At 41.0% G+C, this 288358-nt stretch overlaps 2 protein-coding genes across 3 annotated transcripts; one reads left to right on the top strand and one right to left on the bottom strand.

Annotated features, from left to right (window-relative positions):
- Positions 1-42384: 42384 nt before the first annotated feature.
- On the bottom strand, positions 42385-42972 carry LOC124614839 (piggyBac transposable element-derived protein 4-like). Its single transcript, XM_047142981.1, has one exon. It carries the CDS (start codon positions 42970-42972, stop codon positions 42385-42387), a length of 588 nt encoding a protein of 195 aa, XP_046998937.1.
- A 71450-nt stretch (positions 42973-114422) lies between these two features.
- LOC124547635 (organic cation transporter protein-like) lies at positions 114423-269820 on the top strand. Of its 2 annotated transcripts, XM_047125158.1 has the most exons (12): positions 114423-114687; positions 172865-172994; positions 188216-188386; positions 194593-194821; positions 200322-200425; positions 218185-218339; positions 226700-226868; positions 226988-227224; positions 235702-235916; positions 257539-257720; positions 264592-264728; positions 269123-269820. In XM_047125158.1, exons 3-12 carry the CDS (start codon positions 188244-188246, stop codon positions 269181-269183), a joined length of 1632 nt encoding a protein of 543 aa, XP_046981114.1. In that variant the 5' UTR covers positions 114423-114687; positions 172865-172994; positions 188216-188243; the 3' UTR covers positions 269184-269820. The 2 variants fall into 2 exon arrangements, with proteins under 2 accessions (XP_046981114.1, XP_046981184.1); XM_047125228.1 differs by lacking the exon at positions 172865-172994.
- The last annotated feature ends 18538 nt before the right edge of the window (positions 269821-288358 follow it).

Raw genomic sequence — 288358 nt, 5'->3', positions numbered from 1 at the left:
TCCAAGTTTCCTCACCTCCCGCCTAACTATCATAGTTCTTGCAGTGGACCCCGATGCAGTTTGGAATTCCTGTGTGATAGTCAGGTTAGATGTCTGCGTATTACATATTACGATCCTTTTCAACTGTCGGCGGTCTCTGTCAGTCAACAGACGAGGGCGGCCTGTAGGCTTTTGTGCTGTACGTGTCCCTCCACGTTTCCACTTCATTATCACATCGGAAACACTGGACCTAGGGATGTTTAGGAGTGTGGAAATCTCGCGTACAGACGTATGACACGACACCCAAACATCTAACCACGCTGAAGTCCTTGAGTTCCGCGGAGCACCCCATTCTGCTATCTCACGATGTCTAATGACTACTGAGGTCGCTGATATGGAGCAACTGGCAGTAGCTGGCAGTACAATGCACCTAGTATGAAAAACGTATGTTTTTGGGGGTGTCTGGATACTTTTGATCACATAGCGTACAAACAGTTTATAACTGTAATATTTGCCACATTCTGGTTAGGTTTTCAGGTAAAATTATCTCTCTTATTGAGTAGATCATGTCAGCATTTTCGGCCACTATTTATATGAAATATTGGAAATTAAATCTTTGTTTGCCCTGGAAGCCTACAGATAGGCAGCTTGCAGCTGGTTCTTGTTCCGCTTCCTGGAATAGGCGCTTGGTAATGTAGATGTTACAGACCAGGAGAGGAACGGCTTTGACAGTACATTAGTCCATAGCATAGTAATGGTTGAGAAACATCGGCACAGGCTGCTAACTAACCTAAGGACATCACGCACATCCATGCCCAGGCAGGATTCGAACCTGCGACCGTAGCGGTCGCTCGGCTCCAGACTGTAGCGCCTAGAACCGTGTATAGTTAAAGTTTTCCGTTATAAGTTTTATAGTGGAGCTCATCGATTTGTCTTACAATTGAAATAAGTGCCAAGAAAGGTAATTGCACACAGGAAAATAATTGAGAAAGGTTTTTGCTAACTTATCTAGCTGTGAGAAATTTGACAGGGTGTATTGCTGCTAATGAAGCATGGTTAGACTTGGAGTCTTTGTTCTCATTTATCAGTCGTTAAGTGTAGTCCCTCATTGTTCAGTCTTTACCTCTATGAATGTGTGTTGTACAGTCGTATGCACATCGCGAGTTGTATGCTGAAGAAGCATTTTTCTGAAAAGTTATAATATGCCGCCTTACATTGCACATCGCAAGTACGGTAAATGAAACATGATTCTTGGCAGTTTCATCATTATCTTCATACAGGGTGTTTCAAAATTGACCGGTATATTTGAAACGGCAATAAAAACTAAACGAGCAGCGATAGAAATACACCGTTTGTTGCAATATGCTTGGGACAACAGTACATTTTCAGGCGGACAAACTTTCGAAATTACAGTAGTTACAATTTTCAACAACAGATGGCGCTGCAAGTGATGTGAAAGATATAGAAGACAACGCAGTCTGTGGGTGCGCCATTCTGTACGTCGTCTTTCTGCTGTAAGCGTGTGCTGTTCACAACGTGCAAGTGTGCTGTAGACAACATGGTTTATTCCTTAGAACAGAGGATTTTTCTGGTGTTGGAATTCCACCGCCTAGAACACAGTGTTGTTGCAACAAGACGAAGTTTTCAACGGAGGTTTAATGTAACCAAAGGACCGAAAAGCGATACAATAAAGGATCTGTTTGAAAAATTTCAACGGACTGGGAACGTGACGGATGAACGTGCTGGAAAGGTAGGGCGACCGCGTACGGAAATCACAGAGGGCAACGCGCGGCTAGTGCAGCAGGTGATCCAACAGCGGCCTCGGGTTTCCGTTCGCCGTGTTTAAGCTGCGGTCCAAATGACGCCAACGTCCACGTATCGTCTCATGCGCCAGAGTTTACACCTCTATCCATACAAAATTCAAACGCGGCAACCCCTCAGCGCCGCTACCATTGCTGCACGAGAGACATTCGCTAACGATATAGTGCACAGGATTGATGACGGCGATATGCATGTGGGCAGCATTTGGTTTACTGACGAAGCTTATTTTTACCTGGACGGCTTCGTCAATAAACAGAACTGGTGCATATGGGGAACCGAAAAGTCCCATGTTGCAGTCCCATCGTCCCTACATCCTCAAAAAGTACTGGTCTGGGCCGCCATTTCTTCCAAAGGAATCATTGGCCCATTTTTCAGATCCGAAACGATTACTGCATCACGCTATCTGGACATTCTTCGTGAATTTGTGGCGGTACAAACTGCCTTAGACGACACTGCAAACACCTCGTGGTTTATGCAAGATGGTGCCCGGCCACATCGCACGGCCGACGTCTTTAATTTCCTGAATGAATATTTCGATGATCGTGTGATTGCTTTGGGCTATCCGAAACATACAGGAGGCGGCGTGGATTGGCCTCCCTATTCGCCAGACATGAACCCCTGTGACTTCTTTCTGTGGGGACACTTGAAAGACCAGGTGTACCGCCAGAATCCAGAAACAATTGAACAGCTGAAGCAGTACATCTCATCTGCATGTGAAGCCATTCCGCCAGACACGTTTCAAAGGTTTCGGGTAATTTCATTCAGTGACTACGCCATATTATTGCTACGCATGGTGGATATGTGGAAAATATCGTACTATAGAGTTACCCAGACCGCAGCGCCATCTGTTGTTGAAAATTGTAACTACTGTAATTTCGAAAGTTTGTCTGCCTGAAAATGCACTGTTGTCCCAAGCATATTGCAACAAACGGTGTATTTCTATCGCTGCTCGTTTAGTTTTTATTGCCGTTTCAAATATACCGGTCATTTTTGAAACACCCTGTAGTAACGGGTTGTAGGACAGACGAGCGTTTCGTGAGCACAGGTAGGCCAATGAATTTAATTACCGTCAATATTTATGAGCATTGTAGGGCACAGTGTTCGTCAAAGTGTTTTTGTGAAAATATTAGTATCAGTTCTGTGGCTTAATAGTAGCAAAAGATTTCAGTGCTATCTTGTGAATTTTCAAGCAGTTTTATCACACAGATGCGTTAATTTTTATCTTCATTTGCTCTGTAATTACAATAACATTTCTGTTATAGTGATTGTTTACAAGATTAAGATTAGCTGTATTCAGGGCCAACGTTTTAATCATTTTGTTTTGCAGACAGATAGCATACGTAAATTCCATTGAAAACTTATTGCTCTCTCGCAAACGAATTGTTTGATGTACTTACTAGCCTGGATTTCGCATCATGTAACGTGTGCTTCACATACTTTCTTTCAGAATTTAACATAGTTCTATTGCCGTGCGCTGAGATTTACGCATTTCAATATCAAGATAAGTTTTACTAATTTCTCAGATACCAACCAAGCACAAACAAGAGTTTACAAGCTTTAACAAAAACTTTCACCTGGCGACCTTTTCTGCGAGGATGCGTAATTACACGATAGTCTGCTGATTTTTGCAGCCAGATAAAGTTCTGCAAACACAAATTAAAATTTCAATTATAGACTTCGAGTGAGGAAATACTTTCAAGATCTGTAACGCAACAATTAGTGATTACACACTGTATACCCTTACAGTAACACTGTTTGTTTTGCATATTTATTACCGGGCAACAATACAGATAAATTTTCTGGAGTACAATTGAAGTTTGCTTTTGCGGGAATAGAACTTTTGTGTGTTTTCTGCAATTTTGGATACTGTATTGTGACCAGTATTTTACAGACTGCAGCGCAACTGACGTTGTTTCATTTTACTCGTTTGTAGAGTTATATTGTGCCTAGAATACGTGATTTTTGCCACTGATCTTTCCTATTGCTAATGATGTACTCCCATGTAAAATTATTCTTGTTTACTGAACCTTGAAGTGTTATAAGTATAGGCATTTTACTGTACAGCGATACAATCAGAAGCTTAACTTGCTCTGTGGTAATTTAATTATTTTTCTGTTTTCATTTGTAGGAAGTGGATGTTAGTAGTTACCTGTGTATTACTGATCTCCGTGTGTGAGAGTTTTCCTGCCGGCCTCTGTGCGGTTCTAGGCGCTACAGTCTGGAACCGAGCGACCGCTACGGTCGCAGGTTGGAATCCTGCCTCGGCCATGGATGTGTGTGATGTCCTTAGGTTAGTTAGGTTTAAGTAGTTCTAAGTTCTAGGGGATTCATGACCTCACACGTTAAGTCCCATAGTGCTCAGAGCCATTTGAATTATTTTTTGAGAGTTTCCCTTCTTGTATGATGTGTTACTATAATTGAGTTAAAATTTCAAGAGCTACTACAGCTAGGTCAAACGCCAGAGATGCAGCTGATGCAACTTTTGGTAATTTTGTAGACAGAAAAGGGCCAATTGCACAGGCATCCTCTGACAATATTGATTTAACTGAGACCGATAGGACAATGCCTGACAGGGTTGATCAGGGTAATTTTTCGGTATCAACCGAGAAACAAGAAAGTGTAACTGAGGATTCTGCTTTGGGAACTGAGTCTGTAGAATGTGATTCGTCACATCAGTCAGATTCTGTAGTTAGAGATTCAGGTTTTGCATCCACAACTATCGTCCAAACTGAGTCAGTCTCTACTCCTTCCGGTAGTAACGCTAAAGATAAGGACAACGATCTTTCGCAGATAATATTAGAAATTAAAGACGTTAAGCAAAACAAGAAAGAACAGGACAAAAAAATTCGTGAAGGTATTATCGGAGATTCAAAGCATTAAGGAAGACGATAAAGAATGAGATGGAAATTCATAAGAACGTGACAGAAAACTGGCGAGCAATCTGGAAGGGAACTATAAAAAGTTTAGAGAGGAACTTTTATATGATTTGAATGAGAAAACTAAACAGGCTACACAAAATATAAACAACTTAAAGTCAAAAGCCGAACTCATTGAAACGTCCGAGATTTGCTAGTTAAAACAACAGGAGTGTCAGTTTGAAATCCAGATACAAAGTCTTGAAGAGCAGTGTGCATCGCTTAAGGCTAAAGAGAGAGAATCTGCTACTAAAGAACAGTTAAATATAGTTACCAAACAAGTACACGATCGTTCTGTAACCGTGACCCAACGGTCTACCAGTGTGGACAAAGTTTGTGATGTTACACAGCCTGTTCCCTTTGCCGACGCGGAAGAACATCTTTGTCTTCAACGTTTTAAACAGGGACAAATGGCCATTAATCAACAGCACAAGTTAGATGTAAATAAACTGGATGACAGATTATCGCGCGTTGAACAGAAAATCCGTCACAGGCATGACGATAGCGAGATTCACACTTCTGACCGACTTTCCGAGTTGTGCCGCGTTGGTAAACTGATACGCGAACGCAGTGCGTTACGCAGCACAAAACAGTGTGCCCCCACAGAAGAATGATTCATTCAATTACAAACATTTTCTCTCAGTTAGCCGCGCGGTATGACCGCCATATCACGGATTTCGCGGCCCCACCCGTCGGAGGTTCTAGACCTCCCTCGAGCATGGGAATGCGTGTGTTGCTCTTAGAATAAGTTAGTTTAAGTAGTGTGTAAGTTTAGGGACCGATGACCTCATCTATTTGGTCCCTTGGGAATTCACACGCATCTTACATTTCGAAAGTTTAAAGTTTTTCGATATTCTCCCAATGACGTGCCACCATAGAGTGGCTGCAACAATTCCAGTATTGTCTTCCACCTTCATGGCCAATTGGTCACAATCTTGAATATACGTGTGACTATTTATAATCTGAACCAGCCACAAAAATGAGAGCAATCGCTCAAGTATGAGAGCAATCACACAAGAATTCCAAACAGAAGGTGAATTTTATCACGCATTCTTGTCAATATACTGGTCTGAGACAACACAAGGCACAGTCTAAAACAGTATCATTGTTTTACTTGTTGTTGTTGTTGTGGTCTTCAGTCCACGGACTGGTTTGATGCAGCTCTCCATGCTTTTCTCTCCAATTCTGTTCATTGCCTCCTCATTTGTTATGTGATCTGCCCACCTAATCTTCAGGATTCTTCTGTAGCACCACATTTCGAAAGCTTCTGTTCTCTTCTTGTCCAAACTATTTATCGTCCATGTTTCACTTCCATACATGGCTACACTCCATACAAATACTTTCCGAATGGACTTCCTGACACTTAAATCTATACTCGATGTTAAATTTCTCTTCTTCAGAAACGCTTTCGTTCCCATAGCTAGTCTGCATTTTATATCCTCTCTACTTCGACCACCTTCAGTTATTTTGCTCCCCAAATAGCAAAACACATTTACCACTCTAAGCGGAGGCTCCGAGTTATGAAAAATATTGGAGGGAGGGGGTGGGGCATACTAGGGATCTGGTCCCAAAAAATTTCTAAATTTTAGATGAAAAATAGTGAGTTTTAAAGTTTTTGTTAAGCATTTTAGAATCATATGATCAACATTATAAACCCTAGAACTCGACAAGCCTGACACACTTTTTTGGCTTTGAGAAAAGAAACAAAACATAAACACGCACGGTATTTTCGTAAAATGCTAATTTAATTTACAGTAATAATCATGCTTATAGACTATTACAGAGCAGTGAATATATAGCTCTGAAAAGACTGAAATTATAATTAAATAAATCCTAAAATATCATTAAAAGAACAAAACATAAAATACTGCTGTCGCACAGTAATAGCACTTTGATTAATAAGTGAAATAGCTAATTTAAGCTTACTTTGAATAAGGCTCACGGCTCATTAAATAAAAACAATATCTCAAAGCTAATGTTTTAATACAGTTAATAAAGTTAATACAGTATGCCTAATACTTTCAGTCAAAAAAGTATGTAAATAGTGGGTAATTCCCTACAAATATTTAAGTATTTGAAAATAACTAATACAGTACTATAGTAAAATAGTAATACAGTACTGAAAATTTAACATTATGTATGTATTTAATTCTCTATTTTATAAAGATTTTTAATATTGCTCTAAATGCCATTATTAGGGCTAGAGTGTCTTTAGAAAGGCGCAAATGTCGACCGTCTGACTGGATTGCTAAATACGAAGTCGTTGATGACTGGTCGGATATCCAATTCATCCAAAACATCTCAGTGGGCAGCCAAGTTGTTCAATCGCTTCTGTCCCACTGTCGATCGGAGATATGACTTCAGACGTGTAAGGGCGCTAAGTGACCGTTCTGCTGTTGCTGTCGTGATTGGAACTACTTGGAGAAGCTTAATGCACTTCACTACTCTTGTGTAATGTACTTTCTTACATCACGCACGTTTATTAAGACCAGTTGTTTTTTATTAGCGCTATCGGCTAACATATTCAAGTGTAAGTGCAGCGTCTCAATGTCTAGGTCGTTTTTGAAAAACTCAGTCGATTTTTACAGATTTGTTTCACCTCTGTTTACTAAAAGCAAGCACTCTTGTTCAACTGCAATGACCTATGTGAGTCCAGCTGAAGTAAGCCGCTCAGTAACGCAAGATTGCACCGTTTCATAAACTTCAATGTTTTGAAAGTGTGCGGTGTGCTGGCTTTGTTGTTTTCATACTTCTTTGGTATACTTCGATTCCGAGGAAGCGAGGGATCATCAAATTGTGAAGGTTTTTCTTTTAAACACTATTTCCTCATATTTTTTCCAGATCAGCAACACTTTGATAAGGGCATTGAAGTTTTTCATTGATATCCTCTACTGGGTTCATTGCATGGCAATAAAGACATAAAAAGAAATAAGTCTTGAATTGTACATTGACTCAAGGTAGCCTGCACATTTGTAACCGGCCTCTGTTTTGTCCTCTGCAGAAAATGTTTCAAAAAACTCTAGAAGTTTTTCAAAATTCTCAAGATACTAAAGGCTCGCATAGTCCATCGAATCGAGCAACGGGGTCGTAGACCAGCTTGGTCGTTGCCGCTCTCACTGCGAATGCTTGTGAAAAGTCCCATCCTTTTGTTGGATTTCCTTCCGATGTTTATTAAGTCCTTGGCTAAAGCCATTATATCCCTCACAGACGTAAGAGAGCGGATACTCTCTACAACTGCCAAGTCTAAACTGTGAGCAGTGCAGTGCACGTAACGTGCTTTTGGTTGTTTATCTAAAAATAACTTTTTCAGCCTTTGAACTTACCTCTCATATTCGAGGCACCATCATAGCACTGTACCCTTAAGTTATCCATCGACAAATCAAGACGAGCAAAAATGTCTTTTAAAATGCTAAACAGAGTTTGTGATTCAAAGTTGGGGGTCTCGTATAAGCCAATAAAGTCTTCGTTGTGATTAAGGAATCATCGACAGTACGAATACAAAATGACACTTGTTCGTGAATCGAAGAATGACTTGTTTTGTCAACCACAATAGAAAAGTGTTCAGTCGTCTTGATTGAAGCCAATACCTTTCTCAACACAGACTTTCCAAGTAGATCAATGATCTCGTTTTGAATATAGTGGGACATCCAGTTATATCCTGGGCACCCTAAGCAATCTTTAAACTCAGGTATGTCATTCTTTCGGAGTTCCAACAATTGAAAAAAATTCGAGTTTACATCTTCGTGCCCTCTAATTGCTAGTCCTTGTCGGCATAGAAATTGCACGGTAGTAAAAATTGTCTCAAGAGCTAAACGGCCTTTCTTCATATCACTATCTAACTGTTCATTCAATTGGGAGGCCACACATCGGTTGGTAATAGAATTTAGATTCAGAAAACTTCCTTTATGCGTATACGTATTTTATGAAGACGGAATTTTTCCAAAGCCTCTTTCCAGTTAGAGAACCCTACGGAAGTAAGTGCATCTTCTTTTTTTGCAGAAAATTGTAATAGATTTTTAGAATCTGACTCTTTGCACGTTTCGCAAACAACTTTTTCGGTAGATGCTTCATATTATAGCCATGTATATTTGATCAACCAAGACTTCTGAAATGATCTTCCCTAACCGGATTGTCCAGGTTTCGGCTGTGAACGGTTCTCGCATGAAGACGACGAAGCAACTGACGACACAATAATTGTTGGAGGTTGACTTGCAGTATCATCAACTTCCAAGCGCGCCTTTTTGGTAACAAATTTATCCATTGCAAACTTAATTCACAACATACCAAGAGACTAAAAGTAAACGAATAAAATACAGTCATAAAAATAGTCCACTAGATACTAAAGTTGGAACACTGAACACGTCTGCAGCATGCACTGAACGAAACTATCCACACTAAGTGACTGCGACAGCAGGATGGGCTTTATGTAGCCGCGGCGTCGTAATGTCTCGAAGTGTCAAGGCGAAGTGAGGCGGAGGGTTCCAGGCGCTTCTGCTGCAGTCCTTTTGATGTCGCCGCGGCCACAGCGCTGGTACGTCAGCACCAGGCTTTTCCCCTAAGGTTCGCGCACTGGGACAAATTCTAAGTGTGCCCGCAGCACAGTAACACTGTCATGATTCACAACACTCGTTTTCAGTGAACCTGCTTGCCACTATAATAATTATTTGTTTTAAATCATTGCTGAATGTATTTTAAAAGGTAACTATCGTCAAACAAGGAAAAAAAAATTCCAACATAATTTACTGATTTTACAAAGGATAATATAACTAATAATTTTCTTAAATTATTAGGGATGGGGAGAGGGCTCTGCCCGCCTCCCTCCCCCAACGAATTTTTGAGGGGGTTTGGGCTCCCTCAGGCCCCATGGAGTTGGCGCCTGTGGCTGTAAGTGTCTCATTTCCCTCGGCATGACCTGATTTAATTCGACTACATTCCATTATCGTCGTTTTGTTTTTGTTGATGTTCATCTTATATCCTCCTTTCAAGACACTGTCCATTTCGTTCAGCTTCTCGTCCAGGTCCTTTGCTGTCTCCGAGAGAATTTCAGTGCCGTCAGCAAACCTCAAAGTTTTTGTTTTTTCCCCGTGGATTTTAGTTCCTACTACGAATTTTTCTTTTGTTTCCTTTACTACCTGGTCAATATACAGATTGAATAACATCGGGAATAGGCTTCAACCCTGTCTCACTCCCTTCTCAACCACTCGACTCCTATGACTGCCATCTGGTTTCTGTACAAATTGTAAATAGCCTTTCGTTCCCTGTAGTTTACCCCTGCCACCTTCAGAATTTGAAAAAGAGTATTCCAGTCAACATCGTCAAAAGCTATCTCTAAGTCTACAAATCCTAGAAACGTAGGTTTGCATTTCCTTAGCCTGTCTTCGAAGATAAGTTGTAGGGTCAGTATTGCCCCGCGTGTTCCAACATTTCTACGGAATCCAAACTGATCGTCTGTAAAGAATTCGTGTCAGTATTTTGCTACCGTGACTTACTAAACTGACAGTTCAGTAATTTTCAGACCTGTCAACATCTCCTTTTTGGGATTGGAATTATTACATTTTTCTTGAAGTCGAGCGTATTTCGCCTTTCCCATACATCTTGTTCACCAGATGAAAGAGTTTTGTCATGGCTGGCTCTCCCGAGGCTATCAGTAGTTCTACTGGAACGTTGTCTACTCCCGGGGCCTTGTTCGACTTAGGTCTTTTAGTGCTACAGTATCATTATGCTAACGAATTTTGAGCAGCTATACTTTTCCCGCCCAGCAGAATGTTTTCAGCAAGAATCTCTTCATATCGAATCCGTACAGTCCCTCTCAATTAATAAGAATCTGTTTGGCGGACGCGTTTGCGACACTTTGGCACCACCCTGTAAGGATGACATTAAGGCTTTTCAAAATGTATTGCAAAAACTCGAGGTTAGTGAAGAATTTTACTCGCGAAACAAATACAGAGACGGCAACAGGCAAAATTTCCTGTCACAGGGAAACAGATATGATGAAGGATATTCTGAAAATCGTAACAACAGTCATGAACAGAATAATCAGTTTGCTAATAGCCGTGATAACAATCATTCATACAACTGGCATTCGAGTGAACAGTCGCGGCAATTTGAAAGGTAGGAGCAGAGGTTGTGCTTTCAGGAATCGAAGAATACTGATGATTCTACCAGACATCAGCATAATGAAAGAAATAACTGATGAAACTTTAATTCAAATCGGGAATCTGAGAACACTGATTTTAGATGACGAGAGTATCATTACTGCCAAACACGAGACAGTTCATGTGATCTAACAGTTATTACCAAAGAAATAATCAGGAGCGGCGCAGTCGTGGAAACTTTGGTGCTGAACGGCGTGATGAAGTAGCTGAGATTAGACCACTTGATCCTCATGATAACCTTAGATGTGACGGCCCATCTCAGGGATAACTGATGACACGTGCAGCAAACGTCTCGTTTGTCGATATAGAAAATACTTTCATTCAACCATAGAGATAATACATTATGAACCCATTAATGAACAGTGTGAGCCTGTTATTACTCAAAATGAGAAATCGATGTTAGGTGAAACCGATCACAATCCTGTTGAAGAACAAGCACTAAACTTAATACAAATCAGTGTTTTTGACTGGGTAACTAATTACATGCCTTGGTCAGATGATGATGATAGTGAATGAGAAACAGATTAAATCCACAAGCAGTAGGGAATATAACTAATGATATGGTTGTGATTTTTGGTGACGCTCTCTTACAAGGGAACCTCCCCATCGCACCCCCCTCAGATTTAGTTATAAGTTGGCACAGTGGATAGGCCTTGATAAACTGAACACAGATCAATTGAGAAAACAGGAAGAAGTTGTGTGGAACTGTGAAAATATAAGCAAAATATACAATCTGAGTAGTCCATGGGCCACATAGGCAACATCATGGACGAAATGTGCTTAGAAGCGCCGTGGTCCTTAACCGTGCGATTAGTAGACGAAAGGACGTGCCTCTCCAATGGGAACAGAAAACATTTGATCGTAAGGTCATAGGTCAACCGATTCCTCCACAGGAAAACACATCTGATATATTCTATACGACACTGGTGACGGCATGTGTGTCACATGACAGGAATATGTTGTCGACCCACCTAACTTGTACACTTGGCGAATGGGTAAAAAGATTCTTCTACCTTGCCCGATTTAGGTTTTCTTGTGGATGTGATAATCACTCCCAAAAAAGTGTTGAAAACATAAGAGTTTGTCACATAAACTGAAAATAAAAAATTAAAATTTACACTTGATGGAAATTTGAACCTAGGACCTTTCATTCCGCAGCTGCTCACGTTACCACGAGACCACGGCGCTCCTGCGTTTCTATTGTCTTTATTGCTGCTTATCTTCCCGTAAACTACTCAGTTTGAATATTTTGTTTATTTTTTCACAGTTCTACACAACTTCTTCCTGTTATCTCAATTGATCTGTGTTCAGTTTTTCAAGGCCTATCCACTGTGCCAACTTATAACTAAATCTGAGGGGGGTCGATGGGGAGGTTCCCTTGTTAGGAAAAACATTTTGTCACATGGATTCAGAGGAGAAACGAATAAATTTTGTCCAGTTTGATGATATTAGATATGCCTTGTTGGAAGAGAAGGTAGAGAATCAGAACATGTTAATCCATCCTATGGTACCAGTTTCTGTTGGAAAAGGTCCGTATCAGCGGTATCAGACTCAGGTAATCCTATTTATGCTATCAGTGAGGCAGCTTTCATTTAATGTCAAGAATTAATTGTTTGTCCAACATTTATGTTGCAACAAATAAGAATTAAGGGTCTAATTACTGGAAAAACTGTAGAGGTTAGGAAACCTTTCACATTTGTATTTCAGTTGCCAAGGTCATCAATTCTCTGCTAACTTTTTAACTGTACCCCTTCTTACAGCACAAACTATACTAGGTATTGATTTATTGACTGATTACAAGGCTATTCTAAACTTTAATGACACTAAGGCAAAGGCTGAAGTCGGTGGCAAGTTTGTTTGCTGTTCGAGGATTGAATTTCGAAGAAGGAAGATGGCACCAACTGTTACAAATTTTTTTCATCATCAGAAGCACAATCTTCCACTGAAGCTATTGCTCAAAAATCGAATATTTTTCAGGAGATACAACAATCTTGCGATATCTCTGAAATTATATATGAGTAAGTAGATAGTGTAGAGGACACTTCTGAAGTAAATAGGCAATAGTTCTTCGATGTCTTACAGTCACATTCTGAAGTCTTTGTCAACGAACTCGAAATTTTCTGCATGAATTTAGAGTCAAAGAACATAAGAAGCTTTTTGTACTACCTTATACAGTTCCACTGGTATGCAGAAAAGAGTAAGGAATGAGATCCAATCCATCACAGCTCAATACATCACTGAATCTGCCATGAGTTTCTACAACAATCCACTTTATGTTGCTGAAAAAAAAAGAAATGGATCAATATGTTTGGTGTTAGGTTCTGGACAAATCAATACCATTATTCTTTCTGAAACAGATGGTCCTCAGACATTGGAGGAATTGTTACAGAAGTTTCTTGTTGTTGAGGTGTTATCTACATTAGATCTGAGCTCCATCTTTTGGCAAATTCTGTTGCACACTGCTTATAGGAAATATACAGCTTTTCTGTTCTTTCATACCTGTTAACAGTTTTGTAAATTGTCCTTTGGACTTAACATTTCGTCTTCTGCCTTTATCCCATTCTCCCTGAACACTTGAAGGAAAGAATTACCACCTATGTTGGTGATATCCTCATTGCAAAAAAGTTATGGTGAGATCATAACGATGTTCTTCATTCATTGCTACAAGTGTTTGCAATGTTTGGCATCACAGTTCATTTGGAAAAGTCACAGTTTGGCAAATCTCAAATTAAATTTCTTGGTCATATCATATCTAATGAAGCAATTCGACCTGATCCAGAAAAGATGGAAGTTATTGCAAAAATGCCTGTACTTACAACTAAACGTCAACTCAGAGGGTTCTTAGGGCTCATTAATTTCTACCATCGTTTCACTAATGTAAAAAATGTGACTACTCCCAGGTTGTATGCGTTCTGGTAAGAATATTGTGGGGCACTGGGACGAGGTAGCTCAGGAGAAGTTTCATAGTTTCAAGGATGCACTTCTTATGACATCTGTACTATGTCATCCAGATCTGTGACGTGACTTTTGTATTTCTACTGTTAGCTCAAAATTTGGACTTGATGTGCGCATCTTTCAGGAATTTGAAGACGATGCTGTCATTGTTCCAAGGAATATTGCAGTTACCAGTCATGTTTTATTAAAGTAAGAACGTAATTATTCTGTGACCGAAATGGAGGCGTTGGCTGTGGTTTGAGCTTTTGATAAATTCCGCTACTTCTTGTATGGCAGGCACACCAAGTTGTGCCTTCAGTTGCTGATGATGGCTAAGTTAAATCATGACCGTATTAAGTGTTGGCCCTAACTTCGCAGAAGTTCAATTTTACCATCGTTTGCATCTCGGGAACACAAAACATAGTAGCTGACACTTTGTGTTGTTCGCCTGTTGGTCTTATTAAAGCAACAGAAGAAGATTGTTAGGAAAATAACTTCAGTGTCAGGAGGTTGCATTGGAGGATTACATTTCATTAACTCTTCCTGACATCGCCAAGGAACAAGATAAGCGTCCTGTATGGAGGCAAACCAAAGAGAAGTGAAATGACAAGGACAATTTAGCTGTGCAACAATGTTATTTGATACGGATAGTATTCTTTTCAGACGTAGGAGTCCTAATAGTGATTTATGGGTGGTACATACTCCTGATGACTTAGTGAACAAACTTGAGTGATTCGAACACCTTAGTTACGGCCAATTTCGGGCCCGGAAATGTTTTAACAAGTTACGTGATACATGTTATTTTCACAATATGGAGAAAAGAATTCGTACGGCACTTTCAAAGTGTAAACTATGACAAAAGGCAAAACCTCCTACTATGCCTCACTCTGCTCCACTGTTTCCCATAATCCCTAGTAAATTAGGACAACTAATAGCTGTAGTTTTATTCAGACCCCTTCCCAGAAGAAACAGCGGTTACTCTTTTGTTTTTGCGGCAGCAGAAGGTTGTGTCATTTACACCACTGCGTAGAGTAACAGCAAAACCTGTACCTGCAGCTTTTGTTAACCACTTTTTGAAAGAAATTGGTCACATAGACAAGGTAATATCTGACAACAGACCTAATTTCCAATCCCAGCACTGGTTGCACACATTATGCCGTAGGAAAATTAAACCTGCCTTTATCTCCTTGTATTATGCATCTTCAAGTCCTTGTGAACATGTAATGAAAGAGCTTGGGAACTCTGCAGAATGTATTGTCATTGCAAACACAATGTTTGGGGTAGACACCTTCATTCGTTTCAGAATGTACTGAATGAGTTAACAAATGATTCTACATCTTTGCACCCTCTTCTGGTGTTAAAGAATAAGCAGCCACCTAAACGAGTCAGAGAAATGATACCATTACCCAAAAAGAGACGCCTACGTCATGAAGTGATTAACTTAGCCTTAGCTAACATTAATAGAGCCGCTGAAAACATGAAGAAATTACTATGACATGTAAATATCAAACAGTTATATATAGGCCAAAAGGTCTTGGTGAAATCTCAACAACTTTCTCACAAGGGAAAATCGCTTAATCATAATTTCTTTCTTCTAAACAATGAACCATTTCGGATGCTTCGCGTTGTTCAAAAATGGCTCTGAGCACTATGGGACTCAACTGCTGTGGTCATCAGTCCCCTAGAACTTAGAACTACTTAAACCTAACTAACCTAAGGACATCACACACATCCATGCCCGAGGCAGGATTCGAACCTGCGACCGTAGTTCGCGTTGTTCATGAAAAAGCTGTGGAAGTGGAAACACAGAGGAGATGTAAATCGCAATTTGTTCCTCATGTGTCTAATGTCAAGGTATTTAATGAGTAAACTAGTAAAGGCTCTATCTCTCTATAATCGGTACATCAGCTGGCGACTGATGCCTCCTTGAGCTGGGTTTTACTATTTCTTTCTTCTACTATACTGTTTAGTTAATAAGTGTAATGGACTCTGTCCTACTATCATAGTGTAAGCATACTGAAGAAAGTTTTGAGACTGGTTGAACTCCTACAGCAAGAAATTGTTTTCATAACTGGTGATAACTGTAATTTACTACGAATTCTTGGCAATTTTTGAATGATGTTTCAGAGGTCTCCTTTATTAATGCCGAGGTAAGAAACGATGTGCCGTTTTGAGATGTTTGAAAATAGTAATATGGAGCTAGAAGTCCTCAGCTTTTGACTACTGCTGATACAGAGACATGAATTGGCAAATTCTAGCTGAATATGTATATTGTGAGAAACTTGACACATTATAAAGAATGATAGAGGAAGGATAAAGTATGACATTTATGTTAAAAAATACTGAGATCAAGAGGTAAGAAACGATGTGCTTATGAAGTAGCTGTATTTGTGTTATGGAAAGGTGTTGATATTTTGTAATAGTGAATCTGTCAATTATTCTGAGCAGTATAGAAGGAATAATATTATTGAACTATTATGTATATGTAAGTGAAGCGATGTTTTTGAGAATAGATATTTCAGGAAGCCAATGAGGAGTAGATGATGATGTTACTTCAGTAGTGATGATGTATGTTGATGCTTTTATGGATTGTTATTTCTGGTAGCCAATGAGAGGAAGAGGAAGATTTTGTCTCTGTAATGATATATGTGGTTTAACATTAACTTTACAGGTACACTGTGTAGCAGTGCTAACAAGAACCAAATTACATTTAACATGAACATTTTCTTTCAGGACTGTGCTCTGTATGTATGTCTTTAAGAGGAGTTTATTCAGCATATAATAGGAGCTACTTTGTGGTTGACACCTGATCTTTGATTTTTCAGGAACATGCAGCTTGTTAATGAAAATGTAATTAACATGTTACTCTTCCATCACCAGGAAGGACAACAGTTTTGTAGTTATAATGATTCCAATTAATCTTACAAATGCTTGATCATGTTATACCTAAGATTTTTGCTGCAATAGCATAAGATGTTAAATGGTGCATGACTGACATTAAATGTACTCTAATAAACTTTTTATTCTAAGAGTGTATATGCAGTAATGAGCTATTTTGCTTGTCACCAAACTTATTGCTGATGTTGTTGTGTGTGAGGTATGTGTAGTTACCATTCTGGCCCTACAGATAAATGTATGTAACTTAAGAAACTGGATCCAAGTCTTCATTTATGTGAGGTACTTTGAGATGGAGATACATATTCAGGATTGACAATTAATACCAAAATGATGGTCAGCTGTAGCAAGTCTTACATTCAATTCATATGATACCCAGGCTATAAGATAGACATTTCTATTAGATATATATTAGATAACAATTTTGAATAAGCCGCTATCACATTGAATTATATGTTTCTCAGGACTATTCATTATGGTATTTCAATATATGTAACTAGTTATCTAATTCCTTCGTAAATTTGTTTCTTGTATTCTGGACATGCATGGGAGATGATATTTGTTTACAAGCACACACAACACTTCATGCAATTTGCTGTGGCACTAAGCTGATTTTCACACAGTGTCTCAGCTCATGAAAGATGGACCAATGGAAACATGCACGTTATGTGAATCCTACAATGATTCTAGCCCTTCAAATTCTGGGTTGTCAGTGGGGTTGTGACAAGACATTTATTTCCCCGAGTCTGTCTGGATAGGCGCTTCAAATTTTGTGTTATCAGTGGACATTTCACCCTCCCTGAGTCTGCATGGATAACACTTATTTTGAGTACTGTAGGTTGTCAGTGGAGAAACTGAAGGAAAAGTACTAGGCTTCCTGAGCCTGCCACAGAAATGTGCTCATGCTACCATGCTGGTGCAACTGTGATAAGCGTGTATGTAAAAAACAGAGATGCATGTAGCATTTTGCTGTGATACTTTTCTCCCATTGCGTGACATTGTTCTCATACGTTTTCTCAATAACTTTGAACAGACGATTCTAAGCATCTATGTACTATACTGTAAATGTATCTTTCTAGCTTTATTTGAACTGAACAAGAATGTTCACTTGTCTTCATAACATTTTCTTAAACATTTGAACAGACAATTATAACTGATTTGCAAAGTTTTGTATCATTTTGTATGAAATTTGTGTACCTTTCCTACTTTCTTTGAATTGACAGGAATTTTTACTTGTCTTTACCGGTTTCTTTTAATCATTGGTACAGTTAATTGTAATGACTTTGTAATGCTTTGTATGTTATTGTAAACATTGGATGTATGAATGCTACTATATTTGAGTAAACTAGATTACTGCTTTACCAAAGCAAGCTTCTTGTTAAGCCATGTCTTCTGTATCATGACAAACATGTAAAGTGACTTATTACTGGAAGCTTTGTATACTTGTTTGCATGTATGTACTGTTACTTGTATTTCAGTTTATGTACCACAGTTTTATCACTTTGTACTATTCACTGAAACTTTTTATACATTGTCATTCACCTCAGATATTTGTAGCCACAAATGTTGTACCATACTTTTGTGATTGTTTCTTTTGGAGCGTTTTTTAAGTACTTCCTGCTATCGTATCAGCAGAAACCACTCTGAAAAATTCATGTTTAATAGGAGGAGGGGTAATGAAAGGAGGGTGTTTTGGTTTCCACGACAATTTTCAGATAGTTGTGGCCATAAATGTGAATGAAACTGTGAATATGATAAATGTACTCAACCTCCGTATTTTCGATATAACCATATTCTTTTTAAGTCTGTTCCTCAGACCACAGATCCTTGTAAGAGAGGCTAGTTTTACTGTGTCAGAGTAGAAGTCAGTGTCTGTTACAGTCTGACAATGTACTTGCTTTGAGAAGGATGGACGTTGGCTGCCATGCAGTGGAGGCAGCATTATTTACAAAGGATTAAAAAAAATGGTTCAAATGGCTCTGAGCACTATGGAACTTGACAGCTGTGGTCATCAGTCCCCTAGAACTTAGAACTAGTTAAACCTAACTAACCTAAGGACATCACACACATCCATGCCCGAGGCAGGATTCGAACCTGCGACCGTAGCAGTCGCGCGGTTCCGGACTGCGCGCCTAGAATCGCGAGACCACCGCGGCCGACTACGAAGGATTTTATATTAATTTACTCTAAGGAAAAGTTTTGTGGAACTGAGATGACATGAATGCAAGGATGTCAGAAGGGAAGTTTTCTAAGTTAATCTATATAATAGATTAACTTAGAAAAAAGTTTACTGTTAGAAATTTTATAGTGGAACATATGGAATTGTCTTATAATTGAAATATGTGTCAAGGAAAGTAATTGTACACAGGGAAATTACTGAGAAATATTTTTGCTAACTTGTCTAGTTGTGAGAAATTTATGAAAGGGCGTATTTTTGCTACTAAAGCATAGTTAGACTTGGAGTTTTTGTTCTACTTTATGAGTCGTTAAGTTTAGTTCCTCATTTTTCAGTCTTTACCTTTAGAATATGTTTTGCACTCTCGCACAGCACATTGCGAGTTGTGTGTTGAAGCATTTTTATGAAAAGTGATTAGATGTCATCTTGCACTATACATCGCAAGTACGATAAATAAAATTTGATTCTTGACAGTTTCATTATTATCATCATAGTAACGGCTTGCAGGACAGACGAGCGTTTCGTGTGTACAGGTAAGCCAATGAATTTTAATTGGCATCAAGATTCGTGTAAATTGTAGGGCACAGTGATTGTCAGAGTCTTTTTGTGAAAATATCAGTATCAATATCAGCTCTGAGGCTTAACAGCAGCAAAAGATTTTAGTGCTATCTTGTGAATTTTCAAGCAGGATTATCACATAGTCAGATGCGTTAATTTTTGTCTTAATTTGCTCTGTAATTACAATAACAATTCTGTTATAGTGTATAGTGATTGTTTACAAGATTAAGAAAAAGATTAGCTCTATTCAGGCCAACACTTAAATCTTCTTCTTCTTCTTTTTTTTTTTTTTTTTTTTTTTTTTGCAGAGGCCGTATGTAAATTCTATTGAAAACGGATTGCTCTCCCGCAGGTGAATTGTTTGATGTACTGGCTAACCTGGATTTCGCATCGTGTAGCGTTTGTTTTACATACTTTCGCTCAGAATTTAAACCAGTTCTCTTGCGCTGCAGTGAGATTTACGCATTTTAGTATCAAGATAAGTTTTACAAGTTTCTCAGATATCAACCAGACACATACAAACACGAGTTTAGAAGTTTTAGCAAATTTCTTTCAAGGTGAACTATCTGATTCCTGTAGCTAATGCTGATGAAGCTGTTGTGTCCACAGCGAATAGGAACTTCCCTAGACCGTAGGTTTTCATTTTTTTGTGTGTTGATTACGTCTGCTCCCGTAGTGCGTTCCTAGGACGTTCGATTTTGATTTGATTCACATCTGGAGAGTGGAGATTTTGTTTTGTTTTGTGTAGTGTGGTGCCAGGGAGCATTGGCACTTATCATGTGTAATAAAAATGCGATTTTTCTCTATCGTAAGTGGGCGGAGTATGCAGTATTGTGAGGAGACGCAGCCTGCGAGAAGAAACGATAGACCAGTGTTTTGATTCGATTGTAATTCCAGGAAGAGTTCACCCTTTTGCAGAACAGCTTAGGTTAGGAATAATACTAATGGGATTTTAACGCGTGTTCTATATGGGTGCCTACACAATACCGTCTGAATAAAGATAGGCGCCAACAAAGTAGAAGAAAAACAGTTGCATTTTTCTACCTTTAACTACATAACTTTCATTTATGGGGACAAGTTACACTTTTAATTTCACTGATAAATAGGTAGTCGCACAGTTTCCTTAAGTATGCTAATTAAGTGAATATGTTGCTTAGTTAAGGACATAGCTGTAGAATTAATAATAGTGATTTTGTTTGTGTTAGTGCTTGTGGTTGCCCAGCTGCGCAGAATTTGAACTCGTAAATGCAGTATTGTGGAGCTTCGGCCAGACAGCACCGCGGCAAGGACAGCAGTCTGAAAGGCCCGCTAATCCGTGTTTACACGGTGGCGGTGACCAGACAATGGATGGAGACTGGGGGCACGCTGCCGCCACGCCGCGCGCCGTGGCCGAAGGGCCACCTTTTGCGGCCGACTAACTCACACCACCCGGCATGCTCCTTGCTGTCATGGGTGGCACTTCTCAACTGCGGGCGTTTAGGGGACCTGGAAGTGAAATGACTGAACTTTTCGAAAACATTCTTTTGTTACCATCTGTAATGCCACTTCCTCGGACGAGAAATAAAAATCAAAAATTAGCTCCCAATACCCCAAAGATTCTCCCCCCCTCCCCCCAAGTCCCAAATTCCCAGAAAAGTGAATAAGTGAACGAAGTTCCATTTATCACTACTATTAGGACAATAACAAGTAATTAAATCAGGAATCTAAGACTTGACAATTTAGCAATCTACGAAAGAAAGATTAAATTTCAGTAAAATTAAAATCAAAATCATAATAAATCGCAAAATTAGCATAAATTAACATTCGCAAAGTAGAACCAACGATCCCAAAGAATACTCCGTGTGAGTACTCTTTGGGAATCGTGAGTAATGGCTAAGTATAATTCAATGCACTGTGACTACGTTACGAGTTAAACGAAGCAGGTCATATATTTGAATGCTCGTACTTGTAGGCGCGCTTAGATTGTTTTTTAGATTGAATAATTGCGATCTATTATGACGCAGTAATACGATCTTCTGACTTCAAATATCACGTCATTAGAATTCGAACGGAGGACTTTTACCTACTAGAATAAAGTGAATTTGTAACTAGATAATTGAACTAAACATTACTCAGACAGTGATTTAGGCAACGGACACTGATAGACAATTTTCATTCATAATAGCCAGTGGTTTATGGAACTTCAGTGATAGGTCCGAAGCATATAATTTAAATCCCCCCCCAACACCTGGGAAAGTTTTCTTCTCAAGGCTCGGTTAGGAAGTGACTGATATTCTGCTATAAAACACCTTCTCATGCCAAGTCGTGCATTTGTGATTTAAAATTCTATCAAATTATTGACATGAAACTCTCGAGTAATAATTACGTGCAGCGATAATATTTGACTGTTGCGCTCGGCGCTTGTGCAGAATCTTTGACTCGAATAACAAGCCCGCTGTTACGATTTCTTAGATATTTGAAATTACGACCAGCTTGTAGGGAATTTGTTGTGGATGTGACTGTATTGGTTTTATCATTAATATTTCATCATTAACCAGTTAAACATCGATTACGAACGATTAATTACGATTCTTGGTGAGGTAAATATCTCACACACGTCGACATTTCGGGTCAGCACTGTTATTTTGTGTAACGTCGTCTTCGTAACTTGATAACGATCTCAACACACTACCGACTGTCGCCGAGTTTTAGCCGAGGCCAAGTACAAATCAAACCAAATCATCAAGAATAAGAGGCGTTATACATCTGAAAGCCAATTTTATCCCGTTTCAAAAAAAAATTTTTTATCTACTTTTCAGTTGTTGATTTGGTCTTAAACGCCCTTTGAACAAATGTCTGCAAACCAGCCACGCTAATGTGACAGGCAAGGAATAGCACCATAAAAATTTCTTGACTGCCACACTCATGGAAACAATAAAGCCAATATACAGGGACCTTGCAGATACATTAGCAAATGTCTACATGCTTGATAGGTTCCCGGGAATTACGCCGGATAGTATTGTAGAAACCGCACAATATTTCAGGAGCATCTGAAGATGGTGGGCAGTCGTCTCTCTGAAATATGGTGCGTTTTCTACAATATTATCCGGTGTAATTCCCGGGAACCTATCAGGCAGATGCAGCGCCGGGAAAGTCTCAAACAACACAAATGTCTACATGGCCGTACACAAAACCCTAATGAGAGTTTCAACAGCTGCGTGTGGCAGCGAGTATCAGAAACAGTGTTTGTTGGAAGGACAGTACTCAAAATGGGTGTGATGGATGCTGTCATCTGTTTCAATGATGGTGCAATCAGCAGGACAAAATTAATGGACAAATTACGCATCCTGACAGTAAATAATATGATAGCTGCTGTGACTGCCAAAGATCATCAGCGAGCAGTTGAAGCTGAAAGGGCTGTGGAAGCCACCACTAAAGAGTCGAGAGTAAGGAAAAAGGTCCTCAAGAAGTCTCTACAGAGGATAAACAAGCAGTTGGCCAGCAAGATTATGTTAGTGGAAAGTTCTGAACGAGGCATACGGTGAGTCAAAAACACTCTGAACATTCTTTTTTCATGTTCTCGACACCACATTTTCAGACAATTACGTACATATAACTTCACAATGGTTTTATCTATGTTCACCAAGTTTCTCTCAAGTGAAGAATGTGATGGTATCTTTGTATTATTCCTAATACATCGCAGAAATAATCTATGTAATTTTAGCGGTATTTTTAGACAAAATAGTAATGTGGTATAATAGACCCGCCAGGTTAGCCGAGAGCGCTAACGCGCTGCTTCCTGGAATCGGGTTGCCGCGCCGGACCCGGATCGAATCCGCCCGGCGGGTTAACGACGAGGGCCGGTGTGCCGGCCAGCCTGGATGTGGTTTTTAGGCCGTTTTCCACATCCCCCTTGGTGAATACCGGGTTGATCCCCACGTTCCGCCTCAGTTACACGGCTCGCAGACATCTGCACACTTTCGCACTATTCAATGGGTTACACTCGTCGCAGACAGTTGGGGTACACTAATTCCTTCCCCGGTTGGCGGCAGGAAGGGTATCTGGCCATCCCTTAAACTAACATTGCCACATCCGATTAACCATGCCGACCCTGCGTCTCTGCGGGAAAAAAGGCGCAAGCAAAAGTAATGTGGTATAATAAGGGTTTTTCTATTTCCTCATATACACTCCAAACTACAAAACGAGAGGCATAATGTATTCCTATGAATGTTGTCAGCAGCCTGCCACAGTTTAAATACTATTAGACTGATGGTGGACCAGAAAATGGTACCAGAATGGGAATGTGTATTATAAAAACATCTGTTAGGCAAAATACTGTAATTCTTAAACTATAACAGATATTTGAATAAATTTCCTATTACAGCTTGAGTTGATGTCATTCATTGTTGGTTAAAAAGACCACAACTACCTCTCCATTGTAGATCAAGAGTAATGCGCACTGAGAGCGAGGTATAAAAATGCAGCCGGTACACGTCCAGGTCCCCTTAAGGTATGTCGCTGTGACTGCACCGTTGTCTTCTCCCTTTGGAAAGCATCGTAATAACCGGTTTGCGGTTCTGCAACTTTGGTCTTTGCAGGGAATTCACATATTTGTATATACGGGAACCCTGTATAATGGTTACTTCCAATAACAGTTATTTAGATAGGGTACATAGATGTGAATCCTACTCTATTTCATGTCATATGTTCTTGCTAGCGAGCTCTCAGCAGTTCTCTGTCTCACTCAGACGAGTTAACCCACTAGGCGTTGCCAGCCTGGGGGAGACTCGACACCGACCAGAGGATAATGCTGATGTCCGTGCAGCTGCCACGACTGATGGGCTCAGCTGCGTAATTGGTGCTGCTGCCCGTGATGGTGCTGTCCTAGGATGTGCCCACGGCTGTCCAGCCCTTTGCGTCTAATGTAACAGACTGTGGGCCTCACTCCAATGCCTTGTACGGCAGTGCATAGCCCTCTGACTCATCACACTCTGTGAAAAGACCCACCTACCTAAGTGTAGTGAGCCACACCCTGAAACGCTCCTCTAATCTCTTTGATATATTGGACAAAAGTCTCAGTGTACATTAGTTGTTTTCTTTACAGTAAACTATGCACAACTGCACAATGTCCCCTTTATCAAGAGAACTAAAATCTTTTCGGTTTATTGTTCATAAATGTACCACATTAGGACATAAAATGCTCATGTCTGTAACAAGAATTTTGCCAAAATCAACTCTAATCACTAGACATAATCGATACAATGTAACCACTACATATCCATATCGTAAACCAACAGTTTCCTGTGTGTTTCGATGTAACATAAAATATCTTTACAATATTAGTTTAATAATGCCTTACTTACCTAAATCAGATAATGTGCACAACGTCACTCAACATCACAGTCACACTTAAGATATTTTACTGTTACATGCTACACTGAAGCGCGAAGGGAACTGGTGTAGGCATGCGTATTCAAATACAGAGATATGTAAACAGGCAGAATACGGCGCTGCGGTCGGCAACGCCTACATAAGACAGCAAGTGCCTGGCGCTGTTGTTAGATCGATTATTGCTGCTACAGTGGCTGGTTATCGAGATTTAAGAGAGTTTGAACTTGGTGTTATTGTCGGCTCACGAACTATGGGACACAGCATCTGCGAGGCAGCGATGAAGTGGGGATTTTCCCGTACGACCATTTCACGAGTGTACCGTGAATATCAGGAATCCGGTGAAACATCAGATCTCCTACATCACTGTGGCCGGAATAAGTTCTACATCTACATCTACATTTATACTCCGCAAGCCACCCAACGGTGTGTGGTGGAGGGCACTTTACGTGCCACCGCCATTACCTCCCTTTCCTGTTCCAGTCGCGTATGGTTCGCGGGAAGAACGACTGTCTGAAAGCCTCCGTGCGCGCTCTAATCTCTCTAATTTTACATTCGTGATCTCCTCGGGAGGTATAAGTAGGGGGAAGCTATATATTGGATACCTCATCCAGAAACGCACCCTCTCGAAACCTGGACAGCAAGGTACACCGCGATGCAGAGCGCCTCTCTTGCAGAGTCTGCCACTTGAGTTTGTTAAACATCTCCGTAACGCTATCACGGTTACCAAATAACCCTGTGACGAAACGCGCCGCTCTTCTTTGGATCTTCTCTATCTCCTCCGTCAACCCGATCTGGTACGGATACCACACTGATGAGCAATACTCAAGTATAGGTCGAACGAGTGTTTTGTAAGCCACCTCCTTTGTTGATGGACTACATTTTCTAAGGACTCTCCCAATGAATCTCAACCTGGTAACCCGCCTTACCAACAATTAATTTTATATGATCATTCCACTTCAAATCGTTCCGCACGCATACTCCCAGATATTTTACAGAAGTAACTGCTACCAGTGTTTGTTCCGCTATCATATAATCATACAATAAAGGATCCTTCTTTCTATGTATTCGCAATACATTACATTTGTCTATGTTAAGGGTCAGTTGCCACTCCCTGCACCAAGTGCCTATCCTCTGCAGATCTTCCTGCATTTCGCTACAATTTTCTAATGCTGCAACTTCTCTGTATACTACAGCATCATCCGCGAAATGCCGCATGGGACTTCCGACACTATCTACTAGGTCATTTATATATATTGTGAAAAGCAATGGTCCCATAACACTCCCCTGTGGCACGCCACAGGTTACTTTAACGTCTGTTCCTGCAAGAACGGGGCCAACGACGAATGAAGAGAATCGTTCAACGTGACAGAAGCGGAACCCTTGAAACACGTATGTAACATAGCAGCGATGGCGAGGCATTGTAGCATCTGTGACCAGAGAGTATGCGCTTGACCGCGCGAGTGTTGCGAGCAGTTAGTTGTCGCTATGCAGAGCAGTAGTCGGTCAGTCAGTCGTTGCGAGTCTGTAGCTCTGTCTAGTTGAGAGCAGTACTCTAGTAGTAGTCGTGCAGTGCAGTACGCCAATAGTCGTCATGGAGAGCGGTCGGCAACACTGGTCAAGATGGTGAATAAGGTATACTATTAATTAATATAATCATTAGATAATGTAAAAATTTTATTTATTGTAATTATTCTCCAACAAGTTCCCCAATAATAATTTTTATTTCAAAAGCATTTTCTCAAAAATTTAATTTTTTATTGAACTAAAGATCTCGTTGCACTTCCCATTTCATTCCACTTCTTTTGAAGAAAAATTTCACTAGAATCACAAAAAAAAGAGAATATTATTATTTGCAATGCAGTTCCTCCAAGCGGTGCGCAACAACAAGAGCAGATATGTGACATCCATTTATTCTGAGGTAAGACTTTAATTCTGATTGTTTTACACAGGGCCAAAGACCGATATTTCGGTTTAATTGTATTTTCTTGTCACTGAACGGACTTTAAATTTTGTGAAGAATTTATATTTGAGTCAGATTGCGAATTTCACATTTTTGTTGCCATTTTCAATACCTCTCATTGTGGGCGAGGTTACAATTAGCGCAATGTCCATTAGCATTCATAATTAAATATTGTCGTGTTTCTTTCTTTCAAATTTTTGTGGGGAGGTTACACTCGGCTCCCATTTCTATTAAGTATTGTCCTTTCTTTTTCTTTTAAAATTACGGTGGGGAGGTTACACTTGGCGACACCCAGTCCAGGATCGTATTTCGTTGAGAGTCTTTTGAGCGACAGTCAGATATCTGCTCTTATTTGCTTAGATATAATTAGGATTTGGCGCAACGCTTTTATTAACTTGTGACTTTTTTCTACAGGTCAACGGCAATTCGTTGCTCTGTTGTATTTGTGTGTTGTTTTTGCATTTGTGATTATTTGTTTTGTGAATAATTGACTGTTGTAAAAATGCCGCGAAAGACTATGAATAGTGTATCGCGAGGTATTACGAACGAAACTACCGATTTAAACAACTTTACCGATAGGACATGTGACACGCAGTGCAATCATGACAATCCTGCGTCCACTAACAATCAGTGCATTATAACCACTAGTGATGACTTTTATATTAATAATGAACAAACGAACTCAATTGTCTCCTCTGTTAATTTGACGACAATTGATGACGCGGGACGCTCTATTGTAATGAGCGCTGCCCAGCTTAACACACCCGATTTGGAAAATTCAAGTAACATACAAACAAATTTTTCGAATGAAAATGGTCAGTGTAGTGAAAGTACGACGGATTTATTTAATTCCGAAATAGGGTCTGACAGTGTATGTTTAACTGGCAAACCTTTTTGTAAATTACAGAATGACCAAATGGTCACGCAAAACGAGACAATTCCAGATCGACCATTGAACAACACAGAGAATAGAAATGCTAATTTTGAATCGGATCCAATTATGGCATTTTTGCGGCAAAATTTCAAACAGTTTAATGAAAAATTTAATAAAATTGATGAAAATTTCAAACAACAGAACGAAAAACAAGACAATAATAATGCGGATCTCAAACAACAACTTAATGAACAGGTCAAACAACTTAGGGAAGATAACAAACACTTAAATGAGAAACTTGACAATAATGACGAAAATCTCAAACAGCTTAGCGAACAAATTAGAGCCGTTGCCGCGCAGTGCCATGACACTAAGGAACAGTTGCGCGTGGAAATTGAGGCTTGTTCACAAAAAAATAGCGAAGAAATTAAGTCTGTTGCGCAAGAATTAAGGGAAATGCAAACAGCCGCAACAGAAACACTCAGAGACGAAATTAGCGGAGTCGCTAAACAATGCTCTGAAAAAGCTACACAATTACGGGATGAGTTTAAAGCAATGACGGTAGAACTTTCGCGCACTATGGACGCAAAGATAGACGCGAAATTCGAACAACAGAACACTCAGATGAATGAGCGCTTTAATCAGCACATACAGAACAGTGATACGCGTTTCCGCAGATTTATTCAAGATCAAAACAAAGTAAAACGACAAGTCATGGAAACAATCACTGCACAAAGACAAGAGGACAAACGTAAAATATTCGCGAAAGCGAAGACGTATGTAGACAATAATATTACTACAGTGTCCGACAAAATTAATACCATAGAACAGTTGAACGCGGAATTACGGGATGAAATTTCTGATCTTAAATCAAAAACAGATACACACACAGTAAATATTCAAACAGTGACAGATAGATTCGAACAATTAGATCTAACACAGGATTGCGATGTCATCAAAGCTGATGTTAAAAAACTGAGCGAAACCACGCGTAAGTTGCAAAAACAGATTAATGCGTCTGATTCTAAAACCGATGATCAGGTTAAGATACTGACTGAAAAATGTGATGAATTGGCCAGTCGTATTGATGTTATCGAAAGTACTAATGACAATAAATCAGACGATACTGCACCGGTTTCATTTATCCAAACACCTGAATTTCAAAATTTACAGCAGACAATTAATGAGATCGATTCATCTAACAACACGTTACGTAGGAAGTTATCAAATTTACAACAAGAAGTAACAGAGATGAAAAACATTTCAGTTAATAATAACATACAACAGACGCCACTTTGCGAACATTTGTCAGACTTACGCAGCGTGTATAATGTGAGCAATTTACAGCAACTACGCGACTTAAAATCCGAAAAGCCACGCGACTTAAAATCTGAAAAACTACGTAACTTGAAGTACGAAATGACACAGACAAACAAATTCATACACAAACCTGAACGTGTTATCAAACTGAGTGACGAGAACGTAGATTTCGAGCAATTTGCATTTGTAAGAAAATGTAATGAATTTAATAATGACAGCGTACAGGTACACGCTTTGAGCGATATACGACAATTTCTTCTTGTACCTTCACCGCTATTGCCTGTAATGCAGAAACTAGCTTTGAACCTGATGCGACAATTTGCTATTGTATTTTCATCAGCATTGCGTATTATGCAGAAATTAGAATTAGCAAGAATACAGCGATTTGCTTTTGGAATTTTACCGCCATTGCCTGCAACGCAAAAGCTAAAATTTATTTGCAGTGCGTAATTGACCTCAGGGGATTCATTACGCTTTAATGAATATGTGCCGTAGCGAGCATAGGGCCCCGAGCTGTAGTAGTGCTGTTTCATCTTTAGTTTTCTGCACTGCTGCCTTCTCTTCTACTATCCTTTATATCTATCCAAACAGCTCTTTAACTATTGCTCTATCTAGAATTAAGAAACGAGTAATGAAAACCCGATGTGACAAACTTTTACCGAATGTGACAATTTTCAGTAGGCACTCCAGAACCAGCGTAACTTTAATAACAGATAAAATCGTAATCATCAGTATGTGTAAAATTTTGAGCAATCGGAACCATATTTTTGTAACAATAGATGTTTTTCACCACAATAGCATGAAAGTTAACCGGTTAGCATACCTAACCAACAATGCAGTCTACAAGGTCAACCAAACTTTAATGTTCCGCCGCGTGCACGTATAGTACCAGATCCAACAAATAGTAACGCACGGCAGCAAAGAAATAACTACGCACAGACAACACACTATTTCAACTCGTATCGCAATGCGCCGTATAGAAATTACTATCATGACAGACGTAAAAAAAAAAAAATGATGAGCACAATTTTCAGCGTACATTTAATAACAGTCGATCTTATGAGCAGCAACAACATCAGCAACAACATATAATCATGAATGAAACAGACAATAGGTGTCATCCATAGCGTAACACGTCAGTAAGAAATAACAGAGTAGTTCATATAGTGGATATGCCACAGCATCCTTCCGTAAATAATAGCACGTACGACAGAATTTGACCAGACACAGTACAGATCGCATATTCCAATAACGTAAGCAATAATTTAGGCACGCAGAATCTTGTTCACGAAAATGTTATTAATTTTGACGCCATCCGAGACACGTTTGCATTAAAGACAGAATCACGACGTACGTAGACGACATTCTTATCGCAGAAGCTAACTGGTCCGAACACAATCTGATTCTTGAACAACTGTTACAAACTTTTCATGCACAAGGACTTACAGTTAATCTTAGTAAATCGCACTTTGGCAAAACTTCCATAAAATTTCTTGGACACGTAATTTCAGCAGAAGGCATTGCACCTGATCCAGAAAAACTTCAAGCTCTACGTGACATTACCGTTCCTACAACGAAGAAGCAATTACGCAGTTTTTTGGGCTTAATTAACTTTTTTTGTAAATTTATTCATCACTCTGCTTTAGACACACCCAGATTATGTCAATTAACAGGTAAAAACACTATTTGGTCTTGGGATAAGCAAGCACACTCTGAATTCATGAACCTGAAACATGCTTTGTTGAATGCACCACTATTATCGCACCCAGATCTTACTAGAAATTTTTCCATTGCCACCGACAGTTCCAACACCGCCTTAGGCGTACATATTTTCCAGGAAATTGAAGAAGATGGTTCAATAGTAATCAAAAACATCGCATTTGCAAGCCGCATTCTGTCACCTGCTGAGCGAAATTACTCCGTTACAGAACTTGAAACATTATGTGTTGTATGGGCTTTTACGAGATTTCGGCACTTTCTTTATGGCAGACATACCACCGTCTACACAGACCACAGAGCAATACAATTTTTGCTTTCAGCTAAATTTACTCACGACAGGTTAAGTAGATGGAAACTATATTTACAAGAATTTAATTTTACAATAGTTCACATTCCTGGCACACAAAATGTTATAGCAGACGCACTATCGCGTTCTCTCGGCAACAATCAGCAAGACGTAGCAACCAACTTCTGCAAAGCAAATTTCAGTGTCATGTACATTCAACAAGTAGCATTTGAAAATTTTATTTCGTCGTCATTACAGGACATAGCAAAAGAGCAAAATAAAGACAACGTGTGGAAAGAAATTAAACAGCTTTGGCAAGATAAGAATAATGTTACGATTAGGAACCACTACACAGTGCGCAATGACATTCTGTTTCGCCGCTCTCATCCTGACAGCAACAATTGGTTATTATGCATTCCTGACGAACTGGTCAACAAATTAATTTGGTACACTCATTTAAGTTACGCACATTACGGAGCACGAAAATGTTTTCTTATACTGAGACAGAACTGTTATTTTGCCAACATGGAGAAACGTATACGACGAGTTTTAGCGTCTTGTAAAATTTGCCAGAAAGCTAAATCAGACACCACTTCACATATTCCTCCATTATATCCCATTATACCTGTTAAATTAAGACACATGGCCGCAGTAGATATTTTTGGTCCGATTCCGAGAACTAACAGAGGTTTTTGCTACATTTTTGTCGCTGTTGAGCTCACTTCAAAATTTGTTACTTTCACTCCATTACGCAAAGCTACTGCTAAAACTGTTTCGAAAGCATTTGTGAAACATTTTCTATTTCATGTAGGGCATGTGATGAAAGTAATTTCTGACAATGGATCTCAATTTCGTAGTAGCGTATGGACACGCATGTTACGAGCTAGAAACATTTCTCCGATCTATATATCCAAGTACCACGCTTCTTCGAACCCTTGTGAAAGATTAATGAAAGAAATTGGTAAGCTGTGCCGAATATACTGCCACAAAAGACATATTGATTGGGATACACACATACTCTCATTCCAAGACGTAATTAATTCCATACCAAATGAATCCACTATGCTATCTCCGTCTGTTATACTGAAAAACGTTGAACCACCAAACAAAATTAAAGAATTAATAACATTTCCTACATCTCGTCGATTACGACACCACGAAATAATTGACATTGCGCTGAACAACATCAAACGTGCCGCAGAGCGCCGGAGAAGACAGCAAAAACAGGTTTGTACACGCCGTGACTTTCACGTTGGACAGAAGATACTAGTACGTACACACTATTTATCCAGTAAATTAAAAGGTAAGTGCAGTAAATTTGAACTTCTATACGCAGGTCCATATCGGATTCGCAGCATTCCTCACCCCAATGTTGTACACGTCGAAACTTTGAGAACCAGAAAATCGAAAGGCAATCACCATATCTCAACCATTAAACCGTTTATTGAGTGAAACCACTGTATGATTCAACACACTATGATGCCATTTACTAATGCAATTATTTCACGTGACTAATTACTGATGATTATCGTATTTTTTCTTGGCAAGTGCCCGGCAAGGTAAGGTTAGCAGGTCGCCTTTCTTGTCGTTACACATCAGACCGTGCACATTTTCCACTTTTTTTTGTGTATATGATTGTACTCCAGTTTTGTTTGTATGCACTATGAAATAGTTAAGATATAACACACACCAGTCGACTTTGACATTTTTTTTTGCCTTATGACATCTCAACATCGTGACTGTTTCACATTTTTTTTGCTGCTGCATTGTATTATTCTGTGTATATTTTTGCATTTGAACACTGTCAATGTTTTTGACATATTACGTTTTCTGTCATGTTATGCTGTAGGGTTAATTATGTTACCATAAACCAGTCATTATCTAGTGGGTATATGATTTAAATGCAGGACATTAATCTTTGTTTATCAATTTCAGAAAGGAATGATGATTCTAAGAAATAAATTTAACATAAATGGGAATTTCACCTACGGAATAAACGAAAGGAGATGCAATAACTTTATGAGGAAGAGTAAATGGATCAGGATTAACAAACATTAACAAGAATATACTATACTCATCACAGAATAGCAGTCTTAACTAATTTTTTCTTTCAGAATACAAGGTGATTGATGCAGGCTGTCAGAGAGAACTACACATCTTAGTTTTAGTGATGAAATATGCTAGAGATAAGGAATACTTATGTAATGAGTAATGAAGTGATTTTTTTGCAGATGATAATGAATACTGATGAATAATGACGAAGGAAATGGTATTATGAATAATGAAGTTTTTCTTTACAGGTGATGATAATAGTGAAGTTATGATGGTATTGATAATGAAGTTTTTTCTTTACAGATGAGGATAATGTTGGAGTTTTATATTTATGCTATGTAGTTATTTAAGTATTTGTTGCAGTTTGCTTTGACAGCAGGTGTTATATTGCATAGTAGGATGACGGAAAGTTTTGGAAAGGACAGCTATGGAACACATTTTATACACATTTCACTACCTGTTAATTCGAAGTTCACTACTTTTCAGCATAGTATGCGTTTCTTCTTTCAGGTCAATAATCCATTTTGTATTTTTTCCAGGAGAAGTTTTTCATGATACTTACTAAACCTGTTACTTATTATACCTGTTCTAGTACTTGTATTTTTATATTTTTACCCATTTGTGTCTATCGTTTATAAATGTGATCACATGTACTGCCTTGTTACATAATCTTGCTACAGCTGACTCATGACGAATGACGTTACCTATCCTCATTTGCAGCAATAGGTCAAAGCAAATAGTGTTATGCCTCAGCAATTAATTATCGATCCCAACGCAATGCATTGCTACCAAAAAAAATGTATTACCAGTCCCACATAATGTCACTAGTTTATGATAATTCTGAATAATACTGATTAGCTCTGAATAGTATGTCGCTTCAGTAATGACTTCTTAATGAGACAAAAAAAAAGTATATATTTAAGATAATGCTTTGTCACTAGCTAATAACTGCCACTGTTTATTGTAATGATACTACTTATAATGCCTGTGATTACTAATGATTTGACTGTAATTAACTGATTTTTAATAATGACTTCGTAATAATCTGAATAATACTGAATGATGATTCTATTCAATACTTGCTGGCCACTGAGTGCCAATAATTAATGTCACTTGAAGAATTGTTATTAATTATGCCATTAATTAGCCCCTTTTTTCCCATGTTGAGTTTTCATGTTTTGGTTAATGGCCAATGAGTGCCAATAATTTGTATCACTCAATGTATTATGTTAATGCTAGGCCAATAATTGACTCTCCTTTTCAACTAAGACTTCTGATGAACATTATTCTGTCATACTAAATATACTTGGTAACTGGCCAAGGACCGCCACTGTTTATTGTAATACGATTACCCATGATGCCAGCTAGTGATTCTTAATAGATTGGAATGACACATAATTAATTAACTATGGTACTGTTTAATAATGCTTTGTAATTAGGAGAAGACTAATGATTCTTACTATATTAGAATGACAAATGATTAATTAACGACAAATGATTGATTAACTGTAATTAGACAAATGATTAATTAACTGTAATTAGACAAATGATTAATTAACGACAAATGATTAATTAACTGTAATTAGGAAAAGGCTAATGATTATTATTGGAATGACAAATGATTAATTAACTGTAATTAGGAGAAGGTTAATGATTCTTAATTATACTCTGTGACAAAAAAGAATGCGATTATTTCATAATGCTTTGTAACCAGGAAAAGAAGGCTACTGATTCTATGTAAAACAATTAATGAACATTTTTCTGTAATACTGCATACTTGGTACAGAAATGTTCAATAACTGAGCTATGAATGCCGCAAACTACTAATGAAGACTGTAATTGTCAATGGTATGTGACATAATGTCCTTCACCTCATGAGCTAACTACCCTGAATTATTGCAATGTCCATTTGTCCTGTTTATCCTAGTGATCATGGAGCACTATATTTGGTTTTGCACTAATTCTACGTTGGTGTGCCTTGTAAGAGCGTGGTGTTGACACGACATGCTGTCCACCACCGTGAGCGATGAAGACATTATTATGGTCCCACTGTTTGGTGTACGTAAGGTACTGCCAAAATGAAAACATGGAACATTACTACGACAGTTCAGTGTCTTGGCTACACTGATAAATTCTGATGGGAAAAGAACTTCAAGTTGTGTCACTTGGTGTTGTACTTCTGTGGAAAGATATGGACTTTCAGAGCAGCTGTGTGCAATCTAAAGTGCTACAACCATGATGCAATCCTTCCCTTTCCTATCCTGATTCTTGTCACATAAAGAAAAAAATTTTTTGGTAACATCATTTATGTTCATAGGTTATACATTTTTCGATTCGCTGAACTCCAATGCGAGTACACTTATGTCACTTGTCAACATAATATTTTGCCAGTCTGTTTATTTGTTCTGAATATGCTAAAGAATTTTTTCAGTGCCTGTGCACTTTGTTATCTGCCAAAAAAATTTGTATATACATTTTTCTGATTTGCTACTATGTTTTGTATTCACATTTTGTCTCTGTCTGATATATTTTGTACTTAGTGCGTGTGCACAACGTTTAAATATTCTGTAAGTTGAAGAATTTTGTTAATTAAAGAAAAATTTTGCCGCGCTTGGCAAGTCCAAATGACTCACCATCGCTGCCAAATTTTTGCCCCCCCAGTGGAGGGTTATGAAACACGTATGTAACATAGCAGCGATGGCGAGGCATTGTAGCATCTGTGACCAGAGAGTATGCGCTTGACCGCGCGAGTGTTGCGAGCAGTTAGTTAGTTGTCGCTATGCAGAGCAGTAGTCGGTCAGTCAGTCGTTGCGAGTCTGTAGCTCTGTCTAGTTGAGAGCAGTACTCTAGTAGTAGTCGTGCAGTGCAGTACGCCAATAGTCGTCATGGAGAGCGGTCGGCAACACTGGTCAAGATGGTGAATAAGGTATACTATTAATTAATATAATCATTAGATAATGTAAAAATTTTATTTATTGTAATTATTCTCCAACAAGTTCCCCAATAATAATTTTTATTTCAAAAGCATTTTCTCAAAAATTTAATTTTTTATTGAACTAAAGATCTCGTTGCACTTCCCATTTCATTCCACTTCTTTTGAAGAAAAATTTCACTAGAATCACAAAAAAAAGAGAATATTATTATTTGCAATGCAGTTCCTCCAAGCGGTGCGCAACAACAAGAGCAGATATGTGACATCCATTTATTCTGAGGTAAGACTTTAATTCTGATTGTTTTACACAGGGCCAAAGACCGATATTTCGGTTTAATTGTATTTTCTTGTCACTGAACGGACTTTAAATTTTGTGAAGAATTTATATTTGAGTCAGATTGCGAATTTCACATTTTTGTTGCCATTTTCAATACCTCTCATTGTGGGCGAGGTTACAATTAGCGCAATGTCCATTAGCATTCATAATTAAATATTGTCGTGTTTCTTTCTTTCAAATTTTTGTGGGGAGGTTACACTCGGCTCCCATTTGTATTAAGTATTGTCATTACATTTCTTTTAAAATTTCGGTGGGGAGGTTACACCCTTCCGCAAACTGCTCCAGATTTCAATGCTCGGCCATCAACAAGTGTCAGCATTCAAAAGGCCGGCCGTTGTGGCCGAGCGGTTCTAGGCGCTTCAGTCTGGAACCGCGCGACCGCTACGGCCGCAGGTTCGAATCCTGCCTCGGGCATGGATGTGTGTGATGTCGTTAGGTTAGTTAGTTTTAAGTAGTTCTTAGTTCTAGGGGACTGATGACCTCAGATGTTTAAGTCCCATAGTGCTCAGAGCCATTTGAACCATTCAAAGAAACATAATCGATATGGGCTTTCGGAGCCGAAGGCCCACCCGTGTACCCTTAATGACTGCACGAAACAAAGCTTTACGTCTCTTCTGGGCCCGTCAACACCGACATTGGACTGTTGATGGCTGGAAACATGTTGCCTGGTTGGAGAGTCTCGTTTCAAATTGTATCGAGTGGATGGACGTTTACGGGTATGGGGACAACCTCATGAACCCATGGACGCTGCACGTCAGCAGGGGACTGTTGAAGCTACTGGAGGCTGTGTAATGGCGTGGGGCGTGTGCGGTTTGAGTGGTGTGGTACCCTTAATAGTCTAGGTGTCACTCTGAAAGGTGACAAGTGCGTAAGCATTCTGTCCTATCACCTGCATCTATTCATGTCCATTGTGCATTCCTACGGACTTGGGCAATTCCGGCACGACAATGCGACACCCCACACGTCCAGAATTGCTACAGAGTGGCTCCAGGAAGACTCTCCTGAGTTTAAACACTTCCGGTGTTGGGAGGAAGCTTCCCGGCTTCCACCTGCGTGGATCGAGTCCACTAAATGGTATTACTGAACTAAAAAAGAAAAGCTGTCATCAACTCGAAGAATGATTTGGACACCATAGTGCTTTACCAGGCCTTATCCTAATGGAGGTGGTATGCTATAGAATCGCCTTCAGTTTTGATCAAATTTTTGAAATTTTTATTAAAATTATTATTTCTTTATTAACGAACATCTCGTTATTCCGAATCCGTTGCCCCGTGTTGTTTCAGGAGCTATTTTATTTTTCGTCATTCCTGTTTTGGACCGGGAGGAACTCGAGAGCAGCATGAATTCTGCTGCTTACATCACTGCTTTTATTGTAGGAAGAAAAGATTGGAGTTTCGATTCAGGACATGAGCTTTGAATATAATTATACGTATGGAAAACATAACGCCAAGTAATTATAAGTAAAAAATTAAATCAAACGGACTAGCTGAGCAATACTTCGAAACGAGCTTGTGACAATACTGCTTCTTATCAGTCATCCTGCAAGACTGAAAATGGAGTTTTTTTTAAAATATTGCTTTAAATTAATATTCTGTTACCTGTTACATTGGTATATTACACGGGGTGTGAGCTGTTTAAGTGCATATACAGTATGGTCAGAAAATGTCTGAAACGCTTGTAGGGATGTTGCAGGGCAGGTTGTACTGAGATATGAATGTTACAAGAAAAAATTCGATACGTTGCGCCGTTTCCAAGTTATTTAGCATTGAAGTTAGCCAATCAGATCGTCGCGCGCGTAAATTCAAGTTTCAGCTAACGAGACAAAGCACTCGTTGGGCAACAACGCCCCTGGCAGGCCGCTTGAGTGTGAGAGCGCGACGCCCCGATTGGCTAAATTCTATGCTAAATAACTCGGAAACGGAGCAACGTATCGAATTTCTTTCTTAACATTTATGTCTCAGTACAACCTGCCCTGTAACATCCCTACAAGCATTCACACATTTTCTGACCAACCTGTATATTAACTGATGACTGAAGACAGTGTGCTGAACAACATTACATCAGTATTTACTTCATTTGCAGACTAACAATTGTAACTATTAGGAATAGTATGCTTTTCCGTTAGTTAGTACTTCCAAGTATTGACCATTAATGCATATTTTATCCTGGGCAGCAGATCAGGTATTTGAAGTGTGGAAACGCGGTAGCAAAACAGTTAGTCTATACTGACCAGCGTCATCCACTTAGTGGCGCAGTTACTATCGTGCAGAAAACATCAGGTAGTATATTATGCTACGTGTTTGCGGGAAAACTGTAAGACGCAGAGAAAAAAAACGACTAACATACTGCAGTGAGTACTTATTAAGATACCAATGATCACAACAGTTGCACTTATATCTCTAACGCCCTGTATGTATAATCTAATTACACGGCACGGAAAGTGATGAAATGGAAAAAAAACATGCCACTTACATTTTAAATTGTGGAGTTCACACAGGCTCTCAACAGAACGGAACGGAACGGGACTGAAACGCCAGTATAAACGTAAAAACCTCAAGGATTCTCGGGAAGTAAGTTTTAACGTTGACATCGGTGAAGAAACTGTGTCGTCGTTTGCTAACATCGGAACCAAAGCAATTCTTGCTGCGATCACGCGTATTGTAGAGGTAAATTTTGTGCTTTTGTGTCTTCTTAATCTGCATCTTGTTGTTTGCTTTGTTTCCATGACACTGTGCGAAAGTTCCAGAAGGATTTGCACAATTTCGTGTGGGTGTTTTTCCACCTTTTCTACAAAAGAAAGGCCAAATGTCTGAAAACGAAGAATTGTGTAAGCTGTAAAATATCAGAACAACGAAAAAGCCAACAATATGCAAAAATAGCAACACAAATACATGAAACAATTTTCATTCAAAAATCTTTCTCTAACAGTAAAAAAGGTCAGATCTTTTGTAGGATAAAAATATAGGTGTTTTTTTGGTTAATTGGGACCTTGAAATAAAATAAAACAGATTAGGTAAGGTAATAAGTCTTTACATGTTGTGTTCTAAACATTGTTTGCTTTCTTTTGAGGTACGTATTTCCTCTAGCGCTTTGATGTCGACGATTTTAAATGTGTCGATGTCACTTTTCCCATTCTCCCACTTCTCAGCAATGTGGAACATTCACCATATAATCTTTGTGTAGGACATCTCTCATGAAGTTTGTTTTGGTCATTAATAGGCTCTGTCATTTCTGGTTCCTTGATTTAAATACGCTGTTCCGAATTTCAGTTTCACAGATGGTACCTTACAGTACACCTTCGCCATGCGGCACTGAACTAGATGGTGACTTCGCCTACCGTTCCGTCCCGTAGACATCCAACGTGAATCGACCTTTATGTGTAAACCATTCGTTTAATGAGCACTCCGAAGTGTAGTACGTCTTGATACTTTTCACATTAAGAAATTGTTGCTACATGTGACCTACTCGACCTAGTAATTCGGTCAAAACACTATTGACCCTCTACTGCATGATTTTTGTTTTTAGGAAACCAGTTTCAAATGAAAAACATATCTGGGGTACAGTCTGACACACTTGTATAATAGGTTAAACATAGAAATTTTGATGTAATTTTGATTTAGTCAATATTTTAGTTTGTTGCCATATGGCAACACCATGTGTATGTCAACACACTTCCCAGAAGACTCACAACATTTTTATTTACGTACATGTATAAAATGACTTAGGAAAGATGCACAATTGTGATTCTACATACATTTACGAATAGTTTTAGGTGAACAACTGTTACTTTTCTGTTTTTTTTTTAAATATTTTGTCATGTTGTTGTTGTTGTGGTCTTCAGTCCTGAGACTGGTTTGATGCAGCTCTCCATGCTACTCTATCCTGTGCAAGCTTTTTCATCTCCCAGTACCTACTGCAACCTACATCCTTCTGAATCTGCTTAGTGTATTCATCTCTTGGTCTCCCTCTACGATTTTTACCCTCCACGCTGCCCTCCAATACTAAATTGGTGATCCCTTGATGCCTCAGAACATGTCCTACCAACCGATCCCTTCTTCTGGTCAAGTTGTGCCACAAACTTCTCTTCTCCCCAATCCTATTCAATACTTCCTCATTAGTTATGTGATCTACCCATCTAATCTTCAGCATTCTTCTGTAGCACCACATTTCGAAAGCTTCTATTCTCTTCTTGTCCAAACTATTTATCGTCCATGTTTCACTTCCATAAATGGCTACACTCCATACGAATACTTTCAGAAATGACTTCCTGACACTTAAATCAATACTGGATGTTAACAAATTTCTCTTCTTCAGAAACTCTTTCCTTGCCATTGCCAGCCTACATTTTATATCCTCTCTACTTCGACCATCATCAGTTATTTTGCTCCCCAAATAGCAAAACTCCTTTACTACTTTAAGTGCCTCATTTCCTAATCTAATTCCCTCAGCATCACCCGACTTAATTAGACTACATTCCATTATCCTTGTTTTGCTTTTGTTGATGTTCATCTTATATCCTCCTTTCAAGACACTGTCCATTCCATTCAACTGCTCTTCCAAGTCCTTTGCTGTCTCTGACAGAATTACAATGTCATCGGCGAACCTCAAAGTTTTTATTTCTTCTCCATGAATTTTAATACCTACTCCGAATTTTTCTTTTGTTTCCTTTACTGCTTGCTCAATATACAGATTGAACAACATCGGGGAGAGGCTACAACCCTGTCTTACTCCCTTCCCAACCACTGCTTCCCTTTCATGTCCCTCGACTCTTATAACTGCCATCTGGTTTCTGTACAAATTGTAAATAGCCTTTCGCTCCCTGTATTTTACCCCTGCCACCTTTAGAATTTGAAAGAGAGTATTCCAGTCAACATTGTCAAAAGCTTTCTCTAAGTCTACAAATGCTAGAAACGTAGGTTTGCCTTTCCTTAATCTTTCTTCTAAGATAAGTCGTAAGGTCAGTATTGCCTCACGTGTTCCAGTGTTTCTACGGAATCCAAACTGATCTTCCCCGAGGTTGGCTTCTACTAGTTTTTCCATTCGTCTGTAAAGAATTCGTGTTAGTATTTTGCAGCTGTGACTTATTAAGCTGATAGTTCAGTAATTTTCACATCTGTCAACACCTGCTTTCTTTGGGATTGGAATTATTATATTCTTCTTGAAGTCTGAGGGTATTTCGCCTGTTTCATGCATCTTGCTCACCAGATGGTAGAGTTTTGTCAGGACTGGCTCTCCCACGGCCGTCAGTAGTTCCAATGGAATATTGTCTACTCCGGGGGCCTTGTTTCGACTCAGGTCTTTCAGTGCTCTGTCAAACTCTTCACGCAGTATCGTATCTCCCATTTCATCTTCATCTACATCCTCTTCCATTTCCATAATATTGTCCTCAAGTACATCGCCCTTGTATAGACCCTCTATATACTCCTTCCACCTTTCTGCTTTCCCTTCTTTGCTTAGAACTGGGTTTCCACCTGAGCTCTTGATATTCATACAAGTCGTTCTCTTATCTCCAAAGGTCTCTTTAATTTTCCTGTAGGCGGTATCTATCTTACCCCTAGTGAGATAGGCCTCTACATCCTTACATTTGTCCTCTAGCCATCCCTGCTTAGCCATTTTGCACTTCCTGTCGATCTCATTTTTGAGACGTTTGTATTCCTTTTTGCCTGTTTCTCTTACTGCATTTTTATATTTTCTCCTTTCATCAATTAAATTCAATATTTCTTCTGTTACCCAAGGATTTCTACTAGCCCTCGTTTTTTACCTACTTGATCCTCTGCTGCCTTCACTACTTCATCCCTCAAAGCTACCCATTCTTCTTCTACTGTATTTATTTCCCCCATTCCTGTCAATTGCTCCCTTATGCTCTCCCTGAATCTCTGTACAACCTCTGGTTCTTTTAGTTTATCCAGGTCCCATCTCCTTAAATTCCCACCTTTTTGCAGTTTCTTCAGTTTTAATCTACAGGTCATAACCAATAGATTGTGGTCAGAGTCCAATATTTTGTCATATTATTTAACAATTCGATATCTCATTTCATCACTGAGTGTGAAATTTCAGCAAACAGTTATTATTTGCAGTGGAACATAAATGCACCTTGCATTTCAACACTTCATTCCTACAATTCCATTGCATGATGGAACTTTGCACCTTCCTTTGACATCCATAAGAGGCAAATGTCCTATGCCATCTAGCCGCATATCTTTTCCAGGCAGTGCAGCTGTTGGTCCTTTCTTCTTCTTCGCCATGTAGGCTCTCTCAATGGAATTACTTTTAGGTTTTTCTTGCTTTCTTGCCTCACTTTTCCCCTGGAACAACAAACATCTACCTATGACCTTCTTGAACTCTGCTAAAGCAAGCATGCTTTTCCAATGCATTCCACTTGATAGTGCATCTCTTCTGTAAAGAAACCAAGCATTCACTATAATCAGGTCTAGAATATGAAAAAATATTCTGTGATACCATTTTTTGGAACGTATCTGGATCCTATACAATGCTAGAACTGAATCCACAAGATCTACACCTCCTATGAACTGATTACACTCTACTACTGGCTTGGGACAAGACACCTTGACTGACTTCTTCAACTTCTTGTCAAATATTTCTGCTTCAGTCATTGAATTTTCTCCCACAAAATTGCTGAGGAATGTTACAAATTTGTTGTCACGCCACTTTACAGCAGAATACTGCATATCTCCCATGGAACACTGTCTTTCATCTGTTGCACCTTTTCCAGATCACTTCATTTTCTTGTCAGGGTCGAACACACATTCCCTTGGACGATTGGAACGAACAGTGCCTAGGTTGTAGATTCCTCTTTCTGCCAGTTTCATTTCCAGATCTAAACTACAAAACCAGTTGTAAAAAAATATTTTATTATTTTTGTACTTGGCTATTACACTTACTAGCCTTATCACAACATTTCCACTGGCTCCTATGTCAGGAAGATGTTCATTTTGGTTAATTCTGCCAGTATACAGTTCGTAGTTGTATACTAAACCATTCACATCAGACAGAACAAACATTCTGTAGTCACATCTCTTTGGTTTTTTGATTGTACTGTTGCATTGAATGACGCCCTATCTCAGCAAGTCTACTCGTCAAGGCTGAATTTTTCCGACTTCGGTAGCATTTTACTCTTAGAAACATTATGCTCAATAAGGCTTCTAATTTTGTACATAGGATCATATCCTGGCTCTTCTTCGGATATTGTTTTTAAATTACCAGCAAAATGTGTGTTACCTTTTATTTGTTCAAAGTGATTTACACGCATTCAATCAGCTACAATGGAAACTCTAGTCTCAGGATTCCAGTATTCTATAGTAGAAGGGAGTCCAATCAAGACATAAAGAACACCATTCCTATTAAAATTTCTAATTCTTGTCTGTCACGTTTCAGCCCTTTTGCAGGACTTTTTCTGAATGGATAGTCTGTTTGACTCCTCAACAATAATGTCCAACATTTCGCTTCCAAGAAACATGTGAAAATATTCTTGTGGACTGCATACATGTGAAGGTCGCATAGGTACACTTCTAGTGGCATTATTAAAATTTAATTGTGCGGTCTTCCTCAGTGGAACTGGCCTTGAAATACATATAGTCGTGTGCAAGTGCAGTTTCTCTCGAGCTGTTGCTGCGCGTGATAGCCGCGTGGTCTGGGGTGTCTTGTCACGGTTCACGCGGCTCTCCCCGTTGGAGGTTCGAGTCCTTCGGGCATGGGTGTGTGTGTTGTCCTTAGCATAAGTTAGTTTAAGTTAGAGTAAGTAGTGTGTAAGCCTAGGGACCGATGACCTCACCAGTTCACTCCCATAAGAACTTACCACAAATTTCCAAATTTTCATAATTGTGGTTTGGATTATGCTCTGACTACATCCACAGCTTCAAATTTTTTTGTTCAAAATAGATTCTGAGCCTCTTACTGCCACCTGTAGGTATTATGCCACGGCATTTATTGCACACTATGTTCATCCCCTGTATGAATAACAAGGTTAGAATAAAAGAGAGAATTAGTATTTAGGTAACTGCAATAGTTGATCAAAGTTTCACACTTATTTACATGAAGTACAAATTTTACATTCTTATTTATTGTTGGGAACGTTTCCAACTGACGGTTCAGTCGTGAGCACTATAGCAAATACTTTGCAATGGGAGAGAACAGCAAAACATCACCAACAAATTCACACGATAGACAGTTACATGTTTAAGATGCATTAGAAAATATGAGCTCATCAGTGGAATTGTCCAGTGAAACTAAACTAGCAATTGCCTATCGCAAGTGTTGTATCTCAGCAACTGAATTACATATGATGGTTAGCGTGCTTGCTCATTGAACATGGTACTTCCAGAGAAATTTTCTGTAAGTAAATTTTTGGACAGAGCAACACCGTTATCACATCCATTATTTTCACCTTGCAAACCGTCAGGGTTAACACTCCGCGCAGGACAGAGCGGCCGAGCGGTTCACGGTGCTACAGTCTGGAACCGCGCGACCGCTACGGTCGCAGGTTCGAATCCTGCCTCGGGCATGGATGTGTGTGATGTACTTGGGTTAGTTAGGTTTAAGTAGTTCTAAGTTCTAGGGAACTGATGACCTCAGAAGTTAAGTCCCATAGTGCTCATAGCCATTTGAACCATTTAACACTCCGCTTCCGGGATTCAGGGAGACTAGCGAGCCCCGGACGATATCCGCCCGACAAATTACCGACGAGAGCCAATGTTGTGTTGGCCAGCCTGGATGTGGTTTTTAGATAGATTCCCGCATCCGACTAGGTCAACTGCGGGCCGCTGCCCACGTCGCCGTCTCAGTAGTTACACGATTCGCAAACATTTCGAAAACTTTCTTACACTTTCACATGAAATAATATCAGACGCAGCCAGATGGGATAGACAAATTCCGTCCCGGTTGCATGCGAAAGAGAGGGGAGTGGGGGACGGATTGGGGGAGGGGTGACAGGAGGGGTATCCGGACAGCTTCTACCAGTAATTGCGTCAAATGCAGATTAACTTGCCGATCACGTAAAGATACCGATGAAGCCATGAAAAAGAAAAACCTTATTTTCAGCTTACAGTCCAGCGAAGTTGTCGAGTGTCTTAATCACGGTTAACCTGTCGTTAAAGATGTGACTGGCTACTACGGATTTCTCGTAATGGTAGAGTCTAAATGCGGAAGTGTGTTGTCGGAATCTTTACTATTTACGAGGCGTGTTTTTTGAGTAAGGTCCGTTTGAACATAAGTACACAACAAAAGGTTATTTCAAAAAAGTAAATTTTCAGAAAGTACATAATTCACTCTATTTTTCGACATAGTTGCCAAGTTTGTTGAAACACATATCATACCTCTCAATCAATTTTAAAATACCTTCTTCATAAAAACATGCTGCCTGCTCCGATAACCAAGAGTTTACTGCCGTTTTCACGTCGTTGTCATCATTGTAACGGTTGCCACTGAGGTGTTGTTTGAGGTGGAGAAACAGATGGTAATCGCTCGGCACAAGATCAGGGCTGTAGGGTGGGTGGTCTAAAACTTCCCAGCCAGAACTGTCCAATAAGTCGTGGGTCTGACCTGCAGAGTGAGGTCTTGCATTGTCATGGAGAAGGACAATTCCCTTTGTCAGCATGCCACGTCTTTTGTTTTGAATCGCTCTGCGTAGCTTTCTCAGGGTTTGGCAGTTTGCTTCTGCATTGATAGTGGTTCCTCGTTGCATGATGTCGACGAACAAAACACCATGCCTATCCCAGAACACCGACGCCATGATTTTGCGCTGAGACAGTCTGTTTGGCCTTCACCTTTACAGGCGAGTGTATGTGTCTCCATTTCATGCTCTGTTGCTTCGGTTCGGGCGTGATATGTGAAACCCATGTTTCGTCTCCAGTTACGATCTGACTCAAGAAGCCGTCACCTTCTTCGTGACAGCAAGTCAAGAACTTCATTGCGCACTCAAATCTTAGGTTTTTGTAGCCCTCTGTTAGGAGTTTCGGGACTCAACAGGGGCAGAGTTTCCTAAGCTTTACGTATTCAGAAACAATGTTGTAAAGCACTGATCTCGACACGTCAGGAAATTCGTTTGAGAGACCTGTTATTGTGAAGCCTCTGTTCTCATGAATCCTCACTTCAACTGAAGCCACCAAATTTTCTGCAACCACAGAAGGGCGACTGGAGGGGTCCTCACAATGGACGTTGTCACGGCCATCTTTGAATTCTCGTACCTACTTATGCACTTTGCTTTCACTCATAACAGTATCACCATACACTTCGCAAATCTGTCGATGAATTTCTGTAGCAGACAGGTTCGTTGGTGACAAAAACCGTATCATTGAGCGAACCTCACACGCGGCGGGTGAGTTGATAGTCCTAAACAGTTTGAAAGCACAGAACAGAACTGTACAGGTTAGCTACAGAGACGTAACTGAGCTAGAGTTGTGGCGATTCGTGAATGAGTCGTTCATTTGAACGACTCTAAGTAAAGAATCGTAAGAATCGAATCGTGATACGGACGAATCGTCGTTCAAAAGAATCGTAAGAACGATTGCGTGTTTCCGAGTCGTGACGATTCCAAGTTCCGACGGTTCATCGATTCTTAGTACGCACTACGCTATGCTTCGAAGGCAACTTCCGAATCATGCCGAGTCGTGCCGAATGATTACGACCGCCAGATGGCAGTCAAGTGGAGGATGCGTGTGAACAAAGGAAGCAATTTTGCACCTCCTCTTGCTCAAATCGACTCCTCTTCCCTGGCATAGCGAAGTAAAACAATAGATGCAATCAAATCAAACGTGACATTTCGTCAATTAAGGCATTACACGTATAAATCGAGAATCACATTTGTAACGTCATACGCATGTTTACTCATAAATAAACTATTTCTGACACAGTTCGATTCTAACCCCATTGACGATTTCAGACATGTCCTGCCATCTGTGAGTAAGATGTAGAACTTTTTGCATTCCGTAAGAATCGTGCCATCGCAGACTAGAATGAATCGTGAAAGAATCGTGAACGAATCGTAGGAATCGATTCGCAATGTGAGATTGAATCGTAGGAATCGAATCGGCAAAAAGAATCGTGTTGCCCAACTCTAAACTGAGCACAGTTGTTCCCGAGGCATGCCGGTACACGACGCACGCGCTCGTTGCGGTATGCGCGCGAACTACTAGTGTCTACAACAAAACGGACCTTACTTAAAAAAACGCCTCGTATTTCGACTAGTTTCGCCATTTCTAACACAAATAAAAATCTCTGTAATTTAACTTGAAAATTTCAAAATTTTCTACACTGTCCAGTCATATTAATGTGACCACCTGTCAAAAGCCTGAATAACCACCTTTTACATGGCGGACCACTGCGAGACGTGCAGAAAGAGAGTCATTGCGGTTCTGGAAGGTACGACAGGGATGTCACGACAAGCCAGCAACAGTGCAGTGGCCAGCTGTGCTAGGTTTCACGGTTGAGGATCCATGGTGCGAACAGTCCGATCGAGGCGGTCCCACACATTCTTTATTGGGGCCAAAAATGTGGAGTTTAATGGCCAGGGGTTTCGGTAAACTCATCCTGGTGCTCTTCGAACCACGCACGTCCATCGCGAGCTGTGTGACATGTTGCATTGTCCTGCTGGCAGATGCCATCGTGCACAGGTAAAAACGGAATCTGGAGGTCTACATGGCCCCCAAGGATTGATGCATACTTGTGTTGAAGCGTTATGGCCTCCAGAATGACCATATCACCAAGGGAATGCCATGAAACCATTAAAAAAACTAAAACTAAACGTCTGATGAGGCCCAACTGCACCGACCGGCCGCCGTGTCATCCTCAGCCCACAGGTTTCACTGGATGCGGAGCATGAGTTCAGCACACTGCTCTTCCTGCCTTATGTCAGTTTACGAGATCAAAGCTGCTACTTCTCAATCAAGTAGCTCTTCAGTTCGCCTTTCAAGGGCTGAGTGCACCCTGCTTGCCAGCACTGCTCGGAAGACTGGATGATCATCCATGCAAGTGCCAACTAGTCCGACAGTGCTTAACTTCGCTGATCTGACAGCAACCGGTGTTACCACTGTGGCAAGGCCGTTGACAAAAAGCCCAAATTCCGCCTGAGTGAGCCATGAAGGTCCAACAGTACCAACAGGCCGCTGTGTCATTCTCAGCCCACAGGTGTGACAGGATGCGGATGTGGAAGGTCACGTGGTCAGTGCACCGCTCTCCCGGCCATATGTCAGTTTACGAAACCGGCGCCGCTACTTCTCAATTAAGCAGTTCCTCAGTTAGCCACACAGGGCTGAGTGCACCCCCCTTGCCAACAGCACTCGGCAGACACAATGGTCTCCCATCCAAGTGCTATCCCAGCGCTTAACTTCGGTGACCTGACGGGAACTGGTCCACGAATTCATTCCGCAGACCATGTTGCTCTCTCCTCCCGTCTGGACCCTTCCGACGATTGTTGCAGTGTGTTAACCATCTGTACAATGTGGAGTATAAAACGTGACTCATCTGAAAAGGCCACCAGTCGTCACTACGGTACTGGCGTGCAAATTCTGCCCTTCGTCGCCGATGAAAAGCAGTCAGCATGAGTGCACAAGCCAGGCTCCCGCTGCGGAAGACCTGTACAGCAACTTTCGCTGAACGGTCGCTGAGGAAACATTGTTGGCAGTCCCTCGGTTCATCTGAGAGCCCAGTTTCTCAACAGTTGCATATCTTTTCTCCCGTACACATCTCCGCAGCTGTCGTACACCCGTCTCATCTATGACCTGTAATGAACTACAGTTGGCTCGGCGCTGCTTTTGGATGGCGCCATTTTGCCATGCACAGTATACTTGACTACTGCGGCATGAGAATAGTTTACATACTTAGCCGTTTCGGGAATGCTTCCACCCCTGGCCCTTTTGGACGTGAGATAAATTGCTCCGTTTCCGCAATACAACAACGACTGCACTGTTTTCCGCGTTCCGCAGACACATTCCATAATCCTCCACTGCTTGTGCTCCAACCTGCCATCTGTGTGTGGTTATTCCACGTTGACGTCGAACTTACGCTGTGGGCACATTAAAGTGACTGGACCCTGTCTTATGAGTGTATCGGAACCAACAGAGTGTGTTACGTGAAGCACAATTTCTTACATATAAACATGCCAACGTGTGCCCCCTTGTTATGAGGGGCCCGGCGCTCTGCGGGCGCCGGCCGGGGTGGCCGAGTGGTTCTAGGCGCTACTGTCTCGAAGCGCGCGACCGCTACGGTCGCAGGTTCGAATCCTGCCTCGAGCATGGATGTGTGTGATGTCCTTAGGTTAGTTAGGTTTAAGTGGTTCTGAGTTCTAGGGGACTGATGACCTCAGAAGTTAAGTCCCATAGTGCTCAGAGCCATTTGAACCATTTCTTAAACCCCCCCCCCCCCTTTTTCGTTTTTTTCCTCTCCTCCCTCCTTGTTTTTTCCCCCTCCTGCAGGTCCCCCCCACTCCCATCTGCCTTTGGCTCGGGAGTGTCAACTTTGTGCCGCCACTTTCGTGCAGTGTTCTACATTGAGTGTTCTACAGTGAGTGTTTTACAGTGGGTGTTCCGTGTTGTGTTTTTTGGGAAGTGTTGCGAACGGCCATCATACTGTCGCTGAGTGTGCCTTTTATCTCTTGCGAACAGAAACCAGACTTTCGCTGTGTTTTTTTAATTGTGTGTATGCTATGTTACTTGTCTGATTCCTGTGTCTTTTATTAACGTTGCCAACCCCTTTTGCTTTCTGTTTCAACTTTCCGCATTTTTCCGCCATTTTACACTTGACGTCACCGTTTTATCGCCTGTTTTTCTTGTTTCTTTTCTTCTTCCGTTTTTTAAAATAAAAGTCTCTAGGCTGTAGAGCAGCGTACTAAGCTGCTGCCAGCCCGCCCCCTTCGGGGGGAATTGAAAATCAATAAAGGAAAAAAAAAACTCTGCGGGCGAAGTAGTACGGAGCGAGTCTAAATGGGCCATAGCAGGGAGTTCAGTTGGCGGTGGTGTACTGCTGTACTGGCGAGCGGAAATGGAGTGTGGCCGCAGTGGCCAGTAAACATAGCCTCTGTACAAACTATCGTTCTGCTCAAAGAGTCGTTCCGCCTTTGCGCAGTGACGAGACTTCGGAGTTTGGGCTGCCTGGGTTGCACTTCTACGACAGCTCCCTGGATTAATTCTCAAATGGTGAACTAATTGTCTGGTGGGTCGTTTCCAGACCGTGATTACCCCGTGTGATCACTCCGTCTGTTCGAGGGGTGTTCCTCTAAATCGCTTGAATGCTGAGTTTGCATCACAATTAATTGCGAGTGGAGTTAACTGACTTGTGTCTTGGTTTTGATTGCTCTCAGTTGTGCCTGATGTTCGGCGGATTTGTATCTTATCTGAATGAATTGCTACTCTCATAATTTGTCAATGAATTCCTCGCCTGAGTGCTAAAGATTAACTTTCAACTGAAGTTGGATTTTATTATGTCACTTTCTGCTTGCGGGCAGTTGTAACTAGTTGAAAACCTCGTGCTTTCAAAAGGCGGTGTTCTTAGAAATTAAAACTGCGTCCAGGTTTTCGTTATTTACAAGGTCAAAGTTCTAAGTAGCTCTGCAGATTACCTTTTATGAATGTTAACTTGAAGTAAGCTGCCTTAACGGCAGAATTAACATCAACTGTAGCTGCGCTTTACTACGCAAAACCAAAATTTAAGAATCTTTGAGCCGAATCTTATCACCATTTGTTTCCTACGTGATGATCTTGTATTTTGGCGTTGTGGTGATTTGTTTAAGTGAACTGTATATTAATGTTGGTTTTGTGTATATTACAGGGCTATTACAAATGATTGAAGCGATTTCATAAATTCACTGTAGCTCCATTCATTGACATATGGTCACGACACACTACAGATACGTAGAAAAACTCATAAAGTTTTGTTCGGCTGAAGCCGCACTTCAGGTTTCTGCTGCCAGAGCGTTCGAGAGCGCAGTGAGACAAAATGGCGACAGGAGCCGAGAAAGCTTATGTCGTGCTTGAAATGCACCCACATCAGTCAGTCATAACAGTGCAACGACACTTCAGGACGAAGTTCAACAAAGATCCACCAACTGCTAACTCCATTCGGCGATGGTATGCGCAGTTTAAAGCTTCTGGATGCCTCTGTAAGGGGAAATCAACGGGTCGGCCTGCAGTGAGCGAAGAAACGGTTGAATGCGCGCGGGCAAGTTTCACGCGTAGCCCGCGGAAGTCGACGAATAAAGCAAGCAGGGAGCTAAACGTACCACAGCTGACAGTTTGGCAAATCTTACGGAAAAGGCTAAAGCAGAAGCCTTACCGTTTACGATTGCTACAAGCCCTGACACCCGATGACAAAGTCAAATGCTTTGAATTTTCGGTGCGGTTGCAACAGCTCATGGAAGAGGATTCGTTCAGTGCGAAACTTGTTTTCAGTGATGAAGCAACATTTTTTCTTAATGGTGAAGTGAACAGACACAATGTGCGAATCTGGGCGGTAGAGAATCCTCACGCACTCGTGCAGCAAATTCGCAATTCACCAAAAGTTAACGTGTTTTGTGCAATCTCACGGTTTAAAGTTTACGGCCCCTTTTTCTTCTGCGAAAAAAACGTTACAGGACACGTGTATCTGGACATGCTGGAAAATTGGCTCATGCCACAACTGGAGACCGACAGCGCCGACTTCATCTTTCAACAGGATGGTGCTCCACCGCACTTCCATCATGATGTTCGGCATTTCTTAAACAGGAGATTGGAAAACCGATGGATCGGTCGTGGTGGAGATCACGGTCAGCAATTCATGTCATTGCCTCCACGCTCTCCCGACTTAACCCCATGCGATTTCTTTCTGGGAGGTTATGTGAAAGATTCAGTGTTTAAACCTCCTCTACCAAGAAACGTGCCAGAACTGCGAGCTCGCATCAACGATGCTTTCGAACTCATTGATGGGGACATGCTGCGCCGAGTGTGGGAGGAACTTGATTATCGGCTTGATGTCTGCCGAATCACTAAAGGGGCACATATTGAACATTTGTGAATGCCTAAAAAAACTTTTTGAGTTTTTGTATGTGTGTGCAAAGCATTGTGAAAATATCTCAAATAATAAAGCTATTGTAGAGCTGTGAAATCGCTTCAATCATTTGTAATAACCCTGATAAGAGTCCGTTGTCAGTGTGGTGGTTGTTTCCGGTCGGGCCCTGGCGCATGATGAACGTCAACCGTCACTAGTGTGCTAGCTTGTATTTACTATTTTTAAAGCTATTATATTATCTAGTGATCTCCCGATATTTGTTGTTATGCTTTTCTCTGTAAACTGCACTTTCTTTGGTTATTGCTCGGGCTGCTCGATTGTGATAGACTCGTTTGCTCTTTAGACAGTTTACAATTACTAATTGCTTAGAGTTTTAGTTTAACACAAAGTTGTCAGGTAGGATTTTGGCTTAATTGTATGTTTACTGTTTTGCAAATATGTGTATACTATACAAATGTGACAGAAGATCTATTCATACAACTTTTGAATCCAAGCTATTCTTATTTAACTAAGTTACTATTTCTGCCTCTTTGAAGTAGAAAAGCGACCGAAAAATTTTGTGATAAGCTATAAGAGCTTCTGCGATACATTCAACCTCATGCCACTGAAATGATAGGCATAAAGAATGAGTTGGCTATTAAATTGGTCGCACGAACATGATGAACAATAAGTCTTGCAAAATGAAGTTCGAATTCAACAAAATGGGTTTGTGTTAAATACATTACTGAGAAAAATGTGATAAAGATCACATCATGGAGAGTTGAGTTGTTGGCATGCAAATGTCGTTATGACCCTGAAGAGCCAAGAAACTGGTTCACATGCCTAATATCGTGTAGGGCCCCCGCGAGCACGCAGAAGTGCCGCAACACGACGTGGCATGAACTTAACTAATGGCTAAAGTAGTGCTGGAGGGAATTGAGCTAGCTCAGCTAGTCCGTTTGATTTAATTTTTTACTTATAATTACTTGGCGTTATGGTTTCCATACGTATAATTATATTCAAAGCTCATGTCCTGAATCGAAACTCCAATCTTTTCTTCCTACAATAAAAACAGTGACATAAGCAGCAGAATTCATGCCGCTCTCTAGTTCCTCCCGGTCCGGAACAGGAATGACGAAAAATAAAATAACTCCTGAAACAACGTGGGGCCACGGATTCACAACGACATGTTCCTTAATAAAGAAATAATAATTTTAATAAAAATTTCAAAAATTTGAGCAAAACTGAAGTCGATTCTACAGCATACCACCTCCATTAGGAGGGGTTTCTGGTCTAGCAATTTAAGAAACTTGTAGTTTGCACATGTCGTGTGGGTTGTGTGCACTGTTTCATAGTTTACACCCATCATGTCAAAGATGTAGTCGCCCAGTGATCTCCTCCCCACAAAAGTCAACAAGTTGATTATTGTGGTCCACAATACACAGCTCCAGATAGTCCAATGTCTGAATTATCACTGGGAGGTATATTCCGATGATGATGATGTTAGTTTGTGAGGCGCTCAACGTCGTGATCATCAGCGCCCATACAAGTTCCAAATCTTTCCATTTTCAGTCTCGCGGAGTGGCCGAGCGGTTCTAGGCGCTACAGTCTGGAACCGCGCGACCGCTACGGTCGCAGGTTCGAATCCTGCCTCGGGCATGGATGTGTGTGATGTCCTTAGGTTAGTTAGGTCTAAGTAGTACTAAGTTCTAGGGGACTGATGACCTCAGAAGTTAAGTCCCATAGTGCTCAGAGCCATTTGAACCATTTTTGAACCAGTCTCGGCACTCCCCTAATGATGGCGAGATGATGACAACACAAACACAATGTCCCTGGGCAGGGGAAATCCCCAACCCGGCCGGAAATCGAACCGGGGATCCTGTGATCCCGAGGCAGCAACGCTATCCACTATATCTCGAGATGTGAACGAGATATATTGCGTTCGTGTCCATCTCAGCAATCGTAAATCCCAATCTAACTGATGGAAAGAATCCATAAATAGTGTAAATCAATCTGTCATTGAGATACGAGTTTGTTGCAATGTTACACTCAATGTGGATTATACTTACAAGTAGTATATCCAATGTCTGATATAATCTGTCTGTAAAATCTATCAGATACCTTCTTCAAAACTCATCCTTTTGTGAAACCCAGTAGTTGTCCTATTGAACCTTCCTGGTTAAAAAGTCAGTCATAGCATTCACAGGTCGTATTATGTTTGCACACAGCTCAGACCATTTTAAAATGCATGGCTGCAATGGCCCGGCGTCAAGTCCCCGACAGTGGTTTGTCATGCATCGTAGCCCCCAACAGCGGTTTCGTTTCGAACATTTCCTCGCGTGCACGCCTCTTGTCACTGCCGGCAGTGTGGCTGCAACTGCTGGTCAACTGCCGCAGCTCCTGGGCGGGCCCAATGCATGGCTCAGCTAGCACGGAGATGTGATCAGCACGAATGATAGTACTTTTCGCTGGATATGTTTAGTGTGATCCTCGCGCGATTTAATTACATGTTTCACCAGCTGCGACATAGACGAATATATGAACAGTGATCCAATACTGTCAAATGTTTTTTATTCCAGTCTTTGATCACAATATCAATTCTTTTGGCGATGACCGGTTTCAGTCAGTAATGACCATCATCAGATCTTTTCTTCACCATGTCCTAAAGTGATAAGGCCATAATGGCATCGTCAAAACATATAAATATGCTGTGCTGATTATATTTATGTTTTGACGATGGAGACGGTCGTCGTCTTAGTGTAGCAAAAATGATTCTCTCGAGAAGCCGACACGTTTCCAATGGTCGACGGTTGATGGTCCCGTGCCACTGCAGTTGTAACTGATGATGTCGTTGGGTCAACGTGTGAACACTAGGGGCGATCTGCTGCGGAGCTCCATGTTCAACAGTGAACGGTGAACGGTGTGCTCCGAAACACTCGTGGGTGCACCAGCATTGTGCTCTTTCAGCAGAGATGCCACAGATCACCGTCTATCCTATCTTACAAGGGAACCTCCTCATCGCACCCCCCTCATATTTAGTTATAAGTTGGCACAGGGATAGGCCTTGAAAAACTGTACACAGATCAATCGAGAAAACAGGAAGAAGTTGTCTGGAACTATGAAAAAAATAAGCAAAATATACAAACTGAGTAGTCGATGCGCAAACTAGGCAATATTAAGGAGCGTGTTAGCTTACGAGCGCCGTGGTCCCTTGGTTAGCGTGAACAGCTGCGAAACGACAGGTTCTGCGTTCAAATCTTCTCTCGAGAGAAAAGTTTAATTTTTTATTTTCAGATAATTATCAAAGTTCAGGCACTCACACATAATCAACTACGCTCTCCAAAATTCCAGGAGATGTTCAGATTTGCTTGGACATATACAGGATTTGACGGTCTACGCACGGAAACATTTGAAAACGTGAAAAAACATATGTTTTGACAGAGCACAGGGAAAACTGTGCGACTGTGAAACTGTTGCATTAATTTGATGCAGTTTATGTGACAAACTCTTATGTTTTCATCACTTTTTTGGGAGTGATTATCACATCCACAAGAAAACCTAAATCGGGTAAGTTAGAAGAATCTTTTTACCCATTCGCTAAGTGTGCAAGTTATGTGGGTCGACAACATATTCCTGTCATGTAACGCACATGCCGTCATCAGTGTCGTAAAGAATATTTCAGACGTGTTTTCCTGTGGAGGAATCGGTTGACCTATGACATTGCGATCAAATGTTTTCGGTTCCGATTGGAGAGGCACGTCCTTTCGTCTACTAATCGCACGGTTTTGCGGTGCGGTCGCAAAACACAGACACTAAACTTATTACAGTGAACAGCGACGTCAATGAATGAACGGACAGATCGTAACTTTGCGAAAATAAAGAAAGTAAAATTTTCGTTAGAGGGAGGATTCGAACCAAGGACCTTTCATTCCGCAGTTGCTCAGTCTAACCAGGAGACCACGGCGCTCATCAGCTAACATCGTCCATTATGTTGCATATCTTGCACATGGACTACTCAGTTTGTATATTTTGCTTATTTTTGCATAGTTCCACACAACTTCTTCCTGTTTTCACGATTGATCTGTGTTCAGTTTTTCAAGGCCTATCCACTGTACCAACTTATAACTAAATCTGAGGGGGGTGCGATGGGGAGGTTCCCTTGTTAGAGAGCAGACAATTTCCCGATACCCACTTTCTGCGAAGAGTCGCGGACGGCCAACCATTTAGCGCCTAGTGATAGTCTTACTGTCCTTCTACCTCTTTCCGCAGATGCTCACGACAGTAGCACGTGAACATTCGACCAAATTCGACGTTTTCGAGATACTCTTTCACAGGCTTTGCGTAATAATAACCTGCCCTTCGTCATAGTCACTTATCTCGATGGATTTCCCTCTTATCTTCGCTAGGGTCATCACCCGTCCCTGTCTGCTCCGCTTACATATTTTTGTTACCACGTCATTGGCGCGTAACGCAACCAGGCGGCATCCAAAGTCGCGATGAGTAGTGGTCATAATGTTTTGGTTTACCAGTGTGTGCTGAACAAAGCTTCGTTTGCTAGCACCAACGACCCTCCAATTTCTGTACGGTTTCGGTCGTCTTGTTAAATCTTAAATCCTAGGTGGGACAATATTTTCTCTTCCAAATGGGCTCAAATGGCTCTAAGCACTATGGGACTTAACATCTGAGGTTATCAGTCCCCTAGAATTAGAACTACTTAAACCTAACTAACTTAAGGACATCACACACATCCAAGTCCGAGGCAGGATTCGAACCTGCGACCGTAGCAGCAGCGCGGTTCCGGACTGAGGCGCCTTGAACCGCTCGGCCACAGCGGCCGGCTTTTCACTTCCACCATTACAGCGTGTTTCCCAATTTTGATACGAGGCATGTCACTTTCTCTCCATTTTACTATTCTTAATCACTTTCGTCTTACCCCTGTTTTCAGTTAACACAATCTTATGCGATGTATGCTGCTTATTCTGCCCAATACATCTTTTACGTCTTTTGTAAATGACAGTTCGTCTGCAAACCTTATCATTGTTCCTACTGCGTTTTATTCAAATTCCGAAAATTTCTCTCACTTAGACGAGCAAGTAAACCAGCAATGGTAAAAACATTAAATGTTTTTGCCATTCTGGTATTCAAGCAATAACATTTAGCACTTACAACATATTTATTTGAATTTGACTGCTTTGACCTCTTACTTGCACCGTTATAAAGCGGCACCAATTTCATTTTATTTGCTTATAATTATTAGACTAAAATCTACAGGGGGATCAGAAACAGCCTGAAAAGTTTGTAAGGGTATTGCAAGGGAGGTTGTGCTGAGAAATACTTGTTAAGAAAAAGTTCGATACCTTGCACCGTATCCGAGCTATTGAACATTGAAGTTAGTCAAGCAAGTCGTCGTATGTGCAAATTTAAACTCTTGCACCCGCTAAAATGCGGCAATACAGACGTCTGTGGGTCTGTGAGTTACCACTTACTCAAATGCTCATTACGAGTTAAAATCTGCCTTCTTTGGGAGTGATAAATTTAAGGAAGTAGAGTAAACAAAGACCAAGTTTGGTGGCATCTCTGTGGCAAGCTTTTTGAATTTGCGCGTGTAATATCCTGATTGGCTAACTTCAAGGCAAAAGTCTCGCAAACGGCGCAATATATCGAATTTCTTTTCTTAACCGTTCTTTCTCAGCACAATCTACCCTGCAACACTCCTACAAGTTTTTCAGACTGTAGGAGTCTCATACAGTCAGCAGATTCTCAGCCTGTATGACTATTATACCAATAATTCAGAATATTACATGGTAAGTCCACATTTCATCTTCATTTGTATACTAATGTATCAGTTGCCTGAGTATATTTTGCAACTGATACAGCCATAAATAGTGTATTTCCGTACTTAGTCAAACACTGTATTTGTGTAATTCTCTTTACACACAGTGTTTATTCTTAAACCAAATACTATTATCTCTAGCCCATACACTCCGCTTAACAGTTCTTTCAAACAATCTTCACTTTCTGGCAAAAGGACTTCTCTTGTCTCCACACTTCTGCGCTCGTTAGGTTTCTGTGGTGGGTAGTGCTTTTAAATTTTTTAAAGATATTTCTTACAATTTTTTATGCAATTTCATTACGGTAACAGGGGCAGCGCATTTTGGACAATTATCGGCCGCTATAAGATCAGTCGTACGCACTCATTAAAAGGGGATATTTTGATTAAAAAAAATAGTGGTTTGAATGCAGATATTGACAACGCCTTTCTCTTTAGGGTCCGTAGCTCAATCGGTAAAAACGGAAGCCTTCCAGCATCACTCTGTCGCCCATCCGTTTGTTAAGACCCATTTTCATTAGGAACGGGTAGACGTGTCAAGTTAAAATTTACCTCAAACGGTAAGGTCTACGGATCCTTGGCAGTGTAAAAAACTTAAGCTTCTGAGTCAACACAAACACAGGATACGCCCGCTTATGTCACATACTCCCAAAATCAGTCACTACAACTTGAACTTCCTGAATACTTAATTACGTTTTACGGAACTCTCAGAGTGCGAGTCCTACCCGCAATTGTCTGTTTTTTTATTTATTTGATTTAATCAGTCCAAGAAAGGATACTTAACCTGGCACAAGAATTATAGTGTTCAAACAAATGAAGGAAAATCCAGCTGAAAATGAAGATACAGCAAAGCTGGCGGATGTAATGCTTTCAACGTACAAATAAATGATTACAGTTACGCACACGATTTGGGAAGATGGCGGGGGGAGGGGGTGGAGCGTTGATCTTTAAAGTTATAAACAACTAGCTTAGCGCTTGCTGCTTCGCTCTCGAAGACTGTATAGCCTGCAGAGATTTTTTTGTTTTTATTTAATCAAAGTCTTACCTTGTTCACAAACTGGAATACATTTTCAGCTTTTTGCACTAATAAGGCCAAATAAGCATGGTCTTTTCCGAATGCACCTTTGACTAAACACCGATTCACGTAGCTGCTTTTGTTAATCATGCATTTTGCGTTCTTATAGATATATTTCCCTAACAACTTTCAGCCCCTAACAAACATTTCTTTATATCTAACCAAGAAGCAAATTACCAATTTTCATAAATTTAGCTTCAAAATTTTTTTGACTGTAACGACTGAAACACGTATTTTTTAAATTTCTGACCGAGAAGTCGAACACCAGCTGTCATAGATGTAGCCTTAAAATCCTTTAGTAGTTCTTTAGTAATTATATATTTTCAAAAAATGTTTCACCCACTATTTTATCCCCCCCCCCCCCCCCCCCCCCCTTGTGGCTGAATTTCCAAAAATTCTGAAGCACGTGTTTTGTGTTTTCTGACTGAGAAACCAAATATCAGTTTTCTTAGTTTTAGCTTCAGAATTCCCTTAATAGCGAAATACATTCAAAAAGACTTTCATCTCCTATTTCACTCCCTTAGGAGTTGATTTCGGATAATCTATTCTTAAACGATGATCCACAACCTCTCCAAACTTCAAGTTTCTATCATTTGCGGTTAGGGTTGGGCGGTGATGAGTCAGTCGATCAGTCTGACCCAGTTTCACCCACTGAGGGGTTGAATTTCCAAAAACAGTAAAACACGCATTTTTTCATTTCCAACCGAGAAGCGAAAACCAATTTTCAAAGATTTAGCTTTAAAAATGCTTTCACATTGAAATATTTTTCCTAAATCCCTTTGAGGTTGAATTTCGAAAAACAGTGACATGGGTATGTTTTATGTCTAACAGAGAAGTCAAATACAAATTTTCATAGATTTATCTTGAGAAATGCTTTCACTATGAAGTGTATCCATAGAAACTTCCATCTCACCTTTCACCCCATAGGGGTTGAATTTCCAAAAACAGTGAAACACGTATTTCTTTTGTTTCTAACTGAGGAGCTAAATAAAGATTTTCATAAAAATGCTTTCATAGTAAAATATTTTCGTAAAAAATCTCGTCCCCTAATTCACACCCTTAGTGGTTCGATTTCCAAAAACACTGAAACACGTAATTGTTCATTTGTAACTGAGAAGTCAAATACAAATATTCATAGATGTAGCTTTAAAAATACTTTGATGATGATGATGAGGTCCCATACTCCGAGGAGCGTAGGGAACGATGCGAGAGACCCGGACCGCCGACTAGGCAAAGCCGTAGCGGAGGTGGTTTGCCATTGCCTTCCTCCGACCGTAATGGGGATAAATGATCATGATGAAGACGATACAACGACACCCAGTCATCTCGAGGTAAGGAAAATCCCTGACCCCTCCGGGAATCGAACCCGGGACCCCGTGCGCGGGAAGCGAGAACGCTACCGCAAGACCACGAGCTGCTAGTCATTCTTTAATAATGATATAATTTTAAAAAATCTTTCACCCACTATCTCATCCCCATAGGGTTAAATTTCCAAAATTGCTGAAACAAGTATTTAATTATATCTGACCGAGAAGCCAAATACCAATTTTCGTAGGTCTAGATCCAAAATTGCCTTAATAGCAACATTTTTCAAAAAAAGCATTTCTCCCATATTTCACCACCTTAGGGTTGGGATGTCGAAGAATCCCTTCTTAAACAACGCCTGCAGTATCAGATCCACACGTTCTCCAAATTTCAAGTTTCAGTCCTTAGTGGTTTGGGCTGAGCAATGATCAGTTAGTCAAGGCAGTGCCTTTTAAACTTTATGTAAACACGGAATTGAAAATGCAGTCTCTCGACCGTTCTGAAGTACTGAATACGGGGGCTCTACAGCTAGCAAAAAAGTATACTGACTTACACACATCCATTGACTTGAGGGATGTTGAATATTCATCTAATTTCAGTAAAAATTATCGTATCTTTCGGGGAAGCCATGCGATACTTATTCCTAATTTTTAACCTAGTGTCATGATTGACACGCTTGATACAGTTTCTTAGTCAACTGACAATACTGCCGTCAAAAAATCGCTCCATGATGCTAAAAGTGGCTCGGATGAGAAACTCGTCTGTTTAGCTCTCTTAATGTACATCAGATGCCCAGGTCTCTCTCCCATTTCTTTTCATCGGGCACTGAGATCTTGACTGCTGATGGAGAACTGCTTGGGGAAGAGACAAAAGATACGTAGTGCTGCAGCTACCGTTGCTTTCTCCCAGTGGTATTTGTAATGTCGCAAGAACGGCAGCGGCATGGAGTACCGTTCAGAACGCAGCCAAGGGTCACTTTACGTCGTCATAACTGCTGTCGTTTGCGGCACCCCACCACATCAGTTACGCTTTGCCGGCAGCGGTCTCCAATCCCGTGGAATCCAGCGCCTCGAGGATTAAGACTTCAACTTCGCTGGAACCCATTGAATGCAGGTTAGTCGCGTCCTACAATATTTACCGTCAGTCTCCTTCCGATACCTATCCACTAAAAGACGTAGCGCGTAAACGAGGGATCATATTATGCAACTATCTGCAGCGTAGTGTGTCCTGTCCTTTCTGGCAGACTAAAATTGTGTGCCGGATCGGGGCTCGAACCCTGAAGCTCGCCTTTCGCGGGTAATGCTCTCAACGACTGAGCTCTCCAGGTGCGACCCACGGTCCGTCTCACAGCTCACGCTTAGACTGTGAATTCAGATAAATACTTTTGGATTACAGTTACGAATGACTTAAACTGGAGCGATCACATATATAACGTTATGCGGAAAGCGTACCGAAGACTGCGATTTATTGGCAGAACACTTAGAAAAGTCAACAGCACTAGTAAAGAGACTGCCTACAGTAGACTTGTCCGTCCTCCTCTGGAGTACCGTTGCTCGGTATGGGATCCGCGTCAGATACAGTTGACAGAGGACATCGAAGAAGTTCAAACAAGTGTAGCTCGTTTTCTATTATCGTCAAATAGGGTAAACAGTGTGGATATGATATGTGATTTGACGTGGCAATTATTGGAACAAATGCGTGCGACAGCATCCTCTAGTGAAATTTGAATCACCAATTTTCTTCAACGAAGGCGAAGATATTTTGTTCGTGGCCACCTGCATAAGGAAAACGATCATCATAATAAAATAAGAGAACTCAGAGCTCGTACGGCATGATTTAAGTGTCCGTTTTTCCCCCGCGCTGCTCGAGAATGGAACGATAGAGAGGTAGCTTCAAGATGGTTCGATAAACCCTCTGCCAGGCAATTAATTGTGAATTGGAAAGTAATCATATAGCTAAAGATGTAGAGAGCTAAAAGTAGTGAGTGTGGATCGTTTTACATGGATGAACGGCCAGTAAGAGCATTGACTGCTAAAGGCTAGGTTCCTGGTTCGATCCCCAGTCTGGCACACAGTTTTAATCTGTCACGAAGTTTCAAAGTACATTGATGTATGAGACATGTTTGTCACGTAACCGTAAAAGTATTAAGCGAATTTTGACAGAAGAAGGTACTAACTTTTTGTACCACAGTCGATTTATGCTTACTAGGTGAATATGCAGCATTGCAAATATCAAACATAGGGCGCCCCAAACCGTTGCAGTTAAACGGTAGGTGTAATGAATTTGAAAAACTCTCTCGTTCAACCCTCCATATCAGTGGTTCCCAACCTATTACCTGTGAGTGGAATCGGACATTGGCTAGTACCCAACCCCCTCTCCCCACCATCAACAACATTGGCGCCTAACTGGACTTTAGAATGAAAAGAATTTTCTTTGAATTTTTTAAAGTATGGAAGATAAATGATATTTAGTTTTCGTAGGTGTTTTATTAAGCCCCGAAATAATGAGTCAATGAGACAATGGACACCGCTTAATTCTAACATCGTTTTATTTGCATTTATAGGTTGGTTGGTTGTTTTGGGGAAGGAGACCAGACAGCGTGGTCATCGGTCTCATCGGATTAGGGAAGGATGGGGAAGGAGGTCGGCCGTGCCCTTTCAGAGGAACCATCCCGGCATTTGCCTGGAGTGATTTAGGGAAATCACGGAAAACCTAAATCAGGATGGCCGGACGCGGGATTGAACCGTTGTCCTCCCGAATGCGAGTCCAGTGTCTAACCACTGCGCCACCTCGCTCGGTCTATTTGCATTTATAGAAAGATGAAGTAATTCTCAGTGCATCGCGGGTGTTACCTACAATTCCTCCGTCGAAAAGAAAGCTAACTATCCACTATGAGGGTAGATACTTATTACAAACGTGCTTCCTTTGCTCCACTGGTTTCAAAAAAATGGCTCTGAGCACTAAGGGACTTAACATCTTAGGTCATCAGTCCCCTAGAATTCAGAACTACTTAAACATAACTAACCTAAGGACATCACACACATCCATGCCCGAGGCAGAATTCGAACCCGCGACCGTAGCAGTCCCGCGGCTCTGGACTGAAGCGCCTAGAACCGCACGGCCACCACGGCCGGCCCACTGGTTTCCCTAGCGAAATTTGCTTCACTCACACCCTGCAACCCCGTTTTAAAATAAACCAAGTCAAAGGGTGTACACCACGCTTACTGCTTGTGTATTACTAGATTCCTGGACTCCTTACGCCTGGGTGGTAGAAATTGCCAATGCTTCGCATCTGATCGCTGTGCACCAGCCATTACAAAAAAAATTGTTCAAATTGTTCTAAGCACTATAGGACTTAACATCTGAGGTCATCAGTCCCCTAGACTTTGAACAACTTAAACCTAACTGACCTAAGGACATCACACACATCCATGCCCGAGGCAGGATTCGAACCTGCGACCGCAGTAGTCGCGTGGTTTCAAACTGAAGCGCCTAGAACCGCTCGATTACCGCGATGTCTGTCCAGATTTCCCGCAAGCATCGTCACTATGGGGATGCAAATCAGCTTTGCTTTAAATAATCGATGTAACTGTCGTGAGCATTGGTTACCTTTGAGGTTGGACCTGGTGAATAGATGTTAGTTAAGAAAGCCTTTAAGCCCAACCACACCATTAGCAATACCTCACTGAGATCGAATGAGGTCATGTAATAGTGCTACGAGAAGTTGGATGTTCCTTCTGCGATACAGCTGAAAGACTTGGCAGAATGTAGCCACAGTACATGACTGCTGATGTACGGTCGCAAGAAGACCGGGTTCTAGGCGCTTCAGTCTGGAAGCGCGGGACCGCTACGGTCGCAGGTTCGAATCCTGCCTCGGACATGGATGTGTGTGTTGTCCTTAGGTTAGTTAGGTTTAAGTAATTCTAAGTTCTAGGGGACTGATGACCTCAGAAGTTAAGTCCCATAGTGCTCAGAGCCATTTGAACCATTTGAAGACCGGATTCCGGGCGGCCACGTGGCACTACCGAGATGACTCTGGCGCACCTGCAGCAGCAATGTGCATAGTAGTTGGCACCACTGTGACACAACTAACAAATCTGATAGTTCAAGGACAGCTCCGAGCCAGGCATCCAACTTCACTGCACAAACTGACATGTGGCACCTGCACAACACAATGCATACATGTTTACATGCCTTCACCCAACATTCTGACGGCTACACCGGTCATTAATGTATCAGCATTTCATATTTGCAATGGTTTTGTTTACACTTCCTTTGACTCATAATCTTGCAATGTTAATCACTTAAATGTGTTACCTAGACAAATGTATTACCGAAATTTTGTTACTCTACATCAATTACTTTCTGGTGTTGTGATTCGTTTTCCGTCAGTGTAAATTCAAGACTCATCTAGAAATTACGGGCGAGGCAGCATCCAAAACTTATCTCTTCTCATTTCATCTAAAGCTATGGAAGTTTCAGGAATACACGTTATGGAGGTTGAAGGAGACTGAGCCGATAGCGACGAGTCTTCACACGGCCGAGAACACTGGTTCACATGTCGTAACAGATAATTTCGCCTCAAAACCCCGGCGCACATGCTAACCGCTCCAGCCCATTCCAAACCATTTTTCACTTTATCTTCCGCTGCAGCCCATTCCAAACTATTTTCACTTGATCTTAATAAAATCAGTACTACGTTCTTAAGACTGGTGAAGCATATATATGTATATATATCACAAAGCGAAAATAAGTCGTCCAACTAAAATATTCATATTTCTTTACGTACTACACGAATATGTAATAAAAAATGGGGGTTCCTACTTTAAAAAACGCAGTTGATATCCGTTTGACCTACGGCAGCGCCATCTAGCGGGCCAACCATAGCGCTATCTGGTTGGCCCCTTCAAGCTAGACAAGTTTCGTTCTTTGTAGTTTTTTCGTTTGATGCTAATTTCGTGAGATATTTGGCCCGGTCACTATCAATAGACCACCCCGTATATACAAAAACTCAATTTATAGGAAGAGGAAAGGGTAGTATTACATGCAACACTAAAGTATTTTGAGGTACGGAGCCATAGGCTAGAAATGAATATTTCAAAGTACGTCCGCTTGAATGAACAGTACGTGCGAGGTAGCTGTCTTGAAACTACCAGTGTTACATAATACATAACGGCCTCTCGTATCGGCGCTGATATGTCTGTTGCAGGATACCAGATAATGTTCTAAGTTTAAAACTGTGCCGCTTCCGTCTTCGTAGATTTCGGAAAGCCGTGCCACAGCGTCGATACGACAGGCCGTTATGTATTATGTAACACTGGTAGTTTAAAGACAACTATCTCACACGTACTGTTCATTCAAGCCCACGTACTTTGAAATATGCATTTCTGTCCTTTGGCTCCTAATCTCAAAATACTTTAGTGTTGTGTGTGATACTAACCCTTCCCTTTCCTATAAAAGTTAAGTGTTGATTGAGTTTATGTATTTTATTTAGATTTCGGAAAGCCGTGCCACGCTGAACTTGATCGTGGACTGCTAATCGAGACTGGATCATGCAATCTCGCAAATATGTGACTGTTCGACGAATGTTTGAGTGGCGAATGTTCTCAATTCATACAAGCTGTTTGTCGGGTGTTATCAGCAGAAGTGTAAGATTGTTCGCGGGTTGTGTACAGGAAAGTATCGTCGTTGAACGATCGTAAGTACATGCACGAGGACTCTGACCAAATTTCCCCCTGCAGTGTTTAATGGGAGCTACCAGTAAATGTGGGTAAATGCTATATAATACCCATAAGGACACAAAGAAACCGATAGTACATGATTACAAGATTACTGGTGAACGTCTTGAGCACGAGAATCATATTCGCATTTGCGAATATGACTGAACATTGATTGCACTGTACGAGGTGCATTCAAGTTCTAAGGCCTCCGATTTTTTTTCTAATTAACTACTCACCCGAAATCGATAAAACTGGCGTTACTTCTCGACGTAATCACCCTGCAGACGTACACATTTTTCACAACGCTGATGCCATGATTCCATGGCAGCGGCGAAGACTTCTTTAGGAGTCTGTTTTGACCACTGGAAAATCGCTGAGGCAATAGCAGCACGGCTGGTGAATGTGCGGGCACGGAGAGTGTCTTTCATTGTTGGACAAAGCCAAAAGTCACTAGGAGCCAGGTCAGGTGAGTAGGGAGCATGAGGATTCACTTCAAAGTTGTTATCACGAAGAAACTGTTGCGTAACGTTAGCTCGATGTGCGGGTGCGTTGTCTTGGTGAAACAGCACACACGCAGCCCTTCCCGGACGTTTTTGTTGAAGTGCAGGAAGGAATTTGTTCTTCAAAACATTTTCGTAGGATGCACCTGTTACTGCAGTGCCCTTTGGAACGCAATGGGTAAGGATTACGCCCTCGCTGTCCCAGAACATGGACACCATCATTTTTTCAGCACTGGCGGTTACCCGAAATTTTTTTGGTGGGGGTGAATCTGTGTGCTTCCATTGAGCTGACAGGCGCTTTGTTTCTGGATTGAAAAATGGCATCCATGTCTCATCCATTGTCACAACTGACGAAAAGAAAGTCCCATTCGTGCTGTCGTTGCGCGTCAACATTGCTCGGCAACATGCCACATGGGCAGCCATGTGGTCGTCCGTCAGCATTCGTGGCACCCACCTGGATGACACTTGTCGCATTTTCAGGTCGTCATGCAGGATTGTGTGCACAGAACCCACAGAAATGCCAACTCTGGAGGCAATCTGTTCAACAGTCATTCGGCGATCCCCCAAAACAATTCTCTCCACTTTCTCGATCATGTCGTCAGACCGGCTTGTGCGAGCCCGAGGTTGTTTCGGTTTGTTGTCACACGATGTTCTGCCTTCATTAAACTGTCGCACCCACAAACGCACTTTCGACACATCCATAACTCCATCACCACATGTCTCCTTCAACTGTCGATGATTTTCAATTGGTTTCACACCACGCAAATTCAGAAAACGAATGATTGCACGCTGTTCAAGTAAGGAAAATGTCGCCATTTTAAGTATTTAAAACAGTTCTCATTCTCGCCGCTGGCGGTAAAATTCCATCTGCCATACGGTGCTGCCAACTCTGGGACGTATTGACAATGAACGCGGCCTCATTTTAAAACAATGCACATGTTTCTATCTCTTTCCAGTCCGGAGAAAAACAATCGGAGGCCTTAGAACTTGAATGCACCTCGTACTCTGGTGACAATCAAAATATGTGCTGCGTCGAGGCTCGAACCCGTATCTCTCGCTTTACGCGAGCTGTGGCCTTGGCCGCCTCGACCACCCGATCAGGCTCCACGGACCGATCCAAACTTCCACATGTCATCGGCTTCGTCTAAATCTCATACTCGCACTGATACTGTTAATCCCGTACAGGAAGAGACATGTGACTTAAGTCGAAACCAGTTAATAGAAATGAAATACTAAATTGCAGTGTCTGTGTTGTTCTAATTTACTCTGAAATGTCCTGTAGTTTAGAGTCTGTGTTGTTCTAATTTATTCTGCAATGTCCTACAATTTAGTATTTCATGCCTAATAACTGGGTTTCGACTTAAAACGTAGTCTCTTCCTGTGCAGGATCCGCAGTATCAGTACGATTATGGGATGCAGACTAAAGCGATGACAAGTGGAAGTTTGGATCGGCCTGGGGAGCCTGATTGGGTGGTAGAGACAGTCAAGGCGACAGCTCTCGTCAAGCAAAAGGTCCATATTCGAGTCTCGACCCAGCAGACATTTTTGTAACCAATGCATAGTGCAGCCAAAGTCCAGCCATATTCGCAAATGCGAATATGATTCTCTTATTTCACACGGCTGTCGATCGCTGTAATGCATGTCTGAAGTACACTGAAACATGCATTAGAGCAACACAGGCACTGCAGTTGAGTACACCTTGAGTATGTTACATCGTAGACCTACTGAACAACAATAGCAAGAAGTGATACGTAACGGGAGCATCGCATAAAATCGGCAACAGGGAAGGTGAATTGTAGGCTTAAATTTTTAGGGCGGGATCAGGGAAACTGCAGTGCATTTGTAAAGGATATCGCAGTGGCGTACAAGACGGTAGTGCGACCAATTCTAGAGTATTGTTTCAGTGTTTAGAGCTCTTATCAAGTAGACATCGAGCCAGTTCCGAAAAAGGTCGGTACAGCTTATACGAAAGTGTAACGCAAATGCTTCCAGAATGTAAACGGGTATCTCTGGAAGAAAGACGACGTAGATCATGCAAAACCGCGTTGAGTAAACTCAAAGAAACTGTATTCGAAAAATACGTGCGATCATTATGTTGTCACGATCGTGTATCTCGCCTAGGGATCATGGCCTTCACATAAGAGTTATTAGGGCGCGAACAGAAGCGTAATTATTTTTCCTTCGATCAATACGCGAATGCAGTCGGACAGAATGTCGATAATACTGGTACAAAGTACCCTTCGTCGTCCACTGTAGAGCGGCTTTCTGGGTATAAACGTATATGGAGACCAGAACGTGACCAATTTATTAACGCTATCCTTCCAGGCCCATCAGTAACTAAACCGGTCGTAAACGAATATTCTGTTTGTGCATTCAGTTCTGAACACTTGCAGCGACATCGCATGACTCTTAGTCATTTTTGACAATTTGCAAGAAAATTTGTTGCTTGATTGCTCTGTGGTTCTCGTTGTCACGCGCACTACATTTCACAGTCGCGCATCCGGTAGCGCAAAACGTACAGGTCCTGGGCCAGTAGGCAGTTTCAAAAACAGTAGCTAAGCGTTGTTGCATCATGCAAGTACTTCGTTGTGTAAATTTATCGTCTGAGTCCATACACAAGATATTACAGCCCTTAGGGCGAAACTGACCAGCTCACTGATTTTTTTTTCTTTTTTCAGAAAAAAATTTCTGTCTGATGCAATTAGGACTGACACATTAATATGAATTTAAGCTGTGATGCCTTACAGCAAATCACTTAAGTACACCGATATGATGGTCAAATGTCAATATATATTTATTGATGTGTATGGCTACTGTAAATTTGTACGTTCTGATTCGAGAATAAAATAAATAAGTAAGTACACCGTATGAAACAGGCTGTTGAGTCAGTGAGTGTGTGTTATTGAAAAAAGAATGGCTCTGAGCACTATGGGACTCAACTGCTGAGGTCATAAGTCCCCTAGAACTTAGAACTACTTAAACCTAACTAACCTAAGGACAACACACACGTCCATGCCCGAGGCAGGATTCGAACCTGCGACCGTAGCGGTCACGCGGTTCCAGACTGTAGCGCCTATAACCGCACGGCCACTCCGGCCGGCTGAAAAAAGAAATGAAACTGCAACATCTTCTTAACAAAAATCTGTGATTAGATTTTTAAATGAGGTAAAACAATATTGTTACTGACCAAAAAAAAACTGTTCGTGGAGACAATGTTTTTGAGAAAATATGATTTCCACGAAGGTGTCGAAGTTTCAATTCAAGGAAATAAAAAGCCCGTAATGAAATATGAACAGGACGCTGCTCAGTCGTAAGGCTGAAATAGTGCGATGATTTGATGGAACCATATAGAACGATCAACATGTCACACTTGATGACATCAGGTTAATGCTTTGTTTTGACCCCTTTTTCCTTCATTGTTATTTCCTATTTTCATCCCTCAGCGACGACTATGGCCTGCCAACAGTCCAACATGATGCTTTTCAAGCAATATGGTATACATGGTGACACATTATTTTAACACAAAAACAATGATGATAAAATATTTGAAATAACGTTATCAGCTGCAGCGGGACATTAAACCAGAATCAGCGGCGACGAGCGAAAATGTGTACCGGACCAGGATTCCAACCCGCGACCCCCCTTCAATTTACATATGGTGTTTCACAGCTACTGGATCTGCGAGGTGCCTGTTCTTTCGAAGGAACAGACACTGTGCATTCAAATAGTTTCCCATATTAATGTTAGAACTGATTCACTGCGAATATAGGGCATATATCAGTATCATAAAATGAAATGCACGAAACATTACTGAACCAACTCAGTCGAGAGAGCGGAAATGGATTTTGTGATTGTCCTGACGGAACCGACCCTGAAGATGATATGCCTGCAAAGGATATTGACTACCTCGGAAGTAACCAGTCTGCTGAGGTATCTTCAGACTCCCAGACAGAAATAACAGCTGAATGTGTCGACCAAGGAAGAAATGATTATCGCTGGCAGACTTCCTGTTAGCAGATGTTCTTTTGCTGACAACGATGTGGTCCATATTTCTTCAGCAAAAGGAGCGAATAAAGTCGGATCTGAGAAAGGAGTCTAATATTTATTGATAGTTTTCAATATGACATTTACCTCTTATTGTTGTCAACATATTTTTAGTTGTCGAAATTTCATCGGTTTGGCATTTTCAAGCAAACATTAGAAGTAGTGCAGGCGAACAAACTCGGCAGACGCCCACTTCATGTCGTCAAGACACAACTGTTGGCTTCGTTTAATGGTTGTAATCGGGGCGATTTTATTTGGTTGGCCGGCCGCGGTGGCCGAGCGGTTCTAGGCGACTGCTACGGTCGCACGTTCAAATCCTGCCTCGGGCATGGATGTGTGTGATGTCCTTAGGTTAGTTAAGTTTAAGTAGTTCTAAGTTCTAGGGGACTGATGACCTCCGATATTAAGTCCCATAGTGCTCAGAGCCATTTGAACCATTTGTTTGGTTGTAATGCTGTCAACATACGTCACAGTATTCGATAAGTTTGAAAATGACCATCCAACTAATAAATGTACTGACTCCCCCATAAGCGGCAGGGCTCTTGTTCAAAAGTTTTATAGTGGTTGCAGACCCTTGTTTTATCAGTCTATTTAATGATTGATTCATCTGTAGTTGATGACATTGTTGCCGACAAGACAGCCTGTGGAATGTTTCAGTATATGTGCAGGCGATTACAGTTACTTCAACACAATGCAAAGAGTCGCCAAAAGTGTGGAAATAATGAATGAACGGTTTTCGAAAACCTAACAGGTTAATACCTCTTAACAGTCTGCCATCTTTTACTTAAAATAACATTCGTACAAAAAGCCGTGTTCGCTGCACATTGTTGCCAGACCTAACCGAACAACTGTATTGAAGGTACAGTATTTCCCGCACTCAGCAATGCAAATGCCCACCTAGTTCCCAGGCAACGGCTATCAGCGTTATTCACGAACCATTGATCGTATACCTCCATAAACTTGTCAGTTTGCCTCGCCAACTGTTAGGTGGCGTTTGCCTCCACAATTCTGCGCGTAGGGTAAATACTTTGATTGGCAATTAAATTATTGATAATCGTTCTGTTGGAGAGAGAGAGAGTATCTGTTGCCACGGCGAGTGGATATGTTCGGTCTGACACGCTACAAATTAGCCTCCGTAGTAGCTCACAACTCTGCAGTATCACTTTACCCAAATATTGTACTAACGCCACAGTAGAATAGCACGATCAGAGGGTTGCTGTTCGGATGAATTACATTCCTGTACTAAACCCTGAGCAGACATCGGTCTGATATCGGCGACATACGAACCGCGCAGTTTGTCACTCCTCGTAGCGCTTTTTGGCTGAGAACAACGTTCATTATATGTAATCGACAATGTGACTAATGGTGCAATCGTCTTGAGTAATAAAAAGGGATTCCACTAACTGTTTATAAATCCGGCACCAAAATATGCTGTCCTTCTGAATTGAAATACGTATACAAAATGTCATTCCTTCACACACAGCTACCATCATCACTCCAGATCAGTGGTCGTCAAACTGCGGTCGAATCAAGATTTCGTGCGGCCCGTGATTGTCATCCGTATTTTAAAATAAAATAATATACATCTAGAAACTAATAGCCGAATCCAAAAACGTCAAGTGACTTAAAGAGCTTCTTGGGAATGTTGTTCTTTTGCTCAGTAAAAAACAAAAATACTTATAGGGATAGTAGCACGTTAAGATGTGGTTAATTTTAATTGACGTTATTGAATTCAGAGGTGTGCCAAGCAAAGCTGCCCGTGGATACTGCGGGGTTAGAGGATGTGTAGGGGAGAATGTTTTATGGTTTTTCTTCCATTTCTGACAACTCACGGGCGTGCGGGACTCGTACGAGTACTAAAAGAAATCCGCTAAATTTCGATTACGCGATAAGTCACACAAATCTGAAGGCTGTAAAGTCAACTAAATACTTAGGGACTACAATTACAAATAAACTAAATTGGAACGATCACATAGATAATGTTGTAGGTATAGCAAACCAAAAACTGCGATTCATTGGAAGAACACTTAGAAGGAGCAACAGGTCTACGAAAGAGACTGCTTACAGCACGCTTGTCCATTCTATTCTGGAGTACTGCTGTGCGGTGTGGCAGGTGGGACTGACGGATGACATCGAAAAAGTACAAAGAAGGGCAGCTCGTTTTGTATTATCGCGAAATAGGGGAGAGAGTGCCACAGGCATTATACGTGAATTGGAGTGGCAATCACTAAAACAAAGGCGTTTTTCGTTGTGACGGGATCTTCTCATCAAATTTCAATCGCCAGTTTTCTCCTCCGATTGCGAAAACATTCTGTTAGCACCGACCTACATAGGGAGAAATGATCATCACGATAAAATAAGAGAAATCAGGGCTCGCACAGAACAATTTAAGTGCTCATTTTCCCTGCGCGCAGTTCGGGAGTGGAACGGTAGAGAGACAGCTTGAAGGTGGTTCATTGAACCCTCTCCCAGGCACTTTATCGTGAATTGCAGAGTAATCACGTAGATATAGATGTAGATGCACCGATCAGCTGCTATGGTATATACTTTACTCGGAAGAAACACGAGTTCGTGAATGCGCATTAAAGAGACGTTCATCTTCAGATGCGCTACATATTTGTAACAAGGAATATATTGTTAAATTAAGTCAGTTCTAATACAACGCAATATGTAAAATAAAAATTACGTTCAAAACATTTAGTAACTATTGTGATCGTGTCTCATGTTGCGTAATGCATGTCCGCTCAGAGAGGCAACACAACAACATTACAGGGTCACAATTTTGGGGTCACAGAAGTTGGCAGCAGTCTAAAATAGAGAACAGTCGACACGAAATGTTTTAACGATTGGTACTAGGGAGCAGGCGGCCAACGATCGCGCCCTTACTGTAGCTGGTGTATTAGGGGCTCATGAAACGCTAATTTATGTAAGTTACCAATTAATAAGAAGATCGATACATGTGCGGCCTCAGGTCCGCCCCACAATGTCAGTATTGCCTCTTGGGCAAACAAGTTTGACAACTGCTCCAGATACATATATTATCCAAAAATCATACGTGGTGAAGAATAAGTCTCTGTCCTCTATCTCAGGTACTGATTCACTCAGCGGCACATAAAATCTTAATATAATCGCATTTTCTCCGTAAGTGGCAGATAATTAGGTTTTGGTAACTTTTAGCTTTTTCTAGCTCGACAACACGCAAGCAATTGTTTCACAATCATTTACTTTTAAGATCATTCAGCACAGAATTAATAAGGGAATTTACAAAGGGACTGGACTATTGGCGGGCAGCTATACCATCCAGAACCACAACCTCGCTATGAGATGTAATAGACTCCACTACCACATGTAAGTTCATCCGACGAAATATTAGTCACGCACTTAAAAGAGTTCACTGTTTCTTCGCTTTGGAACGATGTGGATAGTTTAGAACTGGCGCCAGGGGATCGTGTGATCCTTCGTCGCTGGCGAATATCGTGGAGTGGAGTAAATCGTATGCGCCAGTTGGTTGTATGTCAGCGCAATAAGATGGCTCGACATGGAGATGTGGCAGAATAATAAAAAGGAGCTATCGTGTTCGGGTGTGTCCATGACCGTGCCGTGAATGGAATTGCCCAATATGTTGGTGTATCGCCGCAGAGTATCCAATGTGTGTACAAGGAATGGTGTATCACCGCAGCCATGTAACACAACATAAGAACAGTAGTCGTAAAGAGATCCTACTGACAATGACGAAATCAGTGCGTGAACCACACACGCTGCCGAGGCTCATATGCAGCAACGTTCTCTCAGCTGTCGTTGAGGAGACACCGTCCACGGCCCCTTTGTTCATCTGGATGGTCAGTAGGTCAATAGTTGCATTTCTATTTGTCTGTACACACTCCACAGCCGTCGTTCACCCTTATCATCTACGACCCATGGTACACCACAATTGCCTCGGCGCCTGTTCTGGATAGCCCCATTTTTGCCACGTACGGTATATTTTAACCACGGCAGCACGCGAACAGCTTACAAACTTAGCTGTTACGTAAATGCTTCCGCCCTTGATCCAAAAGTTAATGGTCATGCTTTTCTACACATCAGATAACTCACTCCGTCTCCACATTACGACAAGAACTGCACTTTTTTCCGTGTCCCCCCACTATACAGGGTGGTCCATTGATAATGACTAGGATAAATATCTCACGAAATAAGCATCAAACGAAAAAACTACAAAGAACGAAACTCGTCTACCTTGAAGGGGGAAACAAGATGGCGCTATGGTTGGCCAGCTATATGGCACTGCCATAGGTCAAACGGATATCAACTGCGTTTTTTAAAATAAGAACCCCCATTTTTAATTACATATTCGTGTAGGTCGTAAAGAAATATGAATGTTTTAGATGGACCACTTTTTTCGCTTTGTGATAGATGGCGATGTAATAGTCACAAACGTATAAGTACGTGGTATCACGTAACATTCCGCCAGTGCGGACGGTATTTGCTTCGTAATACATTAACCCATGTTAAAATGGACCGTTTACCAATTGCGGAAAAGGTCGATATCGTGTTGATGTATAGATATTGTGATCAATATGCCCAACGGGCGTGTCCTATGTATGCTGCTCGGTATCCTGGACGACATCATGCAAGTGTCCGGACCGTTCGCCGGATAGTTACGTTAATTAAGGAAACAGGACGTGTTCAGCCATATGTGAAACGTCAACTACGACCTGCAACAAATGATGATGCCCAGGTAGGTGTTTTAAGTGCTGTTGTGGCTAATCTGCACATCAGTAGCAGACAAATTGCGCGAGAAACGGGAATCTCAAAAACGTCGGTGTTGAGAATGCTACATCAACATCGATTGCACCCGTACCATATTTCTATGCACCAGGAATTGCATGGCGACGACTTTGAACGTCGTGTACAGTTCTGCCACTGGGCACAAGAGAAATTACGGGACGATGACAGATTTCTTACCAACAGCGGTAACATAAACCGGCATAATATGCACTATTGGGCAACGGAAAATCCACGATGGCTGCGACAAGTGGAACATCAGCGACCTTGGTGGGTTAATGTATGATGCGGCATTATGGGAGAATGGATAATTGGCCCCCATTTTATGGATGGCAATCTAAATGGTGCAATGTATGCTGATTTCCTACGTAATGTTCTACCGATGTTACTGCAAGAGGTTTCACTGCATGACAGAATGGCGATGTACTTCCAACATGATGGATGTCCGGCACAAGGCTCGCGTGCGGTTGAAGCGGTACTGAGCAGTATAGTTCATGACAGGTGGATTGGTCGTCGAAGCACCATACCATGGCCCGCACGTTCACCCGATCTGACGTTCCTGGATTTCTTTCTCTGGGGAAAGTTGAAATATATTTGCTATCGTGATCCACCCACAACGCCCGACAACATGCATCAGCGCATTGTCAATGCATGTGCGGAAGGCGAACTACTCGCTGTTGAGAGGAATGTCGTTACACGTATTGCGAAATGCATTGAGGTTGACGGACATCATTTTGAGCATTTATTGCATTAATGTGGTATTACCAGGTAATCACGCTTTAACAGCATGCGTTCTCAGAAACGATAAGTTCACAAAGGTACATGTATCACATTGGAACAACCGAAATAAAATGTTCAAACGTACCTACGTTCTGTATTTTAATTTTAAAAAAAACCTACCTGTTACCAACTGTTCGTCTAAAATTGTGAGCCATATGTTTGTGACTATTACATTGCCATCTATCACAAAGCGAAAAAAGCGGTCCAACTAAAACATTCATATTTCTTTATGCACTACACGAATATGTAATGAAAAATGGCGGTTCCTATTTATAAAAACGCAGCTGATATCCGTTTGACCTATGGCAGGGCCATCTAGCGGGCCAACCATAGCGCCATCTGGTTTCCCACTTCAAGCCAGACAAGTTTCGTCCTTTGCAGTTTTTTCGTTTGTCGCTTATTTCGTGAGATATTTGGCCCGGTCACGATCAATGGACCACCCTGTATATAGCCTTCACCGCTTAAGTTGAGTCAGCGTTAAGTTGATCTCTGACCGTTGCAGTGGCGCGGCAGCTTCGTGGAGCTACCTCGACCAATAACGGAACGCGATTTTGTACATGTCGCTGTGGCAACGCCTGAGCGTTGTCGTAGCTATGTAGAAAGCTACTGTTTTCGTCTACAGCCCTTGCGCTTCGCAACTGAAAAGTGACAACAGCGCTACGAGCTGTCAGGGATCAGCTTAGCTGTCTCAACTACAGTACTGTCACCTGCCGTCTGTAAGTAGTCACTGCACGTTGACGTCGGATATAGGAGGTGGATACATTAATGTGACTGGACCATTTAAATCAAGATGTTTATTTCGCCCTTCCCGGTCCAAGTGGTGCTCTTTGTTCTACATCTTCGTGGTGAGTATGCTACTGTCTTCCAAGGTGACAACATCTGTTGACAGTTCTGCACGAAGATTTTCCTGGTTTGATTCTTGCGCACCCTATCGCACCTTGTCCTTCCCGATAAACCACCAAATCTTAATCCCACAACAACGTCTGGTACTATTAGGACCAGTGTGTGGCGTAGCAGTCATCGTCTCAGCAACTTAGTATCTCTACGAGATCTAATCATCGATGGGTGGCGTTAGTTGATTGTGGGATACCTCAAGTACTTTGAAATCAAACAATGGAAAATTCAGCATGGAATGTAACAATATTATGATAAGGAAAGTTGTCACTTACCATATAGGGATATGCTGACTCGCAAATAGGCACAACAAAATACTGTTCCAAATAAAGCTTTTGGTCCGCAAAGCCTTCGTCAGAAATAGACAAGTCGCACACACACACACACACACACACACACACACACACACACACACACACACAAACGCACACGCAAACGTAACTCATACATATATTGGTTGGTTGGTTGGTTGGTTGAGGTTGAAGGGACCAAACAGCAAGGTCGCCTGTACCTTGTTTCAAATGTGGTCCATTCCGACAGTGTGACATCACAGAAAAGTCAGAATGATATAAGGGAAGAGACTAAAAAACGTAAAAGGGCAGCCATGTTGTCAATGGTAAAAACAAAAGAGGTAAGTCAGCAAGAGAACATACGTATATTGTGTGTGTGTGTGGTGGAAAGTCTTTTTCTTGTGCCTATCTGCGACTCAGCATCTCCGCTATATGGCGAGTGGCAACTTCCCTTTTCAAGTAACTTTTGGACACACTTCCTCGCAGGGCTGAGGTCGATATCAAGGCTATCGGCGGTGTTACAAGGTATCAGCGTAAAGCCTCCTTTGATGTGACAAATATTTTGTCCGCTGTGCTTACGTTTCCGATAACCTAAAGTCACAGGAGGCAGATATCAGCATCGGAACTGCAATGCCGCTGTTGGACGCTAGAAGCGTGGGAAAAGGTCGTCCGTCCATCCACAACCGTGTCCTTGTCTACACATACAGCACCTTGCACACAACACGTTAACTTCACCAAGGCAACGGACCACGCCATCGATCCCGAAGTTCGGGGGAATGATTTAAACAACATTTCACGGACACGAAAGTGTTAGCGTGGGACGAGTGTCAAAAGATTCTGTGTTCGAGTCCTGTTTCGGGACGTAGTTTTAATGTTCCATAGAGTTTGAAATCAGCGCACTGTCCACTGTACTGTGAAAATTCATTCATGTTACATGTAAACAGTGGCAACAAATATGTTTCGACGTATGACTGGTTACTAAACACTTTTCACTCACCTGTGCAATTAGACCTTCCTTTCAGCTGAACTGAAGAGATTGACAATGTCAAGGATTTGGCGAACAAACAAGTTCGGAAAATAGATTTTCTGTAATTACTTTTGTCATTTTTAAAGTTGAATAACTAATAGCAATTTCGTGTGGCAACGTGCGTCACAGAGGCTCACATTCTTGCGCTGATTGCATCAGCATCCCAAACGACCATTCACTTAACGTTCTTCAGTTTCATCCACCTTTTTTATATTTATTTTCAATAAACTTTTAGAATAATCATTGCAATATCGACAGTGCCAACAGTGAGAACTAGTGCGTATGGTCACTTATGTTTGCAACTTATAAGGAAGAACGTTTTAGCCTTATTTCAAACAGATGACTGCTAAAGACGAAGAGGTGGGAATAATAATGTGAAAAGTGTTCCCATTGTTCAATATTCTTGCAGATCTTTAGTTATTTTGCTAGACATATTTGAACTAGAAATCAGTAAGAAGCAAGTCTGCACCGACGGGAGGTACCCTTTTTTTTAGTGGTTTGGCCTAGTAAGGTGAAAAAACTTGTCTCCTTTCCTTTCCCCTTCCCTTCTTTCCAGTAGTTTTTCATTCTTTCTCTATGTTTTCTCTTCTTTCTTCTGTCCATGATGCGCCTGTATTCTTCTCTGTTTTCTCCTGAAAACCCTTGAAATTTTTTACTTTCCTTCTAAGCTTTCCTCCTTCTCCTATTTCTTCCTCGGTTATTTCCATTTCTCTCAGGTCTGCTTTAATTTCTTTGGTCCATGTCACTGATGTTTGTGGGTTTTTGTCAAAAGCGTTAAAAATTATTTTTGTTATCGTCTTTTCATCTAGTCGTTTTAGGTGTCCATCGAATACAAACTCTTCTCTTTTTCATTATGTCTGATATTCGCTCTGTTTGTTCATAAATTTCTTGATTACTCCTTAATGTCCATTTCCCATTCTCATATTTTGGTCCCAAGAATTTATTGATTATTTTGCTTTTCTTCATTTTTATTTCACGTAATTGTTTAATCATATTTAACGAAAGGAATTCAGAAGCATAAAGGCATTCTGCTTTAATAACGGTGTTGTAGTGCAAGAGTTTTGCATTTATTGAAATAGAATTCTCGTTATACAGGTTTTTTGTTATTTGAAAAGCCACCTCCAGTTTCCTCGTCCTTGATAACTTAGCTTCTTAGTCTAAAGAATTTGGTTGAATTACTTCACCTAGATATTTAAATGTAGTCTTTTTAATTCTTCCATAACCAGTTTCCATGTATTTCGATGTCTCCTTCGCATCTGTCATATACTGTTTTTTCAAGAGATACACATACACCTACTTTTGAAGCTGTGTCTTGTAGGTTTATTTGTATTGTTGAATCTTGATTCAGCTAAGATGGCAAGATCATCTGCAAAAGCCAAACAATCAAAACTCAGATTATTTCCTTTTCTCCCGATTGTGATTTTTTAAATTCCTTCTTCTTACTTTCTTTTCCTCCATTCCATAATTACATGGTCTAGTACGCAGTTGGACAGCAATGAGGAAAATTAATTTCATTGTCTTACACCAGTTTTGGTCTTAAAAGCCTTGGAGGTTTCACTTAAGAACTTTATTTTGCAATTTGCATTTCTTGGCGTTTTTTTCATGACTGCCAATGATTTGCTGTCAGCTTCAAACTCTTTTAAGGTGTTGAGTAATGTTTCCCTGTCAATCGAATCATATGCTTTTCTGAATACTACAAATGTTACACAGATGCTTTTGGATCTCATTCTTCTATACCTGATTATAAATTTTAGATTTAAAATTTGTTACACGCAGGATAGTTCTTTTCTAAACCCTCCTTGGTACTCTCTTAACTGCTGATACAGATGTGATACAGATGACTTTGAAGCCTGTTTTGTAATGCTTTAGAAAGTTTTGTATGTCATTGGAGGGAGGGAAATTCGTCTATAGTTGCTGGGGTCAGTTTTATCTCGTTTAATGTTGATTCAGTGAATTAATGCTGTTTACCGATCTTCTGGATATCTTCAGTGTCTCAGACATTTAAAAAGACTCCGTGTAACTTCTTTACTGTTCTTTCTAGCACCCGTCATTTTCGAGATTTCAGCAGTCACTGAATCTTTCCCCGGGGCCTTATCATTCTCCAGTCTTAAATGAGATTTTGGATTTCATCCACGCTGGGGAGTATTGGGTCTCCGTTAGAGCATCCTGTATTTTGTTCCAGAAATTTTGCATTAGTTCCTCACAATTTAACAATTTCTTGAAGTATCTCATTAACATTTCGCAGTTTTCTTGGTTGTTCAGAGCTAATTTTCCATCTTCATTTTTGAATTACATATTAGGTGGTATGTAAGTTTCGAGGCTTTGTTTAAATGCTTTATGGAAGTTTCTGGTATTACCTCTTAGGAGAGTTCTTCAATTAGTGGTAGAGGTTTCTTTCAAACTCTCTTTTGACTGTCCTTGATGTTCACACCCTCGTTGTTTGAAGCTGGTAAAGCCTTCTCTTTTTTTGATGGAGTACCATTTATGCCAGGTTTGTTTTCTGATCAGTACTGATTTTTCACGCTGTTCACTCGTCGTGTTTTTTGTGTTTTTTGAATGGCGCAATTTCATGGGCCGTTTTGAGTGACTTTGTTTCATCTCCTCCCAGTCTTCTGAGCACATATTTATTTTTTTCTTTCTTGCATCATATTTCCCTGATTTCAACCTCAGTACAGATTTTTCCTGCCATCAAAGAAGATGGACGCACATCCGATGAGGGCAACGGCAACAACTGCGTTGCACGAACGCACGGAGTGCAAGTTAAACTTTAGGTCCCCCTGGAACTGAATGCGGCAGTCAGTTCACATGCCGGAGCACTGTGGTGATCAAACCAATCTTCGGGCTGATTACAGGTTTGCTTTACTTATGTGTGACCATAAATCAGTATTCCTAAACCTATGTTATTGTGTAAATCCTGAAGCAAAATAAATATCCAAATAAATTTTTGCATCCTAGAACGGATCAGCTACACACCCTAACTTCAACACGAGCTAGAGCCGGCAGGGTACTGCGTACACCCAGACGACGAGTAGCCTAGGATCGTTTCAGCTAAGATTTCTAGGTCTGAAACCTTTGCAGGCAACTAGTACTGACGTTCTGGTCCTGATACCTCCACAGGTACATCGAATTGAATTTCATTCCCCCCCCCCCGATCGGAACACAATCGCGTAGCCTGCACAGTTTTATGGGTATACACGGACTAGTGTACTGTCCCGTACGTTGCCCTTGAGCTGCATGCCGTGGCCCGTGATCGCTGTAAGCAAGGCAAAGGGAAGAATCCTCCAAAAGGCAGCGCGGGTGGAGGCGGCACTTTCCAACAGCACCTTACGGAAAATAACGGCGCCACGAAACGAGGGGGCCAAACAGTAACTTAGTGTTAGCCTGGTTACCCAACGGTCCGATTAGCAGCGGGGCGCGGACAACACGGCGGGCAACGTCCAGCCACAAACCAACTAGAAGGGCACCGGCCCCGAGAAGGCATTCGCCTCAGTTCCGCTGCCAGTGCGGCCTAAACAGAATACTTCCATACGCAGTATCCGGGAGACTGTCAACAGCACAGAGGCCGACTTACACTACTGGCCATTAAAATTGCTACACCACGAGGGTGACGTGCTACAGACGCGAAATTTAACCGACAGGAAGAAGATGCTGTGATATGCAAATGATTAGATTTTCAGAGCATTCACACAAGGTTGGAGCCGGTGGCGACACCTACAACGTGCTGAAATGAGGAAAGTTCCCAACCGATTTTTCATACACAAACATCAATTCACCAGCGTTGCCTGGTGAAACGTTGTTGTGATGCCTCGTGTGAGGAAGAGAAATGAGTACCATCACGTTTCCGACGTTGATAAAGGTCGGATTGTAGCCAACCGCGATTGCGGTTTATCGTATCGCGACATTGCTGTTCGCGTTGGTCGAGATCCAATATGGAATCGGAGGGTTCAGGAGGGTAATACGGAACGCCGTGCTGAATCCCAAAAGCCTCGTATCAATAGCAGTCGAGATGACAGGCATCTTATTCTCATGGCTATAACAGATCGTGCAGCCACGTCTCGATCCCTGAGTCAACTGATGGAGACGTTTGCAAGACAACAACTATCTGCACGAAAAGTTCGACGACGTTTGCAGCAGCACGGACTATTAGTTCGGAGATCATGTCTGCGGTTAGCCTTGACGCTGCATCACAGACAGGAGCGCCTGCGATGGTGTACTCAACGACGAACCTGGGTGCACGAATGGCAAAACGTCATTTTTTCGGATGAATCCATGTTCTGTTTACAGCATCATGATGGTCGCATCCGTGTTTGGCGACATTGCGGTGAACTCACTTTGGAAGCGTGTATTCGTCATCGCCATACTGGCGTATCACTCGGCGTGATGATATGGGGTGCCATTGGTTACACGTCTCGGTCACCTCTTGTTCGCATTGACGGCGCTTTGAACAGTGAACGTTACATTTCAGATGTGTTACAACCCATGGCTCTACCCTTCATTCGATCCCTGCGAAACCCTACATTTCACCAATATAATGCACGACCGCATGTTGCGGGTCCTGTACGTGCCTCTCTGGATACAAAAAATGTTCGACTGCTGCCCTGTCCAGCACATTCTCCGGATCTCTCACCAATTGAAAACGTCTGGTCATTGGTGACCGAGCAACTGGCTCGTCACAATACGCCAGTCACTACTCTTGATGAATTGTGGTATCGTGTTGAAGCTGCATGGGCAGCTGAACCTGTACACGCCATCCAAGCTTTGTGTGACTCAATGCCCAAGCGTATCAAGGCCGTTATTACGGCCAGAGGTGCTTGTTCTCGGTAGTGATTTCTCAGGATCTATGCACCCAAATTGCGTAAAAATGTAATCACATGTCAGTTCTAGTATAATATATTTGTCCAATGAATACCCGTTTGTCATCTGCATTTCTTCTTGGTGTAGCAATTTTAATGGCCAGTAGTGTATGATGCGCTCCACCCTGGACACATACCCTCTGTTTTAAGCAGCGGTTGGGCAGCTCTATTGCGGTTATTAAAATTTTGTGTTGTTAGCGAACAGATTTTAAACTTTTGAGTGGATGGCTCTTTCCTCACTTCTTCTTCATTTATTTATTTATTTATTTTGTTAAGCCGGCCATGTGTGTCTCGAACAAGGCGCGGATCAGAGGAGGAGTGGGTTATGGAGGGGGGAGGGTCGTTAGGCCCGCTCTACCCTCCCCCCACCCCACCCCCCGCTAAAGAACATCTGATTACTAACTATGAGTCTCGAATATGCTACTGGTTCTAGAAAATTACAAGCTACGTTCAACACACACAACACACTTTCCTATTTATAGCTCGAAGACCAGTGTATGCAGATGGTCTTTTAGCCTGACGTGCTGTAAAAAACATTCCAAACAGGGAAAGACGTTCATTCATGGGCTGGCCATAGCTGCTGCAAATGTGACGCGTACGCAAACGGAATCGGCAAACCACAGGGCGTTGCAAAAGGCTGTACAGAAACAGAAAGACCCACTGCTTATTAAATAAAAATAGCAAAAAAATGTTCAAATGTGTGTGAAATCTTATGGGACTTAACTGTTAAGGTCATCAGTCCCTAAGCTTACACACTACTTAACCTAAATCATCCTAAGGACAAACACACACACACCCATGCCCGAGGGAGGACTCGAACCTCCGCCGGGATCAGCCGCACAGTCCATGACTGCAGAGCCCTAGACCGCTCGGCTAATTCCGCGCGGCATAAAAATAGCAAAGAATCACTTTCTCGAATATAGGCTTAAACCTACCTGGGCCACACTGGAAGAAGACGAGTATTTTTGGACTGCACATAATATACTTAACAATATTACTAACAGTAACCTCTGAGAAAGAAAAAAAGAAAGAGGAAGAGAGAGAGAGAGAGAGAGAGAGAGAGAGAGAGAGAGAGAGAGAGAGAGAGAGAGAGAGAGAACAGTATCGTGTCGCGGGAGTTTCAGATTGAAAATGTTCAGTTTATCATAACTTTACATAAACTGAACTGTATGGAAATTATTTTTCACCGATCATGTGATAGGTGCCCACTTCTTGGGCCGCATTGATAATTGCTTTGGGTCGCATGCCACGGCTTGGATACTTATATATTATTGTTTTCATTATTGAAATCATAGGCATCCGCTGTATGTTGAAAGTGTGGGTGACGGAAATTCATGTTTGGGGAAGATATGAGTCAGTAACGAACTTCTACTTCTCTTCTCCACTCCCTCATTGTCTTTTTTATACATAATAAAACATTATACACACACATACACACACACAAAAATCGGAGACATCCCTAATATGTCAAAAATGAGCGTGATGGCAGTTTATATGTGGGGAATGTGTGAGTCAGTAACGGACTGAGGCGTATAACCGCAGCTGTCAGCAGAAAAGTTTTTGTGCTTTTATCCAGCTAAGCCTCATTTCACGAAGCAATATTTTAAGTTAACAATATCCCCATTGTATTTAACTGCGAGATTTCACATCGTAAACCGCTAGTCAGTCAGCAAACAACTCATATTTTCTTTTCTTATGAGCGGATGAATGTTACTCGTTTGTGGAAATCGGTGGCAGCTGAAAATCTTCTAAAACTAAGGTAACAACTTTTGGTATTTGAATGCAAACATCCGTGCCGGTTATATAGCTCAGCAAGATGTCTACACTTCCTTTTTGGAGCGGGGAATATTTGAACTGTTGATATATATCGAGTACAGAAAAGGCGATTTTGATAATGCCGAGCGTATTTTTTGTTTTTACGTCCATGCAGATCCACAATCAGAACAGAAGTAAATCGTTTCTACTTACTGCAGTTTTCTCCGATCGACAATATTTTAAGATCTCTGACACGAGTCTGTGGCATAGATAAAACTAAATAGGGCTGCTTAATCGATGAAAACAGCAAAAACAACAGAAAAGCACAGATTTGGTGATGGCATTAATCTGGACTGACAGCATTACAGTACATCCCGTCCCCCTTCCTCGCAGGAATGGTGGTAATGCAGAGGGCAAATGCTGGAGCGACAGTCGTGACATGCAAGTAAACAACGAATATTTTCATCCTTTTTTAAAATATGTGTATTGTTTTGAATTATACACATAATTTTAATTGCCTATTTAAAAAGCAACCTTTTGTGCGCATTTTAGGTTCGCTAATACAAAGTAATGTTTAACCTGATACAGTATTTAACCGCATTGGGGAGGGTTCAGTTCTAATCTCAGGTCTGGATCAGAGGGGCCGCCCATTGTTGACACTGCTACACAGTGTCAAACATAGCTGCTAGCATATTTCTATGGCAAACCATCACAGCAACAATTTTTGCAAGGAAAGAATTTGTTTCTCAGTTCACGAACCGCATGCATTCATGTTCAGCAAGGGTGCTCATAAACATGACGTTGACGCTATGAAATCAGCATGATCAGTATAATTATTATCATCATCGCGCTTCAGGAATATACGCTTGGACCACTGATGTTCACAGGTAGTATAAGTTTTGCATTTGGTCTTCTGCATGATGAGTTTTGGTCTGCAGCAGTATTGTTATTGGATATGAAATTTTTTCCGCATATGCTTCATTTATATATTTTTTCGTGATATGACCAGTTTCCCGATATGTATGTGGCCATTTGCGAATAGGATTGGATATCCTGAAACTGGTTATAGTACGAAAAAATTATTAATAATAATTTTTTACCAGTGTTCAATTTCATGTCCGACATTTCACGGATAAAGCAACGTGCGACGAAATGTATTCGAAACTTTCTTTCTTACTATGAAAAACTTACAATCCGCTGAGTGGACCAGGAAACTGGCTCTGCATGTAGACAAATGTAAAACTGATTACTTCGCTAAACATTAAAACAAAGTGGTTTTTCTCATGGGAACAGATGTGTCTATGAACAATGGTTGGAAATACAGAAGCGTCCGATCTTACCCGTCGGCTTTGACCCATGACGTCACAAATACCGCGGAAACGACTATAAACAATTCCAATATGGCGGATATAAAAACATCGCATACGTATTGTAAACACTGAAATACACAAGTTTCACAAAAAGCCTAATGACTGTAACGGGACAAGCGTGGGAAATTAGGGGTTTTTGGGTGCGGAGAAACTAAATATACAGAAATGTAGCCACCGACCGCCATTCAAAACCACGCAAAACAACGAAATAAATCAACATCACAAAACTGACCAAATACCAAAAAACACATTCCTATCCATAATCGGACACTTCCCTTAACCTATATAGCTCAACAGAACCTACCGATCACATCCCCCAATAGAAAACTAAGAAACGAAAGCTTCCCTTACACCTACATACATCGGCACTTATGCAGTTTAGCAGGTACGGAAAAAATTTTTCATTTTTTTTCAAAATTTGATCATCATGTGTCGTTATGCGGTGGGGGGAGTCTGCAGTGCCCCCCCCATCCCCCCACAGGCTTCATTAGTGTCAAATCAATATTTTCGAATCATAGGCGGCCGCTGCCGCGGCCGCATTCCAAAAAAAAACTCCCAACCTAACCTCAAGTGGGCTACGCTACAGATCAATATGTTCATCAAATTGCTTCATATTACGTATACATGTTCATTAGTGTCAAATCAATATTTTCGAATCATAGGCGGCCGCTGCCGCGGCCGCATTCCAAAAAAAAAAACTCCCAACCTAACCTCAAGTGGGCTACGCTACAGATCAATATGTTCATCAAATTGCTTCATATTACGTATACATGTTCATTAGTGTCAAATCAATATTTTCGAATCATAGGCGGCCGCTGCCGCGGCCGCATTCCAAAAAAAAAACTCCCAACCTAACCTCGTATTCAGGGCTACGCTACAGATCAATGTGTAGGTCCCTTACGTCACGGGTCAAAGCCGACGCGTGAGATCGGATGTTTCCAACCTATACCCAATACACAAAACATACATAAATAACCAAAAAAAAAAAACGGAACTTACCTCAAAAAAGTTCCAGCTCCACAAACTAGATTGGCCACCACAATCACACACAAATGCACACACGCACGCACGCACACACACACACACACACACACACACACATACAAACACACACACACACACACCAACGAAAAAATACTGAACTAAAATAAAAACCCAACCCACCCAAACGTCAACCCCCTCCCCCACAACTCCAAAATACAACACACAAACACTATACAACAAACGAAAACCATGAACACACCACCAGAGAGCACGACAAACAAAAACAAGACATCTACAAACACGCCACAATCGCAAATCAAACTCCGCGCCGTAATGACGTCACACACCACAACACGCTTACGTCACGGGTCAAAACCGACGGGTAAGATCGGACGCTTCTGTTGACCCCAATGGTTTATACAACGCTGCCTTCCGCAAAACTTCTAGTTTTTCGCATTCATTTTGAAACCGAGACATATTTCGGCTACTGTACTCCTTCTTCAGTCTTGCTTTATTTCCATGAAAATGCGGTACAGGTTTGACTGCTTTTCTGCGTCACTATTTAACGCCAAGAAATCGTACTTTTGCTTTAATTGCTCATCTTCAAGCGCTTCATTTAAAACTTTCAAAGTGACGTGTTGATGTACATATTATGGCCTGACAGAAAATCAATGCAGCATAAGGAAAGAGATGCATGTGGTGTTCTACGGATGGCAGCGTTCACAGAAACCGTATTCATTTCGTAAAAAAAGGGTTAAAAACGGAAACTGTAGTTCCAAAATATCACATGGTGATTAACTAGTCTACGAAACAGGGTGCTTGCATCGGGCTTACACTGCCCTCGGGTATATTGTTCGAGAATGTGGGAACAGCGTCAGGTTAGACTAACATGGGGCACAAAATGCGTCGACAAGATAAGATAACGTTAATTGCAGCTCACTAAAGGGCAAACAGTCTTTCCACCCATCTTCCTTGAAAGGAGCGTATACTGGACGCTTCAGTGGGAAGTACCCTCTTGTGTGCATTCCGGAATTATTCGTGGAGTATAGATACAGAGGCACATTTAAATAGATTCTGCCGCCTGACCTTAATAACCTTACGAATACGTCGTGACAAGAAAATGTATGCCTGACCGGCACAAAATTTTCAACAGGCACAATTTGTTTTCGTCTCCATCAGTATATTTATTTCATTTTGGCGAATTTAATTCAATTGATAGGTATGCCTTACGGCAGAGTAGCTCACGATCCTCCACTAAATCCGTCCCACATACCCCCTGGTAAACCCTCTGCTAGTAGTGTACGGAAATCATATGTGGAAACATCAATGACCATGAAAGTTTAAGCCAGACGTGGAGGAGTGTTTAGACAGCCCAATGGTTAAAGCGAATGCTTGCTAAAACTAGGTATTCCGTTCTTGTGTCCCTCTTGGACACAGATTTTCATATTTTACCGGTGTTCACTCATACCATTTCAATTCAGTGCATCTTCATTGATTTCATAAACATCAACCTATTCATTTCATTTCAGTTAATCTGATTCAATTGACTCAATAATATTGTTTGTGTCCCGAGCGGCTGCTTCCGTCACTAACGATTTCCATGTCGACGGAACACTGAGCTTTAACGGCCATGATCAAGTCTGTAGGCGATCGTCATCACGTGAAGCTTTGTTCGGTTATTGATGACCTCCATCTCTGTGCTTGTTCTTCTCCCAGGAAGCTTCCATCCTTAATGATCTCCAGAAGGAATAACAGTGAACTCCAAGAGTTCGATAACCTTCTTTCTGACCTCTGTCCTGCATAATTAGCCAACTGCAACACTGAAACTACATTTACGAAATCCAGCTGTGGTATTAGTGACTAATAGACCTATCGCCCATGCGATAGTGAAAGATATGATGAAATTGTGACAATACCCTACGGATAAAAGAAAAATGAAAACACCAGATCACGTGAGTTAGACCAAATAAAGATAAATACAGATCAAGGAAACGTCCCCCGTCTCCATTTTGAAATATCTCCATCTTTGACTATAAACTCGAATGGCAAATACACAAGGGTAAACTAGGGATTTTGTAATTTCGCACACTGTGTTAATTCAATTCGCGCGACTTTTTATTTATTTTGGTGTTGGTAAAGATGTCTGAACAGTAAGTGCGTAGTGTTATACAGCCAAGCCAAGTGTTTAGGAATGATTGGATATGTTAAATAATGCTCTTAGTGAGTCTGCTGTGTATAAAAAGGGTTTCCAAGTAGTATAAGCGTTTAAGGCGATGGGGACGTTGAAGAAGAAGAAAGCCCTGGACACTCTAGAACACCATCAACCGATAAAATCGTGAAGAAAAAACGAAAGAAATGATTGTGCATGATTACCGAATCACGAACGGAGAAGTAGCTGATGACGTTGGTACATCAACTAGCTCATGCCACGAAATTTTTTAGTATGTTTTGAACACGAAAGAAGTGGCAGCAAAATACACTGAAGCGCCAAAGAAACTGGTATAGGCAGCCGTATTCAAATACAGAGATAAGTAAACAGACAGAATACGGCGCTGCGTTCGGCAACGCCTTTATAGCAGTTAGATCGGTTACTGCCGCTGCAGTGGCTGATTATCAGGATTTAAGTAAGTTTGAACGCGGTGTCATAGTCGGCGCACGAGCGATAGGACACAGCATCTCCGAGGTAGCGATGAAGTGGGGACTTTCCCGTACGACCATTTCACGAGAGAACTGTGAATATCGGGAATTCGGTAAAATATCAAATCCCCTACATCGCTGCGGCCGGGAAAAGATCTTGCAAGAATGGGACCAACGACGACTGAAAAGAATCGTTCCACATGACAGAAACGCAACCCTTCCGCAAACTGCGCCGGCCGCGGTGGTCTCGCGGTTAAGGCGCTCAGTCCGGAACCGCACGACTGCTAGGTCGCAGGTTCGAATCCTGCCTCGTGCATGGATGTGTGTGATGTCCTTAGGTTAGTTAGGTTTAACTAGTTCTAAGTTCTAGGGGACTAATGACCTCAGCAGTTGAGTCCCATAGTGCTCAGAGCCATTTGTCAGCAGGGGACTCCTCAGCTGATGGAGGTTCTGTAATGGTGTGGGGCGTGTACAGTTGGAGTGATATGGGACCCGTGATACGTGTAGATACGTTTCTGACAGGTGACGCACATAAGCATCCTGTCTGACCACCTGCATCAATTCATATCCATTGTACATTCCGACGGACTTGGGCAATTCCAGCAGGACAATGCGACACCCCACACGTCCAGAATTACTACACAGTGGCTCCAGGAACACTCTTCTGAGAGTGGACAGCCCTGCAAGACTCATGGTGTCAATTCTCTCCAGCACTACTTCGGACACTAGTCGAGTCCATGCCACGTCGTGTTGCGCCACTTTTGCGTGCTCGTGGGGGTCCCACATGATATTAGGCAGGTGTACCAGTTTCTTAGGCTCTTCAGTGTATATTACAAAGCTATCGAATTTGGAATAAAAAAGCGGCGAATGCAAGTTGCTCAGGATCACAAGATGAAGTTAGTAAAGATGCAGAACTACTGAAACGTGTCGTAGTGGGCTGACAAAACATGGGTTTGCTTCGGCGCAGTGGTCCCAGTGGAAGCATCCTGTGTCGCCAAAATCTAAAAAATCTCGATGAGCGCGATCAAATGTACGAGGGGCCTTCGATAAGTAACGCAAAACAGATTTTTCTGAAAGCAGGTTGGTTTTATTCAGGATTCCAATACACCATATTATTCCCCACTCTTTTGGCGACAAAACTCTATTTTTCAATTTAATCTCTGTTCAATGCGATGGCCTTGCGCCACGTTACTGGGAGGGCCTGTCTACCTGCATGGTATCACTCTTAGTCGACGTCGGAGCTAAGGACGCAGTCCCGAATCCTCCCGCGGTCAGAGGAATGGTACCGAATCCTCCCAAGCCCGCAAGGGTCTGAAAAAAGATGGGACCGAATCCTCCAGTTTGAATCAGGTAGCAGTTCTAAACGTTATGAATACTCCAATCAGGCAAAGGAAAGCATATGAAGTTACAGTAGAAGATGGAAAATTTTTCCCGTGTATTGTGAGTATGTTTAAAAGATTTATCTTATATCTAATTTAGATATTTATTTTTAGAAACTGTAATCATTTATATCCTTGATTTCTTCATAATTAATTTATTAAAATAGCAAATCATGATTTCGCAACACATATTCAATCTCAGTGTTCATTTTATGAATTATATTTACATTTACAGCAAATCTATACATACAACAAATTGATATGTGTCCGATGTCTGAATATAGGAGATGGTTAAGAAAACTTAATTTGAATGGTTTATAGAAGCGCAAGAGACGGCAAAAAATATTTTTATAATTTCTTCTGCGTGCCTGTTTGTACTCGCATTATGCAAAAAGTAATGCACGAAGTTTTTTGCATTTTTAAGTATATTTACAAAAAAATCATTTTATCCTAATCTGTTTATGTACATCTAAAAACCACAATTATTTATTGTGTAGCTCCTGGTCTGATTTTGTATGAAACTGATTTTACATGCTGAAATCTGGAAATTTTACCAACTTCGAAATTTGCCAATGCTGTTCCATAAATGTCAAGTGTGAGCAATTTCTTTCCTTTTCATTCGTTTTCGACTATTTTATTGCAGTTTTAGAATCGAGCTGAATTTGTTTCAGCACTTTGTGCTTTGAAATACATACTGATGCGACGAAGTTTTCTTGTCGTTCAATAAACAGAAGACCAATGGAATGGAATGGCCATTAACTAACCCAAGTATTGTCAACAGCTAACAAAAAAACTTCGGACAGCATTTGAACGTACCATCAACTGCGTTAATGTTTTAAGGTTTGCAGAGTCACAAAATATGATCACTTTTTTTCTCGGTGCTATTTTCTAATAAACACTTTGTCCCGTCTATGGTTTCCACATTCTGCGTGTTGATAACATCATGAACATCTGCAGCGTTCGTGGGAAGTTTTGGCAGAATTTTGCACCTAGCTTGTAAATAGATTTACGAAAATTGTTGACATCTCTCGTAGTTATATCCTGCGTATCTTCTCCTTTTAACTTCTGGTAAATTATTTTTGACGGTCTCTCACAAATATGTTCTATGGCTTTTCTCTTTAGGTCAGAAATGAATTTTGTTATGAGGAATTTCTTCATGATTGTGCTCTTCTTGACACTCCACGACATCCAACTCCTCTATAGAAGTAGTTTTAACAAAACTTCTGCAGCCATTAATGTTGCACGTACATCGCGCTAGACCACTTTTCAGCAGTTTTTGAAAACCGAAGGTGTTACCTTTCAAAACCAACATTTTCCTTCCCTTCCTACTTACTGAAACTGTAAGCTCGTCTGAGGACATGATCACTCTACAACGATCTGCCGCGAACTGCGAAGTGGTCGCAGGCAGCTGTTGTCATTAGCACACGCAATACTCTGTCGCATTGTGCCAGTTTGGGAGGATTCGGTCCTGTTACCTGCTTACCTACCTGGTTTCGGGAGGATTCGGCGCCGCGCCCTGAAGCTAACGTGTTGCTGCATCAATGGTCTCGCCACCATACACGTACTGCTTCCCGCGGAATGCAATCTTCATTAGGCCAAACAGATTGAAGTCGCACAGGTAGTACTTGGTTGCTGTTTGTGGTCTTCTGTTAGGCGGCGAGTAAGTCAACGGGCACACACCTTTCAGCACCCCAACTGGTAGACGAACGTGTCAGCACTACCAGCAGAGACGCCTAGTTGAGGAGCGAGGTGTTTGATTGTGATCCGTCGGTCACCTGGAATGAGAGTGTCCGCACGTTCCAGCACTGCAGGAGTCACGGCTGTGTGCGGCCGGACGACACGCGGCAGATATACAGGGTTATTACAAATGATTGAAGCGATTTCACAGCTCTACAATAACTTTATTATTTGAGATATTTTCACAATGCTTTGCACACACATACAAAAACTCAAAAAGTTTTTTTAGGCATTCACAAATGTTCGATATGTGCCCCTTTAGTGATTCGGCAGATATCAAGCCGATAATCAAGTTCCTCCCACACTCGGCGCAGCATGTCCCCATCAATGAGTTCGAAAGGATCGTTAATGCGAGCTCGCAGTTCTGGCACGTTTCTTGGTAGAGGAGGTTTAAACACTGAATCTTTCACATAACCCCACAGAAAGAAATCGCATGGGGTTAAGTCGGGAGATCGTGGAGGCCATGACATGAATTGCTGATCATGATCTCCACCACGACCAATCTACATCTACATCTACATCTATACTCCGCGAGCCACCTTACGGTGTGTGGCGGAGGGTACTTATTGTACCACTATCTGATCCCCCCTTCCCTGTTCCATTCACGAATTGTGCGTGGGAAGAACGACTGCTTGTAAGTCTCCGTATTTGCTCTAATTTCTCGGATCTTTTCGTTGTGATCATTACGCGAGATATATGTGGGCGGTAGTAATATGTTGCCCATCTCTTCCCGGAATGTGCTCTCTCGTAATTTCGATAATAAACCTCTCCGTATTGCGTAACGCCTTTCTTGAAGTGTCCGCCACTGGAGCTTGTTCAGCATCTCCGTAACGCTCTCGCGCTGACTAAATGTCCCCATGACGAATCGCGCTGCTTTTCGCTGGATCATGTCTATCTCTTCTATTAATCCAACCTGGTAAGGGTCCCATACTGATTAGCAATACTCAAGAATCGGACGAACAAGCGTTTTGTAAGCTACTTCTTTCGTCGATGAGTCACATTTTCTTAGAATTCTTCCTATGAATCTCAACCTGGCGCCTGCTTTTCCCACTATTTGTTTTATGTGATCATTCCACTTCAGATCGCTCCGGATAGTAACTCCTAAGTATTTTACGGTCGTTACCGCTTCCAATGATTTACCACCTATGGCATAATCGTACTGGAATGGATTTCTGCCCCTATGTATGCGCATTATATTACATTTATCTACGTTTAGGGAAAGCTGCCAGCTGTCGCACCATGCATTAATCCTCTGCAGGTCCTCCTGGAGTACGTACGAGTCTTCTGATGTTGCTACTTTCTTGTAGACAACCGTGTCATCTGCAAATAGCCTCACGGAGCTACCGATGTTGTCAACTAAGTCATTTATGTATATTGTAAACAATAAAGGTCCTATCACGCTTCCCTGCGGTACTCCCGAAATTACCTCTACATCTGCAGATTTTGAACCGTTAAGAATGACATGTTGTGTTCTTTCTTCTAGGAAATCCTGAATCCAATCACAAACCTGGTCCGATATTCCGTAAGCTCGTATTTTTTTCACTAAACGTAAGTGCGGAACCGTATCAAATGCCTTCCTGAAGTCCAGGAATACGGCATCAATCTGCTCGCCAGTGTCTGCGGCACTGTGAATTTCTTGGGCAAATAGGGCGAGCTGAGTTTCACATGATCTCTGTTTGCGGAATCCATGTTGGTTATGATGAAGGAGATTTGTATTATCTAAGAACGTCATAATACGAGAACACAAAACATGTTCCATTATTCTACAACAGATTGACGTAAGCAAAATAGGCCTATAATTATTCGCATCTGATTTATGACCCTTCTTGAAAATGGGAACGACCTGCGCTTTCTTCCAGTCGCTAGGTACTTTACGTTCTTCCAGCGATCTACGATAAATTGCTGATAGAAAGGGGGCAAGTTCTTTAGCATAATCACTGTAGAATCTTAAGGGTATCTCGTCTGGTCCGGATGCTTTTCCGCTACTAAGTGATAGCAGTTGTTTTTCAATTCCGATATCGTTTATTTCAATATTTTCCATTTTGGCGTCCGTGCGACGGCTGAAGTCAGGGACCGTGTTACGATTTTCCGCAGTGAAACAGTTTCGGAACACTGAATTCAGTATTTCTGCCTTTCTTCGGTCGTCCTCTGTTTCGGTGCCATCGTGGTCAACGAGTGACTGAATAGGGGATTTAGATCCGCTTACCGATTTTACATATGACCAAAACTTTTTAGGGTTCTTGTTTAGATTGTTTGCCAATGTTTTATGTTCGAATTCGTTGAATGCTTCTCTCATTGCTCTCTTTACGCTCTTTTTCGCTTCGTTCAGCTTTTCCTTATCAGCTATGATTCGACTACTCTTAAACCTATGATGAAGCTTTCTTTGTTTCCGTAGTACCTTTCGTACATGATTGTTATACCACGGTGGATCTTTCCCCTCGCTTTGGACCTTAGTCGGTACGAACTTATCTAAGGCGTACTGGACGATGTTTCTGAATTTTTTCCATTTTTGTTCCACATCCTCTTCCTCAGAAATGAACGTTTGATGGTGGTCACTCAGATATTCTGCGATTTGTGCCCTATCACTCTTGTTAAGCAAATATATTTTCCTTCCTTTCTTGGCATTTCTTATTACACTTGTAGTCATTGATGCAACCACTGACTTATGATCACTGATACCCTCTTCTACATTCACGGAGTCGAAAAGTTCCGGTCTATTTGTTGCTATGAGGTCTAAAACGTTAGCTTCACGAGTTGGTTCTCTAACTATCTGCTCGAAGTAATTCTCGGACAAGGCAGTCAGGATAATGTCACAAGAGTCTCTGTCCCTGGCTCCAGTTCTGATTGTGTGACTATCCCATTCTATACCTGGTAGATTGAAGTCTCCCCCTATTACAATAGTATGATCACGAAACTTCTTCACGACGTTCTGCAGGTTCTCTCTGAGGCGCTCAACTACTACGGTTGCTGATGCAGGTGGTCTATAGAAGCATCCGACTATCACATCTGACCCACCTTTGATACTTAACTTAACCCAGATTATTTCACATTCGCATTCGCCGGTTTTCCAATCTCCTGTTTAAGAAATGCCGAACGTCATGATGGAAGTGCGGTGGAGCACCATCCTGTTGAAAGATGAAGTCGGCGCTGTCGGTCTCCAGTTGTGGCATGAGCCAATTTTACAGCATGTCCGCGGGCTACACGTGAAACTTGCACGCACGCGTTCAACTGTTTCTTCGGTCACTGCAGACCGACCCGTTGATATCCCCTTACAGAGGCATCCACAAGCTTTAAACTGCGGATACCATCGCCGAATGGAGTTAGCAGTTGGTGGATCTTTGTTGAACTTCGTCCTGAAGTGTCGTTGCACTGTTATGACTGACTGATGTGAGTGCATTTCAAGCACGACATACGCTTCCTCGGCTCCTGTCGCCATTTTGTCTCACTGCGCTCTCGAGCGGTCTGGCGGCAGAAACCTGAAGTGCGGCTTCAGCCGAACAAAACTTTATGAGTTTTTCCTCGTATCTGTAGTGTGTCGTGACCATATGTCAATGAATGGAGCTACAGTGAATTTATGAAATCGCTTCAATCATTTGTAATAGCCTTGTAGGTTTGCGAGACTTTGTTGCGATGACGAGAGACGCCTCGCCCAACGACACGCCGTGCTTTTGTTCCTTGCCAGGTCTCCGTAGACACTGCGCAAGCGCTTACGAATATTTGCGATCCTCTGGCTTCCCACCAAAGGGAGCTCCATGACAGCTGTCTGCTTGAACGCATCTTCGTTACAGACGCCATTTTGAGGGCTACATATAATGCCACTACTTATCGGGGCTTCATGAAACTATCGGGACTGAAGCAGGACTATTCCACGATATCCCACAACAAATTCCGCATTTTTTTCAACACAAACTGGCCGAGAAAAAAGTATTGCATTTTATTTATTGAACGCCCCTCGCAGAAGTTATGTTCATTGTGTTCTTCGATTTTAGCGACATAGTGCACAACGAGTTCTTGCCATAAGGTCGAAAGATCAATAAGGAGTCCGTTTGTTTGGAACAATTCGGAAAAACGCCCGGATTTGCTGCGAAAAAATTTCTGACTTTTGCAATACGGTAAGTATCTGCTCAAACTTTGTTGTTTGTATGAATTTAGCCATGTACGGAAGTTAAACATGGACGATAAATAGTGTGGACAAGAAGAGAATAGAAGCTACAAAAGAATGCTGAATATTAGATGGGTAGATGACATAACTAATGAGGAGGTATTGAATAGAAGTGGGGAGAAGAGAAATTTGTGGCACAACTTGACTAGAAGAAGGTATCGGTTGCTAGGACATGTTCTGAGGCATCAAGGGGTCACCAATTTAGTACTGAGGTCAGCGTGGAGGGTAAAAATCGTAGAGGGAGGCCAAGAGATGAATATACGAAGCAGATTCAGAAGGATGTAGGTTGCAGTAGGTACTGGGAGATGAAGAAGCTTGCACAGGATAGAGTAGCATGGAGAGCTGCATCAAACCAGTCTCTGGACTGAAGACAACAACAACAACAATGATGCCTCAGGCTCTGTATTTACCAGGCATGCCAGCGTGAATTTGTGCTGTTCCTAAAAATAAGAAAAACCTTAAAGAACAGTCGTTTTGGAAGCACAGATGGATTCAAAAAGTCAGCCCAATGGAGCTCAAAGTTATCCGAAAGATCGCGTTCTAGAAGTGTTATGAGGATTGTAAAGCGCTGGCACAATGGTATAATGTCTGATTGGGACTGTTTTGAAGGAGATGACATTGATATAAACTGATAAATAAAATTATTTCCGGAAAACAGAAATTCCCGTTATTTTCTGAAGACACCTCGTACATGTCATGCTTTATGGTTATCATCACTCATCAAGGGGTCTACATATGTATAAATCTTACATACCTCTTAGGAATTCTAGTGCAGAGAACTCTCCATTACCTTTTTCTATTCTTAACTGAATGAAGTGTCAAATGAGCTGCTTCTCACTGTTGATGACTACATTGACTCTGCGTAAACCGTGCTGCTGTTTTTCATTTACGATTAATCTGTAGCAAAAGGAAGAAGGAGACATCAGGCGACGATATACGACTCGATGTGGATATCAAGGAGCTCAACACACTCTCTGGTGACTACACGGTCCAGACACACTACTGTGACCACAGTCTGTATTCGGCGTCATCGTGAAACAACCACTCACAGACAACAGGTACAGCCTAGGGTATATAAAGCGTGTCCGGGGGACACGGATAACAGTGGAGTCGCTGTAATGCGGAAACGGAGCGATTTATCTGACGTCCAAAACAAGGTGACCATTGGTTTTCGCGCCAAGGTTGTAAGCAAATCCGAAACGGCTGAGTTTGTAAATCGTTCGCGTGTCGCCCTGGTTAAAGTACCGGGTGATCAAAAAGACAGTATAAATTTAAAAACTTAATAAACCACGGAATAATGTAGATAGAGAGGTAAAAATTGACACACATGCTTGGAATGACATGGGGTTTTATTAGAACAAAAAAAAAAAAAAAGTTCACAAAATGTCCGACAGATGGTGCTGGACAGCAAAACGTCAGTGACTGCGCATGGCAATCGTGTATAAAAGGAGCTGTAATGAGATAGAGAATCAGATGCGCCAGCAGTCACAGCATGCTGAAGCTACCTGAAAAGGCGCTTTTAGTGAAGCTGTATTATCAGAATGGGGAATGTGCTAGTTCAGCGTTACGATCGCCACGCTGAACTAGCACATTCCCCATTCTGATAATACAGCTTCACTAAAAGCGCCTTTTCAGGTAACGTCAGCATGCTGCGACTGCTGGCGCATCTGATTCTCTCTCTTTTTTTTTTTTTTTTTACTTTATTGTTATTTTAAAACCTGTACAACAGGCAGGCTGTCAGCAGCACACTACGCTGCTCTTCAGCCATAGAAGACACAAGCAGCAAAAACAGTGAGAAGACACATAAGTCACAGAGCGGTGGGCAATAAAACAGGAGACACATAGAGACAATCACGGAGCCGTTCACACTCGTCGATAATCCACACTGCTAGCTGATGAGACGACGCACAACCACTGAAGATGATGATGGCACTGGTGAACGATGGAGGGGACGGTGAACACTAAACACTAAACACACAAAACACTGATGGTGGCGACCTCCGGCGCGCGAATGTCCACGTAACGTGTGCGAGTCCGGGGACCTGCCAAGAGGGGTAGAAGGGGGAGGTGGGGGAGAGGGGAGAAAAAGGATGCCAATGGCTGAGGAGTCGGGGGCAGGGGGGCAGGAGGAGAGGAACAGGGGAGGGGAGGCCCGGGGGAGGAGGGGGGGAGAAAAGGAGGAGGGAGGGAAAAGGGAGAGGAGGGAGGGAGGGTGCCCGGAGGAATAAGTACAGGAGGAGGGCGGGAGGATCAAAGTTGGTAGGAGGGGGATTCTCTCTCTCATTACAGCTCCTTTTATACACGATTGCCATGCACAGTCACTGACGTTTTGCTGTCCAGCGCCATCTGTCGGATGAAGGTCCGTTGACAAATGCAGCTGTGGCGAGAATGATTTCGAAGTTCGAAGCCACGGATTGTTTAGACGATAGACCCAGTAGTGGCCGACCGAGCACAAGGCGTAATGCTGCTGAGACAGTTCAGGAAGAAATGGAGACTGTAGCGGGTTCATCTAAGCATGGGGAAGTCAGCGCTCGTGCAGTCGCACGGCGCACCGGCATTCCATATACTACTGTTTGGTTGGCATTGAGGCGTACCCTCCGATGCTATCCGTACAAAATCCATCGGCATCATGAACTGTTACCTGGCGATTTAGTGAAGCGGAGGGCATTTGCGGTGTGGGCGTTTCAAAAGATGGCGGAAGATGACGATTGGTTGAGTAATGTGTTGTGGACCGACGAAGCTCATTTCACGCTACGAGGGTCTGTCAACGCCCACATCTGCAGAATTTGGGCTACCGAAAATCCTAGAACTGTCGTGGAAACTCCACTGCACGATGAGAAAGTCGCGGTATGGGTTGGATTTACCACATCTACCGTTATCGGGCCTATTTTCTTCGAGGAAATGACGGGTGAGAGGTACGCCGATATGTTACAGAATCACATCATCCCCAGCCTGGCTGACAAACATCTGCTGGAACGTACGATGTTTATGCAGGATGGCGCTCCACCCCATATTGCTAGACGCGTGAAAGATCAATTGCGCGCGTCGTTTGGTGATGATCGTGCGCTCAGCCGCCACTTTCGTCACGCTTGGCCTCCCAGGACCCCAGACCTCAGTCCGTGCGATTATTGGGTTTGGGGTTACCAGAAGTCGCAAGTGTATCGTGATCGACCGACATCTCTAGGGATGCTGAAAGAAAACATCCGACGCTAATGCCTCACCATAACTTCGGACATGCTTTACAGTGCTGTTCACATTATTCCTCGGCTACGACTATTGTTGAGGAATGGTCGTGGACATATTGAGCATTTCCTGTAAAGAACATCATCTTTGCTTTGTCTTACTTTGTTACGCTAATTATTGCTATTCTGATCAGATGAAGCACTATCTGTCGGACATTTTTTGAACTTTTGTATTTTTTTGGTTCTAATAAAACCCCATGTCATTCCAAGCATGTGTGTCAATTTGTACCTCTCTATCTACATTATTCCGTGATTTATTCAGTTTTCAAATTTGTACTGACTTTTTGATCACCCGGTATATCGTTCAGGTAAAGTGGCGCTACCCAAAACTGGTGCCACGGCAACTGTTGCAACAAGGGTCATAGGGGTGAACGACGGCTGCGGAGATGTGTACGGGCGAATAGACTTGCAACTCTTGAGCAAGTAATTGCCCAGATGAATCAAGGGGCTACCAGCAGTGTCTCCCCAGCAACCGTTCACCGAACGTTGCTGCGTATGGGCCTCGGCAGCAGCGTCTGGTTCATGCACACATGCTGACTAATGTTCATCGGCAAAGAAGTTTGGAATTTTCATGCCAATATCGCAACTGGACGTCCATTGCGTCGCGACAGATGGCCTTTTCGGATGAATCACGTTATATGCTCCATCGCGGCGTGGAGTGGAGGCGTGAGTACGGCTACATGTTACGAATTGCGCGGCCCCTCTGGAATGGGTGTGTGTGTTGTTCTTAGAATTAGGTTAAATTAGTGTGTAAAACTAGGGACCGATGACCACAGCAATTTGGTCCCTTAGGAATTCACACACATTTGAACATTTCATGCTCCATCGGGCACATGGTCGTTGGCGTACAGCAATCGTCGGAAGGGTCCAGAACGGAGGATGAAGAGTTACGATCTGGGGAATGTTTTCGTGGCATCATTCCGGATGGATCAACATAAGTATGAATCTGTCTTCTGGGACGCCATCCCTACATGTAGTTTGTTTTTTCCTCAGCACGATGGTATCTACCAGCAGGACAATGCAATGTGTCGCTCAGCTAGCTGAGTACGCGCACGATCCGAAGAACACCAAATATGTTTACAGTACTCCACTGGCCATCAAACTTGCCGAAATTAAACTCAATAGAGTATCTGTGGGGCCATCTCGATCGGGCTGAACGAGCCATGGATCTTCAACCGAGAAACCTAACGCAGGTGGTCGCGACACTGGAGTCGACATGGCTCCACATCCTTGTTGGTATCTTCCAGAACCTCACTGACACTCTTCCTGCACGTCTGTGCTGCAAGAGGTGGTTATTCAGACTTTTGACAGGTGGTCACAGTAATGGGATGTTTTGCGGCGCGGGATCAGCCGAGCGGTCTGGGGCGCTGCAGTCATGGACCATGCGGCTGATCCCGGCAGAGGTTCGAATCCTCCCTCGGGCACGGGTGTGTGTGTTTTTCCTTAGGATAATTTAGGTTAAGTAGTGTGTAAGCTTAGGGACTGATGACCTTAGCAGTTAAGTCCCATACTTTTGCACACACATTTGAACATTTAATGGGATGTTTACTATCTTTTGGTTCCAGAATTCGATTTTTTTAAATTGCATTTTTGGATCCATAAAAGTGTTTAGAATCCACCCCTGAAACTGTTTTTCCGATTACGGAACGGAAATGTTTGTTATTCGTGGTTGAACGAAAAAATGCACCTGCCTGGATTCGGCCTTTCTCACGCACAATTTTTTTCTCTTTCGGAGGACGAGTTATTGTACCGGTGCTTGGGAGGAAACACACAAAATTCAAATGAAAGTTTGAACGCGTGTGTTTGGAAGTTAGCCCCCAAGCATTTGCATTCTGCTGCGATGACTATGGAGACTGCGACTTTCCTGGCAGTGAGTAGCTTCAACGAAGGGTATTCAGCAATTCTGAAGACCGTGACAACGATGGACGTCTTCCTGGGACTCTATTCGACGCAGTTCGCCAAGCACGACCTCCGGATTCAAGCGGCCGAAAACCGCTTGTCACCGACCGTACGAACGGCACTGGAGCAGCGCAGGATAGCCAAGATCGAGCAGAACGCCCTCTATGATGAAGAGGAAGGACTAGTTTATGGACCCGGAATAGCAGATTGAACGTAGGTTGCATAATATTGCATTTATATGTAGTCAAAACTTCAAACGCGTTTTTCTCGAAATGACGTGTTTTTTATCGCGCGGTATGGTAACTTCAAATCTACTGAACCGATTGGCATGATTCTTTGTTTCCGACTAAGCGAACTAAATTCTCTAGAGTTGTACCTCTTTTATTCCGATCCATCAACTATAAATATTTTTAATTGGCTGACGAAGTCGAAAAATCGATGAAAAAACCCCTATTTCTTTTTTAAATGGCCGCCATTTTGTTTCCTATGGTCCAAATAACTTAAGCGCGGTACAACTCCTAAAGAATTTTATATACTTCGCTAACGTCAACTCAATTTTGATTTCAGACGAGCCGGCTGACCTGTGATATACCGCGCGTGGAGGTCTACATCGAAATTTTGTTTCGTTCCGACGGCACTTACGCCTTTGCTCTTCGAAATTTCTGGTCGAAAAAATTCCAGTTTGTAGAGGAAATATCAACAAACATTTTGACCAGATTTGATATCTATAACACATCCCGAGAAAAAAATCTCAAAGAACATGCTTTTTTCGGGCCAAAGATAGTAAACTTCCTCTTAATGTGTCTGGCCCGTGTAATTCAACACGAATGCTGGCTTCCAAATACACGGACGGCAAATATATTGATTTTACCAGCAGTCATATCGTCAGAAAATTCTTTTCATAGATGGTATTCAGTCCTCAATACAGTCACTGAGACTGGTAGAACAGCACATGGAAGCGTGTGTCTGTCTATTTCTTATATCCGTCATACTCGTAACTTGTTTCACACTAAAGGCGGAATATTCAGTTTCTTGTTGTGATAACGTTAATTCAAGGTGACAGCTATGAGAAGATGCTATGGCTGGGAAGATTTCTATTGTTATTTGTCTTAAGTTTTAAGTAACAGTAAGTGTTTCATGCGGCTCATGGGCTGAACCAAGTCTTTCGTCTGAACGCAACATAGACAGTTCGCCAGGTTCGACTGTGGATGACGTATCAGATGTCTATCTCTGTAGTATGGGTGGCTATTACAGTGGGTGTCCAGCGTACCGTTATGTTTATCTCAGTATGTATGCTGACGGAATGAAATAAAGAAGAAGTTTTGAGCCTGGTTGTGACATTATTCATCTCCTAAGAAATAGCATCGAGGATCCGTGAATCTTAATGTGTTCTTCCAACCGAGGAACCATCATCATCGACATGTGAGGCCCTGGCGGTGTTACGTTTTATTTCTTCTTTTGATAATGCCTATCTTGGCTGCAAGCTGTTTTCTGTTTTGTTGAGTAATTCAGTAAAACAGGTGTATTATCCTTTTGGCTGCTTTCTATACGTCACGCACTTTAACGGTATTACCAATAATGTTGTACGCTATCGTAATGCTCTTATTGATAACTTTATAATACTTTGTTTCTTTTTAGACACATCTGATGATGACTTCGTAGATGGAAACTAGTCAGGAAATAAAGGAATATTTAACGCATAAAATTTGTTTTCAGTTACACATATTTTGAACAGTGGGTTACTGTATACTCCAATGGAAAAATAGAAAAGAGCGTTTGGCGTCATTGCCCGGGAGGCCCCTTACAGGGCAGGTCCGGCCGCCTTGGTGCAGGTCTTATTACATTCGACGTCACATTGGGCAACCTGCGCGCCGGATGGGGATGACATGATGATGAAGACAACACAACACCTAAGTCCCTGAGCGGAGAGAATCCCCGACCCAGCCGGGAATCGAATCCCTGCCCCTTAGGACGGCAGTTCGTCACGCTGACCATTTTATTTTTCCGTTGTGATCGTTGGGTTTGGTCGTTGCGGACGTCAGATGACATTGTAAAGTTCGTTTGTTGATCCTTCCACTCAGTTTTTTATTACAGAGGCCAACCAGCTCTGATCGAACTCACTGAGCTGCCGTGCCAGCAACCATTCAGCTATCGGGGCGGACTGTATACTCTAATGTGATTGTGTCACACTTCATCAAGATTGTTAAAGAGTTTGGGAACTTCACCCGTGCTATTTTTATGACTTGTGGGAAACACAAAGTACAGTAAACAAGCGGAAGGACTGATATTCAGAGTTCATTAAGTGAGGCTGTTTAATATTTACTTCTCAGCTGAGTAAATAACCTTGATCATCTTAAGAGTTACAGTCTCAAAACACAGGAAAAAAGTAGTCTTCTTCATGTGTACCATACCAGTGTGCGGGGGTGTCCAACATCTAACATTTTTCGCATCTTTCCGTGCTCCGTACTTAGAAGATATAAGATCTAAAATATTTGCGTAAGTGCAGTAATCTATTATCTCTGTTAGAATTTGATGTCCATCAGTTATCAATCATGTGAAAATACAGTGGTGTCCAAAATCAAAGCAACAGAGCGCTATTTCCCCGCCCTGGTCTAATTCACGATATAATCATACACTCTGTCAACAGATGTCAGTATGATCGTGTTCTTCATTCAAGATGGCATTCTGGACAACGGACAACCACGCTAACGATGGTGTCGGGGCACTAACAAACAAGTTAGTGTTTGCCAGATGGTCCTACATCCACAATCGCTGTGTACACAGTGACAGAGGTGCTGTAGGGCACAGAGAAGACGCATACGGGACTTTCTGCGGTCGGGGGAAGCAGGACAGTCGCAATCGGATGTGGCCCGATGGCTTAATGTGAATCGTTCTGTTGTTTCTCGGATGCGGCGACAGTTTACAGAGACCGCAACTGTATGCCGAAGACCAGGGTAGGGCCCATCACGTGTGACATCAGCAAGAGACGACCGTTAACTGGCTGTAAGAACATGGTGTTACCGCCTTAGAACTGCACAACGAATGGCATCTGACCTCGCAGCATCCGCTGGACGTTTTATATCGTGGCAAACGGTGTACAGAAGGCTTCGACGCAGTGGTATTTATTGTCAGAGATCTGCTGTATATGTACATTTGATGCGTCTTCACAGAAGGGAATGTCTAGAGTGGAGTCGTCAACATGCCATCTGGACAGTCGAACTTTGGGCCAATGTTCTTTTCACAGATGAGTCCCGACTTGGTCTGTAGAATGATTCTCAATGGTTTCGCACCTGAGGGGAGCGTGGAAAACGATTTTGGGGTCCAAACATCGTGGAAAGAGACTGATATCAAGGAGGATCTATAATGTTGACGGCAGAGATTATTTTGACCACTCGAACGCCTCTTCACAAAATTGTGTAGGTGAATCGGCAAGGTTTAACTTCTGTCAGGTATCGTGATAAGATCTTGGGACCTCATGTGTACTTGTTGCAAGGTGCTGTGGGCTCAGACTTCGTACTGATCGACGATAATACTTGACCTCATAAAGCATGGGTGATTAAAGTTTTTTTTGTTTTTTGTTTTTTGAAATGGAAGATACTGCACGCATGGCAGGGCCTGCTCGATTTGAATCCCATAGAGTATGTCTGGTATACACTAGGGAAATGGACTGCGTCACGTCAGCATCCTCCAACCACTCTCCAACACTTGCGAACAGCTCTGCCGGAAGAATTGATGTTATTGGATCAACATGAGATTGATGACATCATTGACAATGCGCCCAGTCGTTGCCAAGCCGGTATTGCTGCCAAAGGTAGTCGCGCCCTATACTGAGCACATTAACCAGTTGTTGGAATGCGTGTGCAAATCCGTTAAGTTGGAAAAAAATGGTTCAAATGGCTCTAGGCACTATGGGACTTAACAAATGGTTCAAATGGCTCTGAGCACTATGGGACTTAACATCTGTGGTCATCAGTCCCCTAGAACTTAGAACTACTTAAACCTAACTAACCTAAGGACACCACACACATCCATGCCCGAGGCAGCATTCGAACCTGCGACCGTAGCAGCAGCGCGGTTCCGGACTGAAGCGCCTAGAACCGCTCGGCCACCGCGGCCGGCGAAAAAAACAAAGAACATTTTCGTCTACCGTTATGCGTGTTGCAGTTGTTTACGTTCTGTATTCTTTACATTGTTTCTACTTTACTACCACCTGTTCATACTGTTTTGTGACAAAATAAACGCAACCATGCAAAATTCCCGTTTGTTGCCGTTATTTTGGATACCAATGGGCATTGGTCTTGAAGAGACTGGGAAGAAATCATTGACGACTTAATTCAAGAAATCTCCCACATATTCGCCTGCAGTAATTTGGGCCACCTAATTCAAGATAAAAAAGATTGTACTTTGAGCAGTCTCTTGACTATCATTGTTTATTCGTGACTGTGTTATAATGAAGGTTATGTAAGCGTTCGGCAGCCAGTCACTACGTTGATATGTCATTATTTACGTTTGTTTATTAGCAACACGTATTGAGTCACTTGTGTACGTCGGCAGGCATCAACGAGCTGTAGGTGCTCGTCACAATAACCAAGTGCCTATACGGTGGCCTAACGACCATTCAGGGCTTCCAGACGCAACAACATACACGTGTTAACAGTTACGAGCACTTAATGTATGTTGCATGTGACTTTCTACGGTCGGAAGGCAACATTCCTGTCTATAAAGACTGCTGGAAACATTTGGCTTTTCTGTGCGTTAAGAAGAGAGTCTCAAACGAATCTTTTAACTTCTACTTAACTTTCGTGTACTAGTCTAACAGCCTATAGAAAGGATGAACTGGAGCAGTTCTGAACTCGTAGCGAGGGAAGTCGCCGCAAAAATTCTGCTGTAACATCACAAAATGCTCAAAGCCCAACTGAGAAACTGATCTAAAATTTTTCTGCGATTCTAAGGAAACTACAGAAAAATTTCAAAGCAATTTGTGCTCGTAATTGTTAACACGTGTATGGTGTTGCGTCTGGAAGCCCTGATTGGTCGTTACGACACCGTATAGGCACTCGTGTTATTGTGATGTCATAGCTGATAAGATATGACACGAATTGTGACATTGATTGTTTGCAAGATATGAATGTAGTTGTTGCTACTTATTTTAGCCAATATATTGGTAACAAAATTAACCTGAAGTTCTTTCTCTGGATTCGCTAATTTAGTTAACAAAATTTCTGTTAGAAGAAGTGTGTTGCCTACCTTTAGATGCTTGATGATTACACTACTGGATCGACATACGTTATGATTTCTTGTGCAATTTATATAAGTACATGTTCAAAGCCCTAACGACAAATTGCTTTAAAATTTTCCTGTAGTTTCCTTAGAATCGCAGAAAAATTTTAAATCCGTATGTCAGTTGGGCTTTGAGTATTTTGTGATGTTACAACAGAATTTGCACGCGACTTCCCTCGCTATGAGTTTAGAACTGCACCAATTCATCCTTTCTATAGGCTGTTAGACTATTACACGAAAGTTAAGTAGAAGTTCCCAAAAGATTCGTTTGAGACTCTCTTCCTAACACACAGGAAATCCAAATGTTTTCAGCAGTCTTTATAGACAGTAATGTTGCTTTCCTGTCTGCAGCTCGTGGTCGTGCGGTAGCGTTCTCGCTTCCCGCGCCCGGGTTCGATTTCCGGCAGGGTCAGGGATTTTCTCTGCCTCGTGATGACTGGGTGTTGTGTAATGTCCTTAGTTTAGTTAGGTTTAAGTAGTTCTAAGTTCTAGGGGACTGATGACCATAGATGTTAACTCCCATAGTGCTCAGAGCCATTTGAACCAAGTTTTTTGTTGCCTTCCGAACGTGGAAAGTCGCATGCAACAGACATTAAATGCTCGTAATTGTTAACACGTGTATGGTGTTGCGTCTGGAAGCCCTGAATGGTCGTTAGACCACCGTATAGGCACTCGTGTTATTGTGACGTCATAGCTGATTAGATATCGTACGAATTGTGATATTGATTGATTGGAAGATATGAATGTAAGTACGGTGTCTTATGTTGACTGTATCGCTGTTTTTAATTGTGATTATTAGCTAATAGTAAGGTTGAAAGTCTGTGAGAAAGCACTTGGGATAACATACTCAAAAAATCTGTGGGAGAATCTCCAGCGAAAACGCCCCCTCTAATGGAATTATAACTGTCAGCAGTGTATATGACCTCACATGGAAAGACACTGGGAACTGATCTGGAGTTCATTCCAGGCTACTGACACGTAATCTGGTTACCGGGGCCTTCACGCCACCACCTCCCCCCCCCCCCCCCCAATTTTCGGAAAAACATCCCAAAATCTGAACCGACTATCTACTGACCGAGCGTCGCTGAGGTAATCATCATCGATCATGGGGTCAGTACGTGGAGTGAAGGAAAAATACAATTTGTTAGTTCTCAGAGCGTCTCCCTTAAGTTTCATATCTTGTTTTAAATTAGATAAATGTAAGTTAATGTGACTGGTTAGGAGAGACATTCGACATGAAATGCAACGAGCACTTAATGTCAGTTACAGGGAAAGCGAATGGCCGTCTATGAGCTACTGGGAGAATTCTGGAAAAATGTAGAGTCTACACAATAGACGGTGGGCAGAACGCTTGAGCGAACTGATCTCGAGTATTACTCGAATGCTCAGATTCCCTACCAGTTCACATTAAGGGGCTCCGGAACGCCCTATACTTGCAATGTTAAAATAACACTTATAAATTACATCTTTCCTCACAATTATTTGAGGTAGGAAGTTGTACTTTTTACAGATTATTTATTGGAATATGGGATACAACTTAACACAGGGATTTTACAAAATTTTAATCCAGTTATTAAAGATGTTTTTTTCAATTGTAATGGAAATTCACAACATTTTTTTGCAATTTTTTATTTATATATTCAAAAATATACAGTTTTTTGGAAAAAGGCTGTGTTAAATTATGCAGAAGGTACTGTGTAACATTTACTGAAAGTTTGAAACACATATGTTTGGAAGATCCTTAGAAAACATGTAATTAGTATGAGAAAATAAAAGTTTTGGGAATCGAGCGACAAAGATTGGATTAACTTTTTAGTGCATTCCAGGTCCATAGGATGGATTATCTTCATCCTCTGCAAACTCCTCCTCCAGCTTCCTTTTGTTCCTCCTCCTGTTTACTCTTGCTTGTATTTCTAGACTCTTTACAGCCCTGTCTGCAGCCCGAAGGCGTTCCTTGTCTAAAGCAAGCATCGCTCGTACCATGTTAGAACCTATCTTCATTCCCATATTTCTAAATACCTTGCGCCTTACAATGTTGCCATCATTGAAAGTCGCAACAGCATCATACACACCAAAGTGAAGTGTTTCTATTCCAACAAATACAGTCTTGGGGATTCTCGACCATATAACACTATTTACACTTTCATTGGGGTTTTGAGTTTTTCCGTGAATACAGTTTTTCAACAGTTCAGGTGCTGCTAAGTCTCTGAAAATAGGTTTTATCACCTCCATTATTGCATGAGGCAGACTATGCTTATGAGTGTACACTTCACCAGTTAGCAATCCTTTGTTATATTTACACCAACTGTCTTCTTCTTTGGGACACAAGCTATGTTGGGGATTTTCATCGGTTGAAGAAGTATGAAAAAAAAAGAGCCCAAACAGCCTTCTTCATTTCGTCGACACTTTGTGTATTTTGCCTAATAGCCATTCCATAATAGTTCTGTATTTTGTCAATTACACTGTCAGTTAACCTTCCCTTCCCATCCAACCCTTTACCATCACTGAGTTTTTGTTTTTTGTACGAAGCTTTCAGTCGCCGAAGTCTTGTTCCCATTCGCTTCTGTACGTGTCCAATACACTCAAATTTCTGCACTACAACACCATCACCATAGGGCTTCAGTCCTTGAACATGTTTGAAACTTTTAGAATCACCGTCACCAAGGTAATTAACATATCGCACTTTATCACACGCCTCAGAACGCTGGACTATACTGGCAACACCAGCCACTTCCATTCCTCCACTACTGCCACTATAGTTAGCTTTGCAATTATTTTCATGTGTACCTTTATATTTTTGTGGACATTTACAATACTTTGATATTACTGCTACATCTAAAACTTTCCCTGTATACATACTGGTGGCAGATACTACACCATGAAGAGATGTGTGTCCCCGTTTATGCCAGGTACCATCGAACGCTGCAGTCAAATCTCTGTTCCCATTATTTTCCATTACTGCCTCTTCTACAGCGTTCTTCATAGATTCTATACAGACATCATCTACTTTAGACCCTATTAATTTATTATAGGTCGTAAACTTGGTTGGGGGATTTGGAATATTCATGATGCCACAGAAAATTGCACCTGCAGTAGCACTCTTACCAACTGAACGCAAGGAATAAACAAATCTAATGTTGTGTTCGTAGATTTTGCTACCATTTTCTTCAGTTGCAGTTACTGCAACACTGTTCCAAAAGGTGTTCATGTATAAACACTTATCACATTTCAGTTGTATTTCACTAGCAAGTCCTACGTGCTTTATTATGGAGAGTTCCAGACCAACTTCACTACAATGAATACATCTTACACAGTTTGAAAAAATTCCTTTGAGAACCGACATATCAAATATTTCATTCATATCCGATTCGCCAGGAAAACATTCATAGTTTTCACTCATTGAACCAAGCTTCTTCTGTGAAGTATTTTCTTTCCCACTTTGACTGCTATGGGCAGGTGTACTTGAGAGGTTAGGTTCACTCACTTGGTTATCGTCTTTATTGTTTACAGTAATAACACATACCTTTGGCTTTCCAACATTTCTCCTTTTCTTAAAAGCCTTCAGAGGATTTCTAATAACTTTACTTTTACTCATTATTATACTTCAACAAAACAGAGACTCAAGAAACAGAATTAATTACGAATATTTTCGAGATAACGGCAGAGTAAATAAACATGAAACAATCGACAATCACACCAGCGATATATATTGAACCATCACAGGTTAGCCACAACACATACTTTATCTCACATCACTAAAATGTACCTGATGAACACGGACGTTAATAATAACACCATTTGACAGCAGTTTAACAGCGCCACAGTGGGTCACGCCCATGTAGAACACATTTCAAAAAAAAATTAAAAATAGTTGTAGTCTTCGGATTTGAATAAATTATATATCTATTAAAAGGTAATAGTCTGCAGATTCAGAAAACGCAAAAAAGTAAAAATTGAACTTTTCATGATTTTGAGCCTTTCCAGAGCCCCTGCTGTTAGAGTTGCTACCGGCCGACCGGTTGGTACGGAATGTTACGGAAATGCTCTGTAAATTAGAGGGGAATACTCAGTGGTGACAAGACAATCTTTTCGCCAGACGCTATTGATGAATTTTAGAGAACGAGAATTTGCGACAGACTGCAGAGTGATTCTGATGCCTCCAGTGTTCATCTGGCGTAAGGGTCGTGAGGAGGAAAAAGAGATATTATGGCTCACACAGAGGCATCTACATCTACAAAAAAATGGTTCAAATGGCTCTGAGCACTATGCGACTTAACTTCTGAGGTCATCAGTCGCCTAGAACTTAGAACTCATTAAACCTAACTAACCTAAGGACACCACACACATCCATGCCCGAGGCAGGATTCGAACCTGCGACCATAGCGGTCGCTCGGTTCCAGACTGTAGCGCCTAGAACCGTACGGCCACTCCGGCCGGCTACATCTACATCTACATCCATACTCCGCAAGCCACCTGACGGTGGCCTCATGGTCTCTTCGCGAAATATACGTTGGAGGATGCCAGCTGGTGTGGCCGTGCGGTTAAAGCCGCTTCAGTCTGAAACCCCGTGACCGCTACGGTCGCAGGTTTAAGTAGTTCTAAGTTCTAGGGGACTGATGACCACAGATGTTAAGTCCCATAGTGCTCAGAGCCATTTGAACCATTTGAACGTAGGAGGAAGCAATATACTACTTGACTCCTCGGTGAAGGTATGTTCTCGAAACTTCAACAAAAGCCTGTACCGAACTACTGAGCGTCTCTCCTGCAGAGTCTTCCACTAGAGTTTATCTTTCATCTCCGTAACGCTTTCGCGATTACTAAATGATCCTGTAACGAAGCGCGCTGCTCTCCGTTGGATCTTCTCTATCTCCTCTATCAATCCTATCTGGTACGGATCCCACACCAGTGAGCAATATTCAAGCAGTGGGCGAACAAGTGTTCTTTAACCTACTTCCTTTGTTTTCGGATCGCATTTCCTTAGAATTCTTCCAATGAATCTCAGTGTGGCTTCTGCTTTACCGACGATCAACTTTATATGATCATTCCATTTTAAATCACTCATAATGCCTACTCCCAGATAATTTATGGAATTAATTGCTTCCAGTTGCTGACCTGCTATATTGTAGATATGTTGTGTACATAGTTCCCCGAAGTCAGCGCGTACACAACTTTCCCACTAGAGTGCGCCCCGCTAAGCACAACAGCGCAGGCGCAGTGTTCGTCTGTCTCCGCACTACGAGATGGCGCTGCCTTAGAGACGGACCAAATTCTACTTCCGCCAATCTGCGTATTAATGTGTAACGCAGCCAATGAGATTGCTGCTAACGTAGAACCTTTTCTCCTGACGGATCACGCTCGCGCAGTGATATCTGAACGCACGAGGGATTATAATGAGTGTACAGACCTCCGATTAACCAGTCTGCATTTGTCTGCAGCAGTCTGTATTCAAGTTTCTGTCTGCGCCTAATAAGATTACCATATTCCTGTACATAGCCATGAAGATAAGTGTATAGACACTTTGTCAAGTATCAGAGACATGTGAGAATAAGATTACCGTACCAAGACCAAAGGAACTTCAGATTGTCAATTGTAAACAGCATCCAGAATCAAGTTACGTAATGTCTGTGCTTTTTATTATTTTAGTAAATGTATGTGAAAATTAATCAAGTTCTGTTTAAAGTTGGTCACTGTCAATCTGCTACTCTAAGTGTGCAAGTGGCATTTCTATCGTCTGATCTAACGGCAGAAGATAAACACGCCACGATAAGACCACGAGACATATTGCTGACACTCGCCTACTTCGTTGGAGCGACAAGTCAAAAATCTGATGGTGTGTGTACCGAAGGTCTTACAGTACGCACACCACAAGCTAAATGATAAAAGATCTTTCTTTCTATGTATTCGCAGCACATTACACTTATCTACATTGAGATTCAATTGCCAATCCCTGCAACATGCGTCAGTTCGTTGCAGATCCTCCTGCATTTCAGTACAATTTTCCATTGTTACAACCTTCCATTGTTACATCCTCATTCCGGCAATCAAGTTCTCCGTGCTCCATTTGTAAGTGGAACAGCAAAGGGAGAGAGACTAGCTGTGGTACAAAGTGCTCTCCGCGATGCACGGGACAGTCCTGGCAGAATGTGGATATAGAACTTACCAGGCCTCCACGTACTGGGTCTCCTCTCGATTATGAATATCCCGATATGTCCCAACAACTAAGATGAGCTGTCTTCAGTGTCCATTCGATATTTAAGAGTACGTGTATGTCCCGGCTTGTGTCTCAACAGTAGGTTATGACAGACTCGCTGAAACGCACCGATCGTACATACCGCGCCCGCCTTTAGACTGTTACACATGACGCAAGAGGAAGATGGATGAGAAGACTGACGGACCACTAATCGCCTACGCCGCCGCAGAAGGAGGCAACAAGTTTACTTTTACGCCCAAGGCGTTGATGAAAACAGCCCTGGCCTTTCATTTAAGAACTTTTCGGGGTGAAGCAGACGGAAATCTCCATTGAATAACTACAACATCTCGGTCCTTACTCTCGCGTAACACTAGCGCGAAGCGCAATTAGCACTTAGCGACTGTAGTCGCCGCGAGGAAACGTTCCGCGGGAAATTGCCGAACGTTTCCACCTGCAATTCGCGTTTGATGTTTAGTTGGTCAGCACTCGAAGTGTTCAGAAAACAGCAGATAGCATCTCGGCAGTGTTTACCGCCTTAGCTGGCCAATTATGAGGGACTCGGGCAGATAAAAACAACCCGTGCGCGTCGGTCTGTGTCACTCGCTCCGCGACGGCTGCTGTGCAGGAGATCAGAGTGCGTTTCCTGGTTGTGGCGGTAGGGGCTCGCACGATCAGCCGTTTCATCGACGCCGTAAAGGTATGCAATTTGCACCGCGCACTGTGTTCAAAGAACAGTGATCGCTGTACAGTATTTCACCGACGCTGGGTACTCCGTTAGCATGTACCAAAACCCGACCCAAACAGAAACGATATTCCTTTGTTTTTCTATAGATTAATTTATATCCACAATACGATTATATTAGAAAATGATCAACGACCGGAAGTACAAGTTAAATATAGTATAAGAATTTTTCACAGGAAAGGAGCTATTACGATGGCTAATCCACAAAGACTAACTTTTTTTTTTGAGCTGATGTCTGCATTCCATTTTATTCTTTGCTCGAGTCCTAGATACATTACCTCCTGGATCCTATTGTGTTGGGAGTAAGAACTGATAATTATTTTAAATTCTTAACTGTATCCCGGCTACCTTGTTAACAAAAAGTGCTGACAAAAATTACTTCCATAATCGCGATTCAGACCAGTGAACCACGAGAAAAATGTGATATTGATTTCATAAACTTTCTAGCGAACGCCGTTTCTCTTACTGTTCAAATCTTGCGGACAAAGGGCTTTTAAAAGATTTCACTGTCCCTCCTAACTATTAATTGTATTTTCACGCCGGCCGGGGTGGACGAGCGGTTCTAGGCGCTACAGTCTGAAACCGCGCGACCGCTACGATCGCAGGTTCGAATCCTGCCTCGGGCATGGATGTTTGTGATGTCCTTAGGTTAGTTAGGTTTAAGTAGTTCTAAGTTCTAGGGAACTGATGACCTCAGAAGTTAAGTCCCATAGTGCTCAGAGCTATTTTTTTTGTATTTTCACTTGGCGAAAACAGAAAAGGGCGTTTCGTCGCTTACCTCTGCAGGCCTCTCCATGAGTGTCTGTCGCCACTGTCTCGTTATTTTTCATATGTTCCAGCAACTTATCACTGCATTTAGTTGCTCAAGTATGCTAATGCGGTGGCGGTCGACCTGGAAGAAGCCAGGGCAAAGCCTGGTAATGAAAGAAATTAGCATCACTTTTAGTTGTAAAAGGGAGGTGAGATGGTGACGTAAATTCTATGGATGGAGACTACGGATAGGTGGTGCTCGATAGGGGTGCGGATAGGCCGTGAGGCGTACCGAAGGTAGTCCGTGCAGTTGCGATATCGGTCCCGGACGGTTACCGAACTTGCCTAGTAAGTAGGAGATCCCGGGTTCGAATCCCGGTCTGATACACATTTTCACTCATCGCCGCTGATTCCGCCTGATGTCCCGCTACAGCTGATAACAGTAATCCCCCTTCAAATTCCATATAAATTCTATGTCTTCTGATACCAGACGCTGCACACTGTTGTCTTGAATTAAATTCCAAACTCATGCATAGTGTCTCATGGGCTGAGACCATGTCACACTGTTATTGGTGATCCGTTTGCCGAATGGGGACGTTCAGCAAGCTGGCCCCTTTGAAACTATTCAAGAGTAGCAGTCACTCGCTAAGTTTACATGATGCTCCCAGATCCGAAGTTGGTAGACCGATTTATCAATACCGTTTGTTGCTTATCATGTAAACATTTGACTGACGATTTTGGTAACCCAGATCTAGCGACTAGGTTTCTTCTTCCACAGTCAATATTCACTCCGATGTAAACGTCCAACTGTTTTTGAAACGTACTAGATGTCAGGTGCTTTTAGAAATGCTGACTAAACTGGACGAAATGAAGCTTTGTACAGCGAAAGAGAAGAAAAAATATTAGATTGAGCAGGAACTTGTCCACTTCCTATGTTAATAGAACAGAAACAGTGATTCTGTTATCTAAATTAGTAACTAACAACCAATATCCAGACATCGTTCGTGTAAAACTAATGACAATCTTAAAACTGATATTCGGTCGATTAGCTAAATCGAGTCAGGCCTTAAAATGTAAACTCCCCCAGCGAAAATTTGTTTCCTACGTTCGATTTTCGCCTTCAGGAGCACAACCCCTGCTGCAAATCGTACTTGTTTCGTGCCATTCCAGGTTTGTGACTGTAATGAGAATATACTAGTAAACGGAACTCAGCACGTGACTCTTAAAGGGTCGTACTTCTCGTAAGTGAAGCAACTCACTGTTCGTGATATACGGGGTGTCGCAAACCTTAAGATTCAAAATAATACAGAACATAGAGGACTTATAGAAAAGAGCCAATGATAGGAGATGAATACTGCAGAAAGTACGAGGCACTGTGGCATATGTTCCACGTACCTAGATAGACTTACAGCAACCAGGTTATGTCTTTTAGTATTCTTAGTGCCTTATTTTGCAACATTTTTATCTTGTATGGGTGAGTTTCTGCAGTCATGCCCCAGATTTTACAGCTGTATAACACAGCAGAAAGGACCAACGTATTCCAGAGGAATTGTTTTGCTCTGGTTGTCAGTCCGTTACCACTTATGTCCATAAGTGATATAGACTAGACGAACCTTTAATACACACGTAAGTGTCTGCATTCTGTCTGATGCTGCTATTTATCTATTCCGGATCTTCTCTTCCATCTTCTGGAGTCATAGCAGGCAGGCCAATCAAGAGCGCTCGGAAATGAGAAGCCCCAGTGCTAGGTATTTATTTATTTTATTGTATTTATTTGGCCTCTAGTTCCCCAGCTATTTAGCCAATTATATTGATATTTAATATAACACAATTCATTATGTTAACAGCGGATTTTCGATATATCTCACCATTTCTTAATTATATATTGTTAACGTAAACATATAAACTTCCTTATTCTTGTACTGAGGATGTTAATAATCGGCAACCAATTTCCACTGTAGTAAGTTTTATGAGGTACATCACTGTGATTGAACAACACATTGAGCAAGTGAGTAACACACACAAACAACCAATTATAGAATGACTACAGGTGTGCACCTGTAAACTGCTGTGGCTAGGTGTCTTCACATCTTGAAATTTAAGAGATGAATGTCCGTCTCTTGAAAGTATCTTGCGATGTGGATATACAGCGTGTCCGAAAAGTCTTTCCCTGATTGCATAAATTGATAACTCAGGCTAGAAGTGAGATACAAATATGAAACTGGTGTCTATTGTTTACAAACTATCAAAGTTTTTTTCACACATCAGTAAACTTCCACATGAGCACCCTTGGTAGCACGTAGCACATCTAGGCGATATTCAATTTCCGTCCACACATTAGCCAACATCACTGGAGGGATCGATTCAACGACTGTGGTTATCCGTTGCCGCAGGGTTTCAAGATCTGGTACACATATTCGGTAGGCCTCGTCCTTGACATAACCCCATAAAAAGAAGTCTAATGGGGTTATGTCAGGAGAGCTTGGAGGCCAAAAACGTTGGCCCATCACGACTAATCCATCGCCCAGGAAAGGTCATATCGAGATAGGCACGGACGTCCAAACCCCAATGAGGCGGTGCACCGTCTTGCTGAAACAAGACATCGGGGTGATACTGAAACAGCTGAGGAACAGCATACAGTTGCAACATGTCCAGATACACTGCAGATGTGATGGTAGCCTCAGCGAAGAAGAATGGCCCGATAATTCGAAAGTGCAATAGCGCGCACCAAACATTCACATTTGGACTGCCTCTGGTGCACTCCATGACCTCGCCAGGGGGTTGTGAACCTCAAATGCGCACATTATGGCAATTCACTACTCCACAGACAAAGAAGGTCGCTTCGTCGGAAAAGGCAATTCATCTGAGATAACCATCATCGTCCTCAACACGTGATAGCATTTCGACTGCAAAGTCATATCGACGTGTGCTGTCATTGGGCAACAATGGAAGTGGAAGTTTACTGATGTGTGAAAAAAACTTTGATAGTTTGTAAACAATTAGACACCAGTTTCATATTTGTATCTTACTTCTAGCCTGAGTTATCAATTTATGTAATCAGGGAAAGACTTTTCGGACACCCTGTAGATTTTTGCTGACAAGCAAGGTTCGTGACACTTGTGGGACGGGAATTCCCAGTTTGGCGATTGCATCATGAAGTCGAACCTAATGACTGGTTTAGCAGAAACAGCCAAGAAGAAGCTGATTCAGATCTGCTACTTCTAAGAGGTGGTCTTTGCAGTATGGATAGATTAAACCTTTATTTCTGTAGAGATGCACACGTGTGTATTTCGCATTTTTATGATCGATGCTGTACGTTGTCATGAAAGTTGTAAGTGACTACCGCGTTCTCCTGGGAATGTGTTGTTGAATCTGTGCAAAGTTTTATCCTTTCGTCATCTGAGAGGTTTCCTGCACTTGTTACCAAACATCAAATGCTCCTTTAGTTTTAGTAGTTTTGAAATCTGCTAAGATAGACGTGCAAAAAAACGTATTTCTTCCATGATACCAGTCTTGGTGGAGTGGAGGAAGAGATAGTGAGGAAGTGGCCACGCGATATATACAGTGCCCAAAAGTCCATCCTGTACATTGCTGGCGCTCTAATCAGGAAACGCTCCTTCCGATTTTTTGATACTACGTCTAGTCAAGCGGAGCTAAGAAGGAAGCCGTTATTCCTGTTCACTAGATTTTCATGCAGTCTTATTTCTAGCGCTTCCTTGGTTATAGAATCCAAGAAACCCACAGCCCGACGTAGCAACTTCGTAGCTGAACATAAGTCCCTCCGTGATGCTGTGCTCCGTTACCACGTGCTTTTCTGAGCAACCAAGGCGGACGATGATGCTCTCGCGTTCTACACATCCCTTGTGAGATGTGGCATTGCGTTTGAGTGATGTACTGGCGGGCACACCCATATGTGATGCCATACACAATAGATGTACTAAGTCCTAAAGGATATGTTATGGAGCCCAGCATGTCTTCAGTTTTTCGTGTAGGGCAGATAACCCGCCTAACCATTATGTTTCTCCAAGATCCTGGCTGTCTTGGCGGTGTGCGGTCCAGCAGCATACGATAAGAATGCTAGGCCTTTGCCGTAATGTCTCTCCTTTCCTCTGGTCGTCTGTCCTGAGAGCGCGTTTTATTCGCACATCCAAGTAGCGGTTCCCGGTAGATGATGTAACTGATGGGGCAAGACCACTTTGCCGCAAACGACTTGGGCTATGTACACTAGGGAAGTGACTGCCAAGAAGCGCTGCGCTGGATAATGGCATTTTGTAGTGCTTAGACTGAGGTCTGTGTGCATTTTCTTACGGTACACAGGAAGCTCAAGTGTACCATCCCATTTCTTCTTTATTAAAATGTCCAACAAAGGTAGACAACTGTCTTTACTTCTGTGGTAAAATTTGTGCTTTTGTGTATGCTGTTCGAGCGTCACCTAATGTCCATCAGTTTTTTATTCCCATGAAGCCACACTACGAACGTGTCGTCCACTTACTTATAGAGCGACTTTTCCTTGACCAAGAGGTTCCAAGCGCTGTTTCCTCGCTGTGTTGATAAATAACGTCTACCTATTCATAGAACTTAAGGCAACATTGAAAAAAGTGGTGCTGAGCATGTTTCGAACCGGTTCTACGCTTCTCTAGCATTTGTAGTGGGTATTCTAATCGCACCCGCATAAAGAGTACGTGGCGTCAAAACTGAGAAGCAGATCACCTTTGTATAGGTGCCATGAAGTCGCAATGGAGACAGATAGTACCACCCGTCTGCTAGGGTTCGAGTGACGTGACGCCAAATCTGAGACGCGGATCACCTTTGTCCAGGCGCCATGAAATCGCAGTGGAGACAGATAATATCACCTGCCTGCTAGCATTTGAATGATGTGAGGTCAGAGTTCAGAAACAGATCACCTTTGTCCAGGTGCCATGTGGCCGCAATGAAAACAGATAGTATGACCCTTCTGGTAGGATTTGAATGATGTGACGCCAGAGTTGACAAACAGATCACCTTTGTCCAGGTGCCATGAAGTCGCAATGGGGACAGATAGTATCACCCATCTGCTAGGGTTCAGCATTAGGTCCTAGACTCTTTTCATCATATGTCAATGCCGTGTCATCAGTTCTGTCCAACTGTAAGTACCACAGGCAGGTTGATGACCTCCGCTTATCAATATTGCTGAAGAGAGCTCTCGAGAATTGCAGTGGTGACGTGTGTGCACTATAAGAATAGGCACAGAAGAGGGTTAAAGCACAGGTCAGTCTAAGCTCATCAGCCAGAAATATCGGGAATCACTACCAACTTTAATCCTAAATGGGGTAAATATCAATTTCTCTCCTTCAGTAAAAAGTTGTAGTCTATAGATGAAAAGGGGATGAGCACTTATCTGCAATGTGCAAAAATGAATCGGCATCTCACTATGCTCTACAAAAATATAATACGTTCTTCCTTTTGATTTAGAAAGAAAGTTGTACAGGCCCTATACTTCCAATTGTTGACTATAGCGATGTTATCCAGTAACGTGTATCTCAGGAATGTTCACGGTGCTAGGAATTAGTGATGAACGCCTGCGTTCGATCTATCTGTAACGTTCGACTCTTTGATCATTTTTTATTATCATGCAAATAGCAATGCTGGCTACGTGCAGGGAAGCGGAGTGATTTCTCTTCTCTCTATCGTTTCTACCGTGTTACCAACCTGTACTCACCTCTCTCCGCGACCTTAACGCCCTTGTCTGAACAACATGACATAAACTCCAGTATCCATCAGTGCAAAATCCCTTCTGTCCCACTTCATCACTCAGCAGATTTTCAGAAGCTTAAACCCGACCATGGGGTGATGTTCCTCATTATATCAAGGAACCGAATAACAGCTCCAGCCACGAAAGACACTTAATGGTATAATGTTTGCCTTCATTCACTTATGCACACGTTATCCAATTACAATTAAGTATCCTTCTTTCCAACCAGATCTTCCTCATTTCCCAGAGCTCTTAGCTGGAGCAGTCGACCTAAATTTCTCTCCTTCAGATCTCGCTATGTCAGTAGATATCATTTTTGTACACCTATAAATACATTTTGTATCTATCATTATTATTATTATTATTACTAACGGCAGCAGCGGAATAAATAGTAATACTGCTAACTGTTAATGTCGTTAGTTCTTAGTCAGTAATGTTATTCACCTTGTCTTTAAATACAACCAAACAATTTTTAATTCGACTACCACTATTTTATTACCATTTAGAAAATTGAAATCATTGTTATTTCTTAAGAATCAGTGACGTAAAAAAATAATGTATGTGTGAAACAAAGGTCCGTTGTAAGAGAGGGCCTGAAGGCCCTAATCTGATAAGGTTAGATAAATAAATAGGTGGAATTCTTTATACACATCGGTTAGGGGACCAGAAGACGGCGTAATGTAGCGCTGAAACTCGTTGTTGAAGTAAAACAGCAACTGAAAATTTAGCCGGCTGAACGTGTTTTTTTTCGATATTTACAACCTGGTTTGTTCCGAACACAATTATGCAACAAGATGCAAACATACCATCCATTACGACCATCATCAAGAAAAAAACTCAACCTTATGACAAATCTGAAATTTCACCAAAATGGCTCTGAGCACTGTGGGACTTTTAACATCTGTGGTCATCAGTCCCCTAGAACTTAGAACTACTTAAACCTAACTAACCTAAGGATATCACACACATCCATGCCCGAGGCAGGATTCGAACCTGCGACCGCAGCAGTCGCGCGGTTCCGGACTGAAGCGCCTAGAACCGCTCGGCCACCACGGCCGGCAAATTTCACCACATTATTTCTTTTCATCATTAGAATTCGAGCCCTTTCATGTTACCTACGTACATCCGAAAACATCACTACTTGCCATATTAGGGTATAACATATCAACACTAAATAACATACTTGGAACCAGATATAAAAACAGATAAAAATACGTATAAATAGCCCCTCATTTCTTTCCACCTTAGCTTAGACCGAAGGTTTTCAAATTAAGTCGACCGGTCCTTCAAATAATACCAGTTTCAAAATCCAGCCATGATGCCGTTCGCCTACGCTGACATCTTGCAAGAGACATGTTGAAACGTCGCTCCAAAACGAACATATTATTCATCTGATTTTCAAATAAGTATTCATCAATGCAGTTCCGCGAAATGTATTACAAATTTGTAATTAGTCTCTCTTCGCCGCCTAAAGCTGGAGCGCTCCATCAGCCGATCTAGATAGTTACACAATTACGATAACACTAAATGTCGCATAAGACAGTAATCGGTTTTATATTCAAAACAGATTAATTCTAAATATTGTAATTGAACTGAAACTTATTATTTAACATCAAAGAGTAAAATGCGGTTGCATAATCTTGAGATCTTTAAGGTCTACGATACTAGGGAGAAAACTGCTGTAGTACTACTTGAAAAAGCGAAGTCTATACCAAAAAAAAAAAAAAAAAAATGGTTCAAATGGCTCTGAGCACTATGGGACTTAACTTCTGAGGTCATCAGTCCCCTAGAACTTAGAACTACTTAAACCTAACTAACCTAAGGACATCACACACATCCATGCCCGAGGCAGGATTCGAACCTGCGACCGTAGCGGTCGCACGGTTCCAGACTCTAGCGCCTAGAACCGCTCGGCCACCCCGGCCGGCGAAGTCGATACCAATATACATGTAATTAATATAGGTACAATCAAAATTATCCGGACATCTGGTAGTGGACATTAATATGGAATGCGTCTAACCTTTCCCTTTATGACGGCTTTAACTCTGCTGGGGAGACCTCCAGTGATGTATCTGAAAATCTGTGGAGGAGCAGCAAACCATGCTTCCTCAAGATCCGAAACCAGAGAAGGAAGTGATATTGGAAGATCAGGTCTGGAGTAAAGTCGTGATTTTAACTCATCACAAAGGTTTTGCTTTTGGTTCAGAACGGGATTCTGGGCAGGTCAATCCATTTCAGAAATGTTATTGTCCACAAACCATGGCCTTATAGGTGTTGCTTTACGACAGGGTACATTGTCGTATTGTGACATATTGTGACGTCATATTGTGACGTCCCTTCCCTCCTTCTTCACTCCCCGGGAAGAGACGTGACTTGTAACGATGTTCGTCCCCGTCGGTGTGACGTGGAACAGCACCTGTAACTCTCGTAAGAACACAACTCCTCCCGTGGTTTAGAAATATTCTGTTATCTGTCCGCAACAGTCTTCTCAGTTTGTGCGAACTGGTAAACTGCAATCGTTTATTTTTATTTTTATGCCCGGTTAGTTCTGTGATGGAATAAAATCCTGATTCTTGATCTCATCATCAAGGCCGTTTTTCACATCGTACATAGCGAGGATGAAAATTTGCTGTCTACTATTCCGTTGCTATGCCGTTGCTACGTCCCGTTATTAACAGTTGCCCGACGTAACTCCAGAGATAACTTTTGTTGGAGTAAATGTTTTTTTAATACGCCGTAGTACTGGTTTAAACTAATCACTCTTCACTGTCCATTATTCATGTATTTACTTAGTCACTTAAAATGTTTGAAGATTGAATCAACGTGCATTAACACACATTGTATTGTTCGTTTAATGAGTTAGGCGATACGTAAGATTTACCTTTTGATTCAGATTTTATTGTTCTTTCTGTAATTAATTGTTTGTCCCAACATCACACGCACACCGATATGTCATTCAAGATTAACTTCTGTTCAGTTCAGTAATCGTGACGCGGACGACAACTTTTGACTAATCGGCGTACTTGTCTTTCTTCGTGTCTTCGTTCTACTGTGTCCTACTCAAGATTACGAATTGTTTTTCTGTCGTTGATCCTTTGCTCTCAAGGTTTTTAACTGTTCATCAGTACGAAAGCTAAGTCCGATACACCAACATCACTCAATTGAAGTCTAACACTCGTCTTACTATACCGTCGCGTTGAGAACGATAAAGATTAACTTTCATCATCGAATGACTGAGCAATACTTCAGAGTCTAACATGAATTATCAGACTTACAAAACTGAAACAATCTAATAGCGTTTGAGTCCAGACAACTATCGCAAAAGTACTCTAGAGCGACTCAAGAGCAACTAACTAACTGAACATTTCTATATCCGAGTTGCATTGTAGTCGCATGGAATTTCCTTTTCGATGCGGCTACAACTCTCTTCCACGGTAAATGTTATCTTTGACTGAATTACTTTCTTGGATTTTACCTTCGTTCACATGATTTTGAATTTATTCTATAGATGTTTGATAAAGAATCTATGATAATCCTTTCATCTCCCCTTTTTGTATGCTATTCTCAGTATTTGAATAAATTAGGTGTTAATCAAAATATTACCAGCGTAGATTTTATCGTCAATAGTTGCCGGCACTGTCAAGATGACTCACTTCCCTACTTTAAGTTTCCACACGGTTTGTTAATTGGGGTTTTCTGTCCTTGGGGCGTTACAATAGGGATACAATCATCGTCTCCGAACCGTTCCTCCACTGTACTCACTAAACAATGCTGTAATAAGTATTCATATCCCTCCGCATTTCACGTTTTCTGAAGCACAATAATGGAACCACAAAAAAACTCTCATACCGTAACACTGTCTCCTCCGTACTTTATTGTTGGCACCACACATGAAGGCAGGGAACGTTTTCAAGGTATCCCCCTAACCCAAACAGTTCCATAGAATCTAACAGAATATAGCCTGGTTCATCACTCCAAATTTCTCGTTTCCAGTTATCCACTGTACAGTGGTGTCGCTCTTTGCACCACCTCAAGCGTCGCTTAACATTGACTGGAGAAATGTATGGCTTGTGAGAAGCTGCTCGACTGTTACACCCCATTCTTTTTAAATCCCTACACCTAGGTTTCTAGTATTTGTAGACTTAAAGAAAGCTTTTGACAATGTTGACTGGAATACTCTCTTTCAAATTCTGAAGGTGGCAGGGGTAAAATGTTGTTGTTGCTGTTGTCTTCAGTCCTGAGACTGGTTTGATGCAGCTCTCCATGCTGAATGCTGTGCAAGCTTCTTCATTTCCCAGTACTTACTGCAGCCTACATCCCTCTGAATCTGCTTAATGAATTCATCTCTTGGTCTCCCTATACTATTTTTACCCTCCACGCTGCCCTCCAATACTAAATTTATGATCCCTTGGTGCCTCAGAACATGCCCTACCAACCGATCCCTTCTTCTTGTCAAGTTGTGCCACAAACTCCACTTCTCCCCAATTCTATTCAATACTTCCTCATTAGTTACGTGATCTACCCATCTAATCTTCAGCATTCTTCTGTAGCACCACATTTCGAAAGCTTTTATTCTCTTCCTGTCCAAACAATTTATCGTCCATGTTTCACTTCGATACATGGCTACACTCCATACAAATACTTTCAGAAACGACTTCCTGACACCCAAATCTATACAGCGAGCGAAAGGCTATTTACAATTTGTACAGAAGCCAGATGGCGGTTATAAGAGTCGAGGGACATGAAAGGGAAGCAGTGGTTGGGAAGGGAGTGAGACAGGGTTGTTTTTCAATCTGTATATTGAGCAAGCAGTAAAGGTAACAAAAGAAAAATTTGGAGTAGGCATAAAATCCATGGAGAAGAAATAAAAACCTTGAGGTTCGCCGATGACATTGTAATTCTGTCAGAGACAGCAAAGGACCTGGAAGAGCAGCTGAACAGAATGGACAGTGTCTTGAAAGGAGGATATAAGATGAACATCAACAAAAGCAAAACGAGGATAATGGAATGTAGTCGAATTAAGTCGGGTGATGCTGAGGGAATTAGATTAGGAAATGAGACACTTAAAGTAGTAAAGGAGTTTTGCTATTTGGGGAGCAAAATAACTGATGATGGTCGAAGTAGAGAGGATATAAAATGTAGGCTGGCAATGGCAAGGAAAGCGTTTCTGAAGAAGAGAAATTTGTTCAAAAGTTTAAATTTGTGTGAAATCTTATGGGACTTAACTGCTAAGGTGATCAGTCCCTAAGCGTACGCACTACTTAACCTAAATTATCCTAAGGACAAACACACATACCCATGTCCGAGGGAGGACTCGAACCTCCGCCGGGACCAGGCGCACAGTCCATGACTGCAGCGCCCATAGACCGCTCGGCTAATCCCGCGCGGCGAGAAATTTGTTAACATCGACTATAGATTTAAGTGTCAGGAAGTCGTTTCTGAAAGTATTTGTATGGAGTGTAGCCATGTATGGAAGTGAAACGTGGACGATAACTAGTTTGGACAAGAAGAGAATAGAAGCTTTTGAAATGTGGTGCTACAGAAGAAAGCTGAAGATTAGATGGGTAGATCACATAACTAATGAGGAGGTACTGAATAGAATTGGGGAGAATAGCAGTTTGTGGCACAACTTGATTAGAAGAAGGAATCAGTTGGTAGGGCATGTTCTGAGGCATCAAGGGATCACCAATTTAGTATTGGAGGGCAGTGTGTAGGGTAAAAATCGTAGAGGGAGACCAAGAGATGAATACACTAAGCAGATTCAGAAGGATGTAGGTTGCAGTAGGTACTGGGAGATGAAGAAGCTTGCACAGGATAGTGTAGCATGGAGAGCTGCATCAAACCAGTCTCAGGACTGAAGACCACAAAAACAACAACAACGCATAGTTATTGTACTAGACGGGCTGCTGGTAGGTTTTTGGAACTCACAAGTGATTCCTTCCGCTTATTTCATTCGATTTTTTACAAGCACCCTCGGCGCTGCTCGCTGGTCCCTGTCGGTCGGTACGTGAGGTCTGGCTGGTTTTGGCTTAACCGTAGTTGTTCCTTCTCGTTGCCAGTCCACACATCACCAACAGCCTTAGCAATCACATACAACCGCTCACTTGACGAAAGGTCTGTTCCTAAAGACTGGAAAATAGCACAGGTCACACCAATATTCAAGAAAGGAAACAGGAGTAACCCATTCAATTACAGGCCCATATCACTGACCTCAATTTGCCATAGGATTTTGGAGCATATACTGTACTCGAACATTATGAATCACCTTGAAGAAAATGAATTATTGATACATAAACAACACGGATTCAGAAAATATCGTTGTAGTGCAACACGGCTAGCTCTTTATTCCCATGAAGTAATGAGTACTGTCGAAAAGGGATCTCATATCGATTCCATATTCCTAGTTTTCCAGAAGGCTTTTTGATACCGTTCCTCACAAGCAATTATTAATCAAATTGCTTGCGTATGGGTTATCGTCTCAGTTGTGTGACTGGATTCGTGATTTCCTCTCAGAGAGGTCACAGTTCGTAGTGATAGACGGTAATTCATCGAGTAGAACAGAAGTGATATCTGGCGTTCCGCAAGGTAGTGTCATAGGCCCTCTGCCGTTCCTGATTTACATAAATGATCTACGTGACTATCTGAGCAGCTCCCTTAGATTGTTTACAGATGACGCTGTAATTTACCGTCTAGTAAAATCATGAGATGATCAATTCCAATTACAAAATGATCTAGAGAGATTTTCTGTATGGTGCGAAAAGTGGCAATTGGCACTAAACAAATAAATGTGCGAAGTCATCCACATGAGTACTAAAAGAAATCCGATAAATTTTGGGTATACGATAAATCGCACAAATCTAAGGGCTGTCAATTTGACTAAATACCTAGGAATTACAATTACGAGCAACTTACATTGGAAAGACCACATAGATAATATTGTGGGGAAGGCGAAACAAAGACTGCGCTTCGTTGGCAGAACACTTAGAAGATACGACAAACCCACTAGACAGCTTACGCAACGCTTGTCCGTCCTCTGCTGGAATATTGCTGTGCTGTGTGGGATCCTTACAAGGTCGGATTGACGGAGGACAACGAAAAAGTGCAAAGAAGGGCAGCTCGTTTCGTGTTATCGCACGATATGGGCGAGAGTGTCACTGATGTGATACGCGAGTTGGGGTGGCAGTCACTGAAACAAAGGTGGTTTTCTTTGTGGCGAGATCTATTTACGAAATTTCAATAATCAACTTTCCGAATGCGAAAATATTTTGTTGACACTCACCTACGTAGGGAGAAATGATCATCATAATAAAATAAGAGAAATCAGAGCTCGAACGGGAAGATTTAGGTGTTCCTTTTTCCCACAGGCTATTCGAGAGTGGAATGGTAGAGAAGTAGTACGAAAATGTTCCATTAGTTTCGGGTGTGCAGCCGCAAGGTTCTCCTTCTTCTTCTAATATTTCGGCCGTATACCGTTCAGCCATCTTCAGGTGAGCCGCAAGACTGCCGCTCCAGTTTTTTTTCTTTATTGTTATTTTTCAACTCATACAAAGGTGGGCTGGCAGCGGATGAATCTACTCCACTCTTCAGCCACAAGCATTACAATAAATGAGACAATGAAGACAAAAGTAAACAGACTGGTGGAAAAAAAACCAGTAGAAATAAAAAGTAAAAACCCGAAGCCGTTCACATTCGCCGAAAAAACACGAAAAACTGTCGGCACTGCGCACAAACACTGATGACGTAGACGGTACAAGTGAACGAAAGAGCGTGGCGGCGAAAAACTCTAAATCACAAACACGACGGCACACACACGAGAAACTGAAGGCGATGATCTCCGGCACATGAAAGTCCACTTAACGTGTGCGAGTCCGGAGACCTGCCAAGAGGGGAAGAAGTCGGTGCCGGAGGGAGAGGGGAGAGCAATAATGCCAATGACAGAGGAGATGGTGGGAGGAATGAAGGTATGGGGGTAAGGGAAGCCTGGGGGAGGAGGGGGGGAAATGGGTGGAAGGAGGGAAGGGGGAGAGAAGGGAGAGAGGGTGCCCATAGGAACGAACACAGGAAGTGGGAGGGGAGTATCAAAGTTGGTAGGAGGGGTAGATGGAGGGGAGGAGGGCATCATCAGGGAGGGGCATCTGGTGGAAGCCACCTTGGGAGAGGGTAAGGAGAGTGGAGAGATGGAGAGCAGGTAGGACATGGAAATAAAGGTGCGGCAGCGGGTGGTGGTGGGAGAGGATGGGAGAGACCAGCGGTTGAGGAGGATTGGGTTTATGGGAGGTGTAGAGGATCCGTATCCGTTCGAGGAAAAGGAGGAGGTGGGGGAACGGAATAAGGTCTGCATGGGGGAGGGGAGACGGATGCGATAGGCGAGGGGAAGAGCATGGCGTTCAAGGATCTGAAGGGATTTGTAAAAGGTAGGAGGAGCAGAGATCCAGGCAGGGTGGGCGTAGCAGAGGATAGTGCGGTTGAGGGATTTATTGGTGTGGAGGATGGTGGAGGGGTCCAGACCCCATGTACGGCCAGAAAGGAGATTGAGGAGACAGAGTCAGGAGCGTGCCTTGGCTTGGATTGTCCAGAGGTGGGGGGTCCAGGAGAGGCGACAGTCAAGGGTGACGCCAAGGTACTGATGGGTGGGGGTGAGGGCGATAGGACGGCCATAGACAGTGACATTAAAGTCGAGGAGGCGGAGGGAAGGGGTGGTTTTGCCTACAATAATCGCCTGCGTTTTGGAATGATTGACCTTAAGCAACCACTGGTTGCACTAAGTGGTGAATCGGTCAAGGTGGGACTGGAGAAGGTGTTGGGAGCGCTGCAGGGTGGGGGCGAGAGCAAGGAAGGCGGTGTCATCGGCGTACTGGAGAAGGTGGATGGGGGGTGAAGGCTGCAGCATGTCCGCCGTATACAAAAGGTACAGAAGAGGGGAGAGGATGGAACCTTGGGGCACACTGGCGGAGTGGAAGAAGGTATAGGAATCCGTGTTATGGATGGTGACGTAAGAAGGGCGTTTGGGAAAGAAAGGACCCGATCAGACGGATGTAGTTAATAGGAAGGGCGAAGGTTTGGAGCTTGAAGAGGAGACCGAAATGCCACACACGGTCATAGTCGCGTTCAAGGTCGAGGGAGAGGAAGATAGCGGTGCGACGGGAATTGAGCTGTTCGGAGAGGAGATGAGTGAGGTGAAGGAGAAGGTCATCAGTAGAGAAGGACAGCCGAAAGCCACACTGTGTAACGGGAAGGAGGTGGTGCTGGCAGAGGTGCCGGTGGATGCGTCGGGTAAGGATGCATTCCAGGACCTTGCTGAAACCAAGGTAAGGCTGATGGGATGATAGTAGGAGACAGCGGACGGCGGTTTGTCGGGTTTAAGGAACATCAGGATGTGGAAGGTTTTCCACAGGTTGGGGTAGAAGCCAGTGGACAGGACCACATTATAGAGCCTGGCCAGACTGGAGAGGAAGGAAGCAGGGGCTTCACGGAGGTTGCGAAAGGTGACACAATCATGACCAGGAGCAGTGTTACGTTTCGTGCGGAGTGGAGCGATGAGATCCTGAGTAGTGATGGAGGCATTGAGTTCGGTGTGTGCAATGTTGTCCAAGTACTGGAAACCAGGGGCGAGGGGAGGGACAGAGGTGTCAGTTCGATCGCGGACGTCCGGGAAGCGGGAGTAATCGAACTGGGGATTGTCGGGGATGGTAAAGACATCAGAAAGGTAGGAGGCAAAGTGATTGGCCTTACTAAGGTTGTCAGGGAAGGGGTGATCATCATGAAGGAGAGGGTAATAGGGAGGGAGCTTAGATCCGGTAAGGCAGCAGAAGGCTGACCAGTACTTGGACGAGTTGATAGGAAGTGTAGCATTAAGACGGGTGCATGTCTGTCGCCAGTCCCGGCATTTCTTAGCCGCGAGCAAGTATCTGATGTGTCGATGTAGTTGCCGGTGGCATCGTAGTGTGTCCGGGTCACGCGTGTGAAGGAAGGCACGGTAGCGTGTGAAGGAAGGCACGGTAGAGATGGCGGGATTCACAGAGAAGGAGGACGGCCTGTGGGGTTAAAGTGGGATGGTGGGGGTGGATGGCGTCGGAGGGGACGTGGGCCTTCACGGCCTAAGACAAGGTATGCTGGAGAAAGGAGGGGGCACGGGTAATATCATCAGGGTGGTGGTTGGTGAGGGGATGGCTATCGACCTAGGTAGAGAGGGTATCCTGGTAGGCATCCCAGTCGTCACGGGAATAATCATGGACGTATTTCGGGGGAGGGTCAGTACGAGGGTCAGGACGGGGGCGACGACCGTCTGAAACGGTGGGGAGGATAGGGAGATGGTCACTACCAATGGGGTCCAGGACATCCACCGCTATGTGGCCAGCCGCTCCAGTGCTCGCTTCATCCCTTTACGAGGTGCATTCAAGTTCTAAGGCCTCCGATTGTTTTTCTCCGGACTGGAAAGAGATAGAAACTTGCGCATTGTTTTAAAATGAGGCCGCGTTCATTGTCAATACGTCCCAGAGATGGCAGCACTGTATGGCAGATGGAATTTTACCGCCAGCGGCGAGAATAAGAACGGTTTTAAATACTTAAAATGGCGACGTTTTCCTTACTTGAACAGCGTGCACTCATTCGTTTTCTGTATTTGCGTGGTGTGAAACCAATTGAAAATCATCGACAGTTGAAGGAGACATGTGGTGATGGAGTTATGGATGTGTCGAAAGTGCGTTTGTGGGTGCGACAGTTTAATGAAGGCAGAACATCGTGTGACAACAAACCGAAACAACCTTGGGCTCGCACAAGCCGGTCTGACGACATGATCGAGAAAGTGGAGAGAATTGTTTTGGGGGATCGCCGAATGACTGTTGAACAGATCGCCTCCAGAGTTGGCATTTCTGTGGGTTCTGTGCACACAATCCTGCTTGATGACCTGAAAATGCGAAAAGTGTCATCCAGGTGGGTGCCATGAATGCTGACGGATGACCACATGGCTGCCCGTGTGGCATGTTGCCAAGCAATGTTGACGCGCAACGACAACATGAATGGGACTTTCTTTTCGTCGGTTGTGACAATGGATGAGACGTGGATGCCATTTTTCAATTCAGAAGCAAAGCGCCAGTCAGCTCAATGGAAGCACACAGATTCACCGCCACCAAAAAAATTTCGGGTAACCGCCAGTGCTGAAAAAATGATGGTGTCCATGTTCTGGGACAGCGAGGGCGTAATCCTTACCCATTGCGTTCCAAAGGGCACTACAGTAACAGGCGCATCCTACGAAAATGTTTTGAAGAACTAATTCCTTCCTGCACTGCAAAAAAAAAAACGTCCGGGAAGGGCTGCGCGTGTGCTGTTTCACCAAGACAACGCACCCGCACATGGAGCTAACATTACGAAACAGTTTCTTCGTGATAACAACTTTGAAGTGATTCCTCATGCTCCCTACTCACCTGACCTGGCTCCTAGTGACTTTTGGCTTTTTCCAACAATGAAAGACACTCTCTGTGGCCGCACATTCACCAGCTGTGCTGCTATTGCCTCAGCGATTTTCCAGTGGTCAAAACAGACTCCTAAAGAAGCCTTCGCGGGTGCCATGGAATCATGGCATCAGCGTTGTGAAAAATGTGTACGTCTGCAGGGCGATTACGTCGAGAAGTAACGCCAGTTTTATCAGTGTCGGGTGAGTAGTTAATTAGAAAAAAAATCGGAGGCCTTAGAACTTGAATGTACCTCGCATGCGACCACAGATGCAAATCCGCCAGAGACGTTGGTCGGCGGCAGAGACGTGCACAATGCGCGAGTTACATCTATGACTCCGCAGTCGATCTGTGTTGGCATGTCGATATATCATTGTGAGATGCACTCTGCCGGCGTCTTTGTGAGTTTATTACGGCAAGTGCCGGATTCCATGATTTATCAAGGTTGAAACCACTATCTCCATTAATTAAATTCAACGTCAAGCGAATTTCAATTGCCTCCTTGACTATCGAGTCCTAAAAAGATGATGTAGTTGCCAAAATTTCGACGTTGTCATACAACATACTGTGACCAGTATCAATACAGTGTTCTGCCACTGCCGACTTGTTAGGTTGTAAAAGTCGTGTGTACCTCCGGTGTTCTATACATCTTTCTTGGACAGTGTGGGTTGTTTGTCCAATGTAAGAAAGGCCACATTCACATGGAATTTAATGGAACAGTCTTTGCGCCGCCAAAACCTGAAGATTCACATCAGTATGAAAATGATCCGATGAACCCTCTGCCAGGCAGTTAGTTGTGAATTGCAGAGTAACCATGTAGATGTAGAACAGTCGACGTGGGCAGTTTTAGAAGGACTGAAATGTCTCCGTTGGTTTGTTACTCACATAGCGTCCAGTGACTAACCCACATTTGAAGTCATCTTTCCTTACCGACCCATTCTAATGTTATTGCTTGCCTATTGACTAAACAATTCTCACCACCCTTTTATACTGGTGGGTCCGCCTCTCATGACATTTAGTGGTCAATTCAGCATTACATAGGGGTGTCCGGATACTTTTGATCGGATAGTGTGTGTCGTTTAGTGAGGACTCTTCTTACAATTCATCTGGGTGGCAACAAAATTACGATATCTTAAACGGTTCCAGAAATATTTGAACTGATCTGTTTAGCTGAATCACCAGTGGCCCATCGCACTGCCCTGAGGTGCGCTTCTGACTATGGCTCTCCGTCACTCTGTGGTGTAAGTTGGGCGTCACGTTATACGTATTATAGATTCATTCCTGGGATGCTATGTTACAGCAGCATATTGTGCTTCGCAATTCCTGGCATACATTAATAGATACGTGAAAATGGTTACACTGTATCAAAACCAACAATTCTTGTCTGTGAGGGGCAGTCAAATGAAAACCACACAAGCACCACAACCGAACCATGGGATGGTTCCATTCAAAAGTAATTACCACACGCCTTAAGAAATTTATCCCACTGGTAACGAGACAATCAATTCCCGTTTCGTAGAACGCGGTCGGCCACTGTTGGATGCGCAATCGTACCCACTTTTGCATTTGCTCGTCCGACTGCAACCCACGTCCACGCATGTCTTTCTTCACGGTGCCAAAGATGTGAAAACTGTTGATAAGGATCCTAACTGTAACGTGGAAGTTGCAGTGTTTCCAAAATAAATCGCTGAAGCGTAGCCTTCGTCCGGTTGGTAGTGTGAGGGCGGGCGCTATCGTAGTAAAATAGGATGATTCTGGATCAGGAAGTGGCTGCAGTTGTGAATCCGCCAGCGGCCGACGGCGTTCTACGAAATAGTAATTGGTCGTTTCGTCTGTTCAAATGGTTCAAATGGCTCTGAGCACTATGGGACTCAACTGCTGAGGTCATTAGTCCCCTAGAACTTAGAACTAGTTAAACCTAACTAACCTAAGGACATCACAAACATCCATGCCCGAGGCAGGATTCGAACCTGCGACCGTAGCGGTCTTGCGGTTCCAGACTGCAGCGCCTTTAACCGCACGGCCACTTCGGCCGGCATTTCGTCTGTCAGTCTGATAAATGCATTAAAGCGTGAGATGATTACTTTTGAATGGAACGATTCCATGGTCCCGTTGTGGCGGATGCTTGGTTTTCATTTGACTGTGCCTTGTACTTTGTCACAATGAACAGATATAACAGAGTATTAATGCAAATAATCCTGTCGGAGGAACATCCGCAACTGAGCATTACACCAGAGGTTGAAAATACCGCTACAGTTGTAAGGTTATTTTATTTAGAACGCGATCGGTTTCGGGCTCTTATACGCCCATCTTCAGGTATAGTACTGAAATTAGCAAGAGAAGGGAGATAATTTTTACATGCAGCAATACGCATGAACAAAAAAATTCCATAAAAGAATTTAAAAAAACCCGGGTGGGCTAGGTGCTTTAAAACCGAAATCGATGCCAAAGTGACACCAAACAGTACTACGGACACTGCTGCCATCTGTTGACGGGAAGAAGAATGCGGGACCACTAGCCAGGCCGTTTACAATTAGAATTAGTGATTTACATTTAAAATGAAAAAAGAACGTTATATAGAAACTTACACGAAAAACGTTAAAAATGCAGTATGCTCGGTAAAGGAACATGTTGAACAGGACAATACAGAACTGTAGTAAAACTGAGTGGAAGCTAGCGACATAAAATTTATGTATAAACCCTAAAACGCAATGAAACTTTTCCCTTTACACGAGTGGTATTCAGTGAAGGTAAAATATGAAACCGTAGGAAATCTATATCAGCGTGGCCAGCAGGAATTTGAATCGCATGCCTCCTAAATGCAATGACTTAAGTGCTACACAAGAATTGAAAGAAAAATAGGTTGTTTCAGTTGTTGGGAACGCTAGCGACTGTAATTACTTCAAGGAGTAACGGAATATTTGCGTCGCTTCATTGATGAACGTAATACGCCATAAACTACAACTTTGTAGAAATGCTAAAGCAATCCAGCAATGAAGCAACTTTTGTAGACGTGGTAACATGACAAGATAGCTTCTGATTAGCGCTGAAGTGCGATAATCTCGCTCTAAGTGGGCCCGTCTTACAGCAATCGCACATCGATTTGTGAGACTTACAAATCGCATCGGCAATGATAAGATCCACTTCAACGTTAAGAGGCTGATAGACAAGTTTTGCGCCGTCAAGGTTTGATGTTGTCTCTTTGGATTAACTGCAACGAAATATCGTTCTGTACTTTCCAGCTGGGTACCACAATTTATTTCAGCCCATTCCTGGCAAAGCGCTCTAGAGCTGCAGTGTTTTTGTCCCTAGTGCTTTAGAAAAGGATGGAACGAAGGTTACGGTTTAACGGCCCGTCGGCGCCCAGGTCATTAGCGTCAGAACTCAAGCTCGGTTAGGAGAGGACGTAAAAGGAACTCAGCCAGGAGGTCCTTTGCAAAGGAAGCCTCCGGTATTCGCCTCCAGCGATGTAGGATACCACGGAAAACTAGAATCAGGGCGGCAGGACAGGGGATTTGAACCGCCATCCTGCGAGAACAGTGTTCACCACTGCGCCTGCTTGCTCGGTCTTGCCTACGACGTTTACTTTCCGTTTACATACTTGTTGTGTGGCTATAATAACTTTCTACATCGATTGATAAACTCTAAATATTTATTGCGAAAGTATATCTCCGAAAATTATTGCGAGTCGCACATGCCCATTAGTAGTAACAATATCCGTAGTTCTTAATACTGCTTAAACTACACTGAAGAGTCAAAAAAATTGGTACACCTGCTTAATATCGTGTAGGGCCCCCGCGAGCACGCGGAAGTGCCGCAACACGACGTGGCATGGACTCGAATAATGTCTGAAGTAGTGCCATGAATCCGGCAGGGCTATCCATAAATCCTTAACAACACGAAATAGTGGGGATCTCTTCTAAACAGCACGTTGCAAGGCATCTCAGGTATGCTCAGTAATTTTCATATCTGGGGGGTTTGGTGGGCAGCGGAAGTGTTTAAACTCAGAATAGTGTTACTGGAGCCGCCCGGTGTGGTCATGCGGTTCTAGGCGCTTCAGTCTGGAACCGCGTGACCGCTACGGTCGCAGGTTCGAATCCTGCCTTGGGCATGGAAGTGTGTGATGTCCTTAGGTTAGTTAGGTTTAAGTAGTTCTAAGTTCTAGGGGACTGATGACCTGAGATGTTAAGTCCCATAGTGCTCAGAGCCATTTGAACCATTTAGTGTTACTGGAGCCACTCTGTAGCAATTCTGGACGCGTGGGATGTCGCACTGTCCTGCTGGAATTGTCCAAATCCGTCGGAATCCACAATGGGCATGAATGGATGCAGGTGATCAGACAGAATGTTTACGTATATGTCACCTGTCAGAGTCGTATCTAGACGTACCAGGGGCTCCACATCACTCCAACTGCGCACACCCCACACCATTACAAAACCTTCACCTGATTAAACAGTCTCCTACTGACATACAGGGTCCATGGATTCACGAGGTTGTCTCCATACCCGTACACGTCCATCCGCTCGATACAATTCGAAACGAGACTCGTCCGTCCAGGCAACATGTTTCCAGTCATCATGTCGGTGTTGAGGGGCCCAGGCGAGGCACAAAGCTTTGTGTCGTACAGTCATCAAGGCTACACGAGCCCATATCGATGATGTCTCGTTGAATGGCTCGCTCGCTGACACTTGATGATGGCGCAGCATTGAAATCTGCAGCAGTTTGCGGAAGCGTTGCACTTCTGTCACGTTGAACGATTCTCTTCGGTCGGGTCGTTGGACCCGTTCCTGCATGATCTTTTTCCGGCCGCGGCGATGTCGCAGATTTGATGTTTTACCAGATTCCTGATATTCACTGCACACTCGCGAAATGGTCGTACGTGAAAATCCCCACCTCATCCCTACCTTGGAGATGTTGTGCCTCATCACTCGTGCACCGACTATAACACCACGTTCAAACTCAAATGTTGATAACCTGCCATTGTAGTAGCAGTAACCGATCTAACAACTGCGCCAGACACTTTTTGTCTTATATAGGCGTTACCGACTGCAGCGCCGTATTTTGCCTGTGTACATATCTCAGTATTTGAATACGCATGCCTATACCAGTTTCTTTGGCGCTTTAGTGTATGGGACTGTGCGGTTTTTTACCACAGCTGAATGAATTTTCCCAAGATGTGTGTACAGATATGGATGGTGCCAACGAATGGATATGTTTCTCTGTATCCATTGATAGTATTTTTTAAACAAACTACAGCTTCAATATTGAATAAATGTACTACAGTGAATTCAATTAAAATTATGGACAGGAAGCAACAAGCAGTATGGATTGGAAATCAGGGAGCATATGAAAGAACTGGAATTAATCCTAGACGATTTACAAATCAAAACACAAAATTCAAAGAAGCTGAAAAACATAAAAATAAGATTTAAGTAAAAAAAAAGACATACAATCGAAAGAGTATTTAGAGATGAGACATGACAAAAAAGATCAGAACGAATGTAAAGGTACTGAGCAATTAGGAAAGAAACTTTTGAAGAAGATGACCAGAAAATGATTGAGTGAAGTGGTGCAATAAGGCCGTAACAGCAGCAGAAGAAGAAAAAGAATTAAAACATTTCTGCTTGCATCTCTTTTATTTGTTGTAGCCTTGAAGACGATCATTTTACAATAAATTTTACATTAAATAACTCTACTTTCGTTATTACATTTCTTCAGAGGTACTTACGAATAAGATTATTGACTTGTTTATCGACAGAGATTTTCTACACACTTAATTTACCAAGCGAATTGGCGAAATGGTTAAGAGATTAGCATTGCCACCCAGTTTTAGGTTTACCGTGGATTCTGTGAATCGGCTAATGCGAATTCTGGGATGGTTCTTTTGTCTTATATGGGTGTGTGGTACGTCTCGAATCGCCTCTGCAAACTTGTGGATAGCTGGAACCGAGTATAAAAAGTAAGATAGAGCTTGGTGTTAACGTCCGTCAACGGAAACTGGCGATGCTATAGCCTTACTGCCCCGTTTCGTATTCGTGTGCAGGTCGCGTAGCTAGTCTAGGGGGTATCACGAATTTAAATGGTATTTTTATTCTTTCACTTAAATTGTCGTCTGCAATGTTCGAATAAAATTGATGCACTGAAAACCATAAGGGCCTAAAGTACACTGTTATCGAGTTTCAAAGTCCTGACATCCGTTGATCTTTTTGGAGAACCAGCTTTACCCGTCCTGTACCTCTATGCTGTATATATATGATTTGCGAAAAGCTGTCTCACCCATTTCTCCTACTTCCGTAAGGACCCAAAACACAAATTTTCATTGTTGTGGGAAGGCTAATTCGCTACACTGACGCCCATTTCTTCATAAAAGCTGGAAGCCATTGAACAAATGCTATACCATGACACCACGTTCCGTTGTTTCAGCATTCCAGTCTGTGAAATGGACGCCGAAGATTTCAGAACCGTTACGAGTGTCACCCACCTCACTAGCAAACAGATGTTGAAGTTCGTGGTAACAATCTACATTTCTGAAAGTTTACAGTGACAGTCAACAGGTTGCCATGAACTGTTGTTGAAGTAATATATAATTCATTCGAGTCGTGGGAGACCACCGTTTTCTTCAAGTCACATCGAAGGAGACCACAATTTGCTACTTGGAAAATCTAGTGCACAAATACGTAGGTCGGAGGCAAATACCAGTCTTTAAATTCAAAGACTTTACAAAACTACCTGATTAAACTCGAATTACATAAACTAAGACGTTTTATGTGAAACTCAAGTCTGAGAAAGAGCTTAATCAAAAAGATGAGGACCATAAAATGTTAGGATAGGTACTAATTCTGTGTGTGGTGTATTTAATATCTGTTCTCATGTTCTGATTCTAGTTTCACATTAACTACAGACTACATAGCAGTCAAGAAGACACTATTGTCACTAGCGTATAAGTGAAAATTTTGTGGATTATCACTAATAATAATAATTCAAAATATTAATCAAAATTGCATAACATAATATGGATACATGATTTTTAAAGGAAACTAGGGTTCTGAGACTCGATTAAAAAACAAGTCAAACGTATGAGACTTGTGGTTTGTCTACAGATATGATTTTCACAACTAATTCTCTTTCTCAGTACTTTGTTGTATCTGTGCTTCGGGCCGTTGTGGTTCTCAGAGTCTCAATTAACTGCAGCCTAAGTGCCGAATAGGATCTTCACCTCAGCAGCGGTTGTTGTTCTCGTAAAATGCGCTGACCGAGGAGACCCTACACGTACGCGCTGCCTATGAATAGCTAATGAGGACCGTGGGAGAGAAGTCGCTTGTTGGCTGCAGACGGCTGCTGGAACGCCGGACCAAGTTATAACGACGCTCCCTCTGGCTCCAGCCTCCAGCTAGGCATGCTGTGCACTGTGGCACTGTCTCCTCTTCCTCCTGATATTTTCAAGCTTAGTTCAGAGACAAAAACCACATATGAGAGGTTATAATTACATTACAGTTACTCACGGAGGTCCAGTGCGGGCTTCAATTATCGATCGACAGCGAAACTTTATACAGGGCTATTACAAATGATTGAAGCGATTTCATAAATTCATTGTAGCTCCATTCATTGACATGTGGTCACGACACACTACAGACACGTAGAAAAACTCATAAAGTTTTGTTCGGCTGAAGCCGCACTTCAGGTTTCTGCCGCCAGAACACTCGAGAGCGCAGTGAGACAAAATGGCGACAGGAGCCGAGAAAGCGTATGTCGTGCTTGAAATGCACTCACATCAGTCAGTCATAACAGTGCAACGACACTTCAGGACTAAGTTCAACAAAGATCCACCAACTGCTAACTCCATTCGGCGATGGTATGCGCAGTTTAAAGCTTCTGGATGCCTCTGTAAGGGGAAATCAAAGGGGTCGGCCTGCAGTGAGCGAAGAAAGGATTGAACGCGTGAGGGCAAATTTCAAACATAGTGATGTGAAAGATTCAGTGATTAAACCTCCTCTACCAAGAAACGTTCCAGAACTGCGAGCTCGCATCAACAATGCTTTCGAACTCATTGATGGGGACATGCTGCGCCGAGTGTGGGAGGAACTTGATTATCGGCTTGATGTCTGCCGAATCACTAAAGGGGCACATATCGAACATTTGTGAATGCCTAAAAAAACTTTTTGAGTTTTTGTATGTGTGTGCAAAGCATTGTGAAAATATCTCAAATAATAAAGTTATTGTAGAGCTGTGAAATCGCTTCAATCATTTGTAATAACCCTGTACATATGGTAATACGTTAACGCAGAATCGATTTACGCTGAAAAAAATATTTCCAGTTTTGGCCACCATGTTCAAATCTGGCGGTGTATAGCAAATCATCGACGTTTTCGGTGCTCATATTGAGCAAACTGTGTAAGCAGCGGTTAATAATAAAATCAATATTATGACTTTCTCACTTGTTTGACCTTTTCTGCCTATGTGCCATTACTAATCCGTTACATGTAAAAACATTTCCATACTTTTTTTGCGTTCACAGTGCCAAATTTGCACCTGGTGGCCAAGACTGAAATTAAGTCGTTTCCGCACAATCGCTTTAGATTTTCTTCCATGTTTTTCTGATATGCTGCTCGTGGTGTCGCGGTAGCGTTCTCGCTTCCCGAGTTCGGGGTCCCGGGTTCGATTCGCGGCGGGGTCAGGAATTTTTCCTGCCTCGAGATGACTGGGTGTTGTGTCGCCCTCATCATCATCATTTATCCCCATTACGGTCGGAGGAAGGCAATGGCAAACCACCTCCACTAGGACCTTGCCTAGTACAGCGGTGCGGGTCTCCCGCATCGTTCCCCTACGCTCCGTCACGGAGTATGGGACTTCACCATCATCATCGCTGACATACGGTAATTATATCCCACAATGGACCTCTGTGACTAGCTGCACTTTAATCATAACCACCCGGTACTTCCAAGATACTCTTGCCTAGCTAATGGTCTGGCATTCCGACTTGAGCGCGTCCCGTTTTATTTCATACACCAGAATACATTAAACTGCGCTTAAATAAAGCTTTAATTTCCAAAATAACTTCCTTCAGATGCCCACACCCTCATGAATCCTGCTCAGGATCCACCTTCATCTGTACACTCGTACTTTTCGAAGATTACGAGAGAACCGTTCAGTAATTCCTTATGCATACATCTGCGTGAAAGTTATAATGAACTTCCTGTTTTTTACTGACTTACCTTCATACTCATTGACCTGCACCTAATGAGTCGATTGCCTGGACAGGTATTCTGTGTTACGGAAGTTGTGTTGTGTTAATATCATCCACGAGCGAGGAAAAACATTTCCACTTGTTCCTTCGATTTAAATTTAATGTTTCTTAGCGTCTCTGTAAAATTTCCGTTAGGGCTACGTTGACGTGTTAGATTGTAGCAACGCATCTCTAAATTCCTTCAATGTCTTCTTTCTGCAGACTTGATGTGGACGCCAAGCACTGGAGTAATGTTCTAAGAGAGGCCCAACCAGAGTCATAGATGTACGATGTTTTTCCTTAACAGATGCACCCGAGGCCGGCCGGAATGGCCGTGCGGTTCTTAGGCGCTACAGTTTGGAGCCGAGCGACCGCTACGGTCGCAGGTTCGAATCCTGCCTCGGGCATGGATGTGTGTGATGTCCTTAGGTTAGTTAGGTTTAATTAGTTCTAAGTTATAGGGGACTGATGACCTCAGAAGGCGCATAGTGCTCAGAGCCATTTGATTTTGCGCCCTACTTTCTCAGAATTCTTCCAAAAAATGTTAAGTCTTCCACTTTCTTACTGCTGATTTCAAGCGTTCATTCTGTTTCATGCGACTCCGAAGTGTGATATAGGCCATTACTCTGTGTGACAAGTTGGAGAAATTTTCCATTAATGCTCTGCTCGCGTATTGTTTGTATTGTCATTATCTCGCAGATATTGTGTAAGTAGTTCTGCAGTTACTTGCAATCGCCTAGCGACGATAAATTCCTGTAAACAGCAGCTTTGTCTGCGAATAGTCTGAGACTATGACCCTTCCTAATAAATTCTTTATGTTAAATGACAATATTATTGATTCTAATATGGTTTCGCGTTTTTGTTGAACATGCAGTAAACTAATCTAATTCTGCTAAATCGTCCTTATTTCCACACAATTATTGTGATTATACGAGTAACATACTGATCTAAATAATTTGCACTTTTCATGGCCCAAGAAGAACGGTACACACGATGGGCAGCTGAAAACACGCAAGTAACTCGAAGATAGTAATTGACTTATAGCGAATCAGATGAACATTCTATACTGGTTAATTACTCACTAATGAATATTTACCTGTAAAATGTCTTTCGTAGTTGACGTGAAGATAACGGATGAACGCGTATGCACTGAATCAGAAACAGATATCGGTCTGCTTTTGTACAAGCTATAGTTACGTAAGTCAGTATGCGGCGGTGTCATCAACTGCCTATCCCTGTGAACGCCCTTAACAACTCCGCCACGTCAGCATTCCACGTGTCACGCGTCCCCCCTTCTTCAGGCCTATTACTTTCCACGTATTGGCTCCTCCAGCTGCCTCTTTTATTTTTTTGCCGTCTGAGAATGGCTCAGGTCAACACAAATAGATTACTGGTGACCCGGCGGAACTGGGTTGCGGCTCCCTTCTCCCGAGCGGCCAGGCAATTAACTACAATACGGTAGGTCACGCCACGTCGGCGCTCTTGACGTCACACCAGCAACAACTGCTACTGCCAGTGCACGACGCTTTCAGTTAGCCGCAAAGGCGCAAACTAAGCAGTGGAAACATGGGTGATATGGTGCATAAAAAAGGGGATAGATCTGATGCTAAAGACTACCGCCCAATCTCACTTCTAACAGCTTTATCCAAAACTCTTGAAAAAGTGATGTATTCAAGAGTAGCACCACATACTTGAAAAAATGAAGTGATAACAAAATGTCAGTTTGGTTTTCAGAAAGGCTTTTCAACAGAAAATGCTATATATGCTTTCACTGATCAAATATCAAATGCAATGAATAACCGAACATCACCCATTGGGATATTTTGTGATCTCTCAAAGGCTTTTGATTATGCGAATCATGAAATTCTTCTAGATAACCTTAGTATTGTGGTGTGAGTGGGACAGTGCACAAATGGTTTATTTCATACTTAACTGGAAGAATGCAGAAGGTTGAAATTAACAGTACAGATAGTCTACAAAAACCAGCAGACTCCTCTAACTGGGGAGGTATCAAGAATGGTGTCCCACAGGGTTCAGTCTTGGATCCCTTACTGTTCTTAATATACACTCCTGGAAATTGAAATAAGAACACCGTGAATTCATTGTCCCAGGAAGGGGAAACTTTATTGACACATTCCTGGGGTCAGATACATCACATGATCACACTGACAGAACCACAGGCACATAGACACAGGCAACAGAGCATGCAAAATGTCGGCACTAGTATAGTGTATATCCACCTTTCGCAGCAATGCAGGCTGCTATTCTCCCATGGAGACGATCGTAGAGATGCTGGATGTAGTCCTGTGGAACGGCTTGCCATGCCATTTCCACCTGGCGCCTCAGTTGGACCAGCGTTCGTGCTGGAGTGCAGACCGCGTGAGACGACGCTTCATCCAGTCCCAAACATGCTCAATGGGGGACAGATCCGGAGATCTTGCTGGCCAGGGTAGTTGACTTACACCTTCTAGAGCACGTTGGGTGGCACGGGATACATGCGGACGTGCATTGTCCTGTTGGAACATCAAGTTCCCTTGCCGGTCTAGGAATGGTAGAACGATGGGTTCGATGACGGTTTGGATGTACCGTGCACTATTCAGTGTCCCCTCGACGATCACCAGTGGTGTACGGCCAGTGTAGGAGATCGCTCCCCACACCATGATGCCGGGTGTTGGCCCTGTGTGCCACGGTCGTATGCAGTCCTGATTGTGGCGCTCACCTGCACGGCGCCAAACACGCATACGACCATCATTGGCACCAAGGCAGAAGCGACTCTCATCGCTGAAGACGACACGTCTCCATTCGTCCCTCCATTCACGCCTGTCGCGACACCACTGGAGGCGGGCTGCACGATGTTGGGGCGTGAGCGGAAGACGGCCTAACGGTGTGCGGGACCGTAGCCCAGCTTCATGGAGACGGTTGCGAATGGTCCTCGCCGATACCCCAGGAGCAACAGTGTCCCTAATTTGCTGGGAAGTGGCGGTGCGGTCCCCTACGGCACTGCGTAGGATCCTACGGTCTTGGCGTGCATCCGTGCGTCGCTGCGGTCCGGTCCCAGGTCGACGGGCACGTGCACCTTCCGCCGACCACTGGCGACAACATCGATGTACTGTGGAGACCTCACGCCCCACGTGTTGAGCAATTCGGCGGTACGTCCACCCGGCCTCCCGCATGCCCACTATACGCCCTCGCTCAAAATCCGTTAACTGCACATACGGTTCACGTCCACGCTGTCGCGGCATGCTACCAGTGTTAAAGACTGCGATGGAGCTCCGTATGCCACGGCAAACTGGCTGACACTGACGGCGGCGGTGCACAAATGCTGCGCAGCTAGCGCCATTCGACGGCCAACACCGCGGTTCCTGGTGTGTCCGCTGCGCCGTGCGTGTGATCATTGCTTGTACAGCCCTCTCGAAGTGTCCGGAGCAAGTATGGTGGGTCTGACACACCGGTGTCAATGTGTTCTTTTTTCCATTTCCAGGAGTGTATATTAATGACTTGCCACTCTAAATTCATGAAGATGCAAAGTTAGTTCTTTTTGCTGATGATACAAGTATAGTAATCACACCCGAGAAGCAAGAATCAGCTGAGGAAGTTCCAAATACTGTCTTTCAGAAAATTATTAAGTGGTTCTCTGCAAATGGACTCTCACTAAATTTTGAGAAAACACAGTTTATAGAATTCTGTACAGTAAATTATGGAAGCAAGGCTAAAGAAAAATCAAGACACTTTCATAGGATTTGTCGACCTGGAAAAAGCGTTCGACAATATCTAAATGGTGCAAGCTGTTCGAGATTCTGAAAAAAGTAGGGGTAAGCTATAGGGAGAGATGGGTCATATACAATATGTACAACAACCAAGAGGGAATAATAAGACTGGACGATCAAGAACGAAGTGCTCGTATTAAGGAGGGTGTAAGACAAGGCTGTAGCCTTTCGCCCCTACTCTTCAATCTGTACATCGAGGAAGCAATGATGGAAATAAAAGAAAGGTTCAGGAGTGGAATTAAAATACAAGGTGAAAGGATATCAATGATACGATTCGCTGATGACATTACTATCCTGGGAGAAAGTGAAGAAGAATTAAATGATCTACTGAACGGAATGAACAGTCTAATGAGTACACAGTATGGTTTGAGAGTAAATCGGAGAAAGACGAAGGTAATGAGAAGTAGTAGAAATGAGAACAGCGAGAAACTTAACATCAGGATTGATGGTCACGAAGTCAATGAAGTTAAGGAATTCTGCTACCTAGGCAGTAAAATAACCAATGATGGACGGAGCAAGGAGGACATCAAAAGCAGACTCGCTATGGCAAAAAAGGCATTTCTGGCCAAGAGAAGTCTACTAATATCAAATACCGGCGTTAATTTGAGGAAGAAATTTCTGAGGATGTACGTCTGGAGTACAGCATTGTATGGTAGTGAAACATGGACTGTGGGAAAACCGGAACAGAAGAGAATCGAAGCATTTGAGATGTGCTATAGACGAATGCTGAAAATTAGGTGGACTGATAAGGTAAGGAATGAGGAGGTTCTACGCAGAATCGGAGAGGAAAGGAATATGTGGAAAACACTGATAAGAAGAAGGGACAGGATGATAGGACATCTGCTAAGACATGAGGGAATGACTTCCATGGTACTAGATGGAGCTGTAGAGGGCAAAAACTGTAGGGGAAGACAGAGATTTGAATACGTCAAGCAAATAATTGAGGACGTAGGTTGCAAGTGCTACTCTGAGATGAAGAGGTTAGCACAGGAAAGGAATTCGTGGCGGGCCGCATCAAACCAGTCAGTAGACTGATGACCAAAAAAAATGGCATAACACCATTGAAAAATATAGACTATTAACGGAAATCTGTTGCTAAGGTAAATACTCAAAATTTCTCGGTGTGTGCATTGATGAGAAATTGAATTGGAAGAAACACATCGATGATCTGCTGAAACGGTTAGGTTCACCTACTTAAGTTATTAGTGCTATTGCAAATTTTGGTGATAAACATATCAGTAAATTAGCCTACTATGCCTATTTTCATTCATTGCTTTCATATTGCATCATATTTTGGGGCAATTCGTCATTAAGAAAGAAAGTATTCATTGCACAAAAGCGTGCAATCAGAATAATAGCTGGCGCCCATCCAAGATCACCTTGCAGACATTTATTTAAGGAACTCGGGATACTCACAGTACCTTCGCAATACATATATTCACTTATGAAATCTGTCATTAATAACCTATCTCAATTCAAAAATAACAGCGAATTGCATAGCTACTACACTAGAAAAAAGGATGATATTCACTATTCTGGATTAAACCTCACTTTGGCACAGAAACGGGTGAATTTTGCTGCCACAAAAATCTTTGGTCACTTGCCAAATAGTATTAAAAGTCTGACAGATAGCCAACCAACATTTAAAAGCAAATTAAAAGAATTTCTGAATGACAACTCCTTCTACTCAATAGGTGAATTCTTAGATATGAAGTAGTAACTGTAAAAAATTAATTAATTAATTAATTAATTAATTTGTGTAAAGAAAACTTATGTTAAAGTGACACGTTCCACATCATTACGAAATGTCGTATTCATGATCTATGGAACAAAGATTAATGTATGTATGTATGTATGTATATATTACATATTACGCTCCTAAGGGGCAAACCGTCAAATGGACATACTATCGAAATTCCCTGACGAAGTGAACATCGTGTGTGCATTGGGATGTGGCTACTGGATGTTGTCAAGACCAAGCGTTGTGGGAATCTCTCAAAATGGGTGTTTTTGCTGCATGTCAACGTCCCAGGTTGCCTCCTGCACAGAACTTGCTGCTTTTTTGGCCTGTCTAATTTAGCCTCACCTTCAGTATTCTCCTAACTTAGCACTAAGTGGCTTTATCCTTTTTTCTCCGGTGAAGAAACCATTGCACAGCTTCCATTTCTGGAATGATGACGAGGTAATTTTCAAACAGTTGCAATGAAGACTTTTATAAATATGTCATCGATCGTTGGTAAAAATGTGCGTGAGACACAAGATGTCCAGAAAGAATAAGTTCTAATTGCCATCTCGAAAACATCGTGTTAGGACCATCAAACTCGACGATGGTACTCTCCTAAGGCACAGTTTCTCTGGCGGTTCAGCAGATATCTGCAATTTCGTGTTTGCAATGTGTGTGTGTAGCTGGAGTCAGCCAAAACAGACACTATTCATTACGTGTCTCATCCGACACCCAGCATCGACGCAAAGTGTCGGTTTGTTTCCTGTTACATACAAAATGATTTTTAAAGCGGAATTTTACATGCTCATTCGATAGAGCGGTCCCAAATTAGTCTAGTGCAATATTTGTTTCATTGATTTGTCTTAACAGGGACAGTAAAACACGATGAATAACCACCAGTATTCCGGCACCGTCTGAGCATCGTTGCTGCATGGCGGCAGCAGTCAGCGCGATCCAGGTCAGCACTGTCACTGCTGGTGTTCTGGTTATTCTTGTGTTTTACTCTCCTAGTAATACATATCGATAAAAAATATCGCATTTCACTAATTTGGGAACGCTTTATCGAAATTCCCCATTAAAAATAAATTTGTTTGTAACGGGAAACAAAATGAAGCTTCCCGAAGCGTGAAAGACGTAATGAGCAATATTTATTTGGACTGACTATAGTTACACACTGCAAAAACGAAATTGCACATATCCCCTGAGACATCAGGGGAAAAACCGCCTAAAAACAGACACCTGGTATAGAGTGTGTTCCTACTCTGTACCTGTACCCCTAACAACGTATAATGGCGTCGAAGTGGTTTTCGAGGTGGAATGATTCCTGAAGAAAAGTGCAGGCTCTCAGTTCATCCATCGATGGTAAAACCATATTTGGTTATGTTTGTAAAAATGTTGATAATTCAAACTTATTCATTTTGTCCATCTTGTGTTTGCCATACATTTTTAGAAACGGTGGCTGAAATGTTTGTAAAAGTCTGCGTTTTGACTACTGTCCGGGAATCTTTCCAGTTCTAAATCACCTCAAAGTCATTATATGCACTAACGAAAAAAAAAAAAAACTTGTACATATCATGTACGACGTGGCATTGACTCGACTAATGTCTGAAGTAGTGCTGGAGGGAACTGACACCGTGACTCCTGCAGGGCTGTCCATAAATCCGTGAAGGTATGAGGGGGTGGAGATCTCTTTCGAAAAGCACATTGCAAGGCATCTCAGGTATGCTCAATAATGTTCATGTCTGGGGAGTTTGGTGGCCAGCGGAAGTGCTTAAACTCAGAAGACTGTTCCTGGAGCCACTCTGTAACAATTGTGGACGTGTGGGGTGTCGCATTGTCCTGCTGGGATTGCCCAAATTTGTCGGAATAAACTATGGACATCAATGGACGCAAGTGATCAGACAGGGTGCTTACGTACGTGTTATCCGCCAGAGTCGTATGTAGACGTATTAGGGGTCCCATATCACTGCAACTGCACACGCCCCACACTATTCCAGAGCCTTCACCAGCTTGAACAGTCTCCTGATAACATACATGGTCCATGGATTCATGAGGTTCTTCCCGTACCCATACACGTCCATCCGCTCGATACAAATTGAAACGAGACTCGTCTGACCAGGAGATATGTAACTTAGTAGGGACCACAAGTGCACCACAAACAACACAAAACTACTTTTTCTCAGAAACCAACAAGACGAAGGGACCCGAAATTCACCACAAATGCGTGCATTACATCTACCTCGGAAGATGTTCAAAATGGTCCTCTCACGCGCTCTTCGAATGTTGTAGGATCTGTTGGAAAATGGAAATGCCGTGTGGTTAGGGCATCCCGTCGGGTAGACCGTTCACCTGGTGCAAGTCTTTCGAGCTGACGCCACTTCGACGACTTGCGTGTCGATAGGGATGAAATGATGATGATAAGCACAACACAACACCCAGTCCCTGAGCGGAGAAAATCTCCGACCCAACTGGGAATCGAACCCTGGCCGTTAGGTGTGACATTCCGTCACGCTGACCACTGAGCTACCAGGGTTGGACACAGGCTCTCTTCATCTCATTCTACACAGCTGCACAGCCATTTTCAGTTAGTTACTGTAGTTGTACTACTTCTCAATTGCAACACATACACGAGCTCCTTGAGGCGACCACGAATGTAGAAGTCCAGAGGTTAAGATCCGGAGATCTGGTGGGCCGGGCAACTGGTCCTGTATGATCTGTCCACTTTTCGGGATAAGCAACATTGAGATAATCTTATGCCCTCTGACTGAAATGTGCAGGATCCCTGTCGTGCACAACCATACGTTGGTTCGTGTAGCGAATGAGGCATCATCAGGCAGATCACCCAGATCGGGATAAGCAACATTGAGATAATCTTATGCCCTCTGACTGAAATGTGCAGGATCCCTGTCGTGGACAACCATACGTTGGTTCGTGTAGCGAATGAGACATCATCAGGCAGATCACCCAGATCGGGATAAGCAACATTGAGATAATCTTATGCCCTCTGACTGAAATGTGCAGGATCCCTGTCGTGCTCAACCATACGTTGGTTCGTGTAGCGAATGAGACATCATCAGGCAGATCGCCCAGATCGGGATAATCAACATTGAGATAATCTTTTTCCCCCGACTGAAATTTGCAGGGTCACTGTCGTGCACATCCATACGTTGGTTCGTGTAGCGAATGAGACATCATGAGGCAGATCACCCAGATCGGGATAAGCAACATTGAGATAATCTAATGCCCTCTGACTGAAATGTGCAGGATCCCTGTCGTGCACAACCATACGTTGGTTCGTGTAGCGAATGAGACATCATCAGGCAGATCACCCAGATTGGGATAAGCAACATTGAGATAATCTTATGCCCTCTGACTGAAATGTGCAGGATCCCTGTCGTGCACAACCATACGTTGGTTCGTGTAGCGAATGAGACATCATGAGGCAGATCACCCAGATCGGGATAAGCAACATTGAGATAATCTTATGCCCTCTGACTGAAATGTGCAGGATCCCTGTCGTGCACAACCATACGTTGGTTCGTGTAGCGAATGAGACATCATCAGGCAGATCACCCAGATCGGGATAAGCAACATTGAGATAATCTTATGCCCTCTGACTGAAATGTGCAGGATCCCTGTCGTGCACAACCATACGTTGGTTCGTGTAGCGAATGAGGCATCATCAGGCAGATCACCCAGATCGGGATAAGCAACATTGAGATAATCTTATGCCCTCTGACTGAAATGTGCAGGATCCCTGTCGTGGACAACCATACGTTGGTTCGTGTAGCGAATGAGACATCATCAGGCAGATCACCCAGATTGGGATAAGCAACATTGAGATAATCTTATGCCCTCTGACTGAAATGTGCAGGATCCCTGTCGTGCACAACCATACGTTGGTTCGTGTAGCGAATGAGGCATCATCAGGCAGATCACCCAGATCGGGATAAGCAACATTGAGATAATCTTATGCCCTCTGACTGAAATGTGCAGGATCCCTGTCGTGGACAACCATACGTTGGTTCGTGTAGCGAATGAGACATCATCAGGCAGATCACCCAGATCGGGATAAGCAACATTGAGATAATCTTATGCCCTCTGACTGAAATGTGCAGGATCCCTGTCGTGCACAACCATACGTTGGTTCGTGTAGCGAATGAGGCATCATGAGGCAGATCACCCAGATCGGGATAAGCAACATTGAGATAATCTAATGCCCTCTGACTGAAATGTGCAGGATCCCTGTCGTGCACAACCATACGTTGGTTCGTGTAGCGAATGAGACATCATCAGGCAGATCACCCAGATTGGGATAAGCAACATTGAGATAATCTTATGCCCTCTGACTGAAATGTGCAGGATCCCTGTCGTGCACAACCATACGTTGGTTCGTGTAGCGAATGAGGCATCATCAGGCAGATCACCCAGATCGGGATAAGCAACATTGAGATAATCTTATGCCCTCTGACTGAAATGTGCAGGATCCCTGTCGTGGACAACCATACGTTGGTTCGTGTAGCGAATGAGACATCATCAGGCAGATCACCCAGATCGGGATAAGCAACATTGAGATAATCTTATGCCCTCTGACTGAAATGTGCAGGATCCCTGTCGTGCTCAACCATACGTTGGTTCGTGTAGCGAATGAGACATCATCAGGCAGATCGCCCAGATCGGGATAAGCAACATTGAGATAATCTTTTTCCCCCGACTGAAATTTGCAGGGTCACTGTCGTGCACATCCATACGTTGGTTCGTGTAGCGAATGAGACATCATGAGGCAGATCACCCAGATCGGGATAAGCAACATTGAGATAATCTAATGCCCTCTGACTGAAATGTGCAGGATCCCTGTCGTGCACAACCATACGTTGGTTCGTGTAGCGAATGAGACATCATCAGGCAGATCACCCAGATTGGGATAAGCAACATTGAGATAATCTTATGCCCTCTGACTGAAATGTGCAGGATCCCTGTCGTGCACAACCATACGTTGGTTCGTGTAGCGAATGAGACATCATGAGGCAGATCACCCAGATCGGGATAAGCAACATTGAGATAATCTTATGCCCTCTGACTGAAATGTGCAGGATCCCTGTCGTGCACAACCATACGTTGGTTCGTGTAGCGAATGAGACATCATCAGGCAGATCGCCCAGATCGGGATAAGCAACATTGAGATAATCTTTTTCCCCCGACTGAAATTTGCAGGGTCACTGTCGTGCACATCCATACGTTGGTTCGTGTAGCGAATGAGACATCATGAGGCAGATCACCCAGATCGGGATAAGCAACATTGAGATAATCTTATGCCCTCTGACTGAAATGTGCAGGATCCCTGTCGTGCATAACCATACGTTGGTTCGTGTAGCGAATGAGACATCATCAGGCAGATCACCCAGATCGGGATAAGCAACATTGAGATAATCTTATGCCCTCTGACTGAAATGTGCAGGATCCCTGTCGTGCACAACCATACGTTGGTTCGTGTAGCGAATGAGACATCATCAGGCAGATCACCCAGATCGGGATAAGCAACATTGAGATAATCTTATGCCCTCTGACTGAAATGTGCAGGATCCCTGTCGTGCACAACCATACGTTGGTTCGTGTAGCGAATGAGGCATCATGAGGCAGATCACCCAGATCGGGATAAGCAACATTGAGATAATCTAATGCCCTCTGACTGAAATGTGCAGGATCCCTGTCGTGCACAACCATACGTTGGTTCGTGTAGCGAATGAGACATCATCAGGCAGATCACCCAGATTGGGATAAGCAACATTGAGATAATCTTATGCCCTCTGACTGAAATGTGCAGGATCCCTGTCGTGCACAACCATACGTTGGTTCGTGTAGCGAATGAGGCATCATCAGGCAGATCACCCAGATCGGGATAAGCAACATTGAGATAATCTTATGCCCTCTGACTGAAATGTGCAGGATCCCTGTCGTGGACAACCATACGTTGGTTCGTGTAGCGAATGAGACATCATCAGGCAGATCACCCAGATCGGGATAAGCAACATTGAGATAATCTTATGCCCTCTGACTGAAATGTGCAGGATCCCTGTCGTGCTCAACCATACGTTGGTTCGTGTAGCGAATGAGACATCATCAGGCAGATCGCCCAGATCGGGATAAGCAACATTGAGATAATCTTTTTCCCCCGACTGAAATTTGCAGGGTCACTGTCGTGCACATCCATACGTTGGTTCGTGTAGCGAATGAGACATCATGAGGCAGATCACCCAGATCGGGATAAGCAACATTGAGATAATCTAATGCCCTCTGACTGAAATGTGCAGGATCCCTGTCGTGCACAACCATACGTTGGTTCGTGTAGCGAATGAGACATCATCAGGCAGATCACCCAGATTGGGATAAGCAACATTGAGATAATCTTATGCCCTCTGACTGAAATGTGCAGGATCCCTGTCGTGCACAACCATACGTTGGTTCGTGTAGCGAATGAGACATCATGAGGCAGATCACCCAGATCGGGATAAGCAACATTGAGATAATCTTATGCCCTCTGACTGAAATGTGCAGGATCCCTGTCGTGCACAACCATACGTTGGTTCGTGTAGCGAATGAGACATCATCAGGCAGATCGCCCAGATCGGGATAAGCAACATTGAGATAATCTTTTTCCCCCGACTGAAATTTGCAGGGTCACTGTCGTGCACATCCATACGTTGGTTCGTGTAGCGAATGAGACATCATGAGGCAGATCACCCAGATCGGGATAAGCAACATTGAGATAATCTTATGCCCTCTGACTGAAATGTGCAGGATCCCTGTCGTGCATAACCATACGTTGGTTCGTGTAGCAAATGAGACATCATCAGGCAGATCACCCAGATCGGGATAAGCAACATTGAGATAATCTTATGCCCTCTGACTGAAATGTGCAGGATCCCTGTCGTGCACAACCATACGTTGGTTCGTGTAGCGAATGAGACATCATCAGGCAGATCACCCAGATCGGGATAAGCAACATTGAGATAATCTTATGCCCTCTGACTGAAATGTGCAGGATCCCTGTCGTGCACATCCATACGTTGGTTCGTGTAGCGAATGAGACCTCATCAAGCAGATCACCCAGTCCATGTTCCAAAAGCTGTCGATACACTATTCCGGTCAGGCGCCTCGATATGCTGGCGGAAATACAGTACTTTTAAATCCGAACTTACACATAAAACATCATCCGAAATCGCGCTAAACGCAAATTATTTTCGAGCCGTTAGTTCATGAGCCCACTCGAATAGTAAACGGTTCCAAAAATACCGTTCACCTCTTAGCAACAAATAATGCTGAGCTAATAACTAGCATCAAGACGGATACAGAGATTAGTGAACACAGGGTTGCCGTAGCGAGACTGAATACCGTAACTCCCAAATCCTCCAAAAATGAACGAACAATATATCCATTCAGAAAAACAGATAAAAATTCGCTCGACGCCATCCTGAGAGACAGTCTTCGCTGCTTCCAAATTAACAGCGTAAGTGTAAACCAGATGTGGCTTGAATTCAAAGAAATATTATCGACAGCAATTGAGAGATTAATACCATATAAATTAACAAATAATGGAGCTGATCCCCGATGGTACACGTCAGGTCAGAGTACTGTTGCAGAAGCAACGGAAAAAGCACGCCAAATTTAAACGAACGCTAAATCCCTAAGGTTGGTTATCTTTTACAGAAGCTCGAAATTTAGCGCGGACTTCAATGCGAGATGCCTATAACAGTTTCCAGAACGAAACTTTATCTCGAAACCTGGCAAAAATCAAGGAGATTCTGGTCGTGTGCAAGGTATACTAACGGCGAGTCACAATCAGTACCATCTCTGTGCTGTAGCAATGGTGATACTATCGAAGACAGTGCTACCAAAGCAGAGTTACTAAACACAGCCTTCCGAAATTCCTTCACCAAAAAAGACGAGGTAAACATTCCAGAATTAGAATCAAGAATGGCTGACAACTTGATTAACTTAGGAGTAGATATCCTCGGAGTACTGAAGCAACTTAAATCACTTAATAAAAGCAAGTCTTACGGTCCAGGCTGTGTACCAATTAGACTCCTCTGAGAGTATGCTGATGCAATAGCTCCGTGCTTAGCACTCATACACACCCGCTTGCTCGACTAAAGATCTGTACCCAAAGACTGGAAAGTTTCGCAGTTCACACCAATATTCAAGAAAGGCAGTAGACGTAATCCACTAAATTACAAGCCCATATTACCAACGTCGGCATGCAGCGGGATTTTGGAATATACACTCCTGGAAATTGAAATAAGAACACCGTGAATTCATTGTCCCAGGAAGGGGAAACTTTATTGACACATTCCTGGGGTCAGATACATCACATGATCACACTGACAGAACCACAGGCACATAGACACAGGCAACAGAGCATGCACAATGTCGGCACTAGTACAGTGTATATCCACCTTTCGCAGCAATGCAGGCTGCTATTCTCCCATGGAGACGATCGTAGAGATGCTGGATGTAGTCCTGTGGAACGGCTTGCCATGCCATTTCCACCTGGCGCCTCAGTTGGACCAGCGTTCGTGCTGGACGTGCAGACCGCGTGAGACGACGCTTCATCCAGTCCCAAACATGCTCAATGGGGGACAGATCCGGAGATCTTGCTGGCCAGGGTAGTTGACTTACACCTTCTAGAGCACGTTGGGTGGCACGGGATACATGCGGACGTGCATTGTCCTGTTGGAACAGCAAGTTCCCTTGCCGGTCTAGGAATGGTAGAACGATGGGTTTGATGACGGTTTGGATGTACCGTGCACTATTCAGTGTCCCCTCGACGATCACCAGTGGTGTACGGCCAGTGTAGGAGATCGCTCCCCACACCATGATGCCGGGTGTTGGCCCTGTGTGCCTCGGTCGTATGCAGTCCTGATTATGGCGCTCACCTGCACGGCGCCAAACACGCATACGACCATCATTGGCACCAAGGCAGAAGCGACTCTCATCGCTGAAGACGACACGTCTCCATTCGTCCCTCCATTCACGCCTGTCGCGACACCACTGGAGGCGGGCTGCACGATGTTGGGGCGTGAGCGGAAGACGGCCTAACGGTGTGCGGGACCGTAGCCCAGCTTCATGGAGACGGTTGCGAAAGGTCCTCGCCGATACCCCAAGGAGCAACAGTGTCCCTAATTTGCTGGGAAGTGGCGGTGCGGTCCCCTACGGCACTGCGTAGGATCCTACTGTCTTGGCGTGCATCCGTGCGTCGCTGCGGTCCGGTCCCAGGTCGACGGGCACGTGCACCTTCCGCCGACCACTGGCGACAACATCGATGTACTGTGGAGACCTCACGCCCCACGTGTTGAGCAATTCGGCGGTACGTCCACCCGGCCTCCCGCATGCCCACTATACGCCCTCGCTCAAAGTCCGTCAACTGCACATACGGTTCACGTCCACGCTGTCGCGGCATGCTACCAGTGTTAAAGACTGCGATGGAGCTCCGTATGCCGCGGCAAACTGGCTGACACTGACGGCGGCGGTGCACAAATGCTGCGCAGCTAGCGCCATTCGACGGCCAACACCGCGGTTCCTGGTGTGTCCGCTGTGCCGTGCGTGTGATCATTGCTTGTACAGCCCTCTCGCAGTGTCCGGAGCAAGTATGGTGGGTCTGACACACCGGTGTCAATGTGTTCTTTTTTCCATTTCCAGGAGTGTATATTGTGTTCGAACATTATGAATTCCCTCGAATAGAATGGTCTATTGACACAGAGTCAACAAGGATTTAGAAAACATCGTTCTTGTGAACCACAACTAGCTCTTTACTCACAAGAAGTGTTGAGTGCTACAGATAAGAGATTTCAAATTGATACCGTATTTCTAGAGAGCTTTTGACACCGTACCACACAAACAGCTTGTAGTGAAATTGCGTGCTTATGGAATGTCGTCTCAGTTATGTGAATGGATTCATGATTTCCTGTCGGAGAGGTCGCAGTTCGTAGTAACTGATGGGAAGTCACCGAGTAAAACAGAAGTGATTTTTGGTGACCCTCAGGGTAGTGTTATAGGTCATTTGCTGTTCCTTATCCATATAAACAATTTGGGAGACAATCTGAGCAGCCGTCTTAGGTTGTTTGCAGATGATGTTGCCGTCTGTCGTCCAGAAAAGTCATCAAAAGATCAAAACAAACTGCAAAACGATTTAGAAAAAATATCTGTAAGCCAGTTGACCCTAAATAATGAAAAATGTGAGGGCATCCACATGGGTGCTAAAATGAATCCGTTAAACTTCAGTTACACGATAGTATTCAGTCAAATGTAAAGACCGTAAATTCAACTAAATATCTAGGAATTACATTTATGAACGACTTAAATTGGGAAGAACACACAGAAAATGTTGTGGGGATGGCAAACCAAAGGCTGTGTTTTATTGTCAGAACACTTAGAAAATATAACAGACCTACTAAAGAGACTACCTACACTACGCTTGTCCGTCCTCTTTTAGAATCCTGCTGCGCGGTGTGGGATCATTACCAGATAGGATTCACGGAGTACGTCGAGAACGTTCAAAGAAGACGCCATTTTGAACCTGTCCTCCAGCTGCACTATCTGTCGGAAGTCACGGATACTTGGCGCACTCACTCAGGAGACTTCAAATAATACATACGGGGACACCATTAAAACAAAGGTGTTTCTCGTTACGGTTGGATCTTCCCACGAAATTTCAATCACCAACTTTCTCCTCTGAATGCGGAAATATTTTGTTGACGGCGACCTACATTGTACGGTTATCATAATAAAATAATGGAAATCAGAGCTCACACGGAAAGATACATAAGTTCGTTGTTAAGGTGGTTCGATAAACTTCTGTCGGGCACTTGAATGTGATTTGCAGAGTATCCACGTAGATGTAAATGTAGATGTGGAATAACGTGCAGTCTGAGTAACGGATTGTCCACTATACCACAACAAATGTTACTGCAAAACGATGTTGATAACGTCGTATTGTAATTACGCGAGGATTCTCATACACCCACACATGCATGTTATGAGCCTTCACGACACCCGTAGGGGTAAAGAGGCTCTCATCCGTAAACTCTACCCGACGGCCGAATAGTGGATCAGCAGCATGGCGCTTCAGTAACCACTGGCAGAAATTCTCATGTCTAGGATAGTCTACAAGTGTCAGGTCACTTATGTTCTGCAGGTGAAATGGATGGAATTGCTGTCTCTGAAGCAGGTCCAACACATCGGGTTGAGGAACCCTTCCAATGGCATTTGTACGGCGGGTACTCATGGTCGGAATTTCATCTAACATTTCCAAAATGTTCTCAACAGTCATTCCATCCAGTTGAGGCAGGCCTAACCGTGGCACACCGTGAATACCATAGCCCCTTAAACGCCTGTCCACAACTGTGAAAGTCTGCTGGTTTAATGCTGTTTGGAAATATTTCCATGTACCGCCATTTTGCTGCTAGTGCATTGCCTTCTGCCGCGTCTAAAGGAGGTGCATGTCCGCGTATTCACCGTCAGAGTACGCCATTGTACCGTACACAAGGGCTGCAGTCTATGAACTACCGACAGAATGAATGTAATCAGTACGTCTCGTGCCGCTACACTACAACGCGCCGCAGAGTGCAACGGACCACAACGAAGTCAATAAAGAAATTCATTTCTTGCCGGAACTATCCGAGCGATGTAGCGGGGTGTACAAAGCAACATCTGTCGATATGCGGGCGAACACGACGCGCCAAAAGCCTGTACTGTCCCATGATGTAATGCCTACCACAAATGACGTGCATCATAGCTTGAAAGAAAAGCTGTTTCAAACAAAAATTCATTGAAGGTTTTGCTCTTATTTTGATGTATATGTTACACCCACGAAGTGTGTACAGTTACTTCTGAATTATCCTGTATAAGGGATGGATAATTACTGTTGGGCTCTCCATAGACAAGAGATTGACTCAGACGTTCCACACTATCGGTGCGGCCTATTTTAGCTATTGTAAGCGGCCTCCCAAGAGTGACACATTACCTGACAACGTGAAACTGACTCTTTTCGTACCATCATACTTCAGGCCATCTTGTGTAGTCCGGAAGAATAGTAATAATATGGAAGATTAAGGTTTAACATCCCGTCGATATCGAGGTCATTAGAGACGAGGCATAAGTTCCGAATGTTTTACGGATAGGGACGGATGTCGTCCGTGTCCTTTCAAAGGAATCGGTCACATTGGCATTTGCGTGAAGTTACTTAGGAAAATCACGGAAAACATAGATGTGGATGACTGGATGCTGATAAGTGTGGTCAATAGTTGCCGACACGCTCCTGGAACGACTGCAGACTGTTCAGAACAATGTTTCCGGGGATATAAGAAAGCTCTCCGCTGTATCGTTAATACACACATTAGGTAACACTTATGGTAATCATTAATCTATCAGATCAGTAAGGAGAAATCCATCAAATTCTATATGAAATCTACTACTGCGCCCCACGTCCTCGTCAATTCATTAGGCGACGAACCCCAAAATTCGCTTCATAAACGTCCAACGATGACCTTCCCACGACGCTGTAGGGATTATAAACATTTACGGAGTACGCAAACATATACACCCTAGACATTTCCTACTCATCCGTAGCACAGTTAAGCCGAACGGTCATAAAGCTATTTGAAACTTCAACTACGAGGGTTGCCGAGAAAGTATTGCACCGCATTTTTTTCTTCAACAATTCTTTATTGAACATAATGAGAATTACACACACGAAAGAATGGTATTGTATCTACACACTCTATTTTACCTCGTAATCTCCATCCCGTTCTACGGCTTTCCTCCATCGCGAAACAAGGGCGCGTATGCCCTGTCGGTACCAATCCTTTTCCTGATGGCGAAACCAGTGCTTCACACTGTGAATCACCTCCACATCGTCCTCAAACTCTAAATACGGAAGGATGTGAACACATTTTCCAGCATTGTGTACTGCGTACAGTAGAGGAACAGTTCGGAGATGATGACTGCTTCTACCAGCATGGAAATGCATTCTGTCATAAAGTAGTATCTATGAGGCAACGGTTTGTGGACAATAGCATTCCGCAAATAGACTAGCCAGCCAAGAGTCCCGACATGAACGCAACAGAACACCTTTGGGGTGAGTTAGAACGCCGACTTCACTCAAGAATGTGGTGTTGCCAGAAGAGGGAGCAGCCACAGCTAGGTTGGTACCTAGCAAAGCAAACACAGGAACAGATGGTTGGTGCAAGCCGTATCGGTAAATGAGTGATACCGGAGAAGCCACGCCCAGAAACGTTTCCCTACGCCGCTGCAACTGCTCTTCTGTTTGCGGCCGAACTCAGGAATGCTCGGCCCCAACCCGCGATCATTGACCAAGACGACAGCATCGTCTTGTAGTAGACCTGCTGTGTGATCAGTGTATTAGACAGAACACTGCTTATTGTTAAATGTACTCTGAGTGAGAGACTTGTATTTTGTCTGTACCAAGTGATACATCAATGTTTAGAGACAGTTGAAAATACTTATGATATTCCTATAGAAATGGATTGCACAAATTAGGCAATTCTTCTTATCTGTGTTGTAATAAAATGAACTAACATTACATGTGTTAGGAAACCAAAGAAAAATTTGGAGTAGGAATTAATGTTCAGGGAGAAGAAATAAAAGCTTTGCGATTTGCCGATAACGTAGAAATTCTGTCAGAGACAGCAAAGGACTTAGAAGAGCAGTTGAATGGAATGGACAGCGTCTTGAAAGGAAGATATAAGATGCAAATCAACAAAAGCAAAACAAGGAAAACAGAATAGTCGAATTAAATCAGGTGATTCTATGGGAATGAGATAAGGCGTTAAGGCTACACGATTTGGGTAGCAAAGTAACTGATGGTGGCCGATGTAGAGAGGATATAAGACGTAGACTGGCAATGGCAAGAAACGCATTTATGAAGAAGAAAAATTTGTTAACATCGAATATAGATTGGGCTGTTGGGATATCTTTTCTGAAGGTATTTGTTTGGAGTGTATGCATTTATAGAAGTGAAACATGGACGATAAACAGTTTAGACAAAAAGAGAATAGAAGCTTTCGAAATATAATACTAAAGAAGAATGCTGAAGATTAGGTGGATAGATCAAATAACTAATGGTTGGTTGGTTGGTTGTTTGGGGAAGGAGACCAGACAGCGTGGTCATCGGTCTCATCGGATTAGGGAAGGAAGTCGGCCGTGCCCTTTCAGAGGAACCATCCCGGCATTTGCCTGGAATGATTTAGGGAAATCACGGAAAACCTAAATCAGGATGGCCGGACGCGGGATTGAACCGTCGTCCTCCCGAATGCGAGTCTAGTGTCTAACCACTGCGCCACCTCGCTCGGTAAATGACTAATGAGGAGGTACCAAATAGAATTGGGGAGAAGAGAAATTTGTGGTACAACCTGACTGGAAGCTAAGGGATCGGTTGGTAGGTCACATTCTGAGACATCAAGTTTAGTATTGGAGGGCAATGTGGGGGGAGGGGTAAAAATTGTTGATGGAGACCATGAGATGAATACAGTCAGCATATTTAGAAACATGTAGGTTGCAGTAGTTATGCAGAGAAGGGGCTCTCACAGGTTAGGGAGAGCTGCATCAAACCAGTCTTCAGAAAGAGGACCACAACAACATTCTATGTGTTATAGTATCCATTCGGTCTCCTCTCGGGGAAAACCCTAGAAACACCTGTTGTGACGACATGTGTATTTTCGTATGGTACAACACAGACTCCTGCGTTGCACATCATTACCTTGTTTGGTTTCGGCTCGTGAGGAAGAATGGCCTTTCATTCCTCCACAGATGTTCAGACACCTCACTGGAGTCCCATGGATCCTCCCATGAATATCCCCCGTAACATACACTATCTGATCAAAAGAATCCGAACACCGGTTGTTGTTGTTGCTGTGGTCTTCAGTCCTGAGACTGGTTTGATGCATCTCTCCATGCTACTCTATCCTGTGCAAGCTTCTTCATCTCCCAGCACCTACCGCAACCTACATCCTTCTGAATCTGCTTAGTGTATTCATCTCTACGATTTTTACCCTCCACGCTGCCCTCCAATACTAAATTGGTGATCCCTTGATGCCTCAGAACATGTCCTACCAAACCGATCCCTTCTTCTAGTCAAGTTGTGCCACAAACTCCTCTTCTCCCCAATTCTGTTCAATACCTCCTCTTTAGTTACGTGATCTACCCATCTAATCTTCAGCATTCTTCTGTAGCACCACCTTCCTAAAGATTCTATTCTCTTCTTGTCCAAACTATTTATCGTCCATGTTTCACTTCCATACATGGCTACACTCCATACAAATTCTTTTAGAAACGACTTCCTGACACTTAAATCTATAGTGGATATTAATATGGGGTGCGTTCACCCTTCGGCTTTACGACGACTTGAACAGTGCTGGGACTCCAAACCATATTAATGTGTGGCGTGTTCAACCTTCGTGATGGTTTGAACACTGTTGGGGCCCCAACATACCCCAAAACATCCCTTATTAACATCCACTAACATATGTCCGGTTACTTTTGGCCAGATAGTATACGATATGCAGAAGTATGATATGGGGAACATTCGTGTGGGTTTCCATAAGACGTGTGGTAGTAATGGCATATTCCAGCAGGATAATAACACGTGTCACTAGGCTAAAATTTTGTTACAATAGTTGAAAGTGCATGCCGGTGACTTGGCCACCAAATTCGCCTGATCGGAATCTACATCTACATCTACATCCACACTCCGCAAGCCACCTGACGGTGTGTGGCGGAGGGTACCTTGAGCACCTCTGTAGGTTCTCCCTTCTATTCCAGTCTCGTATTGTTCGTGGAAAGACGGATTGTCGGTATGCTTCTGTGTGGGCTCTAATCTCTCTGATTTTATCCTCATGGTCTCTTCGTGAGATATACGTGGGAGGGAGCAATATACTGCTTGACTCTTCGGTGAAGGTATGTTCTCGAAACTTCAACTAAAGCCCATACCAAGCTACTGAGCTTCTCTCCTGCAGAGTGCCACTGGAGTTTATCTATCATCTCCGTAACGCTTTCGCGATTACTAAATGATTCTGTAACGAAGCGCGCTGCTCTCCGTTGGATCTTCTCTATCTCTTCTATCAGCCCTATCTGGTACGGATCCCACACTGCTGAGCAGTATTCAAGCAGTGGGCGAACAAGCGTACTATAACCTACTTCCTTTGTTTTCGGATTGCATTTCCTTAGGATTCATCCAATGAATCTCAGTCTGGCATCTGCTTTACCGACGATCAACTTTATATGATCATTCCAATGAGAAAGCTATCAGGCGCCAGCTCCGTGCCCAAAATCCATCTGCCCGTAATTTACGGGAACAGCGTGACCTTGCTTATCACATCTGCTGCCACGTCTCTACGGAAACCTAGCAATGACTTATCGAATGCATGACACAGAGAATTGGTGCTGTATTACGTTCCAAAGGTGGACCGACACGCTTTTAAGTAGTTGGTCACAATGCTTTGGTTCATCATCGCATCGTACATTAAAAAAGTTAGCCCTTCCCTAAGTACTAGCTGTAGTGCTGCTGCCGGTTGTTCGGCGGCCCTACCTGTGTGCGGGCGACGCGGCGTGGTGAGTCGTGCGGCGGTAGCGAGGGCACTGACCGCTCCACGGCGATATGAGGCGGCGACGGCGCGACGCCGGAGTCGGCGCCCGAGCTGGTGACTCACCTGGACAGCCCACCAAACACAACGGCGGACGCCGGCACGCCCCTACTTTTCGCAATTCTCACCCACCGGAGGAGGGTCAAGTTCCATAGTCAAGCAACGGAGAGAAAACGCAACGTAAAAACTGCTCACAAGGGAACCTCCCCATCGCACCCCCCTCAGATTAGTTATAACTCGGCACAGTGGATAGGCCTTGAAAAACTGATCAATCGAGAAAACAGGAAGAAGTTGTATGGAACTATGAAAAAATAAACAAAAAATACAAACTGAGTAGTCCATGCGCAAGATAGGCAACATCAAGGATAAAGTGAGCGCAGAAGCGCCGTGGTCCCGTGGTTAGCGTGAGCAGCTGCGGAACGGGAGGTCTTCGGTTCAAATCTTCCCTCGAGTGAAAAATTTAATTTTTTATCTTCAGACAATTACCGAAGTTCAGGCATTCACACATAATCAACTTCGCTCTCCAAAATTCCAGGACATGTTCAGATTTGCTTGGACATATGCTGGATTTGACGGTCTACACACGGAAAAATTTGAAAACGTTAAAAACATATGTTTTGACAGAGCGCAGGGAAAACTGTGCGACTGTGAAACTGTTGCATTCATTTGTTGCAGTTTATGTGACAAACTCTTATGTTTTCATCGCTTTTTTGGGAGTGATTATCACATCCACAAGAAAACCTAATCGGGCAAGGTAGAAGAATCTTTTTACCCATTCGCCAAGTGTACAAGTTAGGTGGGTCGACACCATATTCCTGTCATGTGACGCACATGCCGTCACCAGTGTCGTATAGAATATATCAGATGTGTTTTCCTGTGGAGGAATCGGTTGACCCATGACTTTGCGATCAAATGTTTTCGGTTCCCATTGGAGAGACACGTCCTTTCGTCTGCTAATCGCACGGTTTTGCGGTACGGTCGCAAAACACAGACACTAAACTTATTACAGTGAACAGGGACGTCAATGAACAAACGGACATATCATAACTTTGCGAAAATAAAGATAGTAAATTTTTCACTCGAGAGAAGGCTTGAACCAAGGACCTCACCTTCCGCAGCTGCTCACGCTAACCACGGGACCACGACACTCCTGAGTTCGTATTATCCTTGATGTTGCTGATCTTCCGCATAGACTACTCAGTTTGTATATTTTGCTTATTTTTTTCATAGTTCCACACAACTTCTTCCTGTTTTCTCGATTGATCTGTGTTCACTTTTTCAAGGCCTATCCACTGTGCCAACTTATAACTAAATTTTAAGGGGGTGCGATGGGGAGGTTCCCTTGTCAGTAACTCGTTACCGAGGTTGGAAAAACGTGGTGTGCTGACGTTTGCCACGCCGGACATTTGCACGCCGGACATTTGCCACGATTTTACCCGCTCCAAAGGGTTGGGTCCCTTGTCTCCCCCTCCTCCTCCTCTTATATTATGTTTGCAGCTGTTCTCATTTCGAATTCTGGAACACTTACTTTCGAAAAACTGCATGTAGTAACTCCACTTTAGTGGCACTGTCATCAGTAACTTTATCGTCGCTGTCGCGCAGTAAAGGTACTTACTGAGCCTTTCCGCTGGTTTACTTAACATAGGACCAGAATCTCTTTGGATTTTCCGCCACATTTCTAGAGAGAGAGTTTCGTTGTGGAAACTATTAAATGCATCTCGCATTGAAATCCGCACCGAATTTCGAGCCTCAGTAAAACTTCACCAGTCTTGGAGATTTTGCGTTCGTCTAAATTATACGTGCCGTTTTCGCTGATCCTGCAGCAGCTTTCTATCGTGTTTTGTGTACCATAGGGGATCAGTTGGTATGAATCTCTCGAGTGCTGTTGATACTATTTCTTTGAACTTAAGCCACATATGGTCTGCACTTCCATAGTTTGGAAGGAAAGGAGACTGTCTCTTAGAAAGACGTCAAGAGCTTTTAGCTGTTTCCATAAATAGATATATTTCGCGTTTAGTTTTGGTGAATTTCTTTTTTACTGAAATGAGCCTCGCTAAGACTGTGTGTTCACTAATCTCTGTATCCGTCGTGATGCTGAGGATTATTTGTGGCTAAGAGGTCAAATGTGTTTTCGTAACCATTTACAATTTGAATGGCCTCGTGAACTAATTGTTCAAAATAATTAAAAAACATTTAGAACAATTACGGAAGTTGTTTTCTATCTACAATAGGGTCTGAAAATGTATTTTTGTCAACATACAGAAGGTAGATTGAAGTCACTGCCAACTATAATTGTATGAATAGGGTACCTATTTGTGATGAGACTCAAGTTTTCTTTGAACTGTTCACCAACTGTTTCATGTGAGACCGGGGGTCGGTAAAAGGAGCCAGTTATTAATTTATTCCGGTTGCCCATACTAAGTCACAGGAACTATCTCCCTCAATGTCGCTTGTGAGATGGAACACACATTACATTATTTTTCCTTAAGTTTTTGTTTCTTTTATCGTGCAGATCATTACAATTACGGCTTTTCCCTCCAAAACCTAGGACGCTTTCACAGTGACCCTGTAAATACCAGAGCTAAATAATGTAGAACAACAATGTACGTTACAAGCATAGCATTCTGTATTACTTCATTTTCTTATTTCTAACATTTTAAAATTATACGTCGACTTTAGATGACATATCAATCATACATGTTCTTATCTCTATTTGGTGAGCGTATTTTCAGTCATGTTTTGAACATTGTCCCGCAACACATCATTAACTAATGTTTCGCCGCAAGGGATATCGGATTTTAGAGGGTAAATTAATACGGAGTATGTCGTTCTTCTTTCCAAACCTTCACATACCAATTTCTTCGTTCCCTATTATCTTTTGGGCTTGCAGTTGTAGTAATTAAAGTAGGCACAAATGCAGTGATCAAAAACAAATGATTAGCGTACATTCGCATTCTCTTTACATCGTTCCTTTCTTATTGCTCCCATGGCGATGGATTGTTTCTATCGCATTCAGTAAGCGTGAAAGGAAGCTACCGTACAGACAGAGCGATCTATATTTATACTTGGCAGAACTAATTACATACTGACATAATCGTCGGTATTGTTTTAGTTTTCCAAAAGTTATAAATATTTCGATTTCGGAAAAGAAGCTCCGTATTTCGCCAAGATGTCGACGAAGAAGGTCCCTTACGTACTGGTTGTATCGAGTAAGATGTGGAGACGGCGGTTTGAAAGCGGACAGAAGTAGTACGAGAAAGGGCGTCCCTTACCTGAGGGATCGCTACTCAAGCTACCTGGCGAAGGGGCAAGTGTGGCAAATGTCCGGCGTGGCAAAAGTCCGGCGTGGCAAATGTCCGGCATTCGAAAAACGTTGGGTTTTTTCTTTTTTTTCCCACTCAGCAAAATCTCCACTGAGCTCTTTGTGATCCCACACGCTTACAATCTCTTGCCTCTCGTGCATTATGGTCTGATGTGCCATGGTGGAATATACACTCATGCTCATAAATTAAGGATAATTACAGAATGTGGTGCCACACAACGTGGCACTACACAAAACTGACGCTACTAGCATAGGCACATAGGGAACACACACGACACAGATCTGCAGTCCACAGTATTGGTGATAAGTTCACAAAACAGTCCCGTAACACATGTACTACAAAACGCCACTGTTTCCTGCGCATGTACCCCGACATCAATGTGGGATATGATCACCATGCACACGTACACAGGCCGCACAACGGGTTGGCATAGTCTGGATCAGGTGGTCGAGCAGCTGCTGGGGTATAGTCTCCCATTCTTGCACCAGTGCCTGTCGGAGCTCCTGAAGTGTCCTAGGGGTGTGAAGACGTGCAGCGATACGTCGACCAAGAGCATCCAAGACGTGCTAGATGGGGTTTAGATCTGGAGAACAGGCAGGGCACTCCATTCGCCTGATATCTTCGGTTTCAAGGTGCTCCTCCACGATGGCAGCTCGGTGGGGCTGTGCGTTTATCATCCATCAGGAGGGAGGTGGGACCCACTGAACCCCTGAAAAGGCGCACGTACTGGTGCAAAACAACGTCCCTATAAACCTGACCTGTTACAGTTCCTCTGTCAAAGACATGCAGGCGTGTACGTGCACCAATCATAATTCCACTCCACGCCATCAAACCACGGCCTCCATACAGGTCCCTTTCAAGGATATTAAGGGGTTGGTATCTGGTTCCTGGCTCGGGCCAGATGAAAATCCGACGAGAATAACTGTTCGGACTATACCTGGAGTCGTCCGTCAACATAACCTGGGACCACTGTTCCAATGACCATGTACTGTGTTCTCGACACCAGGCTTTACGGACTCTCCTGTGACTAGGTGTCAGTGGAATGCTTCTTGCAGGTCTCCAGGCGAATAACCCATCTCAGTTCAGTCGTCTGAATACTGTGTGTTTGGAGACAGCTGTTCCAGTGGCTGCAGTAAGGTCCCGAGCAAGGCTACCTGCAGAAATCCGTGGCCGTCTGCGGGCACTGATGGTGAGATACCGGTCTTCTTGAGGTGTTGTTCACTGTGGACATACCGTACTGTAGCGCCTGGACACGTTCCCTGTCTGCTATAATCGTTGCCATAATCTTGAGATCACACTTTGTGGCACACGGAGGGCCCGCGCTACGACCTGCTGTGTTTGACCAGCCTCCAGTCGCCCTAGTATTGTACCCCTCATAACGTCATCAGTATGTGTTCTTTGAGCCATTTTCAACACACAGTCACCATTAGCACGTCTGAAAACGACTGCACACTTGCTCGCTGCACCGTACTCTGACATGCACCAACAAACCTCTGCGTATGTGGACCGCTGCCAGCGCCACCGTGCGACGACCACAGGTCAAATACATCGCATGGTCATCCACCTAGGTGATTGAAACCCGCAAACCGCCTACCAGACCGTTGTTTCACCATATATCAGCATTATTCTTAATTTATGAGCATGAGTGTAGTTTAATTTTCACCTATAGCAGTCCTTGTTGCGAGACTTATATATGCAAAATTTTCGCTGTCGGTATAAAAGTATAAGATACTGAAAAAAAGAGAATTGTTTGTCACATGGCCCACGGGAGTTGGACACAAGCATGAAAACATTGCGAGATATGCGTACCTGAACATAAATGCAGATGCTAGACAAACCTGCAGGGTGTGCGATTGTATTTCACCACGAACACCACATGTGCAGTCTCCTCAATAAATTACCGAGCGTGGTGGCGCAGTGGTTCGACACTGGACTCGCATTCGGGAGGACGACGGTTCAATCCCACGTCCGGCCATCCTGATATAGGTTTTCCGTGATTTCCCTAAATCACTCCAGGCAAATGCCGGGATAGTTCCTCTGAAAGGGCACGGCCGACTGCCTTCCCCATCCTTCCCTAATCCGATGAGACCGATGACCACGCTGTCTGGTCTCCTTCCCCAAAACCAACTAACCTCAATATATTGGCGAGTGTTACTCGTGGACGGGCGATTTCATTTTCATTGAAAAAGGGGACATTTAAAATAAATTAGAGAAAAACCTGGGACAGTGAAGAAAAAAAACGGTACATAAATATTGTATTGACTAAATTTAATATACATACAAGTTTACCTTTAGAACGTGCACTCAGATGATCCCAAATCACTTTTTACAATTATTCTGCCACGCTATCACCGTACTTTTCACTTTTATGTACTTTATCAAGAAGTGCATTTTCGTTTAAAATTGTATCATAAAAGTCAGTACACGATACACCATTAAAGTGTGTTTTGACAATGAGTAAGATCCTCATTGTTTCAACTTTCATTCTGTTTTTTTCATCTGACCACAAAGAGTTCACTAACGAAAACACACGTTCCACAACAGCATTTGACCCAGGAATTGCCAGACAAAACTCCACCAAATGAATCATGTTTTTCATGTTAATGTTTTTACTTTTGAAATAAGCAAATATTTTACAGCCAGTTTGTAAGGAATTGTGCACCACATGTGCTGGACAGCCAACACCTACTACATTATTCACTGTGTTCTGTTGCAGTTTATAGAACAAATTGTTTTTTCCTTTCCTCTGCTTACCACCAAAATTGGTGTTAGTGTTGTCTACAGAAACTGCAATCACCTTTCCCTCGAGATCATATTTCTTTAAAACCTCCAGCACGTAATTCTGAAGTAAATCTGAAGTTTCTCCAGCTAAATTAACCAATTAGAGCACTTTCACCGTGATACCATTTTCAGGGTGAAAATACCTGATAAGGAGAGGAACCAGCTTCAAATCCAGATGATTCGATGTATCGATCATTACTGAAATGAATCGAGCACTTTTCAGTTCATTTAAAACCTGCTGAGCTGCATACGGTGCAACAACATTTGAAACGATTGCATTACATATTCTGTGTCCACATGTGAATTTAGGATTGAAAAGTTTTTTAACAACTGCTGTAGTATAGTCGATTGCGTTAAAGCTATGGTTATGCATTGCACGTAGCTTCTTGTGCTGCCAACTGCCTATCCATTTCTGTTACTGATTTTAAGTTTACCTAGTAGTCACTCACGTATTTATTTGCTCTTTTCGTTTGATCACTCATGCGATGTTTCTTCGTCTTAATGTGATTCACAATGTCAGACCTTCCACCATGACCAATAGCAAATTTTGATCTGCACAACGTACATTCTACAGTTTCTCCATTACCAGTCATAAAAGGAAACTCGCTTTTTAAATTGCTGGTAAAATTACACTTTCGTTTTGGCATAATGAAACAGTTATTGCACAGTGAAAAACATTAACAGTGTGGTGACGAAAGCCAGAGAGCAAGTATCAGTGATGTAGAGTATATCTGGACCGAAAGGACGGATTCAGTGGATCGATTTAGAAGAGAAGAATCTCCGTTGTTATTCGTAACCTATAGTGCGTTTAAAATTACTTTCGATTTTTGACAGTTCGGTACATGTTAGGGGTATGCTAAAAGTCATCACACGCTTCCTAGCGTAAATAATTGCGCAGTTAATAGCAAGTCAAACAACCAGTAACGTAAAATACTCTACCTAAGCGGAATCATAAAAAAACGGGACATTTGAGCGTCCCCAAAAAAACTTTCGGGACAGCGGGACATTTTGGTAAAAAACGGGACTGTCCCGGGAAAAACGGGACGAATGGACACCCTACCGTAACCGTATTAGGCATGGTAATGTGTGTGTTTATTTAGTTTTTCCATATTTTTGTCCACGCCCTATATGTGCGTGAAGTTTTCTGGTGTAGACAGCTACACGACTCCGCGTCCTCTCGTCGCTATTTCCTTTCGTCTGCAAGGCGGAGAACTATTCCGCAGACTGAAAACGTGCAAAACAGAACCAAAATTTGTACGAACGCATTTTTTTCTTTTTTTTTCAGCAGCGTTCAGATGGTTCAAATGGCTCTGAGCACTACGGGACTTAACATCTGAGGTCATCAGTCCCCTAGAACTTAGAACTACTTAAACCTAACTAACCTAACGACATCACACACATCCATGCCCGAGGCAGGATTCGAACCTGCGTCCGTAGCAGCCGCGCGGTTCCGGACTGAAGCGCCTAGAACCGTTCGGCCACCGCGGCCGGCTTCAGGAAAGTAGGAATATATATGCAGTAGGTGTCCACATGCTTAGAAGAGACATACCTTGTGTCCTAAGTCACGCGGCTATGGAGTAAAGTTCACCTGTAAGCGGTCAGCAGCTTCTGAGTGCAGATGCATTGCTAGCTAGTAGAGAAAAATCCAGCTCGAAATTATCGTGGATTTTGTACATGCAAACCATGTAGATCTTAGTAATTTGCATTCGATATCTAGAATAAACTTTCCGTGAAACTTTGATGAAATAAACTCAAAAGGCATTTCGCTTCTCTGCGAGAAAAATGTAAAGAAAGATCCCTGTTGTTATTTTTATATCTCGTCTTGCACTATATTGAGTTACCGCCGACTCTGTTTTAATATCCTGAGGTCACTTTGTGAAATGGCTTCCCAATACATCAAGGTGAAAGTATCCCGAAAAATTTAGAATTTGGAACTAGGAAATCAGCATTAGCGATTTATCGAATATTCCAATACTTTTCAGAAACGAAATACTCATGCTTTTCTTATTTTCTGGTACTATCTTTTTAATCACTGTCCATCGGAAGAGAAACTGAAATCATTATTGTAAATAATCCTTTTCATAGGCATTAGTAGCACAGTTTCCTGTTGAAGCTACTTGCAGATAAGTGTGATGGCTTGGATATCTGTATAATCCGGAGAAAATGACTCAGGATGCCACATATCAGTCTTATCCCCAGGGGAAAATTGCTCGAAATGCACACAATTTAACGAACTGATTGGCCACACACTCCCACACTAACGAAATTATCTAGCAGTTGTCTCGCAAATATACGATATCTCATCAAAAATATCCAAACACCTCTTTCTAATACGGAATAGCCCATTAGAAGTCACGAAGAGCTTATTCTGTGCACCTACGCCGCACATCGTCTGACAGCCAGTGAGCATTCGGTAGTGTTCTGAGCGCTCTGATGTGAATGTCATAGCCAATGCGAGCATTAAACATGATCTTAGCGAGTTATTTGGTAAATTTTTATTTGATTTGTTGCGAATTATCATCGTTCTTCAAGCGCAAAGTTGTGCACGACGCGCAACTGTCACTTGGATTGGAGAAAACGAGAGCATGTAATGGATACTGATTATTGAAGGAAAATAACACGGAAAATCTGGAAATAAAAGCCAACTTGGAAATAAGTAATGTTATCTAAAGCTTTGCTGAAATAAATCTGCATAACCACATTGCTAAAACACTTCGTTTAAATTTCAGATTAAGAAACCAACACATTGAAGATATCAGCATTTGTATAGATGGGAGCCTAGCAGAAAATTCCAAATTCACAAAATTCCTTGGGATGACAATTGATGAAAATTTAAGCTGGGACAAGAACATAGACTATGTAAGTGGAAATATCAGCTCAAACCTATATGTTCTCCACAAACTCAGCTTCCTAAAAGACATAAATATTATGAAAAGTACATACCACTCACTAATTCATTCCACATTAAGCTATGGCATAATTTTGTGGGGAGACACCTCCAAAACAAACCTAAATAGAATATTCAAAACGCAAAAATTAGCAAAAAGAATAATAGCCAACCTTGAGTGGAGAGAATCATGTCGGTCAGCATTCAAAGCACTCAAAGTACTAACATTACCAAGCATTTATCTTTGTGAACTCTTGTACTGTTAAATCCATGCTGCATCGAGTTGCTACACTACGCCAAGCCAAAGGAGGACCGGCACGATATTTGGCGGAATCCCATGACTTTTATCATTTTAGTGTATTTAATTAATTATTTTTTCAGTAATCCAGAAATAAATAGTCGGGATTGCTAGAAGTGCGGCCATGAATTTCTCGAAGTTTAAGTTTTATTCGACAGGTAAAGAGCCCACTTTTTTTATATCCAGATACTGTCACTTCAATGATGATAGTCGTAATAATGCATTTCTATAAACATACACACTATCTTCAGGTCAATAACCGCTGCTCTGCAAAAGTGTCTCGATAAAACGCTCGATCTCATTGTCACATGATGGGTGGTTGGCGTTGCGAGGTGGCCAGACATGTGCAGCTGGTAACGTAAGTTTTTCTTGGGACCTACGGTTCAGGTGATCCATGGCCAGCCCAGCGTACTGGGTAAACCTCATTTAGATACGCAGCACCGAAATAGCAAAATGGGATGATGCACCATCTTGCTGAACTAACAGACGACGTCCCATGAATAGGAACTTCGGTAAATGACATATTCCTCGCTAAAGGTCACTTTGCATCGCTTAGGAATTGTGCCGGAGACCTGAACACACGTTGGCTGATGTGCACGTAACTGTAAGTCCTCTTTCATATGCTTGCGCCAAGCTGACTGTGACACAACCACATTTGCTGATCTTTTCCGTGTCCAATTCATTATTTTGTGAATTTTTCACAAATGCTGCGACGTCAGTGCATTGTGCCTCTCTAATTGTCGACCGCTCCTCGGTTTATCTTTTTTTGTTCCCACCGCAGAGGTGTTATCTCTGGAAGTGGCTCAATCCCGAATCGCATCTGGTAATTCGAATATACGAGGCGTGTTTTTTTTAAGTAAGTACCGTTTTGAAATTTAAAAAAAAAAGACGTGCTAAGATATCTCAATAATTTTATTTTTACATGAAAGCCTGTACCTTAATCTACTTTTCTACATAATTTCCGTAATATTGAGGCATTTGTCATAACGTTGTACCAGTTTTTGAATACCCTCCTCATAGAAGTCTGCCGCCTGACTTGTTAACCACTGCATCACCATTGTTTTGACTTCGTCATCGTCTTGAGGACGCTGGCCGCCCAGGTGTTTCTTCAAGTGCAGGAACAGATGGTAGTCACTGGGCGCAAGATCGGGGCTCTACGGAGCATGATCTAGAGTTTCCCATCGAAAAGACGTGATGAGATCTTTGGTCTGATTCGCCACATGCGGACGGGCATTGTCATACAGCAAAACGATGGCCTTGCTCAACTTCCATGGACTGTTGCTTTTATTCTGGTGTGACGTAGGCCACCCATGTTTCTTCGCACGTAACAATTTGGCTTAACAAATCATCACCGTCGTTGTGGTACCGCTCAAGGAAAGTCAGTGCACTGTCTAAACGTATGGTTTTGTGCACATCCGTCAACATTTTCGGTACCCAACGGGCGCACAATTTTAGGTAATTTAAGTGCTCGGTAACAATGCGACACAAAACACTACGAGAAACATTAGGAAAGTCATCCCGCAAGGAGGAAATCGTAAAGCGTCTGTTTTCTCTCACCTTATTGTCCACTTCCTGCACCAAACTTACATTAACGACCGAAGGACGCCCACTCCGTTGTTCATCATGCACATTTGTCCGGCCATCTTTAAATGCTCTCACCCACTTTCTTATCATAGAATCACTCATAATGTTTTCTCCGTAAACTGCACAGATCTCACGTTGAATATCGACCGCTTTTAGGCCTTTAGCACTAAGAAATCTTATAACAGCCCGTACTTCACAGTCGGCGGGATTCACGATTATCGGAGGCATCTTAAACTCTCAGTACACAATGTAAACAAGGAAGAATCAGACTGTAATAGTGTCAGTGCGTAGACTGAGGTGCAGGCTTTCATGTAAAAATAAAATTATTGAGATATCTTAGCACGTCTTTTTTTTCAATTTTTAAAACGGTACTTACTTGAAAAACACGCCTCGTATTTGTTCCAACCACTGCGCCATTCTTGGTCTTTCATGGATCCAAGTGCTTGCAATTACGCAACAGACAACAGCCTGAGGTCAGTACATTGTAAGTTTGCTGTGTCGTACATGTGCCAGTCTTTCGAAGTGAGGGGGAAGGGTGATGGGGCCCTGTGTCCGCCCTGTTTTACATCAATTCCTTTCTGTTATTGCTTCATAAGCAATGTTGCTTGAAGCTACCGTGAGACAAAATTGGATCTTTCTTCTACACGCTATAATACAGAATCAAAGGAATGACTTATGTGTTGGAGATATATCATTCGCCAGAAACATAAAGTGACTGTTCATTTGGCGGCCCGTGTCAATTGTCGCTACTATTTCGCCCCTTTCAACTTGAGGCCCCAAGAGGCCGCTGCTAATCGTGATAAATCATACATGGAAATGTTACGAAGTTGTGGCGTCTCTGGCGCTCCTCCCAGCTTGGGATCCAAAGCGGTGGCTTGTATTGCTTGAGCCTTAAACTGGCCCTGACATCAACAAAAAATTGTTTTTGGCGATTTATAGAGACCAGTAGATCTGTTTAAAGATCGTGTATATGCAGGACACATCAGTATGACACGGCTTCTTATCGGACTAATGCATAGGATGAAGATGCGATTCTTGCTTTCCTACAAAGAAGATTTGGCTCTGTAAACATATTGCGCTTAGATGTTCTGCTTTTTGCATGTCCAGTACAAAAATTATTTGGTCACTGATAAGCAATAATTCATCTATGGTGATGTTTTATCCAAAAATACCAAAATTTGTAATGTGTTGATAGTATCCTCTTGATTTATCTGTGTAATGAGTTAAGACGTAAAACTTACTGGCAGATTAGAACTATGTGCCAGACCAAGACTCGATCTCAGGAACTTTGCCTTTTGCAGGCAAAAGTCTACCAACTGAGCTAACCAAGGATGCATCATAACCCATCCTCACAGCTTTACTACCGCTACTACCTCGTCTCCTATCCTCCAGACTTCACAGAATCCCTCCTGCGAAACTTTTAACATTAGTATTCCTGGAAGAAATGATATTACAGAGATACGGCTTAGCCACAACGTGAGGAATGTTTTCAGAACGAAATTTTCATTCTGCAGTGGAGTGTGCGCTGATTTGAAACTTCCTGGCAGACTTAAACTTTGTGTTGGACCGAGACTCGAACTCAGGAAGTTTGCCTTTCATGGGCAAGTGCTCTACTGATTGAGCTACCCTTCCGAACCCCCCTCACAGCTTTACTTCCACCAGTACCTCATCTCATTCTGGAAACATCCTCAGGCTGAGGCTAAGCCATGTCTGTGCAATATCCTTTCTTCCAGGAATGCTGGTCTGGCTAGGTACGCAGGACAGCTTCTGTGAAGTTTGGAAGGTAGGAGATGAGGTACAAGTGAAAGTAAAGCCGTGAGAATCGATCATCAGTGGTGCTTGGGAAGCTCAGTTAGTAGAGCACTTGCCTGTGAAAGGCAGAGTTCCCAAATTCAAGTCTCGGTCTGGTACACAATTTCAACCTCTCAGGATGTGTCACATCAGTGCACACTCCTCTGCAGAGTGAAAATTTTATTCCAGTTTTTCATTCCAGTTAAGATATATTTCCCAAAAGACTGATACACTCCTGGAAATTGAAATAAGAACATCGTGAATTCATTGTCCCAGGAAGGGGAAACTTTATTGACACATTCCTGGGGTCAGATACATCACATGATCACACTGACAGAACCACAGGCACATAGACACGGGCAACAGAGCATGCACAATGTCGGCACTAGTACAGTGTATATCCACCTTTCGCAGCAATGCGGGCTGCTATTCTCCCATGGAGACGATCGTAGAGATGCTGGATGTAGTCCTGTGGAACGGCTTTCCCTGCCATTTCCACCTGGCGCCTCAGTTGGACCAGCGTTCGTGCTGGACGTGCAGACCGCGTGAGACGACGCTTCATCCAGTCCCAAACATGCTCAATGGGGGACAGATCCGGAGATCTTGCTGGCCAGGGTAGTTGACTTACACCTTCTAGAGCACGTTGGGTGGCACGGGATACATGCGGACGTGCATTGTCCTGTTGGAACAGCAAGTTCCCTTGCCGGTCTAGGAATGGTAGAACGATGGGTTCGATGACGGTTTGGATGTACCGTGCACTATTCAGTGTCCCCTTGATGATCACCAGTGGTGTACGGCCAGTGTAGGAGATCGCTCCCCACACCATGATGCCGGGTGTTGGCCCTGTGTGCCTCGGTCGTATGCAGTCCTGATTGTGGCGCTCACCTGCACGGCGCCAAACACGCATACGACCATCATTGGCACCAAGGCAGAAGCGACTCTCATCGCTGAAGACGACACGTCTCCATTCGTCCCTCCATTCACGCCTGTCGCGACACCACTGGAGGCGGGCTGCACGATGTTGGGGCGTGAGCGGAAGACGGCCTAACGGTGTGCGGGACCGTAGCCCAGCTTCATGGAGACGGTTGCGAATGGTCCTCGCCGATACCCCAGGAGCAACAGTGTCCCTAATTTGCTGGGAAGTGGCGGTGCGGTCCCCTACGGCACTGCGTAGGATCCTACGGTCTTGGCGTGCATCCGTGCGTCGCTGCGGTCCGGTCCCTGGTCGACGGGCACGTGCACCTTCCGCCGACCACTGGCGACAACATTGATGTACTGTGGAGACCTCACGCCCCACGTGTTGAGCAATTCGGCGGTACGTCCACCCGGCCTCCCGCATGCCCACTATACGCCCTCGCTCAAAGTCCGTCAACTGCACATACGGTTCACGTCCACGCTGTCGCGGCAAGCTACCAGTGTTAAAAAGACTGGGATGGAGCTCCGTATGCCACGGCAAACTGGCTGACACTGACGGCGGCAGTGCACAAATGCTGCGCAGCTAGCGCCATTCGACGGCCAACACCGCGGTTCCTGGTGCATCCGCTGTGCCGTGCGTGTGATCATTGCTTGTACAGCCCTCTCGCAGTGTCCGGAGCAAGTATGGTGGGTCTGACACACCGGTGTCAATGTGTTCTTTTTTCCATTTCCAGGAGTGTATATACAATAGTAATATCCATTTTAAAAAAAATGGAAATAAGTGAGTGATCTGTAACTAGAAAGCCTCTTCCCCTCCTTTTCTTCTTCTCAAAGTGTTTAAGAAGGTAGCTTATAACAGATCACTGTCCCACTTTTCTGACAACAACATTTAATGACTGTTCAGGTTGAGTTCTGTAAAAGGGAATTCAAACAAGAGAATTCCAGGATGAAATAACAACAATATGCAAAGGACAGACTGCTGTCCACCACATCGAGAAGGCTTTGAATCACAGACAGGCCTAATGAAAAGGAGTACTAAAATAATTATCATTTCCGATAAAGTTCTTCTTCCAAAATAGAATACACCCGCACAAGCACAATTCACACACACATGGCCACTGTCTCCAGGCGCTGGAGCCTGAATGCGGCTGCATCTGATGTGAGCACCAATCTGCTAGGGCAGTGGGGCGGGGGGGGGGGGTTATTGGGGAGACATGGGGTGGGGTAGGCTAGTATAGTGTTGGAGTGGGAGCAGGGAAGGAATAGGTAGGTGGTGGAATAGTGATGGCTGAGGCCAGGATATGTTGCAGGGAGAGTTCTCCAGAGTGCAGTTTAGAAAAGCTGGTATTGGTAGGAAGAATCCAGATGGCACTGACTGTAAAGCACTCTTTAAAGTGAAGCACATTCTGTTGGACAGCCTGTTCAGCAATTGGCTGGTCCAAAATATCTCTTGGGCACACTTTGGCAGTGGACATTCATGCATACAGACAGCTTGTTTGTTGTCATTTCTTTGTAGAAAGCAGCACATTGATTTATAAACCACATTGTCACTTTCACAGGTGGCCATCCACTGGATGGGTATGAGATGCCAGTCATAGACTGGAATGACAGTAATGGGAGATTTGTGGGACAGGTTTGCACGTAGATCCATTGCAGGGATGAAAGCCAAGTGGCAAAGGGCTGTGAGCAGGGATGGAATAGGATTGGACAAGGATATTGCATAGGTTCAGTGGGCAGCAGAATGCTACTATGGGAGGGTTGGTGAGGATAGTGTGGGAGATATTCCACATTTCAGGGCATGGTGAGAAGCAGTCAAAACATTAGTGGAGAATGTGAATCAGTTGCTCCAGTCCTGGATGGTACTGTGTCAAGAGAGGAGTGCTCCTTTGAGGGCCAGAAAGTGGATATGTGGAAGATGGTTGGTGACTGGAGAAAAATGCATGAGCGATCTGATTCTGAACATGCTTGGGAGGGTAATCTCAGTCTGTGAAAGCCTCAGTGAGTCTTTGGGCATATTTGGAGAGGGACTGCTCATCACTACACATGAGACTACCACAGGTGGCTGGGCTGTATGGAAGGGATTTTTTGGTATGGACTTGGTCAGAGCTGTCAAAGTGGAGCTGTTGTTAGAAAGGTTTATGTGGACAGAGGTACTGATCTAGCCACTCGTGATGGAGGTCAACATTGAAGAAAGTGACTCTTTGGGGGTATAAGGCCCAAACGAAGTGAACAGGGAAGAAGATGTTGAGGTTGGAGAAATATCAACAGAGTGTCTTCACCCTTTGTCCAGATCACAAAGATGCCATGAATGGATCATTTGAGTGGTCCAGGATTCTGGGCAGTCGGGAAGAATTCCTCTAAATGGCTGTGATTAGGTTGGCATAGGATGCTGCCATGTGTGTGCCTATTGCTGTGCCACAGATTTGTTTATGGAAACTATAAAGGAGAAGTAAATGTGGATAAGGATGTAGTAGGTCATAATGGCAAGGAAGAAGTTGTAGGTTTGGTGTTAATTGGGTGTTGGGAAATATAGTGTTCAAGTGTGGCAAAGCTATGGGCATTGGGGATGTTAGTGTAGGGGGAGGCATCATCTGCCATTCATGTGTGAACATGTTTACTCACTTACCTCAGATTGCAGAATATACTGATTTATAATACTTAACAACATAGTCCACAAGTGATTTCTCTCATTAGATTAGCACTAGTTTAGATGGTTTTAAAACACTTGACAGCAGGATTGTTGCTTGCTGTTTTGCCACCCGTAGGTGAGAACTGAAAAATGACACCTTTTCTTTTTTACTACCATCAGTCTCCCTGATATCCCCTCCCCCCTCTCCCCTCCTCACCACTACCAACATCCAACAACACAACATGAAAATCTCCTATTATACTTTTACTCACTAAACAAGGCGACCAGGCATCCTCATTTTCTGGGGACAGTCCTCAGTTTTCATGCTTTGTCCTCTATTCCTTTAAGAATGATTGAGGACAGTAAATGTTCTCAATTTCGAATTTTTTGTCCTCATTTTTGAAGTTTCCCAAAATAATTGAAATAGGAAGAATGTGCTTAATATTTCAAATTAGAACACAACTAAATATACCAATGCTATCAAATGTGGTATCAATTACCTATTTTATTTATTTGCAAAAAAAGGACTTTCTGGTGCAAATGAATTTTTCCTTCAATTTAGAAATTATATTATACTGATGGAGACATGCTGAAGCATAAAACTATCTAATCTACATAATCATGGTGTTATTTTGTTTCTGTTTTAATTACAACATTTTGAAAACAAGGAACAAATCCAAACTTTTTCAGCATCCATTTTTGTCAAAGTAAGCACAGACTTTTAATTAGCTGTTCCATGTTTTACTTTTGTTTCTTTTTAATTTTTTTCTTCTCATTTGTTCAAATTTTTCACTGTCTGATTCTTAATTAATTTCTTCTGCCCCCTTCTGCCCCTAAAATTTAGCTGCCCTGGGTGGCTGCCTAATATTGCCCAGTGGTAGAAATGACCCTGCTTGACAGAAGAAGTAAGGAAGAGGTGCTTTAACATGTTGATGTATAACTTGTGGTTGTGAATTTCACAGTTCATCCTAAATTCACACATTTTATTAACCTAAATGCAATTATGGAGTAAATATTTAGGTATGTAAGCTTAACAGTCACCAGAAATTTTTCTGCAGTATGTTTTGTTATTGACTTTACACAATATTTTCATTGCATGCTTCTACAAACAAATTCTCTTTTGACCATAGCCTTACTGCCATGGGAGATTATCACAGGATTGAGTGAATACATGAAAATTATGCTAACAATACTGTCCATAAATCAATACAGAGAGAAAGTTTTTCAAGTGAAAAGCAGATAAAACTGATCTTTATGGTTAAGATCAAACAATGGAAAACCAAGGATGGAATGTAACAATATTATGACAGGAAAGTTGCTACTCACCATATAGCAGAGATGCTGAGTTGCAGATAGGCACAACAAAAAGACAGTCACAAATACAGCTTTCAGCCATTAAGGCCTTTGTCAACAATAGATAACACACTCACATACACACATACACACACACACACACACACACACACACACACACACACACACACACACACACACACATGCAACTCACACACTCGAATGCAGTCTCAGGGGACTGAAACCACACTGCGAGCTACAGGACCAATGCATGATGGGAATGAAGACTAGGTCGGGGTAAGGAGCGGGCTGGGGCAGGGATAGGAGGGATAGTATGGTGCAGGTGGCAGACAGTGAAGTGCTGCACATTAGATGGAGAGCATGGGAGAGGTGGAGAGGGGAAGTAGTGGAAAAGGAGAGAAGTAAAAGGACTGGGTGTGATGGTGGAGTGATAGCTGTTTAGTTCTGGAATGAGAACAGGGAAGGGGCTGGATGGATGAGAGCAGTGGCTAACAAAGATCGAGGCCAGGAGGATTGTGGGAATGTAGGATGTATTGCGGGAAAGTTCCCATGTGCACAATTCAGAAAAGCTGGCATTGGTGGGAAGGATCCATATGGCATCGGCTGTGAAGCAGTCATTGAAATGAAGGTTGTCATGTTTGGTAGCGTGTTCAGCAACAGGGTGCTCCATTTGTCTCTTGGCCACAGTTTGTTGGTGGCCATTCATGTGGGCAGACACCTTGTTGGTTGTCATGCAGACACAGAATGCAGCACAGTGGTTGCAGCTTAGCTTGTAGATCACATGACTGACTCCACATGTAGCCCTGCCTTTGATGGGATAGGTGATATTAGTGACCAGACTGGAGTAGATGGTGGTGGGAAGATGTATGGGACAGGTCTTGCATCTAGGTCTATTACAGGGGTATTTGCCATGAGGTAAGGGGTTGGGAGCAAGGGTTGTGTAAGGATGGACGAGTATATTGTGTAGGTTCGATGGCTGGCAGAATACTACTGTTGAGGGGGGAGAGGGGGAGGGGGGAGGGAAGGATAGTGGGCAGGTACTGCCCATATATGCTGATTGCGAAAATTTACAGTCTTATCTCATTGAAACTACACCTCATCTGTGAACAGCACTTTTGCACTAAATTAGGGTTGACACTTTGTTGAATAAACCATTCGAAAAGAGTATTTGTGCAGGAAAATCAGGTGCTAATAGTGTCTGCACACACTGTAAATGGTATGGATACAGCTGGTCCTTGTGTAACACACGCCAGACAGTCATGTGGTCAACATTCAGTGTTGTAGCAACATGTCTTGTACTGACACTAGGGTTGTTGTCAAGTGCAGGAAGAACTGCCACCTCCCATACCAGTGTCATCATCCTTCTATACCTCCCTCAGTCCTGAGTATCAGGCTTAAATCCCCCATGTTCCCTAAGTTGACAATCAGTGGCGTCAAACATTTTCCTGTCAGTACACCTTCATCCTTGAAATCTCTCCCGGTACAAACATGGACTGCAAGCACCAATACATCAAATGGGCATCTGTCATCTCTGCATTTGTGTACACTGACATTGCACAAGCCAAGTCTATGATTAACCCTACTCAGTAACATATTTAAACTGCAAAGCCAAGTTACAATTATAAAACAAAAGTTTTGTTTTTTCCTTCAATTAACCATGTCCTCTGTTTTAGAATTTATGATGTCTACATATTAAGCAACCACTGCTATTGTGAAACATGTATTGTGTATTTTTATAAGTTAGCTAATATGTTCATATGTATAAACATGCAGACATAGATTGCAGATCTGCATGTGTAATAAGGGAGTTGCAGATTTGCATGTGTAGTCAAGGAGATAAAGTCATTAGAGAAATTCAAATCTAAAGAATAGAATCAAGATATTTATTCATTTCTTATTGCTCATTCAGTACCACTGAAATTTTTAACATATATTTATTTTCTTTAATGAAAGATAGCACAAGTGTTTTTGACTTTTCTTAGACTTACGACTATCAAATGGATTTTTCTCACTTGTTGACATCTGAATTTCTTACCTTTAATTTGAATATTTTTTTCCACTAAGGTGAGTTAAAGAGTTTTGGACTCTTTGTTTTCTGCAACCAAGGACTAGTTTATTTGCTTGTGTTTAGATTCAGAAATTCATCTGAGGTAGCACCACAACAGAAATCCTATCAAATCACATACAAAATGGTTTGTCTGGCCATGATGGTCAAATGGCAACAAAAAAGCATCTCTATCAGTCCAGTATAGCTAGTAAGGGATGCATTCTGTAGTATAAAAATTTCATGTTCTTGTGTTCCATAAATGTGTTACAGATTGATATTAGTTTGTAGGCCAGACTTCTCTCTGTTATCTTCTGTTTCAGTGCCAGTATGATAGCTGAGGTGTTGTATAGATAATTTTCAACCATTTACTGACTTCACATAAGATAAAAAATTCTGAAGGTTTTTATTAAAAAATAATTTTTTTTTAATCACTAGACAAAACTTTACTTTCAAATTTATTGGAAATTTCTCATGTTTCCGTTGCACTTATTTTGACATTTTTCAGCTTTTGCTAATCAATTCAGCATTAAATTCAATTAAATTTGTGATGAAACTCTCCATATTTTTGTAGCAACTTTCTAAAATGACTATTGAATCATGGTGGGTCTTTCCAATCCCTGACAACCTAGCTTGACACATTTATATGTACATGTAATTTCCTTGATACTCCACATCTTCATCTCCAAATAGAATGTTGGATATTGATTGCTCAGCTTATATGCCACCCATTTCTGTCACACTTGCTAAGCAAATATACTTCCCTACCCTTTGTTAATATTTCTTGTAACACCTCTAGCCACCAATGCTACAACAACCGTATAGTCACTGGTTACCTCCTATACAATAACTGAATCAAAAACCTTGGGTCCAGCCTCTACTAGACCTAAATTTTAGCCCTCACGAGTGGAGTCTTTAACTGCTGAAACTAATTTTCAGAAAAGACAGTCAGAGCAGTTTTACATACCTGTCAGTGACACTTGGATTTTTTTTATTCATGTGACTCTGCTATTCAGTAGTTGAAAAGTTGAAGTCTTCCACTATTATAATAGCATGACCAGGAAATTTATGTTGAATATGCTGTGTGTGTTTTTGGAAACATTCTGCCATTCTAACTCCATAGACAGGAGTCATATAAAAGCATCTAATTACTATGTTTGACACACCTCTGCTTACAGTAAAGTCTTTTTTCCATTCTAATACTTAACTGCACAATTCATTTCTCTTTGCTTTAATCTATCTTTTCTTCTCACTCTGTCCATGTCATCTGGACTGAAGCTTGTACAATACTTACCAATGTATCATATCTGACCTACTTTCTCCAGCACCTCACCCTTCTTCTTTGTTTACTCTTGTCCTCATTCAGGTGGGTCTGAGTAACCTGCCCTTCCATTTTACCCCTCCTCAATGTAGCCCTCTCCCATCTCCAATGAAGGGACACTTACTTCCAAATGCTAGGTAGTGTTTCCCTTTTCCTTTTATACAGCATGTAACAAAAATGTACAGCACAAATTGCAGGAGACATTTCTCACACAAAGAAATTATGTTACATGAACATAGCATACAAATGCTTTGTTTCCATGTTACAACTCATTTTCTCCAACTCATTAATTATGGGAAACACACATGAACAGAACACAGCAGCATAGCGCATGCAACTCTTTCTCACAGGAGATGTTCGATATGCCTCCTATGGGCATTGAAATACGTATCAACCCAACATCATAGTGAATCTCAGATGTGCTGATGTATCCCTGGAGTATTGCATATGGCTTTGCATCTTTCCATAATAACACAGGCATGGAGACTCTGAACATCTTGCACTGGGGTTCCATACACAAGAACCCCCACAAATAAAGACAGGCAAGTGGTGCATCTTTCTCTGTCAATCTGTCACCACACGTGTTACTTAGAAGTCAACAGACATTAACACATAACTGAGGGGGTGGTCCACTGTGCATGAAGTACATTTTCTGTTATATAGCTAAAGGCACATCTGCTGACAGATAAAGTAGAATATTCTCTATGAAATTATGATAACTTTGTCCATTGAGCCTCAGTGGAAGAAAATAAGGCCCTACCAAGCAGTCACCAACAAAGCCTGCCCAAACATTGGCATAAAATCCTTGTTGATGACTTGCTTCAACAGTTGTGTGAGGACTGACATCTGTCCATATGTGCCAATTGTGAAAATTAACAATCTTACCTGATTGAAACTATGCCTCATCTATGAACAGTACTTTTGCACTAAAATTAGGGTTGACACTTTGTTGAATAAACCACTCACAGAAGAGTACCCGTGAAGGAAAATCAGCTGTTAATAGTGTCTGCACACACTGTAAATGGTACAGATACAGCTGGTCCTCATGTATCACTCGCCAGATAGTCATTTGGTCAACATTCAGCATTGCAGCTACTTGTCTTGTACTGACACTAGTTTTGTTGTCAACAGCATGAACTATTGCCTCCTCCCATTATGTGTCCTCATCCTTCTATTCCTCTGCCAGTCACAAGTATCAGTCTTATATTCCTCATGTTCCCTAAGACAATGATCAATGGCTTCAGACATTCTGGAAATCTCTCCTGGTTCAAATGTTGAGTGTGAGCACTGTTGCCATCACCTAAGCCATACTTCAAATGGGCATCTGCCATTTCTGCATTTCTATACACTGCCATTGCACAAGCCAAGTCTGTGATTAACTCTGTGTAGTAATCCGTGTGCTTGCAAAGGCCATACTGATTACTGGAACAATTGATTTTCCCTGTAAACAAGAACTGACATATGTCACATGGCAACATGGACATGTAAAATAGTCATCGGTGGTGCAAAACACAAACTTATGTCACCATGAGTGCATGTTCCCCATGACTCTAATGTTCTGTTCTTGTCTGTTTCCCATGATTTATGAGCTGGATAAAATTGAGCTGTAACATGGGAACAAAGCATTTCTAGACCCATATTCATATAACATAATTTCTTCATCTACATGTGAATAATTTGCCTTTCAATTTTTATTACACCCTGTAGATATTTTCATATTCGGAATCTGTAATAACTTGCTAGATCATAAAGGTTTTTGCAGCAATAACTATGGCACCACTGTGATCCTGGCTGTTAGTAATTTCAACTGGTATTAAGAATAACTGGTACTTAACAGTAGTTCTAGAGACCAATTCATGAAAGGTTTCATCACACTGTGCACTGCCACACTAAGTCCACCTCTCCTTCAAAGCATAACACATAATTGTGTATGGATTCAGTCGCCGAGGCAATAGAAAATTCTACACCAGAATCAACCAAAGAATCGAGGGCTTTAATTAAACCAAACTGGGTAGAATGCTCCCAGAACTTCTTTTGTTAAATGCTGTAATGTAAAGGCACCTTGACTAAAACTTACAGGATCGTCTGCTTTGCTTTAGGTAGTGTATTTTTATTTCATTCTTTCCCATACATATGACATCCTCTATTCACTTCTGGCTTATATAATGCTGAAACAGTGAAGTGATGCTTGCTGTATAGTTTAATGTGTGATGACCATGTTTCTCATAAAATGTATGTCCAATTTATGTAGATGCAATGTACTGCAATTACGTTTGTATTTGGTGACTGTCCTGAGCAATAAGTTCCAGCCAAAGTGACAAAAGTTCACTGTGTTGCAGATAAGTAGACTCTCAAATAGTACTGTGGTTGTTTGCAATTCAATAATGGTTCCAGATGGTATTAAATTTATTCTTTGACATAACAAGATGTTGTCCTTATTGTATACTCTTTGCTACTAAGATATATTTATAGTATTCCTTAATTTCTGTATTACAGATTAAAGTACCCTTTTCTCTTCATAGCACATCATATTGTATTTCAAATGGTATTATCATTCTGCATTCAAGTTTGTTTATGATTACTCTTTTGCCTTAGTTAAAATATTAACTAAAGGAGACACAGAAATAAAATTGAAATGTATAAACTTATTGTGGTTTAGTGTCTCCAGATTAAAGGAAGTTTGTCACATCTTTCTCGCTGAAAGGTTAAGATTAAGATTTGCTTGTTGACAGTATTTAAGTTATTCTTAAAATTCCACATTGCTTATCTTGTGTCATCCATCTGATTCTTTCATAGTAGACTGTCTCACATGAGAAAAGGTTATTTTGAAGAAATAATAATATTTTCCAAGAGCATGATCATAATGACACCAGCAAAAAACACATACTATGTGTTCAGGTTTTAGAATTACAGTACCTTTTTTAATAGACAGTGGGGAAAAACAAGTTTTGTAAAGGGAAAAGAATTGAAAAAGTTAGAGACAAGAATAGATTATCAAAGTCAGGAGAGAGATATTGTGTGAAGAACTGAACATTCAGCATCCAACTCATGAATCTTAGCCTGATGCTTTTATTCAGAAGCTAATAATACTTTCCATTATTTCAGCTTTAAGTGGGGTTCTGGGTGAGAGAATTTTAACAGGCCAGTCTTTAATTCCTGAGTTTACATTCTGAACAATTAATCTGCATCTGAGTGCAATATTCAGTACTCAACTCCTCACAAAATTTTGTAATTTTCTTCTCTGTTAATTAGTGTTTGCATTTCAATTACGTTGTAAATATGTTCATTTGATTACAGATTTATCTGCAAGCTACAATAAACAGTTATGGCTTTTGAAAACCTGTTTCCATATCTTGGACACTTTGGTCGCTATCAGAAGAGAATCTATGTGCTTCTGTGCTTGACAGCAGTTACAGGAGCTCTACATAAACTTGTAGGAGTTTTTTTGCAAGCTAGTGTGAATTATCGGTATGTACTATTTTGATGTTTAATTGAATTTTCCAGTGCTTGACAGAACATGACAACAATATTAAACAGGAAACACTTTCTTGGTGTTCTGCAAAATATTATTTATGAGGTTATGAAGTAACTTTTGAATTCTTAGGCCTTTGTCTGGTGACAATGTTGTAAGAAGCCAAAAGACAGTTCATGATCAAATAAACAATAGTTTGGAGAGCATTAGGAAAGCATTTTCTATATGATATTTTAATATTTGTATAAAACTCACTAGTGTGTGCAAATCAGGGTAGGGAAACATCAACTCACAATAAATCATAGAAACAAATCAGATGAGATAATAATAAATGAAATTAGTCAATTCATTGTGATGCAGATTTCATGAACTACAGTTCATAGTAAAACAATTGTAATTATATGAAAATAGTTAATTAATAGTGGCAATGGAAAGTTCTGGTAGACTGTAAATAACTTAGGACTAAAGTTAACAACTCACTGAATAGTAGAGGAGTTGAGCCATCAACAGGCACAGACTGAAATCTTCACTAGCTTTTGGATGAATTCTTTTTTGAACTATAGTAAGTAGCGCAGTATCCTTATGTTACTCTCCATGAACCCATATCCTTTTCCCACAGGAAATCAGGGAAAATGTTTTGGCCCCCAGTCCCTCGAGCAAAAGCCAGCCTAAACCCAACATTGAACCTTGCCTCTCCCAGCTCTTACCACTATTCAACAGCATGACACCATCCTCTGTCAATCTTTTTATGGGCCATTTGAAGAAAACCTTCATAGCCTCCCAAAAGATGTTGAACAAGTTCCAAGACACTCTATCCTTAATCCTCCATAGCCTCAACACCTCTCTCATTTGCTTTCTCAGCCCGACATGCTACCTACGTGGATATTGACCTCCACTTTTCTGGTGGCTCCATCTTTACACTTTTCTGGTGGCTCCATCTTTACTTTTGTCTATATAAAGCCCACTTATAATCAACATTACCTGCATTTTGACAACTGTCACCAATTACATACCAAAAATCACACTCATACAGATGGGCCACCCAATGATGGCAAAGCTGGCGTGATGAGAATTCCGTTGACCAGTGTGCAGAAGGTTACACTAAGGCATCTGTAGGAAGGCACTATTTTACAAACCTAATCCACAGAAAATGTTTTTGTACCATATCCTCACAGACCTCAAATCCCCTCCACCAAAAACCAGTTGCAAAAGAGCATCCCCCTCATCCCTCAGTATAATCACAGACGAGAACAAGTGAACCATATCCTTTGCCAGGGCTTCAACTATTTATCATACGGCCCAGAAATGTGGAACATCCTGACCACAATCATTCTCATCCTTCCTGATATGGTATTCCATTATCTACCCAATCTACACAATATCCTGGTCCATCCTTGTGCCACACACACTCCCAATCCCTTGTGATATCACTCGTCTGTCTGATATACTCACCCAGCACATACTATTCCTGTCCCATCACAGCCTCATTCTATCCAACTGAAGCAGGGTTACCTGTGAAAGCAACCATATCATATAGCAGTTGTGCCTCAATTTCTGTGCAGCATTTTATGTGGGTGTAGCTGCCAGTCAACTCTCCACCCAAATGAATGGTCACTGCCAAATTGTGACCAAGAGCAGAGTTGGCCACCAAATGTTGAAATATGCCCTTGAGCACATCAAGCTAGGTTTCAACAGCTGCTTCACAACCTGCCACCCCCTGCAAATCCGCCAGTCAATGTCATCTTCTTTGTGTGCTACATGAACTAATCGGTGCCAGTGCCAGTGTCACATTCCTATCACACCTGTTGCCTCCCTCCATGCCATCAGCCATCCTTCCCAAACCCTCCCTCCTGCTCCCTGCTACCTTATCCCAGAGACTTACCAGACTGAGTAGCTGTTCCCAAATCACCACGCCTGCTTCCTACCTCCTTTTCCCAGGGATTGATCAGACTGATTAGCTGTTCCCAGATCACAAATACTGCTCCTGACCCCTTTTCCTCATGATTCACCAGACTAAGTACCTGTTCTGAAATCAATAGTAAAGCAATGTCATTTTTATTTGCATATGTATTTTATGATGAAACATATAGTAGCATATGGGGTCATCTAATGATTTTGATAATCAGATGTATGACCACAATGACTTTCAGGTAAGGTCATAAAGGAAGAAAGACATTAAAAAAATAAAGAAATAAATTCTCTTTTTCCACAACAATAAATATGTTATTATCATACAACAAATGTGGTATCAAGGGAATTTATATCGGTTTATTTCATATCCAATATAAGTCAATAATTAACATTGCTGCACACAGAAAAGAAATGTTTACTTATCAGCTAAAACAGAAACAAAAATTGTTGACAGATTACAAATAAAAAATTAAAAATACTGATACCGAATCTTGAGATTTTAGAATTTTCAGAGCAGTTCCTCAATCATTTGAGAGAGGAAATAGTAAATGTGAAGCCCAGGTAGACAGGGGATTGAAGGAAAATTGCACTGTGAATCCTTTTTCAGCATAAAAAAGCTAAATAAAGAAAAATAGAGTAGCAATTAATTAAAAGGCAAGATTCAAACTATAAATTTTAAAATAAGTTTTAGTATATGTTGCAAAACTTAAAAGGTGTTCGAATTTCCAAAATAAATCCATTTAGGTGTTTCTACACAGTATGCTGTACCTCTTCATCAGAATGGATCTTATTACCATCCAGCACTTATTTAAGTTGTCCAAATATGTGAAAATGACTTGGCGAAAGGTTTGTTAAGTTTGCACAATGTTGAAGACACTCGTACTCCAGATGAGTGATTGATTGTTGCAACTCTTCTACAAGTCATATGGGTCCGTGGATACCATGCTGCAACAGAATGCCATAGACAGCAATCCATGTGATTTCATTCAGTTGCTTGGTGAAGATTTTTTAGGAGGTCTGAGTGTGATGCACTAATGATAGTGGTTCATTGTGAAATATAATGCTTGCAATATGATGCAAAAAAATTCAGAATAATCTTCCCTGCTGTTGGCTGTATTTGAAACTTCCAGTTTGTGTGGTGAGGAATGACTAGATACTTTACTCACTATCTTCATTCCTAGTTGATGTTGGTGGACCTAAGTTTCATTCCCAGGGATTATTGTTGAAAGGAAGACGTCACTTTCTTGTTTAGTCTGCCACAGACGTAAAAAGTCACCCACTCAGTTCAAGTGTCAGCTCGCTGGCCACCCATCCTACAGACACATTTCTTATCACATTTTTGTGTTCACAGTATTCTTATGGTACAAAAATACATTTGCACATACTAAATCAATAATCTATCAGCTGCCTTCCATGGGCAAGGAGGCTAGAGTCTGCACAGGATATGATGCTGATGCACAGTGACCAGTTTTCATCCAAAGTGCTGGACAAGATCATTCATTTATTCAGCAGATGAGCCCAACACTGTCTGCCATCTTTTGGCCGGTCAGTGATGACACAATCAAGGTGTACATCCTGCAATCTTTCTTAAATGATTTTACAATAGCTTTTATGTTAAAAAAAATTTGCTATACTTGTAGCTTTGTATGTCAGGTTCATGATGATGTGCCCATCATTTCATTAGATATTGTGATATTTACATGGCAGTAAGACACTCTGCAAAATTCAAAAAAGTTTGCAATGAAAAATAGGGGTTCCAATGATTTTGCATTGGGTGCATATCACATAACACGTTACTACTTATGAAATTTAGCCAACATATTGAATTTTTCTTTAGACTTGTATGGAAATCTCTGTCTTTTACCAGTCTTGACAAAATTGATCTGACATAGCACACTCATTTGTGATCATGCCATGCCAGTGATAAAGCCAGAATAAAATATCCACAACATACCTTATATTTTATAAAGAGTGTGAGGTACTGAAATGAGATATTGGCAAATAATAGCCTGTAAAGAGGACAGTATATTTCTGTATGGTTATTATGCAAAACTTCATTATCTGCCATGTTATTCCACTAACTACAGACTTTTCTGATGAAAGAATGTAATTTTTAAGGACCATTGATCACTAGTTAAATGAGAATTGCCATGGGTTTTGGACAACCTAAGTGAAGAGATTGCATGTCTATTTTGGCTGGGGATGTGCATTTTCATCATTTTCTCACTTAATAAACCACTGTTTCAGCATTCTCTCATAATTATATATGTACAATGTGTTAGTGAGGTGATACCGTAAAGGTGATACTGTAAAAGTGATACTATATAAACTCTACTACGTTTTGGCTAAATAAGTGGATTTTGACATGGCAACAAGAAGAATGTGTAGGTTTTACTCAAAATTCACCACTCGTGATGCTTCTCTTAAAGTTACAAATGGTTACCATGTCAGGTGAAAACAAATTGCTGCAGTTCAGCTGAATACTTTTTAGATGCTAACCAAAGCAGAGGTGATGGATCTTCTTGAATAATCACTATGCAAGTGTGGATGTGGAGGGGCCCCACTTAATACGAGTGAAAGCTTCAGTTTAGAACTGCACTTCCCCTCCCGTGTTCGGCATTCCCCCTGCAGTGCCTGCCCACAGCACCCACATGTGCCCTGTCATCTACGCATCTACTGGCCACGGTATTCTGCACAGAATCTACCACCTCTTGTTTGGTGATGGTGCCACAGCATGTAACAGAGACAGTGGTCCGCACAGGCTGCCTGCTCCCTGTTTGACCAAGGATAGCAAGTAGAGCCTGTGTCTTAAAATTTATGAAGTGACGCACCAAACCTTTCTGTTACCTTTCTGTTCACTAGTTGCTCTGCTCATACCACAAATAAAAACTCTTTTCATACTACACTCAATATACTATAAGCCTCTGTATCTGACTCTGAGACTGAAACAATTTTCTTGCTAACTAGACTAGATTTATGTAACACTGAGTGCTGCAAAAACACAAAGATCACAAGAGCCATATTTTCAGACTGAGGTGCCATATGCCAAATACTTTTCAGCATTCTGCTTCTTCCTAAGTGCCCCCCCCCCCCCCCCCCAACCCCAACACTACAACCCAACTTCGTTTTTGACTTGCAGCATTCATAATTTTCATAAATTATTTTCTGTATTGCTAAAAATGTAATAAATAATGGAAGTACCTAAAAACATCGTATCATGGACTCAACGCACTTAGCTTCATGCCACTCAGCGTGTTGAGCAGCCTGCATTTAAGAGCTAATGCACACAATGATGACAAATGACAACCAGAGCAATGCCAACTTGTACAATTACTGATGCGAAACATAACCATACAGCAGTCTTGACCTCCAACATTAACAATTGCACCCAACTAAAATTAACAATTAACCAAATTCTACACTATAACAAGTAAGCAAATGTGTTACTTACTTGCTTGCTTGCATTCCATGTTTTCAAATTATAAGCATTTCTTTAGCTAGTTTACCAGATATACATGTGGCGATCCAGGTCTATGGGCACTCTGGACCTAAGCAGTATCCTGGCCCTGAAATAGCACCCAAAGTGTGAAAACAATTGTATTTACATTACGTTAGAGAGGAGCTTTTTTAAAACCTATGATCCTGAGCACATAACTCCACTTTACATCATAAACAATAAGGTATGGGGTATTATATTTTATGCCTTGCATTGTGATTATGCAAATCACAGATCAGCTAAAACCTCTTCTTATTGTCAGTAATACTTGAAATTATGGAGTAAATGAACTGAGAAGTGAATATAAGAATTCCAAGATTTTTCAAAAAGGCCTGTGCAAGGAGATATTACAATATCTACAACACAAAATATTTGTACTGCTCATTTCTGCTGATTAAATGCTTTATTTTCTTTAGGTGTATTGGCCAAAATATAATGGAATATAATGTCATTATGCATTATTGGTACTAACAAATACATTTCCAAGAATAATTTGAGACTGGTTTTAATTGAAAGGTCCAGTTTCAGCTTTTCATATTCTTTCACCTTTTATGAATCATTAACTTATTTAACTTTTTCTTGTGCCTATATGCAACTCAGCATCTCTGCTATATGGTGAGTAGCAACTTTTCTTCTAAAATATTGTTACATTCCATCCGGGGTTTTCCATTGTTTTATTAACTTTTTTTAAATTTTTATGTTTTTGATAGTTTTTTCTATTACAATTCTTTGTATTCTAATGATATCTTAGAGAATTTCTACTTTGGTACTGATATCTAAAGATATTTTTTTCAGGTGTCAGCTGCCATTTGAGAATGAAACAGCATCGTACACTCTACCTCCAGAAATACTGAATATGTCATACCCATGGGATGAGAGGGAATATGCTTTTTCATCATGTCAGATGTTGGCTGCAAATTACACAGAAGATTATTTTCGCAGTGGTAGACCATCTAATGAAAGTGTGACCTGCACTCAGTGGATATATGACAAAAGTATTTATACGAGCAGTACAATAATGGAGGTAAAAATAAAGGATTAACTTTCATTCTTTATTATTTAAAACAAAAAAATTAGTCCCAAAACCCCCATCCAACAATCATCCTTCATACCACGGATAATGAGAAATTTTGACCTAGCTATTAGACATCTCATAACTTCCCCTTTCTTTCTTAATCTGTATATTCCTATGAAGGAAAGATTTGAAAGATTGAGGTTGCCAGTTGATTATGATCTTCATGGGACCTGTACTTTGGCGCTCTTTCAGCATGTATAGCTTTTTGCCTACATACATTAATTTGAGGAGCTTCTTCCTATACCTGTTGGGTTCAATGAAGTATAAATAACAACATTCTGTTATTTTATTTTTCCAGCCTTAGGTCACACAAATGGTATCATTGCCACTTTGTTTCCTTAGAAAGTTACCATGAGATGTTCTGTTTAAAACAAAAGGAACAGGCACTAGTATAATACTAAAATTAAATTGCTAACTCAAACTGACATCATTGTATATCTACATGCAGTTGACTACATTACATAGTAATTCATCAAAAGGAAGTCTACAGCATTTCAGTAAGTGAACAAGCCAGGAGAGGCAAATGTGATATACCAGTAAACATATTTCTGCTCTTATGGGTGAAACTGCAGGATACAGTATTTGCAAATTCTCTAAAATTTTTAGCCATTACTCAGCAATTTGTAAACTTTGTTTTTCAGCCCATGCCCAAAAATTAAGGAAAAAAATATTTGACCATTCAGTCATGTTGTGGAATGGAGTCACAATCAGATTAACAGAGCTATTGAGAAGTTACATGTGCTTCACATTAAAATTGAAAAACGTTACAAATAGAGAAAAATAGCAGAATTTATTTCTTAGCTCTTACTATATGCAAACAAGGTAGTAAACAAGATTATGCTGTCCACTGTAGGCTGTACTGTTCAGATGCTATACTTAATCTGAAGTCGATGCATCCCTTTCAATTTAAGTGGGTGTATTTCCGATCTGTGGTACAAAGTTTAACCTCTATATTGGGATGATTCGTGGCCTGTTTAAGGATCAAGTGACACAAGTGACCACTTGGGGCATCAAGATGAGAGGAGTGCCAAAGGTGCCTCTAGTACAATATTTGAACACAGATTGTATCGTAATTTGTTGGAAAAGTAATCAGTTTCTACACTCGCTAGACATAGATTTATTTTTGAAGGTCTTACCAAGAGCCGTAGGAATGGTAACTAACATATGGTGGAAGGAGGGAAGGGTATGGGTGCCAAATGACACATTGCTTGTATGGAAAAATGGGGGAGGGGTGGGGGAGGAGGTGGGGTGGGGGAGGGGATGGGCAGCACCAAATGGATACAGGGTATGCATGGAAAAATGTTCTTGAACTGGCCCTTAGGTGAAAGCAATCACATAAGTAACCTATAAAGCAAAGAATCTCATTACCTTGTGTAAAAAAGAAATATCAAGAAGGGGACTAACAGAGCAGATGATTAATGTGAAACAAAAAAATTGACATCAGAGGAAAGGTGTTAACATGTTGTTCATTCTTTTCCTAGAGATAAAACAAGAGTACTTCTGATAAGCAACTTTCACATAAAAACTAGCACAAGTAGAGAACATTTCATAATAGACAAGAGTTGTGCACATGTAACCACTGGCAACCAATCTGTTATTCACTGATCTTGCCTTTTAGACAGGTACCATCTACACCTCTTCTAACGTATGTCTAACTTACCTGCACCAATAATTGCATAATTTGTACTAGCTTTTACTTTGAGTTTGGCAGCAGTACTCAAAATGTGCTCCGCAGAGCCCTAGGACTCTTCAATGTCTTTGTGAGGGCTTTGCCAAAATAATATCAATCTAAGGAACAGAGAACATCAAGTTTTCTTGCAGTCGCAGTATACCATGGAGAGTTTCTCCCATGAAGAATTGTTCTACTAGATACATATGTATGAAGTGCATGGTCAACTATTGTTTCAAACCTAAGCTACAGTTCTTCTATACCTTCCTCACCAGAGCTGAATATTTCAAGTTCCTTATTGAGATGTGACATCATGTTTGCTGAACATGTAAATTCTTCTACTTGTTTTGTTGTCCTTTGTACTTTGATAATCATTTTCACTGCTACCAGTTTCAACATCCTCAAAGAGGTCAGCTCTATTAGTTGCCACTATCACAAATATATTTCCATCATGTGTGGGTTTCCAAACTCTCTCTTCTTGATAGTTCTCAGAGAACATATTTTGTAAAATTTTATATGTCTTGTAATGCCTGATACGTATAAAACTGTAGTTTTCCCAATTGATTCTTGGGTGAGTGAAATCTTCTCTAATGATGACAGCTTAGGAACTTAGGAACTAGTGAACTTAGTTTTACAGTTACATCTGGAGGTGAGTCTGATTGCTGACAGAGAATCCAACTGTAAGTTTATGCCTGCCCTTGGCACTGAGTCTTGCCTAAACAATCTCACACACTGCTTCAATTTCTGTCGCAGTGGATTTGAGTTTCTTATCTACTGTGACTAACACTCCCCATTTCCAAGTAGCATTTTCTTTCTATATACACTAAAATTTTCTCCAAAAATCAATTTCAGTTTCTGGTTTAAACAAACTTTCTGTGCCTAGTATTAGGTGAGCTCAACTGCTGTTTAGGAGCACTTAAAACTATGACATATTGTTGTGAATGCTTTGGCAGGTAAACACAAATATTTTTAAACTCTCACTTCTATGGGGCATTTCTTTGGATCTTATATTAGCTGTAGTGGATCTTCTACAACTATTGTTATCTATACTCAATTTGGAATCACCTAATCTAAAAAAAACTGTTGCATGTACCCCACACACAGTCAACTACCTGGACAGCAGGTGTGTAGTGCATACCTGACCCATTTAGGGAGACCTTACACTTCTCAACCCTATAGTTCAGATTTAGGGAGTCCAAGCTAGCTTGCCACAGGACCTCCAAAGTCACTGTTTCAAGGCTTCCACTTGATTCAGAACCAGGGAGTCAAAATCAGTTCTGGGGCAAATGCTAAAAATTGTAAGCTACATTGAACTCGGTGAATGAGGCTAATTTTCTCAACATTCTCAGCCAATCACTAGAATGATCCAAGTATCACCTCATATCCCAGATGACAAGCACCATCTATTCCCATATATGCCAAAATATGCAGTTGGTTGCACCCAGCACCCTTAGTTACTGCCAGAATAGCCTCTTTAATGTGTTGAAAGAGGCCTGCGGGCATACACACTGTGTGCAACTGCTGGTAATTCTAGTCTCTTTCTGCCATTTCTCTAATCGATACCATTATTTGTCACATGATTGAACTTCTGATAATTAATAAACCTTCTACCCTTTTGCATTTGGCTCCTCTTGACACAGGACACATCAGTTTCCCAACAGGTGAAGCAAGTCTCATCACTAGCTCAGTTTTGGTTTCATTGGAAGACAGCACCTCTGATTTGTTGGTTAGGCGAATGGGTGTAACAATCTTAATTCTCCAAAGTTCCAGTCTCTCCAGTACCTAGCAGTTAGTCCTACCACTGCCACAGCACTGACAGTCAAGTGGACAAGTAATGTCAGATCTTGTACTTCTTGCAGAGGAGACAGGATGCACAGAAAAGGAAGGCTATAAGGCACCTTACATATCTCTGATACACGACTCTTGGTAGCTCTCTCAACATACCCATTTGCAGCAGCTTCCAGCCTGACAGTAGCTGCAGTGTTTCACAGCTGCTTATGAACATCACATATCTCATCCTACATTCCGAGAACAGCGTTCACAGTGGGACTGTAAACAAGTAACTTTAATAATATAAGGTTTCTGATTCTCTTATAGCTCCTGGATCTGTTAAGCTAAAAATATTTTTAATTCCATTTTAAAAACTGAAACTATCAGTACACAAAATAAGATTTCTATTAAAGCAACAGAAAAACCTGGGATGAGTGTTATTAATTTTCTGAAACTTTTTTGAGGTAATAGTTGTTGATAAACTCAAAAATATAATGAAATTTTCAATCTGCAGCGAAAGGCAAAGGTCTTGAGTTTGAGTCTCAGTCCTGCACACAGTTTTAATCTGCCAGGAAGTTTCAACTCAAAAATAGTTTTAATTTATGATAAATGCAGATAATATACACTCTTATCGAAAGGAAAAAGTTAAGTTTTAACATGATATGTTGGTTGTAGTATGTGCTACGGTAAATGTAAATCACAAATCTTTATTTACTACCATTATGTTATGTATAACTTCTGAAAAATCCTCATATTAAGTGTAACGAGAAAGATACTCAAGTAGTACCTGTGTAGAAGTGCATTTCCAGCCATTTGACAACCTGTCATCAATTTAGACCATCTACCAGTTTCATTTCATTTCTTATGAGTAGCTCTGTGTACAAACAGCATAAAAAATAAGCTATTTGCCATGAATACAGTTCTCTGGGCTGTGTCTGGTATGGACGTCTTTGGGCCTTTTATCAGTATACTTGGGTCATCAGCAAACATCATGGTTTTTCAGGAGTTCTCCAGTGTCCTCAGAAAACCATTTATCTTCGTCAAGAACAGGAGCAGACAAACTGCTGTGAACTGTGCGGGACACTATAATTAAATTTTTGCCTCACTGAAGATAATCTTATTGCTGTGACATCATTATTAATGTGACCTCCTGTTTTCTTTTGTTAAGATATGATTCCATTTATGTAAAGGGAATGTCTTTAATGCCACACCATTTTAGTTTCCTTAATTGAATTTTGTGATGTACACAAGCACAATTTGTTCCATAGCCAAGTAGTTGAGTTTGCACTTAACCAAAGTTTGGTAGTGACTATTTCTGCATGTAGATGAATGATTAGTTGTGATATCCATATACAGCACTTCAAAATAGTTCCAGTATGGGTGGTCAATGATGTGGCCCTACATTTAATTGGATAGAAAATGCCTATGAACTGACTGTTATAGAAGATAATTATTAGGCATATGGGACAAGTATGCATCTAGGACACCCACAGTGTAATGATTTGAGAGGTGTAGGACTGAGAGTAGGAGTAGGATAAAGAGGTACTACAAAATTGCGTAGATTGAGTGGATGATGAATTACCACTTTGAAAGATGATGGTGTCATTTTTCATGGGATAATCACCATATCAAAGCATGGTGAGCCATAAAAAAATCATATCCCTGGTAAAGAACATTTTCATTGCGTATTTGTATTTGGTAATAAATCGCTGGCTGGTATGCTGTGGTGGCAGGTTTGTTTGCATTATAGGAAGAAATTGTACAGAAAATAAGTCTGTGGCTTAGTTGGGAATGATATTGCCTGTATATAGCAACTTTCATTTTCTATGTGCTAGTCTGCTGATAACTGGCTTCTCTTTTCAGTGAGTTTCCTGTCATTGATACTATTTGGTGGCACTGAAAATTGTAAATATTTATAACTCTACCAAGAAATTATCAGTGCAAATAAATAAACTCTTCATTAAATAAAAGTGAGAAAGATTTGCTATAAAACTATATTATTTTTTACAGTTTGACTTAGTGTGTACATATGGATGGTTACCAGCCATGTCTGATTCCATGTTTATGCTTGGTGATGTTATTGGATCCTTTACTTTTGGTCTGCTTTCTGACAGGTAAGAAACTAAATGAAATATATTGAACAAAGTCATGACAGTCATTAATGAATAGTTTGACTTATAAATTAATGTGCTGCCTCTGTTATAATATTCAGTGTTAGCGTGATACAATAGTACAATACTAATTAGTAAATGTTGTAGAAGCAGCTGAGCAAATGTGATAAATTCTTTCATACTGAGCGTTTCTTTCCTATCTTAGATTGCCACATTTCAATTTTCCGATTTTACAAGTCAATACTCTGTTGAGTTCTAAAGGAGATCTATCTTTTTCTGACAACAACATTTTTGATATTGACAACTTGTATTTACTATACCCCACGATTTCAATTTTGGCTTTCAACCATTAAATCACACCACAACTGTCAAATCGCATAAGAGAAATAAACTCAATGTGAACTGGTAAAACTGTTGTCAGCATTCTTTATAGGGCTATTGGCATATAACATATGGAAATGATTCTTGAGAAACTGGCATCATGTTGTGTAAAAATGTCTGTATCATACAAGGGTGGTTTGAAAAGTTCTCGGAATCACCACGAGGGAGCAGTGCTACCTGAATCATTGGACTGTTGCCTGTAAACACGTGCCACATCAGCACTCTTGGAAGAGAGCTGCGGCAGTGATGTGGCTCTGTTGTTGTTCCTGCATACTGTGAAGATGGAAAACATCAAGATTTGAGCAGTGGTTAAGTACTTCGTAAAGAAAGGTATGGAAGCAATGGACATTCATGCCTATTTCCAGAATACACTGGGGGTCTCTGCTCCTTCATATTCAACTGTTTCCAAGTGGACAAACGAATTTAAATTTGGTCAGGAAAGCTTAAATGATGATCTGTGCAGTGGTCGGCCAAGATGTGTCACTACTCCAGAAAACACTGCAAAACTGCACAAAATGGTCATGGAGACTCACCAATTGAAAGTGTGTGAAATTGCTCATGCTTGCCAGAAGTCATCTGAAAGGGTATATTACATTTTGACTGAAGAATTAGAAATGAAAAAATTATCTGCAAGATGGGTGCTGCGACTTGACGCTGGATCAAAAATGCATGATAATGGACATATTGGAACAATGTTTGGTCCATTTTTAGAAAAACAAACAAGATTTTTTGCACCAGTTTGTGACCACAGATGAAACTTGGGTGCACTGCTATACCCCAGAGTCAAAGCAGTGGAAACATGCTGATTCTCCACCACCAAAGAAAGAAAAGACAATTCCTTCAGTGCGAAGGTCATGGCATCAGTGTTCTGGGATGCGAAAGGGATTCTGTTTGTAGATTATCTCCGGCTAACAGTTACTGGAGAATACTATGCTAACCTGCTGGACAAATTGCAGCAAAAGATACACAAAAAAAGGCCAGGTTTAGCAAGAAAGAAAGCCATCTTCCATCTAGACAATGCGCGCCTGCACGCATATGCCATCACCATGGCAAAATTACACAAACTAAGGTAAGAACTGTTGCCACACCTCCCTTATTTACCTGATATGGCTCCATCAGATTTCCATCTCTTCCCAGAGTTGAAAACTTTTTTTGGTGGACGAAGATTCACTTCAAACAAAGAACTGATCGCTGGAGTTGACAACTATTTTGCAGGCCTGAAAGAAACTCATTTTCGAGATGGGGTCAAGGCACTGGAGCATCGTTGGACCAAGTGCATTAATCTACAAGGAGACTACATTGAAAAATAAAAAAAGTTTCAGTGATGTAATTACTTTTCTTCTATTCCATTCCGAAAACTTTTCAAACCACCCTCGTACACTATCTACTAATGTACAATATTCACCTGTTTAGACAGTACAAAGCCTGTTTCTTGAGACTCATTTGCACCTCTTATGTAGTGGTGGTGAGTGTAATGAAAGCTGACAAGAGCCATAAAGGATCAAATCCATTTTATTTCCCTTACTCATGTTGACATTTACTGTGTTTCAGCATCTGAAATGCTTGTTAATGTCCTAAAGCCAAAGTTGCAATTGCGGAAACTGCAATGAACATATGCAACCAATGGGAAAAATATTGTTCAGAAATTTCAATAAGACTACAAACTCAAATCAAATAAAACTGTGGAAATCTGTTTTATTTAATAAGGCCAGTGAGACAGTCAAAAACATTTCTTCATTTTTAGGTCCTTGCCATTCATAGAGCCTCCTCAGAAACTAACAGTAGAAAATGTCAAAACACACATCATTATTCTATTTCTTGGATATTTTATTTCTGACATTCACAACACATTGTGATCCGAAGCAAGAATGTCTATTACTTTATTTCTTTTTCACTTTCTTTACACCCATTTTTCTCTTTAGGGCCAATGATGTAACATTGCGCTTGAATGTTTTTGCCGTATCTGAGAAACATGATTTGCCACCTAATGTTTTAACACAATTGCCTAGCTACAAATTAAAAATTTAAATAGGCTCTACAGTTTTCTTCCATGGTGTCCAGATAAACTGACTAAACCTTGTCATTTTCTGTTATTGAAGTACTACTGGAAACAGAGTGCAGAAAAGAGTGATAAGAATGAAAGTATTTCAAGCAAGTAGATACTAACACTATGAAGCACATACCTATGTGAACTCCTATGCTGCACAAAATGCATATATGTTCCTGATACTCAAAATATCAAGAGACAATACAAGAAAATGGAACTTCCTCCATGAGCCCAGATACAAGACCATGAAATTCAACTCAAAGCCATCCTGTGCAGAACTATAGGACTTAGAAAAATTCTCTTCAAATTTGTCAGAGATAAGAAACAAAATTTCTTGCCAAAAAATCTCTCAAAACATTTTTGAAACAAAACTTTTTCTGTAACTTATGAGAATGTGCTGACAAGTAATGCTTGTGAATGTTTTATGTGAAAACTCCCATAGATTTTTTAATAAAAATAAATGTTGTGGACTGACAAGACAGCCAGTCCACAGTGACGGGTAACCGAAAGGCACGCGCTTAAACTCACGCAGGCTGGCGTGAGGTCTGAAACAGGATACGTAATGAATGCTATAAAGAAAAGTACGTAGCTGCTGGAATACTTAACTTTAATCCATCATTTGAATACATCGTTCTGGACTGTACGTTCAAGACTATAAACTGTTAATGGCGCCTGGCTAGGTCTTAGCCATTGACTTAGCTGAAGGCTATTCTAACTATATTCTCTGCAAATGAGAAAGGCTTCGTCAGTGTAGTCGCTAGCAAGTCGTCCGTACAACTGGGGCGAGTGCTAGTAAGTCTCTCGAGACCTGCCGTGTCTGCGACCACTGACAGTGGCGACACGCGGGTCCCACATGTACTAATGGACCGCGGCCGATTTAAAGCTACCACCTAGCAAGTGTGGTGTCTGGCGGTGACGCCACAATAAACATTATTAACATTCTACATCTTTATTCTTCAATTCAACATATTGGCAGCCATATACCACTGTAACATAGCAAGGTGTAACAACTGTTTAGGTGTGTGAGAAACACTATGCTGTAATCAAATATCAAATTTAAAGAGTTTATCCGCACATGGAGCACCCTGGCATTCAGCATGCCGATGACAGACCACACATAAGTGCTGTGACATCAGCAACAGTTTGACATGTTGGATTTATTGTCATCGATCATCCTCCATACTATCCTGACTTGACTCCATCCAATTTTCATCTGTTCGCAAAACTTACTGAACACCTCTGAGGACTTCACTTTGATAGTGATAAAGTGGTGCAAGCAGAGGTGAGATTGTGACTCCATCAACAAAGTCAAATATTCTACAGCACTGATATCAACAGACCGGTCTTTTACTGGGAGAAATATATTTGTCACCAGGACGACTACGTTGAGATATAAATATCAAGACATGAAGAATGCTGGTAACAAATGTTTTATTTAAAAAGTCTTAAGAGTTTTTACACAGAAAAATTTGGAGGCACTATTTTTTAGCAGGCTCTTGTAAATGATTTATGTCTGCTACATTGTAACACAAATTGCAAAGTAGTACTGTGCACAAAATGAGATTAGCTTACATAATCCAATATCAACTTGAAAGAGAGAGAAAGAAATGCTCAGATCATATAGAAATATATATGAGGGTTGCCCAGAAAGTAATGCACCGCATTTTTTTCCTTCAACAATTCTTTATTGAACATTATAAGAATTACACACAAGAAAGAATGGTGTTTCAGCTACATACCCTATTTCTCCACATAATCTCCATTCCATTTTATGGCCTTCCTCCAGCACAAAACAAGGGCATGTATGCCCTGTCGGTCAGTGGCAGATACGTATGGGAGGGCGCACTTGCATTGCTACATGTGCCACCCCGCCAGTCAGCTTGCATACTATTCGTTCATTTCTTTCGTCAGTTAACTCGACTGAATCGAGTTATCAAGTAGTTGTACTTTCCTATGTCATCATATTTTATATGTTTCTGTCTGGCACATAGATAGCTAACACTTACCTAACCCGGCGGGGTCACGGATTTTCTCTGCCTCGTGATGACTGGGTGTTGTGTGCTGTCCTTAGGTTAGTTAGGTTTAAGTAGTTCTAAGTTCTAGGGGACTGATGACCATAGATGTTAAGTCCCATAGTGCTCAGAGCCATTTGAACCATTTGAACCACATACCTAAGAGAAAAGTTGCAGCCATTCTAGCAATCTCAATACATTATTCTGTTGGCATTTGTTCGAGAAAAGTCGTGAATATTCTACTGTTTTCTTGTACAGAGAACCTTTGATACATAACATTATAAATACGGACTATTTGTTGAATAGCAAGGTAGTTTACATTCAGAAGCAGAAATATTAAGACTAAAGAATGAATAAGTAAAAAGTCCTAGTTGTAGCAAGTGCAAGCGTGAAGATTAATCAAGAGTGAGAGTGATCTGTTGGTTGTGAAGTATTAATAATAGTAATTCATAGTAATTTCTCAGTAAAAATATTTTTATGAGACCCACAACAATATTTTTACTAATAATGTAACAATAGTTTCCCAAACCTAACATGTAATACGAGTTCAATATGGGAAACTAATGCTGCATGTACCTCCGGTAATAGTGACTTTTAAGAAGATTCATAAAAACACATTGTTACTGTATAGGTCCTCTATCAAATGCACTAGAAAGGAACGGAATCATCAATAAAAGTTCCACACACATAGACTGCTGTATGATTCATTGAAAACTTGCCCTTATATTATAAGTCACAAGGTACATATTGGCTTGTCGCTTTCACAGTAGTTATTTGTTCACACTCCATAAAAGTTTTGGAAGTGAACATTCTGGCAGTGAATGTTCTCGAAACAACTGAGCCACATATATAAGGGAAGCAGACGCGCTACCAGGTAGTCAGTTTGAAAGCTACAATTGTCGTGATAACTCAGAAGTGATAAAAAGTGAACAACTGCAATTATTGGCTATTACTGCAGACTTCAGTCAGTGTTGTGCTTAGTGATATTAGAAATGCATGGAGTGTAACCGTGTGTGTTTTAGTGTTAAGTGTACTATAGTTCAATTCTTTTATCTTGGCGGCTCGCGCATGCCCGCCCAAACGCGGGAGATTGCTGCGTTGCCAGTTGCACACGACGCACGCGCTAGAGAAGCAGCGCCATAGTATAGCATAGTTCGCAAGCTTATGTTTAGGGGGGAGCGCGCAGTACATGAAGTAAAGCCACCACGGCTGCACTGCAGACACGTGCTCCCCACATTCCGCGCTGTGCGCGATTTTATCATCACTGCACTGCTCACCTGTGCAGACACATGGTGTTCCCACTGCTTTGACACACTTATCATTCGATTTCACAAAAACTATTTGGCCCAAAAATTTGATTTTTACACGTCTTCTTTAAAATAAAGCCAAACGTGCCCAGTGTAAATAAAACTTTTGTTACAGTCGCGAAAGATGGAATATTTCTCAATATTACATACGACACCTATGTGGTACTTAAATGAGATATTGTTATACAGTAAATTTTATATGAAATTTAGGTATCTTGTCCACATTTCATTCTCAACATTGTGGCAACTAAAATCGACCCTACGGAAAGTATACTCTATGGACTTTTACCTCTGCAAACTCTTCAAAATTTCTTGCAATGGTTTACTATATTTAATGCTGCATAATAACTGCGTTGAACATCGAAACAAAATTAAGTCAGTTATGGGGGGAAGCTATCAGTCAAGAAGATGTGTAAAAATCTAATTTTTGAGCCAAATAGTTTTTGTGGAATCGAATGATAAATGTCAAAGCAGTCGGAACACCATGTGTCTGCACAGGCGAGCAGTGCAGTGACAAAATCGCGCACAGCGTGGAATGCAGGGAGCACGTCTTTGTAGCAGCGAAAGGGTTAATGAAGAGACAAAGCACTAGAAATTTCAAAAAAATTGCATTCAAACGTATAAAATTCGTGAAGTATGGCACTTCAATATTGTTTTTAAATAAAGAAAATATTAAGCACTGCATAATGATTGAACTCATAACCTTTCTCACAGAAGCCCAACACCTTCACCGTTACGCAAACGCATCTTGTCTGTCTACATAACTCCTAAGAACTATAACGTGTCACGCAAAAGACTGATAAACACTGTTGCTATGACTATGAATATTCATGCTTCGTCGCAGTACAATAGGAAATAAGCAACTACCGCTGTTCTTTATTGCGAAAAAGTGGTTCGTGAGATTGATACAAACACCTTTCCTTGCTATCGCCTGAATTAGGAGTCTTATTGCTTGTTTGGTTTAATTAATTAATAGAATATGAAGCAATTGGTATAAAGAATGCTTTTTCCAAACTTTCTATAAGTCTGCTATCAAGACATTGCTTTTGTTCTATTGCTTTATTTATGACTGAACGTTTCTAAAACTGAAGACACTCGTCCATGCTCTGCACTGCAGTCGAGATCTGGCAACGTCATTCTCTGTTCATTGGCTGACTGTGTTTTGTGACATCAGATGTGCAGAACGAACCTAAACTCGGCCGCCAACATAAATGACGAGCACTTTAGTGTTGCATTTTTCAGTGCGAACAAAGTGTTTATTTGAGAATAATTGGCATCTAATTTACCTATGCTGCAACAATATAATAAAATGGACCATTATATAATAAGAAAAAGAAAATTAGACACATCTGAAGATTCTGTTCATCTTTCAGCTGCAAGAACACCACCAGATGCGCAGGTGGAGACTAGTGCTCCGTCGAAACTTCCACAACTGATTCCTTTAATCCCATGGATATTCACAATTATTTGGATATATTAGTGTCAGGAAATATTAGTGATGACATAAAATAAAAGCTTCTCACAGCTCCAAGGAAACCTGAAAAAGGTTATATCTTCCCTACTTCCAAGTGGCTGGTGTTCTCACAAGTTAAAAAAGGACTTCTTTGAATTAACTGTTCAATTTTTGTGAATAATAAAATGGTTGGAGGAAAGTAATCCATTATTGCCAAGAAACTTGTGACTGAACCACTAACAAAGTTTGCCAAACTTACGGGTAAAGATGGTGACCTTGAGACCCACTCTCTGCTCAAGTACCATGTTGAAGCGTCAACAGATGCTAAATTATTTTTGGCGACATGAGACAACTGCAAACTTGAGGTCATCAATCAAATGTCAAGAAAGTGTATGGAAATAATTATGGAAAACAACCGAGACTGTATCGTACCTATAATAAAAACAATCATATTTCATGCAAAAAAAAATATTCCTCTGCGGGGGCATAGAGATGAAGGGAGTCTATTAGAAAAATTATTGTTAAAGTGTACTGAGTAATGAGGGAAACTGTAGAGCTCTTCTAAGGTTTAGAATTGACACTGGAGACTTGCAACTAAAACATCACTTTGATGATCACTGAAATAAACACCACTTACATAAATAAAACAACATGTAATGAACGTATTTCATGCTGTGAAACAGTGGTGTTATCAAGAAAACTGGAGGAAATCAAAGATTGTTTTTACTACAGCATAATCTTCGATGAGACTACAGACATAGCGCACATCACCCAACTGAGTTTAGCTGCAAGATATGTTGATGGTGACAGCAAATTACATGAAAGATTCTTGGGTTCGGTTGGCATCCACAAAGACAATGATTGTGGTAGAAAAATTGACTATGAACCCCAAGAGAATCAAGAGGAAGAGCCTAGCGATACTGGTGAAGTATTAGGTACTACAATTCTAAGGAGAATGGAAACCCTTTCTTTGTCACTGGAGAACTGTTTGGGTATAGGCTGTGGTGGATGCTCAGTTAATATGTCAAAATTGAGCTGTGGCTACAATAAAAAAGAAAGCTATCAATGTGCACCCCCCTATGAACCACGGACCTTGAGGTTGGTGGGGAGGCTTGCGTGCCTCAGCGATACAGATAGCCGTACCGTAGGTGCAACCACAATGGACGGGTATCTGTTGAGAGGCCAGACAAACATGTGGTTCCTGAAGAGGGGCAGCAGCCTTTTCAGTAGTTGCAGGGGCAACAGTCTGGATGATTGACTGATCTGGCCTTGTAACACTAACCAAAATGGCCTTGCTGTGCTGGTACTGATAACGGCTGAAAGCAAGGGAAAACTACAGCTGTAATTTTTCCTGAGGGCATGCAGCTTTATTGTATGGTTAAATGATGATGGGGTCCTCTTGGGTAAAATATTCCAGAGGTAAAATAGTCCCCCATTCATATCTCCAGGCAGGGACTATTCAAGAGGACTTCGTTATCAGGAGAAAGAAAACTGGCATTCTACGGATCAGAGCGTGGAATGTCAGATCCCTTAATCGGGCAGGTAGGTTAGAAAATTTAAAAAGGGAAATGGATAGGTTAAAGTTAGATATAGTGGGAATTAGTGAAGTTCGGTGTCAGGAGGAACAAGACTTTTGATCAGGTGAATACAGGGTTATAAATACAAAATCAAATAGGGGTAATGCAGGAGTAGGTTTAATAATGAATAAAAAAAATAGAAGTGCAGGTAAGCTACTATAAACAGCATAGTGAACGCATTATTGTGGCCAAGATAGACGCGAAGCCCATGCCTACTAGAGTAGTACAAGTTTATATGCCAACTAGCTCTGCAGATGATGAAGAAATTGATGAAATGTATGGTGAGATAAAAGAAATTATTCAGATAGTGACGGGAGACGAAAATTTGATAGTCATGGTTGACTGAAATTCGATAGTAGGAAAAGGGAGAGAAGGAAATGCAGTAGGTGAATATGGATTGGGAGTAAGAAATGAAAGAGGAAGTCGCCTGGTAGAATTTTGCACAGAGCATAACTTAATCATAGCTAACACTCGGTTCAAGAATCATGAAAGAAGGTTGTATACACGGAAGAACCCTGGAGATACTAGAAGGTATCAGATCGATTATATAATGGTAAGACAGAGGTTTAGGAACCAGGTTTTAAATTGTAAGACATTTCCAGGGGCAGATGTGGACTCCGACCACAATCTATTGGTTATGAACTATAGGTTAAAACTGAAAAAACTGCAAAAAGGTGGGAATTTAAGGAGATGGGTCCTGGATAAACCGACTAAACCAGAGGTTGTACAAAGTTTCAGGGACAGCGTAAGGGAACAATGGCGGGAATGGGGGAAAGAAATACAGTAGAAGAAGAATAGGTAGCTTTGAGGGATAAAGTAGTGAAAGCAGCAGAGAATCAAGTAGGTAAAAAGACGAGGGCTAGTAGAAATCCTTGGGTAACAGAAGAAATATTGAATTTAACTGATGAAAGGAGAAAATATAAAAATGCAGTAAATGAAGTAGGCAAAAAGGAATACAAACATCTCAAAAATGAGATCAACAGGAGGTGCAGAATGGCTAAGCAGGGATGGCTGGAGAAAAAATGTAAGTATGTACATGGTTATCTCCCTAGGGGTAAGATAGATACTGCCTACAGGAAAATTAAAGAGACATTTGGAAAAAAGAGAACCACTTGTATGAATATCAAGAGTGCAGATGTAAACACAGTTCTAAGCAAAGAAGGGAAAGCAGAAAGGTGGAAGGAGTATATAGAGGGTCTAAGCAAGGACGATGTACTTGGGGACAATATTATGGAAATGGAAGATGTAGATGAAGATGAAGTGGGAGATATGATACTGCGTAAAGAGTTTAACAGAGCACTGAAAGACCTGAGTTGAAACAAGGCCCCAGGAGTAGACAACATTCCACTAGAACTACTGACAGCCTTGGGAAAGCCAGTCCTGACAAAACTCTACCATCTGGTGAGCAAGATGTATGAGACAGGCGAAATACCCTCAGACTTCAAGAAGAATATAATAATTCCAATCCCAAAGAAAGCAGGTGTTAACAAATGTGAAAATTACCGAACTATCAGTTTAATAAGTCATGGCTGCAAAATACTAATGCGAATTCTTTACAGACGAATGGAAAAACTGATAGAAGTCGACCTCGGGGAAGATCAGTTTGGATTCCGTTGAAATATTGGAACATGTGAGGCAATACTGAGCCTACGACTTATCTTAGAAGAAAGATTAAGGAAAGGCAAACCTACATTTCTAGCATTTGTAGACCTTTCAAATTCTGAAGGTGGCAGGGGTAAAATATAGGGAGCAAAAGGCTATTTACAATTTGTACAGAAACCAGATGGCAGTTATAAGAGTCGAGGGACATGAAAGGGAAGCAGTGGTTGGGAAGAGAGTGAGACAGGATTGTAGCCTCTCCCCGATGTTATTCAATCTGTATATTGAGCAAGCAGTAAAGGAAACGAAAGAAAAATTCAGAGTAGGTATTAAAATCCATGGAGAAGAAATAAAAACTTTGTGCTGTGCCGATGACATGGTAATTCTGTCAGAGACAGCAGAGGACTTGGAAGAGCAGTTGAATGGAATGGACAGTGTCTTGAAAGGAGGATATAAGATGAACATCAACAAAAGCAAAACGAGGATAATGGAATGTAGTCGAGTTAACTCGGGCAATGCTGAGGGAATTAGATTAGGAAATGAGGCACTTAAAGTAGTAAAGAAGTTTCGCTATTTGGGGAGCAAATTAACTGATGATGGTCGAAGTAGAGAGGATATAAAATGTACGCTGGCAATAGCAAGGAAAGCGTTTGTGAAGTAACATTGAGTATAGATTTAAGTGTCAAGAAGTTGTTTCTGAAAGTATTTGTATGGAGTGTAGCCATGTATGGAAGTGAAATGTGGACGATAAATAGTTTAGACAAGAAGAGAATAGAAGCTTTCGAAATGTGGTGCTACAGAAGAATGCTGAAGATTATATGGGTAGATCACATAACTAATGAGGAGGTATTGAATAGGATTGGAGAGAAGAGGAGTTTATGGCACAACTTGACTAGACGAAGGGATCAGTTGGTAGTACATGTTCTGAGGCATCAAGGTATTGAATAGGATTGGAGAGAAGAGGAGTTTATGGCACAACTTGACTAGACGAAGGGATCAGTTGGTAGTACATGTTCTGAGGCATCAAGGGATCACCAATTTAGCATTGGAGGGCAGCGTGGAGGGTAAAAATCATAGAGGGAGACCAGGAGATGAATACACTCAGCAGATTCAGAAGGATGTAGGTTGCAGTAGATACTGGGAGATGAAGAAGCTCACACGGGATAGAGTAGCATGGAGAGCTGCATCAAACCAGTCTCAGGACTGAAGACCGCAACAACAACAATCACTGTGCAAGGAGCACCATGTCGAAATCATCAGCTCAACCTTCCTGTCTCTTGCAGTTGCAAAGTTACATGTATAAGAAACTCACTTGGTACTATTGAAGAAGTTATAGCGTTCTTTACAGTTGTCTAGCACATTGAAGAGTCACCTAAAACACCCACTGCAGTCACATTGTCAAATGAAATGGGTTGAGCAACATGATGCTGTTATTCAATTCGTGGGTGATCTCGGAACAGTTTGCAAAATTCTTAAAGAAATACAGTGGTGGAGGGATGGAACAATGGCTGCCAAAGCCAATATTCTCTTTCGAGTTCTCTCTAATTGCAAGTTTATTATCACTCTGTTTACACTGAGTGACATTATGAGCATAACATATCCAGTCAGCAAAACCTTACAAGATTGTAGCTTGGATTTTACAATGGCAAAAGCAATATTAGATTCGACTCTCAAGGTGCACAATGGCATTAGAGCTAATGTTGGTAGCCACTTTGCTCATTTTGTTGAAAAGGTGAAGTCAGTTATGAAAGATTTAGACATGGAGATGAGTGTTCCTCGTCTAACAGGCAGACAAAGACACAGGGAAAACTACTATCATAACGAAGATGCTATGACATATTGGAAAAGAACTATTTTTATTCCAACACTGGACCATGTTATGACTGACATGAGAGAACATTTTGCTTAAGAAAATATTTATCATTTAAAATTCAACATACTTTTGCCCTCACAACTACTGAAACATGACAGTAATGATCTGGCACATAAACTGAATCTGTGCTTAACTGAACTACCATTCTTTGAAGAAGAATCACTATTTGTGATTAAAAAGAGACTAATGGGAGAGATTCTTCAATACATGCAAACGAGCATAAATGCCCATAATGATCACGATTCTGTTATGCAAGTGTTGTCTGTTCGTCCTAGTTCTGCCTGTCTTACTTTGCACTTGCTGTACAAAATATTTGCTTGTCTACCCGCATCTATTTTTACAGCAGAAAGAAGTTTTTCAACATTGCAGCATATAAAGACATGGCTGAGGTCGACAATACATATGTTGTATTTCCTGTATGTGAGTAAAGCGTTTATAGCTCAGGTTTTATTTAACTTTTACTGGTACTTTCACATGTATGGTGACTTCTTTCTTTTTTCTTTCTTTTTACAATGAAGTGAGTCTCATTCTTCTTTATATGATATTATATGACTGAACAGAAGGCTGCAGTTTTATTTTTATCATTCAAATGGACAAAATTTACCAAAATTAGTCAGTAGCAGTAATGTTCTTTATGCCTCATACATCAACATAGTCATCAGAACACCATCTCACTTCTGAGCTCTCAGTGAAATTCATATTGTTGTGGCACTCCAGTGTGTTGACTTTGTTGCAATGTATACTTAGTATTGCATATTGTGGATTATGAATTTTAGTTTAATAATGTCAATTTCTGAGTAATTTGATTATTACATGGAAGACACATCAAAAATATCTGATAAAACTTCATCAATATTATAATGCCAACAGTAACTTAATGTTGGTACCATCCTGTAATGATGAAACAGCTATTGAATAAACCTCACACAAAATTTCAAACTTCTCAAATCATCAATACATCTTGCATGAATTCTTCCACAGAATAGTAGCATTTTTCCAGTAAAATTTCCTGTACTCTCCTTTTTAGCAAACTTTACAGCATACTGAATATGTTTTGCATCTTAATTTATTGTCAATTTTCATTCCCATTTACCATGAAGTCTGAGCATATAACTGTTTCCATAATTATCTATGCTGTTTTTGTGTAGTGTCAACAGCATTGGATAATATATCAATTGTAAATGCAACATGTGCTTTCTAACTTAATTTTTACTCCTAATTGAATCCAGTTAATTTGACCACAGAAATATATTCCACTGAGTTGTTTTGCTCTACCAATTCCTCTAAACTAATACCCAGTGCACATTTTCCACAAAATAGTTGACTGTATCTGCAGCACATTCTCCTTGTTAAAATCCATTTGGTTACTTAGAATAATATCATACTTTGTAATAAATTTTTGTATCTTGATTGTATTTATGTTCTCTATCTTTGGTCAGACTTTAAGAATTGAAATTGGGCAATAAATCCCCATGGCTTCCATCAATGTTTGTTGATCAGATGTTTCTCTTTTTGCATGCTTCATCTCAACAGGAAGGCAGCATAATTCAAAATAAACCAATGTTAAGGCTAGTTGTGTTGCTGCTATGCTACATATTCCTATAATTGCTTTAGTGAGTGTGCCATCCTGCCATGCAGAATTTTTGTTTATGTGATAATATAGAATTCCAGTATCAATAATTAAAGCTCATTTGTCTTTTTTTATTATTTCTTCTCTTCTGCAGGTAGGTTCTGGGGTAAATTCAAAGCAATTTATTTTGCTCTAATAAATGCTGTCATCTTCCTCTATTGCATGTATGAAGTATTTATTAAAACACTCTGATATATGAGCTGAGTGAACAATAATGTTACATTCAAACTTAATATCTAAGATATCATAGCTCCAGACTATTAACAGTCAACTCTGAGTTAACAACAGAATACACTTTTTTTAAATTCATACTTTATAATTAATCTGTTATTTGTCATTGGTTTTCCTACTTTCAGAACCTTGTGTAGTTGACTATTCCTAGTGTTAAGAATTTTTATGCCATCAGTGATCCATTTAAGACTGCTTGTCACTCTGCTACATTAGCAAACTGTTGATTTACATTACTCTCTATTCCATAGTACTGAATAAAGATAAAGATAATTTTATTGTCATTAGGCCATAACAGCAATAGACAAATTTTTGCACAATAGACAAATTTTTGTACAGCACAATCGTTACATTAATAAACAGAATAAGAAGCTTATTAAATAGTTTATGGCCCACTTGCTCATAGCTATTGACTGTCTTTGCTAGTCTACAGTATGATGTATATATGGACTTGTTTTTCCTTGTGTTGTGACCATGGATATTATTTCTACATGTAGGTTATTTTTTGTATAGATTAACACTTGGTATATGAGGGCTATCCACAATGTCCAATTCAAAGAATTCTTTTAATTCATAAAAGGGGTTGGCAACAAGCCACTTATTTAATGTTTTCCTAAATTCACACTCTGGAAGATCTTGTACTGTCTGCAGAAGCTTATTAAATAGTTTATGGCCCACTTGCTCATAGCTATTGACTGTCTTTGCTAGTCTACAGTATGATGTATATATGGACTTGTTTTTCCTTGTGTTGTGACCATGGATATTATTTCTACATGTAGGTTATTTTTTGTATAGATTAACACTTGGTATATGAGGGCTATCCACAAAGTACATTACGTTTTGAAATTAAAAATAAATAAAGTATTGGAATTTTTTAAAATTATATACAGATGAAAGCCACACTTAAATACTACATAGTTGCCATTTATATTAAGGCACTTATCGTAGCGATGGATGAGCTTGGAAATTCCTTCATCGTAAAATTCGGCCACCTGCGCCTTCAACCACGTGGTTACCTCTTCTTGAAGCTGTGCATCGTCATCAAAACGCTGCATAGCCAACCACTTCTTCATTGCTGGGAATAAGTGGAAGACGCTCGGTGCCAGGTCGGGACTGTACGGCGGATGAGGAAACAACTCCCACTTAAAAGATTCGAGAACTTCACGAGTGGCATTTGCCGTGTGGGCCCGGGCATTGTCATGAATCAGCAAGATCTTTGAGCCCAACTTTCCCCTGTGCTTGTTTTGTATTGCTCTTCTGAGGTTGTGCAGAATTTGGCAATACCTTTGAGAGTTTATTGTTGTGCCTCTTGCCAGGAAATCCACAAAAATCACACCTTTTCTGCCCCCAAAAGACAGTCGCCATCACCTTCCTTGCCGACATTGTCTGCATGCATTTCTTGGGTTTTTGGGGGGGATATTTGTGTGCCCCCACTGCATTGACTGCAATTTTGTCTTGCAGTTCACATGCTTAACCCATGTTTTGTCACCAGTAACGATGCAATCGAGTAATGAGTCACCATCTTTCTCGTAAGCATCCAAAAACGTTAATGCTACAGCCATTCACTGATTTTTGTGAATCTCTGTCAAGATTTTTGGTATCCATCTTGCACAAAACTTGTGGTAACCAAGCTTTTCGGTAATGATTTCTTGCAACAAACTTTGTGAAATTTGTGGAAAGCTCATAGAGAGTTCCGTTATTGTGAAATTACAGTTTTCACGGACCGCGGCATCGACTTTTTCAACAAGTTCGGCAGTCACTATGCTGGGTCTTCCACTTCGCTCTTCGTCGTGAACGTTAGTTTGGCCATTTTTAAATTTTATGACCCATTGACGCACTCCACCTTCAGTGATTATGTTGTCCCCATACACTTCACAAAGCTGCCGATAGATTTCTATCAGTGTACAGTTTTTTGCAGTCAGAAACCTTATTACAGCACGCACTTCACACTTCGCGGCATTTTCAATTAACACTGACATTTCAAACTCTCACAGTAACTCAACGGAGTACAGCACAAACCTCTCACTAGCACGGCAGGATGCCAACTGAGTGGCGGAATGCCATGACACTAAGATGGCCGCGCTAGCCCCGCCCCTAACGGACACAAACGAAAACGTAATGTACTTTGTGGATTGCCCTCGTATGTACAGATTTATAACAGTCATCATTTTGTGTTCGGCGAACAAGTGCTTACAATGTGCTTTATGCTGGGAACATGTAATGACTCTGATTGCTTTCGTCTGTAGAAGTAATATATTTTGAACATGGCTTGAGTTTCCCCAGAGAATATGTCCATATGACACAATACTTTGGAAGAATGCAAAATACGAAGTCTTAACATAGGCTGCTGGTACATATTTTATAAGACATCTTAATAAATAAATTACTCTAGACAGTTTGATACTAATATATTTTATGTGTTGTTCCCAGGACAATTTACTGTCTAAGTATATCCCCAAGAACTTTACATACCTGGGATCATTTACAGGGCTTTTGTCCCTTAGGCTAAATAACATTTTTTGTGTCTTGTTCTCATTCAGGAGAAAACCACTTGACTTAAACCAATATTTTACTTGGGCAAGTGTATTGCCCACAGAATCTTTTAGCTTATTCAGGTCATAATTGTAGTTTACGAAGGTTGTGTGCAATATCAAGTACGGCCTTGTATGCTCCACCGTGGCGGTGCTGCGCATGCGGGTCACAGAAATTGCAAGGTTGCCAACAACCAGTATCTGTGAGCTGCATGTGCAGTGCCGCCGCGGTTGGGCATATAGGGCTGTGCCTGATATTGCTTTTGGTGCTACCCTGTAATCATGATTGGTGCAAATCTTTACAGAACCATGCCAACGTAGTGTCCTCAAGTTTTCTCTGTACTTCCTCATCCAAGTCTTAACAATGCCAGTTCCCAGCTCAACATAAACTTCACAGCATGCCTGTCATTTATGTCACTTCACCTATGTACACCCCTTCCCCCTGCTGCATAGTTTTACATGGCAGAATTGGGACCTTCTTAAACTCAATGGGATGTAACACAGTGCCACATGCAATCATAGGGTTAAAACTCTGCAGTCTCGCTGGCATGGCTTCATAATAACGTGATAAACAAGAGACAGGGACTGCCTTGGTTCAGTCTAGGCTGTTAAAAGGTGATATTGCTGTCATTTATGTCACTTCACCTATGTACACCCCTTCCCCCTGCTGCATAGTTTTACATGGCAGAATTGGGACCTTCTTAAACTCAATGGGATGTAACACAGTGCCACATGCAATCATAGGGTTAAAACTCTGCAGTCTCGCTGGCATGGCTTCATAATAACGTGATAAACAAGAGACAGGGACTGCCTTGGTTCAGTCTAGGCTGTTAAAAGGTGATATTGCTGGCCAATTTGAGAGTGGCTTTGGTAGATTTCCCACATTCATCTAGCTGTGTGCTGGCTCTGGGTCACACTTTATAGAAGGTCTGCTTCTCAAAACTAAAAATTTCAGAACCATTTTCTGTTTCTGTCTGTTCTACTGCCACAGTTCTTTTTATAAATTAGATCTGTTTTAATTTAAAAAATAATCACAAATGATGATTCAACTTAACATTTTCCAGTTTTTCAAATATATATTTGATATACGTGCATATAAGAGGAAACTATGTGAATTTTTACAGGTATGGAAGAAAGCCAATCTTCATGGTAGCTGTTGTGATGCAAGTAATTGCAGGGTTACTGGTTTCATTTTCACCACAGTATGTATGGTTTATTATATTCAGACTGTTTGTTGGAAGCACCGTCTCAGGGCTATTTCTTGTAGGATACGTAATTGGTATGTGCACACTTTATATGCATTCTGATAATTACATAATTCTGAGGACTCGATTTCTATTAGTTTAAAGTATGTAACTTGATTGTATCCTTTGTGTAACTCATAATTTGATATGCTGGTCTATTTAATGACATAACTAGAGGTCTCCTTAGGAACATGATTTGCATTTCCCATGGCCTTCCCAAAACATTTGTGTATATGGAATGTTTTGTAATTTCTTTTATAGGCTTCTATAAGTTGTAGAGGGGACTTAGTATATAACATAAGTTAAGAAATGTATCATTTGGATGTAAACTAAGTTTGAAGACTGGATCATTCTCGAATATCCTACTTCACAGTACACATGCAGAAGAGACAATGAGCTCTGACCTGTGATCACTACAGGAGGGTACTCCACTTGATGACCCTGCTGTTCATTGCACCAGACGTATCTGCAACTTGTGCTTTCATACACACAATCCACAAACCCTGGCACAAGTCAGTGGAGCATCACCGTCAACCCTTCTAGCTGTGGATATATTGGTTTCCCACAACCATGGTTGTAGTCAGATGAAAATAGCCTTTCAAAAGCTGTTTGAAAACTAATTTTGACCAGTGACACACCCACACCAATGAATAGCTTGAACTCAATGCAACAGCCAAACAAGTTCATAACTGGCTCACAGTAATTATTTTTTGAGACAATGCAAAGAAGTAGCTTGTTGATGTTCATCTTATATCCTCCGTTCAAGACACTATCCATTCTGTTCAACTGCTCTTCCAAGTCGTTTGCTGTCTCTGACAGAATCACAATGTCATCGGTGAACCTCAAAGTTTTTATTTCTTCTCCATGGATTTTAATACCTACTCCGAATTTTTCTTTTGTTTCCTTTACTGCTTGCTCAATATACAGATTGAATAACATCGGGGAGAGGCTACAATCCTGTCTCACTCCCTTCCCAGCCACTGCTTTCCTTTCATGTCCCTCAACTCTTATAACTGCCATCTGGTTTCTGTACAAATTTTAAATAGCCGTTTGCTCCCTATATTTTACCATTGCCACCTTCAGAATTTGAAAGAGAGTATTCCAGTCAACATTGTCAAAAGCTTTCTCTAAGTCTACAAATGCTAGAAACGTAGGTTTGCCTTTCCTTAATCTAGCTTTTAAGATAAGTTGTAGGGTCAGTATTGCCTCACGTGTTCCAGTATTTCTACGGAATCCAAACTGATCTTCCCCGAGGTCAGCTTCTACTAGTTTTTCCATTCATCTGTAAAGAATTTGCGTTAGTATTTTGCAGCCATGACTTATTAAACTGATAGTTCGGTAATTTTCACATTTGTTAACACCTGCTTTCTTTGGGATTGGAATTATTATATTCTTCTTGAAGTCTGAGGGTATTTCGCCTGTCTCATACATCTTGCTCACCAGATGGTAGAGTTTTGTCAGGACTGGCTCTCCCAAGGCTGTCAGCAATTCTAATGGAATGTTGTCTACTCCCGGGGCCTTGTTTCAACTCAGGTCTTTCAGTGCTGTGTCAAACTCTTCACACAGTATCATACTCCCATTTCATCTTCATCTACATCCTCTTCCATTTCCATAATATTGTCCTCAAGTAGATCGCCCTTGTATAGAACTTCTATATACTCCTTCCAACTTTCTGCTTTCCCTTCTTTGCTTAGAACTGGGTTTCCATCTGAGCTCTTGATATTCATACAAGTGGTTCTCTTTTCTCCAATTTTGCATATCTGATACAAAAATTATTATTTCACTGAATTATTATCTTCCTGGATTAAAAATTATTGTTTTAACAGAATGGAAATGTGTATGCATGAAAAATATCTGATGTAATTAAATCTTCCTTCAGATATTTGAGTCCCATCTTTATCTACAATAATGATGGAAGCTGAAGAAATGAATTAAAATTTGTGCCATGGCTATGACTTGAACCTGGGTCTCCTTGATTAATAGGGAGGAATGCTATAATGCTGCGGTAGCGTAATGCCTAGCATACCTGCCTAGTAAGGAAAGAGAACTGGGTTCACATGCTGGCATAGCACAAATTTTAATTCTTCAGTTTTCATCATTATCGTGTATGTTATACATGAAATTTCAGATTATTACAATCTTGCAAATGAAATAATAGAACCAACTTCAGTATTTACAGGACATTCAGTTATTCCAAATGTTGTTAGGTAATGAACAGTAAATGCAAAAGAAATAAAAAGAATAATAAATATATGATAACATAATAATAAGTGTGGTGTCACCGCCAGACCCCACACTTGCTAGGTGGTAGCCTTTATATCGGCCGCGGTCCGTTAGTATACGTCGGACACACGTGTCGCCACTATCAGCGATTCCAGACCGAGCGCCGCCACACGGCAGGTCTAGAGAGACTTCCTAGCACTCGCCCCAGTTGTACAACCGACTTTGCTAGCGATGGTTCACTGACAAAATAAGCTCTCATTTGCTGAGACGATAGTTAGCATAGCCTTCAGCTACGTCATTTGCTACGACCTAGCAAGGCGCCATTACCGGTTACTATTGATATTGTGAATAATGTAAAGTCAAGAGCGACGTTCACCATTTATGGATTAAAGTTAAGTATTCCACCAGCTACGTCCGTTTTTTTCTAAATTCTAATTTCCTTGTCCTGTTCCAGACCTCACGCCAGCCTGCGTGAGCTAAAACACGTACCTTTCGGCTTCCTCTAGTAACCCGGTGTTGGCTCTCCTGCCAACCCACAACAATAAGAATGTAGGAAAAGAGAGATTGCTACTTATCATAAAGAAGACCCATCAAGTTGCAAACAGGCATGATTAAAAGACATTCACATGCAGGTTTCAGCCCCAGTCTTCGTCAGTAAAGACATAAAGACACCCCCCCCCCCCCCCCACACACACACACACAAACACACACACAAGCAAGCATACTTCATGTGCACACAACCGCCAACTCCAGCATCTCAGGCCAGAATGCAACATCACATGGGATGCAGGAAGCAATCTGGAGGGGCTGTGGAAGGGGAAGGGGATGGGGAAGGGGAAGGGATAGCAGTGTATTGGTGGTAAGAGAGATGAGCGCTGTCTGGTGGAGTGTGCAGGGACTAAACTCCAACAGGCACAGTGTCAACATGTTGTGAGGCAGGGAGGTGGGGTAAAAAGGAATAAAAAATGAGAGGAGCGGGGAAAGATGGGTGGATGCATTGCAGAGGGCTGCAAATAAACAGAGTGGGAGACAAGAATTGTGAGGAGATGATAGGACATAGGGGGTGAAAACTGTTGGGTGGATGGTGTGGGGACAGTATGTTACCGTAGGTTGAGGCAGCTCAGAAAAGATGACGGTGGAGGATCCTCTATGCAAAATTCTTCAAGGTGGCTCCCATTTCATTCATTTCCTGCAGTTCATGTTCTACTAATTTTGCTCCTTTTCCTGTTGTCAAATTCCATATCTGCATTACAGTTAAATTTTCATCTCCTGAAGCTTTCTGAATAATTTTTTTATCCAATTATACATTGTTTCAATCTCTTCATCTGCACGCTAGTAGGTGCATGAACTTGGACTACTTTAGTATGCATGGGTTATCTACCATGGGTACAATAGTGTGTTCATTATGCTGGTCACACTAGTTCACCTGCATTTCAATTTTCTTGTTATAATTAGACTTACTTCTGCATTACCTCTGTATGATTTTTTGTTGGTAACACTGTTCTCCCCTAACCAGACTAACTATTCATGCCACCACACTCCACAATATGCCACAATATCTAACTTCAACTTAACCATTTCTTGTATTAAATTTTCTAACCTAGCTAGGCAATTTAGGAGCCTAACATTCCATGCTCTGACCCACAGAACGTCAGATTTATATTTTCCTTGTGAAAACATCCACATGGGTAGTTCCCAACTGGAAATCTGAATGGAAACTATTTCACCTCTGGTATATTTCATCCAAGAGGCTAGCTGTATAGTTGAGGCATGCAAACTACTCCAACACAGCTGAGTCAGTTATTCATGGGGTGATTATTTATGTATGTAATTGTATTGTGGCAATGAGACATTGAATATAAACCATTACTTACAGGAAAATTTATGTTCCTAAATTATGAATGACCATGCAGTAGGATGATTGTTTAAAAGAAACTAATGAACTACTATACCTGTCACAGTAAACAAGTTTGAACAACGTGACAGATACTTTTAAGTTATGATTTTGTGCAGCACAATGGTACACATTTTTGTAGCTGCTTGCAGTGTTTTGAACAATAAGTTTCCTTATCCCTCATGTGACTAGTGATTTACTCCCAAAACCATTGGAAATTTAAGGGCTAACGAAATATGCAGCATCTCGTGTAGCTGGATCATCTTGGAAACCCTGACCAACTGGGTTGCTAGCTTCTTGCATGTAGAAAACTGTCAGTGTGAAAGCTATTTAACCAGCCAAAGATTGAGCAAAGTGTCAATCTCTCTCAATTCACACTGCTGTTTCTCATGTAATTATTCAGGCTTGGATGACAGACACAGTGATGGTGGGTTGGCATAGCAAGCATGCTATTATTGTTACCTGTATTTGGTGAAAATTACTTACTGTTTACATATTTCTGCTCTTGATGGACCCAGTGCCTCAGTTTGCTCATAACTAGCACATGGTTTCCTCAGCTGAGATAATGCATTACACAAATCATATTACAGCAGTACAAGTTACATCATAATATGCAAATGAGTCTGTAAATATTATGAAGGTAAATTTTTTTTTGTGTGGACTGGGTAAAAAAATGTACTGCTCATATGTATTTTCATACTTAGATTGTGCAAATTTTTTTCCTTCCATGCCATGACTTCCTAAAAAAACATGGCATGGACAATCACACTAAACTGCTCTTTCCCATGGCGAAAGATTGTGATTCCTTACAAAGAGCTTCATGGGCACTTATGGACAAGTGTGAGAAATGATGAAAGAAGATGAAAAATTAATTAATCAGTGTGTGCAAAGGTATGTTTGCAAAATACATGCCATACCAGTTACAAAACTGTTTCAAAAATGCCATCGACATGGAAAGAAATAGGTGCACATCTGAATTAAATTGGTATTAATTCTGCCTACATATTTGTAAATAAATGCATAGTTGTATAATGTTTACTACCTCATGAATACTGATATATAATACATAACACAATTGATACAATCAAACACTAGCTTGAACTTCAAGCCACAAATTCTATATCATAATTTTTCCTATGTAGAGACTAGGCATATAAATACTACTATTACAATATTTTTGCAGAGAATCAGTTAATAAAATTCTCAAATGTCTGATTATTTTTCCTTTCTATTTGCTGAGTAGACAATTCACAATGCAGAACTAGAGATTTTTGATTCAGTGTAACATTTCAAATTGTTCCATTAAGAAATGGTGTTCAGAAGATTGTAATTCTACCAAAGGCAGTGAAATTTATCATAGTCTCTTCATTTACTGTAAATATCATGTAACCAGTTTCTTCACTTCCTCAAACAAAGTGCAAATAAAAGCAACAACTGGTTGTCATCAGAAGCTCTACTCATATTTTCTGCACAGTAGCTGACACTCACAATCAGTGCCATTCAACAAGATGACTAGATCTCTGTTTCCTGCACTCTGTCTGGTCATGACCAGCTATAGTGGGCAACAGTACATTCTGCCCATTTGGGCAGCTAGTTCTCTGTTTGAATTAGCCTTTAGCCTCCTGGAATTATATTTTGTTTTCAGGTGAATAGCGATTTACTCCCAAAATCATGACAAAGGTGAATGACATTGCATAGCCAGTATTGTGAACTTTCTCATGGCAGACAACATGGAGGGGGAGGAAGGTCCAACAAACATGGCCATCACAGGCGAAATATTTGAGGAAATTAAGTTTATCAACAAAGAGCTTTCTGTACCTAAGAAGACAGCCAAGACAAAGTTAATGAACAAAAAGTCACCTTGTGAGATTGCAGCAACTTGAAGAGAAAAATGAAAGCCTGAAAGCTGAAGTGAAGAAAACAAGCACACATTATGCCTGTATAACTGCTAGATAGGCTTGTGCTGCAAACAAATGAGAAAATGCAACCAAAAAAATTAACAAAGTAATAAAGAAACAGAGAAATAAAATTTTGTAAAGTTTCACACAACTGGGGATGGAAATCTGATACAACAGAAATTAGTTGCCTTTGACATTGCTTCTCTACAGCACAATTTTCAGATCCACTTGAAAATGGCCTGATGTAAAGGTTAAAACCAGTCATAGGCTTGTCAGTAACTGGAGTGGCCTTCTATTATTTGAACATACAGCTGCGGAATCAGCACCCCAAACTACCATGAAAGAGGAAACTTCTTGTTATAATGTAAAACGTCCCTGCTGATTTGGAGGTGCAGTATCTAAAGGAGATCATGTATGAGTAAAAATTTGAAGGGGTACATGATCATTTACACCCATAGTTTATTCCGAAATTTAAGACTGGACCAAACGGAAGGGAAGTAGTTTACCACATAGTGGAGGTAGAAGCTAACATGAGGAAATCCTTTTTCAACAACCAGAAGTGATATGTTGTCTTCCAAGTTATAGCTGTGAAGAACTGCCTAGTAGTAACCCACTGCAATACATATCAGGATTACAATCATGGGGTAATGAACTGCACCAGGGCAGAATTAACAGAGTCTAACATGTATACTGTGTTCAAAAAGAGGAAAGTCATGTAATGCAAATAAAGATGACTGCCCACCACATCAAATGTTCCTAGACAAACTAATCCTATGCATTGATTATGGGCAAAAGACTACTAATACCCAATGACAGAGTGCTATGAAGGTGAGAGAATACCTTACAAAATATGTAGGAAACAGAAATATCGGTAGGAGAAAGCAAGATGCAGAGAAAGCACAGAATTTCTGATAGAAAATAAAAAAGGAATATTATACTAGAGGTCCTGCTACTCAGATGAAGGTGGATCATTCACAATTAAGCCACTACAATGAGTGGAATCTGTAACATTTACCAAACCTGGGCACATGTGTTGCACTTTGAAAATGTGTAATATAATGTTCCAACAAAAAAAGTACCAAAATTCACTATAATGAGGTGTTGAGTACAGCTAGTAAAGATAGAAAATACTGCAAAGCACAATCCCAGTGCAGCCAAGTACTGATAAAGGAAAACAACCACTTGCAAAGAGAAATATCAACAGAAGAGAGATACAATAATTAAATTACAAAATTAGGACCAATACTGTTCCTGATAAACATCAATCTGTTACTAATGACGAAAAACTTCTATTCGCTGATGACAGCAATATTAGTCACTGAGAAAACAAGAGAACTCCTTGCTGAGAAAGCAAATGAAACTCTCAAGGAAGTTTATGATTGGTCAATAAGCAATAATGTAACACTGAACATAAAGAAAACTAATGTCATGAATTTCAGTTTGATGAGGAAAAATGACAATGTTACATTAAATGTAGATGGCTCCTCTATAGACTGTAACAAATGCAAAATTTCTAGGAACGAATATTGATTCTCAGTTGAAGTGAACACACAAAGGTACTTGCAAACAGAATGTCATCAGCATGTTATACCCTTAGAATCCTATCATCAGTGTGTAACATGCAGTGTCTTTTAGTTACATGCTATTCAACTTACATTTACCAAGAAAAAATAAGTATAAAACTCATAACAGCATTTTCTACAAAAGAATGGAACTTACAATAAATTACCAAAAGAGCTTAAAGAAATTGCAAAAATACACTTATTTAAAAAGGCAGCTAAAAAGTACCTGTTATGCAATACATTTTATACATTGAAGGATTACTTAGATAAAACAGATGAACAAAGCTACTACTATTTCTACTACTACTAGAATTTTGTTGTTTGAAAATATTCACATTAGATTTGTCTGCTTTAATTGGCAGTTCTCAAGATACAGTACTTTCATTTTCTTGATATGATGTTCAGAATTGGCTCAAAATATCACTCTGAGATTTATTGTGTTGTGGATTAACACAAGGGACTTTTAACCAGATCATATTTTCATCAGATCACACAATTATACTTTTTTATTTTAATAATTTATCCATAATTTCATAAATAGTGTTTTAATAGCTCTGAGAATTTTATCTCAATGTTTTTGTAACTTTATCATTCTGTTTCCTGCATCATTTTACCAGAAACCTAATTTTCCACTGACAATAGATACTCTTTTCCATTTCTTTCATCAATTTAACTATGAGCTATATTATTCAGTATCTTTCTGTTCAAGTTCTATTCAGAAAAGACATTTTCTGTAGATTTCTAGATTGACTGATAGTATTATTATTAGTTTTATCTCCATAAATTGTTCAAAAACTTACTCTGCCCATATTTTCTAGCAATGGAAATGGTTGGTACAAGGAAACGCTTATTTGCTGGTGTTGCTTGTCAGTTATTCTTCACCTTTGGTTATGTTATAACTGCACTATTTGCATACCTTATACCAGAGTGGCGATTACTACAAATAGCAATTACAGTGCCATCTCTCATATTCCTAAGCTACTGGTGGTAAGTTGAGTTTATGGTAGTGGTAATCAACATTACCCTTAGATAATGATACATAATAAGGATGGTATCTATTATATGTAAAGAGGAAAGTGCTATAAATCACATTTCTGTTTCTGTAGGATTATTCCAGAATCATTTAGATGGTTAACAGCAAATGGTCAACAGGAAGAAGCCCGGAAATATATTTTGAAAGCTGCAAAAGAAAATGGAGTAACTATTCCAGATGATGTGCTGACTAAAGCCATAATGGGAGAAGGTTCAGTTAGGTCAGAAAACAACTCTCAGAAATATTCTATTATTGATATGATGAAGCATAGTAAACTTAGAAGGAGAACACTAAATATTTTCTTTATTTGGTAAGTAATGTTGCATTCAATACACTGGCCTTAAATTTGTACAATGAAATATTTTTTGTATAATTTCAGTTAGATAATTTTACTTATGTGTTTTTGTCTTAGTGATTAATGCTGGATGTATCACATCTGAATTAAACCATGATCTTGTCTTCAGGATATTCATAGTGTCTGCTATCTATGAATTTGTTAGTTACTGTACATTAAACCATAATCTTGTCTTCATGGTACTGGTACTCATAGTGTATGCTATCTATGAATTTGTTAGTTACTGTACAATGCTATAATCAATTTTGAGTGCATTTCTTGTACAACTGAGAAGGTATTCCAAATACGTACAGGAGGTATAAATCTCTAGAAAAGTAATTTTATTTCAGTATGAAATATGAAATCTTCTGAAGATCAAAGTCTTTTACTTAGCAGGGTGTGAAAGATCATATGGCTTCCAAAAATGGAAAAGGTCTCCAAATCTTGTAATATGTGAAAAGAGATTCAGATTTTAAGCTGGTCAGTTAACTTTGGAATATCTTCCTCATTTATTATATGTTCATAAGTTTAAAATGTCTCCTCTATACCATAAATTGCAGCGAGCAATGGAATGTAAAGATGCAAGAGCAGCAGCATCATATTGAATTATACAGTAATGGTTTCAGTTTTTGTATATTAATATTTACATATTTTTGAACTTATGACACTTGACAATATTAATATTTTTGTTTCTCATTCCACTGTTCATAAATTTCATTTGAGTGAATAATAAATTCAAGTCAAGTTAAAGTTTTGTATGATAGATATTCTATCAAACCAGCATGAGTACACGTAATGTGATTTTTATTTCTGCATCTGCATCTAAATGTATACTCTGTAAATCTCTGTGAAATGCATGGCAGAGAGTACTTCTATCATTACAGTTATTAACAACAGTAACAATCAACTTTTGACAAAATAATTTAACCACCAAAATATCAGTTATGATGATTTGGCATAGGTAAAGGGTGTATAATGGCAACACACAGTATACTGTTGAAGAACATGCTCTACAGCATGAAATCATGACCTCAGTGTCTGTTTCACCACATTTGCAATCTGGATTCTTTCCATAAACACCAGTTGCTCAGAACTCCACAGGTGGGAACTAGAGCTACAATATGTCCTTGGTTGTCACCTCCCACCTGCCCTTAATTTATGTTAATTTCTTCCGTCTCAGCATTTCTTCACAGTGACTACTCTTTTCTTCACTCTATTTCAGTTTTCTACATCTTTCATTGTCTTACCTGTCTATTTTTGACCGCCCCTCTAGCACCTCTGTTACATAAAATGGACTTTGCTTTTCACTGTTATGAGGGTTGCTTGAAAAGTTCTCGGAATCACCATGACAGGTCAGCGCTAGCACAACGAGCAGTTCACGTGATATTCATTGGACTGTTGCCTGTAAACAAGTGCACCTCAGTGCTCTTGGAAGAGACCTGTGGTGGTGATGTGGCTCTTTTGTTGTTCCTGCGAAGTGATATGCGAAGATGGCAAAAATTGAGATTCGAGCAGTGATTAAGTACTTCGTAAAGAAAGTTATGAAATCAAACAACATTCATGCCAATTTCCAGAATACACTGGGGGCTCTGCTCCTTCATATTCAACTGTTGCCAATTGGACAAATGAATTGAAGTTTGGTCAGTAGAGCTTAAATGATGATCTGCACAGTGGTTGGACAAAATGTGTCACTACTCCAGAAATCATTGTAAAACTGCACAAAATGGTCATGAAGAATTGCCAATTGAAAGTGTGTGAAATTGCTTATTCTTGCCAGATGTCACCTAAAAGGGTATATCACATTTTAACTGAAGATTTAGAAATGAACAAATTACCTGCAAGATGGGTGTCGTGACTCTTGAGGCTGGATCAAAAATGCATGAGAATGGACATATTGGAACAATATTTGGCCCATTTTAGGAGAAATGAACAAAACTTTTTGCTCTGGTTTGTGACCACAGATGAACTTGGTTGCACTGCTACACCCCAGAGTCAAATCAGTGGAAACATGCTGATTCTCTGCCACCAATGAAAGCAAAGACAATTCCTTCAGTGGGAAAGGTCATGGCATCATTGTTCTGGGATGTGAAGGGGATTCTGTTTGTTTATTATCTCCCTGCTGGGCAAATAATTACTGGAGAATACTATGCTAACCTCCTGGACAAATTGAAACAAAAGATACATGAAAAAAGGCCAGGTTTAGCAAGGAAGAAAGTAATCTTGCACCAAGACAATGCGCACCCACACACGTGTTGTCTCCCTGTAAAAATTACACAAACTAGGAAATGAATTGTTGTCACTCCCACTCTATTCACCCAATATGGCTCTGTCAGACTTCCATCTCTTCGCAAAACTGCAAATTTTTCTTGGTGGATGAAAATTCACTTCAAACAAAGAACTGATAGCCGGAGTTGACAGCTATTTTGCATGCCTGGAAGAAACTAATTTTTGAGATGGGGTCAAGGCACTGGAACATCACTGGACCAAGTGCTTTAATCTACAAGAAGATTACATTGAAAAATAAAAAAGTTTCAGTGATGTAAGTACTATTTTTCTATTCCGTTCTGAGAACTTTTCAAATCCTGCTCGTATATACACATGTATAATGTTTAAGCAGTAATCTCTGTCTTGCATATTACCCTGTCTTCCACCTTTAAGCTCTCAGGTATTCAAATCTTGTCCAATTCAGTCTCCAACAATCAGTATTTCCTTCTCATCTCATGCGGAGTCTCCCCTGACCGCAGGTCTGGGTGACTTTCCAAAAATATATCCCTTTTCCTAGACCTCTCCAGTCTTTTTCCTTCTCTCGTCTTTGTTCCCCTTCAACCCTTCTGCCTGAAGAAGGAGCTAGTGGCTCCGAAAACTTGCCTAATTACAACCCTCTTTTATGTGTGTATATTCTGCCACCACCTGGTGAGTAGATTTTTTTATCTATCCAATTAAATTATAACATTAATTAAGGTGTCTTCCCACTTCTTTCATGGATGGGAGTATGAAGGAAGGAATTCTTCCACACTTCTCGAAAAGCTTAAAAAAAGAAAATGGAAAATCTCTACAGGGTAGATACGAAATGAGTTGAAGAGTATCTGTAGCTTCTTCCCTAAAAGATGGCTCTTGAAGTTCTCTAAAAAAGTTCTTGCTACGTGTACAGAATTTTTCATTGATTATCCACCAGTTAAGAGTTTCAACATTTCTGTTACACCCTCTTAACAGTTATATAAGCCTGTGAACATTTGCACCATGCTTTATATATATATTTAGTGCTCACTTACAAGGCTATGACAAATTGCACCACACTTCATTGTTTATGTTTTATGTCCACCATCAGATGAATCTGGTATGAACCCCATACCCTTAAGCTGTACATGTGTTTCATATGCAGTCTCTTAAATTGCTGTTTCTCATTACCCCATCAGTGAATTTACCTGCAGCTGATTCTACGTGGTTGTCCTGCTTCATGTCTCTATACTGTTGCTTCCAGATATTTTTCTACCTTTATGGCTGTGTATGGGAGAGGATGATTCCTGTTGTACCACATATTAGGGTCTGAAGAACGATTGTTTACTTGCCTATGTGCACAGTGTAAACTGCCTAACCTTGTCTTTGCATACTCTATTTGAGTGATACATAGTGTATGATGGTATCCAAAAGTTTCCAAAATTTGAATTTTGTATGCAAATGGTCATGAGTGCACTAATATACCACTAGGTGCCTTTACATACATCTTTCTTGTATCAGTAGCTATGAGCTGCGTGGTTTGGTTAGGTGTTGGTGAGCATATTTGTGCAGTAAGCTTGTGGTTTTGTGATAGCTGATCTAAAAGAGCAGAGTGTTTGTATAAAGTTTTGTCTTAAACTAGGGGAACTACTGCAGAAATACACCATATGTTGAAGCAAACTGTTGGAGATCACAATTCATGTCAGACACAGACTTAAAACTCGTAAAAACATTTCAAAAGTTGGCAAACATTGGCTGAGCTGTCAGCTGCCATCATGCCAGAAAATGTTCTTCAGAACATGAGGGATCTGATTATGCAAGATCATAAATAGACCAATGAAGACCTCTGCAACACTTTGTGGATAAGTTATGGTACATGTGAATGTACTGAACATGAGATGGATTGCAGTGAAGTTTGTGCCACAACTGTTTGCAGTTGATATGAAGTAACATCACTTAGAAGTCTGCAGAGATCTTAAACAATTGGTTCGAGATAATCAAAACTTTCTATCAAAGGTTGTTACTGGTGACAAAAGTTGGATTTATTGCTGTGACTCTCAAACTAAGCAGCAGTCATTGCAGTGGATAGTCCTTCTAACATCTTGTGTGATGGATGACTTAGGAAAAATATCCCCAGAAGTGGTGTGAACATAACTGGGTATTCCATTGTGACAATGCACAACTGTGTGTAGGCTATATTAATCAGGAAATTTTGATAAAAATCAAGGTGACACTTATTCCCCTCCACCCATACTCACAAAATGTAGCTTCTTGTGACTTCTTCCTTTTCCCTAAGATAAAAATCAAGTTGAAGGGGTGAAGATTTGAAGCAGTGGAGGATATTCAAGTGGAGTCACAAGAGTACTAAACATCCTGATAAGCAAAGAATTCCAAGATTAATTTAAAAAGTAACATAAATGTTGTTATCAGTGTATTCACTCCCAAGGGAACTATAAGGCATAGAAATTTTTGTTAGTGTATTTTGTGTTTCCACATTTTTCGTGGCTGAAACCTTGTAAGTATGCTTTTCTGGGACATTGACCACTGTATTTCATCATCTGCCAGTTCAGATTTTTCAGCATTTCTGTGCTGTTCTCCCATTGATCAAACATACCTGTGACCATTTTGCTGGCCTTCTTTGTTCAAATGTGTGTGAAATCTTATGGGACTTAACTGCTAAGGTCATCAGTCCCTAAGCTTACCCACTATCCTAAGGACAAACACACACACCCATGCCCGAGGGAGGATTCGAACCTCCGCCGGGACCAGCCGCACAATCCATGACTGCAGCGCCGTAGACCGCTCGGCTGATCCCGCGTGCTGGCCTTCTTTGTACACACTCAGTATCTCCAATTTGTCCTATTTGTGTGGAACCCTCCACACATCTGAGCCATTCTTTGCTGGTTCACATGGGTGTTTTGTAGGTAAACTTCCTGTAGAGTGATTGCATTTTACCAGTATCCTATCAATGAATCTAAATCTGCCACCAGCTTCATCTGCAACTAAGCATATGTGGTCTTCCCATTCCATATATCTACAAATTGTTACATGCATATATTGATTTGAATTGAGTAATTCCAACTGTGAATCACTGATATTGTAGTCACAGGTTACTACTATTTTGTGTTTAGAGAACTGCACAATTTTATGTTTGTGAACAGTTAAAGAAGTTGCAAATCTCTGAACCACTTCAAGATCTTACCAAGACATGACTGAAAATTTGTGCAGTTTTTTTCAGGCAGTATTTTATTGTAGATAACCACATCATCTACAAAAATTCTGAAGTTATTATTGCCTTCAAAGCTCTTAAAACACAACAAATACTTGGTTAGATATTCCACTGTGACATATTTTCTTCAGAAGGCACAGATGTGGTGCTGAACTGAAAACTATTTGAACATACAGAAACACTGAATCAACTTGGCTTCTTCTACCAATGGCACCAAGGATAAGTATGTGAAGAGTAAAAATTCAGTTATGGATAATTGGTGTCAGTCAGTCATTCAGATCTTTTCTTGTCCAACATTTTGAACATGATGGTACAGGACTCACAACTGTAGTAATTACTTGGAAATAAATATCAGCAAGAATTGTGATTTTATTTTCTAACACCATAATCAGTTTCGGCCACCAAGGCCAATTACAAGTGATTAGCTGAACAATATTGAAAAACAAGGTGCAAATGAAATAAGTCATATGAAAAAGAAAGTAACAACAAATGCTATCAAACTAGACAACATAAATAATGTTGTATAACAGCTCATCCACAATTTAAGAAAGCAATATATATAAAATAAACTTATGAGCCTAACATTATGGAGCTACGCAGACAGGCCAGTGCGATATATAAAAAAGAGAGTGTAAATAGGTGAGGGGCAGGTCACAGGGAGGTCTGTAGGGGGCAGGAAGGTGGACAGCCCTTTCTGCCCTCTACAGAATTGTGGAAGTACACAGTGAGACTGGTGAAACACATGAGAAGTGGTGCCCTCTCTGTAACATGCCCCTTCCTTAGGTAAGCACTGACTTTCATGTTTTACCATTCTGTCTGCATACTTTGATGACATCATGTTACATATGTTGATTTCTTAAACTGCGGAAGAGTTGCTGTACAAAATTATTTATTTTACTATGCTGTCTTGCACATCTACATCTACATGTACATAGACACTCTGCAAGCCACTGTACAGTGCGTAGCGAAGGGTACCCTGTACCACTACTTGTCATTTCCGCTCCTATTCCACTCACAAATAGAACAAAGGGAAAAACAAATGTCTGTACACCTCCATATGGGCTCTAATTTCTAGTATCTTATCTTTGTGATCCTTATGTGCGATATATGTTGGCAACAACAGAATCGTTTGACAGTCAACTTCAAATGCTGGTTCCCTAAATATTCTCAATAGCGTTTTTGAAAAAGAATGTCGCATTTCCTCCAGGGCATGTTTGAGGGGGCACCTTGGATAAATGTAGGGGTATGGGTTTCAAAAGGCAATAATTATTATAACAGCTGCAGAAGTTTTTGAATGTTCCACACATATTACATAGATAAACAACAGACAATAGTATAATTAAAAACTCACTAGCTCTTTGACAGTGGTGTATTTTCATCTTATATAAAAAATTAAATAGAATATTTAAAGTGAATTTGTGAAATAATTTAATGAACCTATCTTTAATGAAATTTATTAATAAAACCTACAGAATTTAACATGTGAGTAAATGAATGCTGATATGAATTCATTTCAGAAACTCAGGCATTTCTTCCATAGGTCAATAACACATAATACTATAGATTGCAGAATTTGAGTGTAAAGTGGACAGCCCTAGAGAAAAATAAGAGATTATTACTCCAAGTACTTACTTTTTTTTCTTTTAAGGTAATTTAATGTAGTTTTTACAATGCATAATTATGAAGTTCATGAAACACTTTGAAAGATCAGTATAGGCAAATGGCTTAACACATTTTTTTTTTTTAATGTGGTGCCTGCAAAATAGGGAAAACTACTGACTGGGACACACCAGCAGCAGTGAGTGTGCAAAGTGCTCTCTATGACAAGTTTCTCAAACATCACCAATTGATGATAGCATACTGAACTGATACAAGAAATTCAAGTACAGTGGTTAGTTGTGCAATGCAAGACATTTGAGCATGTCAGAACAAACAGTGACCCATGTAAGGGACATGATGTTGTGAAGTCCCACAAAGTCTACTTGTCAAGCTGGTACAGAACTGAACATCCCTCAGCCAACAGTGTGGATAATCCTTCATAAATGATTAAGAGTGAAACTGTACAAATTGCAGCTCCTGCCATGAGCCTTGATGATAAACTATGCCTCTGCAATTCTTCACTGATACGCAGAACCATCTTGAAAAGGATAACTTCACAAGCGTATTAATCTACAGTGACAAAACCACTTTTCATCTTTTCATCTTGTGTGAACATGTCCAGGATTCTGAGAAAGTTAATGTGCTCTGTGTCATGTCCACCAAGACAGTCTATGGGCCCTTCTTTTTTGCCAAGGGAACTGTCAATGGTATCACCTAATGTGACATGCTCCAATTGTGGCTCATGCCAAAAACTTGAAAGTGACAGCAAGTATTTCATCTTTTAGCAAGATGGTGCACTTCCAGATTTCTGCAGTTTTGAATGAGATTATGTAACTGAGACATTGCCACAGTGCTGGATAGGCCATGTTGTGACCACCGTGCTGTCACTGCTCAAGTGTCCACCCTGGTTGCTGGTCTTGATGCCTTGTGATTTTCTTTCTTTCTTTCTTTCTTTCTTTCTTCCTTTCTTCGTGTGTGTGTGTGTGTGTGTGTGTGTGTGTGTGTATGTGTGTGTGTGTGTGTGTGTGTGTGTGTGTGTTTTCCTTCTGGCTATGCATCAAGGATATTGTTAATGTTTCACCTCTACTGCAGAATCTCAAAACCTTGCAGCACCATATTGTAGCAGCTGTTCTTGACATCACTTCTGATATTTTGGGTTGGGTATGAGTAGAACTGGACCCTATGACCTAGGCATATATACAGAATTTCTGAAAGAAATACTGTTAGTTTTAGAATTTAGATCTTAGAAGAAGTGTAGGGAATATATGAGTTTTTAAATCAGTATATTTTAATAATTTTTCAAATACATTTTTACATAAATAATATTCCTCTGTCTTCTTTCTATTTTAATAATTTTTCAAATACATTTTTACATAAATAATAATCCTCTATCCTCTTTCTGAAAAAGGTTTGCAAATAATGCAACATATTATGGACTTTCTTGGAATACATCAAATCTTGGAGGCAATGATTACATAAATTTTTTAATAGCTGGTTTTGTGGAAGTGCCAGCATATACTTTCCTTTTATTCTCTCTTAACAAATGGGGGCGAAAGAAAATTCTGTGCTCCTCTATGATAATCGCTGGAGTGTCACTATTTGCTGCAACTGCGGTACCACAAGGTCAGTCAATCATATTTCACTATCTAATGATATACTCCCAAAGTAATTTGTGATTACAATATTTTTGAGCTAATGTGTAAACTGTGGTCTGCTGGATAACTCAAATATATCTACTTAGTTACATTTCCTGATATCCATCCTTTGTAAGAAAATATGCAGCCTTCAGGAATGACTTAAAATATGTTCACTTTACAGCTGCACTCTCAAGGGCCAATGGCACTCTTTTGTGATTTATGAAATGCATGATATTTTTGTTGTGGTTTATCATCATATTAAATAATTTCTGCAGAGGTATTACCAGAAGTAGTTATATCATTAACATTATAACTACTTAAGTGAGCAAAAATTGACAAAATTTCATTTGTTGTAAATGGAGTTGAATGTTGAGACAGGGGGTGATGAAACAGCTGAATTAAAGTGACTGAGATGAAATTTTTGAAAGATCATTTGGAATAATTTGGTAATCTGTTACAGAAATGCTGATGTTGTCCAAGAAATTTAAAGTTAAACCACTTCAGAGTAAAATAGAAACGAACAACAGAAAATATCAGCATTTGCAACTGATGGCTGAGTAGACATCATTAGCTGTAGCTGTAAATTAAGGAAGAAACACTTTTTATAATACTGTCATTCTTGAATGGGAGAAGAAGAAAAGATTATTTGTTGATTGTCACTGTCTTTAGGTTAACTTTTTGAATAAGCTTTGGGAGGAGTAAGATTTACATTAAATGTTTTACTTATCTTCTTTTGTCATAGTTGGCTCCAGTTCTTAATGTCTAGGGGCTGATTCTTGAAGCTGGCATTTTTGACATTATAGGTTCTCATGCTTCCAATTGACATAATAAATTTGAAATGAGCCTGTGGATTATTTTTTGTTTTACTCAAACTTTTATTCTTTCACATTTTTCTACATCACACTGTCTTTACAATTTGAAAATTACAGTGTTCTTCCCAAGAATAAAAACACGTCCGATCACATCAGAGGCATGCCCACTACTACTTCACTCTGCAATACTGACAATATTCCAAAGGGCTTACAAGGTTTCTTCACAAATTACTTTCTATTAATTCATATTATTATTCTATAAATGAATCCCAAAATTAACATAATAAATAGGGTCAAATTTGTGTAAATACTAATAGAAATTTTAAGTGAGCCAAATATTTCACAATTTCAAATGTTTCTAAAAGAAAATAATTTCAAATGTACATTCAGAGCTAGTACATATTGATTGTAATAACGAAAATAAAGGAACTTCTTTACACAGATTTTAGCTTGAATTATAACACACTGTGTACAAAATCATATGATTTTTTTAGAAAAACAGCCGCAACATTGTTAACATATTCAAAATTCAAAACAATATTTTTGGTATTGATTACTTCTGTTGAGGAAAGGTAAGGTAATGCAAGAGGGGGGGGGGGGGGTGTTCCTTTACAAGCAGGAAACAGCCTGGTCTAAAGACAGAAATTACAGCATTAGTGGTGACCTGGATGGAATAGTGTGTTGTGGAGTTCCTGCAGTGGCATGACCAGCCTTGGCTTAACACTGCTGTAAGCCTTGTAAGCCTTGTGAACACAGAGCTGAGCAGGCTGCAGCTGACTGAAATATGTTGCTACAACAGGTGGAATATGGGGATATACTAGACATAGCCTATAAATGAATAAGAGGGGGGAAATAGATTGGTTGAGTTTCTTGCAGAAAATGTATTGGGGGCCACTCTCATACAAAGCGAGATTCCTATGGTTATGTACATCAGAGCGGTACCTTTTTTAGGTTGATCCAGAAATCAAGTACCCATCATTTTAAAACAACAGAAGAGCCCCCTTAAGATGCTTAAGAATTGACAGAAAAGTAAGGTTAGCTTATTTCATCATAATATTAGACAGTTGAGTAATATGGTAGAAGAGCTTCTTGGCTGTTCGGAAAACTTAGAGAGCTCTGAAAAGAGACATTCTGTGCCTAGCTGAGCACCACATAACCACAGGGTTAGAGAAGTTAAATATAAAGATTACAGTCTAGCATCTTACTCATGTAGAAGTAATACGGCGAAAAGTGGAATTATTGCATATATTAAGATAGAACACACTGAAACAAGTAGATTTCAACACACTGAAACAAGTAGATTTTGTAAATAACTTTTAATTTTAAGTGTATACAGATCATCACTGGGAATCTTTGAACTGTTTATGAGGCATGTGGATTCCTTACTATGTTATCCATCACACAGCAGCAAGCAGTCTGTGGTGATTTCAGTGTCAATTTTTAAAGGATTCTGATAGGAAAAATGATCTATAAACCTTATTTGTATCCTACTATTTGGTCTCTGTAATTAACCTTCCAAGATAGGTGGATAAGGATCCTAATTGATGATGCTTTCTTTGATGAAGCTTAAACCTGAAAAGTAAGTGTATACCCAGGAACAGATACTATCTCTGATTATGATGCACAGTTAGTTAGGATAAATAAGATAGTGCCTTGCAGTACAGACACTCCTCAATGGGAATCACTTAGAATAACTAATGATTCCTGGACAAACATAGTAAGAGTAATCTACAAGAGATGACCTGGTATGAAATTCATATGAACCAAATGCTGACATAAAGTTTCATCTATTCCATGATGAATTCATTACAGTATTTGAAAACAGCATTCTGCATGAGATACTCAGAAATTACACTAAACAACCATGTAAAAATGGTGGATCACTATAGGGAAATCGGAAATTTATCTGTTGGCAAGAACAAGTGAAGATTCTGCATAGTTGCAACTACACAATCCATTTAAAATTACTGAGAAATGTTATTAAAAAACCAAGGAACAAGCAAATTATGTCAGAAAGCAATTATTCCAATAACAGACTTTAGACCAAAAGAAATGCAATAAAACAACAGACAGGGTGACATGTCACAGAACAGTAAAACATAACCAGTAATTCAAAAAAGGAAGGGCTATAAATCATCAGTCACAGCAGGTATGTTTAATAATCATTTCTTAAATGTTGTATAACAAACAGGGACAAACAGCTCAAAAGAAAAATCAAAAAAATCTGTTCAACAAGCAAGATACATAAAATTCATTCGTATGAATGTCTCAACCACTTCTCATTCTGAATGGAAAAAATTATATATTCTCTCAAAAATAAAAGCTCATCGGTGTATCCAGCAGAGTCCTAAAGACTTGTTCCCATATAATAAGCAGTTGCTTTTGTGATATTTGTAATGCATCACTATAATTGGACTTACGAACAATGGCAGTTGACTGAGGGCTTGTTCTGCACACCTACATCACAGATTCTCTGACGGCCAATGTGCGTTAAGGAATGTTCTGAGTGCTCTGCTGTGGACGTCATAGCCAGCATTAAATATGATTGTAGCAAGTTATTTAGTGCATTTTTATTCCATCTGTTGCAAGGTGTCACTGCTGCTGGTGGTGGTAAGCAACAAATTGTGCATAAGCAACAAGAGGCATAATTTGCAGGATACTTGCACATGCATGCATGTACAGCAACTGTTGCTTAAAACTAGAAACAATGCAATCCCTGTCTGTACCTCAACCTGCATGAGCTGCCATTGTTCAGAATTGAAACTATAACTGACTGTATTTTTCCAGACAGATTGAAATATGCCATTGTTGTTTACAGAATGGTGATAGGAGAGATATCAGTAACTATTGAATAACTTTGCTACAACATTATTTTCCACACTTTTTGAGGTCATATATTCTTCGATCATTTTCCTCCTGGGCAACAATAATATCCTTGGTATGTCATCGTTTGGATTTCAGAAGAGTTGCTCAACTGGGAATGCCATTTACACAATCACTCACGAAATCATACAAGCACTAAATAATAAAATAGCACCAGTTGGTATTTTCTGTGACCTATCTAAGGCATTGTGTGACTCACAATATTCTTGTTTTGTGAGCCTGATGATACAGTCAACAACTGGATAATGTCATTTCTAACCAAAAGAATGCAGAGAGTTCTACTTAGTAATTCAAACAACATAGTCCATGAGTGATTCCTCTGATTGGGGAGGAGTCACTTATAGAGTTCCACAAGGCTCAATCTTAGGTCCACTATCCTTTTTCATATCTGTAAATGATCTTTCATCTAATATACAACAAACAGGATTAGTTCTTCTTGTGGGTGACACTAGTATTGTAATCAATCAAACATACATACAGCAACAGAAGAATTGGTAAATAATGTTCTTAAAGGTACTGGTTTTATCAACTGGCTTTCTGCAAACAGTCTCACTCTCAATTTAAAAAATATACAACATATTCAGTTCAGCACACCCAGAGATACACACACCTTTGATAAATGTAACACATGTAGAGGAAGTAGCAAATAGCCTGGAAACTACAAACATTTAAATGCCTGTACTGGTGAGAATTTAAACTTGAAGAAACAAATTTTGTAACTCCTAAAACAACTTAGTTCAGCCACATTTGCATTTAGAATCATTGCAAATCTTGGGGAGAGACAAAGTAGTAAGCTGACATACTTTGCATATCTTCAATCAATAATGTCATATGAAATAAAGTTCTGGAGTAACTCATCTTTATGAAAGAAAGTATTCTTTCCTTGAAGACATAGTGTAAGAATAATATGTGGAAATCACAAAAAATTACAAAATGAACCTGTTTTGGATCAACATTGACTAAATGTAAATACATAAAACCGCAACCAGTCACTTTTCTGACTAATTATTTATTATTCCATGAACCAGTTTTCGAACCTTTTGGGGTTCATCTTCAGGTTCATATGTCGCAAGCTAGCACCCTTATGCTAGAAATAACGATGTAACGTCCAGAAACCATCTGAAGATGAACTTGAAAAGGTTCGAAAACCGATTCATGGAATAATAATTAATTATTCAAAAAACGTGACTGGTTGCAGTTTTATGTATTTACATTCAGTTAATACTCACGGGTTCTAAAATATCCTTAATGGATAAGCTTCATAACGATGACTAAGTTCGTGATGGTTCTGTTGCGCAATCACATAAATCACGTGCCTACTTGATATGAGAAATGTGTTTTATACATCTTTTCATTATAAACATGTTGGCGTTATTTTAATGGAATAACTGTCATACTGTCCCACTATAAAATTTCCTCCTTTTTTATGGAAACGCGAATTCACCCGAAAGTGGTATCGATATGGAAGGATCATAATTATTCAAAATTTAGTAACTATACAGCTGAATTCTTACCTAGTTCAATGTTTCTTGGAGTTGACCTACGTGAAAGGAGTCCTAAAATTGTAACCACGGATGACAGTTTCCGAAAAACTGCACGGTGTTGTATTGGCTATTAAGGCGGCGTCAAGTAGCTGACGTCGTTGGTGTATCAGAGGAAATGTTGCACGCCTTTAGGCAAAGAGTTAGCTACGTGTAAGCGATGTGCAAGATGGCTGCGCGATTTCTTAATTACTGTACAAAAACGAATTTTTCGTCTACGAAAGGCTATTTTCATAACAATGTGAGTCTTTTGTAACTGTGTCTGTTACATGGATCCACCAGTACACACCAAAAATGAAACAGCAGTCAAAACTGCAGGAGAATCCCATGGCCATGTATCAGAGGGGTGATCTTTACTTGACATTACCGTTTTCTTGGAAGCGAAAGCTATATTTTTCATTATCTAGGAAACCGTAAAACGGTAATGATGCAAACGTTCGGAACAACCTGAATGAAAAAATACGCAGTAGAAAGCCTGTATGTCAAAATTTAAGGCTTGTTCCTCCACACAAAACAGCTTCCGTAATAGGAAAACACAGTGCTTTGATGTGCCATATACTGCAATATTTACTCTGTTGACTCAATTAGGAATTCATCGACTTTTACCTGTTCTTACTGACTGCTTCAAACGCATTAGTTTATCTGAACTTGTAACTTAGGTGCACGAAATAGTGTAGGGGACGCCTTCTGTTCTATTCTCTGACAATAACGAATAACATTATGGGTTTACTAACAACCTTACTCTCCTATATGACAAATATGCCTCCTAACAGCTGAAAACATAAGGAAAAAACCTACACATAGGTAACTGAAAAACTGAAATAGCTCATGTATCTCAAAGACTCTGCACATCGGGCATACAAACTACGCCCAACGTCTGAAAATGATATTACTTACAAGCAGAAGCGGAACAGTCGCCAAGCTGTGAGAAATACGAAATTCAGACATGCCAATACATAACCGACAACAGAAATGCACCACTTCTCCTACAGAAAAACCTGCCTGGTCTTGTCATAGGCAAAGTAAAAGGAACTGGTTCTCCCATTTTCCCAGCCAATCGACTGAAACGATACTTCACATAAGCTACAACCACAATTAAATCACAAATTAAATCATCAACTGTAGACGATGACATCACATTCCAAATGATAAATCTTATTATTGACCCACTACTGCACATTGCAACAGATACTTTCAACCACTACTTACGCACAAGTGTTTTCCTTGCGGCCTGGAAATAGGGACTAGCGAAGCCATTACCTAAATGGACGCTGCGTGCATGCTCTGAGTACCGACCTGTTTGCAATCTTCCTGCAGTGTCCAACGCCTTGTAATGCAGACTCCACGACCAGCTAACAAGCTACCTAACTTCAAATAACGTACCAGAAGAATACCAATCAGGTTTCCGTAAACATCGCAGCACAACACTTGCCTTGATGAAGGTAAAATATGGCCCAAGGCTTCACATGGGTGCAAAAGAGGCCACTGTCATGTGGTTCTTAGACTTCAGCATAGACTTTGACATTATCGTCTATGACATTTTAAGTACGAAACGTAGCAGCCTAAATTTCTCGCCAATTGCAGTGCAGTAGTTTCATTCATACCTGATTTTACCCAGCCACCGTAAAGTCACAATGGAGGCACGTGGTATCAGCCTTCCCCCATGGTTCGATATTAGGTCCTATACAGCCATCTGTTTAAGGCTTTGGGCATTCTGACCATTGCTTCATAGTATATGAGGTCTGGTCAAAAAATTCCGGAACATTCAGAATTCCATAACTATGTGGGGGGGGGGGGGGGGCAAAATGTGGTTGGCATCTCAGCACATGCCTTTTTTGCTGTGTAACTGCCAGAAATTTCATTGTTGTATATCTGTTAGTTGTTATATCTGTTAGTAGCAAAAGATTGCATCACAGAGTTTGCGAATTTTGAGATGGCAGAGTTAGAGGAGCGATGTGTCTGCTTAAATTGTGCATTAAACTCATCATGAAAACCTTTACAAAGACACACCAAATGATGCAAGAAGCCTGTATGAGTGCTTAAGCCATACTAGGTCTTACAAATGATTCACATGGTTTAAAAATGGGCGGATGGATGGTAAAGATGACCCTCGTTCAGGAAGCCTTTTGTTGTCTGCCAACGATGCTCGTGTCAGGAATGTCAACCACATTGTGCATGCCAACTGAAGACTGACTGTCTGAGAGGTAGCTGAAGAATGTAACATATCAGTTGGATCATGTCATAAAATCCTGACACAGCAACTATGATTGCATCATGTTGCCGCCAAGTTCATATAACGACTCATGAGTCAAGACCAGAAAGACCTTCACCTCGCAATCTGTGAGGAGCTTTTGGGTAGCACAAATGAGAATGAGATATTCCTTAAGAGAATCATAACTGGTGAAGAGACATAGGTCTATGATTATGATGTTGAGACCAAGGTTCAGTTTTCACAATGGATCAGGAAAAGTTCTTCAAGACCAAGAAAAGCTCATCAGATCAGGTCAAGTGTCAAAGTCATGCAGACTGTTTTCTTTGACTCTGAAGAATGTGCAACAGGGGCTAACTGTTAATCAATGGTACTATTGGGACGTGTTGCAGTGCCTGCAAGAAAATGTGAGAGCAGCATGAAATGTGGCAAGACAATTCATGGCTCTTCATCACGATAATGCACTCGCACATTAATCCCTGTTGTAACATAAGTATTGTACCAAAAAAATGACATCACTGTGCTGCCTCATCCTCCATACTCTCCAGACCTGGCCCCTGCAGACATTTTTTTATTTACAAAGATGAAAACCTCATTGATAGGATGAAGATTTGCAACAATAGATGAGATAAAAGAAACTTCGCATGCAGCACTTCTTGTGATCCAGCAAGAGGCATATCAAGATTGCTTCCAGAAGTGGAAACGTTGTTGGGAGTAGTGTATCAATTGTGAAGGAGAGTATTTTGAAGGAGACCATGCACAATAAGTAAAATGTAAGCACAGAAAAATTTTGTGGATGAAGTTCTGGAATTTTTTGAATAGACCTCGTATTTATTCCCTCATGAAGTGTGTTGTAAATATTCATAGCAGTTCAAAAGGAACAATGCTGTACACAATTACAATACCAGAAAATGTTACATTCATTATTCCTCATTATGGCAGTCTTTAGAACAAAAAGGGATGCACAATGCTTCCACCAAATTTTTAATTACTTACCCAATCACATAAAGTATCTCACAGAGAGAAAAGTTACATCTGAAAACAAACTGGAAAAGTTTTTCCTACCCAACTCGTATTCCATAGAAGAATTTCTATTTTTGTAATGTGCAAGGTGGGTAGGAGTTGCTAACTCACAACTATACTTTTAAAAAATTAAGCAATCAGCATGTGACCATATTTACATATGAATGTGTAATTATTCAGGGTAATGTTGGGCAGAAGATTCACAAATAATCAAAATTCACAAATAATCAATATATTTTCAAATGCATCCTTTGTTCAATAGTTTATCTAAGTGCTTTGGATAGGTGCTATATTGCTTTTTTATTTCCTAAAATAGTGCATGACGTTAGTCTGTTTCGGAGAGGAGTTGACAGTTTTTCATACAGCATTTCAAATTTTTCTTGCAGCAGTAATGTCATTTACTGAAATCCACTCTGGCCCATATATCAAACGTATCAACACATTGCTATGTGGTACAGTGACTGACAAGGTCACTGGCTTCATCCCTACTTTCACATTCACTGTCTTCTTCTTTGCTTTGTTGTGAAGCAGTGGACATAATTTTGGTGTCACTCAAGTACTGGAAGCCAGCTTCACACACATCGATCTTCAGCCATTCATTCAAGTTTTTTCATCGACATCTTCAAAACCAATTAAACATGTTGCCAGATTCATTATTTGTGATGTTGTTATTTCTTCATCACTGAAATCTTGAAAAACACCTTCTTCTATATCTGAAAGAATTTTCCTCCATTACTGAAATAGTGTGTGTGGCTCGACTTCCTGCCAGGCATCAGAAATCCCATGTATGGCATATAGAATTGTCAATTTTTCTGAATACCAGAAAATCATCCTCACCAATAGCATTCTCAGTAGACAAGCTTGATAGTGCTCTTCTACTGATGCAATTACGCCTTGGTCACTTGGCAAAATAATGCAATCACATTAGGAGGTGAAAACTTAGTTATAATGAGATGATAATCAGATACGAGAATCCTGTCTTCAGGGTGTGAAGAATGAAAAAACATGGTATCCTATGACTATAATATCAATGTGTCACTATTGGAATTGGCCAACTGTTACAAATACCTGGGTGTAACACTTTGTAGGGATATGAAATGGAATGATCACATAGTTTCAGTTGTGGGTAAAACAGATGGTAGACTTCAGTTTATCGGTAGAATGCTGGGGAAGTGCAATCAATCTACAAAGGAGATTGCTTACAAACCACTCTTGTGATTGGTTCTAGAATATTGCTCAAGTGTGTGGGACTTGTACCAGATAGGACTAACAGGGAATATTGAATGTATACAGAGAAGGGACACATGAATGGTTACAGGTTTGTTTAATCTGTGGAAGAGGGTCACAGAAATACTGAAGGATCTGAACTGAAAGACTCTTGAAGACAGATGTAAACTACTGTATCCTGGGAAGTCTATTAACAAAGATTCAGGAAATGGCTTTACATGATTATTCTAGGAATATACTATAACCCTCTACATATTGCTCATATAGGGATCATGAGGATAAGATTAAAATAATTACAGAACGCACAGAGGCATTCAAGCAATCATTCTTCCTATGCTCCATACGTGAATGGAACAGAAAGACACCCTAATAACTGATGAAATGGGATGTACCCTTTGCTGTGCACCTCACAATCATTTTCAGATGTAGATGTAGATGTAGAAATTATCAAGCAATAGAAAAGCATTCTGTGGAAATCCTTCCACTTCCAGAAATCACTGAACTTGTGGTAGAAAATGTGTGCGAAATCAATTTTTGAAAACTTCACTATCCATCCATGGTACTTTTTGGTTGTAATAATACACAGGAAGATGTTTAGCTGTGATATCCTTGCATACTTAGTTTTTATCAATCACTATTAGTTTCATTGTGTGGTTCCAAGAAGCATTATTGGTGCTCAGAATTGTAATGAGTTCATTAGATGACTTATATCCAGGAGCACAAAATTTGCTTTTAAAAATAAGTGATCTGGTTGGCAGACATTTTCACACCGTCTGCATTATAAATTTGATCTGGTGTGAAATTCTCTTCTTCCACAAATTACTGGAACTCTTGCCGGAAGTAATCAGCTGTCACAACATTTCAACTAAGCCACCCTCCTTGCACAGTAAGTTCATAAATCCCATGACATTGCTTGAATCTGGTTAGCCATCCATATGAGACATTAAATTCTCCCTCTAATCCTAGAGACTCATGAAAAAATTTAACTTTTTTGGCACACATCAAGCCAGAAACAATGATACCTTCTGCTTGTTTTTGGCTAAGTCATTGCAAAGGATCAACATCTAATTCATCAGATGTAGATCTTTTCATGTTTCTTTGCAGATGGTCCAACAACCAAAGAAATTAGGATCATCAGTGAACAAAATATCAACACCTTTAGAACAATGTTAAGTAAGGAAACCTGGAATGAAACCCTACAGGCCCAGAGTGTAAATGAAAAATATGATGTATTTATTTCAACAATTAAATACCATTTAATGTAGCATTTCCCAATGTAAAGAGACAAGAAAGGTTGCAATATCAAACACAGTGGATTACCAGTGAAATACTAGAACAGCAAAGGAAGCTGCAGGATCTGAGATGGATGGGCGAAGCTGAAAACTACAAAAATGTTAAAAAAAAGAAGTATAGAAAAACAATAAGAGAAGCAAAAGCAAGAGCAATTGACACCACCATAACGAACTCAAAAAACAAGGCAAAGGCAGCTTGGAATGCAATTAATGCTGAAAGAAAGGAAAAAGATGGGTCAAACAAAGAAGAAGGTATTAGGTCAATTAAAAATAGACAACACAGTGGTCACAGATGGTATGGAAATAGCAAGCATACTGAATAATAACTATATCAGTGTAGTAGAAAACTTAAAATTGGAAAGAAATAGTCAAAAACAGAAGAGTATTAAGGTATCAAAAGGATCATGCAGTACTATGTTCTTAATACCAGTCATGGAAGATGAACTATGGAAAACTATACAGAAACTGAAGTCCAAGAAATCAGCTGGTGATGATGAAATATCAAATCATGTAATAAAGCTGGTAAGTGAGCAGATAATAACACCACTGCTTAACATAGCAAACTGTTCTTTCATAGATGGAATTTTTCCAGAAAAACTGAAGATAACGAAGGTGGTGCCAGTGTACAAGAAAGGGGATAGAGACAACCCCAACAACTACAAACAAGTTTCACTTATATCAGGTTTCTTGAGAATCCTAGAAATGCTTATGTATGCCAGATTAGTTAACTATTTGGACAAACATAACATTCTCATACCCTCACAACATGGTTTCAGAAAGAGTAAATCTACAGAAACAACAATTGCCAGTCTAACAGAATACATTTTACAGCCCTTAGATGAAAAAAAGGTTGTCTCTGTAATGTGTCTGGATCTTTCAAAAGCTTTTGACACCATTGACCATTAAATTCTGATACAAAAATTAGGCAACTATGGCATTCGAGGGCAACCAGGTGAATGGATAAAATCATACTTGAGCAACCACAAGCAGTATGTATCATTGGGAAACTCATACCCGTCAGAAACCAAACCCATCAAATATGGAGTGCCGCAGGGTTCGATAATGGGGCCATTGTTATTTAATTGTTTGTTAATGATATAGGTGTTGAGGAGGAAGAAAAGAAAGTATTGTATGCTGGTGACATGACAATACTAAATACTGACCAAAATATGGAACAGCTTGAGAGAAGAGCATACATATCAGCAAATGTCACAGCTCAATGGCTGTTGGAAATGAACTGGTTATAAATCTAAAAAAGACTATGTATGCAGTGTTTATAAACAAGGAGAAGGCTGTATACAAGGATTTAGAGGTTGATGGAACAAGGCTGGAAGAAGTAGAATCTGCTAGATTCTTAGGTATTCTTGTGGATAAGGAACTGAAATGGAAAAAACATATTAATAATGTCTGTAAGAAACTGAGCTCTGTCATATTCTTAACGATGCAGCTATCACAGTATTCAGACAAGAACCTTCTGTGTACAGTGTATCATGGACTTTTCGAACCATACTTACAGTATGGAGTGACTGTGTGGGGAAACTCAAACAAACAAGAGACAAACCGAGTGTTCACATTACAAAAAAAGCAATTAGGAGCATTTTAAGAAGAAAGACCTCTGAAACGTGCAGAAACTGTTTCAAGAAGTTAGATAACTTAAATTTTTCATCATTGTATGTATACAAAAAATAATGTACATCACAAAAGGTAGGGAGGACTGGATTACAAATGCTAGTGTACACACACACAATACAAGAAAGGAGAATGAAGTGGACTGGCAATGCTAGAAAAAGGACCTCAGTACTCTGGTATCAGACTACTAAGAAGCCTGCCTAAAAACCTTCAAGATAGTGTACTTGACAATGACTTTCCAAAGAAACTTAAACACTATCTCATTGAAAAAGTGTTTTACAGTGTTGCAGAATACTTATGCCATTAAATTTGTATATATTGTTATTCATTATCAATGATGTAAAAATGTAAGCTAAAGGGGTAGAAAAATAAGTGATAATGAATGTTACTACTTTGACATGTCCTATATCACACATACATTTACTGTACACAGTGTAATCTTACAGGATTAAATAAAATTCAATTCAATTCAATTCAAAAACTAGAATCACATTTCCTGACAAAATGCTATACTTTCTGCTTTCTAATGTCCCAAACAGTCTGCTTTCCAATACCACAATCAGCAGTTATGTTTGCAGCAGTTTCCCCCTTCTCAAGTCTGACAATTGATTCTAATTTTTGTTTTAATGTCAACACGTTTCTTTCATTTCTCCATCATCTCTCTTACAAATTCTTCTAAGATGCTTCACTGACACATACTGATAAAAATCAGAAAACTGAGTTTATTTTTGATTTACACAGAACAGGCTATCGATAACAATGGAAATGGTACTCTGTGCATGAATAATCCCCGCAACAATAATCGGGAGTACACTATATGTGGATGAGCATTACCATTTAGCACACACATAATATTAGAACTGCGATCTGCCACCTACATCTCATTCTGTGTAAAACAGCAGAATATGACTCCAAGATTACCACTGTTACTACTGTACTGAGATATAAATGTGAAATCACACAGGAAAAAACATTTCCCACATACATATAAATATTACTGCAGACATACTCAGTGACAATTTACCATTTAAAATGTTAGTATTAAATTATACAAAAAGTATGACACACATCAGTAATGAGATGGAGTGGACTTGGCAGTGGGACCCATGAAAAATATCTTCAATAGCAGCATTTTTTAAAAGGGGGTGGGGGGCATGCACAAATGTAATCTTGACTCACTCAGTCATTCATCTGTTGTGTTCTCATCACAAAGAAGAATCTTCAGATATGTGAACAATCAAAAAATCTCAACTTTGTCATAGTGTTGAGAACCAAGAGAATGAATGGATGTATTCATAGTGGCCAACTTCAGTGGTACAACATTTACAAAGTAATATGATAACAGCTGTTGTGACAGTGAGATCTGAGTTGATTCATCGCAAACACAAGCACTGCTAAAAGAGTTATAATTATGTATCATGGAATGCATTAATTGTAGCATATTGACAAAAAGAATGTGAAGTGCACATGCATAGTACACTGAGAATTATTCTCTTAAATGACTGTAAACAATTATCTGAATCCACAATTTTGGAAAACTAGCAATTTCTTTGGTGACGTATTTGCACATCATTACAAACATATTATTGCATAAGCACTAATACTGAAGGATGCAGTGATCTAGAAAACTGCTGCTTCAGGTTAGCTGCCTAGTGTAGGAAACTTACTTCTGAAGCCCTTCTATTTGGTTTAACAATGATTGCTTTCTGCCCTCTCATTACCCAAATATTTGTCTTCAATATACTGCATTTTGGTCTCATATTTGTTGAACCACTTACCAAAGCCACAGGATTACTTTGCAAAAACTATGACGTTTGCTGACATTGCAAGTATAGTGATAAAGGACCAAAACACATTCATACCAGACCTATGCATTAACATCCAGGAGCAGTACACACACACACACACACACACACACACACACACACACAGAGTGAGAGAGTGAGAGACTGGCACACACAATTTTCGCAAGATGTGTGAATATCACTCCATTGATAATATGAAAAGGATGGATCGCTATTCACTATATAGAGAAGATGTTGAGTAGCAGTCAGGCATGATGAAAAGATTGCTATACATTTAAGATTTCAGCCAAAATATGTTCTTCTGAAGTAGAAAACACACATACATTCACAGAAGAAAAACTCACTCACACAACTACTGTTTGCGGCCACTGAGTGACAAAATAATTTATGATGCTAAAAACAGAAATCCTTTGAAATGCAGAATAATGAATACTTTCCATTTCACTACATGTTACAGTAGGGTTCCTTCCTGTTTCATTTGTGTATGGAGTGTAGGAAGACTGACTACTTAAGTGCCTCTGTGCATGCAATTATTAGTCTACTCTTGTCTTTGCAGTCCCTAAGGGAGCAAAACATAGGATGTTGTAGGATGTTCCTCCGTTCCTCACTTAGTACGGCTGTTGAAAATTTGTAAGTAGGCCTTCACAGAGTATTTGACATTTATTTACAAGCATCCACCAGTTCAGGTTCTCAGAATCCTCCCATGGGTCAAAAAAATCTGTCATCATTTGTGTTGCCCTTCTTTATATATGTCCAACATCCCCAGTTAGGCCTATTTGGTAAGGGGCCCACACACTTGAACAGTATTCTAGGCTAGGTTAAATGGTTCAAATGGCTCTGAGCACTATGGGACTTAACATCTGTGGTCATCAGTCCCCTAGAACTTAGAACTACTTAAACCTAACTAACCTAAGGACATCACACACACCCATGCCCGAGGCAGGTTTCGAACCTGCGACCGTAGCGGTCATGCGGTTCCACACTGAAGCGCCTAGAACCGCATGGCCACACCGGCCGGCAGGTTAGGTTACTTGAGCATTCTGTAAGCCATCTCCTAATGGATTAACAGCATTTTCCTTGTATCCGATCAGTCAACAGTAGTCTATCATCTTCTTTATCTGCAACTGAGCATATGTGATCATTTCATTTCACATCCCCACAAGTTCTTATGCCCAGGTATTTGCATAAATTAGCTGATTCTGAGTGTGACTCACTGATATGGTGGCCATAGGATACTCCATTTCTGTGTTTTGTTAAGTGCACATTTTATCTTACTAAGCATTTAAAGCAAATTACCAATCTTTACATTGCTTTGAAATATATCTAGATCTTACTGAATATTTGTGCAGCTATTTCAGATTACACTTTATAATGAAGTTCTGTCTGGAAAAAGCTAATTGTAGTATCTGAAAAAAAAATCTGAGTTATTTGGTTATATGTAAGGTCATTAATATATAATATAATTAGCAAGAGTCCCAACAAGGCTGAGAAAAAAAGAGACAATAAAAAATAAACTTATTAATAAAAGGCAGAGATTGATCAATGAATCTGTATGAACTAGCAAATTTTATGAATACATTTTGAGTACAGCAGAGAAATTGCAACAAACATGCCAATATTATATGTAGCTATTATAGAAAAAAATATGCAGCAAGTACAGTGATGTTTTTGCCATCCAGGGAGTCTGAGGTCAGGAAAAGGGTGCAAAAAATTTAAGAAAAAGAGACAACATGTATAAAGGAAGCACCCCTGTGTACTCAAAGAACATGCAAAAATATACAAGCACCGTTAACTAAGATAGTAAATAAGTCTTTCAGCTCAGAGTATTTAGAAGCCAAGTGTTTTGCCTCCACCAAAGAAAAATAATAAAGAAAGTATGGAAATTACAAGCCTGTCTCTCTACTGACATCCTCAAAAATAATGAAATTCATTATGACAGACAGATTAATGAACTGCCTCAACAATTATAGCCTCTTTAATGAAGCACAATTTGGTTTACAAGATAACAGAAAGATAGAAGCAGCCACATTACAATTTATAAGAGTGGTGGTCAGTGCCATAAACAAAAATACTGTGTCACATGCATAATTTGAATTTGTCCAAAACTTGTGACTCTGTAACTCATAACAGTCAAAACTATAGTGAATTTACCTGTCTGTAATCTGAATTCGAGTTAACTGATTAATCGGTATTTCATTAGATATGCAGTGACCAAAACGTTCATTAAATAACTAACAGAAGAAAAGAGTCTACAATTCTCTGCCCTATATTGATACTCATTTTCTGTATCAGTTTTATCAGTGCTGTTTTCAAGCAGTTGTGGATCACTACTTCTGCAAATGATGTGTTAACTGGTTGAGTAAGATGTCCTTAGACCTCCTGCAAATAATATTTAATTTCTATAAATTTCTATAAATAATTTCTATAAATATAATCCTACCCCCATGAACCATGGACCTTGCCGTTGGTGGGGAGGCTTGCGTGCCTCAGTGATACAGATGGCCGTACCATAGGTGCAACCACAACGGAGGGGTATCTGTTGAGAGGCCAGACAAACGTGTGGTTCCTGAAGAGGGGCAGCAGCCTTTTCAGTAGTTGCAGGAGCAACAGTCTGGATGATTGACTGATCTGGCCTTGTAACACTAACCAAAACGGCCTTGCTGTGCTGGTACTGCGAACGGCTGAAAGCAAGGGGAAACTACAGCCGTAATTTTTCCCGAGGGCATGCAGCTTTACTGTATGGATAAATGATGATGGCGTCCTCTTGGGTAAAATATTCCAGAGGTAAAATAGTCCCCCATTCAGATCTCCAGGCAGGGACTATTCAAGAGGACTTCGTTATCAGGAGAAAGAAAACTGGCATTCTACGGATCAGAGCGTGGAATGTCAGATCCCTTAATCGGGCAGGTAGGTTAGAAAATTTAAAAAGGGAAATGGATAGGTTAAAGTTAGATATAGTGGGAATTAGTGAAGTTCGGTGTCAGGAGGAACAAGACTTTTGATCAGGTGAATACAGGGTTATAAATACAAAATCAAATAGGGGTAATGCAGGAGTAGGTTTAATAATGAATAAAAAAAATAGAAGTGCAGGTAAGCTACTATAAACAGCATAGTGAACGCATTATTGTGGCCAAGATAGACATGAAGCCCACGTCTACCACAGTAGTACAAGTTTATATGCCAAGTAGCTCTGCAGATGACGAAGAGATTGGTGAAATGTATGATGAGATAAAAGAAATTATTCAGGTAGTAAAGGGAGACGAAAATTTAATAGTCATGGGTGACTGGTATTCGAGAGTAGGAAAAGGGAGAGAAGGAAACATAGTGGGTGAATATGGATTGGGGGAGAAAAATGAAAGAGGAAGCCGTCTGGTAGAATTTTGCACAGAGCATAACTTAACCATAGCTAACGCTTGGTTCAAGAATCATAAAAGAAGGTTGTATACATGGAAGAATCCTGGAGATACTAGAAGGTATCAGATAGATTATATAATGGTAAGACAGAGATTTAGGAACCAGGTTTTAAGTTGTAAGACATTTCCAGGGGCAGATGTGGACTCTGACCACAATCTATTGGTTATGAACTGTAGATTACAACTGAAGAAACTGCAAAAAGGTGAGAATTTAAGGAGATGGGTCCTGGATAAACTGACTAAACCAGAGGTTGTACAGAGTTTCAGGGAGAGCATAAGGGAACAATTGACAGGAATGGGGGAAAGAAATACAGTAGAAGAAGAATGGGTAGCTCTGAGGGATGAAGTAGCGAAGGCAGCAGAGGATCAAGTACGTAAAAAGACAAGGGCTAGTAGAACTCCTTGGGTAACAGAAGAAATATTGAATTTAATTGATGAAAGGAGAAAATATAAAAACACAGTAAATGAAGCAGGCAAAAAGGAATACAAACGTCTCAAAAATGAGATCGACAGGAAGTGCAAAATGGCTAAGCAGGGATGGCTAGAGGACAAATGTAAGGATGTAGAGGATTATCTCACTAGGGGTTAGATAGATACTGCCTACAGGAAAATTAAAGAGACCTTTGGAGAAAAGAGAGCCACTTGTATCAATATCAAGAGCTCAGATGGAAACCCAGTTCAAAGCAAAAAAGGGAAAGCAGAAAGGTGGAAGGAGTATATAGAGGGTCTATACAAGGGCGATGTACTCGAGGACAATATTATGGAAATGGAAGAGGATGTAGATGAAGATGAAATGGGAGATACGACACTGCGTGAAGAGTTTGACAGAGCACTGAAAGACCTGAGTCGAAACAAGGCCCCGGGAGTAGACAACATTCCATTGGAATTACTGACGGCCTTGGGAGAGCCAGTACTGACAAAACTCTTCCATCTGGTGAGCAAGATGTATGAGACAGGTGAAATACCCTCAGACTTCAAGAAGAATATAATAATTCCAATCCCAAAGAAAGCAGGTGTTGACAGATGTGAAAATTACCGAACTATCAGTTTAATAAGTCATAGCTGCAAAATACTAACGCAAATTCTTTACAGACAAATGGAAAAACTGGTAGAAGCCGACCTCGGGGAAGATCAGTTTGGATTCCACAGAAATGTTGGAACACGTGAGGCAATACTGAACCTACAACTTATCTTAGAAGCTAGATTAAGGAAAGGCAAACCTACATTTCTAGCATTTGTAGACTTAGAGAAAGCTTTTGACAATGTTGACTGGAATACTCTCTTTCAAATTCTAAAGGTGGCAGGGGTAAAATACAGGGAGCGAAAGGCTATTTGCAATTTGTACAGAAAGCAGATGGCAGTTATAAGAGTCGAGGAGCATGAAAGGGAAGCAGTGGTTGGGAAGGGAGTGAGACAGGGTTGCAGCCTGTCCCCGATGTTATTCAATCTGTATATTGAGCAAGCAGTAAAGGAAACAAAAGAAAAATTCGGAGTAGGTATTAAAGTCCATGGAGAAGAAATAAAAACTTTGAGGTTCGCCGATGACATTGTAATTCTGTCAGATACAGCAAAGGACTTGGAAGAGCAGTTGAACGGAATGGACAGTGTGTTGAAAGGAGGATATAAGATGAACATCAGCAAAAGCAAAATGAGGATAATGGAATGTAGTTGAATTAAGTCGGGTGATGCTGAGGGAATTAGATTAGGAAATGAGACACTTAAAGTAGTAAAGGAGTTTTGCTATTTGGAGAGCAAAATAACTGATGATGGTCGAAGTAGAGAGAATATAAAATGTAGACTGGCAATGGCAAGGAAAGCGTTTCTGAAGAAGAGAAATTTGTTAACATCGAGTATAGATTTAAGTGTCAGGAAGTCGTTTCTGAAAGTATTTGTATGGAGTGTAGCCATGTATGGAAGTGAAACATGGACGATAACTAGTTTGGACAACAAGAGAATAGAAGCTTTAGAAATGTGGTGCTACAGAAGAATGCTGAAGATTAGATGGGTAGATCATATAATTAACGAGGAGGTATTGAATAGAATTGGGGAGAAGAGGAGTTTGTGGCACAACTTGACAAGAAGAAGGGACCGGTTGGTAGGACATGTTCTGAGGCATCAAGGGATCACAAATTTAGCATTGGAGGGCAGCGTGGAGGGTAAAAATTGTAGAGGGAGACCAAGAGATGAATACACTAAGCAGATTCAGAAGGACGTAAGCTGCAGTAGGTACTGGGAGATGAAGAAGCTTGCACAGGATAGAGTAGCATGGAGAGCTGCATCAAACCAGTCTCAGCACTGAAGACAACAACAACATAAATATAATTCTAATAATTCCAATGATTTTATTGACTTTAAGTTATTTATTATCTCCTGTGTTTATTCTTCTGTCACAGAAAGTACCATACCATTGTTTCAACAAATGGTTTCTGTGTCTTTCTGTGTTCATCAGATTCGTTTTTTTTGCACTTAGTTTTTTCTCTGCTGTGGCAAAATACTCGTTAAGGAAGTTAATTATATCATCTGCCCCAATCATGGTTTTTAGCTGCAGATAAGTTTGATTTTGTTTGGTGTCTGTGAGTTTGTCAGTACACAATTTGAATATACAGTTAGTCTGAGGCCTTGACTTTCATTTTTAATATTTTATATGAGATTTTGTTTCTAGTTCTTTGGCTACTTGAAGTGTTTGCTGCAGTAGGTTTTAAAGCTTTAATCATTACTTGTTTTATCTAAGCTGTACAATTTTTTTAGAGACTAATGGATCTTTTTTTATCTATGTCCCACATTTGCTTTTTCTTTTGCATGTGGTGTTTGTTATTGGACTTGTTTTGTGGAGATTGTAAAAAAAGCTGTTAACAAAATTGTTAATGAGAATAACAGGAGATTGGCCACTATTATTTTTGTATTTCAATTATTGTAACATTGAATTTTGAGACATAATTGCTACCCTTTAGGGGAACGAAAGTGCTTAGTACGGCCAAAAGACACATATAAAAATAAAATCAGACTGAATCTTCTGTCGGTTCTTGGTAGAACTGGTGCTTTTCATTTATTATAAAATCAAACAATGGAATGTCCAGGTGTGAATAAAACACATAAAAGTACAAGTGATAACACTATCTTCGCTTTTGTAACTATTTTTTCCTTTGTTGGGGAGAAGAGAGGGGTATTTTGGCTCAGGTGATAAAAGGAAGGGCAGACAACTCAGACACCAGGATTAGAGGAACTAACTTTCCCTCCCTTCTCCCTAAGGAAGGAGCTAATAGTTATGAGAAATAGGATTGTGTTGTCAATTTTAATTTTATGTTTGTCTATAAACAGTATTAAACATTTTGAGCCTTAAGGTAAGCACTAGCCAGCACTTCTGTCTCATAATTAATTAGTTTTCTTGGCTGAATTTTTCTTTGCTACAGGTATTGTAATGTTGAATAATTGAGGCCCTGAATCATCAATAGGCACTCAGACAAGACCAAGAACGTTGCCAGTTTTCAGACAAATGCTCCTTCACATATACACAAACACACACACACACACACACACACACACATCAATAAAGCTACACTGCCCCAATGACATCGTGCTAGCATTGCAGGTTTGACTCACCCACTTGAGCTGCAGCAATGTCCACAGAGGATTTGTCTGGAAGCTAGCAAGTTCTCAGTCTGGCCTACATGCTTATTAACTAGTGAGTACCTCAACTGAGTTTGTTTACTCCTTAAATAATTTCTATTTGACCAAACACTTACCATACCATATTGTAATACTGTATTTTTACAGGCACATCTTGGCTTGTGGTCACATTTGCAATGCTGGGAAAATTAGCCATTACTGCATCATATGGCACAATATATATCTTCACAGCAGAGCAGTTTCCAACTGTGGTTCGCAATGTGGCATTGGGAGCTAGTTCAACATGTGCTCGCATGGGGGGCATGACTGCTCCATACATCAATGTTTTGGTAAGAGCATCACACACATACATACATACACTCACACACACACACACACACACACACACACACACACACACGCACACACACACACACACACACACACATGTGCAATACCTAAAACAGTTTAGTGAAGTAAAGTGTAAGCACACATGGAATATATAATCCTTAGGTTTTATGTGGTAAAAGTTCAGAACATTGACAGGTATTCCAATGATAAATGTCACGGTGGCATTTGATATAGAGAAGGTCCAATGGACACTATGGAACTTGAGAAACATATCATTTTATTTTTGTCTTCCTTTCCTTTACCCACTTCTCTGCAGAGTTCGGCATCATAGTGATTGTGGATGGTCAGATACTCCTCGGGTGCCACCACCCCCTCGTGGGATGGAATCTGTGCACCCCATCCATCTGCATCTACAGTAAATCTCATGCTCAAGTGTGAGAACATTTTTCTAAATGTTTGTGTAGCATGTATGAGAGGTAAGGTGTGGGTCCAGTCCAGTATTTACCTAGTAGGGTCTGGTGAGTAGCCAAAAATCAATTAAGGCTGGCTGGCTCACCATCCCTCAATGTTAATCCATGAGGATGATTCAAAACAGGGCACACTCACCTCACCAAATCCTGGTAGTTGTGCGTTAAAGCACTCATCCAGGTGAGTTGGACTTGACAAACAAATAACACAGACTACTTATTTTTAATGTAGCTTAGTTTTTACTGTATAAAAAGTAGTTTGTATTTTTGTATACAAGTTCCTTTGTTATATTTCTGTTTTAGATTTCTGAAGATGGAAATAACTCCAACACATGTCATGCATACTTTGTGATTGATAAAGTCATTCTTCACATGTTGTATGACTTTTTATGCAACCTAGCCACTTCACTATGCATATATAACACAAACTTAATAACAATTCGTAAAATAAGGGAAATTCAACCACTCATGTATAATGGGCAGATGTGTGGAGTATAAAAACATGTAGCTCCGTTGATACTAGCTTTTGAATTCTTGCACTTTTCTAGTAAAGGCACACATTCACACACACAACCACAGACACATACCCACATACTCCTGTAACCATGGAAGTGTGCATTCAGGTGGCTGTGTGGTGATGTGTGTGTGTGTGTGTGTGTGTGTGTGTGTTTGTGTGTGTGTGTGTGTGTGTGAATGTGTATACTTTTACTAGAAAAAGTGTAAAGTGTGATCAGTGTTTCCTGTTATGTGATTCTATGTTCAACACATCAATCCACTATAAGTGAGTGATTGCCTTTCCCTTAGTTTATGTATTTAACACAGACTTAATCTACAGAAAAATGTTCTGTAGAATGAGAATCAGAATTTTATTGTTTCATTAGACAGAAATGTGAATCACTGATTTAAAGTACATGAGGCTCTTCAGATACAAACAATAAATTATTTTTTGTTACCGTATTTTTAAACATAACAAATATAATTGAAATGTGTTGTCCATAATATTTTCTTACTAAAATTAATATTTAATTTACTGTTGCCAGCACAAGTTGTCCACATTAGTCTCTGAAGCGCCTGGTATCATCAATTGGAAATTCTTTTACTGAATAACAAAATTTATTTTCAATGATAGAGTGTAATTTTCTTTGTAGTCAGTGCTAAATCCTTGCTGTGGTAGTTTCTCCCTTTCAGTTTGTTACAGATTTTCATTGGCACACACTGCAGAGTCTATGAATAAAGTTAAAATCTAGAGATCAGATATGAAATTTTCATCATTTCTTTGATTGTTGAAACAGATTCCCCATAAAATAATTCTGAATTCTGAGGCACGAAGGTGCACGTTTCATAAATATGAAGACTGGAATTTCTCTCTAGATATTAGTCAGAATAGATTCCTAGGTGTTAGTTCATGCTCTTCTTCCAACTGCTGTCCAGTGGTAATTAGTTTAGTCTGTGGATCAATGTTCACCTCATTTTGACCCAATGTGTCTTCTGGGACTTAGGTCTGCTGTATTGTACAGTAGAATAGCTCTCTCAATATCATCAGATCACCACATGAAGAGTGCCTCAGGGCTCAGGTCTGGGACCTTGCTTTTTATTATTTTTGTTAATCTTGTACCTCTTTGTACAGAATATTGTACATTGACCATCCTTGTGATGGCATTATGATACTTATCGATAATTCATTAGACAAACTTCATGTGTCATTCATTAAGGTTTTTAGGGTTATTGTGGACTGGGTTGACATAAAAGATCTTTCTGTTAATTACAGTAAAACAAACTGAATCCAGTTTCACAAAATCTCTAAAGATTCAGAAATAGGAGAAAATTATTTTATTCATAGCTGTTATTTTTTGGCAACTCTAGAACATATTTGAGGATGACATTCACTTGTCAAATATATTTGCAACTGATGACTGAGTTTTTATTCTGAAATATGAGAAAAACTAAAGACAAGCAGATAGTTAGAGCCACATGCAGGAATCTTTTTAAGAAACTTGGAATCCTTACATCCACTGCGCAATACACAGCTATTACAAATGATTGAAGCGATTTCATAAACTCACTGTAGCTCCATTCATTGACATGTGGTCACGACACACTACAGATACGGAGAAAAACTCATAAAGTTTTGTTCGGCTGAAGCCGCACTTCAGGTTTCTGCCGCCAGAGCGCTCAAGAGCGCAGTGAGACAAAATGGCGACAGGAGCCGAGAAAGCGTATGACGTGCTTGAAATGCACTCACATCAGTCAGTCATAACAGTGCAACGACACTTCAGGACGAATTTCAACAAAAATCCACCAACTGCTAACTCCATTCGGCGATGGTATGCGCAGTTTAAAGCTTCTGGATGCCTCTGTAAGGGGAAATCAACGGGTCGGCCTGCAGTGAGCGAAGAAACGGTTGAACGCGTGCGGGCAAGTTTCACGTGTAGCCCGCGGAAGTCGACGAATAAAGCAAGCAGGGAGCTAAATGTACCACAGCCGACAGTTTGGAAAATCTTACGGAAAAGGCTAAAGCAGAAGCCTTACCGTTTACAATTGCTACAAGCCCTGACACCCGATGACAATGTCAAACGCTTTGAATTTTCGGCGCGGTTGCAACAGCTCATGGAAGAGGATGCGTTCAGTACTAAACTTGTTTTCAGTGATGAAGCAACATTTTTTCTTAATGGTGAAGTGAACAGACACAATGTGCAAATCTGGGCGGTAGAGAATCCTCACGCATTCGTGCAGCAAATTTGCAATTCACCAAAACTTAACATGTTTTGTGCAATCTCACAGTTTAAAGTTTATGGCCCCTTTTTCTTCTGCAAAAAAAACGTTACAGGACACGCGTATCTGGACATGCTGGAAAATTGGCTCATGCCACAACTGGAGATCGACAGCGCCGACTTCGTCTTTCAACAGGATGGTGCTCCACCACACTTCCATCATGATGTTCGGCATTTCTTAAACAGGAGATTGGAAAACTGATGGATCGGTCGTGGTGGAGATCATGATCAGCAATTCATGTCATGGCCTCCGCGCTCCCCCAACTTAACCCCACGCGATTTCTTTCTGTGGGGTTATGTGAAAGATTCAGTGTTTAAACCTCCTCTACCAAGAAACGTGCCAGAACTGCGACCTCACATCAACGATGCTTTCGAACTCATTGATGGGGACATGCTGCGCCGAGTGTGGGAGGAACTTGATTATCGGCTTGATGTCTGCTGAATCACTAAAGGGGCACATATCGAACATTTGTGAATGCCTAAAATAACTTTTTGAGTTTTTGTATGTGTATGCGAAGCATTGTGAAAATATCTCAAATAACAAAGTTATTGTAGAGCTGTGAAATCGCTTCAATCATTTGTAATAACCCTGTATATATTCTCTTTGATGTGCTTCATAAGGAAAGAAAAACTCAATTTTTAAACTGCACAGTGTGGTACAGAAAGGAGTCCATTTCACTGGCTGTAAGGTTTTTAACACCCTCCCTTGAAGAATTAAGTGTTTAGTAGAAGATGAGTTCCTGTTTAAAAAAATCTTTAAGGCAGTTCCTATTACAAGGATCATTTTGAACAATAGAAGAATAACTGAATTACAGTTTTTAGCATTTCTTGTTTTGTTAAATGCAAATATATGCCCAAATCTATGTTTGTAATCCTGACTATTCTCTATTGTAAACACATATTTTGCTATATTTATTTTCTGTAACATTTATTATTTTGTAATAGTTATTTATCTCTCAAAATTGATTTTCTTTAGTAGAACCTAAGTTACTGTTGCTGGACAGTAGTAGAGGAGACACTGTTGATAGCCCCTTGGTTCATCTGTGCAGCCAGTTCCCAACAGTTGCATATCTGTTTACGCGTACTCATCTCTGCGGCCATTATCTATGAAATCATTTTCTTTTGTTTTTATGTGCTACCATAGATTTATGACACATTCCGTATCCTGCAATATTGTCACAACATGGATCACTGGAACAAGAAATAAATAAATTTTAAAAAAATAAAATAAAATACAAGATACAGGTCATCTGCATCCAGTCCAATGATTTGGAAACAATTCATGAAGACATGCTGCAGTAATTTGTGTGCAATGTGTTGGACAGCCATCATGTTGATAGAAGAAGTTTGTCCTAGCCTGCAGAGCAATGTCTTCTAGCATCCAGGGATGATGATCTGTTAGGAGACAGTGACACTTGTGTGCGTTCAGCTTTCTGTCTACGAAAAAATGGGCCCATGAGCTGATGGTTCACTAACCCACACCATTGTCCATGAATGTTAAATTTGGCTTCATCACAAGATGTTTGATACATCTGGAGTATCCTGTTTTAATATCCATGTACAGAAGTCAACATAGTTCTCATAATTGTTTCCATGCAGCTGTTGATGGAGAGAGACATGATAGGGATGCAGTTTATGCCAATGGAGAGTTTGTAGGATCTGGCCTGACTCATGCCATTTCCTCATATTATTGCACGATAGCTACTGTGCATATCAGTTGCATCTGCAACAAGAACATTAATTTCCCTCTCTTCTGTCATCACTTGTTTCCTTCTGTTGCATTGTCTAGGTGTTACACTACCCCTTTCATGTAACTGGTTGAAGACATTGACAAACAATTGCCGAGATGGTTGACATCTATTGCAATATCTTGCCATATACATCATACAAGAATGAACTGCATTCTTGCTACACTCTCCATACACTTTGAGCATGTCAGCTTTTTCTGCATCGGTAAATCCCATCATCCACTCCCGAGCTACTGTTTGGACTGTCACATGCTAACTGACTAGCAAGCTGCAATACACCAAGGAGCACACAAGCACACTGTAAGCAAACATAATAACATCATATCTAGCAACTAAGCAGGTTGAAAGGCACAAACAAGTGTCAGTGTGGAAACTTTTCAAAACACGATATCTCATAAATGACTTGCATTAGAATCCTGCGACATACACCACTGATATTCTATTTTAGTCTACTTTTGCTTTGTTTTGTCAATAGGCATCATACCATTTTAAATAGTGTTAGTTTGCGCAAAAATACTCTTTCTAAGTATTGTTATACACTGTTTATTGCCTAACAATATGAGCTGATGACTACCAATCCATTCTGTGAAAACCGAGCATCAATAGCACTTTCCATTTCTGCAATATTTGCAGTGCAAGTTATAAGTGATTCACCCTGTGTATTTTCGTATGGGGATTTTCTGTAATATTTATTTTTTATGTAATATTTATCAGCAAAATTTATTTTTCTGTTGTGAACTTAAGTACAGAAACGGCATTATGAAATGGAATAGCACAGTTTCATAATACCATAGAATGTAAAGACAACGAACTTGGAAAACTGACACAGTCTATTTTCTGTGGTGTACTCACAACATTGATCAGTGGAATAAGAAACAAATAAAGTATCATACCCCAGGACTTTGACAAAAAATTATTTCTGAAGCTCCTGGTGTTATTAACTTAAAAGTTTTTTTGATATTTGTTGTTTCGCATTAAATCACATCAGTTGTGCCTTTATTGCCTTTAAATTTAATCATTTTGATTAAACCAGTGTTCTATCTATCTAGTACTATATTTTTGACACCTGGGAAAACTTAATCTATTGTTTTTTTTTAAATACATAAGTGTTAGCTGCCAATAATGTGGAATGGACTGGATCCTCTGGTCGAACAGAACCACTGGAAATGGTTATGTCCAGCTACTTGAAGACCATTCATGGACTTCATATTCCCAAACAACAATGCAACATGTCACCAGACCACAATTGGTTTGAACAATATTCTGGGCAATTTGAGTCAATGATTTGTCCACCCGCATCACCCAACATAGATTCCACTCAAAATTAAAGGGACGTAATCGAGAGGTCAGTTCATGCACAAAATCCTGCATTGGCAACACTTTTGCAACTACGGATAGCTATAGGATCAGCAAGGCTCAGTATTTATGCAGGGGACTTCCAACAACGTGTTGAGTCCATGCCACACAAAGTCACTGCACTACTCTGGGAAAAAGACTTTTGTCACTTCCACATATATTTACGATAGGTAATACTCCGTACTTCAACCAGTCACCAACTCTATATAGCTTTCAAAGAAAGCTTTTTATATGATGTTACAACAGTGTATTATGGATCACTACTGATAATGGAAAGTGATTCAGTCAAAGCTTTTCTTCATAAATATTTTATGCACTTATTAAATATCAAAATAACTTGGCAGTGACTGAGCTGTTTATTAATTTATATAGCACTATTTAAATTGTGTTAAAAATTTTAATATGTATTAGAGCTTTCATTAATTTATATATTAATATTTAAATTGCATTCAAAATTTTAACAAGTATTAGAGCCTTTCTTACATTTAAATGCACAACATTAATGCACTTGATTGCCGAATGTTTCAGAATACTATATGGCGACCATTACCGCTTCTAATATTTGGTACAGTGTCTACCACTGCAGCATTTCTGGCTCTGATATTGCCAGAAACTCTAAATCGAAAACTACCAGATACAATTGAAGATATGGAAGAACAAGAAAAGTAAGTGTCAATTTGTCATTTTCTTCATAATACTGACATGTGAGTAGATTACAGACTTAAAAGATGAAATTGTAATGAAGTGGAATAGGGCTTACTAGAACAGATAGAGCAAGGACTGAGACAGTGACAGTAATAGTGAAAGAGAAGCCAAGACACACAGGAAAGACAAGATCAAGATAGTATTGGAATATTATACAGTCCAGTCATGTTAATGTGACTGCCACCTGTGTTTGATGTCAACATACAACAATCATTCACAAGTGGAAGGTGCAGTACTAGCAATGGAGGGTATATAATGCATGTCAAATGGACGTGGAAAACAGTGTAATCATCATCGTAATGTGGAAACAGAGAAATTTATCTGACATCCAAAATTATATGACCACTGGCTTTCAGGCCAAGGGTGGAAGCATTTCCAAAATGGATAGGTTTGTAAAATGTCCATGTGTTGCAGTGGTTAAAGAATACCATGCGTGGCAAAACAATGCTACCCAAAATGAGTGCCGAGACAACCGTGGTGCACGACAGGCTGTAGATGACAAGGATGAACAATGGCCGCAGAGATTAGTACTACGGATATGCAACTGTTGGGAACTGGCTGCACAGATGAACCAAGGGACTACCAACAGTGTCTCCTCTATTACTGTCCAGCAAATGTTACTGTGTACAGGTCTCCACAGCGTGCGCCTGGTTTACGCACCCACAATGATGGAATTTGCACAACAATACCGCAACAGTGCATCCACTGAGTGGTGACAGGTGCTCTTTATGAATCATGTCCAAAAGCAAGCATTCTGCAACAACTGTTGGGAGGCTCCATGCTGGAGAAGGAAGTGTTAAATTCTGAGAAATGTTTTCATGGCATTCCCTGGGTGATCTTGTCTTGCTGGTAGACACAGTGGACCAAACAGGTATGCATCTATCCTTGGGGACCATGTCCACCCCTACATGCAATACCTTTCAGCATATGCGCATTGTTTGAAGAGCACCAAGATGAATTTACCATACTCCCTTGGTGACCAAATTCCTTAGATTTAAAATTAATTGAGAATCTGTGGGACAAACTCAATCAGGCTATTCACACCATGGATCCCCCATCCAAGACCTAGTGCAGCTGGCCATTGTTAAGGTGGTTAGTCAAGCTTTTGACAGGTGCTTACATAAATGTGACTGGACAGTGTACACGGTGCAAGTGTTACCTTTACATCAAATCACCAGTGACTGCATCCCTTAACAGGTTCACAATAGACAGAGGACTGTACACAGTCTATACTCCCAGCAAAAAGATCTGACGTACTGGCAAGCTTGGTGCCTGAAAATTCATAGTGCTTACTGACCACTACATACTAACAATCACACTACACCACAAATTGAACCGAGGATCACTGAATCAAGTACAATGTTTCAGTTTCAACAGCATATTTTACTATGTGCATATGACATTTCTGCAGAAAGTAAGGTTTGCTGGCATAGATTCTATCTTGCATTGATGTCTTAAAAAAACAGTTGGGTTCTGATGTTCAAAATGTAAATTATGAACCACCATCATTGCTCACTGCAACATCCAACCTTTACCAATGACACATCAAAATTCCCTGTGTGAACTTGGAATTATACAGAGCTGCGATGTTTCAAAGTTAAATGCATATCAATTAATCATACCTTAGTTTTGGCAGAAGACCATCCCTTTGCTTCTCAACAGAATTCATGAAATATTCTTTAGGTTGCCTTCAACAAGTGTAAGCAATTCTCGCCTGAGTCACAACCTAAAATGAATACTTTTCTTACATACTAGGAATCATTATCATCATCATCATCTTCATCATGTTATATACTCTCCAGCCCTGGGTATATTTGGAATACAAGCCTCTCCATCTTTTCCTATCCTCCCATACCATGTTTCTCTCTCTGTCCATCTTCTCTCTCTTCACCACATATTCCTTCACCCCAGTGATCCATCTGTCTCTTAGTCTTCCTTTAGATCATTTGTCTCCTACCATCATTTCATTTTCAGAATCCTTACAACTCCCATTCATTTACATGGTTCAGTCACATTAATGTGACCACCACCTATGTTTGACATGAATGTGCAATAACAATTTGCAGTACACAAGTGAGGCATTGGAAAGAGAGGACCATTGTTTGGCTGTAAGGACATGACAGTACTGCCTTATTATTGTGCAACAGCTGGCATTGGACCTCGCAGCATCCACTGGACATGGTGTATTGAGGCAAACAGTGTAGAAAAGGCTTCAACAGACTGGCATTTATTGTTGGAGACCTGTTGTCTGTGTGCTTCTGATCCATCTTCACAGAATGGAACATCTGGAGTGGAGTCATCAACAAGCCACCTGGACAGTCAAAGAGTGGACCAATGTTCTTCTCACAGACAAGTCCCAATTCGGTTTGAAGAGTGTTCCTAGATGGAGTCTCATCTGAAGGGAATGTGGAACATAATTTTGAGACCCGAACATTGTGGAAAGAAACTGATATTGAGGAGGGTCACTGATGGTGTGGGCAGGGATTATGTTGACCACTCGAACACCTGTTCATGAAATTGTACAGGTCAATCAGAAAGGTTTAATTGTTGTCCAGTATTCTGACACGGTCTTGGGATCTCTTGTATGGTTGTTGCAAGGTGCTGTGCACCCAGACATTGTACTGATGGACGATAGTGCATGACCTCATAGAGAACGAGTGGTTGATGTTTTCATGGAAATGGAAGATACTGCACGCATGGCATGTCCTGCTCACTCTCCCAATTTGAATCCCATAGAGCTTGTCTGGGATGCACTAGGAAGATGGGTTGCATGACGTCAACATCCACCAACAGCTCTCCAAGACTTCTGAGCAGCTCTGCAGAAAGAATGGGCGTTATTGCCTCAACATGACATTGATGACATTATTCACAGCATCCTCCATCACTGTCAGGCCTGTATTGCTGTCAGAGGTGGTCACAGTTGTCACAGTGTGTGTGTAAATCTGTTACATTGGAAAAAATGAAGAACATTTTTGTCTACTGCTATGCACGTTGCAGTTGTTTACATTCTGTATTCTCCACATTGTTTCTACTTTTCTATCACCTGCTTACACTGTTCAGAGGCAAAATAAAAGAATCCTTGCAAAGTTTCGGTTTGTTAGTTTAATTTTGGACACCAGAGTAGCTAACCTTCTGTCTGTCTAATATACTACAAGTGGAATTAGCTCTTTTCACATATGACTAGAATTGTAATCATCCCATGCATACATACCGCAATGGAAGAAATGGAAAACAATGTTCTTAAAAGTATTATTGTCTGATTCTCTATTCGCTTATTGCTCCTCATATATATAAATAATATTCTGTCTAACATACAACAAGCAGAAATAGTTCTTTTTGCAGATGACCTAGTGCTGTAATTAATCCAAGCATACACAGAGCAACAGAAGAAATGGCAAACAATGTTCTTAAAAGTATCATTCTTTGATTCTCTGCAAATAGTCTCAGTCTTGATTTCAAAAAGAAACAACATATTCATTTCTGCATATCAAGAGGTACTATACCGAGATAAGTGTAACACACAGTGAGGAAATAATAATTTGGATGAATACTTCAAAAATTTTACATGTTCATATTGATGAGAATTTAAACTGGAAAAAGCAACTTAGTTTGGCCACATTTGCACTTTAAATATTTGCAAATCTTAGGGAAAGACAAAGTAGTAAGTTGACATATTTTACACATTTTCATTCAGTAATGTCATTCCAAATAACATTCTGAGGTAACTAATCTTTAAGAAAGAGAGCCTTCATTGGTCAAAAAAATGCTGCAAGAATAATACGTGGTGTTCATCCAAGATCATCTAGAAGACATCTGTTTAAGCGGTTAGACTCATAGTATATTTATTTCCTCATGAAGGTTGTTGTAAATAACTGAGTGTAGTTCAAAAGAAACAGTGATGTACATAAGTAAAATACCAGAAGAAAAAATTACATTCATCACTTCACACTACCGCTGTCTTTAACACAAAAATTGGTGCACAATGCTGCAACAAAAATTTTTGATAACTTATCCAGTGATATAAAATGTCTGGCAAGATAACAAAGTAAAATTTGAAGACAGAATGAAAATGTTTCTCCTTGACAACCCCTTCTATCCTGTAGAACAAGTTCTATTATTGTAATGTGTAAAAGGTACTTGGTAGGAATTACTAACTCACATCTGTGTATTATTTTTTTTAAAAAAAACATGTAATCATATTTACAAATTAATTTGTGATGTGAATGTAAAATGACTCACTCCACATCCTTACAGTTTCTTGAGCAAATGATCCATGGAGCGTTAAACTAACTAACAACAAGAAGTCATTTATCATGAAATATATGGTACCAGTAACTCAAACCTTTTTTTCTAGGCCTCTTTCTGGTGCACGCATTGGTGACCACATAGATGAAGTTCCAAAGGAGAGCATCTGAGACGTAGTGAATGGCATACATGCTGTACATCAATGAAACCCTTACTTTAATGGTTTGTGTTGTTAAGAGTGAAGAACAGAAGACGGAAGATATCATACCAGTGTCGGTGAAATTAGAGACTGTACGTGTTTATGTTGCATTTCCTTAAAAATGGCCTTACCTTTTAGGTCAAAACTATGCACACAGAATCTGATCTTGGTTCACATATCATGTATAATTTATAAGCCCTATTAACAATCTCAATGAGCCACTTAAGAAGCCATAGGAAAGCAAAGAGGCATATAGCTTCAAGTAGATTCTTGCACTTTGTGAGAACAATTTCCAACAGCTAACTGTATTGCCTCGTGTGGTTTCAGAACAATCCTTATTCCATATTGGCCTTGAGAATGCATATTTGCAACAGCTTAATGATTTCAAAGTACAAACTGATAAATTGCAGTAGTTTTGTCACATAATATCATTTTATTTTTATTTACACATTGCTCAAAATTTCTTGTTTAATAGAAAGTATTCAGCTGGAACACAGAGCTATCAAGTTCTGAAATATTAGTAGCTTTATACATTACTTTTTATGTTTCCTCATTTGTTAACTGCTTGTCAGTATTTTATTTCTTATGACTAAGAAGTATATGTGTGTGTGTGTGTGTGTGTGTTTACCAGTGTATGTTTGTATTTATACTCTTACCAGTATTATTTGTACTATAACCAGTGAATATATTTTGCCTTGATCTTATTTTATAACTGTTGAAGAAGTGATATGTTTTGGTTTTCTACAGTGTGCCATCTATTTGAATATAATGGTATCCATGAGACAAATTGACCTTCTAATCATGACCATTTTCTATCATTGTGTTTCACTGGAATTTAGCTATATGAAGGTTTCTTCATAGATTGCAGAAATTTCCCTTCTTAGTTTTGATTATTCTCTCATTTATATCTCACATATTTTCTTCTTTCCTTTATATACTGGTTTCAGTCTCAGCTCACTGGGCAGTGTAGGAACCCTAGCATGTAAGAAACAGGCATGGCAGTTTCTGTTCCCCTTGTGTCTCATAGGGATCCATGCTGAAAATCTGCAGTCCCCCACCACTCACGCATTGAGTGGGCTGATGGGTGTAGTGTGATATCATTGGATGTCCCCCTCCAAGACAAACAAACTGGAATTATAACTTTTATTGATGCGATTTGTAGGTTTTGAGATATTTCAATGTTTTCAGTTAAAATGGATGCACTGTAAACACACACACACACACACACACACACACACACACACACACACACACACACACAGAGAGAGAGAGAGAGAGAGAGAGAGAGAGAGAGAGAGAGAGAGGGGGGGGGGGGGGGGGGGGGGGGGGGGGGGAGAGAGAGAGAGAGAGAGAGAGAGAGAGAGAGAGAGAGAGAGAGAGAGCGAGATTAATGTTTTAAAGAAATAAGTACCTGAAAAGTTCTACCTAATTCGAAATATGAGTGTCAGAAAGGTAACAACATAGGTGTGAATGAGTGAGTAAGCATGGTTGTATGAGGGAAATAGATAATGGACATAAATAACTGTGAAGATGTTTTTCTCTTGTGATGTCATGGCAACAATTTCTTTCATAATTTAGTCAGTTTAAACAGATAAATGCTGCAGAAATCCTAACAAAACTGGCCAATGTGCATGGAAATAAACTGCACCAAGGTAGGCTAAGAGGCTGAAATTTATCTAGTCGTACATAACAGCTTACATGTTATTTAATGTACTTCAATAAAATATGAAATTTTGCAATTTCATAATCATAGTTTAACTGAATGAAACACAAATTTGTGGAATAAAGCTAAGAGTAAATAAAATTAAACCAATCCTACTGTTACAGTCAAACCATTTTGGTTTGCAAACTCTTTTTCCACCTACCACAAATGTTCTCCTTTCTCTCTTTCAGTACCCATACATTTTTCACTAATTTTTGTCAACTCCTATTTTTTGTTCATAAATTATGGATTATGTCATTACCATAAACTTACCTGTTATAAAAATCGACAGCTTTCCTTCTCCTTTTTTAGGTACCACAATTATTTTTGTCCATATATCAACAATGTAGTTTAAAAATATTATTTCCTCCCAAAATAAATTCAGTACTAAATGAAGAACAATATCAACCACAACACTCTGAAAAGACTCAAGAACTTTTAGATGTATTAGAAGAAGTTGTAACTGTATGTTGGTTCACAATGTCTAACGCAATTGACATATTTTTGATATTCATTTTACTCCTGTTAAATATTTAAATTATAGAAATATATTTATGCACTTTATATGTTGCATTGTTTCATAGTGAAACATAACCATTGAGGTTACATGTATAACTTGTCATCAAGAAATAAACCTTTTTTGTCAGTTTCCTCAGTTTGTGCAAAGTATTTCCTTTAAAAATTCCTGAGTATGTATATTGATAACACCAAGTATATATTTACAGAGTTACTCAGTTTAATGTAACTCCAGTGTAGTATATGTGTTATGCAATGATGTAAACAAATAATGCTATGTACCTGTATCACTCAGCCTTGACTGAATATTAAAAAATTTGCAAGGGATTATTCCTTTGTATTGATGAGTAATATTTTACCTGCGTGGGTGATGACAAGTGGTTGCTTGTAAATAAAAATATTGTACCAATGTACAGATGACAAATGCATCCCTCTCATCATATAAGCTACAGCAGCATACATTTTGATACAATAAATGAATAACTGTCTTGCCAAGTGCAAGTGTGTCAATTTCATTTTAGTTTGTGTGTCAACCAAGGCTGAGGATATTTCTGCAAAAGTGGTGTAAGTGGCCACAATGGAACAAACAAGGAAGAGTCCATGGAATTGGGTTCGAGGAGCTGTAGGATCAGGTGAAATGTGGGTTTAAACAGAAGTATTAGACTGAAGATGGAGACAGATTTATGTGATAGGTTTTGAGTTGAACTTAATGATGTGAAGTGCTACTGAAGGTCCTGTGCTGAAATTCTGGTACAGTATAATAGTTGTGTGACTTGTAATTAAAAGTGTCAAAAAGCCAGAAGAGGTCCCAAACACATAGTCATTGCACTGCATGACAAAGTTGGTAAGGGCCTTCTTCAGTAGCTATTCAATCCTCAGCAATGATTTTTGACTCACTAGAAAGGGATTTGGAAGACAGAAAATGAAGCTAGATTGTAGATAAGGATATGAGAAATCCCTGGTCAGGAAGTCCTGGCAGGTTAATCGTTTGATTATTTTGTAAGCAAACCCATAGTCACCACACCATGAAAATGTATATAAACATTTTCTTACTGAGCTCATAACAACAGGATAGATGTCACATATCCATAATTTGTCAATCAAAGACAGTGTTAAATGAAGTAAATGCCACAATATTGCATATATTTACATATGTTGTGCCATTATCTACATTTTAAGCAATAAACAACAATGTAGGAAAACACAGATTGCTACTTAGCATAAAGATTGCACATTAAGTTGCAGACAGGCACCGTTAGAAGACACACATAAGCTTCCACCTGCAGCCTTCACCAGAGAAAAAGAAACACACACCATTCATTCACACAAGCAGACACGCCTCATGCACACTTGATCACCTACTCCAGCAGTTCGGGGAAGAATGTTATTGCTGCCAGAGTTGGCTGTCATGTGTGTGTGTGTGTGTGTGTGTGTGTGTGTGTGTGTGTGTGTGTGTGTGTGTGTGAGGTGTGCTTACTGGTGTGAATGAATGAAGTGTGCTTCTCTTATTCTGACAAAGATTGTGATCAAAACCTTATGTGTAAGTGTCTTTTTAATTGTGCTTGTCTGCAACTTAATGGGTGATCTTTATGGTAAGTAGCAGTCTGTCTTTTCCTGCATTTTTGGTATTTCTAGCTGTGGTTTCCATTGTTTTAAGATGTAATACATTTTAATGGAGTAGTTGTCATTTATCAAAAACAGCCTAATGGCAGTACTGGTCTACTGCCTAACAAACCAACTACACAGGGTGAAAAGTGTTTAAACCGACAAATTCTGGAAGGTTGTAGGGGACATCAAAACAAATATTTTTCCCTATGACGATTATTTAAACCAGTGGAGGCCATGTTACACTCTTCAGTTGTTAGAGGCCATATTACCATCTTCAGTTGTTAGAGGGCGTATTACGCTCTTCAGTTGTAGGCAACTGCTGTCCACCAGTGACGTAGTGCAGTATCTCTGTTTACTAACACACCTGGAGTGAGTACACTGATATGGTTGGTGCGTACTATGTAGCGCACCACAACAGTTGAGCTGCACAGTGGGTTTATCAACAACAATATCCTAATCGCCGTATCCCGCACCATATGACCTTTGCTGCCGTGTACCAACGTCTGCGTGAGACCGGGTCATTTAGCATTTACCTGGACAGGGATGCCGCGCACGGTAAGAATGCTCCAATTTGAGGAAGCTGTCTTGCAGCATGTGGAGCAGGATCCTTTAATCAGCACATAATCAGCACATAACACGGGGACGAATCAGACGAATGTAAGAACAGTCCTTCGAGAGAAATTGTTACGTCCATTTCACTTACAGTGTGTCCACAACCTGTAACCAGTTGATTATCTACTCAGAGCACAGTTTTCACAGTGGTACCTGGAACAGTGTGAAATGCATCCTACATTTCCATCCTCTGTGTTGTTTACTGTTGACGCAAAGTTTGGGCGTGATGGAGTCTTCAACATGCACTATTCGCATGTTTGGAGTGAGGATAACCCACATGCCACAGTTACTAGCGCTCATCAAGTGTGGTTCTTCATTAATGTGTGGGTCGTTTAAGGAACCATTTGCACTCGAGCACAGACAATATTTAATTTAGTTAACTTAGATTATATGTATCGATTTTTTAAGACAAGAGAATGCAAAATAAAGGAATTAACACCGCTCTCTTGTCACAGCCAGTAGGCATCAGTACACACTTATGTCATTCGTTGTCCTAGAAGGGCGTAATATTTTGTGCGGCTCCACAATTAGCCATATTGATATTTATTTGCAGAAAAGAGGCACAGAATTAATAAGTCGCTCTCATTTGTGAATTATCTGCAATTATTTACCTATAACTTTACGTAAGTGTCATTCATGTAGTAATGTATATGTTGTAATGAATATATGTTTTATTTAATCGTATGCTTTTCTTTGTTTTAGTAGTTTTAGTCACTCCATTTTCATGATTGAAGCTGAGGTCAGAAATCAGACTTTGTCTACAAAAATATATAATGAGCCCTGGCTACGTTCTGTACATCTTCGGACGTGCGAAGCTCGATAAATTCATGGCGTAAATTTTAATCTCTCAATTACTTACTCAACCAAACAAACAATAATAATAATAATTATTATATATTATTATTATATTTTATCTATATTTTTTTATTTGTTAAAGTCGGTGTTGTTGGGGACTATTTAATTGGGCCGTATCTGCTACCTAGGCCATTAAATGGCGGGCACTGTTACAATTTTCTCGCCAGAGCATTGCCAGAATTGCTGGAAGACATCCCGCTCCCTGCAAGACAATGCATGTGGTTCCAACATGATGGTGCGCCAGTACATTTCAGTTGTTGATTCCTGGAGCAACAGTTCCCAGAAACATGGATTGGCAGAGGTGGTCCTTTACCATGGCCTGCTCGATCCCCAGATATGTCCCCTCTGGACTTTTTTGTGTGGGGAGAGGTGTGCAACCTTGTTTATGCAACTCCTGTTGCACCAGAAGAGGATCTGGTTGCCCGGATAGTAGCAGCAGCAGGAACAATTCAGGATACTCCTGAGGTTTTTGCCCGTGTCAGACAGAACATGATCTGATGGTGTAACCTTTGTTTACGAGTCAATGGAGGCATTTTTGAAAATCTACTGTAATTGAAATTGGGTTGTGTTAATGTGTTGTCTCTTGGTCATAAAAAAATGGAAGTGTTTGTTGGTTTAATTAATTTGCCACCAGAGAAATCTTCTTCTACCTGTTTAAATACTCCAGATACGAAAAAATGACATTGGGGGAAATATTTGTTTTGAGGTCCCCTACAACCTCCCAGAGTTTGTCGATTTAAATACTGTTCACCCTGTATAGATGACAAAAAGGTTTTTCCATAGTCATAAATGATATGTGTTTATCCTGATATTCTCATTAGGAAATCCTTCTGATGTAATCCTCCACTAGGCCCCTCCTCATATGCATATTTCTCATTCCCTTTGAACTCGGTCTTTTCTCTCCTGGAATCTTTCATACTAATTCTCCCCCTGTCTCAACACTCTGTTCCTCTTTCCCTTGCATTTATTCTCTTTCCTCCTCTCCTTCCTTACCTCTTCGCCCTCTGTTTCTCTCCATCACTTACATCACTCCTGCCCTCTCCTGCCTCAAAACTGCTCTTGTATTTTTGTCACTGCAACTCAAACTGCCTGTCTGCCCACCCCCAACCTCCTAATACCTCCTTACTCTTCCTTTCCCCCCCATATTCTGACCCCTCTACCCAGACACCCATCTCCCCAACATTCTGTGTTACCAGAGCTCTGTATGTCTCTGTGTGTGTGTGTGTGTGTGTGTGTGTGTGTGTGTGTGTGTGTGTGTGTCATGCATCAGCTAGCTGGGGCAATGGTCTGGAAAAATAATAGCCCAGACGAGAAAGAATGAAGGGTCTAGGAATTCTTTCCCAGAAAGAACACAACAGTCAAAGGCTCAAGAAGCAGTGGTTGGTTTTGTAGCTTCCCTGTCCTTGACCTCAACCTGGCAACATTCAGGGTATCACTTTGAGGTTCACTGGAGGAACCTAACTTGTGTGTTACTCGCAAATGTAGTTTTGAGGATTGTATACGTAGGGTATTTCACGAAGAATGGAAAGTGAATACACTGAAGGACATCATTTTTGCTTATCCTTCACATGCTGAAATTTTCTTAATACTGTTATATATAGTTGCTGCTCATTCATTCAAGCAGCTTTACAGATGCTATCACAAGGTTAATTGGACCCCATTTCTGTTCCTATCATATGAGAACAAATTAAAGTAGTCACTGCAAATGAAAGCTATGATCTCCAGAACAGTAGCTGATAGCATTTACCACTAGATCACAATGATAGTCTTACACTGATTACTGGTCCTGTAGTAGATAGCATTCTTCAATCGATGTCAGTCCAGACATACAACTGTTAAGTGTGTTGAATAGATTGATGGCAGTTGAGTGTTAGCTAGGAGAGCACTAAGGTTTTTGGGCAGTAAATTTGATGATTATTATGTAAGATGCAAATGTTTGCTTTATTAGTTCAAGCAGATTGTAGTTGTGCTCATGATAGATATCATGACACCTACAATTAATGATTGTCAGTTAGCTTAGTTTACACCCTCTACACAGGCAGTCTCAGTTGCAGTGACAAAAATGCAAGACCAGGTTTGGGGCAGGAGAGGGCAGGAGTGATGTAAGTGATGGAGATTGAGTGCGAAGAGGTAAGGAAGGAGAGGGGGAAAGAGAATAAATGCAAGGGAAAGAGGAACAGAGTGCTGAGACAGGGGGAGAATTGGTATGAAAAATTGCAGGAGAGAAAAGACTGTTGAATTTAAGCCAGTAGCATTTAGCATATTATTGTTATTAATTATTTATTATTAATTTAAAATGCTGTCATAATCTGCTCATTAAGAGGTTTAATCTTGTGCTGAAAGTTTAATACATTAAGACAAGGATTACAAGAAGAAACTGTGCATTTGTCTTGAGGTGCCAGTAGCATAATTGACAGAGTGCAGATGCATGGATATCATTCAACCAGTATTTGAGAATGAGACCATATAAAATTAATTCATTGGAATAATACTAAGAAAACATGGTCCATCCCTACAAGATGCAGCTTTCAAAACATTCATTCATCAATTGTTGAGTATGGTACTGGTCACCAATCTGGGGCTGATATCACGCAGGATTAATAGAGAAGATCCGAAGATGAGTGGTGTGTTCTATCACAAATTCTGTTACAGAAATACACATCAAATTCTAGTGCCAGATGCTGCAAGACAGGTGTTTTTCATTACAATGAGGTTTACTGTGCCATACTAGTAAAAAAAATCAAATCCAAGGGCATAAATTCAAAGAACAGTATGACAACTTCTTACTCCCCCATAAATATCTGGCAAAACATCAGAGAAATTAAAGTTTTTAGAAACATGTGAACAGAAGAAGAAAAGAAGGTAATGTTAATAATGGTACCAGAAGTATCCCAGCCACACATTGTAAGGTGGCTTGAGCATTACAGTGTGACTGAGGAACTAAACTAACCATCCAAAAGAGACTTTTGTGTTTCAGCTACAGCAGTGACACAGAAATAAAATGATAATAGTCACTCTAAAAGTTATATTTGTGTGTTGAAGTCATGGAAACTAACAATTACGTCCACCCCATGAAATGATGGTTGGAGCATCCATTCCCTGAGAAGCTATAAGAATATGGAGATGTCACAAAAGATGAACCAACCTGACCACCAACAGCATCTTCACCAAGGATGTCTTTGTAAGGTGGACTCAGTTCACTCTATAGCTGCCAAGCACTGTGATGTGCTTCAGTATTGGCATCATATGGTAAATAAGGATTGGCACCATATGAAAAATAAGGAATGTCCTATTCAGCACCATGTCATTACTAATTGTCACTCTTATCTTGTCTGTGAGTAAAATTCAAAATTGTTGATTCACGATGAGTGCCCATAGATCATTTTCAGGCTCCCACATCTACTGATTCAGTTACTGTGCATTGACACTACATCCATTGTGCAACTGCAGTATGTCACAATTCTCAAGGCAGGACAGTGATTTCGATACAGTGCAATGTTTTACAGCTAACTCCACAACAACCCATATTGATTAAAAACAAGCATGACTTTCATCAGTGCTGTGCTAGAAAATTAAAAATGGTACTGAATAATGGAAATCTGCAGACAATTTATTAGCAATTTCATTCCGGACTCTAATCCAGGCACAGGCCAGACAAATACTGTGCATTAGCTACTCAAACAGCCACATTTGCAAGTATTTGCCACTGTTGATGTATTTACCATGTGCATTCAACCTTGTTCAGTCTGTTACCCTGAACCATGTGGCCCAGCCAGCCAGACAATTTTTGGACATTGCTACCACACCTGTGACTGCACCACATACAGATGACGAGTACTCGTCCATTGTGCCACTCCAGATACCACCTGGGTCATCGGAATGACCATTTACTGATGACACCATCCTCTGTTATAGCACTCCACCTGTACTGCCACCATTTTTCCGAATTCTGCCTACCATCTGGTTCACAATTATCAGAGTGTCTTTTCTCCAAATGATATATCAGGTGACAGCACCTGACAAATACTTCACAGCAAAACTGCTCTTTTCCAATCTGCTCTGCTAGAGCAATAATTATGACAACCAACTGTGGGACAGGACACCTTCACTACTTGGCACCAGTTACAGACACTAGTGGACTTCAAACTGATGCAGGACCACATTCTGTGGACCCCCTGTGTTGTCAGACTCCTGCCTCAAGTTCAACTTGCAATGATTTTGCATGATCAGGAATCAGTGGATTGCAAGTTAAAATTGGCAGACAGAATCTTTTAAAATTGGCAGACAGAATCTTTACAATTTTACAACATCGACAATCTATAAATACTGCACACAATAATCTCTCCAAACATAGCTCACAGCCAGCAGCCTCACCAAGCATACCACCTTGCTAAAGCTGAGCCAGACCAAACTCATCTGCCCATCGTCACCACAGCGGATAGTGAACTTAATGCAATCCAAGCAAAATCTGCATAACTGACAACCACACCCAGTGCACTGACTCACCAGTATGGGGACAGTTTTATTGGTTCCACGTGCAGTACAGTGATACCGCACAGAACTGCTGCTCACTGTGCAACTCCCCAAAAGTGAAGCACAGTCTATAATAAGTGTACTGGATTGTGAAGGCCTTCAAGTCGTTTTACCCCATGTCACATCAAAGAAATGTTTCCCACATGGCCATCACCACACGATAGCATACACTACATCTTCAGCTACAGCTATCAATAATATTTACTCATCGACATGTGTTCTGGTGTGACTTTCTTGTCTCCTGGTCAACTCCCAGAGTCAAGTGACATTTCCACCATATGGCTCTGCACTGTGAATGACCCTTCCACCACTACCTACACTGCTGAGTCTTGCACCCTGGATCTCAGGCTTGGAGACTGTTTACGTGGAAGTTCCTTATCACAGACAGTAGTGATCTAGTGCTTGGCACCAACTTCCTTCATCATTTTCCACTGTTACTGAACTTGGTCTGTGGTACTCGGATCAATCATGACAGCAGCCACTCAATTACTGGCACTGTCAGCTACATGCCCCAACACCATGGCATGCTCCTGCTACATCTCTATTGGATGACACTCAGCATCATAACCAATGAACATCAGTGATACCTACAGGAATGCACAGCATCCCTCTTTGAACTGCAACCACTTCAACTTATTTTGACATGAGACTGCAGTCATTATGTCTAACGAATGAAAACGACAGGTGTTGCAGGAACTCACTGCCACATGACGTTACCTGGATGGTTCTCAGATGCAATATGTACTCGTGCCTATTTTGAGCAACTTTGCTCGATCTCAGCATGTCAATGGCTTCCTCCTTGGCCACATCAGGGTCTACACAGCCTCCACACATAATCATGGTCAGTCATGTATTTCCTGCTCTTGTGACCCCACTGAAACTTTGAGTATTACTACGTTCTCCAAACAACCACAGATGTTATTTACACAATGTGCTGTTTGCAACAGAAAGTTCCTTAACATTACCACCACCCCAGACCCTCCTGTCTACCACAGGCCATGCAGGTTACCACCAAACAAATCTCACACCCAAGGGCATCCATATGATAATTTGTAGGAGGGAGGGGGGGGGGGGGGGCACTAGACATGGGGTATGGAATTTTTTATTTTTTATTTATTAATTTACATTGACATGCAAGACTTCACCCACTGCCTTGCTGGTGCCTTTTCAACATCTTAGACTGTAAGAAGGTATATCTCCTTACCGATGTGTTGTAACTGCGACCAGGACGGTCACAGGGTTGAAATGATGGAAAGCACGGTGGGACCCGCAAACAACAACACAATAGGAGAGGACAGACATGACCAACGAAGGACAGAATGAACAACAAGATCGAACAATGGAGTCACAAGGAAACCTAACAAACATGTCCACTCGTACACAGAACAAGAAAGTAAGTAAGCTGTCTAATGCGAGGCGATGTGTCCACAGATGTATGCGAGATCAGACTGGCTGGCTGAGCGAGAGGCAGGTGCTTAAGTACTCTATCACGGGCGCCACTATTGGCTGCTGGAACCACGTGTTCCACTTTAGCGCCCTCACACTAAAAGCGGGCCAGGAGGCGCGCGCCGCCACAGCTGACGTCACGATGGTGCAGAGACCTCTAGGGGTCTTCGATGTCCATGACGTCTGGCGCGGATTCAAATTCCGCGGTGCGCGGTACCAGACGATGAGTGTGGACATTCACAAAACTGTGATTATCACATCTTTAGGTTTATATGAATTTCTCTACAGGATGAAAATTAATAAAACTGACAAACTGCATGGTTGGATTTCTAACTGGAAATGGAGGAAGAATGGTCATATGAAAATGTGCCTGGAAATGCATCATTGCCATGGTATATGGTGCCGCCAAATGAAAGTTCTCTGACCACGTGTCATGTGATCCTAGGGTGTTTCAGGCTGTGTGGCTGATGCTGATGCAGCATACTGTAAGCAGCAGAATGGTCCCATATTCATGTCAGGATCCAGACGGGATGGTGTTTGTGTATAGCCAAACAGATGGAAATGGTCAAGAGGCAGCACGGCAATAATAAAACAAGTACCATCACAGTCACCAACCATATCAAACAACATTTCAACACCTTTTTGGGTGTTTGTATGTTCAGACTGACAAACACGCAGGGAGGCGGTGGACAGTCCACACACCAGATTTGGGGAGCTGAGGTCTGCCTCACGACTGTTTCCATCTGCTTGGCCATACTCAGATATCATCTTGGCTTGTTTCTGAAATTAATACCAGACCATTCTGCTGCTTGCAGTACACTGTGTCAATCACATAGGCTGCAACACACAAGGAACATGGCACGTGATCAGAGTAACTTTCATTTGTCAGTGCCATCTACCATCTACCACGGTAATGATGAATTTTTGGTCGCATGTTCATAGGACCCTTTGTGGTGTGCGTACTGTAAGACCTTCGGTACACACACCATCAGATTATTTGACTTGTCGCTCTAACAAAGTATGTGAGTGTCAGCAATATGTCTCATGGTCTTATCGTGGTGTGTTTATCTTCTGCCATTAGGTCAGACGATAAAAATGACACTTGCACGCTTAGAGCAGCAGATTGACGGTGAACAACTTTAAACAGAACTTGATTAGTTTTAACAGACATTTATTAAAATAATAACAGGCATAAACCTTACGTAACTTGATTCTGGATGCTATTTACAATTGACAATCTGAAGTTCCTTTGGTCTTGGCACGTTAATCTTATTCTCACATATCTCTGATACTTGACAAAGTGTCTATACATTTCTCTTCATGGCTATGTACAGGAATATGATAATCTTATTAGGCGCAGACTGAAACTTGACTATAGACTGGTACAGACAAGTGCAGACTGGTACAGACTAATGCAGACAAATGCAGACTGACTAATCGGAGGTCTGTACACTCGTTATAATACCTCGCGCGTTCAGGTATCACTGCGCGAGTGTGATCCGTGAGGAGAAAAGGTTCTAAGTTAGCAGCAATCTCATTGGCTGCATTACATATTAATACGCAGATCAGCGGAAGCAGAATTTGGTCTGTCTCTAAGGCAGCGCCATCTCGTAGTGCGGAGATGGACGAGCGCTGCGCCTGCGCTGTTGAGCTTAGCGCGGCGCGCTCTAGTGGGAACGTTGTGTACGCGCTGACTACGCGGAGCTATGTACACAACACCCTTCTTCCTCCATTTCCAGTCAGGTATCAGCCCCTTCAATTTGTTGTTTTTATTAATGTTCACCCTGTACATATCATATGGCCTCAAGAACACAGCTAAGACCTGGCAGCAGTTTATTGACAGTGTTCTGTTCAAACTCTCTTTTTGCTATGCCTACCTGGATTATACACTACTGGCCACTAAAATTGCTACACCACGAAGAGGAACGCGCTACAGATACAAAATTTAACAGACAGGAAGAAGATGCTGTGATATGCAAATGATTAGCTTTTCAGAGCATTCACACAAGGTTGGCACCGGTGGTGACACCTACAACGTACTGACGTGAGGAAAGTTTCCAACCGATTTCTCATACACAAGCAGCAGATGACCGGCATTGCCTGGTGAAACGTTGTTGTGATGCCTCATGTAAGGAGGAGAAATGTGTACCATCATGTTTCCGACTTTCATAAAGGTCGGATTGTAGCCTATCGTGAATGCGGTTTATCGTATCGCGACATTGCTACTCGCATTGGTCAAGATCCAATGACTGCTACCGGACTATGGAATCGGTGGGTGCAGGAGGGTAATACGGAACGCCGTGCTGGATCCCAATGGCCTCGTATCACTAGCAGTCGAGATGACTGGCATCTTATCTGCATGGCTGTAACGGATCGTGCAGCCACATCTCAATCCCTGAGTCAACAGACGGGGACGTTTGCAAGACAACAACCACCTGCACAAACAGTTCGACGCTGTTTGCAGCAGCATGGACTATCAGCTCGGAGACCATGGCTGCTGTTACCCTCGACGGTGCATCACAGACAGGAGCACCTGCGATGGTTTACTCAACGATGAACCTGGGTGCACGAATGGCAAAACGTCATTTTTTCGGATGAATCCAGGTTCTGTTTACAGCATCATGATGGTCGCATCCGTGTTTGGCGACATCATGGTTAACGCACATTGGAACCATGTATTCGTCATCGCCATACTGGCATATCACTCGGCGTGATGGTATGGGGTGCAATTGGTTACACGTCTCAGACGTTACATTTCAGATGTGTTGCAACCTGTGGCTCTACCCTTCATTAGATCCCTGCGAAACCCTATATTTCAGCAGGATAATGCACAACTGCATGTTGCAGGTCCTGTATGGGCCTTTCTGGATACAGAAAATGTTCGACTGCTGCCTTGGCCAGCACATTCTCCAAATCTCTCACCAATTGAAAACATCTGGTCAATGGTGGCCGTGCCACTGGCTCATCACAATACGCCAGTCACTACTCTTGATGAACTGTGATATCGTGTTGAAGCTACATGGGCAGCTGTACCTGTACATGCCATCCAAGCTCTGTTTGACTCAATGCCCAGGCGTATCAAGGCCATTATTACGGCCAGAGGTGGTTGTTCTGGGTACTGATTTCTCAGGATCTATGCACCCAAATTGCGTGAAAATGTAATCACATGTCAGTTCTAATATAACAAATTTGTCCAATGAATACCCATTTATCATCTGCATTTCTTCTTGGTGTAGCAATTTTAATGGCCAGTAGTGTATTATCATCTTCTCCTTTACCCAGGAACGGTATAAACTGCTTCTCAACAAAATCAATGTGCTCATTGCATAGTGCTTTATGACGTGAAATGCCTACTTCAGCAGTCTGAAGTGATCTTTCTCAGGTATGTCATCAACACAGCCAATTTTCACCCTACACTACAGCAAGCCAACATTATCTGCCAGCTGTTGCCACAGCAGCACTTTTATGAGATATGCTGTTTCCTTAGGATGATTAAGTTTTATCATCACCACGCACATCATACGGCCACCATTTAGGCACCACTCACAGAAGTTCTCATAGACAAGAATGCTACTGGGAAACATAAGCTTGAATGGACCCTTCACATGCAGCATGCCTTCTAGCAAATAAATGAGTGTCTCATGCAAGCCACAGTTTTAGCACATTCACTTCTGCTTGCTCAACTCACAATTACTACTGACGTGAACAACATTGCCATTAAAGTGATTTTGCAACAAGAAGTGACTGGCATACAGTGGCCACTCCAGTTTTTTTTGTGTAAATTGATCACTTCACAGTGCTACTACCATGAATTACTGGTGATGTATGAATTGGTACATCAATTCGAAGATGATGTGGAAGGCAGATCACTCGCTATCTACACCGACCATCGACCTTCAGTGGATTCGATCCACAATCCTTCAAAGGATACTTGCCCTTGATGGTTCTGCCACCTCAATTACACAGTGTGGTTCATGACCAATGTAAGACATTGTTGTACTCCATATGCCATGCATGATCATCCTCTTTGCACTGATAGACTATAGTAAATTCACAGAGGCCCAGCTGCAAGTTCAACAACACACAGATTTACTCCACAATATTGTGACCAACTTAATGGTTGGAAAATTGTCCAATTCTGGGAACACATAAATACCTCTTTATGTTATGTTTTGCAAAACTGAACTTGTGCCCTGCAGAAGTCCATCTTCAAACAGCTTCACAAATTATCCCACTCTTGCATCTGCCCAATGACATGACTCGTCATGGAATGCCTTGTGTGGTCTAATGTAAAAAATGATAGCAAAGAGTGGACACATATGTGCATAGTCTGTCAACAGAGTAAAGTGGAACATCACACACTCCCCCCACTTGGTCAATTTGAAATACCAAAAAGATGCTTTCAACATGTACACCTTGACCTGGTGGTGCCACAGCCCAACTCTGACAGCCAGCAATACATATTCTCAGTCATATTCAACTGCGTCACACAGTGGGTAGAGGCCATACCCCTTAGAAAAATCAAGCAAAATCAACAGCCAGGACTTTCATTGATACTTGGATGTCCTGTTTTGGTTGCCTGACCTCTGTAATCACTGGTCAAGATCAGCAGTCTGATGCTGTATTGTTCAACAAACTATTCAGCATCTGTGATGAACACTGGTACCATATCTCCACACACCACCCACAAAGCAATGACCTCATCGAATGCGGGCACTGTACTTTGAAAGCTGTCCTGTCATGGGGATCATTGGACTGAGGGTCTAGCCTGGGTACTGCTGGGCATTCCCTATCGGCACAAAGATGACCTTGGTGCTTCCCTGCCAGATGTCCTGTACAGTGAAACACTCATTCTGCCAGCACGCTTCAGGCTCATCAGCTACAGACCAGCTCACTCTCATCAAACATCACATAGTGCCCCCTCCACAGCCACACAGCATCCTGCAGACCTTCATCCACAGGGCATTGGTCAACTGTTGATTTTGTCATATTTTGGAATGATACCATTTGGCTGGCAATCCAGCAACTGTACACACATGCTCACAAGGCTCTTAAATATGGGATCCACATATTTGATATCTTGCTTCATGGCAAGCATATGATTAATCTGTTCAAGCCAGCATTAACCTTACGTGGAACACTTCTGTCAACCATGTGCCATCTGCTTTTACCCACAGTCTTGCCCGTGGCTACACAACAGGATGGTGTGGCTGCCAACCCCTCTGCATCCGATGTCTTCGAAATATGCCTTGACATCCAACACCTTCAGTTATATGATCCACATCTTAAACTATTTGACAACTTCCTAGTGGTGCCAAATGACAAATGAAATACAGATACAGCACCTGTTAATTCTCACTCAGTTACAACCAACCTAAAAATGTAAACTTGGCTGCCATCATGTTGTGCCTATTATCTAATGGTTTCCTAGCTATGATGGTTTGTTGGACACAGTGCCTAGTCGGCTCTACTCTGATGGACCATTGATGGACCCTGACGCCTCCATTTCACCATTGGTTCACACCATCCTTGGTGCAACTTCAGAAGTCTGTGGTCATTCCTGTTAAAGGCGCCCCTATCATCCCCCAGCCTACGTCCAGGACTACCACCCTTCTGTCTCGCCACAGGGAAGGTCTCCTCACAACGATGGATCATGGCTACCTTCCCCCACCAAGTATTCCACCGCACTGCAAGGGGCAGGTGAGTCTCTGTGGGAACCCTGCAAAAGGAGGATCTGTATGACCATTGACTGCATCCTCACCAAGTGGTCTCAGTTCTCTTTATGGCTGCCATGCAGTGTGGGTGCTTTTTTTTTATGCCTTACCATTACTAAGAGTGTCCCTATCAGCCAAAAATCTGTATCCACATCACAAGATTTTTCAAGATTCAGACATCTTTATTTCCCAAACTGCTAAGTAGTTCATGGTTTACGCTACACAGCCCTGACTGCACACTGCCTATATAATGGCTGCCATGGGCAAAAATTTCAATTTCAGTATTTCATGTAATTATTTACTGAATTCAAAAATTTTAAATGCTGTCATAATCCACTCATTAAGAGATATAGTCTCATGTTATAATCTTATGTTAAATCTTTAACACACTAAAACAAATATTGCAGTTAGAAATGGTGTATATATAGCTTGAGGCATCATAATTCATGGGTTGCCAACTACCCAGACTACATTCACCCAGTTTTTGAGAATGTGAATACTTAATGACTTCCCAGAAACTCAATACAGGGTGTTCCAAAATGATCTTCATTACTTTGATCATGTGTATTTCAGAAATATGGATAGGTAGAAAGGTGCAGTTTGTGGCACAGTATTCACATGCTCTTTTTCCCTATTATCATTTTTTTAAATTTACGTGTACAGAGTTGTAAAGTTAATTTTAGGGCATGCTGTACATAATTTCAAACTTTTGCGAAAGGAAAAACAATTACCGCTTACTACCTTATCGCTGTTCATGCAGTGAAACTAAAGCATCCGACATGATGTCTCAATTTATTACATCTTTACTGTTATCCTTCTTTACTTCTTTATTGGTACTCGCAACATCCTTCGCAGGCAATATCCACGTACACCACTGAATATACCTGCGCATTATGTCACTGTGCGATACAGTTAATGAAATGACGTCAGAAAGATCGAGATGTATATAAAACTAGCTTTTGTTCAAAACGGAGTGCAAATAAAATTACCGGAACTATACTCATTCTGTGTTTGATAATGAGAGTCGACCTACTTAGCGGCTTCCAACAAACTTTAATAAGTATAACATTCTCTAATCCTTTTCTCGCTGAACTGCTTAACATCACATGCTTAACACGTTAGCTAATTTGTAAGGTAATTAGACCTTTATAGCTCTTTCATACAAGAGAGTTCCATTATTTTAAGAATCGTGTGGTTATTGATTCATTTCTAAATTCTATGACGTGAAGTTATCCAGCTCCAGCAACCGAATTACTTGACTGACAGGCAGGGTTACGTAAGTCAACTAATATCAGAAGAAAAACCCGTCTGCTCTCATTTTTGTAACTCATTATTTGTTCATTGTGTTAATCCCTTGTACATATAGATGTTACTAAGAAGCACTACGGGTATTCAATTAAGTAAAATAAGAGGACTTCACTTAGATTAAAAACTTTGGGGAAGTCGTATGCAAATTTCGAACATTTCTTGGCTATACATTCAGGTACCGTATCCGATAACAGGAAACAAAAATGTGTAGCGGTATATTCGATTTTTGTATGCAGTATTTACTACTTTTATCGTAATATAATCATTCCAATCCCAAAGAAAGCAGGTGTTGACAGATGTGAAAATTACCGAACTATCAGCTTAATAAGTCATATCTGCAAAATATTAACGCGAATTCTTTACAGACGAATGGAAAAACTGGTAGAAGCCGACCTCGGGGAAGATCAGTTTGGATTCCGCAGAAATGTTGGAACAAGTGAGGCAATACTGACCCTACGACTTATCTTAGGAGAAAGATTAAGGAAAGGCAAACCTACGTTTCTAGCATTTGTAAACTTAGAGGAAGCTTTTGACAATGATGACTGGAATGCTCTCTTTCAAATTCTGAAGGTGGCAGGGGTAAAATACAGGGAGCGAAAGGCTATTTACAATTTGTACAGAAAGCAGATGGTAGTTATAAGAGTCGAGGGACATGAAATGGAAGCAGTGGTTGGGAAGGGAGTGAGACAGGGTTGTAGCCTATCCCCAATGTTATTCAATCTGTATATTGAGCAAGCAGCAAAGGAAACAAAAGAAAAATTCTGAGAAGGTATTAAAATCCATGGAGAAGAAATAAAAACTTTGAGGTTTGCCAGTGACATTGTAATTCTGTCAGAGACAGCAAAGGACTTG

Source organism: Schistocerca americana, chromosome 1 (assembly GCF_021461395.2).
Source record: "Schistocerca americana isolate TAMUIC-IGC-003095 chromosome 1, iqSchAmer2.1, whole genome shotgun sequence".
Taxonomy (NCBI): Eukaryota; Metazoa; Arthropoda; class Insecta; order Orthoptera; family Acrididae; genus Schistocerca; species Schistocerca americana.
The sequence above is the reverse complement of the archived record's forward strand: the minus strand, read 5'-3'. Positions and strand labels throughout refer to the sequence as shown.

Bases quoted from the DNA above. Each gene is read 5' to 3' on its own strand.
- LOC124614839 (XM_047142981.1), bottom strand. From the start codon at position 42,972: ATGCAGTATTCTGCTGTAAAGTGGCGTGACAACAAATTTGTAACATTC.
- LOC124547635 (XM_047125228.1), top strand. From the start codon at position 188,244: ATGGCTTTTGAAAACCTGTTTCCATATCTTGGACACTTTGGTCGCTAT. The intron at 257,721-264,591 runs GTAAGAGCATCA...CGAATGTTTCAG, and splicing joins CTCCATACATCAATGTTTTG to AATACTATATGGCGACCATT. The intron at 264,729-269,122 runs GTAAGTGTCAAT...CTTTTTTTCTAG, and splicing joins GATATGGAAGAACAAGAAAA to GCCTCTTTCTGGTGCACGCA.